General features: G+C 58.4%; 23 protein-coding genes and 2 non-coding genes across 42 annotated transcripts in view; 9 read left to right on the top strand and 16 right to left on the bottom strand.

Annotated features, from left to right (window-relative positions):
- MAP1S (microtubule associated protein 1S) overlaps positions 1 to 2,290 on the bottom strand; it is a 10,746-nt gene extending 8,456 nt beyond the window's left edge. The window contains exon 1 of the mRNA XM_066205424.1: positions 2,117 to 2,290. Coding sequence (XP_066061521.1) covers positions 2,117 to 2,273 — 157 coding nt within the window. The 5' untranslated portion in view covers positions 2,274 to 2,290. The remainder of the gene's footprint in view (positions 1 to 2,116) is intronic.
- Positions 2,291 to 3,751: 1,461 nt separating this feature from the next.
- On the bottom strand, positions 3,752 to 4,852 carry LOC136302138 (cocaine- and amphetamine-regulated transcript protein-like). 2 transcript variants are annotated; one of them, XM_066205465.1, is made up of 3 exons: positions 4,545 to 4,852; positions 4,136 to 4,210; positions 3,752 to 4,036 (listed from the first exon to the last, which is right to left on the bottom strand). In XM_066205465.1, exons 1-3 carry the CDS (start codon positions 4,680 to 4,682, stop codon positions 3,929 to 3,931), a joined length of 321 nt encoding a protein of 106 aa, XP_066061562.1. In that variant the 5' UTR covers positions 4,683 to 4,852; the 3' UTR covers positions 3,752 to 3,928. The 2 variants fall into 2 exon arrangements, with proteins under 2 accessions (XP_066061562.1, XP_066061561.1); XM_066205464.1 differs by having other exon boundaries at positions 3,752 to 4,210.
- Positions 4,853 to 7,464: 2,612 nt separating this feature from the next.
- GADD45B (growth arrest and DNA damage inducible beta) lies at positions 7,465 to 9,219 on the top strand. The gene is made up of 4 exons (XM_066205463.1): positions 7,465 to 7,648; positions 7,738 to 7,839; positions 8,097 to 8,310; positions 8,430 to 9,219. The coding sequence occupies exons 1-4, from the start codon at positions 7,611 to 7,613 to the stop codon at positions 8,541 to 8,543; spliced, it is 468 nt and encodes a 155-aa protein (XP_066061560.1). The 5' UTR covers positions 7,465 to 7,610; the 3' UTR covers positions 8,544 to 9,219.
- A 2,785-nt stretch (positions 9,220 to 12,004) lies between these two features.
- Positions 12,005 to 61,339, bottom strand: GNG7 (G protein subunit gamma 7). Its single transcript, XM_066205468.1, has 5 exons — positions 61,251 to 61,339; positions 43,067 to 43,134; positions 35,470 to 35,565; positions 17,514 to 17,632; positions 12,005 to 16,155 (listed from the first exon to the last, which is right to left on the bottom strand). Exons 4-5 carry the CDS (start codon positions 17,592 to 17,594, stop codon positions 16,030 to 16,032), a joined length of 207 nt encoding a protein of 68 aa, XP_066061565.1. The 5' UTR covers positions 17,595 to 17,632; positions 35,470 to 35,565; positions 43,067 to 43,134; positions 61,251 to 61,339; the 3' UTR covers positions 12,005 to 16,029.
- Positions 61,340 to 64,421: 3,082 nt separating this feature from the next.
- DIRAS1 (DIRAS family GTPase 1) lies at positions 64,422 to 68,568 on the bottom strand. Its single transcript, XM_066205462.1, has 2 exons — positions 68,452 to 68,568; positions 64,422 to 66,289 (listed from the first exon to the last, which is right to left on the bottom strand). The coding sequence occupies exon 2, from the start codon at positions 66,266 to 66,268 to the stop codon at positions 65,672 to 65,674; it is 597 nt and encodes a 198-aa protein (XP_066061559.1). The 5' UTR covers positions 66,269 to 66,289; positions 68,452 to 68,568; the 3' UTR covers positions 64,422 to 65,671.
- A 3,238-nt stretch (positions 68,569 to 71,806) lies between these two features.
- On the bottom strand, positions 71,807 to 75,140 carry SLC39A3 (solute carrier family 39 member 3). Of its 2 annotated transcripts, XM_066205459.1 has the most exons (4): positions 75,092 to 75,140; positions 74,375 to 74,513; positions 73,338 to 73,607; positions 71,807 to 72,786 (listed from the first exon to the last, which is right to left on the bottom strand). In XM_066205459.1, exons 3-4 carry the CDS (start codon positions 73,542 to 73,544, stop codon positions 72,052 to 72,054), a joined length of 942 nt encoding a protein of 313 aa, XP_066061556.1. In that variant the 5' UTR covers positions 73,545 to 73,607; positions 74,375 to 74,513; positions 75,092 to 75,140; the 3' UTR covers positions 71,807 to 72,051. The 2 variants fall into 2 exon arrangements, with proteins under 2 accessions (XP_066061556.1, XP_066061557.1); XM_066205460.1 differs by lacking the exon at positions 75,092 to 75,140 and having other exon boundaries at positions 74,375 to 74,939.
- Positions 75,141 to 75,640: 500 nt separating this feature from the next.
- SGTA (small glutamine rich tetratricopeptide repeat co-chaperone alpha) lies at positions 75,641 to 89,660 on the bottom strand. The gene is made up of 12 exons (XM_066205453.1): positions 89,611 to 89,660; positions 87,894 to 88,042; positions 86,061 to 86,164; positions 85,795 to 85,879; positions 85,212 to 85,311; positions 84,180 to 84,284; positions 83,140 to 83,278; positions 82,301 to 82,363; positions 81,629 to 81,666; positions 80,572 to 80,661; positions 77,567 to 77,682; positions 75,641 to 76,729 (listed from the first exon to the last, which is right to left on the bottom strand). Exons 1-11 carry the CDS (start codon positions 89,649 to 89,651, stop codon positions 77,568 to 77,570), a joined length of 1,029 nt encoding a protein of 342 aa, XP_066061550.1. The 5' UTR covers positions 89,652 to 89,660; the 3' UTR covers positions 75,641 to 76,729; position 77,567.
- Positions 89,661 to 89,987: 327 nt separating this feature from the next.
- On the top strand, positions 89,988 to 97,939 carry THOP1 (thimet oligopeptidase 1). Its single transcript, XM_066205441.1, has 13 exons — positions 89,988 to 90,102; positions 90,631 to 90,834; positions 93,312 to 93,460; positions 94,129 to 94,236; positions 95,016 to 95,118; positions 95,229 to 95,389; positions 95,552 to 95,687; positions 95,766 to 96,132; positions 96,372 to 96,573; positions 96,656 to 96,842; positions 97,102 to 97,230; positions 97,450 to 97,586; positions 97,683 to 97,939. Exons 1-13 carry the CDS (start codon positions 90,087 to 90,089, stop codon positions 97,836 to 97,838), a joined length of 2,055 nt encoding a protein of 684 aa, XP_066061538.1. The 5' UTR covers positions 89,988 to 90,086; the 3' UTR covers positions 97,839 to 97,939.
- A 1,594-nt stretch (positions 97,940 to 99,533) lies between these two features.
- Positions 99,534 to 102,741, bottom strand: LOC136302128 (inactive serine/threonine-protein kinase PLK5-like). Its single transcript, XM_066205452.1, has 8 exons — positions 102,545 to 102,741; positions 102,160 to 102,267; positions 101,881 to 101,997; positions 101,104 to 101,233; positions 100,937 to 101,024; positions 100,715 to 100,810; positions 100,042 to 100,240; positions 99,534 to 99,915 (listed from the first exon to the last, which is right to left on the bottom strand). The coding sequence occupies exons 1-8, from the start codon at positions 102,713 to 102,715 to the stop codon at positions 99,760 to 99,762; spliced, it is 1,065 nt and encodes a 354-aa protein (XP_066061549.1). The 5' UTR covers positions 102,716 to 102,741; the 3' UTR covers positions 99,534 to 99,759.
- A 427-nt stretch (positions 102,742 to 103,168) lies between these two features.
- On the top strand, positions 103,169 to 109,241 carry ADAMTSL5 (ADAMTS like 5). Its single transcript, XM_066205442.1, has 12 exons — positions 103,169 to 103,317; positions 104,370 to 104,430; positions 104,733 to 104,878; positions 105,309 to 105,369; positions 105,456 to 105,564; positions 105,653 to 105,780; positions 105,878 to 106,001; positions 106,432 to 106,515; positions 107,210 to 107,373; positions 107,472 to 107,700; positions 108,066 to 108,137; positions 108,847 to 109,241. Exons 1-12 carry the CDS (start codon positions 103,169 to 103,171, stop codon positions 109,158 to 109,160), a joined length of 1,641 nt encoding a protein of 546 aa, XP_066061539.1. The 3' UTR covers positions 109,161 to 109,241.
- An 881-nt stretch (positions 109,242 to 110,122) lies between these two features.
- On the top strand, positions 110,123 to 112,872 carry LOC136302132 (CTD small phosphatase-like protein 2-A). 3 transcript variants are annotated; one of them, XM_066205457.1, is made up of 9 exons: positions 110,123 to 110,395; positions 110,484 to 110,580; positions 110,673 to 110,757; positions 110,836 to 110,928; positions 111,138 to 111,200; positions 111,285 to 111,364; positions 111,443 to 111,569; positions 111,653 to 111,748; positions 111,829 to 112,872. In XM_066205457.1, the coding sequence occupies exons 1-9, from the start codon at positions 110,164 to 110,166 to the stop codon at positions 111,889 to 111,891; spliced, it is 936 nt and encodes a 311-aa protein (XP_066061554.1). In that variant the 5' UTR covers positions 110,123 to 110,163; the 3' UTR covers positions 111,892 to 112,872. The 3 variants fall into 3 exon arrangements, with proteins under 3 accessions (XP_066061554.1, XP_066061553.1, XP_066061555.1); XM_066205456.1 differs by having other exon boundaries at positions 110,836 to 110,955; XM_066205458.1 differs by lacking the exon at positions 110,836 to 110,928.
- PCSK4 (proprotein convertase subtilisin/kexin type 4) lies at positions 112,732 to 118,908 on the bottom strand. The gene is made up of 15 exons (XM_066205440.1): positions 118,711 to 118,908; positions 118,157 to 118,261; positions 117,979 to 118,074; positions 117,227 to 117,355; positions 116,238 to 116,314; positions 116,053 to 116,141; positions 115,360 to 115,532; positions 115,073 to 115,285; positions 114,774 to 114,874; positions 114,398 to 114,501; positions 114,184 to 114,301; positions 113,899 to 114,069; positions 113,600 to 113,724; positions 113,259 to 113,378; positions 112,732 to 113,183 (listed from the first exon to the last, which is right to left on the bottom strand). The coding sequence occupies exons 1-15, from the start codon at positions 118,906 to 118,908 to the stop codon at positions 112,795 to 112,797; spliced, it is 2,208 nt and encodes a 735-aa protein (XP_066061537.1). The 3' UTR covers positions 112,732 to 112,794.
- Positions 118,909 to 119,096: 188 nt separating this feature from the next.
- On the top strand, positions 119,097 to 123,510 carry REEP6 (receptor accessory protein 6). The gene is made up of 5 exons (XM_066205539.1): positions 119,097 to 119,334; positions 121,444 to 121,537; positions 121,774 to 121,912; positions 122,249 to 122,417; positions 123,096 to 123,510. The coding sequence occupies exons 1-5, from the start codon at positions 119,220 to 119,222 to the stop codon at positions 123,143 to 123,145; spliced, it is 567 nt and encodes a 188-aa protein (XP_066061636.1). The 5' UTR covers positions 119,097 to 119,219; the 3' UTR covers positions 123,146 to 123,510.
- A 61-nt stretch (positions 123,511 to 123,571) lies between these two features.
- CUNH19orf25 (chromosome unknown C19orf25 homolog) lies at positions 123,572 to 125,453 on the top strand. 6 transcript variants are annotated; one of them, XM_066205523.1, is made up of 3 exons: positions 123,572 to 123,657; positions 124,250 to 124,423; positions 124,497 to 125,453. In XM_066205523.1, the coding sequence occupies exons 2-3, from the start codon at positions 124,276 to 124,278 to the stop codon at positions 124,676 to 124,678; spliced, it is 330 nt and encodes a 109-aa protein (XP_066061620.1). In that variant the 5' UTR covers positions 123,572 to 123,657; positions 124,250 to 124,275; the 3' UTR covers positions 124,679 to 125,453. The 6 variants fall into 6 exon arrangements, with proteins under 6 accessions (XP_066061620.1, XP_066061622.1, XP_066061625.1 ...); XM_066205525.1 differs by having other exon boundaries at positions 123,609 to 123,645; XM_066205528.1 differs by having other exon boundaries at positions 123,610 to 123,653.
- Positions 125,454 to 125,717: 264 nt separating this feature from the next.
- Positions 125,718 to 128,454, top strand: GZMM (granzyme M). Its single transcript, XM_066205541.1, has 5 exons — positions 125,718 to 126,025; positions 126,116 to 126,260; positions 126,709 to 126,969; positions 127,118 to 127,333; positions 128,216 to 128,454. The coding sequence occupies exons 1-4, from the start codon at positions 125,718 to 125,720 to the stop codon at positions 127,310 to 127,312; spliced, it is 909 nt and encodes a 302-aa protein (XP_066061638.1). The 3' UTR covers positions 127,313 to 127,333; positions 128,216 to 128,454.
- APC2 (APC regulator of WNT signaling pathway 2) lies at positions 127,309 to 143,100 on the bottom strand. The gene is made up of 15 exons (XM_066205540.1): positions 143,038 to 143,100; positions 138,975 to 139,133; positions 138,787 to 138,877; positions 138,545 to 138,713; positions 138,364 to 138,472; positions 138,172 to 138,285; positions 137,803 to 137,880; positions 136,490 to 136,570; positions 136,024 to 136,405; positions 135,810 to 135,905; positions 135,570 to 135,709; positions 135,412 to 135,489; positions 135,212 to 135,328; positions 134,684 to 134,898; positions 127,309 to 134,239 (listed from the first exon to the last, which is right to left on the bottom strand). Exons 2-15 carry the CDS (start codon positions 139,113 to 139,115, stop codon positions 128,866 to 128,868), a joined length of 7,185 nt encoding a protein of 2,394 aa, XP_066061637.1. The 5' UTR covers positions 139,116 to 139,133; positions 143,038 to 143,100; the 3' UTR covers positions 127,309 to 128,865.
- Positions 143,101 to 144,795: 1,695 nt separating this feature from the next.
- Positions 144,796 to 148,214, bottom strand: RPS15 (ribosomal protein S15). The gene is made up of 4 exons (XM_066205893.1): positions 148,108 to 148,214; positions 147,728 to 147,813; positions 145,691 to 145,925; positions 144,796 to 144,957 (listed from the first exon to the last, which is right to left on the bottom strand). The coding sequence occupies exons 1-4, from the start codon at positions 148,108 to 148,110 to the stop codon at positions 144,844 to 144,846; spliced, it is 438 nt and encodes a 145-aa protein (XP_066061990.1). The 5' UTR covers positions 148,111 to 148,214; the 3' UTR covers positions 144,796 to 144,843.
- Positions 148,215 to 150,453: 2,239 nt separating this feature from the next.
- On the bottom strand, positions 150,454 to 174,548 carry DAZAP1 (DAZ associated protein 1). 3 transcript variants are annotated; one of them, XM_066205861.1, is made up of 12 exons: positions 174,323 to 174,548; positions 168,808 to 168,848; positions 168,190 to 168,356; positions 167,827 to 167,892; positions 167,166 to 167,273; positions 164,849 to 164,897; positions 160,477 to 160,559; positions 157,039 to 157,192; positions 155,648 to 155,677; positions 155,073 to 155,213; positions 154,106 to 154,288; positions 150,454 to 151,025 (listed from the first exon to the last, which is right to left on the bottom strand). In XM_066205861.1, the coding sequence occupies exons 1-12, from the start codon at positions 174,352 to 174,354 to the stop codon at positions 150,853 to 150,855; spliced, it is 1,227 nt and encodes a 408-aa protein (XP_066061958.1). In that variant the 5' UTR covers positions 174,355 to 174,548; the 3' UTR covers positions 150,454 to 150,852. The 3 variants fall into 3 exon arrangements, with proteins under 3 accessions (XP_066061958.1, XP_066061957.1, XP_066061959.1); XM_066205860.1 differs by having other exon boundaries at positions 167,166 to 167,276; positions 174,323 to 174,546; XM_066205862.1 differs by lacking the exons at positions 160,477 to 160,559; positions 167,827 to 167,892; positions 168,190 to 168,356; positions 168,808 to 168,848; positions 174,323 to 174,548 and having other exon boundaries at positions 167,166 to 167,253.
- GAMT (guanidinoacetate N-methyltransferase) lies at positions 174,184 to 180,012 on the top strand. Its single transcript, XM_066205878.1, has 7 exons — positions 174,184 to 174,270; positions 176,831 to 177,050; positions 177,641 to 177,786; positions 177,866 to 177,929; positions 178,359 to 178,426; positions 178,516 to 178,626; positions 178,839 to 180,012. Exons 2-7 carry the CDS (start codon positions 176,867 to 176,869, stop codon positions 178,977 to 178,979), a joined length of 714 nt encoding a protein of 237 aa, XP_066061975.1. The 5' UTR covers positions 174,184 to 174,270; positions 176,831 to 176,866; the 3' UTR covers positions 178,980 to 180,012.
- Positions 180,013 to 180,089: 77 nt separating this feature from the next.
- On the bottom strand, positions 180,090 to 184,193 carry NDUFS7 (NADH:ubiquinone oxidoreductase core subunit S7). The gene is made up of 8 exons (XM_066205866.1): positions 184,123 to 184,193; positions 183,887 to 183,923; positions 183,593 to 183,661; positions 182,897 to 183,011; positions 182,323 to 182,502; positions 181,421 to 181,467; positions 180,684 to 180,772; positions 180,090 to 180,285 (listed from the first exon to the last, which is right to left on the bottom strand). The coding sequence occupies exons 1-8, from the start codon at positions 184,136 to 184,138 to the stop codon at positions 180,188 to 180,190; spliced, it is 651 nt and encodes a 216-aa protein (XP_066061963.1). The 5' UTR covers positions 184,139 to 184,193; the 3' UTR covers positions 180,090 to 180,187.
- A 229-nt stretch (positions 184,194 to 184,422) lies between these two features.
- Positions 184,423 to 184,496, bottom strand: TRNAN-GUU (transfer RNA asparagine (anticodon GUU)). The gene has a single exon. It is a non-coding gene; the product is annotated as a tRNA-Asn (tRNA).
- Positions 184,497 to 184,739: 243 nt separating this feature from the next.
- TRNAF-GAA (transfer RNA phenylalanine (anticodon GAA)) lies at positions 184,740 to 184,812 on the top strand. The gene has a single exon. It is a non-coding gene; the product is annotated as a tRNA-Phe (tRNA).
- Positions 184,813 to 185,237: 425 nt separating this feature from the next.
- Positions 185,238 to 195,386, bottom strand: PWWP3A (PWWP domain containing 3A, DNA repair factor). 3 transcript variants are annotated; one of them, XM_066205820.1, is made up of 15 exons: positions 195,304 to 195,386; positions 194,698 to 194,757; positions 193,922 to 194,017; positions 193,311 to 193,402; positions 192,992 to 193,062; positions 191,584 to 192,585; positions 190,930 to 191,043; positions 190,525 to 190,595; positions 190,018 to 190,094; positions 189,481 to 189,541; positions 189,147 to 189,222; positions 188,831 to 188,881; positions 187,982 to 188,412; positions 187,205 to 187,293; positions 185,238 to 186,973 (listed from the first exon to the last, which is right to left on the bottom strand). In XM_066205820.1, the coding sequence occupies exons 3-15, from the start codon at positions 193,976 to 193,978 to the stop codon at positions 186,907 to 186,909; spliced, it is 2,259 nt and encodes a 752-aa protein (XP_066061917.1). In that variant the 5' UTR covers positions 193,979 to 194,017; positions 194,698 to 194,757; positions 195,304 to 195,386; the 3' UTR covers positions 185,238 to 186,906. The 3 variants fall into 3 exon arrangements, with proteins under 3 accessions (XP_066061917.1, XP_066061918.1, XP_066061919.1); XM_066205821.1 differs by having other exon boundaries at positions 195,315 to 195,330; XM_066205822.1 differs by lacking the exon at positions 194,698 to 194,757 and having other exon boundaries at positions 195,304 to 195,371.
- A 604-nt stretch (positions 195,387 to 195,990) lies between these two features.
- Positions 195,991 to 210,595, bottom strand: LOC136302368 (calcium/calmodulin-dependent protein kinase type IV-like). 5 transcript variants are annotated; one of them, XM_066205848.1, is made up of 12 exons: positions 210,125 to 210,595; positions 209,600 to 209,730; positions 206,212 to 206,290; positions 205,837 to 205,899; positions 203,243 to 203,325; positions 203,079 to 203,151; positions 202,480 to 202,570; positions 202,310 to 202,384; positions 201,387 to 201,462; positions 201,145 to 201,271; positions 199,693 to 199,845; positions 195,991 to 198,726 (listed from the first exon to the last, which is right to left on the bottom strand). In XM_066205848.1, exons 2-12 carry the CDS (start codon positions 209,695 to 209,697, stop codon positions 198,091 to 198,093), a joined length of 1,554 nt encoding a protein of 517 aa, XP_066061945.1. In that variant the 5' UTR covers positions 209,698 to 209,730; positions 210,125 to 210,595; the 3' UTR covers positions 195,991 to 198,090. The 5 variants fall into 5 exon arrangements, with proteins under 5 accessions (XP_066061945.1, XP_066061946.1, XP_066061948.1 ...); XM_066205849.1 differs by having other exon boundaries at positions 209,600 to 209,727; XM_066205851.1 differs by having other exon boundaries at positions 210,131 to 210,595.
- A 15,376-nt stretch (positions 210,596 to 225,971) lies between these two features.
- On the bottom strand, positions 225,972 to 266,645 carry EFNA2 (ephrin A2). The gene is made up of 4 exons (XM_066205883.1): positions 266,476 to 266,645; positions 232,041 to 232,330; positions 230,083 to 230,148; positions 225,972 to 228,775 (listed from the first exon to the last, which is right to left on the bottom strand). Exons 1-4 carry the CDS (start codon positions 266,595 to 266,597, stop codon positions 228,654 to 228,656), a joined length of 600 nt encoding a protein of 199 aa, XP_066061980.1. The 5' UTR covers positions 266,598 to 266,645; the 3' UTR covers positions 225,972 to 228,653.
- Positions 266,646 to 267,288: the final 643 nt, after the last annotated feature.

Raw genomic sequence — 267,288 nt, 5'->3', positions numbered from 1 at the left:
GGGGCGGGGAGGGTTCAGAACCCACCAGCAGCATCCCCAAAACCCCCTCGGTGCCATAAAATAAAATCCCCCCATAAAACCCGCCCCCTGTGAGGTGTTTTGGGGGCACCCACCTGTGCCCACACCTGCCGGGCAGGTGAGCTCCTCCTGCCAGTGACTCACCCAGGGCTCTGCCAAATCCCAAATCCCAAATCCCAGCGCCCCGGGGCACGGAGCAGCTCTGCCAACACCTCCTCCAAAGGTGCTCGTTAAGGGATTAAAGGATTTGGGGCCACCTGCCAGCGCCGGGGACGGGTGCAGAGCCCCAAAAACCAGCCCTTGGGGGAGCTCCCCAGGAGGGATTTGGGGAGGTTGTTCGTTTATTCCCAAAAAGTTTGGCTGGTTTCGGGTGTTCCTGAAAACGGCTGCAGGGCGGGAGGGGGATGGTGTAACCGCCCCGGGGGTTGCACAAGGGTTTGGGGCCGGGTTTCGGGTGGTTTTGGTGAGGTTTGGGGCCGGGTTTGGGGTGGGTTTGGTGAGTTTAGGGCCGTTTTTGGGGTGGTTTTGGTGAGGTTTGGGCTGGTTTTGGTGAGGTTTGGGGCCGGGTTTGGGGTGGTTTTGGGGCCGTTTTTGGGGCGGTTTTGGTGAGGTTTGGGCTGGTTTTGGTGAGTTTAGGGCTGGGTTTGAGGTGGGTTTGGTGAGTTTAGGGCCGTTTTTGGGGTGGTTTTGGTGAGGTTTGGGCTGGTTTTGGTGAGGTTTGGGCTGGTTTTGGTGAGGTTTGGGGCCAGGTTTGGGGTGGTTTTGGGGTGGTTTTGGGGCCGTTTTTGGGGCAGTTTTGGTGAGGTTTGGGGCCGGGTTTGGGGTGGTTTTGGGGTGGTTTTGGGGCCGTTTTTGGGGCAGTTTTGGTGAGGTTTGGGGCCGGGTTTGGGGTGGGTTTGGTGAGGTTTGGGCTGGTTTTGGTGAGTTTGGGGGCGGGTTTGGGGTGGGTTTGGGGCCGTTTTTGGGGCGGTTTCGGTGATGCTTGGGACAGCCCCATGGTGAAAGGGAATGTCTCTCCCATGGCGGTTTTGGGATTTGTTCCCTCTGGGATGATCTGAGACCCCGAGAACCCTCCCCAAATGTGGGCACGGCTCAGGGAGGGATGTGGGGGCTGGAGGGGAGAACCGACAACGTGTGGGGGAAATCCCGGAGCAGGAAAAGAGGGAAATCCTGGGAATTTTGGGGGCAGATCCCGGAGATGTGGGAGGACAAATCCTGAGAACGCCGAGGGGCAGATCCGGGGAATTTGGGGAGCAAATCCCGGGGGGGTTTGGGGAAAGATCCCGGGGGGCTGACGGGCAGGGAAAGGGGCAAATCCTGGGGATTTAGGGGGGCAGATCCTGGGGATTTAGGGGGGCAGATCCCGGGGATTTAGGGGGGCAGATCTCGGGGGTTTAGGGATCAGATCCTGGGGATTTAGGGGGGCAGATCCTGGGGATTTAGGGGGGCAGATCCCGGGGATTTAGGGGGGCAGCTCCTGGGAGTGTAGGGCTGCAGATCTTGGGGGTTTAGGGGTGCAAATTTTGAAAATTTAGATGTGCAGATCCTGGGGCTTTTGGGAGACAGATCCCGGGGATTTAGAGAGGCAGCTTCTGGTAATTTAGGGATGCAAACCCCTGGAATTTAGATGTGCAGATGTTAGGGATTTAGGGGTGCAAATCATGGGAATTTAGGGGTGCAGACCCCGGGAATTCAGGGGTGCAGCTCCTGGGGATTTAGGGGCGCAGGGAAAGAGGCAGATCGAGGGGGGTGTCAAACCCAGGGGGAGCAAATCCTGGAGATCTCGGGAGAAGAAAGACCTGGACGATTCAGCCCCCTGAGGATTTTAGGGCAGGAAAAGGGGGCAGATAAGCGGATTCCAGAGGGACAAACCCGGGACCGAGGGGCAGGAGAGGGCGCAGCTCCCTGAGGGCGGGGGCACAAAATGGAGCAAAATCCAAGGAATTTCGGGGCGCAAACCCCGGGAACCCAAAGGGGCCGATCCTTTGGGGCCGGAGCAGGACGGAGCAGCCCCAGAGCGCCGATCGCCCCCCCGGGCTCTGAGGGACCCAACGGGGCATCCCCGGGGAGGGGCCCCCGCGGCACCGCGCGGTCTCACCTCGCTCCAGCTGCTGCAGGGCGGCGGCGCGGAGGCCGGGGCGGTGGCAGCCGCCGCCCACGATGGCGAGCAGCGAGAAGCGGCGCGGCGCCGCGGCCGGAGGGGCCGGACCGGCCGGAGCCGCCGCAGCCGCCGCAGCCACCGGAGCCGCCGCCATCTTCGGCGCCCCCCGCCCGCCACGCCGGCCACGCCCCCTCTTGCGTCACAATCAGGTTGTCCACGCCCACTGATGTCACCGCCAGCCAATGGGAGCGCGCCTGAGGGGAGGTGGGTGGGCGGAGCGGAGGTGGGAGAGAGGGGCGCTTAAAGGGGCAACGCGCGGGGTGGGGCAGCGGGTGGGGCCCGCGCACGCGGGGTGGGGTGGGGGGGGGGGTCTGGATGGGGATTTGGGATTTTGGATCGGGATTCGGGATCGTGGATGGGGATTTGGGATCGTGGATGGGGAGCCCGGATTCTGGACTGGGGTCTGGGATTCTGTATGGGGACGAGGAATCGTGGGTGGGGATTTCGGATCGTGGATGGGATTTCGGGTTTTGAATGGGGATCTGGGATTCTGGATGGGGATTTGGGATTGTGGATGTGGATCCAGGATTCTGAATGGATATCCGGGATTCTGGATGGGGATTTGGGATCGTGGATGGGGATTTGGGATCGTGGATGGGGATCCCGGATTCTGGATGGGGATTTGGGATCGTGGATGGGGATCCCGGATTCTGGATGGGTATCGATGAGGGATTCTGAATGGGGGCGAGGAATCCTGGGTGGGGATTTGGGATCGTGAATGGGAATTCGGGATCATGGATGAGGATGCGGGATCGTGGATGGGAATCCGGGATTCTGGATGGAAGATTCGGAATCCTGGGTGGGGATTTGGGATCGTGGATGGGGATCCCGGATTCTGGATGGGTATCGATGAGGGATTCTGAATGGGGGCGAGGAATCCTGGGTGGGGATTTGGGATCGTGAATGGGAATTCGGGATCATGGATGAGGATGCGGGATCGTGGATGGGAATCCGGGATTCTGGATGGAAGATTCGGAATCCTGGGTGGGGATTTGGGATCGTGGATGGGGATCCCGGATTCTGGATGGGTATCGATGAGGGATTCTGAATGGGGGCGAGGAATCCTGGGTGGGGATTTGGGATCGTGAATGGGAATTCGGGATCATGGATGAGGATGCGGGATCGTGGATGGGAATCCGGGATTCTGGATGGAAGATTCGGAATCCTGGGTGGGGATTTGGGATCCTCGATGGGAATTTGGGATCGTGGATGAGGATTCGGTGTTCTGGGTGGGGATTCTGGGTTCCGGACGCGACCGGGCCGGGCTGTACGAGCCCCCGATGCCCGCGGATTCCTCCATCCATCGGCCTCCAGCGGCTCGGGAACCGCCGGTGCCGTGACCACGGGAGGATCCGGCACTCCGCTCCCGGCCCGTCCCCGCAGCGCTCCCATTCCCGCCGGCCCCGGAGCGGGATGAGATTCCCTGTCCCCCATCCCTGCCCCAACCTCAGATCCCGACGTGAACCCACAGCAGGATTAGACCCCCCCCATCCCTCAGGACCCTGCCCAGCGGCAGAGCGGGGCTGGGAACCTCAAACTCCCCAAAAAAAACCAGAGGGCAGGCGAGGATCGGATGGTTTAATGTGTCCCCGGACACCGCCAGCCCCGCGGGCCGCGGCTCCGGGGGTTCTGTGCGGGTCCATCCCGGTGCGGGGAGAGCGCTGGGGCTCCCGGCTCCTCCCGGGGCGCAGAAAGGTGTCCCCCGGTGTCCCGCGGTGTCCCGCGGTGTCCCACGGTGTCCCCGGTGCCTCAGGAGCACTTGAGGCTCAGGAGGTCGCAGGCGGTGCCGCGGGGGCAGCTGCAGAGTTTCCCGAAGCGCGCCCCGCGCCGCACCGCGCACGGCTCCCGGGGCTCGCACTGCGGGACGGCACCGTCAGCCCCCCCCGCCTGCCGGGGGTTTGGGGGTCCCCCCGAACCCCCAGAGCGAGCCCCCGCCGCCCCCCGGCCCCGCCGTACCCCCGGCACCCAGCTCAGCCTCTTCTCCAGCGCCGGCGGCTCCGGCTCGTCCGGCAGCTCCCGGAGCGTCTCCGCCTGCGGGGCGGCACCGGGACACCCCCAATCCCGGGGCACCCCAATTCCCGGGGCACCCCCTAGAACTAGCCCCAAACTCGCCCGATCCCGGGGATTTCGGGGTGCAGATCCTGGGGTTTAGGGGTGCAGATCCTGGGGATCTAGGGGGCAGATCCTGGGGGTTTAGGGGGTGCAGCTCCTCACCTGCCAGGCCTGGGGACCCACAGTCGCAGCCGGGGTGGGGGAGATCAGGGAAAGCCCCTCTTGGGACCCCCCCCCCCCACCCCCCAGGGCCCTGCCCAGCACCCCAAAATCCCCCCAAAAAGCCGGTAGCCCCCCTCCCCCAGCCCCTCACCAGCTCCGTCTCCTCCCGGCCGTGCCCGGGCAGGCTCAGGCCGGTGCCGGTTCGGAGCCCCGGTCCCGGTTCGGGGGTGCCGAGCAGGACGAGGCCGGAGCCCAGCAGGCAGAGCAGGCAGAGCAGAGCGTTCTCCATGGTCCCGCCGCGCCCCTGGAAGCTCCGGGATGTGCCGGGCTCGGTTTTATCCCTCTCCGCCAACCACCCCCAAACACGCGGTGACGCAGACGGGGCGCCTGTGTCCCCCCCAAACCCCGTCACCGGGCTGCCGAGGGGGACACAACATCCCTGGGGACAGCGGTGACACCAGCCAGCGGCCGGGGACGGACGTCAGCACCGTGACCAGGCGGGGACCCCCGGGTGACCCCCCCGGGCCGCAGCTGCCGCCAATTCCCTGAGCAAACACCGGGCTCGTCCCGGCCCCGGACACGGCACAGACCGGGGGGGCACAGATGGATTTATTGGGAACGTGGGGACAGCCGGGGGACAGACAGACAGCGAACACAGACAGGGGGACACGGGAGCCGCAGCTCTGTTGTCCCACAGCCCCTCCAGGCTCTCCGCTCCCGCTCCATCCCTGTCTGGTCCCTCCCGCCCCCGTGGGTGCCCAAACCCCGCAGGATCCCCACAGGGACCCACAGGTCCCCTCTGCCCCCCAGGGGATCCCCCAGTCTCTCCTCACCCCCGTGGGGTCCCCCCTGTCCCGCCGCCATCCCAGGTCCTGCCGAGCATCCTTCTCTCCCCCCTCCTCCTCCTCCCCCTCGCTGGGGTTTGAGTGGAGACCCCCAGAAACCGGGACGGGAAGGGCGGCGGGACGGGGACGGGGGCACCGCCGGACACCGGCAGGACGGAGGCGCGGAGAGCCCCGATCCCGCCGAGCCCGGTCCCCCCGACCCGGTCTAGTCCAAACCCACAGTCCCGGTCCGGTGAGCCCCAGACCGGCCCGGTGAGCCCCAGACCGGCCCGGTCCCGGCTTGGGAAAAACGGTCCCGTTGCCGGGGCCCCGGTGCAGCTCAGTCCCGGTTAACCCCGCCCGGTCCGGACCCGGTTCGGTTGGTGCCGCTTTGGTGACCCCAGCCCGGTCCCCATGGCCCCCGGCCCCGTTCCAGCTCAGCCCCAGCTCCCCGGTCTCGGCGCCGGCCCCGGTATGGCAGCGCCCCTCCAGCACGCGGCCCCGCCCACACCCCGGGGCTCCGCCCACCCACGGGCAGGAAGCCTTCTGGGTAATGTAGTCCCCGTTTAATGGCGCGGGGAGGGCGGGGCGCTCCAGGACTCCACTTCCCAGAAGGCTTTGCGGCACGGGGGCAGCGAGCGGGCGGCGACATCGCCGCCTGCTGGGCCGGAGGAGTCAGAGCGGGAGCGCGGCCATCGGTGTGACGAGCTGCGGCCGTGCTCGGACACGGGGACATGGGGGGACAGCGGGAGGGGGACCCGGGGACAGCGGCACAAAGCGCCAGCACCGCCGTGGGCAGCTGGCAGCGTGGGAAATACGGCTCAGGAGGACGCGGCCGAGGGAAACTGAGGCGCGGCGTGGCCGCCGCCCGCGACCCCGGGGGATCAGGCGCCGCTCCGGCCCTGCAGCGTCGGGGACCCGGGGGCCAAGCTGAGGCTGGCCGCGTGTGCCAAGCCCGGGGACAAGCCCGGGCAGCGAGCGCGTCCCCCGGCGGGCCCGGGGCCGTGTCCCCGGCAGGTGGCGGCCGCCGCCCGCACCGCAGCGCGGAGCTCCCCGCGTGTCCCCGGTTCCCCCGGCTGTGACCGCACCGGCTCCTTCCGCCCCCGGGTGCAGGTCCCTGTGCACGGACCGAGCTGCCCCCGCGCCCCGGTGCGTGAATTGCCGCCCCCCGGTGCAGCCCCCGGTGTACGGACCGGCCCGCGGCCCACGAACCGATCCCCGCTGCCGCCCCCGACCCACGCACCGACCCCACCGGGCAGCGCCCGGTGCACGGACCGACCCCCCGGCCAACGGAAAGCCCCCGGGGCAGCCCCGGACCACGCACAGACCCCGGTGCAGCCCCCCACCCACGGACCGACCGCCGGAGCAGCTTCCGGTGCACGAACCGACCCCCCCTGTGCACGGACCGACCCCCCGGTACAGCCCCCGCTCCACGCACAAAACCCCCGGTGCAGTCCCCGAGCCCCGGTGCAGCTCCGGTCCCACGGGCCGACCCCCGCCGTGCAGACCCCTGTGCACGAACCGGGCCCTGGAGAAGCCCCCGGTCCCAGGGACCGACCCCCGGTGCAAGAACCGACCCTCGGGGCAGTCCCCCGCTGCACGAACCGACCCCCGGAGAGAAGCCCGGTCCCTCGGAGTGACCCCCGGTGCAGCCCCCGATACATGAAACGACCCCCGGGGCGACCCCCCTGCGCAGCCCCCTGTCCCACAGACCGACCTCCTGAGCGACCCCCGGTGCAGTCCCCGCTCCCATGGATCATCCCCCGGTGAACCGACCGACCCTCGGAGAGTCCCCCGGTGCAGCCTCCGCTGCACGAACCGACCCCCGGTGCAGCCCCCGGTCCCACGGACCGACCCCCGGAGCGACTCCGGGTGCACGGAGCGACCCCCCCGGTCCCACAGAGCAGCCCCCGGTGGACAGAGAGACCCCCGGAAGGACCCCCCGGTGCAGCCCCCTGTCCCACGGACCGACCCCGACCCCCGTTCCCCCCCATTCCCCCCCCCGGCCGGTCCCACGCCCGTCCCGCCGCGGGGGGAGCGCAGTTTCAGGGCGGGGGGTTTCCCCCCGCGCTCTCCCCCCCCGCGTTTCACCCCACGTGGGCCCCGCCGGCGGCGCCCAATCAGCACCGCGCCCGTGGGTGGCTCCCCGCTGCGCCAGCCAATGGAAGAGGCGGGGGCGCCGCGCGAGGCCCCGCCCCTCGACGGAAGCCTATAAAAAGCGGCGCAGGGCGCGGCGGAGGCTCAGAACGATCGCGCTGGAGCGGCGGCGGGAGCGGAGCGGGAGCGGGGATCGCGATAGCGCCGCGGTATCGCCGCGATATCCCCGCCATAGCCGCGCTCGGGATTATTGCTCTTGGAATTTGCCTTCTTCTCCCGGGGATTACAATTGCACCATGACCCTGGAGGAGCTGGTGCCTTGCGATAGCAGCAAGTAAGTGGCGGGCGGCTCGGGGTGTCGCGCCGGGGGGGTCTGCGCTTGTCGCCGTCGCCGCTCACCGGCCGTGTCGTTCCTCCCGGCAGGATGCAGGCGGTGAGCGAGGCGGTGGAGCGGGTGTTGGTGGCGGCGCAGCGGCAGGACCGCCTCACCGTGGGGGTCTACGAGTCGGCCAAGCTCATGAATGTGTGAGTATCGCGATAGGGCTCTGTCGGGGAGGGGGATCTGTCGGGTGGTCTGTCGCGGGGGGTTAATCCCTCTTAGCGCAGGGCTGGCTCTTTGCAAGAGCATTTTACCGGAGGGGGGTGACCAGGCAGAATTTTGGGGGGGGGGGGGGGGTCTGTCCCCAATTCTTGGGGAGGTGACACAGGGGGGTGACACCGCGGGAGGGGTTTCCGCTATCGCGATCTATCCCGATCACCCCTAACCCTCCGCGCCCCCGCAGGGACCCCGACAGCGTGGTGCTGTGCGTGCTGGCCACGGACGAGGAGGACGAAGGTGACATCGCCCTGCAGATCCACTTCACGCTGATCCAGGCGTTCTGTTGCGACAACGACATCCACATCCTGCGCGTGTCGGGCATGCAGCGCCTCGCCGCCATCCTGGGCGAGCCCGAGCCGGGCTCCGAGCCCCGCGACCTGCACTGTCTCCTGGTCACGGTGAGCGGGGGTGACGCGCTGGTGACACCGCCGGGGGCCGGGGAGGGTGGTGGCGCGGCTCGGGGGGGACACGTGTCGCGGCGCTGGTGGCGCTAACCTCGTGCTCCTGCTCCCCCCAGAGCCCGCACACGGATTCCTGGAAGAGCCACGGGCTGGCCGAGGTGGCGAGTTACTGCGCCGAGAGTCGCGACAGGAACCAGTGGGTGCCTTACGTGTGTCTGCAGGAGCGCTGAGCCCTGCCCGGCCTGGACTTGAAGGATTTAAAAAAAAAACCCCTTTTTTAAAAAAGCAAAAAACCAACGCGAAACAGCAGGAAGGAGACAAAAAGAAAAAACCCAACCAAAAAGAAAAAAAAAAAAAAGGAGAAACAGCCAGTTCCAACCCACAATCCCCAAAACCCACCGATTTTATTTTATTTTTGAACCGGAGAGGAGGAAGGGGGAGCGCGGCGGCTGCGGTGGGAATGGAGGGAGCCGAGCCCGGCGGGGACAGTGGCCGGAGCCCGGGTGGACGCTGGACAGTGGCCGGAGCCGGGTGGACAGTGGCCGGAGCCGTGCCGGACAGTGGCCGGAGCTGCCGGCCGAGGAGGAGCCGTGCCGGACCGTGGGCCGGAGCTGGGCAGCCCCGGGCGGGTCACAGGGAGTGACCCCGGAGCGATTATCGCGATTTTGGGCAGCTGGGAGCACCCCACGGAGGCGAGGACTGCGAAGAGTTGGAGTTTTCATTTTTTTGTTGTTGTTGTTGCAAAAACTGCTTTTTCCGAGGAATTACCGACGTGTGCGCGGATGGACCTGCACCCCCCGGGGGTGCCGCTTTTGCACTTGGAGACCCCGAGCTGAACCTTTTCCAGAGTTTATTCTTCTACCGAGCGAGGAGCTAAATTTATTTGCAATAAAATGTCTGACGTTGGTGGTGTTTGCTCTTCCCTCTGCTCCGCTGGAGCCGTTCCCAAGGGAGCCGGGAGCGGCATCGGCGCCTCCTGGGTGGGTTTTGGGGTTGGTTTTGGGGTGGGCTCCACCTCCCCTCGGGGCTCTGTACAGCGAGGGGGGGGCTTTTATAGGGCCGGGGGGTTCCCAGCCGTGGGTGGCCTCTCTGGAGGAGAAATTCCAACCCCACCCTTCTCGGGGAAAGAAAAAAATAAAAAGGGTTTTTCCAAGAAAAACACCCACGGGGCGCGCTGAGCTCCGTGGGAAACTGAGGCACAGCCGCCCCCGGGCTCGGGGAAACTGAGGCACGGCCGCCCCCGCAGAAACCGCGGCCGTGGGAAGCGGGGGGAGCCCGGGAAGTCCCCGCGCCCCCAGTGCCCACCCCGGGCAGGGAATTCCCTCTGTCCCCCGGGGGTGGCCGGGCTTGGGGACAGGGACAGCGGGGAACCCCCCGGGCTGCGGGGAAAGTGAGGCCGGGGGGGGTCAGGGTGGGGTCCCCCCGGTTTTTGGGGGATCCCCGGATCTTTCCTGGCGGCGGAACCCGCCGCGGGGAGCTCCGGGCGCTGAGCTGGCGCTGCCCCGTGTCACCCGCGCGGTGTCACACGAGGTGACAGCGGGAGCGGTGCCAGCACACGGTGTCCGGGCTGCGCAGGGACACTGCGGGCGGCCAGCCCCGGCTGGGGACACGGTGACAGTCCCGGAGTGTCGCGTGGCTTTGGGGACGCGCCCTTTGCCCTCCTTTGGCTGTTTGACTTGCGGGGGAAACTGAGGCACGGAGGGGACAGCGGCGTGTGACAGCCCCGGCTGAGGCCACCGCGGGGCCGCCACCCCGTGTCCTGGTCCCAGGGGACAGAGTGGCGACAAACTGCGACCCCCGCCGCACAGGAGCTGTGGGGTCGCGCTGTTGCTCCCTGCGATCCCCCGGGAATCCCAAAGGGAAAAGGGCCCGAGGGCGGCCGAGGTGCCCGGACCCGTTTCGCTGCCGAGGCGGCTCCGGGGTCACGGGGCCATTCCTGTCGCCGCTGTCACCGCTCGTGTGACCGGTGTGTCAGCCCGCCGCGGGGTCACGGGGCCGGGAGGGCTGACAGCACCCCCAAAATCCCCCCGGAGGTCGCCCACCCAGGGCCGGGTCACACACATGCCACCCACCCACGGGCCCCCCCAAAAGAGCAGCTGGGGCACGCTAAGGGTGCAGGAACCCCCAAAGACCCCCCCATGGACACAGGGACCCCCAAAGTGCAGCTGGGAATTCCAGGGTTGGGATGGGGGTCCTGGGGTGGGAAGGGGGGTTCAAAGGGGGGGTTGAGCACGGGGGGGTGACAAGGGGGGGCTGGGAGGTCCCGGGGGGGTGACAGGGCGAATTTGGGCTCGGGAGGGTGACAAACGGGGGGGGTTGAGAGGTCCCGGGGGGTGACAAGGTCCTGGTTTGGGGTCGGGGGGTGTTCCGGGGAGGTGACAGTGGGGGGTTTGGGCTCGGGAGGGGGTTGGGAGGTCCCGGGGGGTGACAAAGGGGGGGTTGAAGGTCCCGGGGGGTGACAAGGGGGTGTCGGGGGGTGACAACGATGGGATTTGGGCCCGGGGGGGGCACCGGGCCCGTTCCCGGCTCGGGGGCGGCCGCAGCCAGACAGGGCCGGGCCGGAGCCGCCGGTTTGTCATTTACGAGTCTGGCCCGGGCGGCTCCGGCGGCTCCGGCGGCTCCGGCGGCCCCGGCCCCGCCCCGGCGGCGACACTGGGGACAAAAACCACGGGGGGGCCACCGCCCACCCCAAACCCCCCCCCGGGCACCTCGTCCCGACACCCCCAGACTCTGCCGATCGGGGGAAACTGAGCCTCGGAGCCGCTGCCCTCCCCCGCCGGTGACAGCCGGAGCAGGATGTCCCTCCGTGACGTCACCGCGGTGGCCCCGTGACGTCACGGGTGTCCCGGTGTGTCACCCGCGTGGGGACAGCGGAGTGCCCGCGGTCAGGGGGGTCCCCGAAAGGTCCCCGAGGGGTGTCCCCGCCCTCGGTGACACCCAGGGACACCCCTGCGAGGGCGAGGAGTTAATTAGGGCGGCGGGAGTTAATTAGAGCCAAGAACAGCCCTGCGGAGGAGGGACGGCGTGTCCGGAGCCGCCCCCGGCCCGCTGCCACCCGGCCCGTGTCGCCCGGAGCTGCTGGCACCGCCACCCGATGTCACTGTCACTGTCACCTCCGGCGGAGAATGCCCGGCAGGGAGTCGCTCCCGGTGACCCGGGGAGTTTTTAGGGAATTCGGGGATTTTGGGAATCTGTCGTGGGGTTTTTGTAGGGAATTCGGGGGAGTTTGGGGTTTTCTTTTTTTAGGGAATTCGGGGGAGTTTGGGATGATTCTGACCTGGAGTTTTGAGGGGAGTTTGGGATTCTGTCCTCGGTTTTTAGGGAATTTGGAGGAGTTTGGGATTTTCTGTCCTGAGGGTTTTTTTTAGGGAATTCGGGGCAGTTTGGGATGATTCTGTCCCGGAGTTTTGTAGGGAATTCGGGGGAATCTGGAATCCCAAAGAATCCACAATCCCAGAGAATCCTCAGTCCCAAAGAATCCACAATCCCAGAGAATCCTCAGTCCCAAAGAATCCTCAGCCCCAGCGAATCTTCAATACCAAAGAATTCTCAATCCCAAAGAATCCTCAATACCAAAGAATCCTCACTCCCAGAGAATCCCCAATCCCAGAGGATCTGGAATCCCAGAGAATCCCCACTCCCGGGGGGATCCCCGAGCCCCTGAGCACAGCACAGGCAGAGGAGACCTGGCAAAATGCAAAGTGAGCCCGGTTGTTTATTGTGTCATCCATCCATTCACTTTGGGAACAACGAGTCCACGAGATACCGAACACGGCGCGAGGAGGGGTCGGGGCTGTGACACACGAGAAAATTGGGGGGGGGGGGGGGGGAGAACAAAAATAAAATCAACAGAACACGACAAATCCCCTCCTCGCCCCCCCCAAAAAAAAAACAACCTGCGGGAATTGCAGACGGATGAGGAGGAGCCTACAGCACAGACAGCGAGCACTTCCTAAGGACAGTCCGGAAAAAACACCTGGATCGGAGTTTGGCAACGAGATCGGAGTTTGGCAAATCAGAACCATGATGATAATGATGATAATAATTAATAATTAATGAGCGTTTGAAGGATGATAGGCCAGAGAGAAGGAGGAGCGGCCAAGGATCCCACGTGGGCTCGGAGGAAATGAATTCTTGGGATTTTTTTTTTGGGTTTTTTTTGTTTTTTTTTTTTTTTTTTTGTTAAATAAAGTTGGGTTTTTGAAGGATTTTAAGGGGGAAAATAAGAAAAATAAAGGAAAAAAAAAGGGGGGGTTGGGAGGATCCAGAGGCTCCGGGGTGTCCCGGCTCCGTCCCCTGAGACAGGGAGGGGAGGGAGAGGAAAAGGGAGGAAAACTGGAACAGGAGCAGATGTTTCCCTGGCCCTTTGATTCCCACATTTCTATTTTTGGCACTGGCTTCACCACAGCCCATAAAGAAAGGCCGGGCAGATCTGGGCATGTGGTTAAATCCCAAAAAAAAAAAAAAAAAAAAAAAAAAAGGCTTTTGTGGAGCTTGGGCTCCTCCTTCCAACACTTCAAAAGTCCTGAAAAGTCTTTTTTTTTTGTGGGTCTAAAAGTCTTTTTTTTGGTGGGTCTTTTTTTCCTCCTTTCCCCCCTTTTTTGCGTTTTCTTTTTTCCTCCTTTTTCTTTTTTTTTTTTTTCCTTTTTTTTTTCCCCAATAAATTTATTTGGCAAATGCACTGAACAAAGTACAAGCAGCTACTGGGAATCTGCACTTCTATTTCTGCCATACAAAAAAAAAAAACAAACCCAAAAAAACCAACCACCCACGGGATGAGAGCACGGATTTACTCAAGGACAAGGAGAAAACTCCGGGGTGGGGGGAAAAAAAAAAAAAGGGATAAAAATATCAAAATTAAGGAATTTTTTTTTTCCCACCACGGAGCACCTGCCAGCAGCTCCCACCCCCCGCAGGACCCTCGGCACCCCAGGATCACGTGGGAATGCTCCATGGCCTTTCTCCCGGATTTCTGCCCCTTTTCCCAACCCCTTTTCCCCTCTCCCAGCCCCTTCTCCCTTCTCCTTGCCCCCTTTTTCCCCCAGCTCCTTTTCCCTTTTCCCAACCCCATTTCCTGGCTCCTTTTCCCTTCTCCCAATTCCCTTTTCCTTTCTCCCAATTCCCTTTTCCTTTCTCCCAATTCCCTTTTCCTTTCTCCCAATTCCCTTTTCCTTTCTCCCAATTCCCTTTTTCCTTCTCCCAATTCCTTTTTCCCTTTTCCTTTCTCCCATCCCCTTTTTCCTTCTCCCAATTCCCTTTTCCCTTCTCCCAATTCCTTTTTCCCTTTTCCCCTCTCCCTGCCCCTTTTCCTGGCTCCAGCTCAGCTTTGGCTCGGGCACGATCCCAAAGCTCCGCACCCCAAAGCGTCTGCCCGAGCATCCCTCGGGACTGACATCCCACGGGATTCCCCCGGGATGGTGACGGGCCTTGGAGCCCCCGAGGAGGAGGAGGAGGAGGAGGAGGAGGAGGAGGAGGAGGAGGAGGAGGAGGAAGAATTCCCGGCTCCAGCCTCGGCTCCGGGATAGCACCAAGCTCTGGTCTCGAACACAGAGGAAGAATCGGATCTGGAGTAGAAAAATAAGGCTGGAACTGTCCGAGAGATTGGAGGGCAGAGGGAATTCCCTCCCGCAGGAGGAATCCCGGGCTGGACTCCGCGTGGTTCCCGCTCGGAGCAGGATGGGAGCAGGGATTTGGGGATTTGGGGATTTTGGGATCGAACTCTTCACAAAAGGCTTTGCTGGGGCTGAGGGACAGCGAGGGGAAATTCTGGGGCAATGATCCCGTTTTCCCTGCTCTGCGGGGAACGGGGGGACATTCCCGAGCCCTGGAATTCCGGGAGCATTCCCAGGAAAAGCCGCACAGCTTTTAGTGTTAAAAACGTGGGATTTTTCTCCCCGTCTTCTGTTCGCAAAAAGGCAAATGAGGGCGGCGGGGTGAAAACAAGGAACAGCGACATTCCCGCAGCCCGGGAGGGGACACGGCCCGGCTCCGCCCGTCCCTGGGAATTCCAGCGCCTCTGGAAAAGGGCTGGAGCAGCTCCCGGTGCCCCGCCCGCACCACCAGCCCCACTTGGGGCCGCGGGGATTCCGAATCCAGGGAATTGCAAAACCCTTTCCCGTGGGAATTGTCCCGTGCTGGGATCCCTGGCATTCCTTAACCCCATCCAAAGCTTTTGGGGGAATGGGGAAACTCCCAGGATTTCACAGCAGCTGTGGTCGGGTTGGGTTTTTATCCTTTCTCTTCCCAAAATCCTGTGCTCAGGATAACCGGGAACGGCCTCTCCCTACGGTGCTTTCTTGGGAAATTCTTTTCCAACCTCCTGGATTCTGGGATTCTGGGAATGCTGAGCCCCGGCATGGGCCCTGCACCCAGATCCCGGGATCTGTCCCTTCCCGACAGATCCGCTGGGCACTCCCTGGGAATTCCCGGAGCTCTCCTGAGCACCCACCAGCCCCAGCACTTCCCAAAGGCTCCAAGGAAACGTCTCCCGCTCCCCCTTTCCCTGGATCCTCCTTTCCCTGCTCCCCTTTTCCCCATCACCCTTTCCCTGGATCCCTCATTTCCTGATTCCCCTTTCCCTGCTCCCCTTTCCTGAATCCCTCTTTCCCTGACCCCTCTTTCCCTGGATCTCCCTTTCCCTGCTCCCCTTTCCCTGATCCCCTTTTCCTGATCTCCCTTTTCCTGATCCCAATCCCCCTCTTCCTGGATCCCCCTTTCCCTGCTCCCCTTTCCCTGGATCCCCCCTTTTCCTGGATCCCCCTTTTCCTCCACTCCTTTCCCTGCTCCCCCGGGTCCCTCCCTCCGTGCCGGCTCATCCCCAAGCGCTCCCGGTAAAATCCCAATCCCACATTCCCAAGGGATGGGAACAGCCCTGGTCCCTCCACTCCCCGTCCCCACCTGCCCTAAACTCCCCTGGACACTTCCCAGGCCCCGGGTTCAGCGGGAAGAATTCCAGTGTGGAAAAGGGAGATGGGAAACGCTGGGAATTTGGGTTGAAACTTCGCCAAAAGTTGATTTTTCCAAGATTCTGGATGCACCAGGAATCTCCTTCCCTCCCCGAATTTGGGGACAGCACAGACACCCCCCCCCCCAGAGATCTTCCTCCCTAAAATTCCTCCTGGGATCTGTCCCGGCTGAGAATTCCCCCCCAGGGCCAATGCAGGAAAAGCCTCCCCAGCCTCCCCTTGGCCATTCCCAACAGGGATTTTTCCAGCTGGATTTTGGGATTTTTTAAACTGATTTTTTACAAAACGGCTCCCACCTCCTCCCTTCTCCAGAGGGAAATTCCTGCTGGTTGGGCTCTGATGGGATCCGGGTCCAGCTCTCACATCCCACCGGGAATGACCTTCCCCATCTCCTCCTCCTCCCCTTTCCCAAATCCAAACATCCCAATGTAAAATCCCCCTTTCCCCCTTTCCTCCCTCAACCCTGGGGAAAATTTTTAAAAACCCCAATCCCAATTTTTAACCCCTTCCCTGAACCCTCCCCACTGCTTCCAAATTGATTTTTTGTTGTTATTTTCTTTTTCTCGGGGGTATTTTTTTAACGTTTGTTTTGTTTTTTGTTTCTCGGGATTTTTTTTTTGGAAGTTCTGTCTGAAATTGAGTTTTGTTTTGTTTTGTTTTGTTTTTTTACCCCTGGGAGCAGGTGGAGGTGTGGAGGAGCCTGGATCCAGAGGCTGGGCGGGGATTTTTCCCTTCCCGAGGGATCCCGGAGCTATAGGATGATGCAGGGCTTTTTGTCCTTGAAAGGATTCTCGGAGGCAGGAACTCCCACCAGGAGAGGATCGCTCCGGGCATGCTGCTCGCAGTAATTCATCAGCTCCGAGGACGCTTTGGACACCTGGATTTTAGGAGGAAAAAAATAAAAAACCAAAACAAAAGGTGGATTTTGTGGGAATATTCCCAGCACGGAGTCAGCAGCACTCCCAGGATTTTTTGGGGGGAATTGACATCCAGCAGAAACTTTGTGGAGATGAGGAGAAAAAAATGGGAATTGTTTTTCAGAGAGTTAGGTTAAGCTCCAAGGATGCTTTGGGGACCTGGATTTGGGGCAAAAATAAAAAATAAAAAAAAAACCAAAACAGGAATTTGGGGGGATATTTCCAGCCTGGCACTTCCAGGATTTTTTGGGGATTTACATCCAGCTTTTCCCAAAAGAAGTTTGGTGGAGATGAGGAGAAAAGTGGGAATTGGGCATGGAAAATCGGAGTTTATGGGGAGGAAATAGCTGGAATATTGTATCCATGTTTTTCAGGGATTTGGGATAAACTCCAAGGATGCTTTGGAGACCTGGATTTTTTGGGGAAAAATAGCAGGATTTTGTGGGAATATTCCCAGCTCGGAGTCACCAGCATTCCCAGGATTTTTGGGGTTTGACATCCAGCTTTTCCCAAGAGAAATTTGCTGGAGATGAAGAGAAAAGTGGGAATTGGGCATGGAAAATCAGAGTTTATAGGGAGGAGTGTGGGGAAATAACCCAGCTGGGAGATTGAAAAGGGATATTGCTGTATCCATGTTTTTCAGGGATTTGGGATGAGCTCTGAGGATGCTTCGGAGACCTGGATATTGGGGAAGAAAGCAGGAATTTATGGGACTATTCCCAGCTCGGAGTCACCAGTGCTTGCAGGATTTTTGGGGATTCACATCCCCTGAAGATTTTAAAGGGATATTATCCTGCAGCCGTGTTCTTCAGGGATTTGGGATGAAAAGGTGAAGGAAAAGATTCCCGGAGCGCAGCCTCTAGTTAAGGTTTGGAAAACCTTGGGATCCTTTATTTAAGGCACAGCTTGGTTCAGTTCCAAGCTGGTTTTTTGGGAAGGGAGAGCCTGGAGGAATCTGAGGAGGCTCCAAATCCCAAGGGACATTCGGGGACATCCCGATCCCATTTTTTTTCTAATTTCAATTTCCTTCATTCCACAGGGCAGAGATGGAGCCACATCTGGAGGCTCCTCTTTTTCCTCCAAGCCTCATCCAACCTGTCCCTGGACATTTTTAGGGATCCAGGAGCAACCAGAGCTGTGCCAGGGAGAGAATTCAACCCGAAAATCCCCCTTTTTCCAAAGCCAAACCCACTCCGCTCGTCCTCGTCACCAAAATCCTGACTTGGTGAAATAATCCTGGTTTGGTTTCCTTGGAGGCCACTGCAGATCCTGGAGGGAACGAGCTGGGGCAGCACCTGGGGGATCTTTTCCTGCTCACCTTGATCCTCTCGATGCCGGCCTCGATGCGCAGCTGCTCCACCAGCTTCCGGGCCTGAGCTATGTTGTTAGTTGTGGACATTGTCTGCCATCAGCCCCGGGCCCCAGAACAGCAGAATCCTGGAAAAAAAACATGGAAAAAACAAGGTTGGAGCTGTGCTCCATCCCAGAACAGGAGAATCCTGGAAAATAGCATGGAAAAAGGCAGGGTTGGAGCTGGGTGTGGAGCTGTGCCCCATCCCAGCACAGGAGAATCCTGGAAAAAACAAGGTTTGGAGAGCTGTGTTCCATCCCAGGACAGCAGAATCCTGGAAAAAAAACATGGAAAAAGCAGGATTGGAACAGTGCTCCATCCCAGAACAGGAGAAAACATGGGGAAAACATGGAAAAAGCAGGATTGGAGCAATGTGTGGAGCTGTGTTTTCAGGACAATCCTGAAAAAAAAAACAAGGAAAAAGCAGGTTTGGAGAGCTGTGCTCCATCCCAACACAGGAGAATCCTGGAAAAAACATGGAAAAGGCAGGTTTGGAGCTGTGCTCCATCCCAGCACAGGAGAATCCTGGAAAAAACATGGAAAAAGAAGGGTTGGAGAGGTGTGCTCCATCCCAGCCCAGGAGAATCCTAAAGAACCCACGGACAAGGCAGGGTTGGAGCTGAGCTGTGTGTGGAGCTGTGCTCCACCCCAGGACCATGGGATGGGTGGGAAGGGATTTAAAGCTCTTCCCGTTCCACGCCCACGTGCAAAGGGGGCTCTGGTGACCCCAGTGACGCCTCCTGAGGTTGTTTCCAGTTCCCCTTTCCCCGAAGGAGCTCTCGGGATCCCCTTTCCACGGAGCCGCGTTACAATTCTGCCGAGGGGAGCGGAAAAATCCGCCTGGGTCCTGCAGAGGGGAGTTCTGCCCGGGCTGGGGGGCTCTGGGGGCTCTGGGGTCCCCAGCACCTGGGCAGGTGACACCTGCACGGGGGACATGTCCAACCTGCACATGGGGTTGTGTCCATGGGGCCATGGCCGACCTTCCCATGGGATTTGTGTCTGACCTTCCCATTGGATTTGTGTCCGACCTTCCCATGGGATTTGTGTCCATCCTGCCCATGGGGTCCCGTCCAACCTCCCTATGGGGTCATGTCCCTCCTGCCCATGGGATTTGTGTCCAATCTTTCCATGGGATTTGTGTCCAACCTCCCTATGGGGCCGTGTCCATCCTGCCCATGGGGCCCCGCCTCTGTGGAGTTACGTCCAACCTCTTCATGGGGCCGTGTTCAAGCTGTCCATGGGACTTGTGCCCATCCTGCCCATGGGATCATGTCCAACCTCCCCACAGGTTCATGTCCATCCTGCCCATGGGATCTGTATCCAACCTTCCTACGGGGCCATGTCCATCCTCCCCATGGGGTCAGGTCTATGGGGTCATGTCCAACCTCCCCACTGGATTTGTGTCCATCCTGCCCATGGGGCCTCGTCTCTGTGGGGTCACATCCAACCTGCCCACGTGGCTGAGCACCCCCACACTGCCCTGCCAGGGCTTGAACCCCCTTTTCCTCTCGCTTTCCCAGCAGGACCGGATGGATTTTGCCCACCAGACCAAACTAATCCCCGCCGTGCCCCGGGGGCAGCCCTGGCCACGCCGAACCCCCTGTCCAGACACCCCTCCCGGGCGGGCAGTCCCCTCGGTGCCACCCCCGCGGAGCTGTCACCGCTGTCACCTCCCGCGGTGACTCAGGGCACAGGGGGCACCTCCCGCCCCCCTCGGCAGCCCTGGAGACGATTCCAGGAGGGGAAGGAGCCAAAGCAAACACGGCTCAGCCCTCGCCGGCGCTCCCGGCCCCGCCAGCCGCCCACCGCAGCCCTTCCCCGGCTTAATTAGAGCCCGCTCCGACCTTCTCCCCGAGAGCTGCCGGCGGGGCCGGGCCGGGAGCGCCTGCCCCATCCCAAATCCTCGCCGTCTCGCCCGTGTTGAGACATTCCGGGGCTTTGCTCCAGACCGCAAGGGCACTCTCGGGGATTATTTAGTTTGGCAGCCGCGTCCCGGCGTGTTGTGAGCTCCTCGATCCCCCGAGCAGCGCTCGGGGACGGGGAAGGGAGGGGAGGGAAAACAAGCGGCGCTTCGGCCCCGCCGCGGGAGGAGGATTCCCTGAATTAACGGCGTTGTTTGGGAATCTCCGCCTCTCCCGTCCTGGAAGTTAAGTCAAGGCGGCACGGGGGAGCTGCCAGGGTGAAGTCAGGTCTGGTTCTGAGGAAAACGGGAGGAGGAAGGCGGCTGCTCCCCGCGGGACGATCTCCTGCTCCGGAAGAGCGCGGCGGCAGCTGCCCAGCATCCCGTGAATCCCGGTTTGCCTCTTCCAGAGGCGCCTTTTCCCTCTCCCAGGATTAGAGAGAAGCAGCAGCCGGTGCGGAGCGTCACAGGGGGATCTGAATCCCTCCCAATCCCAGATTCCACTGTGGGGTCCACTGGATCCCACTCCCAGATTCCTCAGGGGGGTTTGAATCCCTCCTGATCCCAGATTCCCCAGCGGGATCTGATCCCTCCCAGTCCCAGATTGCACTGGGGGACCCACTGGATCCCATTCCCAGATTCCTCAGGGGGGTCTGAATCCCTCCTGATCCCAGATTCTACAGTGAGACGTACACTGTTCCCAGATTCCACTGTGGGATCCGAATCCCTCCTGATCCCAGATTCCACAGGGGGATCTGAATAGCTCCCAAACCCAGATTTCACTGTGGGATCAACATTGTTCCCACTCCCAGATTCCACAGTGGGATCTGAATCCCTCCCACTCCCAGATTCCCTGAATCCCTCCCAGGTTCTGCGCTGGGATCAGGAGCAGGGACAATCTCCCTGTCAAAGCCCAGCTCCTCCTAAAGCCGTGCCACGAACTCGAGGGCCCTTCCTGCCGCAGACTCTGCCAGAACAAAGTTCACCTGGGCAGGAGTTAGCAGGCAGCTGCGGGGGGGAAAATCCAAGGAATTTGTTTGCAGCAGCACGGGATCACCTGCCTGTACTTTCTCGGCTTCCTGTTTACGGAGCGAGGCCGATGAATCAGCCCAGGGAGAGTTCAGAGAACTTCTGGGAGCTGTTCCCACCCCCATGCGCGGCCCTGCAGCGTCCTGAGGATCCCAGCCTGGTGTGGAGAGGGCCCTGCTGCAGGCAGGAATTGTTAGATCAGTATCCTAAGGATCCTTGGCATGTTTTCCTCCCTGGTTTATGGTTTTGTGGTGTTTTCTGCAGCTCCCCAGCATCCCTGTGGAACGAAATCCCAGTGGAATGAAACAGTGAATCCCTGTTTCCCTCTTCCCAGCGGCGCCTTTTCCCTCTCCCAGGATTAGAGAGAAGCAGCAGTTGGTGCTGAGCCCCCCTGTGGGATCTCAATCCCTCCCAGGCCCAGATCCCGCAGCAGGACCCGAATCCCCCCCACTCCCAGTTCCCACTGGTCCCTGCACCGGCTGAGGTTCCTCGGGGCTGCCCCCAGGGTGAACAATTAACAGGTGCCTCATTAACAACCCGGGCCATCGACCACGGAGCCATCGGGACCTCGGGAGCCGGAGGAGCCAAAACAAAGCCCCAAACCCCGGGGCTGTGGAGATGTCCCTGGCCAGGGGCAGGGCTGTGGGGACAGCCCGTGCGGACACGGGAGGGGAGCGAGGAGTGTGTGAGGGACATCGGGTGACACCAGCACTGCCTGCCCCGGACTGCGACCCAGCACTGCCCTGCGTCCAGCACTGCCCTGGATTTGGATCCAGCACTGCCCTGGATTTGGTTCCAGCACTGCCCTGGATTTGGATCCAGCACTGCCCTGGATTTGGTTCCAGCACTGCCCTGGCTTTGGATCCAGCAGAACCTTGGATTCGGATCCAGCCGTGCTCTGGCTTTGGATCCAGCAGTTCCCTGGATTTGGATCCAGCAGAACCTTGGATTTGGATCCAGCAGTTCCCTGGATTTGGATCCAGCAGTGCCCTGGATTTGGATCCAGCAGTGCCCCGGATTTGGATCCAGCAGTGCCCCGGATTTGGATCCAGCAGTTCCCTGGATTTGGATCCAGCAGTGCCCCGGATTTGGATCCAGCAGTGCCCTGGCTTTGGCTCCAGCTCCATGGTCCCTCTGCCCGTTTTTCAAGGGAATCAGTGTTTGGGACAGGGCCGGGATGTGACGTCTGCAGCCAGGCCTGGGCAGGAAGCGCAGTGAGCACAGTGAGGTCGCCCAGCTCTCCTGCACATCCTCCAGAGTGAAGAAGGAACCCCCCAGAGGCAGAATTCCTTGCTGCCGGGGGGGCCAAGCCTCTGCAGCCTGGCCCGGCCCATCTCCTGCTCTGCTGGAGCGCGGCCAGCGCTGACTTTTCCCTTCCCTGCTCCGTGACTCAGCACCGGCCCCGCTCTCCTTTCGCTGAGTCACCCCCGGCCCTCGCTCAGCGCACACAAAATCTTCCCAAAACAATCCCTGCTGCAGCTCCTCCCTCCTTCCCGGCTGAGCCCGGCTCCAGCAGCATTCTGGGACAACCCGATTTTCGGGAAGGGTTCTGGGAGTGATTCCAGCAGGGCTGAAGTCACCGAGTCACTTCGCAGCTCTCCGGGCTGTTCTCCCTGTTCCTCCAGCAGAGCAGGGATCTGGCACATCCCAGCCCAGGGAACGAGTCCAGAGAGATTTCCCAGCAGCTGCAGCACTAAAACCACGGGAAATGGATCAAAAATTCAGGGAACACGAGAGCAGGGGCAGGGAGGGATCATCCAGGTGAGGGCAAGGACACAAACAGCTGGGAGGGAGGTTGGGAAATCCGGACAGAGATCCCGGAGTGCAGGTGAGAGGTCTGGGAACGGTGCAAACCCAGCCCAGGGAGGCTCTGGCTGCAGCACAAACCCCCCGGAGCACTCCTGCCTGTTTTGGGGAAAGCACTGAGGTCAGGATAAACCCTGCAACGATCAGGATTTGGTGCTGTCAACCGGTTTGGATGTTCTGCATGCTCAGAGCCAAGTCCTGCAGCAGCTGGGTGTGCCTCAGGAGCAGCCCCAAAACCTTCCCAGGGTTCCATCCCTAAATGTCCACGTGTCACTCAGGAGCAGCCCCAAAATCTCTCCCAGGTTTCATCCCTGTGTTTGTTTGTTTTGTTGTTTTTTTGGTTTTTTTTTTGACTCAGGAACAGCCCCAAAATCTCTTCTGGATTTCATCCCTAAATCTCCACGGGTGGCTCAGGAACAGCCCCAGAATCTCTCCTGGTTTCCATCCTTAAATTTTTTCGACTCAGAGCAGCCCCAGAACCTCTCTGGCTTCCACCCCTGCATTCCCAGGCTCTCCCTGTCACAGCCGCGACGCTGTGTGCTCACATCCCCAAGCCCCCGAGGCTGCGCCGCACGTCACCGGCTGGCGGCCCCTGCCCGTCCCACGGGCCGCTGCGTTCCCCGGCCCGCTCCCCGTGCACCCGGCAGCTCCACAAAGTCCCCGCTCGGGCTCCTTTTCCGAAGGAAAGAGCGGCGCAAACCCGCGCAGCTCCTGAGTCAGCCGCGCGCAGCAGCAGCGGGCGGCACGGCGGTGACAGAGCGGTGACAGAGCGGTGACACAGCCGTGACACAGGCGTGACAGCAGCGCTGGCTCTGCCGACAGTGACTCAGCAGCGGCTCCGTGCAGGAGCAGACGCCTCCTCCTCCTCCTCCTCCTCCCGCTGCTGCTGCTGCTGCTCTCCCATCACGGGTCCGCGCTGGCTCCAAGCAGCCTCTGCCCTTTCTGCCGTTTATCGATGGAGTTCTGCCCGGCGCTGCTGGATCACACAGATCCACCCCTGGGATCACTCAAACCCTTCCCTGGGATCACCCAAACCTTTCCCTGGGATCACCCAAATCCTTCCCTGGGATCACCCAAATCCTTCCCTGGGATCACCCAAACCTTTCCCTGGGATCACCCAAACCGTTCCCTGGGATCACGCAAACCTTTCCCTGGGATCACGCAAACCTTTCCCTGGGATCACCCAAACCTTTCCCTGGGATCACCCAAACCGTTCCCTGGGATCACGCAAACCTTTCCCTGGGATCACGCAAACCTTTCCCTGGGATCACCCAAACCTTTCCCTGGGATCACCCAAACTGTTCCCTGGGATCACCCAAACCTTTCCCTCAGCTCACCCAAACCCATCCCAGCCTTTTCTCCGGGATCACCCAAACCCATCCCGACCTTTTCTCTGGGATCACCCAAACCTTTCCCAGCCTTCTCCCCTGCCCTTTTCCAACCGAAACGCGGCCGGGGCCCGCCGGTCACGAGGGTGAAACCGGCCGGGGGCCGCTCCTGCCCGGGCCTGCCGGGACCGAGCCCTGGCACGGGCCGGGCGGGTTCAGCCCCGGCCGGTGCCACCTGCCCGCCGCGGGCCGTGACGGCAGCGCGGAAATATGCGCTGATCGCGCGGCTGCCCCGGGAATTCCTCCCATTCCTCTCATAGCTGAGCGCTGCCACGCCTCTAACAGCCAGTGTCTGAGGAACATTTCCCCTGTCAGGACCCCACTTACCCCTCAGGACTCCATTTATCCTTCCAGGACCTCATTTTTCTCTCAGGACTGCATTTCCCCTTCCAGGACCCCATTTACCCCTCAGGACCCTCCCTATCCTTCCAGGACCCCATTTACCCCAAAGGGCTGCATTTACCCTTCCAGGACCCTCTTTATTCCTTCAGGATCTTCTTTACCCTTCCAGGACTTCATTTTCCCCTCAAAGCCCCATTAACCCTTCCAGGACCCCATTTATTCTTTAAAAAAAAACATCTTTACCCTTCCAGGACCCTATTTATTCCTTGAAGATCCTCTTTTTCTTCCAGGACCCCATTTACCCCCTCAGGGCCACATTTACCCTTCCAGGACCCCATTTACCCCCTCAGAGCCACATTTACCCTTCCAGGACCCCATGTACCCCCTCAGGGCCACATTTACCCTTCCAGGACCCCATTTACCCCTCAGGGCCACATTTACCCTTCCAGGACCGCAGTTTAGCTGTTTTTAATCTTCCTTCCCCCATTCCCCACCCCAACACCTGTGGGATGGGCACCCATGGATCTGAATCCTCCATTTCCCGGCGGGATTTGGGGCTGGCTCCGTGCTGGGGATGGGATTTGGGGATGGAGGAATGGAACTGAGCCTCAATCAACTCGTGCTTTTAATTAATTAATTAACTAATGAGCTGCCTTGCATCCATGACACAGAGCTGCGGAAAAAGAAAAAAAAAACCCAAACAAAACACAATTCCTGTTTGGGAATTCAAGGATGGAGCAGCCCGGGGGTCTCCAAATCCCAATTCCTGTTTGGGAATTCAAGGATGGAGCAGCCCGGGGGTCTCCAAATCCCAATTCCTGTTTGGGAATTCAAGGATGGAGCAGCCCGGGGGTCTCCAAATCCCAATTCCTGTTTGGGAATTCAAGGATGGAGCAGCCCGGGGGTCTCCAAATCCCAATTCCTGTTTGGGAATTCAAGGATGGAGCAGCCCGGGGGTCTCCAAATCCCAATTCCTGTTTGGGAATTCACAGATGGAGCAGCCCCCAGGATCTCCAAACCCACAAGGATTGGGAATTTGGGGTTGGAACAGTCCCAGGGTCTCCAAACCTTCCTGGATTCAGGAATGGAGCAGCCCGAGGGTCTCCAAACCCTCCTTGTTTGGGAATTCAGGGTTGGAGCAGCTCGAGGGTCTCCAGACCCGCTAGAATTGGGAATTCGGGATTGGAGCAGCCCCAGGGTCCCTAAACCTGCCAGGATTCAGGGATGGAGCAGCCCCGGGGTCTCCAAACCCCCCAGAATTGGGAATTTGGGGATGGAGCAGCCTGAGGGTCTCCAAACCCCAATTCCCATTTGGGAATTCAGGGTTGGAGCAGCCCCAGGGTCTCCAAACCCCAATTCCCATTTGGGAATTCAGGGATGGAGCAGCCCCAGGATCTCCAAACCCCAATTCCCATTTGGGAATTCAGGGATGGAGCAGCCCCAGGGTCTCCAAACCCCAATTCCCATTTGGGAATTCAGGGATGGAGCAGCCCCAGGATCTCCAAACCCCAATTCCCATTTGGGAATTCAGGGATGGAGCAGCCCCAGGGTCTCCAAACCCCAATTCCCATTTGGGAATTCAGGGATGGAGCAGCCCCAGGGTCTCCAAACCCCAATTCCCATTTGGGAATTCAGGGATGGAGCAGCCCCAGGGTCTCCAAACCCCCCCAGAGCGGCGGGACGGAGCTCCGGGAGCCAGGAAAAGCAGGGAGGGAGGCGGGACGGAGCTCCCGGAGCCGCTCCGGCTTTTCCAGGGATGAGCTCATGGATTTTTGGGAACAGAGCGCGGCTGTTGTGGCCGCCCCGTGTCTGGGCAGGAACAAAGCCGGCTCCGTTTTCCCCGCACGCTTCCTGCAGCGGCTCCGCGCCTCAATGAGCCATTCAATTTATTGAATTTTTTTTCTTTCCCTGACTGCTGCAGGTTTTTATTCCTTTTTTTTTTTTTTTTCCCTTTTTCTTTTTTTTCTTCTCTCCCCTCACCTCCTTTCAGCCCTCCGGATTTCTGTGGCGTGGGACCAGGAGCCGTGGCAGGGTGGGAAAACTCACTAAAAACTCGCTTAAAACTCCCTAAAAACCTCCTTAAAAACTCGTTAAAAACCTCCCTAAAAACTCGTTAAAAACTCACTAAAAACCTCCCTAAAAACTCGTTTAAAACTCCCTAAAAGCTCTCTAAAAACTCCAACAAAACTCCCCAAAACCTCCATAAAACTCCCCAAAAAAACCTCCCCAAAAGCCTGAACCCTCCCAGGAACTCGCCGCATTTTTTCCAGGGCTGCCTGGAATTGAATTCCCAAGAAATTCCCTCATTTTTTCCCAGAAAAGCCTGAACCCCCAGGGGATTCATCCCCTTTTTTTCCTGTGAAGCCTGAAACATTCCCAAGAAATTCACCCTTTTTTTTTTTTTTTTTCCAGGGAAACCTAAAGCCCCCCCAAGGAATTCCCCCCTTCCTCCTTCCCTCCTGGAGCTCTGGCCAGGCTGGAATTCCCGATTTCCTGGGAGCAGGGCGGGGATCCCTGGCAGCGCTGCCAGGGCAGTTCCAGCCCTCCTCAGTCACATTCCTGAACTTTATTTTTAGAGCCCCCCAAAAAAATTTAATTAAAAAAAAAAAACCCAAACAAAACAAAACCAAAAACTAAAAACCAACCAACCAACAAAAAACCTCCAAAAACCCCAAAAAACAACAAAACAAAAACCTGAACAATTTTAATGGGGTTACCCCATTAACCCACACCAGTTACCCCAGTAACTCACACCAGTTACCCCAGTAACCAACACCAGTTATCCCATTAACCCACACCAGTTACCCCATTAACCCACACCAGTTACCCCAGTAACTCACACCAGTTACCCCATTAACCCACACCAGTTACCCCATTAACCCACACCAGTTACCCCAGTAACTCACACCAGTTACCCCATTAACCAACACCAGTTATCCCATTAACCCACACCAGTTACCCCATTAACCCACACCAGTTACCCCAGTAACTCACACCAGTTACCCCATTAACTCACACCAGTTACCCCAGTAACCAACACCAGTTACCCCATTAACCCACACCAGTTACCCCAGTAACTCACACCAGTTACCCCAGTAACTCACACCAGTTACCCCATTAACCAACACCAGTTATCCCATTAACTCACACCAGTTACCCCAGTAACTCACACCAGTTACCCCATTAACCAACACCAGTTATCCCATTAACCCACACCAGTTACCCCAGTAACCAACACCAGTTATCCCATTAACTCACACCAGTTACCCCAGTAACCAACACCAGTTACCCCATTAACCAACACCAGTTACCCCAGTAACCCCACACCAGTTACCCCAGTAACCAACACCAGTTACCCCATTAACCCACACCAGTTACCCCAGTAACCCCACACCAGTTACCCCAGTAACCAACACCAGTTTCCCCATCAACCCCAGAGGGATTCATGACCCGGCCTCTGCTCCAGCCTCACTCAGGAACCTGTGGAGCAGAATTCCAGGTTTTTCTCTGGAATCCTGGGAATTCTCCCCCTCCCTCCCGCTCTCTGCAGGGCCAGGAACCCCAGGAATCCTCAAAAACCCCCGGAAAACTTTGGGAATTGTCCCTCCCTGCCGTGATTTCCCGCACGGATCCGGTTTCATTCCCGTGCCCGCACCACGGGAACGACCTTTGGAAAACAACAACAGCAGCCATGGAAATTTAAAAAAAAAAAAAAAACCAAAGCAAAAAGATCCCTAAAAAACAACCTGAAGGCAAAAATACTGACTGTAAAAACGAACCCCCTGCTGTGGAAAACACGGAGATAAGGAATTCTCTCCCGGGTTGATGCTGAGCAAACAACACAAGTGCTGATCCATGGAAAAACCTCCCGGGAATGGGAGCTGGGAGCGTTTCCAGCCCCTTTTCCCGAGGCAGCTCCAAAGGAAACATGGATCCCGAGGGGATTTTGGCCTCTGGGAGGCTCCTGGAGCCGCGTTCTCCAAAGCAGAATTCCCGGCCCCTGCCTCCTGCTGGGTGTGTTTGCCACCCAGTCAAGTTGAAACCGGTTCGAAATAAAATTTCTGTGCTGAATTCTCTGTCCGAGCAGCTCCCAAGAACCCCTCGGAGGTTTTGAAGTTCCGTTTTTTAGCAGGATTTTTATCCCATTTCGACTCCCAGAGCTGCGACCATCGACTGGCACTGGCTCTGCTCTGTCCAAACGACAAAAATCCACTTCTCCAGGTCCGTGGGGGAGATTTTCAGTGGGAAATGCTCACGAGGAATTTTCCCCTGTGCTTTAAATCCCGTTTCTTCACCAGGAAAAGCCCCCTGGAAGCTCTTGCCTGGCTCACACCTGCTTGTCTTCCCCACCCCAGGCGGGTTTGGAAAGGTTTTTCCAAAGGGATGAGTTCCCAAAGCTGGGAGGGAGGTCACTGCCAGCAGTTTTTGGGATGGAGCAAAGGAAGCCCCAGGAATTCATTCGTCCCTTTTTCCTTCCTTCCCGCTCCAGGGAGCTCAGGCCTGGCTGGAATCTCCTTCTCCCCGATTTCCCCGGAGCAGCCCCACAATTAACAGCCCTTTGCTAATGAAGCCTCGGAGAATCTTCTCCCCAAGGCAGGAATTCTCCTGGAGCAGGTGGGGAAGGGAAACCCCAAAACCTGAATTCCACAATGCTGGGATGAACACCCAGCTCTGGGTTGGAATGGGAACACGGAGCTGCTGTGGGATCATCATCCCCTACAAACTGCTGGCATCGGGGCCCAGCTCATTCCCGTTCTGGAATGACACAGAGCTGATGTTGGGATTCTCATTCCCGAAAAAAGGCCCTGCTGCCTTTGGGGCCTGGCTCATTCCTGGCTCATTCCCATTCTGGAGCTGCTCCAGGATCCTCATTCCCTACAAACTGCTGGCATCAAAGCCTGGCTCAGTCCCACTCCGGAATGACACAGAGCTGCTGTGGGATCATCATTCCCTAAAAACGGGCCCTGCTGCCATCAGGGCTCAGTTCATTCCCGTTTTGGGAATGGGGACATGGAGCTGCTCCGGGATCCTCACTCCCCACAAACTGCTGGCATCGGGGCCTGGCTCATTCCCGTTCTGGAGCTGCCCAGGATTCTCATTCCCTACAAATGGACCTGCTGGCATCGCGACTCAGCTCATTCCCGTTCTGGAGCTGCCCAGGATTCTCATTCCCTACAAAGGGACCTGCTGGCATCGGGGCCTGGCTCATTCCCGTTCTGGAGCTGCCCAGGATTCTCATTCCCTACAAAGGGACCTGCTGGCATCGGGGCTCAGCTCATTCCCGTTCTGGAGCTGCCCCAGGATTCTCATTCCCTACAAAGGGACCTGCTGGCATCGGGGCCCAGCTCATTCCCGGCTCATTCCCGTTCTGGAGCTGCCCCAGGATTCTCATTCCCTACAAACGGACCTGCTGCCTTTGGGGCCCAGCTCATTCCCGGCTCATTCCCGTTCTGGAGCTGCCCCGGGATCCTCATTCCCTACAACCTGCAGCCACCAGGGCCCGGCTCAGTGCCTGTCCCGTGTGTGACCTTTGGGCCACCATCACATGAGCGACCCCCCCCTCCTCCTTTCCCCCCCCGCCCGTCCCGCAGTCCCGTGACTTTCCCTCCCGGGCTTTGTTTGGATTCCATTCACTCCTGCCGCGGCCGCCCAGGGTGACAGCGGTGACAGCGCCACCCCAAACCACCGCCAGCCCCGTGGCCAGGCGGGATGAGCCGCAGGGGTCACAGCCCGCGGACTCCCCCGCCTTGGGTTCCCCACCAAAGCCCGGCGGCGTTTTCCCGCAAAACCTCGGCTTTTCGGGGAAAGGAGCCGATGAGCGCGGTGTCATGTGAGGCTCCGCAGCCCCCGGAGGAAGGCGAAATTCTCTTTTCTCTCTCGGTCACGCTGCGCTGGCGCCGCTCCAGGGCTGAGCTCAGGGCTGGGGCCGCCGCCAGCGGGGCCGGCCGGGCTAAAAAAGGGAATTTTACCGCTCCGGGAAAGGGCCGGGACACGTGAGGGACAACCACGGGCTGGGCGCGGGTTAAATTTGGAATATTATCTGCTGTGGGTTGGGGGGAAGAGGCGGAATTCCCGAAGGAGGGAGATCACTACGGCCCTGCAGGAGCTGGCAGGGAGGTGGAGGGGCTGTCTGCAGGCTGCCGGGATAAAGGGAATGGGAAATGGGGAGGTCTGGGTGGGATTTGGGACGGAATTCCTGCCTGGGATGGAATTCCCGGAGCAGCTGTGGCTGTCCCTGCATCCCTGGGAGTGCCCAAGGTTGGAGAGGAGAAGCTCCAGGGAAACCTCAGAGCCTAAAGGGGCTCCAGGAGAGCTGGGGAGGGATTTGGGATCAGGGATGGAATTCCAGGACACGGGGAATGGATTCAAACTGGGAAAAGGAGAATTTGGGTGGGATTTGGGAAGGAATTCCTCTGGGGTGGAATTCCCGGAGGAGCTGTGCCCTTTGCTGGGCTTTGGGGAGGGCAGGGGAGTCACCGGGCTCTGAGCCCACGGGCTCATCCCGCCTGGGACGGGGCCTGGCGGGTTTGGGGTGATTTGGGGTGGCTTTGTCATCGCTGTCACCCTCTGGAACGGAATCAAAACAAATCCGGGGAGGGAAAGTCACAGGAGGAGGAAAAGCAGCAGCGGGGCCCCGGATCCCTGGGAACATCCAGGGATGGAGAAATCTGGGAGAGCAACAAATGTCCCCTGCTCGTGATCCTAAAGCTCCTCCCTGCCCTGGGAATTCCACAAATCCACACTTTCCCCATTCCAAACCCTCCCTGCACCCCAAATCCCTGCCTGGTTCAGGTGAATCCCACAAAAAATTTGGGCCCAGATCACCTCCAGGAGATTTCCTGGAGCAGAAGCTCCCGCAGCCTCAACCCCGGCCCTCCCCTTGTGACAGGAAAAAGGAGAAATCAGCTCGTTCTCCACCTTTGAATTGGGAATAAAACCCCAATTTGGGCAGTTTTAGTTAAAACCAGGATCACTTTGGGAAGCAGCAGGAGCTGAGGGCAGAATTCCAGCTCTGGGCATTCCCTGGGATTCCATTCATGGAATCTGGGGCGCAGAAATCCCATTCCAAAGGTTCCAAAGGTCCCAGCAGCTGCCCGGGGCTGGCGGTTGCTGGTCAATAAATCCTTGTCTCCACCCCAGACACGGCCCGGGGCAATCCAAGTCCACTTTCTCCCGGAGTTCTGCAGAACTGGGAAAGGCACCAGGAACAGGATGCAGGGAGTGATCCTGGATCCGGCTGTGGGAACGGCACGGAGCCCTGGGGTGGTTTGGGCTGGGTCAGGAGTTCTGGAACGGTTTGGGTAGAAATCCTGGATCACACAGATCCTGGGACCACACAATTCCTGGATCACGCAAATCTTGGGAACACACAAATCCTGGGATAATACAAATCCTGGGATCACACAAATCCTGGGAACTCACAAATCCTGGGATCCCAAAGGTGGAACCACACAATTCCTGGGATCCTACAGGTGAGATCACACAATTCCTGGGATCCCAAACCCCCCGGGATTCCCACCCGGAACCACACAAATCCTGGGATCCCGAAGCTGGGGTCACACAAATCCTGGGACCACACAAATCCCGGGATCCCAGCCCTGGAACTGGGGCTGGGAACTCTGGCTGGAGCTGTTCCCAGCCCGTGATGCTTTTCCCAGATGTGGATAAGAAACATTCCCAGGCCTTTTCCCAGGGGCTGGAATTTCCCCCCGTGGGAAAACCGAGCTCAAATTCCCCCCCAAAAAACCTGGGAAAACAACGAGGTGACAACTCCCTGAGGATGGAAAATCAACACCCAGGAGGGAAGGATCAGGAATTCCAACCTATTCCCTGTGTTCGGAGACTGAGAATAAAGCAGTTTTTCCCTTTAAATACATAAAAATTGAGGGTTTGAAAAATTTAAAAATCATGGAAAACCTCCCCTCCACGGCTGCTCCGGGACACAAAATTCCACAATCCCAAAAATCCCAGGGATTTCTGAGCTAATTTTGGTTTTTAACAGAATCCAGGACAACCTCAAAATTCCCTGTGCCAAAGCAGGCCACGATTCCCAGCAGGAATCCCCAAAATGGGAATATCCGCAGGAACCCCAGGCCAGGCTGCTCTGGGAAGAAAATCCCGGAATGGGATGAAAATGGGGTGAAAAGGAGCTCAAAGCTCATCCACTTCCACTTCCCGAGCTCCATCCCAAAATCCAGAATTCCCTGGATCTCTGAGCTGCCTGCTGAAGAATTCAGAAAGAGCAAAGAATTCCCATGGGATTTATTTCTGGGATGGATCTCCCTGCCCTCACATTCCCGAGGATTTTTTGGGGGGGTGTTATCCCATTCCAGGCGCTCCACAATTCCCAGCAGAAATCCCAGAAATGGGAATATCCGCAGGAACCCCAGGCCAGGCTGGAGATCTGCTCTGGGAATCCCGACCTTTCCCTTTAATCCCCCGAGGATTAACTGTGCCCCTGAAGAAAACAACGCTCAGGAAAAACGGGAGGGATGATGCAATTAAAAAATTAAAATAAAATAAAATAAAATAAAATAAAATAAAATAAAATAAAATAAAATAAAATAAATCCCTGATTTTTGTTTTTGCCTTTTTTTAGGCAAGGAGCTGCAGAGCAGAGCTGGCACCGACAGGCTGAGAGGCACCAGGGATAAATCAGAGCAAACTCCTCGTCCTGAGGCAGCAGCAGCACGAGCAGGGAGTTCTCTGAGCCTGTTCTTTCGGAAAGAGAATTCCCAGAAAATCACGTGGATTCAGGAGTTTTCCAGTGTTTCCCTGAGCGGGGCTGAGGGCAAATTCCCAAATCCTAGAGCTGCTGCTCAGTCCCGAGATCTCGGTGTGCGACAGCTCCGGGCTGGGGAGAGATTTTGGGGAGAGACTTCAGGAAGACATTTCAGGGAGAGATTTTGGGGATGGATTTTAGGGAGAGATTTTGGGGAGACGTTTTAGGGACAGGTTTTAGGGAGAGATTTTGGGGACAGGTTTTAGAGAGAGATTTTAGGGAGAGATTTTGGGGACAAGTTTTAGGGAGAAGTTTTAGAAAGATTTTAGGGACAGACTTGATGGATGGATTTTCGGGCCAGATTTTTTGGGATGGATTTTAGGGACAGACTTTAGGGACAGGTTTTATGGAGAGATTTTGGGGAGAGATTCTGGGGGCAGGTTTAAGGGACAAGTTTTAGGGACAGGTTTTGGGGAGAAGTTTTGGGGAGAGATTTTAGGGAGAAATTTTGGGGACAGACAAAGGAAGACATTTCAGGGAGAGATCGATATCAGCCCAAAATCAGCTTCTGCACCCCCAAAACCTCCAAAACTTCCCCAAAACATCCCCAAAAATCACCCCAAAACCTTTTATCCGCCCAATTTCCTCTCCTCCCCGCACATCTGGGCAGCTGTCGAGGCCCAAAACTCGGCCCGTGCTGAGCAGGGGGAATAACAATAACAATAACAATAACAATAATAATAATAATAACAATAATAATATTACAAACGAAGGGCACCTCCAGCTGGAAGGAGCCCAAAACTCCCGGCTGGAATTCGGAGCTGGAACAGCGACAGCGCCTTATTTAGACAACGGAGATAATTCAGGAATGTCGGGGAGGGAATTTGCATAATTGGGTGTCTGCGCTTAGCTAAGAGGGCAGGAATCCCGTCAGTCTGTCCGTCTGTCTGTCTGTCTGTCTGTCCGTGTGTCTGTCCGGCCAGGAACGACACCGGGAGCAGCGCGGGCTGCTGCCCTCTGCTGATGGCACCCGGGGGGGCTTGGCGGGAATTTGGAATTTTTGGGATTGGGGTCGTGATGTCCCAAGAGTTTGGCGGGAATTGGGAAATTTTTGAGGGTGTTTTTTTTTTTTTTGGCGTTAGGATTGTGGTGCAGAGCTCGGTTTGGGGTGAGGAGTGGGGGGAAATCCATCTGCATCCTCATCTCCATCCTCATCCTCATCCTTATCCCCATCCTCATCCACCAGGAGAGCTTTAATTAAGGAATCTCCATAGAACTAATAATATTAAACCTATATATATTATATAAATATATGATATGTATCATATCATATCATATCATATCGTATCATATATATAGTAAATACAATATATATATTTTTATATATCATGAAAGTTATACATATATAGTTATAAAATTGTGTTTTACAATATTATATATTATACTTACATTTTACGCTTTTTATTAATGACTTTTATAAAATTATATTTTATAATTACTATTACAAAAATAATATATATTGAAATCAAAGCCCGACAGCCGCGGCCCCAGCGCGCCCTCTGCCGCCCGCAGCGCGGAACTGCAGCCAAGGAAACCCAGCGGGATTTTGGGGGGTTTTAATCCCAAAAAATGGGATTTTAAGGGATTTTTCACCCGAAATGCACCAGATCAGCCATTTCCACTTCCCCAAGCCTGGCTGGGACACACGGGGGGCTCTGGAGTCACCTGGATCTCAGCTCTTCACGAGCAGCAACCCTTCATCATCATCATCCTCCTCCTCATCCTCCCGACTCCTGTCCCAGAGCCCTGTGGGGAGCTCCAGCCCTCCCACACCCCCGGCGGGCTCGGCCTCCTGCCCCCCAATTCCCGAGGTCATTCCCGGCCCTCGGCTGCTCCACACATCCCCGGGCTCCGGCAGAACCCGGCGGCGCAGGAAACAACCCCAAAGAACCTCAAACAACCCCAAAGAGCCTCAAACAACCCCAAAGAGTCCCAAACAACCCCAAAGAACCTCAAACAACCCCAAAGAACATCAAACAACCCCAAAGAGCCCCAAACAACCCCAAAGAGCCCCAAACAACCCCGAAGAGCCTCAAACAACCCCAAAGAGTCCCAAACAACCCCAAAGAGCCTCAAACAACCCCAAAGAGCCTCAAACAACCCCAAAGAGCCCCAAACAACCCCAAAGAACCTCAAAAAACCCCAAAGAACCTCAAACAACCCCAAAGAGTCCCAAACAACCCCAAAGAGCCTCAAACAACCCCAAAGAGCCTCAAACAACCCCAAAGAGCCCCAAACAACCCCAAAGAGCCTCAAACAACATCAAAAACCCCCAAAGAACCCCAAATAATCTCAAAGAACCCCAAAGGACCCCGTCACGGAGCTTCCCATGGAGCAGCAGCTCCCACAGAGCTCCAGGTCCCCTCTGGAACTCAGAGATCTCCCTCCCTAATTAACGAGGTAATTGCTGGCACATAACGAGCGATTAATAACCTCTGAATCCAAATCCAAACCCATCCCAAACTCACTCCAAACTCATTCCAAACCCATCCCAAACTTATTCTAAACCAATTCCAGACTCATCCCAAACTCATTCCAAACCAATTCCAGACTCATTCCAAATCCATCCCAAACTCATCCCAAACCCCTCATCCAGCCCGTTTTCCAGATGAAATGAGCCAATTAACAGGAAATTAATCGATAATGAGACAAATCAATCACCAGGTGTTCGCTCACCTTCCTACTGCAGAGCAGTCTCGGCTTCCCCAGTCCCTGATCCCGGTGGATTCCTGGATTTTCCCGGATTTCCTTGGATTTCCCTGGACTTTCCTCCTGCCAAGGAAAACGAGGAATTCAGACCCATCACCCCGGGCAGACGGTGCTGGGTCACCACTGGAGTTAAAATTCGGGATATCGACTCCGTGGTGTCAATAATGAGGCTTTGATTGATTTCCGATTGATCCATAATCAGAATAATCCTTTGGTTTTATCAACCCCTGGAAACATCCGGGTCTAAATTGGGGGGTTTTTTTTGGTTTTTTGTGGAAGGGAATGAAGAGAAGGGGAGGGGTTTGTATCATTTAGGGGGGGAAGTGAGGAGAGGGAGAGGTGTTTGCTCCATTTTGGGGGCAAATGTGAAGAGTAGAAGATTTCTGACCCATTTTTGGGGGAGAAATGTGAAGAACACGAGAGTGTTTGCCCCTTTTTGGGTAGAAAATACGAAGATCAGGAGGGTGTTTGCCCCTTTTAGGGAGAAATCAGACAGGGAGCGCGGCTTGCTCCATTTTTTTGGGGTGGATACGAAGAAGAGAAAGAGTTTCCCCCATTTTAGAGGAGAATGTGAAGATGTTTGCCTCCTTTTTTTTTGGAAATGTGAAGAATAGGAGCTGTTTCCTCCATTTTAGGGAGGGAACAAGGAGAGGGAGAGATGTTGACACAATTTGGGGGAGGGGAGAATATGAAAAAGAGAAGGAATTTCCCCCAATTCGGAGATGAATATAAAGGAGCTTGTATCATTTTTCTGGGGTGAATATGCAGAAGACGAGGAGTTTCCCCCATTTCAGAGGAGAATACGAAGAACAGGAGCTGTCTGCCCCATTTTTGAGGGGGAATATGAAGAAGAGGAGGAATTTCCTCCATTTTTTGCAGGGAATATGAAGAAGAGGAGAAGTTTCCCCCATTTCAGAGGAGAATACGAAGAACAGGAGCCGTTTGCCCCATTTTGGGGAGGCAATGAGGAGAGGGAGAGATGTTTACACCAGTTTTGGAGAGGAATATGAAGAAGAGGAGTTTGTATCACTTTTCCCAGGGGCACATGAAGAAGAGGAGGAGTTTCCCCCATTTCAGAGGAGAATATGAAGAGTTGGTATCATTTTTCTGGGGGAGAATATGAAAAAGAGGAGGAATTTCCCCCATTTTTGGGGGGAATAGGAAGAGGAGGAATTTCCCCCATTTTTTGGGGGGGAATAGGAAGAAGAGGAGGAATTTCCCCTATTTTAGAGGAGAATATGAAGAAGAGGAGGATTTTTCCCCGTTTCAGAGGAGAATATGAAGAACAGGAGCTGTTTGCCCCATTTTTTGGGGGGGGAATATGAAGAAGAGCAGGAATTTCCCCCGTTTCAGAGGAGAACACGAAGAAGACGAGCTCACCCCACATTTCCTGGGGAGGGGAGGAACACTCAGCAGCAGCAGCAGTATTTCCATCCCGGCAGGTCGGATTTCCAAGAAAACCTCAACGCCGGGCTGCAGGAACGAGCTGCCCTTGGCCGAATTCCCAAAAAACCCCCGAGAACGAGAACCCCCCGTGCCTCACGTCCCTTCCCAGGAACGCATTGCTCAACCCGGCTGAAGTCAGAGCCCGGAGCCGGCGAGGGAACAATTCCAAGAACCCATCGGAGCCGAAATGTGACCTCGCTTGTTTTCCCGGCTCGCTGCCTGAACGCAAACAACCTTTTTTTTTTTTTTGTTTTGTTCTGTTTTGTTTTGGTTTTTCTAAACGAGTCAAACCCACGTCAGTGATTCTGGGCTGGGGTTCAGGTCAGGCTTCCTTTCTCCTCCTCCTCCTCCTCCTCCTCCCTGCAGCGGGTTCAGCGGCCAAAAAAAGCAGTTTAAAGTTGTTTTGGTTTGTTGTTTTGAACAGGGATTTTTACAGATTTCACATTCCAGGGCCGGCTCTCCGTGGAAAGGAGGTGAGGGCAGAGAAAAAAAAACCAAAAAAAACCAAACCAATCCACATCTGAATTTTAGCTTGGAATTTTTGGGGCAGGTCAGGAGAGCAAAAAAGGAATTTGGGGATAAAGGCACCAGGTTTGGGACTGGCCTTGGAATAATTTGGGCTGGAAGCTTTAATCTCACTCAGTTCCACCCTTCCCACCGTCCCAGGCCGCTCCGAGTCTCTGGAATTGGGCACTTCCAGCCATTCCTGCTGCTCCAGGGAGCTTTTCCATGAGTCCCTGGATTCTCCAGGGAGACTTCGGCAGGATTAGGGATGGGAGGGATGGAATCAGCTGGATCGTGAGGATCGCTCCTCATTCCTGCTGGGGCAGTCCTGATTCCCTTCAGGATCCCGTAATTTACCCCAAAGGACGGAAATTCCAGGGAATTCATCACCAGGATGCAGCTGATAAACAAGGAGGAGGCAGCAGTGTGGGGCTGACAGAACTGCAGCAGCACCTGGGAGGCTCCACGGGCAGGAAAACCGCCGGGAATTTTGGGGAAAGAGCCAAACTTTGGCTGCACTCCTGACTACAGAGGGATTTTCCAGCCAAACCATCCCATGGGGGTGTATCCTGCCTGTATCCCGGTTTTCCTGCCTGTATTCTGGTTTTCCTGCCGGTTTTCCCGGCTGTATCCCGGTTTCCCCGGCTGCATCCCCGTTTCCCCGCCTGTACCCTGTTTTCCCCGGCTGTATCCCGGTTTCCCCAGCTGCATCCCCGTTTCCCCGGCTGTATCCCGGTTTCCCCGGCTGCATCCCGGTTTCCCCGGCTGTATCCCGGCTTCCCCGGCTGCATCCCGGTTTCCCCGGCTGTATCCCCGTTTTCCCGCCTGTATCCCGGTTTTCCCGCCTGCATCCCGGTTTCCCCGGCTGTATCCCAGTTTCCCCACCTGTATCCCGGCTTCCCCGGCTGTATCCCGGTTTTCCCGCCTGTATCCCGGTTTCCCCGGCTGTATCCCCGTTTTCCCGCCTGTATCCCGGTTTCCCCAGCTGCATCCCCGTTTCCCCGGCTGTATCCCGGTTTGCCCGGCTGTATCCCGGTTTTCCTGCCTGTATCCCCGTTTTCCCCGCCTGTATCCCGGTTTCCCCGGCTGTATCCCGGTTTTCCCGCCTGTATCCTGGTTTCCCCGGCTGTACCCCCGTTTTCCCGCCTGTATCCCGGTTTCCCCAGCTGCATCCCCGTTTCCCCGGCTGTATCCCGGTTTGCCCGGCTGTATCCCGGTTTTCCTGCCTGTATCCCCGTTTTCCCCGCCTGTATCCCGGTTTCCCCGGCTGTATCCCGGTTTTCCCGCCTGTATCCCGGTTTCCCCGGCTGTACCCCCGTTTTCCCGCCTGTATCCCGGTTTCCCCAGCTGCATCCCCGTTTCCCCGGCTGTATCCCGGTTTTCCCGCCTGTATCCCGGTTTTCCTGCCTGTATCCCCGTTTTCCCGCCTGTATCCCGGTTTCCCCAGCTGCATCCCCGTTTCCCCGGCTGTATCCCGGTTTGCCCGGCTGTATCCCGGTTTTCCTGCCTGTATCCCCGTTTTCCCGCCTGTATCCCGGTTTCCCCGGCTGTATCCCGGTTTTCCCGCCTGTATCCCGGTTTCCCCGGCTGTACCCCCGTTTTCCCGCCTGTATCCCGGTTTCCCCGGCTGTATCCCGGTTTCCCCGGCTGTATCCCGGTTTTCCTGCCTGTATCCCAGTTTCCCCGGCTGTATCCCGGTTTTCCCGCCTGCATCCCGGTTTTCCCGGCCCTCCTTCCCTCCCTGAGCCAGCCAATCCCCGTCAGGGCTGCGCGGGAGGCCGCGGGCAGCAGGAAGGGAAATTCCTTCCCCCGGATTCCTCCCCCGGAGCCTCGGGGCGTCCCGCGGGGCCGGATCTCTTTTACGGAGTTTAAAATGAACCCCGCGGGCAGCAGGAGTTCATCCCCGACAGGAAAAGATTCCTCAGGAAATATTTGGGGCTTCCAGCTCTTTAATCTCTTTACACCCTCCCAGAGTTTCAGGGATGCTCAGGACAAGGAAACACCAGGACTCACTGCAGAGATATTTTTAAAAAGGATTTTTGGGTTTGTTTTTTGTTGTTTTTTTTGTTTCTGGGATGTCGATTTCCAGGAGTTGTTTGGAAAATGAGATTTTTAAAAACGTCCCGAGACTGAGGGAACAAAATGTGTGCTGCTCCTCCAGGGATGGCTTGGACTTTCCAGCTTCCTTTCACCCCAAATAAAATAAAATAAAAATAAAAATCACCTTTTCCTCCTTTCAGAGGGGAAAATAGCAACAAAAAAAATTTGTAAAATTATAAAATCTGTGTTTAAATCCTCCAGGATGAGGAAATGCCGGCAGCTGTTCCAAGCAGATTGAACCAGGGACAATCCCCTGCCCAACTCCTGGGGCGTAATTCCATCATTTAATGGAATTATTTCGGCCCAGAGGCTCTGCCAGCATCCAGAGGGGATCTTTTACATCACTGACAACATCCCCAACACGGCAGGAATTTTAAAATCTGCACCAACAGCATCCCAAAAACGGCAGGAAATTTACAATCCACCCCAATGACATCCCACAAACCAGCAGGAATTTCAAAATCCGCTCCAACAATGCCCCAAAAGCGGCAAGGATTTTAAAATCCACACCAACAGCATCCCAAAAACGGGCGGGAATTTTTAAATCTGCGCCAATGGCATTAAAAAAATGACAGGAATTTTAAAATCCACTCCAACAACATCCCAAGAATGGCAGCAATGTTCAGGGAGCAGCTGGAGGCTGCGGAGTTATCCCACTCCGACAATTCGGGGGATTTCTCCAGTAAAAATATTCAATATCAAGTCGTTTAAAAATCCCTTAAAACTACAAAAATAATCCTGATAAACCAGCCCTGCGTCCAAATGAATCCCAGGGAGGGAATGTTCCCATTCTTCCTTCCAGCTGGGAAAAGTTCCCCACAGGAAAAAGGGGGAAAAAAGGGGGAAAAAAAGGGGGAAAAAAGGGGGAAAAAAGGGGGGGAAAAGGAGGGAAAAAGGAGGGAAAGAGAGGGAAAAGGGGAAAAAGAGGGAAAAAGAGGAGGGAAAAGGAGGGGGAAAGGGGGGGGAAGGAGAAAAAAGGAGAAAAAAGGAGAAAAAAGGAGAAAAAAGGAGAAAAAAGGAGAAAAAAGGAGAAAAAAGGAGAAAAAAAGGAGAAAAAAGGAGAAAAAAGGAGAAAAAAGGAGAGGAAAAAAGGAGAGGAAAAAGGAGGAAAAAGGAGGAAAAAAGAGCAAAAAGTCCAGAGGGAGGATTTGGAAGCAAAGTTTGGATTTAAGTGTGGCTGTTTCACCTCGGAGCGACTTCTGGGGTTGTTTCAATGTGGTTCGAGTTACACAAGTGCCCTCCATCTCCCGGGATCAGCAACTCGATCCAGGCAATTAGCGAGAAAATTAATTGGCTTAATGACCCCTGGGAAATGGGATCCAGGTCGCGGTTCCTGAGCCAGCTCCGCTTCTGCAGGATTTAAATCCCCCCAAAAAAGGGGATTTGTGTCAGGAATGGGGGAGAAGGGAGAGAGTGAAAAGGTGCGAGAGTTTGATTGGCACCACAAAGGGATTTGAAAAACGGGGAAAAAATCAGGATCGGGGGATTATTGAGGATGGAAAAGAGCTCTGGGATCATCAAATCCGAGATCCCACCTTGTCCCCGGCTCAGGGGGAGCTGACAGGAGGGGACAGCCAGGGAAGGGACCCCCCCGAGCACCCAGGGCTGGAGAAATCCAGAAAAATCTGTGATCAAAGATTTGCTCTGAGCCGGAGCAGGAAGAAGAAAAACCTCCCTGAGTTTTTCCTCTTTTTTTCCCCTATTTTCTTCCTTGTCCTGTTTTCCCCTGGATTTATTGTTTTTTTAACGGATTTCTTTTCCCCCTTTCCACACTTCCATAAAAATCTCTGATCAAAGACTTGCTCAGAGCTGGAGCACCAACATTTCCCACAAAAAAAAATCACAACAACAACAACAACCTCCCTGAGCTTTCCTCTGGTTTTTTCCCCTGGTTTGGATCAAACCTGTCCTGTCTTCCCCTGGATTTTTTTCTGGATTTCTCCTGCCCTGAGTGCTCGGGGGGTCCTGACAGGAGGGGACAGGCAGGGGAAGGTCCCCCCTGAGCACCCAGGGATGGAGAAATCCAGAAAAATCTGTGACAAAAATTCGCTCTGAGCCGGAGCACCAACTTTTCCCACAAGAAATCACAACAACCTCAACCTCCCTGAGTTTTCCCTCTATTTTTCCTCCTGTTTTTCCTCCTGTTTTGGATTAAACCTGTCCTGTTGCCCCCTGGATTTTTTATTTTTGATGGATTTCTCCAGCCCTGAGTGCTCAGAGGGAGCAGAGCCTGGCTGTCCCCTCCTGTCAGATCCCCTCCGAGCACCCAGGGCTGGAGAAATCCAGAAAAATCTGTGACCAAAGATTTGCTCTGAGCCGGAGCAGGAACTTTTCCCACAAAAAATCACAACAAGTACAACCTCCCCAAGTTTTCTAATATCTTTTCCCCATTTTCCTGGCTCCCAGCAATGCCACACATCCTCCTGGAGGACACCCCGAGCGCACAAATTAACGAATTAGGGCAAAACGACGCAAGTGGGACGGGGGAAGGGACTTCATTATTTTTTGATTTTTCTTTTTTTAAAGCAAAGTGAGGCAAGAGGAATCGCTGCCAGGGATGCCGCTCACACGAGCAGCTGCTAATGAGCGTGTCAGTTAATTAGTCAGCTCGTTGGGATGAGGAGCTCACCCACCGCCAGGGACACAGTGCCCTCTCTTGGACACTCCAAATCGGGATTGAATACAAAAAAACCCGCTGGAATCTCCTAAAAAATTGATTTCTGCCCGAGAAATGACACTCGGACACTCCAAGCCGGGATTGAGCACAAAAAAACCCCGCTGGAATCTCCTAAAAAACTGATTTCTGCCCAGGAAATGACACTCGGACACTCCAAACCGGGATTGAGCACAAAAAAACCCCGCTGGAATCTCCTAAAAAACTGATTTCTGCCCAACAAACGGCTCTGGGCTGGCTGGTTATTCCTGGGAGGAACAAGGGAACAGCTCTGGAGCTGCAGCTGAGGCAGGTCAGTCACCCTGAATAACTTTTGGATATTCCTATCGAAACTTGAATTTTTTTTTTTTTTTTTAAATTAAGGGATTTTGAAGAGGGAGGATATTGAAAGAACGAAGGGGTGGTGGCGTCGCAGTGTCACGGAGGGGTTTGGGATGGGAGGGACCTGAGGGATCTGCAGGAAAAAATCCAGGGAAAAAGGACGGAGATCGGAACAACAACTCCAGTTCAGAGGCAGCTCGTGCACATCAGATTTCTGGGTGACACCATTTGGTCCCCACCTGGCACAGGTGACCCTGGACAGTGTGGCTGGAGCACCCTGGGGTGCTGCAAGGGACTGGGTGGGCTTTGGGGTCCTTTCCCCACAATTCCAGGTAGGAAATGCCCAGATTTGGGGCTGGATGGATTTAGGATCCTTCCCAGCTGAATTTTGAGTGAGAAATGTCCTGATTTGGGGCTGGATGGACTTGGGGATCCTTTCCACAAAAATTTGGGGTGGGAAATGCCCGGATTTGGGGCTCAGGAGGTGTTTGGGTGTCTGTGGGTGCTGCTGGCACTTACCTGGGCAGGTGTCCCCACCTCCTGTGGCACTCAGGGCACTCGCTGCAGGGGGAAAAGGACAAAAGCTCCTGAAAGCAAAGAAATGGGGAGAATGTTCAGCAATTGAAAGGACCCTGCAGGGAATTCCAGCTCCTCTCAACACTGGTTTGAGCCCACCAGCTGAAGCACCTCACACCTTTTCCCCCATTTCCTCCATTTCCCTATTTTTTCCCTGTTTTTTCCCCTTTTTTTCCCATTTTCCCCTGTTTTTTCCTGTTTTTCTCACCCGTTTTTTCCCTGTTTTCCCCCAGTTTTCTCTGTTTTTTCCCTGTTTTTTCCCTTTTTTCTCCGTTTTCCCCATTTTCCCCCCAATTTTTCCCTGTTTTTTTTTTTTTCCCCTGGTTTTCCTTGTTCCCACTCCAGAACGATTTAAATCCTCTCAGCCACAGCAGGGTGTGTCCTTTGGGGCGCTTGATTTACATTTCAATATGTTCAGGACCTGCCTTTAAGATTTGTTTTTTGGCCTGGGGTGAAATCCTGAAAGTCCTCGAGGGGAAGTTCAGCGAGGATGGGGCAGGTGGCACTCGAGGTGGAGCTCTCTGTGCTCACCCGTGGAGTTTGGGATAAAAAATCCCAATTGCCGTCAGCTCAGAGCTGCCTTTGAACACATCTGCTCCAAACTGGATTCTTTTGGTGGGGGGAAAGTGTTTCCTGAGGAGTCTGGCAGCTCCCGGGGCCTGCAACTCCACGTCTGGGTCTGGAGATGGCTCCATGGGAATGAGGGATGGATCCATCCGTCCATCATTTGTCATCCATCATCCGTCTGTCTGTCCATCCGTCCCTCCATCCATCCATCATCTATCATCCATCCATCCCTGTATTCAGCCATCATCCATCCGTCCATCATCCATAAATCATCCCTCCATCCATCCCTCCATCCTTCTGTCCATCCCTCCATCCTTCTGTCCATCCCCCCATCCATCCATCCTTCCATCCATCCATCCCTCCATCCATCCCTCCATCCTTCTGTCCATCCCTCCATCCATCCATCCATCCATCCATCCCTCCATCCATCCCTCCATCCTTCTGTCCATCCCTCCATCCATCCATCCATCCATCCCTCCATCCATCCCTCCATCCTTCTGTCCATCCCTCCATCCATCCATCCATCCATCCATCCATCCATCCATCCATCCATCCTTCCATCCATCCATCCATCCATCCATCCCTCCATTCATCCCTCCATCCTTCTGTCCATCCATCCATCCTTCCATCCATCCATCCATCCATCCATCCCTCCATCCATCCCTCCATCCTTCCATCCTTCCGTCCATCCATCCATCCCTCCATCCATCCATCCCTCCATCCTTCTGTCCATCCATTCCTCCATCCTTCCATCCCTCCATCCATCCATCCCTCCATCCTTCCATCCATCCATCCATCCATCCATACACCCCTCTATCCATCCCTCCATCCTTCTGTCCATCCATCCATCCATCCATCCCTCCATCCTCCCAAACCAGCCCCAGGCCCCCCAGGAGTGGAGAACCAATTCCCATCTCCATCAATCCTGAGGATCTGTCCTGGACTGAAGGGACCAGCCCCACCCCTGACATTCCCGAGGCAGGCAGAGAGCAGTTCCAACAAAAGAATCCGAGGAAAAACAACCCGAGCGAGTGATGGAAGTGACAGACAAGGAGAGTGACAAGGGTTTGGGGAAAGAAAGGGAAGAGGAAGGCAGAGCTGCAGCACCTCATCCTCTGTTCCTCCCCACAAGCAGCCAATTAAAAAGCCCACACACTAAATTAATTCCAGTTCCAGGGGAGCTGGAAACACGGAGCCACTATTTAGGTTGGGGAAAATTGCTGCGTTCTGTTCCTTTGTCAGGTGGCAGAGAGTGACATCTGCAACGGGGGGAAAAAATAAGAAAAAAAGGAAAAAAGCAGAGTTTGGGCCCCGGCAGAGCAGAAGCAAAGGAACCGGGGGAATTCTGGGAAGGGTTTGAGGGTCTGAGGAGCTCCAGCCCCAAGGACAGGGCACAGATCTGTGCCAGAATCCCAATGTTTTCCCCACATCCTGAAGTTTGCCCCACATCCCAATATTTTCCATACATCCCAATGTTGTCCCCACATCCAGACGTTGTCCCCACATCCCGATTTTTTCCCCACACCCCAATATTTTCCACACATCCCAATGTTTTCCTCACATCCCAATATTTTCCCCCCATCCCAGCCCCTCACGACCTTCACACCTCCTCAAGTTCCTTGTTTTGTTTCGAACAAGTGGCCAGGATGTGCTTAAGGAGCTTCGCTTCCCTAAAAAAAAACCAAACCCTTCCTTCCTTCAGGAACCTTCCCAACATTTCACTCCTCCCTGGGAAAACACCTCTGATAAAATCCAGCCCCAGGACGTCAGGCAGGATTTGTCACCGGCTCCAGGGTAAATATCCCAGCCTGGGTTTGGTTCCCACCCCGGGGATCTCATTCCTCAGCAATTCCAGCAGCAGAACCCCTCTGTTCCCAGCAGAGAAACCCCCAATTCACGCTGGAATTTCACGGGAATAAACCCCACGGGGAGCAGAGAATACAAATTATCATCCTTGGGCCTGGGATTTCTAAATCTGAGTGATCTCAGCCTGCTGGCAGCTGCTGACTTTTTTTTTTTTCTTTTCCCCCAAGGAAAAAAATTTCTCAAGGAAGTTTCTTCTCAAAACCATCTTGGCAAACAACTCTCCTTCCTCAAACCAATCTTTCTCCAGAAAGGTTTTTTGTTTTGCTGTTTCTCTGGTTTAACCCCATGGGATTAAAGAGGTGTCTTTCCTATTCACCAACCATGTGTATCATCAGAACACCATTTTTTTCCATGCTCACCCGCGGAATTTGGGATCAAAAATCCCAGTTTGAATCAACTTCGACCCGCCTTTGAACCCCTCTGTTCCAAAAGAGAGTAAAAATCGGAGTAAAAATTCCAGAAAGTAGGAAAAATTAGGACAATAGAGCCCTTTGTTCTCTGCTTTTCTATGCCTCCTGAAATATTTGGAGTCTTTCTTGTCCTACAACATTTTCCCAGATTTTTTTTGTTGTTCCAAGGGTGACAGGAGCAGCAGGGCAGGGCAGAGCCAGGCTGGGCTCCCCGAGGGAACTGCTCCCTGGGCAATCATTACCTGCAGAGCCAGCCCAGGTAAATCCGGGAGCAGCACCTGGGGCAGGTAGGGACGGCCCCGCCCCGGGAATCGGGTGTTGGCCTGGGGCTGCCGGGACAGCGGCCACGGGAACGGGAAAACTCTTGTCCTTCCGGTTGGGAATTGGGAAAACTCTCATTCCTTTCTTTGGGAATTGGGAGAACTCATCCCTCTGTTCCCTGTCCTGGGACGCATCTGGATGGGGATGACACGGTTCCAGGTGTGCTGGCACACATCTGGATGGGGATGACACGGTTCCAGGTGTGCTGGCACACATCTGGATGGGGATGACACGGTTCCAGGTGTGCTGGGACACACCTGGATGGGGACTGCAGGCTGTGGGCACAGCTGGGAACCAGCTGGGAATTGGGGAATTTCCAGGAGGAGCAGCCGAGGGCACTGGGGCTGTCCCGCTGGAGCCTGAGGGGACATTCCTGGAGATTCTGCAGGATCAGCAGCTCCCAGCTGGGAGCAGGGACAGGACCCAGGGAACAGCTGGAGCTGCTCCAGGGGAATTTGGGATGGAGCTCAGGGAAAGGTTCTCCCCAGGGAACGGTCCCGGAGCTCCAGGAGCAGTTGGACATCACCCCCAGGGCCAGGCTGGGATTTGGGGCTGCTGGATCTCCAGCTCAGGAGATTCCAAGACCCCACGAGCCCATTCCATGAGTGTCCCTGCAGCTCCTGAGCGGCCTCAGCTGCCCCAACAGCACAGAAATCCTCCAATCCTCTCGCCCTCGTGTCCAGAGGGGACAACGAGGCTGGCGCGGGGCTTGGAACACAAACCCCGTGAGGAACGGCTGAGGGGGCTGGGGTGGAGACTCAGAGGTGACCTTGTCGCTCCCCACAACTCCTGAAAGGTGCCTGTGCTCAGCTGGGGTCGGACTCCTTCTGCAGGCGGAAGGAGAGGACGCAGCCTCAGCCGCACCAAGGGAATACAGGCTGGCCATCGGGAAGTTTTGCACGGAAAGATGAAATAATTAAATGATGAAATACTGGAATGCCCGTGCGCACCCTTCCCTCCCAATCCAGGGACAAGCGCTGAGAGCAAAACCCCTCGGCTGCTCCCAGAGCCTCCCGCAGGAGCTCCAGCCTCGCCTGGGGCCTCCCTGGAGCTGCTGCAGCCACGGCCTGAGGAGGGGAGGGAGACAGCCCAGGGACACTGCTCAGAGCTGGAAACGTCGGGGGTTTATCCCAGAGTCCACGGATGAGCACGGTGAAAACCTCCTCTAACGCCACCTGCATCATCCTCACCGAACCTCTGCTCTGAGGACTTCCAGACTTTTTCTCCCGCTAAAAGAATCTTGTTTGGAATAGGTGGATTCCAGCCAAGTCTGAGCTAACAGAAATTGGGGTTTTTATCCCAGATCCTGCGGATGAGCACAGACAAAACCTCCTCTAATGTCACCTGCCTCATCCTCACTGAAAACTTTCCTCTGAGGACTTTTAGACTTCACTCCCACCCCCCCAAAAAAAATCTCGTTTGGAATAGAGGGATTCAAAGTCAGTCTAAGTTATTACAAACTGGGATTTTTGATCCTAAACTCCACAGATGAGCATGGAAAAACACAGACCCGGGCAGAAATCATCCAGGAAAAGGAGCTGGGATTAGAGGAGGGCACCACAAACCCCAGCGGGGGCTCAGGGGGGTTTAACGGCGCCTTTTCCTGCTGGGCTGAATTCCCAAAGTTTGGGATTCACTCCAAAAGCCCTCAGGGCTGCACTGGAGAGGAAAAATCCTCTTCAGGACCTTGGAATCTCAGGATGGTTTGGGGGGGGAAGGGAGCCCAAAGCTCATCCCAAGGGCAGGGACAGCTCCCACTGCCCCAGGTGGCTCCAGCCCGGCCTGGGACACTCCCAGGGATGTGGGAATTCCATCCCAGCCCCTCAGCGCCCTCACAGCCAGGAATTCCTTCCCAATATCCCACTCAATTCTCTTGTTCTCCATTTTAAATCCATTCCCCGTGTCCTGGAATTCCATCCCTTGTCCCAAACCCCTCTCCAGCTCTCCTGGAGCCCCTTTAACCACTGGAAGTGACTCCAAGCTCTCCCTGGATGTTCTCCTCTCTGACCTTTCCCTGGACACTCCCAGGGATCCAACTTTTCTGGGAATTCTCTCCCATTCCCTCAGCACTCTCACAGGCAGGAAATCCATCCCAAAATCCCACCCAGCCCAGTCCTCCTGGAGCTGGACAATCCACATCCCTCAGGATGGAGCAGCTCAGGAGCTGGGACTGAGGCTGGAACACCGAGAGTGGTTCCCACCCGTCGGGGCAGGAGAAATCCCAGAATTCTGGCAGGAATGGGATTCCAGCTCTCCTGGTGACACTCCTCACTCCCAGCTCCGCAGAGCTCAGCAGCAACCCCAAAAATCCTCTGAATGGCCCCAAAATCCTGCTCCTGACCACATCCCTGCAGGAGCCAGGAAAGCAAAGTGGGACTACTTCCAGCCCTGGATTAGAGCAGGATCTGTTGGGAATGCAGGGAATGGAGCAACTCCCGTTCCTGGAGAGGTGGCAGAGGTGACACGTGCATTTATGGGCTCTCACTTCCAGAGCCATCTTTATTTTTTGTTGTTTGCCAGCACATTTATCCTATAAATATTATAATATTTTATTAATATTATAGTTATGTTATGTTATGTTATGTTTCGGCAGTTTTATCCAGCTCTGCTCCTGGAATTCCTCCTCAGTCCCCCTCCCTCCAGGCCGATGGGAATGCACACAGCAATTAGGGACAAGGGATTAATTAATTAAACCCTGGAATTGCTCCTCCACTTCCTACCCCAAACCAGCAGCTCCACAAGAACCATTTAAATCAGGGAAACGGTGTTAAATCAGAATAACTGGGTTAAATCAGGGCAATGGTGTTTTCCTGGGAGGAAGGGGTGAGGACGCCAGCCCTCATCATCCTCCATTTCATTCCCACAAAACCTGGCAAAAAAACCCGGATTTTTTCCTCGGATAATGCCACCGAAACGGGCAGAAATACCAGATTTTACAGCTCCTGCAATTCACAACCCCCCCAGAGCAGGGGAGGAGAAAAACCGGGAGAACGTTCAGGGAAAAACGCAGATGTGGAACAAAAGCTTCTCCGATCTCTGTTGTGGCCGGGCCCAGCCCTCTCCCCACCCAGGGAATTGTGATTTATTTTCATCCCCAAAAGCCCATCCCTGGGCTTGGCTCAGCCCCAGCAGGAATCCAAAACCCGTAATTTCAGCAGTAAACCCCACCAAGGGAGGCTTTGTTTAGGAGTTCTGAGGATGAGATGAATAATTAAATCAGGAAAAAAAATTTTAAAAAAAGGTTTAAAAAAAAAAAAAAAAAAACAAACCAGGGATTGGGGAAGTTTGGGGAGGGAAAAGCAGCTGCAGCCAGAGGTTCTGCTGGGATTGCAGCGGGAGTGTTGGCCTGGGGGAATTGGTACCTGGCTGTGAATCCAGCTCCTGCCCAGCTTTGTTCAGCCTCCCAGAAAAACTTCCTGTCCCTTCACCGACCTTCCCCGAGAGCTTTTCCAGAAAAACTGACCTCCAAACCACCGAATCTGAACCAAATTTGAACTCTGGGACTCTCCTGAGTTTTCCTGAACCACTGGAAAAACATGGATTTGGGGGTTTTTTTTAATTTCTTTTTCCTGCCCCTTCACGGCTGCCCAAACCTCCCTCTGAGAATCCCTTTGGGAATCACAACCACCTTTTTTTCCCCCAAAAATTGACCTCCAAACCACCAAATTTTAACCAATCTTTAACTCTGGGACTCTCCCTGAATCACTGGAAAATGTGGATGTGCTTTGGGTTAAAAATTATTTCTTTTTTCCTGCCCCTCCACCAACCTTCTCCCTTCCCAGGCTGCCCAAACCTCCCTCTGAGAATCCCTTTTTTCCCCCCAAATTTACCTCCCAACCACCAAATTTTAAACTCTGGGACTCTCCCGAGTTCTCTTGAACCGCTGGAAAACGCGAATTTGATTTTTTTTTTCATATTTTTTTCCCCCCTCCCTGGCAGCAGAGGGATGCACACAATGCATCTCTCCCGTGGCGGTTGACAACCCCTCTGCTATTTCAGGAATTCTCATCCGCAGGTGGAATTGGATTTCTGTTCCCATGACTGACAACACAACTCCAACCCCGGCCCGTGGCAGCTGCTGCTATTTTCAGCCCTCTGCCTCTCTCTCTCTCTCCTGGATTATTCCAAAGGTGAGAACTATTTCCAGAGAACACCAGAACAGCCTTTTTCACACCTTAATGGGGAAAAAAAAAAAAAAAAAAGGAAAAGGTAAAAAAAAAAAAATCGTGGAATTTTGGAAGTTTTTTTGCCACAGGGAGAAGTCTCTGCAGCAAAGAGCGTTAATGAGCGGCCGGGAGCGTTAAAATGGAATTAGAGTCCCTGTTGGAATGGGGGGAATGGCTTTAAAGTGGGCTGCCAGGAAGATATTCCTCTGCAGCAGGGAGGGAAACGCTGATTCCCTCCATCCTGGCAATGCAGGAATGGGAATTATCTGTAGGAACGGCCAGAAATTCAAAAAAAAAAGCAAAATGGGATAGAGCTCTGAGCTGGTGTCATAAATATCCCTAAAAACGGTGACTGTGGAGGGTGGGATTTGGGGTTACACCACAAACGGTGCTGAGAAATCAGCGATTCTTCACCCAGAGAGAGAGAACGCTGCTCTGATCCTCGGGAGAGGAGCCGAGGGTGGGATAATGAGGCTGGGAATGTTAATTAGCAACCAGAGAGAGAGAGAGGGAGAGACAGGAGTGCTGGGATCAGGGAGAGGAGAGATGGATGGGGAGAGGAGGGATGGATCGGGGAGAGGAGGGATGGATCGGGGAGAGGAGAGATGGATCGGGGAGAGGAGAGACGGATCGGGGAGAGGAGAGATGGATCGGGGAGAGGAGAGATGGATCGGGGAGAGGAGGGATGGATCGGGGAGAGGAGAGATGGATCGGGGAGAGGAGAGATGGATCAGGGAGAGGAGAGATGGATCGGGGAGAGGAGGGATGGATCGGGGAGAGGAGAGACGGATCGGGGAGAGGAGGGATGGATCAGGGAGAGGAGAGAGGGATCGGGGAGAGGAGGGATGGATCAGGGAGAGGAGGGATGGATCGGGGAGAGGAGGGATGGATCAGGGAGAGGAGGGATGGATCGGGGAGAGGAGAGAGGGATCAGGGAGAGGAGGGATGGATCGGGGAGAGGAGGGATGGATCGGGGAGAGGAGAGAGGGATCAGGGAGAGGAGGGATGGATCGGGGAGAGGAGGGATGGATCGGGGAGAGGAGAGAGGGATCGGGGAGAGGAGAGAGGGATCAGGGAGAGGAGAGAGGGATCAGGGAGAGGAGAGATGGATCGGGGAGAGGAGGGATGGATCAGGGAGAGGAGAGATGGATCAGGGAGAGGCACCAGCTCCTCACACTCCGCACTGACCCGCTCCTGGCTCATCCCGACGTTCCCAGGATTTGGGAATCACTCCCAACCTGCCCACCCCTCTGCAATTCCCCAAAATTCCCTTCCCAGCTCAGCTGCTGAGCCCAACAATCAAATTCCGCTCCACTCTGCACAATTCCCAGCGACATTCCCGAGCTCTGTCCTCCCCCCCGTGCCCCGCAGGGCTGCAGGGATTTTAGGAACTCCTCCCTGAAGGGATTTTAGGCATTCCCCCCTGAAGGGATTTTAGGCATTCCCCCCGAAGGGATTTTAGGAATTCCCCCCTGAAGGGATTTTAGGAATTCTTCCCTGAAGGGATTTTAGGAATTCCTCCCTGAAGGGATTTTATGAATTCCTCCCCTGAAGGGATTTTAGGAACTCCTCCCTGAAGGGATTTTAGGCATTCCTCCCTGAAGGGATTTTAGGAATTCCTCCCCTGAAGGGATTTTAGGAACTCCTCCCTGAAGGGATTTTAGGCATTCCTCCCTGAAGGGATTTTAGGAATCCCTCCCCTGAAGGCACTCGGGGCCACTCTCCCAAAGTAGGTGTTTGTCCCGTGACAAATCCCTGGCAGCCGCCCAGATCCTCCCAGCAGCTCCCGCCGGATAAACCCGGAATTCTCCCTTTCAGCTCCCCGAAAACCGCCGGGGATTATCCCGTTACAAACGTGCTAGAAATGTTCATTACAAAGTTGGCTTTTGGCAAATGTTAGAATGAATACTGTCTGTATAATTGTGCTGTGTTGAGCTTTGTTAACGGAGTTAAGTGACGAGGGTATTTCCTGATTGGGACAGAAGTGATAAAAGGATTGGGGTTTTTTTTTCTTTGTGACATCTGAAGTGACCAGGCCAAAAAAAGTCTGGGGAGGAGTTGTTGTCACCTCGTGGACCTGCAAGAATCCTGCCGGATTTCTGGGGGTTTTTATCCAAATAAAAACAACCAAACACCTCTAAGAGGAAAATTGATGAGACCCACGTTAGCGGACAGAGTGGAGGCACCCACAGAGAAATCCGTGCGATGAAATGATTGAAAGGACACGGCAAACCTTAAACAGCGCGGGCTGAAAGAGTGAGAGGTGCTGCGGGCCGGCTTTGTGCCAGGCGCCCTCGGCCGAGGAGCTTCTGCCCCTGGTCCTGCCTTGCTCCAGGCTGAGCCCCTGCCCAGCTCCCCCAGGGATTCTCCAGCTCCTTTCCCAGGGATTCTCCATCCCCTTTCCCAGGAATTCTCCATCCCCTTTCCCAGGAATTCTCCATCCCCTTTCCCAACTCCCCCAGGAATTCTCCATCCCCTTTCCCAGGAATTCTCCATCCCCTTTCCCAGGAATTCTCCATCCCCTTTCCCAACTCCCCCAGGAATTCTCCATCCCCTTTCCCAGGAATTCTCCATCCCCTTTCCCAACTCCCCCAGGAATTCTCCATCCCCTTTCCCAGGAATTCTCCATCTACTTTCCCAGGAATTCTCCATCCCCTTTCCCAACTCCCCCAGGAATTCTCCATCCCCTTTCCCAGGAATTCTCCATCCCCTTTCCCAGGAATTCTCCATCCACTTTCCCAGGAATTCTCCATCCCCTTTCCCAACTCCCCCAGGAATTCTCCATCCCCTTTCCCAGGAATTCTCCATCCCCTTTCCCAGGAATTCTCCATCTCCTTTACCAGGAATTCTCCATCCCCTTTCCCAACTCCCTCAGGAATTCTCCACCTCCTTTCCCAGGAATTCTCCATCTCCTTTCCCAGCTCTCCCAGGAATTCTCCATCCCCTTTCCCAGGAATTCTCCACCTCCTTTCCCAGGAATTCTCCATCCCCTTTCCCAACTCCCCCAGGAATTCTCCATCCCCTTTCCCAGGAATTCTCCATCTCCTTTCCCAGGAATTCTCCACCTCCTTTTCCAGGAATTCCCTCAGGAATTCTGCAGCCCTTTCCCAGCTCCTTTTCCTATTTTTCCAAGCCCAACCAGGAAGGAGGGATCGGTGAGAGGAGCACCAGGACAAACTGGGCAGAGCCAAGGACATATCTGTGCTCACGCTCCTGCCCGCGCCAGCACCTCTGCTGGGAATGTCTGGAGCGTGGATTTGTTTCCCAAAAAAACCCCCCAGCCTGCAGCAAGGCACCAAAGTGATGGACAGAGAGCCCCGGGCTGGGAAATTGTGGAACGGCTTGGGTTGGGAAAGTCCATCCGGTGTCACCTTCTCCCGTTCCCAGCCTGGGACAATTCCATCTGCAGGGAAAGCAGCACCGGGATTGCAGCTGGAAGGAAAAGCTCAGAGACATCCCAGCTCATCCCAAAAGCAGCCAAAGGAATCGGGATTCCACGCCCCAAACCACCGGAATGTCCAGGTTTGATTGGGATCAGTGCGATCAAACCTGCCTGACACCAGAGGAACTCCCTGGGTGCTCCCACAGGAGCACTGAATTACAGGAAAATTAGGATTACAGGATGGATCACAGGAAAAAAACGATCCCCAAAACCTCACCCAGGAGCCTGGAGCTCCCTGGGAACGCCGCCAGAGCCCGTGGATCCCTGAAAATGCAGCTCCTGCTCACACAGCTGCGTCCTGCACCCCCCAAAACGCCGGGACCACGCTCAGGGAACACAATTCCCCAGCTGGAAACGTCACCGGGAGTTCTCAGCCTCACCAAAAAGTCCTGCTGTGATTAAAAATTAAAAAAAAAAAGGAAATAAAAGGTCCCTCCCCAGGCCTTGCTTTTCTTCCCCTGATAGAAAAGCTGGATGAAATTCCCAACATTTGTTTGGGAATTGCAGCACGACTCGCTCCGAGGAGCAGCCTGGCCACGTCAGGATTTATGGAGCACAAACACCCAGCCCTTGCCAGCAACAAAAAAAAACAACAAAAAAACAAAGAGAAATAACTCACTCAGAGTGGAGGAAATGAAAAACAAAAAGCCACAAAAAAAAAACCCCAAAAAACCTTCCCAAAAGCAGCTCCTGCAGCACATCCAGAGAAATCCCGAGCTTGGGATGAGCTTTGGAGGGGTTAAAACACACCAGGAATGTTTAGATCTTGTGTGTTTTTAAATCTTTTGCGTTTTTCTAACAGCAGGTGAGGTAGAAATGGATAAAATGCCTCCAGGGCTGAAAAAAAATAATAATAATTTAAAAAAAAAACCCTTTCCAAACTATTCTATAGATTTAAAAATAGATTTTTGGGGTTTTTATTTCCAGAGGGGACAAGTTGGGAATAAAACAAAAAAGGGGTTTTTTTGGGGGGGGAGGTCAGCAGAAGGTCCAGCCTTGGTTGTCACCTGAGGGGGAATCTCCTTCCCTCTGGAATCCCCTTTTCCTGCTCCTCCGTTCCCATCAGGAGCCAGGTTATTTCTCAGATTGTTTTTCAGATAACTCAGTTTTCCAGCTTTCTGAAACATGAAAATATGAAAATATGAAAAAACCAGGAGCTGCCGAGGTTTCCTGGCTTTTGCAGCCTCTGAGAAGTCACTAAAAATCCACCTTGAAGTGGAAATTCGGGAATGTTTCCAGCTGGACAGACCCACCCCAGGCTGAAGCAGTTTAAAACCCCTCCTGGCCTGTCCGCAGAGGGAAAACCACTCGATAAATGATGAAAAAATGAATTTCCTGTTTTGTGTCTCGGCGTTAACAGCGCGCCCGAGTTTCCTCTTTTCTTTCTTTTTTCTTTTTTTTTTTTTTTTGTCCTTTAACTTCACGGCCAATCCTTCCCCACCCATCCCTGAGCTGCCGGAGATTCCAAAACTGAATCCAAAACTCATTCCCAGGGAAAATCCAGCTCCTTGCACCTCTTAAAACAGAGATTAAACCTCCCTCAGAGCCCCCAGCAGAGAGAAATCACCGAATTTAATTTATCCCTATGACTTTTTTGGGTTTTGGGGTTTGGTTTTTTTTTAATGAACTGGTGGCTGCTCAGGTATTTTAAAGGAGGAAAAAAGTGGTTTTTTGGGACCAAGATATAATATTTCAGAAGGTTTTTTCTGGGGGGGGAAGATTTAAACTGGAGCGAGTTTCACTTTCAGAAACCCCAAACAGGTTTTGTGGGGTTTTTTAATGAACTGGTGGCTGCTCAGGGATTTTAGAGGAGGAAAAAGGGATTTTAGAGGAGGAAAAAGGTGTTTTTTGGGAGCAAGACACAACATTTCAGAAGCATTTTTTGGGGGGAAGATTTAAACTCGAGAGCATTTGTGAGCGAGTTTCACTTTCAGAAACTCCAAACGTGTTTTTGTGGGGTTTTTTTAAATGAATTGGTGACTGCTCAGGGATTTTAGAGGAGGAAAAAGGTGGTTTTTGGGACCAAGACACAACATTTCAGAAGGATTTTTTTTTTTTTTTTTTTTTGCTGAGAGGGAAGATTTAAACCGGAGTGAGTTTCCCTTGCAGGAACCCCCGATGCCCCCGTGTCTGGGGCACAATGGCTCCTTGTTTGTGGCCCGGCTTTTCCATCCAGCCCCTTTTTTGGCACCGCCAAAAGCAGCAGCAGATGATAACAGGGAGGAACCAACAGCCCGAGCTCTGCCAGTTCTCTGAATCCCAGCAATTTCTTGTCAGGAACAAATTAAAAGTGGCTAAATCTCGCACTAATTAATATTTAAGACAAAGCTCCCCCCCTCTCTCTCTCTGTGTCTCTCTCCCCCCAGCTTTGCTGATTTATTTTTGTCTGGATGTGACAATGGGCAGGCAGGGGACTGGATTGATGGGTTTAGTTCTGTTCCCTTCCCCAGCTGGCGGAAAAGCCGGAGGAGGGGGAAAGATGAAGCAAAAAAATCACCTGGTGAAAAAAATCAACAGGGGAGGGGGACAGAGAGACCCTGAGCAGAGAGCTGGGAGATGTTGCAGCTGGGAAACCCAGAATCCAGCTGGACACGGGATTTCCGGGGCTCAACCACCCCAGGAACCCCAGGAGACTGGGATTAATCCCTTCAGGAATTCCAGGATATTGGAATGAATCACTTCAGGAATCCCAGGATATCAGAATTAAAGATTTCCACCACTTCAGGAATTCCAAGATACTGGAATTAGAGCTTTCCACCACTTCAGGAACCCCAGGATATTGGAATGAATCACTTCAGGAATTCCAGGATATTGTTATTGGAGGTTTTCACCCCTTCAGGAACCCCAGGATCTTGGAATTAATCATCTCAGGAATCCCAGGATATTGGAATTTTAGAGGTTCCCACCACTCCAGGAATTCCAGGATCTTGGAAATAACCCTTTCAGGGACCCCAGGATATTGGAATTAAAGGTTCCCATCCCTTCAGGAATTCCAGGATACTGGAATTAATCACTTCAGGAATTCCAGGATATTGGAATTAGAGGTCTCCATCCCTTCAGGAATTCCAGGAACTTGGAGCAATGAGGGGTTTCCATCTCAAAGCTCCATTGTGAGATCTCCACACCAAGGCCAGGCTGGAATTCTGGGGCTGGAAGCGGCCTGGGGCAGTGGGAAATGCCCCTGCCTGTGCCTGGATGGGCTTTAAAACCCTCCAGCCCAAACCAAACCAGGACTTTTGGTGACCTCAACTCCTCTGATTTCCCATAAAAATGAGGAAAACAACACTGCACCTACAACCACAAACAGGTCCCTCAGTTATCTCACCTCACACAGACACCACGATTTATAAATCCCATTTTCCCCTCTCACTCTCTTTTCCCAGGCACAAGGATCCCCAAACAATCCCGAAATTCCCCCAGCTGCTTTTCCAGGTTTTTGGGTGGCCCAGCCCCTTTCCCCACCCAGAGCTGCACTGGGGGGTCACAAATCCAACCAAACCATCCCAGCTTCCCACCCTGAGCTCATTTCTAGAGCTGAAAAGGCAAGAAAATGATTTTTTTTTTCAAAGTTCCACCTCCTCCTGAGGGTGCCCAAGCAGCTTCCCCCCCTCGCTGGCCACTGCACAAGTGGCCACTTGGAGCTTTCCATGACCCCCAGAGCCTTCCCAGGGCCATTGTTCCGGAGCTGGAGCTCGTCCAGCCCCGGCTGTGACAGGGCAGGGACGGCCACCAGCCCCTGGCAGCCAGGGGATGGCCGGGGACCAGGGAATTGCCAGAGATCAGGGGACTGCCAGAGATCAGGGAACTGCCAGAGATCAGGGAACTGCCAGAGATCAGGGAACTGCCAGAGATCAGGGAACTGCCCAGAGATCAGGAACTGCCCAGAGATCAGGGAACTGCCCAGAGATCAGGGAACTGTCAGAGATCAGGGAACTGCCCAGAGATCAGGGAACTGCCCAGAGATCAGGGAACTGCCCAGAGATCAGGGAACTGCCAGAGATCAGGGAACTGCCCAGAGATCAGGGAACTGCCCAGAGATCAGGGAACTGCCCAGAGATCAGGGAACTGCCCAGAGATCAGGGAACTGCCAGAGATCAGGGGACTGCCAGAGATCAGGGAACTGCCAGAGATCAGGGAACTGCCAGAGATCAGGGAACTGCCAGAGATCAGGGAACTGCCCAGAGATCAGGAACTGCCCAGAGATCAGGGAACTGCCCAGAGATCAGGGAACTGTCAGAGATCAGGGAACTGCCCAGAGATCAGGGAACTGCCCAGAGATCAGGGAACTGCCCAGAGATCAGGGAACTGCCCAGAGATCAGGGAACTGCCCAGAGATCAGGGAACTGCCAGAGATCAGGAACTGCCCAGAGATCAGGGAACTGCCCAGAGATCAGGGAACTGCCCAGAGATCAGGGAACTGCCCAGAGATCAGGGAACTGCCCAGAGATCAGGGAACTGCCAGAGATCAGGGAACTGCCAGAGATCAGGGAACTGCCAGAGATCAGGAACTGCCCAGAGATCAGGAACTGCCCAGAGATCAGGGAACTGCCAGAGATCAGGAACTGCCCAGAGATCAGGGAACTGCCAGAGATCAGGGAACTGCCCAGAGATCAGGGAACTGCCAGAGATCAGGAACTGCCCAGAGATCAGGGAACTGCCCAGAGATCAGGGAACTGCCCAGAGATCAGGGAACTGCCAGAGATCAGGGAACTGCCCAGAGATCAGGGAACTGCCAGAGATCAGGGACTGCCCAGAGATCAGGGAACTGCCCAGAGATCAGGAACTGCCAGAGATCAGGGAACTGCCCAGAGATCAGGGAACTGCCAGAGATCAGGGAACTGCCCAGAGATCAGGAACTGCCCAGAGATCAGGAACTGCCCAGAGATCAGGAACTGCCCAGAGATCAGGGAACTGCCAGAGATCAGGGAACTGCCCAGAGATCAGGGGAATGCCAAAGATCTGGGAACTGCCCAGAGATCAGGGGAATGCCAAAGATCTGGGAACTGCCCAGAGATCAGGAACTGCCCAGAGATCAGGAACTGCCAGAGATCAGGGAACTGCCCAGAGATCAGGAACTGCCCAGTGATCAGGGAACTGCCCAGAGATCAGGGAACTGCCCAGAGATCAGGGACTGCTACAAAAGCAGCTGCTGCCAAGGGGCAGCATCCAGTTCCTCTGGAGACAAGGGCAGGGATGAGAAGTGGGGATCCCTCGTTAGGGTAATGAGCTGCAGGGCTCGGTGACAACCGCCAGCTCCAGGACACGGTGACAACACTGAAATCCAAGGCATGGTGACAACCCCCAGTTCCAGGGCATGGTGACAACCCCAGCAGGACACGGTGACAATCCCCAGCTCCAGAGCACGAGGCGGGCGGGCAGATAAGGCAGCCGGGCGGGCCGGGCAGGCGGACGAGCAGGGGACAGAGCTCGGTGTCGCCTGTCACACGCTCCCTGCCCCCGGGCCAGCGCGGGATCATTAATTCCCCCCGGTCACAGCCAGGGCTGAGACGGGAACGGCAGGAAAACGGGAATGGCCCCAAAACTGTGCCAAGCCCGGCAGCCACACAAAAGAGCCATTTCCATTCGTGTCACAGCCACAGACGGCAGGAGGAACCTCGGGGACAAGCAGCTCCCTTTAACCCTATTGATCCAGCTTTTTTTTTGCCTTTTTTTTTTTTTTTTTTTTTTTGTGGGGGAGGGATGTTTCCCCCCCGGTTTTCCCCGGGATAAACGGTGCCTACAGAGTCCCAGATTCCCCGGAGGGATTTGTTTTACCCTGAAGCCTCCGGGATGTGCTCAGCTGCCCGTGGATGTCCCACCCGGCAGGGAGACAAAGACCTGTGGAACCTCCCGGGGATGGAGGCCCGAGCTCAGCCCGGAGAAACCACCGGGCTCTGAAAAGCTGGAGAAAACCAAACAACCGCCTGAAAGGCCTCGGGTTTACTCGGATCGAACGCTGAGCTGCCGACTCCCGTGCTCCGTCACACACTGGATCTTCCCCTGGTCGGAATCACCCCCAGAGCAGCATCACCAGAAGCTCTCAAAGCCGGAGGGTGCCAGTTTTCGCCCAAAAAATCCCATTCAGCCGCAATAACTCCCTCCAGGCAGCAGCAGAGGTGTCTCGGAGCAGACCCAGCTCCAGCCCAGCCCGTTTGGCTTTGGTGTCAGGCCACACCTGATGGCCACAAGCCCAGGACCGAGGCAAAGCCCAGATTTGTACCCGCAGCTCCAATCCCTGCACTTCCCCAACTCCTAAAGGACGCCCAGCTCCCCATTCCACACCTCCGATTGTGAGTGAGGAGCAGGAGACAGATTTCTCTCTCTCTCTCTCTCTCTCCCTTTGTCTGCGGCACCCACTTACCTCCTCTACACCTCAATAACACAAAACGCGGATCCCGCAGCCACCCCTCCTTTATGTAACCCACACAATTCCCCGAATCCTGCCCGGATCCTGCGGGATCCCAGCGCCGTCCTGGGCCGGCCGCCGGCTCCTCTCCACGCCAACCCAGCCCTCAACTCGCGGGCGGGAAACAAACAAGTAAATGATGCCGTGTCGGGTGATTGTGTCGAGCTCCCGAGCTCCTTTTTCCCCCAAAAAACAATAAAGTCAGCCAGCCTCCAGGCAGCCGGCACTGCACCGTGCCCCCCATCGATGCCCACTGTCCCTTGTTGTCACCTCGGCCACCCAAGGCCGCCCCTCGCCGTCTCACCCTCACCCTCAATTCCTTCACCCCAAAACCTGGAGACCCCCCCCCAAAACTCCACTGCAGCCCCTCTGTGTGCCCCCCGAACACCCCAAAACCATCTCCTGGCCCTGAGCCTTGTACTGAAATCACCCCCAGGGCTGAGACCGCCGGGGGATCCCCCGAGCTGCTCACCGCAATCCCCCACCTGTGCCAGGCTCCAGCACCCCCTTTCCCCCCCAGCACCCCCAAATCCCCACCCCAGCCTCCCCTCGGACCTGCCCGGGGGTTCTCCGGTCCCGCCCCGGCTCCTGCCCGGCTCCCCCGGTGCCCCCGGCCCGCTCCGCGCCCCCAAAGCCGCCCTGCATCTCCCTACAGCCCCGGCCCGCCCCGAGCCCCCGACCCCGGCCCGCTGCCAGCCCTGCCCGGAGCCCCCCGCACCCACCCCGCTCCTGGGCCGCCCGCCCCGCTCCCCACGCCCGGACCCCCCTCACCGCCCCGGAGCCCCCTCACGCCTCCCCCGGCCCGGCCCCGCCGCCCCCCCCCGGCCGGACAGGGGCCCCGGCCAGGGCCGCGTCGGGGCGGGGGCTCCGTCGAGCCGCGGCCTGAGCCGGCCGGGCGTCCCCTCCCGCCGCCCGCGGCCGCCCCGGCCCGTTCGCGGCGGTTCCTCACCGGTACCGGCGGCAGCGGGCGCGGCGGGCGCGGAGCGGAGCCGCCGCCTCAGACACCGCGCGGTGCAACGCACCCTGCTGGCCCGCGGGCGGTGCCGGCCCCGCCCCCCGCGCCTGATGGACAGCGCCCGCAGCCAATGGGAGTGCGTGAAGAGCGGGGCGCGGGGGGAGGTCCGGCTGGGGGCGGGGCCGGGAGCGGCCGCCAAGTTCGGTTGCGGCGGCGGCGCGGAGGGAGGGCGGGGAGGGGACGGGGTCGGCGGAGGAGCGGCGGGAGGAGCGGCCAATCAGCGCCCGTGTCTGGGAAGGGGGCGTGGTCTAGTTATTATATCATTTATATTAATGAGGTGGGAGGGGGCACGTGGTGGCCGGGGCGCGAGGCACCGGGAGGGGACCGCCCGGGACCCCCGGGGATCCCCCGGTGTGTGACGCCTCCCGGTCCCCCCGAGCTCTCCCGGGGATCCCCCAGCCCGTGCTCCTCCGGCGCCCTCGGGGCAGCCCGACCGGACCCTGCGAGTCCCCGACGCTGCCCCGGGACACCCCCAGAACACGGGGGGGCTGCGCCGCCCGCCGTCCCCTCTGCCCTGCCCGGCCCCGGGGGGACACGCGGCGGGGGAGGCGCTCCCGGGACACGCCCTCCCCCCGTGCCCCCACAACACGGGACAGGTGAGGGGCGCAGGACACGGGGGATGTGAGACGAACCTCCTGGATGCACCCCACCGCAGGGTCCCCCCCTTTCCACCCGGACCCCCGAGGGCTGCGTGGCTGCTGGTCCCGCAGGAGAGACCACGGGTCCCACAGACCCCCCGTGTGACCCTATTCCACCCCAAACCCCCCAAACCATCCCCGGGCACGGCCCTTCCCAGCCCTGCGTGCCGGGGGTCGCCGCCCCGCTCTCCCCCCGCCCTGGGGAGCTGCTGCCCCCGGGGCCCGAGGGGAAAATCCGTGGGGATGAATCAGCGGCGGGCGGGAGTCACGCTGGGGCGCGGGGGGAGTGGAAATCACGCCCTGAATCGGGGCTTTGATTCCCCCCGCGGCCCCGGAGAGCGGGGCCGGCGGGTCCCGGTGGTGGCCGGCCCCGGCCCGGCCCTCGGCAGTCACCGTGAGGGGACACAGCCACATTCCGTCGCTTCCCAGCGCGTCCCAGTCTGCGGCAGGGCCACACCAGCCGTCCGCATCGCTCCAGCTGCGATCCCGGCAGGAATTGAGGTGGGGAAACGCCGATCCCGCGCTGTCCCCACCTCTGCCGGGCACAGCTGGAACGGGGCTGAAAACTCCGTAATCCTGTTAGTGGGAAGAAGGCTCATTTTCCCCTTAATCCAGTTTGCTCCCATCTGTCCCGGCCCGCCGTGTCCTAATCCGCTTTTCCTGCAGCGCCGGGAGAGGGGAAACCCCCGAGGGGCGCCGGCGCCGCCGTGTCCCCCCGCTGAGGGACACAAGGGACAAAACCCGACACGGCGCCGATGCCAGCGCCACACGCGATGCCAGGAGCTGCTCTGGGTCCCAAAATCTGGATTTGTGAAGTTGATGGCCGCGGGGCGCAGCCACGGCTCCTCCTCGGTGGGAACGTGGCTCATCCCGGCGCTCATCCCGCGGCTCACGCCGCTAATTAACGCTCAGGGGCAGCTTTGTTTAAAGCCTGGACCCGGGGGAGGCTCCGGGCGCACGGCGAGGATCCTCCCCCCCGGCCCCGCGCTGAGTTTTGGGGGCTCCGGATGGAGTTTGGGGGGAGGCCACCCCTGGGAGCATCCCGAGGGACACCCGGGGGTCTCCCCGGACACGGTGGCCACAGGTCCCCGTCAGCTGGGGGACAGTGGGAGGGGACAGAGACGGGGAGTGGGAGACCCGGGAACGGGGGAAAACGGAGATTTTCCGCCCCCAAGGAGTTGTGGAGCCTCTGGAAGCGCTCTGAGTTCTGGTGTGACGGTGCCACCCCAAATACCTGAGAGTCCGGAGGGGTCTCTGCGGGTGGGGACTGGCACCAAGTGTCCCCACGCCCAGGTGTGCCTGTCCCACCTTCCTGCCCTGCCACCCACGAGGGCCCCGGATTCCCCCAGGTCAGGAGCAGCTCCAGGGGCAGTGCCAGGGAGGTGGGACATCCCCGCGGAGCTGGGACATCCCTACGGATCTGTGACCACGCCACAGGGCTGTGGCTGTCCCCACTGAGTCGTGACCGTCCCCATGGAGCCACGACGACCTCAGAGAGCCGTGACTGTCCTCAGGGACCTGCCTGTGGCTGTCCCCACCGAGCGCTTTCCCCTGCCATCCCCACAGAGCTGTGGCTGTCCCCACGGATTCAGGACCATCCCCACGGATCCACCACCATCCTTATGGATCTATGCCCATCCCCACAGATCCCTGACCATCCCCACAGATCCCTGACCATCCCCACGGATCCATGACCACCCCTATGGATCTATAACCATCCTCCCGGATCTATAACCATCCCCACAGATCCCTGACCATCCCCACAGATCCATGACCACCCCTATGGAGCTCTAACCCTCCCCACAGGTCCCTGCCGTCCCCCCGGGGCCGTGCCCCGTTCCCCCCCGGCCCGTTCCCCCCGCCCGCTCCCGGAGCCCACGCGGTCCCGCGCCCGGGGCGCCGCGCTGGTTTCCATGGCAACCCACGGGCGTGATGACGCACGCGCCGCGCCCCCGCCCCCTCCCCGCGGGCACGGGCGGGGACACGCGGGCACGCGCACGCGTCACCCGCGTCACACACACACACACACACACAGCGGGCACGCGCACGCGTCAACCGAGTCATACACACACACAGCGGGCACGCGCACGCGTCACCCGTGTCACACACACACATCGCACGTGGAACGAGCACGGAACAGGGACAGATGTATCACACCTGTCACACGCGTGTCACACACATGTGACAACCGTGTCACACGCGTGTCACACGGACACGTCACACGTATGTACACAGCGCTGCACGCACTTACACACACACGTGTGCACCCGTGTCACATTTGTGTCACACGCACACACAAATGTCACACCTGTCACACATCTGTGCGCACATCACATATGTCACACACATCACACACACATGTCACACACACACATCACACTCACCTCGCCCCCTCCCCGTGCCCCCCGTGCCCCTCCCGTGGCCTCTCGCCCCGGCCGGGGGCGGCTCCGGGGGACGCGGGAGCGTTTCTCGTCTCTTTATTGAAGGAAGACTATTTCTAGAATAAAGGCTACATCGTCACGTCACCTTGTCCCCTGGGCGCTCGGATCCTCGTGTAAAAAGCCGGGGGGGTAGGGGGAGCCGGGGGGGCCCGGCCTGCCCGGGGACACCCCCTCGGGGACACCCCCTCGGGGACACCCGGGTGGCAGCGGGGGAAGGAGCGGGGCCGGAGCGAGGGGACAAACCTCGCGGGGACGAGGGGCTGGTGACAGCGCGGGGACCCCGCTCCGGCCATGGGGGGGGGAACAAGCGGGGCTGCGCCAGAGCTGGGGGGTGTCGGGGGTCCCGGGGGTGCGGGGGCCGGGCCACCCCGCGGGGGGGACACTGAGGACGGGGTGGCACCGGCCGCCAGCGCTGGGCAGGGGGCGCGGGGGGCGCGGGGGGCAGCGGGGCCCGGCTGGGCCGCGGGGCCGGGGCTCTCCCGCCGGAGCTCGCCAGGATTGTGCTGGGTCAGGACCTCCCGCGGACCCGATGCTTTGTGCTTGGGCTGGCGGCTCCGGCTGCGGGGCTGGGGGGGCACGGGGGGGCCCGCGGCGCCAGGGATGGGGCTGGGGGGTCACGGCACCACTATGGGGCGGGGGGACTCGGGGGTCACGGTGCCGGGCTGGGGGCTCGGGGGGCTGCGGTGGCGGACGGGGCTGGGGGGGCCGTGGCACCAGGACAGGGCTGGGGGGTTTTGGGGGGGGGGGGGGGGGTCATGGCACCAGGATGGGGCAGAGGGGCCGGGGGACACACCGGGCAGGGGGACACACCGAGCAGGGGGACACACCGGGCAGGGGGACACGGGCACCGCGCAGGGGCTGCCCCCGCCCCGGGGCTCTGCCCAGAGGAGCAGAGCGCTATGGCGTGGGGACGAGGGGACCCGGGAACGCGTGTGACTGTCCCCAAGGCGACACCGCCACCCCCACGCGGCACCGTCCTTCCCTCCCACGGGGACCACCGGGGGCCGGGCCCGGCGGCGCCGGTTGTGCTGTGAGCGCGGGGGGGGCGGTCCGGGTGTCCCGGCGGCGAGTCCCCGGTCCTGCCGCGCCCGGCGGGGGTGGCCGCGTGTCCCTCGGCTCGGCCCCGTCTTCACGCGGGCGGCCCCGCACAGTCACAGTGATGGCACACGGAGGACGAGGGGACGGTCCCGCTGCCACGCCGCTGCCACGTCCAGCCGCGGGGGGGGAGGAGGGGGGGCGGGAATCCGGAGGAGGGGGCGCGGGGCAGTCCGGGGCTCTACATGATGCTGCACTTCCCCTTGATTTTGTCTGTCCTCTTCTGCTTGCTGGAGCGCTTCCCGTCGATGGTGAGGCTGACGTTCCTCCTCTTCTCCAGGTTCAGCAGCTCCTGGAAGAGCTCCTTGACGTTGTAGTTCATCTTGGCCGAGGTCTCCATGAAGGCGCACTTCCACTCCTTGGCCACGGCCTCCCCCTCCCTGCTCTCCACCTCGCGCTGCGTCTCGTCGCACTTGTTGCCCACCAGCATGATGGGGATGCTCTCCACGCTGCCCTTGATCTGCACGATCTGCTGGTAGATGGGCTTCAGCTCCTCCAGCGACTGCTTGCTGGTGACCGAGAAGACCAGGATGAAGGCATGGCCCTTGGAGATGGACAGGCGCTGCATGGCCGGGAACTGGTGGCTGCCGGTGGTGTCGGTGATCTGCAGCGTGCACACGCTCTTGTCGCAGCTGATCACCTGGCGGTACGTGTCCTCGATGGTGGGGATGTAGGTGTCGCGGAAGGTCCCCTTGACGAAGCGCAGCACCAGCGAGCTCTTGCCCACGCCGCCGGCGCCGAACACCACCACCCGGTAGTCGTTGCTCTGCTCCGGCATCTTGCCCCGCCGCGGTGGCCGCTGAGGGGGGCACAGGGAGGTGTCACCCCCCCGGATCCAGCCCGCGGTGGCCCCCCCCCGAGGTGTGGCCCCGGTTGGGAGTGGGGCTGGCTGCCCTTGGGACGCCCTTGCCGCGGTTATTTTTGCCGGCTGCCCGCTGTGGCCATATGGCCGAGCGCGGCCACCGGCACCGCAGCTGCTGCCCGGGCTGCCGGGGGGGAGACACGGCAGGGACCCCCCCGAGCAGCTCTGCAGGGCAGAGGTCACGGTGGTGGCACCTGGAGCGTCCGGCTGGGCTCTGCGGGCAGGGACAGAGGTGGCCTTTCACACACAGGCCGTGCTGCTGGTGGCCTGTCGCCCCTGTCACTCACACACCGTGCCATCCCCCTGCTCTGCTCCCACCCCAGGGATGTGCTGGGGAGCGGAGGGAAGGAACGTGGCACGGCCTTGGGCAGTGGGTCAGAGACACCCCCGGCCACCCTGATGGTGCCAAACCTCGGTGCCCACCCACAGGGGACAGCTGGACCCGGGCAGGGTCCCTGATGTCCCCCCAGCTGACACAGCCAAGTTGTGAAATGAGGGGGCACAAAGAGTGGCCGGGGCTGAGCCCCAGGCTGGGCCCTGCTCCAGTTCCCCCAGTGCAGCACAGGGCTGGCGGCACCAGCTCTGCCCCAGGAGGGTCCCCAGGGCGTGTGGGACCCTCACAGAGCCTTGGGGACATTAACCCACCACAGGACAGGGTTTCCAAAGGTGTCCAGCCACAGGTTGAGCAGGAAGGAGGAGAGGGAAGTGAGCACTGCTGGAGGAGTGTCCTCAGTCAGCTCCACTCCTGTCACCCCAGCTCAGGGAAAGGGGACAGCGAAGTGCCCCACACAGCCCCGTGCTGGTGGCTGCCCTGGGCACGGCAGCTCCTGCATCCCTGAGCACCTGCAGGGGAACCAGCAGCTGCTGCATCCCCATCCCAGGGCACTGGGGGGTCCAGACCCCGCAAGGCAGCCCCCAAACCCCGGGATGGCCCCAAACACCAGAGCCAGGAGAGGCTGGGAGCTGGAGGAGCCCATCCCCGCGGCCTTGGGCAGCCAAGGAGCTCAGCCCACCACGGGCTCCTCGGATCCCACCAGGCTGAGAGCGTCAGCAGCACCCGGGGGCTGGGGCTGCAGCGGGGGCCGGGGCTGAGCTGGCGCGTGGGAATGGCCAACCTTGGCCGGGGCTGGCAGTGGTCCCACCCTGTGCCACCTGTACCATCCCACCCTGTCCCACCTGTGCCATCTCACCCTGTCCCAACTGTCTCACCCTGTCCCACCTGTGCCATTCCACCCTGTCCCACTCTGTCCCACCTGTCCCATTCCATCTGTCCCACCTCTCTCATCCACCATCCCACCTGTCTCACCTGCCTGTCCCACCTGTCCCATCCCACTTGTTCCACCTTGTGTCCACGGCACAGCCAACAGTCCCCCCGGCCTCACAGCCCGGCCGTGGGGCTGAGCTGAGGGCTGGGCTGGACAGACCCTCACGCACCCTCGGGGCTCTTTGGGGTGACCCCACGGCCTGTGCCCCGCAGCACCCCGATCCCAACAGTCCCTGGTGCCCGAGGGTCCGCAGCACGGCCCCCCCTCAGCTCGTGGGCAGGGACCACCCGGGTCTGATCCTGCCGGGGGGCTCTGCACCCCCCAGGACCCCCCAGCAGCCTCCCACTGGGGCCCCCAGCACTGGGGGTGACACTGGCGGCGACCTGGGGGTCAGGGGTGAGGGAGCAGGGGTGCGATGGAAGGGCAGGGTGAAGATGGAGGGGCAGGGAAGGGCAGGATGGAGGGAGGGAGGGCTGAAGGGGCAGGAGAAGGGGCTGGATGGAGATCGGAGGGGCAGAGGAAGAGCAGGGGGGAGCAGCATCCCGCTCAGGATGGAGATGGAGAGGCGGGGGAAGAGCAGGACGCAGATGGAGAGGCAGAAGGGGCTGGACGGAGGGGCAGGATGGAGATGGAGGAGCGGGAGAAGGGGAGGCGGGAGGGACGAGCATCCCGCTCAGGATGGAGATGGAGAGGCGGCAGAAGGGCACGGACAGATGGCGGGGCAGGGTCGCGGGTCCCCCCGCGCCGCTCCCCGCCCTCGCCGGCAGCACCCCCGGTCCCCGCGCTCCCCCGGCCCCCGCCGCGCCGGTCGCATTGCGGTGCCCGCCGCCTCACCGTGTCCTGCCCGGGATCCGCCCTTGGCTGCGGGCGGCGCGGCGGCCTCAGCGCATGGCCCGGCCCGGGGCGGCCCCGGCGCGGCGGTTCCGCTCCGCCCGGCGCGGCTCGCTGCGGCGGGGCTCGGCGGGGCTGCGCCCGGTGCGGCGGGGCCGGCTCGGCTCGGCGGGCTCGGCTCGGCTCGGCTCGGTGCGGTGCGGCCGCCGCAGAGCCGATCCCGCCCCGCCGCCGGCCCCGCCCGCCGCGCCCGCCCCGCCCGGGGCCCCGGACCACCGGGCCCGGCACCGAGCGGCTCCGGGACGGGGACGGGGACACACGGACAGGGATGGGGACAGACGGACAGGGATGTGCGGACAGGGACACATGGACAGGGATAGGGACACACGGACAGGGATGGAGACAGATGGACTGGGACACATGGACAGGGATGGGGACACACGGACAGGGATGTGCGGACAGGGACACACGGACAGGGGTGGGGACACACGGACAGGGATGGGGACAGACGGACAGGGACACACGAACAGGGATGTGGGAGGATGGGGGCGCACGGGCAGCGATGGGGATCCATGGGATAGAAACACAGGGATGGGGACAGACAGACAGACAGGAAGGGGACACACGGAGAAGAGACACAAACAGGGTCACACAAACAAGAACATGTGGGGATGGGGACAGGGAGACACAGGATGGGGACACACGGACAGGGACACTCAGGGATGAGGACACACGGACAGGGACCCCACACGGACACGTGCACAGGTGGGGACTGAAGCCACACGAGGAGGGACAGCTCAGGGAGTCGTGGATGGGGACAGAGGCCCACAGGTGGTGACAGGGACACAGGGACAGGACGGAGGGATGCCAATGTCCCAGCCAGGCAGGGCACGGGTGGCAGAGGGTGCCGTGAGCCCCCGTGGCACTTGGGGGTGGCCTGGACAGGGATGCCGGGCTTTGGGGACACAGAGGTGCCACCCCAGCACAGGACCGGGAGCTGGTGCACACACCACAGGGCCTCTGTCACCAGCTGGTGTCACCTGCTCATGGCAGAGCCCCAAAACCCCAGAGGGGCCCTTGAGGGGACACACTGGAGGTCCTGGTGGGGCTGTGGGACACTCAAGCTCTGGCCGAGTCTCCCCCAGTGCCCGAGTGGGACCAGAACAGCCCCAGGGTGACATTCCCCAGCTCTGTGTCCCCCCCGCGTGCTGGAGGTGACCCGTGACTCTCGGGGTGACACTGTCCCTGTCACAGCCGGGGTCTGCTCCTGCCTTCCCCCCTGCCCCACTGCTGAGTGGCAGCAATTAAAATCCGCAGCCTCTCTGAATAGCAGCCGGCGGGCAGCGGGCCACGGTGGCACCCACGCGCTGGCACCGCGTCCCCACGGGCACGGGGACACGGGGACCTCGGCCCGCCCCGGGAGGTGACAAGGTCGGCCCGGGGTGGCAGCCTCAGCCCCGCCGCGCTCGGAGCCGGCCGGATCCTCCTCGTTAGAGGGAATGAATGAGGGTTTGTGTTTTTTTTTTCGCCTTGATCATTTTCCTGCGGCTCCTCCTCGTTCCATTGAGCCGCAGCTCCCCGCCGGGCCTGACGCAACGGGGCGGCCGCTCACGCAGGGCTGAATCACGGCGCTGCCGAGCGGGGGGTGCCGGGGGGGTCCCGTCCCCCCTTTCCCCGGGCTCAGCGGGGCTCGGGGGGGGCCCGGCCCGAGGGGCTCGGCTGCTCGGGGGGGGCTCAGCCCACGCCGGGGCCGGGCACGTGTGGCCGCCGCGTGAGCCGGGCTCGGAGCAGCCACGGGAGACACGGGAAAAAAGCGAGTGACAGCGAGGGGAGAAGGGCAGGGAATTTATTGGGAGCAGCAGGGCCTCCTCCTCCTCCCTGGAGCACGGGATGATGCTGTGCATGAGCCCCCCCAGTGTGGCGGGGTGAGGATGGGGGAGCTCAGCCCCCCCCAGCGCTTCACAGCTCCCCCCAAGTCCCAAACCGCAGCGGGAGGAGGGCGTGAAACGGAGCTGACAGCCCGACAGGGGACACTCAGCACCGTGTCACCTCTCCCTTTCCGTCCCTCACAGCACAGAGGTCACCCCCCGGGGGAGGTGAAACAGCCCCGAGGCTTCACCGCGCCCAGGCAAATCACGTTCTCCTCATCCTGTGCTGGTTTGTGTCACGCCAGGCCCAAAATAACCTCCCTCCGCCCCCCCCTTCTCCACTCCAGGTTTTCAAAGGAAGATTAATTGACTCGGGGATGTTGCAGCAATTAAACTAACGAGCCCCAGGATCTGTCAGATGATGCTCAGCTGCCTCCATATGCTGCAGCTGGGCCACCGCGGAGGCTCCGAGCCTCCTTCCCGCTGCCGGCGCTGCGCCATCCTCACAATTCCATCAGCGCCTCCAGGAGTCCGGCGGAAGCTGCTGCAGGAGAGGAGGCTCCGAGTAATGAAAACGCAGCCCCTGCCTGAGCCAGGCTGTGTTTCACAGCTGGGGAAGAGCTCCGATCGCAGCTCCAGCCTCTGATCCCGGCCCCGGCCTCTGATCCCAGCCCCTCGCTCCCCCGGGCACATCCAGCAGCACCCGGAGCTTCCCAGGGGCTCTGCAGCTGCTCAGAGCTGCTCGTGTCTCTCAGCATCACCTCCACGTCCTCCTCAAGGGAGGCGATTTCATTCCTTTGGGAAGCTGGGAAAGCCTTGGAGCAGCCCCTGAGGGAACTGCTCAGCCCCTCTGACTGCCCAGCGCTGAAAACACGAGAGTTTGCCCCGAAATATCAGTGCTGGAAATGGTCACTGCCCGTTTCCTGCAAGCTCATGGATCTCAGGCTCTGGGTAACGTGAGGATCTGCTCCATCCCTGGCAGTGCCCAAGGCCAGGCTGGACGGGGCTTGGAGCACCCTGGGACAGTGGAAGGTGTCCCTGTCGTGGCACTGGATGGGCTTCAATGTTCCCACACCCCAAACCATCCTGGGATCCACCCTCAGAGGTTTTCCTTAGGGAATGCTCAGCCTGTGGATACGATGCTGAGGAGAAATCAGGGCAGAGGGGCCCGGCCTCATTTCTGCCATGAACCCCTGGGCAAGCTGAGCTCCCCCAGCCCCAGGTGGGGCACTGGGAGCTGTGTGGAGGCAGCAGGGCCTGCAAGGCCAGAGCCCCACAGCGATGCTATTTTTGGCAGCTCTTACAATCAGGTTTTGCTCGGGACTAAGCCAGCAAAAGCAGCTTAGTGCAGCCTGGCAATCCCTGCTCCCACCTGCTCTGCCTCCATCCCTGTTTGTCCCTCAGCTCCCGGCCCATCCCGGAGCGTGGGCCAGGGGAGGGAGGCAGAGCGGGCTCTGGCCACTGCAGGAAGCCACACACACTCGAGGAGCTCTTGGAAGCAGATTTTACCCAGATCCTTGTGTCCGATAATCCCTGCAGCCCCCCGGGCAGGGCCAATCCCTCGGGATATTCCTCACTCTGAGCACACGGGAAGAGATTCCCCTCCTCCTCCAGGTCATCACGGAAACAAGGCCCGGGCTGGGCCGTTGCCAGCGGCGAGAGGGGCGGCTCCTCCCGCTGCCGGTGGGAGGGGAGAGGCGATGTTTTACTCCCTTGGCTCCCGGAGGCTCCGGCCTCACCACGGGATGAGCACCAAGCCGGCCAGCGCGGCGTATCCCAGCACCAAGCACAGCACCTTGAGCAGCCGCTGGCTCTTGTCCTCCAGCTCCTTGGCCAGGATCTCGAAGAAGGTGATGAAGAGGAAGGTGCCGCCGGCCACGCCCTGCAGCAGCAGGGAGGCGACGCTGCCCGCGGCGCTGCGGCTGCTCTCGATGCCCATGCCCAGGCCGATGCCCAGCGGGATCATCAGGCACACGGCCGCCGCCAGCTTGGCCGCGTCCCGCAGCGCCAGCGCCGCCTTGGCCATGCTGATGCCCAGGGCCACGGCCACCAGCGTCTCGTGCACGGCCACCCCCAGGAACAGGCTGACCACTCTGCCGCCGTCCTCCTGCAGGCCCAGCGCCAGCCCCTCGAAGATGGAGTGCGTGCAGAGGGCGAAGACCAGCCCCAGCAGGCGGCGGGGCCCGCAGCGGGACAGCTCCGGCAGCGCCAGGCCGTGGGAGTGGCCGCCGGGCTCCCCGAACGGGGCGCGGCCCCGGCCCGAGGCGATGAAGGGACTCTCGTACTCGGAGTCGCTGCCCCCGTCCGAGCCCGCGTTGAAGGTCTCCAGGTCGATGAAAGAAGGTTTCTCCTTCTGCAGGCTCAGGAAGAGCTGGTCCACGAAGACAGACAGGAAGAAGCCCACCATCATGATGGTCTCGGCCACGGGGTAGTCCGTGGTGACGTTGTTCTGCCTGAGGACCTCGTCGAGCTGGGAGGAAGCAAAAAGTCCAGCCCTTTATCCCTCTGGAGGGCAACAATCCCACATGGACACAGTGAATCCACCCCTTTATCCCTCTGGAGAGAAATATTCCCACACAGACATAGATCCACAGTGAAACCATCCCTTTATCCCTGTGGAGAAAACATTCCCACAGATCCACAGTGAATCCACCCCTTTACCCCTCTGGAGGGAACCATTCCCACATGGACACGGTGAATCCAACCCCTTTATCCCTCTGAACACAGATATTCCCACATGGACACAGATCCACAGTGAATCCATCCCTTTATCCCCTGAAGAGCTATTCCCACACAGACACTCCCTGGGACACCAGCCTTGGCAGGGCACAGGGAACCTCTGCCCTGCTCTTTGACCCTCACACCCCACAGCCTCCCCTGCACCCCAAAAAACTCCACTTTCCCCATGGAGAGAAGCAGGAGGCGGGCCAGCAGAGACACCTGAGGCAGCTCCAGCAGGACACAGAGCCCTCAGTGCCATCCCCTGCAGGCTCAGGAGCCAGCATCCCCCCCAGGACTCACCTTGCCCCTGACAGCAGGCAGCAGGGCGTTGAAGCAGGTGGCCAGGAAGACGCCTCCTCCGAAGGAATTCCAGAGGGCCAGGACCCTGCGGGAGCGCTGAGCCTTCTCGTGGTCGGCCTCGATGACCCTGACGGGCAGCAGGGCCCCGGCCAGCACCAGCACACAGATCCCCAGCAGGCACAGCACCTTGGCCACCACCACCCTCATCCTGCCTGCAGGGAGCCTCCGTGTGCTCAGGGCCAGGACATCGGCCCCAGGGACAGGAGCTGCCTGGGGAGGGGAATAATGCAGGGTTTGGGTTCTTTTATATGCAGGGAAAAAGTGGAAGTTGTGTTCAAAAGGAGTTTTAAAGCGCTGGGATTGTGGTCATCTCAAAGAACCCTTCCCTGCAGGTCCAGGTTGGACTTCAAGTGTCCTCGGACACTTCCAGGGATGTGGATGCCACTGGGAAATCCTTGACAGGGCCTCCCCACCCGCCCAGGGAGGAATTCCTTCTCAAAACTCCATCCATCCCCTTTCCAAAACTCCATCTACCCCCTATTCCCAAATCCCATCCTATCCCTTCCCAGAACCCCATCCATCCCTTCCCAAAACCCTATTTATCCCTTCCCAAGACCTCATCCATCTCTTCCCTAACCCCATCCATCCCAGCCCCGTGGGAGCCATTCCCCATGTCCTGCCACCCCATTCCCTGTGCCAGGTCCCTCTCTGAGGACAAAGAGAGGAATTCAGAGCCCAGCAGGTGACACTGACTCACTCCAGGCCTGGCCAAGCCCAAAATCTGCGCCCAGGCACCACCCACACCTGTGCCAGGGCAGAGGGAAGGGATAAACTCCTCCTTTTCCAGAGCTCACACCTCTGGAAACCCTTAAACCTCATTTTCCCCCCTTTTCCCCCCCATTTTTAACCCAAACCAGCCTCCTCCAAAGCCTGAAGCTCCCGAGTTCAGGTGGAGCAGCCACATCCAACACCCCTGGCTGGGGCTGGAGCAGCTCCCAGGGAAGGGAAGGCCAGGAACATTTCGTGGTTCTCCTCACCTGCTCCTCCTGCACACCTGGGCTGTGTCCTCAGCCCCAAAACTGCTGCACCAAGGGATTAACTCAGCTCCTGCTGGGATTACTGCCTCATAACGAAGCATCCAAACGACGAAAAGTATTATATAAAGCAGGCAGGGCTCTGTGGGAGGAAAAAACAAAGGGGTTCCTCACCTGTGAGCCCCTAAATCCCAGTGTTCGTGTTCAAAATCCGACCCTTCCAAGCCTTGGAGATTGTCCCGTCGCTTTTAAAGAGGAGGAGATGGGGAAGGGGCTCCTCGCAGCCCACCCTGAGCACACCCAAAAGAGAGATGAGGGGAGAGGTTTCAGGGTTGTTGGGAGGGGGGTGAGCAGCTCAAATGGGGAGAGTTCAGCTGGGAAAAGCCTCAGAGGGGCTCGGGGTCCGCCCTGAGCCCTCCAAAGTGGGGAAGGGGCGCAGTTCCAGCTCCTCACAGGCAGACGAGAGCCTCAGGATGGGGAAGGGCCCGGCCCGAGCCCCTCACGGAGAGGAGGAGCCGCATCCCCCTCACAGGAGCTCGGGCTGCACCGCCGTCCCCTCACACCGACAGCGGCCCCGTCCCCGAGCCCTCCGGACAAGGCTGGCTCACCGCGGGCTCCCCCGGCCCCGCCATCCCCTCACGGCCCCGGCCCCGCCGTGACCCCCGGCCCCGCCATCCCCCCCGGCCCCGTTACCGCGGTAACCGCCCCCCCTCCACTCACGGCCGGCCCCGCTCGCTCCCGGCCCGGCCGCCCCGCACGCCGCCCCCGCCCACGGCGCCCTCCCATTGGCTAAAATGGAAAAGGAGGTTTCTGATTGGTTGGCAGAGCTGTCAATCAACGCGCCCACGCCCGGCTCGGGGGAAGCGACGATTGAGGTCCGCGGGAAACGCGTCCCGCAGCTTTGCGTTCCGGGGTAGCGCCGGCTGCCCGGGATTACCGGGAACGGGAAAACCGGGAACGGGAAAACCGGGAATGGAACAGTGCGTCCCAACATCTCCTGCTCCTGCCGCTCTGTGATCAAACCGCACCAATGGCAGCTGCAAGGAGAGCTGAGGCCCACCTGAAAATCCCATTAAATTCCATAAAGTTTCGTAAAATTCCATTGAAAGTTCCATAAAGTTGGAAAAATTGGGGAAAAAAAAATTTGGGAAAATTGGGGGGAAAACTGGGAAAATTGGGAGAAAATTTGGGATACAATGTGTTCCAGAGCCCTGAGGCCACAGAAAGTTCTGGAAAATCACCCGAGCACAACCAGGATAAACAACCAAAGTGTCCAAATGTTATTTTTATTCCTCACGAGTGACACGAACCACACGAATTCCACGGAGCCTCGAGCCAAAAAAAAAAAAAAATCACTTTTTTTTTTTTTTTTTCCCATGATTTTTTTTTTTTCCCCCGTCTCCTCAACATTCCAGAGGGGGCTCCTTCCTTCCCCAGGAGCCAAAAATCCCGTTAAAATCCAGTTTGGATTTAAAAAAAACCCCACAAACCCAAAAATCCTCTCTGGTCTCACCGAGCTGGGATTTGAGGCGGCTCCTGGAGTTTCTCCCTGCCCAGATCCTGGAGTTTTAAATCCGAATTTGGGGGGAATTTTTGGGTTCCCTCCACTTCACCCCAGCCAGGCCGAGCACTGACATGCAATTTAAAAAAAAAATTAAAATAATTCAGAAAAAAAAAAAATCCTCCTTTAAACACACTAAAAACACCTTCGCTCCTTCCCCCCGTTCACATTCCAGGGGAGAAATTCCCATTTTTATTTTAATTTTTCTCTCCAGTGTCGCCTCACACCAAATGGGATTTTCCAGGAATTTTTTTTGGGGGGGGGGATTGGAAAAAAAAAAACAACCTCCCCCTGTGGATGCAGCAAAATTCCTGAAAAAATCCCAAATTTGGAGTAAAAGCCTCATTCCCAAGGGTGGAAAATCCCGGGAATTCTCACTCAAACACTTCTTGGAAGTGGCTCCCGAGAGGGGGGGAAAAAAACAAGGAAGAATTTGCTCCAAAATCCTCCAAAAAAAACCCCAAAATTGAGAATAAAAACCCCCCAGGCAGCAAAATTGGGAATTTCCAGGAGAATTTTCTCAGTCCAGGTGGGAAATTCGGAGTTCTGGGGCTGCCAGGAGGGGAAAAAAAAACCCCAAAAAATTGGGAAAAAGGGGAAAAAAAGGATTTGCAGGGCAGGGAAATGGGGAATTCTCGGTGACATGCAGGGCACGGAAGGATTTGGGATTTTTTTTTTGGGTTTTTATCCGATGTATTTTTGGGGTTTTTTTCCCCCTCTCGGACACTTCCAAGTCAAGAAACGGTGACACGGACGTGGCTCCCAGCTGGAAAAGCAAAATCCGGAACTTCCAGGGGCTGCAGAGAGAGGAAAAACAGGGAATTCAGCTCTGGGAAATAGGAGTTTAATTCTTTTATTTTGTTTCATTTTGACTTTGATTTCTTTTAGGTTTTTTTTTTAGTTTATTTTAATTTATTTTTATTTTAATTTTTTATTTTAATTTACTTGATTTTTTATTTAAATCTAATTTATTGTAAATTTAATTGATTTTAAATCCATTTATTTCAATTTCGTTTCTTTGAATTTATTGTATTTCAATTTAACTTTAACTCATTTCAATTCTAATTTCTTTGTATTTTAATTGATTTTCATTATATTGAACCCAAATTTAAAAATTCATATGTTTCATTATTTTAAATTATTTTAACCTAAATTATTTTTATCTCATTTCAATGGTTTTAATTTTAACTTCATTAATTTTAATGTAACTTTTCATTCTTTTCAATTCACGTTATTAATTTATTTTAAATTCTTATTTTAATTTCTTTTATTTTGATTTCATTTCAATTAACATTTCAATCTGAAACATTTCAACCTGAAACATTTCGATTTCCAATTTTGAACATTTAAGACTGAATTTTAAAACCTCATTCTCACAAAGTTTTAAGGAAAAAATAAAGAGCGGCCAAAAATCGCTTTAATAAATTTTTAAAGATTTTTAATTGTTTCACCATTTAGGATTTTTAACACAATTTCCTTTCAAGGTTTGAACAAAGTTTGGCCGTGCAGCATTTTGAATATTTAAAAGACATTTTAAATTAGAATTCAGCCAGGAGCATCTCGAATAAATTTCATTTTAAGTAATTTTAAACCACTTCAAAGGATAATTGGGTGAGAAGCGGGGGAGCCCCCACCTCACTCCTGCTGCTCCTCGTTGCTGGCGCTGGGGGTGCGGCTGCGGATCTGACTGCGCAGCTGCTCGATCAGCTCCGGGTTCTGCTGCTGCATCTGCTGAGCAAACTGCTGGCCCCTGGGACAGCAGAGGGGACATCAGGGACACCGGGGGACAGCAGGGACACATCGCATGGGGATAGAGGGGACAGCAGGGACACATCGCATGGGGATAGAGGGGACACAGGGACACCAGGGGACAGGGGGACAGCAGGGACACATCGCATGGGGATAGAGGGGACAGCAGGGGACAGGGGGACAGCAGGGACACATCGCATGGGGATAGAGGGGACAGCAGGGGACAGGGGGACAGCAGGGACACATCGCATGGGGATAGAGGGGACAGCAGGGGACAGGGGGACAGCAGGGACACATCGCATGGGGATAGAGGGGACAGCAGGGGACAGGGGGACAGCAGGGACACATCGCATGGGGATAGAGGGGACAGCAGGGGACAGGGGGACAGCAGGGACACATCGCATGGGGATAGAGGGGACACAGGGACAGAGGGGACATCAGGGATAGAGGGGACAGTGGGGACATCAGAGACATCAGGGACATGGGGACATCAGGGACAGCAGGGGACAGGGGGACAGCAGGGGATGGGAACAGCAGGGACACATCACATGGGTATAGAGGGGACACAGGGACAACAGGGACAGAGGGGACAGAAGGGACATCAGGGATAGAGGGGATAGCAGGGACATGAGGACACAGGGGACATCAGGCACACGGGATATCACGGAAATCAGGGACATAGGGGACAGCAGGGACACAGGGTCATCAGGGGACATGGAGACAGCAGGGACATCATGGGACACACAGGGACAGCAGGGACATCAGGGGATCATGGGGACACTCGGGGACTCATGAGGACACTGGGGACATCAGGGGACAGTGGTGACACAAGGAGCCAGGGGACATGGGAGGCTGGTACACAGGACACCACAGCCAAGAGGACAGGATGGACACGGGACAGAGGACACAGGGGCCAAAGGGGACAGCAGGGGACAGCAGTGACAAGACACTGGTGACACAGGACAGGGACACCAGTGACAAGACCTTGGTGATACAATGACAGTGGATAGCAGTGACAGGACAGGGGACACAGGACACACTGGTGACACAGGACAGGGGACACCCGGGACACAGGCAACACCCTGGGACACTCCCAGCCCTGGATCCAGGATTGTCCCCGAGACGGTCCCCAGGACTGTCCCCCTGGGATTGTCCCCCCAAGATTGTCCCCAGGCCTGTCCCCCAAAGATTATCCCCCAGGATTGTCCTGACAGGATTGTCCCCAGGATTGTCCATCCCAGCCCTGTCCCCAGGCTGTCCCCAAGACTGTCCCCATGGGATTGTTCCCTCAGGGTGTCCCCAGCCCTGTTCCCATGGGATTGTCCCCAGGGTGTCCCCCAGGGTGTTCCCATGGGGTTGTCCCCAGGGTGTCCCCAGCCTTGTCCCCATGGGATTGTCCCCAGGGTGTCCTCAGGATTGTCCCCTTAGGGTGTCCCCATGGGATTGTCCCCAGGGTGTCCCCAGCCCTGTCCCCATGGGGTTGTCCCCAGGGTGTCCCCATGGGGTTGTCCCCAGGGTGTCCCCAGCCCTGCCCCCATGGGATTGTCCCCTCAGGGTATCCCCAGCCCTGTCCCCAGGTGTCCACAGCCCTGTCCCCATGGGATTGTCCCCTTAGGGTGTCCCCAGCCCTGTCCCCATGGGGTTGTCCCATGGGATTGTCCCCAGGGTGTCCCCAGCCCTGTCCCCATGGGGTTGTCCCCAGGGTGTCCCGAGCCCTGTCCCCATGGGGTTGTCCCATGGGATTGTCCCCAGGGTGTCCCCAGCCCTGTCCCCAGGGTGTCCCCAGCCCTGTCCCCATGGGGTTGTCCCATGGGATTGTCCCCAGGGTGTCCCCAGCCCTGTCCCCATGGGATTGTCCCCAGGGTGTCCCCAGCCCTGTCCCCATGGGGTTGTCCCCAGGGTGTCCCCATGGGATTGTCCCCAGGGTATCCCCAGCCCTGTCCCCAGGTGTCCACAGCCCTGTCCCCATGGGATTGTCCCCTTAGGGTGTCCCCAGCCCTGTCCCCATGGGGTTGTCCCATGGGATTGTCCCCAGGGTGTCCCCAGCCCTGTCCCCATGGGATTGTCCCCAGGGTGTCCCCAGCCCTGTCCCCATGGGGTTGTCCCCAGGGTGTCCCCATGGGATTGTCCCCTCAGGGTATCCCCAGCCCTGTCCCCAGGTGTCCACAGCCCTGTCCCCATGGGATTGTCCCCTTAGGGTGTCCCCAGCCCTGTCCCCATGGGGTTGTCCCATGGGATTGTCCCCAGGGTGTCCCCAGCCCTGTCCCCATGGGGTTGTCCCCAGGGTGTCCCGAGCCCTGTCCCCATGGGGTTGTCCCATGGGATTGTCCCCAGGGTGTCCCCAGCCCTGTCCCCAGGGTGTCCCCAGCCCTGTCCCCATGGGGTTGTCCCATGGGATTGTCCCCAGGGTGTCCCCAGCCCTGTCCCCATGGGATTGTCCCCAGGGTGTCCCCAGCCCTGTCCCCATGGGGTTGTCCCCAGGGTGTCCCCATGGGATTGTCCCCAGGGTATCCCCAGCCCTGTCCCCAGGTGTCCACAGCCCTGTCCCCATGGGATTGTCCCCTTAGGGTGTCCCCAGCCCTGTCCCCATGGGGTTGTCCCATGGGATTGTCCCCAGGGTGTCCCCAGCCCTGTCCCCATGGGATTGTCCCCAGGGTGTCCCCAGCCCTGTCCCCATGGGGTTGTCCCCAGGGTGTCCCCATGGGATTGTCCCCAGGGTATCCCCAGCCCTGTCCCCAGGTGTCCACAGCCCTGTCCCCATGGGATTGTCCCCTCAGGGTGTCCCCAGCCCTGTCCCCAGGGTGTCCCCAGCCCTGTCCCCATGGGGTTGTCCCATGGGATTGTCCCCAGGGTGTCCCCAGCCCTGTCCCCAGGTGTCCCCCTCGCTCACGCCTGGATGAGGCTGGCCAGGTCGTTGGTGGAGGGGCTGCTCCCGGCGGCTCCCATGGCGTTGTGGCCTCCCGAGATCATCCCCGACATTCTGCCACGGAAACAGGGTCACAACTGGGAAAAAACAACCCTAAAAAACCCTAAAACCCCTAAAAAACCCCTAAAAAACCCTAAAAACCCCTAAAAATCCTTAAAGATCTCTAAAAAACCCCAAAGCCCCCAAAAAACCCTAGAAACTCCTAAAACCCTTAAAATTCCCTAAAAATCCCTATAATCCCCTAAAAACTCCTAAAAATCACTAAAAACACCTAAAACCTCCTAAAAACCCCTAATCCCCCCAAAAATCCCTAAAACACCCTAAAAATCTCTTTAAAATCTCTAAAAATCCCCCTAAAAGTCTCTAAAACTCCCTAAATTCCCTAAAAACCCCCGTGTTTTACACCTGGAAACAGGAGCAACTTCCCATCCCCGGGATTATGGCATTCCCAGCACCAGCTTTTCTGGATCAGCTGGAAATAAGTAATTAAGCTGAACAATTAAAAATAATAATAATTATAATGATGTCAATATTCCCAGATTGATGGGATTCCAGCCCTGCTCTGCATCCAAGGCAGGATTCCCTGGATTCCCTGCAGGGCTGTGTCCAGGTGGGAATTCCAGCTCCAACATTCCCAGCCCAAATTCCCACTGGGAAAGGTCCAACCCAGAGGCAGAGAGAGAGCCTGAAATTTTTATATATTGAAATTTTCAAAACTGTAAATTCAAATGTTTGAAGTTCAAACGTTAAAACAAATCAAAATGGAACAAATCAAAATGGAACAAAAATGGAACGAATCAAAATGGAACGAATCAAAATGAAATAAATCAAAATGAAATAAATCAAAACGAAATAAATTTAAAATTACATAAATTAAAATGAAACAATTAAAATGAAACAAATAAAAATGAAATTAGAATGAAATTAAAAATAAATAAAAATTGTGAATTGAAAAGAATTTAAAAAATTAAATGAGCGGGAGGGAATTAATTGAAACCAAGAGGGAATAAACCCAACTCACAGCTGTTGTACTTGGGGGTTGTTCATGAGGTTTGAGGCCTGTGGGGAATAAAAAACCAACACTGGGGTGAGGCAGCAGGGACAGAGCGGGATCAACCCCAAAGGGAGGGTGGGAAAGTTTGGGAATTCTTGGGAATCCAGGAAAAGGAGGGAAAAAAACGGGGGGAAAAATGGCCAAAAGAAGAGCCCAGAGCAGCCCAGGCCCTTGCAGAGCCTGAGGAGAAATTCCCAATCCCACGGGAATTGTCTGAGCTGGAGGAACAGCAGCAGCTTCACACAGCTCCAGGGATTGGGAAAAGCTTCCCCAGAGGCTCCATCCCGAGGAATTCCATGTGAGGGGACACCAGAGCTCCCAGAGACGCTCCATCCCATGGAATTCCAGCTGGGGAGAGCTCCTGGAGAGGCTCCATCGCAAGGAATTCCATGTGGAAAAAGCTCCTGGAGAGGCCTCATCCCAAAGAATTCCACGCAGGGAGATACCAGAGCTCCTGGACAAGCCCCATCCCAAGGAATCCCAGATGGAAAGACACTGGAGCTCAAGGAGAGGCCTCATCTCAAGGAATTCCATGTGGGACACACCAAAACTCCCAGGGAAGCTCCATCCCAAGGAATCCCATGTGGGAAGAGCTCCTGGCTAGGTTCTATCCCGAGAATTCCCAGGCTCTGGAATTACCATGCTCATGAAGCCGGGGTTGTTCAGCAATCCGGCCAGGTCGAAGCCTCCGGGGCCGCCGGTCTGCAGGAGAGAGAAACCAGAGCTGCTGGAATTCCTGCTGGAATTCCTCATTCCCGCCCTGAGGGATCCCAGCAGGAATGGGATTGGGATGGAGGGATCCATTCCCACCCCCTGCCATGGGCACAGACACCTCCCACCACCCCAGGGCACCTCCAGGGACGGAGCAGCTCTGGGAATTCCATCCCAGCCAGGGATTCCTTCCCAATATCCCACCCAAATTTCCCTTTTCCCAGTGTCCCGGAATTCCATCCCTCATCCCAAATCCTTCCCCAGCTCTCCTGGAGCCCCTTTAGGCTCTGGAAGAAGCTCCAGGCTCTTTGGTGATAAAAGCTTTGGTGATAAAACTGATAAAATCCCTGTTCTGGGGTGCTCAGGGATCCAAAATTCCAGCAGGAAAGGTGGAAAGAAAACAAAAATCAAAGTCATTGAGAAGTTTTTTTGGTCACTTTTTAAATCAAATTGTTCCCACCAACTTTCTAAAAATTAAAACCACAAAAGTTTCTCCACTCTAAAACATGAAACATTTTTTTTTCACGGTGGAACAAACGGATAAAATCTTTGTTTTGGGGTGCTCAGGGATCCAAAATTCCAACAGCAAAAGCGAAAAGAAAATCAAAATCAAACTCACAGAGGGGATTTTTGTGTTCACAAGACCCTTCACCATCGCCACCCCAAATTTACATTTTTAACTCTCCCCCAGGCAGCACGTGTGGCTTTTAGAGTGAAAAAAAAATCTCCTTTTTAACCTGAATAAATCCCCAAATTCCACGACTTACTGGACTGGGGGTCTCCTTCATTTTCTGTTCAGCTATTTTGAGGTTGGATTTGTAGGTTTCGTTGTCCGGATCCAACTCCAGAGCTTTTTTATAATAAACAACAGCTTCTGTGTGTTTGTTTAGGCTGGAGAGGGCCAAGCTGGGAAAGCAAAGAAAAATCAAATAAAGAAAATTAAAATCAAAGTCACAGAGGAGTTTGGGGCTTTTTTTTTTTGTCATTCTTTTTTACCCAATTGCTGTCCTCACCAGCTTTCTAAAAATTGAAAGATACGAATTTTTCTCCACCCTAAAACCCTGAAATAGCAGGAATTTTTGTCATGGTGGAACAAACTGAGAAAATCCCACTTCTGGGGTGTCCAGGGATTCAAAATTCCAGCAGGAAAAGTGAAAAGGAAATAAAAATCAAAGTCACAGAGAAGTTTTTCTGTCACTTTTAAAATCTGTCTTCACCAACTTTCTAAAAATTAAAAATTACAAATTTTTTTCCACCCTAAAACACGGGATATTTTTCTTGCTGGAACAAACTGAGAAAATCCCCGTTTTGGGGTGTGCAGGGATCCAAAATTCCATCAGGAAAAGTGAAAAGAAAATTAAAATCAAAGTCACAGAGGCTTTTTTTTGTCACATTTTTCACCCAATTGTTGTCCCCACCACCTTTCTAAATATTTTTAAAAACATTAATTTCTCTTCACCCTAAAACAGCCGGAATTTTTTCACGGCGGAACAAACTGATAAAATCCCTGTTCTGGGGTGTCCAGGGACCCAAAAATTCCATCAGAAAAGGTGGAAAGAAAATTAAAATCAAAGTCACAGAGGGTTTTCTTTGCCACTTTTTTATCCAATTGTCCCCAGCAACTTGCTAAAAATTAAAAAATACGAATTTTTTTCCACCCTAAAACCCTGAAACACGGGAATTTTTTCACGGCGGAACAAACTGATAAAATCCCTGTTCTGGGGTGTTCAGGGGCCCGAAATCCCAGCAGGAAAAGGTGGGAATTCCCAGAGAAAAGGTGGGAATTCCCAGGGGCAGCTGCCCTCACCCCATCCTGCCGTAGGCTTTGCTGTAGCTGGGGTCGATGCCGATGGCGCGCTCACAGTCCCGCACGGCTCCGGCGTAATTGCCCAGTTTGCTGTAGGCTGCAGCTCTGGGAAAATGGGGAAAAATGGGGGGGAAAATGGGGAAAAATGGGGGGAGAAATGGGGAAAAATTAGGGGGGGAAATGGGGAAAAATGGGGGGGAAATGGGGAAAAATTAGGGGGGAAGTGGGGGCAAAATGGGGGGGAAAATGGGGGGGAAATATATAATATTATATATTAAATAATAATAATAATAAAGTGTAATATTGTATAATATAAAAACAAATAATATAATATAATATAATAAAGTATAATAAAAACAATACAATAGAACAGAATAAAATATAATAATAATATAGTATACTAAAATATAATATAAAAATAATTAAATATGATGTATTATAATTACAGAATAATAGAATAAAATATAATAATAATAAAATATAGTATAATATAAAAATAATATAATGTAATTCAGTATTATAATAATATAATATAATAAAATTAAACAGTAATATTATTATATTATATAATGCAATATAATGCAATATAATAATATAATATAATATAATATAATATCATATCATATAATATCATATAATATCATATAATATCATATAATATCATATAATATCATATAATATCATATAATATCATATGACACAATATAATAAAACATAACATAATACATCATAATATAATGTGATAGTTATATAATACACATTATAATATAATTGTATAATTATACACAATAATTATATGTGATAACATAATAACAAAATCTGATTGGTTTAAACTACACACTCAGAATCTCAGTGCTATTATTTTTCATTTTGGAAGCCTCTTCCAACACCTCCTCACTACAAACGCAGAGTTTTCCTGGGGGCCAGTGCCTGTCAGCACAGAAAATCCAAAATTCTCCGTGCCCAGGGTTCCAACAGGGCACTTAAAACAGAAAAAAAAGTGATTTTTGACCCAGAGCAGCTGCCCAGTACCTGTTGCAGAAATAAACAGCGTTGGCTGGGTTTAACTCGATGGCTTTTCCATAAAATGACACGGCAGCCTCAAAGTTCTCTGCCTTCATCTGGTCGTTCCCTGAGAGGAAAGTGGGAAAGTTTTCATGAGGGGAAAAAAAGGGGAAAAAAAACCAAACCCACAGGGATAAAGTAAAGTAAAAGTCTGGATCCATGGAAATAGCACAGGTAAGAGGTCTGTCAGTGTGGGAATTCCAGCATTCCTGATCCTGCATCCCAAAAAAATCAGCCCAGCTGCTGGCTCAGGGGGGAACTGTTGCTTCCACACTTATCCCACTTTTCTTTCCCCCAGGGAAAAGCCAGGCACAGAGCAGGAAGGATGCTCCACACCCCACAGGATTTTTGGGATAAAAACCCCAGTGATCCAAACAACCCTGGCACCAAAACCCTCCCCATGCTCCTGGAGCCCGAGCAGAGCGTGAGGCAGAAATAAAAACATTCCCTTTTTTTTCCCCCTCCCACCATTCCAAGCATTCCCCAGGTGCCAGGGAATTAAGATCCCCTCCCAATTAGCAGCAAACCCTCGTTATCCAGGGCTTGGTACCTTCAGTCTTGAGCCTTTCAGCTTCAGCCACGTCATCTTCCGAGGGCGTGATGGGCTCCGAGCTCGTCCTGGAGTTTTCCAGCTCCTTCCAAAAAGAGGGAGAAGCTGAGATGAGGATGCCCACAATTCCCATTTTTCCAGCCCAAAATGCTTCCCCCGTCCCACAGGGCTCTGAGGGGAGCAGGAGCTGGAGAATCCAGCAGAACTCAGGGGGAAAAAAAAAAAAAAAAAAAAAAAAAGGGAATATTTCAGGGGAGTTCGCTCACCTTCCCCACCACTGCTTCAAATATTTCGGGAAGGGTCTGGGACACAGCCAGGCTTTGGTCTTCCATGGAGACCCCAAACGCTGTTTCCAGGCACTGGATGGCCACTGGATAACGAGAGTCAGGTCGTTAATTAATAAATATCCATCCCTCTCCCTCAGCTCTCAAAAAAAAAGAACCCCAAACCACCCATGTTTCCCCACAGCAGATGGGATTTTTGGGCCCTATCCTGAGATTTTGCCAAAGTTTCTCCCTGGATAGTTTCCTCCTGGATGGAGCCAATCCCAATTCCCACCCCCTCAAGGATTTCCTGGGGGTTGGAAGTGAATCGGGCTGGGGCTGCAGCAGCAGAATTCCCACAGAATTCCAAGGAGAGATCCAGACATTTCCCCTCGCTCCGGGAACCCTGAGCCACCTCCTTTCTCCTCAGGCTTGGGAAAAGCTGCTCCCAGGGAAAAGTGAGCTTCCCAGAGCTCTCCTGCCACATTTTCCATCCCAAAATATCCCATTCCCAGCACCCCCTCCCCACCCCACAGCTCCTCCCACGGCCACAGACCCACAAATCAAGGACTAAACCCTAAGCTCCTTAAGGAAACCTTTTTAAGATCCATGTGCCCTCCCTGCCCTTTGGAAAGGCCTGGAAAAACCACCAGGGGACGGGGTTTTGGGGGAGAAGAAGAGGGAAAACAACCCCAGGACATCAAAAAGCTTCCCTGGAGCCAGGGAATTCCCACCTCCCACCCCACAGAACCCTCCCAATCTCCAAGCAGGGATCAAGGGAGGTTTCTGACCCCAGGAACGTCCCTGCCTCCAGCTAAGCTGCTCCTGGGAGAGATCAGCAGCCAGACAAGGCAGCAGCATCCCTGTTTAACCCCCAAAAAGGAGCAATGAGCTCCAAAAGCTCCAGCCACGGGTGTAGCAATGGAATATTTAAACAGCTCAGGCCACACCGTGCCCCAGCCAAACCAGCTTCAATCATTCTTATCAGAACCCTCGGCAACTCAGCAAAGCTGCTGAGACATAAATTGTTCTGTGATAAGAAAGAAGAGGCTGAGAAACACAACAGCAAGACTGCAAGAGGTAAATAAAAGGCCACGAAGCCCTGGGCTGTAACCAATCCTATTTCCTGAAAAGTGCAGGCTAAATGCACCAGCAAGATAAAAGCACCAATCAAGCAATGCCGGATCACTTGAGGAGCAGTTTTAAAATGCATAAATGCAGCTTAATGTAAACAATAAAGGTATATAATGGAAACAAAAATTATTTCTGTTAAATCATCTTAATTAGCTGTCCACAGGTCCTGAGAGACGCTGTTTTACACCACAAGGACACAGACTCTGAGATTCAGATGGCTGAAAATGACTCCTCTGTTTTCTTGGGATGTGTCTCCCCTTTTAAACTATTTTTACACAGCCCAGTTTGATTGGTGAAAACAAAGACAAAACCTCTGTAATCACACTGGTCAGAGCAGAGGGACATCAAGAAGAGAAGTCCCTCCTAGGAAAAGGAATGAAAAACTCATTCCTCTATTTTTGGGATGTGTCTCCCCTTTTAAACTATTTCACACAGCCCAGTTTGATTGGTGAAAACAAAGACAAAACCTCTTCACTCACATTGCTCTGAGGGACATCAAAAAGTCCCTCCTAGGGAAAAGGGATGAATAACAAAGTTACAGCTACAAAAACATTTCTCCTGTTTACAGAAAATTCCCAAAAACCAAAACACCTCAGGCACGAAACCAAGACCACGCCTGAGCTCTGCCAAGCCAGGGGGCAGAAAAAAGGGGAAAAAAACCACCCAAATTCTCCCAAATTTCTGCCAGATGGAGCCACCCACCTTCCAAACTCTCCTGAGCATCCGGAGACATGCTGCCCCCCTGGAGCTGGCTGTGCAGGAACTGGATGATGGAATAGGCCAGACGCTTCTGGTCTGCCATGCTGCTGCCAGGGGCCGGGCTCCACCGCTCCTGCCTTCCCAAAAAACACCTGCAGAGACAGGAATTATGGACTGGAGGAGAAAAGGGCAAAGGGGTTCGCTGCTGGTGTCCCTGGGGGTGAGTTCTGGGGGATCAGGGAGGTGTTGAGGGGGTTAAGGAGTTGGTCAGGGTAAGAACTCCAGAGCTTTCCTTACATTCTTAATATATTCTTATATTCCAGGTTACAAGAGAGTTCCACTCTCTTGGGGGAAATTTATAAGTTTAATCAAAAAAATAAAATAGACAAATGGGAGACAGAGGAGCAAAGTTCCAGCTGGGGTGCCTCACCCACTTATCTGTCAATCATTGTGTTTTAAGGATTTCTGGTTTACATATTCAATAGATATTAATGCATCCTTTTCCAGTTTTTATCTGTTTGATTATCGCCAATTCTCTTATCTGATCGATTTATTTGTGGGTGGCTCCACTCTGTCTGCTAACACGGGTCTTATAAATCTTTCTCTTGAGGTTTTTGGTCGTTCTCATTTTGATAAAAAAACCCCAGAAAGTCAGCAGGCTTTAATGCAGGGTTACAAGGTGATGACTCTTCCCCTAAACCTTCTGGCTTGCTCAGTTTACATGCCATAAAGAAGAAAAAAACCTCGGTTTTTTTTTACTATTTACATTGTGCCACAATCAGAAAACACATTCATCACTTTTCTAAACTCTATTAATAAAACATAATACAGTCCGACTATACATAGAGTATTCATTCTAAAGCCAACTTTACAAGATTATAAATATATATTTATAACACAGGGCTGGATTCTCCCTCTGCCCGGCACAATCCCTCCAAGGGAATCACCCCGGAGGAGCTGCAGGGTGTGAAAGTCCCGGAGAATTGAGGAATTCACCAGGAAAAATGCCCATTTTCCTGCTCCCCCAGCACGGCTCGGTCCCGACACCAAAGCCAAGACGGGATTATTTAGAAGGAATTGTTTCTCAGAAGGAATCCGGTAGCCCGCGGTCCTGGCAGGGAAAATCCCAAAGCGAAGAGACCCCAAGGAGCAGAAGCCGAGGTGGGAATTCCAGCGATCCCAGGGCAATTCCCGTGGGGAGCGGCTCCATGCCGGCCGCTGCCGAGCTCTGCCCGTGCCGGACCGTAACTGGGTTTGTAGCACACCCAGCCTCGTTTAATTGAGAAATGAGCTCGAGTTAATGAGAGCCCCACAGAGCCGAGCCGGGCCCGGGGCAGCCAACAGCTCCGGACCCCGGCCCCGGGACCCCCGGTGCCCGTCCCCGTTCCCCGGAGCCCCGGCAGCACCGCTCCCCCGGTGAGGCAACCGGGGACCCCCGGTACCGCCGGCACTCCCCACACAGTGCCCTCACCGGGGCTGGCACCGGCGGCACCGGAGACAGAGCAGTCCCGGCGGGCGGCACAGCCCGCTCCCGGTACGTCCCGTCCCGCCCGGTGCCGCCCCCGAGGCCCCGGTGCAGCCGGTACCACCGTGGAGCGGAACGGGCAGCACGGCCCGGCAGCAGCGGGCCCGGAGGCGGAGGGGTCCCGGTGCGGGCCCGGTGCCGGTGCCGGCCCATTCCCGGTGCCGGTCCCGGTGTCCCCGGTCCCCTCACACTCACCGGACACTCGCCTGGGCCGGGCGCGCTCCCGCACTGCGCATGCGCCGCGCCCTCGGCGCGCCGGCGCCGCTCCGGCCACGCCCCTCCCTTATAAGACCAAAAGGGCGTGGCCCTAGGCGGAAGCCCCGCCCCCGCCGGGACCATAGAGATGTGGCGTTGTCACGGCAACGCGGCGGGGGCGTCGCCATGGGAACGGGCGGGCGGGACCCGGGGATGCTCCGCGCCCGCCCCGCGCCCGCCCCGGGGCCGCTCCCGCCCGTCTCCGAGGGTCGCGGCGGGGATGAGCCGTCCCCGTTTCCCGGCCCCGGTGCGCTGCGGGCGAGGCGGGAGCGGCCCGGTCCTCCAGGCTCCCGGCATGCCCCGCTCTCCCGCCCGCCTCTCCGGTCGGGGCACATGCTCGGTGCGTGGGGCCGGCCCGGTTTCCTCCCGGCCTCGTCAGCAGCGCCGGGCCTCCCGCCACCCCCGGCACCGCCGACATGGCCCCGCCGACAGGTACCGGCTGCATGGGGAGACGGCGAGGGGCTGGAGCGACGTGGGGAGAGCGGCGGAGGGGACCGGGCCGGGGGATGCAGGACCGGGCCGGGGACAGCGGGGCCGGGGACAGCGGGACCGGGCCGGGGGATGCAGGACCGGGCCGGGGACAGCGGGACCGGGCCGGGGGCAGCGGGACCGGGCCGGGGGCAGCGGGACCGGGCCGGGGGACAGCGGGACCGGGCCGGGGGACAGCGGGACCGGGCCGGGGGCAGCGGGACCGGGCCGGGGGCAGCCCCTCCGGGCGGCCGTGGTCTCCTCTGGCCGCCAGGTCCCCTCCGTGCCCCGCGGGGCAGCGCTGGGCCTCGTCCCTCGGCACGGCCACCCGGCGGGGCGCGGGGTCGGGTTTCGGTGGAGGATTTCTCGGCCCCGGGAGGGCGAGGAGCGCCCGGGGGATGATCCGCCCGCAGGTTCCCCGGGGCCGCGCTCCTCCGGGCTGCGCTGGCTCCAGCAGTGCTGTCCCCGGTGTGAGCTGTCCGTGTCCCTTAGGGAATGTCGTGGACAGCCAGAGCCCGCGGCCGGTGCGCAGCCAGCTGCGCTGGGACCTGACGGCCGAGCAGATCGAGGCCATGGCCGCCGAGCTCACCGAGAGCACCAAGCTCGTCTACGACCGCGTGGGAGCCCAGGAGCGCGGCGAGGTCTCCTACGAGAACACCCTCAAGGCTCTGGCCGACGTGGAGGTGGAATACACAGGTGGGAGATCAGGGGTTTGTGGGGATCGGGGGAGATCTTCCTGGGGATTTTGGGGAGGGATTCTGGCTTTGCCCAGAGGAGCTGTGGCTGCCCCATCCCTGGAATGTCCATGGCCAGCTTGCAACCACGTGGGATTAGTGGAAGTTGTCCCTGCCCGTAGCAGGGCTGAGCTTTGAGGTCGTTTCCAACCCATTCCACGATTATTAAGATTTTTTTTAATTAATTTATTTTTTTTAGCTCTGTGCTGTCACCTGCTTTTCCCTCCCCCTTGGCTGCCAGCAGAATGTTGGGGGTTTTTTTTCCCAGTTAATGTTTATACAGCGAGGAACCAGCACAAAGAACAGATTTGGGAGAGCAAATTAACCCAAGGACAGCCCTTTGGCAGCAGGAGCAGCTGCATTCCCAAGGCTGTCCTGGCTTTCATGTGGCACCAGTGGGAACAAATAGCAGAAAAGATCCAAGAAACTCTCACCTCCTTCCTCTTTTTTTTTTTTTTTCCCCAGGGCTGTGGATCAATGTCTCTCCTTGTGCCTTGTTTCCTGCAGGGATTTTTTGGGAGAGCAAATCCCGCTGGGGATTTTTGGGGGCAGTGAATGCTGCTGGGGTTTTTTGAGAGAGTAAATGGTGCTGGGGTTTTTGGGGTGAATAAATCCCACTGGGAGTTTTTGGGAGAGAAAATGCCATTGGAAGTTTTTGGGAGAGAAAATCCCATTGGGATTTTTTAGGAGAGTAAATGCTGCTGGGATTTTTGGGGTGAATAAATCCCACTGGGAGTTTTTGGGAGAGTAAATCCCATTGGGATTTTTTAGGAGAGTAAATGCTGCTGGGATTTTTTGGGGGCAGAAAATCCCACTGAGAATTTTTGGGAGAGCAAATCCCACTGGGATTTTTTGGGGAGTAAACCCTGCTAGGATAATTTGGGAAGAAAATCCTGCTGGGATTTTTTTGGGGAGAGTAAATCCTGCTGGGAATTTTTGGGGCAGAAAATCCTACTGAGAATTTTTGGGAGAGTAAATCCCACTGGGATTTTTTGGGGGAGTAAATTTCACTGGGATGTTTTTGGGTAGTAAATGCTGCTGGGATTTTCTGAGAGAGTAAATCCCTCTGGGAAGTTTTGGGAGAGCAAGTCCCACTGGGATTTTTTGGGGAGTGAATCTCACTGGGATAATTTGGGGAGAAAATCCTGCTGGGATTTTTTGGGAGAGTAAATCCTGATTTTTTTGGGAGGGTAAATCCCACTGCAGTTTTTTGGGAGAGTATGTCCCACTGGGAAATTTTGGGAGAGCTAATCTCCCTGTGATTTTTTTTTTTTTTTTTTTTTTTTTTTTTTTTTTTTTTTTGTGGAGTAAATCCCACCGTCATTTTTTGGGAGAGTAAATCCTGCTGGGACATTTTTGGTGGGGAATAAATGCTGCTAGGATTTTTTTTTTTTTTTTTTTTTTTTGTCTAGGGCAAGGAGCAGCCTCACCTTCCTCCTCTCCCTGTTCTTTTTTTTTTTTTTTTTTTTTTTTTTTTTTTTTCCTAAAATAAGAGGAAAAAGAATAATTCCTCTTGCTCAGCAGGAGGAGTGTTCAGCTCAGCACGGCTGTCAGCACTTCCCTGGCTGAGCTGCCTGTTCAGCTGCTCCTGGGGGGAGAATCCAGGTGCCTGGAGAACACCTGCAGTGCTGTTCTTGGAGGTTTTGCAGGGCTGGCAGCAGGGAATGTTCTCCCCTGTTCTCCCAAGTGGAATTGCATCAGGACAGGGAGCACCTGGAGCTTTTGGGGAAGCGTCTGTAGGAAAGGATTGTCCCACCTGGAGCTGTAAAGTGAACAGGTGTCGCTGTAGGACACGAAAGAAAGACTCCAAATATTTCAGAAGGCAAAGGGCACAGAAAAAAGGCTTTATTTTCCAATTCTTACTGCCTTTTTTAAGGTGTTCTGACACAGACTTACCATGGTTGGGGAATAGGAACGACACTTCTTTAATCCCTTTGGTTAAACCAGAGAAACAGCGAAACACCACCCGGAGAAAGATTGTTTGGAGGAAGGAGAGTTGTTTGCCGGGATTGTTTTGAGAAGAAACTTCCTGGAGAATTTTTTTCCTTGGGAGAATGTCAGCAGCTGCTAGCAGGCTGAAAATCTCTGAGACCCAGAAATATCAGGCCCCCAGACAGGGAATGCTGCTGCCATCAGGAATGGTGGAATTCCTCCAGCTGGAAGTGGAGCATCGAGTCCAGCTCATGGCCCTGCACAGGACACCCCAAACCTCCTGTGGGGCAGAGCTGTTGGGGAATCACAGGCACAGGATTCCCGTGGATTTTGGGAGGATTGTGCTGGGAATCCAGTGCTGGGCAGCAGGGAAAGGACAAAAAGCAGCCGGAGCCGCATCCCACCCCTCCCTGGGCGTGTGTGGGGAAGGCTCTGGGGCTCCAGCCTGGCTCTGGGCGTGCACTGGGCCGTGGATCCATCAGCCCTGTCCCCTTTTTCTCCTCCCAGTGCGTAGGAACATGCTGGACTTCCCCCAGCACGTGTCCCCCTGCAAGGCCATCCGCGCCGCCAGCACCGAGGCCGACAAGAAGCTCTCCGAGTTCGACGTGGAGATGAGCATGAGGCAGGATGTGTACCAGAGGATTGTGTGGCTCCAGGTGCGTCCCCTGCCACCCAGGACCTGTCACCAGACAGACAGGAAAAAGCCACACTCACCTGTCAGGTTGTGAGACGAGGAAGAAAAGGAAGTTTGTTTTTGGGTTCAGCCATTGCGGGACGAGGTTAACACCTCTGCAAGCCCGCTGGTCAAACCAGAAGTGCATCAGTTTGTCCTTCCCCCTGCGAAGGGATGTGTTATTTACAAAACATCAGTCTTTCTTCATGTTACAAGCCTGAGAGCTCCAGTCCAGAAATGTAAAAACATCAGAAGGCTGAAAAATCAGGGCGACACTGGGACCCCCCCTGGAATTCCTGCAAATCCTTTTGTGCCAGAGCTGAGAAGGGAAGGGTGCAGGAGCGGGGTGGTGACTGCAGTGGTGCAGCTCTCAGTGAGGGCTGGGAAATTTGGGATCGAGGGCTCAGCCCCCACCCAGAGCCTCGATCTCCCCTTTGCTGTTGGGAAATCCAACCCCCCCTCAGTGGTGATGCCCCCAAAAATGCCCCCCCAAAGCACTGACATGGCACAGAGGTGACACAGGAACCTCTGCACCAAACCAGAGCCTCCCCTGGGGGTGTTTCCACCTGCCGCCGGGTCTCTGGTGTTCCCACAGCTCCCAGCTTCCTGCAGCTCCCTGAGCAGGAGGAGGAATTTTTTGTTTCTTTCCAGGAGAAAGCAGAGAGCGCGTCCCTGAAGCCCGAGGCCAAGAGGTACCTGGAGAGGCTGATCAAGCTGGGCAAAAGGAACGGGCTCCACCTCCCTGAGGAGACACAGGAGGTGAGAACACGGAATCCCGGGGTGCTTTGGGTTGAAGGGACCCTAAAGCCCATCTTCCACTGTCCCAGGTGGCTCCAAGCTGGCCTGGGACACTTCCAGGGATGGGGCAGCCACAGCTCCTCTGGGAGATCTGTGCCAGGTCCTCCCCACCCTCACAGGAAGGAATTTTTTCTGGATGTCCCATCTAATCCTACTTCCTGTCAGTCTGAATCCATTCCCCCTTGTCCCTGTCACAGGGAGAGGAGCCCTGGCAGGGCTCAGGGCAGGGTCTGAGTCTCAGGGCGGGGTTTTGCCCCTGATTCTGGTGATTTTGGGTGATGTCTCCCAGATCCCCTTTCTCCTTTCCATCCAAAGGGTGATACTAACAAAATGGGAGTTTAGGAATTCCTGGGAGGCTGAAATCGGGGAATTAGCACCAAATCCCCACATGCCAAGGGCTGGGTAGAGGGGGCTGAGCTGCTCAGGGGCCTCCCTCTCTCACCATGCACCGGCAGAGGAGCCCAAAACGGGGTTAAAAACAGCAGAAAAGGTGAAATGAGGAGAGAGGAGGTTGTTACTGCAGCTCGTGAGCTGGCAGGGGGCTGTCAGGACCTTGCTGAGGTGGCTGATCCCTGCCAGGTGTGACCACAGGGAGCCTTCCTGGGCTGCCTGCACACCTCAATTAATTCTGCACCCTTGGGCTGGGTCAGAGCCAAGGCCAGGCTCAGTGCTGGGCGGCTCAGCAAGGTGGGGACAGCTCCTGGCTCTGACTTCTCTCTGATTTTCCTGGGTTTTTAAAGAAAATCAAAGCTATCAAGAAAAAGCTGAGCGTGCTGTGCATAGACTTCAACAAGAACCTCAACGAGGACACCACCTTCCTGCCCTTCTCCAGGGAGGAGTTAGGTATGGACTGCTCTGCTGGCAGGGCCCTGAGGGCCTGCACTGGGTGATCCCAGAGCATTCCTGGGGTGTCCTGGGCTCCCCCCTCAGCCCCTGGCTGCTCTCTTTCCCAGGGGGGCTCCCTGAGGACTTCCTGAACTCCCTGGAGAAGACGGAGGATGGGAAGCTGAAGGTCACCCTCAAGTACCCACACTACTTCCCGCTGCTGAAGAAGTGCTACGTGCCCGAGACCAGGAGGAAGGTGGAGGAGATGTTCAACTCCAGGTGCAAAGAGGTCAGTGGGATCTCCCCTGGCATTTATGTTTCTTTCCACACTGGTGGAACTCTGGTCACTGAGAATTTTTTACTGTCCCCAGCGTTTAATCCTGACTCTGGCAGAAAAGATAAAACCCAGCGCTTCCGTTCTCCCCCGTGTACCTCCCTCTCTGCCTTGCAGGAGAACTGCCTGATCCTGAAGGAGCTGGTGGACCTGAGGGCTCAGAAGGCCAATCTGCTGGGCTTCAGCACCCACGCCGACTTCGTGCTGGAGATGAACATGGCCAAGAGCAGCCGGACGGTGGCCACGTTCCTGGGTACGTCCCTGGGACACCCTGGGCCGGCTGTGCTGCTCTGATCCCGCGTCCCAACCCTGCCTGCCTTCCTTCCCCCAGACGAGCTGGCCCAGAAGCTGAAGCCCCTGGGGGAGAAGGAGAGGGCTGTGATCCTGGACCTAAAGAAGAAGGAGTGCGAGAAGCGCGGGCTGGAGTTCGACAACCGCATCAACGCCTGGGACATGCGCTACTACATGAACCAGGTGGAGGAGACCAAGTACAGCGTGGACCAGAACCTGCTCAAGGAGTATTTCCCCATGCAGGTGGTCACCACGGGCCTCCTGGCCATCTACCAGGAGCTGCTGGGCCTCACCTTCCACCTGGAGGAGAAGGCTCAGGTGTGGCACGAAGATGTGCAGCTCTACACCGTGAAGGACGCGTCCTCCGGGGAGACCATCGGGAAGTTCTACCTGGACCTGTACCCACGGTGAGGCCTGGGGAGAGGGGAAATCCAGGAGCAGGGGGAGCGGAGCCTGAGGAAGAGGAGATTCCTCCTCCCAGCTGTGTGCAGTGTGGAGGGAGGGCTGTGTGCTGGGGCAGGGATGTCACCGGGGTGTCACTAAGGGGATCACTGAGAGTTCCTGCTCTGAGCACCACAGCGGGGGAAGCCGTGGCTGTGTCTGGGTTTTGGGAGAAGGATCCCTGAGCCTCCTGTCCCTCCCCCAGAGAAGGGAAGTACGGCCACGCCGCCTGCTTCGGCCTCCAGCCCGGCTGCCTCCTGCCGGACTCCAGCCGGCAGATCTCGGTGGCCGCCATGGTGGCCAACTTCACCAAGCCCACGCCGGACGCCCCTTCCCTGCTGCAGCACGACGAGGTGGAGACCTATTTCCACGAATTTGGGCACGTCATGCACCAGCTGTGCTCTCAGGTGAGGCCTCCCCTCGCTGGGGTTTCCCCCCCCCCCCCAATCCCATTTTCCCGTGGAATTCCGAGCTGGCCGTACCCCCCAGGCGGAGTTTGCCATGTTCAGCGGGACACACGTGGAGCGGGACTTCGTGGAGGCCCCGTCGCAGATGTTGGAGAACTGGGTGTGGGAGAAGGAGCCGCTGCTGCGCATGTCCAGGCACTACAAGACGGGCAGCCCCATCCCGGATGAGCTGCTGGAGAAACTCATCAAATCCCGGCAGGCAAACACGGGTGAGGGGGGAACTGATGTCCCCTGGGGGTGGGGACGGGAAGGGGACACCTGTCTGGGGACAGGGAAGGCTTTTCCTTGCCTGCGGGTTCTGAGGGGATGAGGGGAGGGAACCCACTCATGTAGGAACGGAGAGGGGGATGTGGCAGGTGACAAAGAGGTGCCACCCAGCCTGCCCTGCTGCCACCAGCCTTGGTGACACCCCTGCAGGCAGCATTCCAGCCTCACTCTTCCTCCTCCTCCTCCTCCTTTTGGGAACAGGGCTCTTCAACCTGCGCCAGATCGTCCTGGCCAAGGTGGACCAGGCTCTGCACACGCAGACCAAGGCCGACCCCGTGGAGGTGTTTGCCCGGCTCTGTGAAGAGGTGCTGGGTGTCCCTGCCACCCCAGGTACGGGCTGCCACCCTCCTGTCCCTCTGTGTGGCTCAGCGGGTTCCTCTGGGGTGGGGACACTTTCTGCCGGCTCCCGGAAAGGCGAGGCTGAAAAAGCCTGGAAAGTTCCTCCCTTCGTCCCCTGGGTTGGGGACAAAGGCAGCCAGCACCTGCTGGGACAGCACTGGAGGAGGTTTTTTCATGGAAAATCTTCCTTGACCCCTGGTGTCCCCTCAGGTACCAACATGCCAGCCACCTTTGGCCACCTGGCCGGGGGCTACGACGCTCAGTACTACGGCTACCTCTGGAGCGAGGTGTACTCCATGGACATGTTCCACACCCGCTTCAAGCAGGAGGGAATCATGAACTGCAAGGTAAGGACAGGGTCCCGTGCCTGGCTGGGATGGGGGAGCCAGGGCGGGGTGTCCCAGCCCTGTCCCTGCTCTGTGTGTGTGTGTGTGTGCCTGCAGGTGGGCATGGATTACAGGACCTGCATCCTGCGTCCCGGCGGCTCCGTGGACGCCTCGGACATGCTGAGGAAGTTCCTGGGCAGGGAGCCCAAGCAGGACGCCTTCCTGGCCAGCAAGGGACTGAAGGTGGAGAGCAACTCGGTGCCTTCGGCCTGAGGGGCTGCTCGGCCCCGGCGGGGGAAGCTCCTGCCCCACTCACCTGCCCTCGCCTGGTTCCTGTCACCAAACACCCCCCGGGCCACCCCTGCCTGGAGCTGCCCCTCCAGGGTCCCTCTCCGAGCCCCTCCTGAGCTCTGGGAGTCCTGGCACGGGGCTCTGCGGTGACACAGAGGTGACCTGCCCTTGTCACCCCCGGGGCTGTGGGTCACCCGCACCAATTGGCTGAGCTTTGAACCTGATTCCTGCACCAGGGTGAGTCTTGGCCTCGTTTGGAGCCGGGCAGGAGGGGGAGAGGAGTTCCCAAACTTGAATCGTTGTTTTTAAACCCCTTCTCTTTTAAGAAGCCTCGTTGTTGTTGTTGGTGCCACCTTGGCTTGGTTTGTGCCCCGGGACAGACGCAGCTGTCACCAGGGCAGGGACAGTCCCGCTCTCCCCATCTTTGGGCAGCTCTTGGCTGTGCAGTAAAGATGGGGAGATCCCAGAGCTGAAAACCCAGAGGGAATTGACTGGAACATCCTGCCCTGAGCCCCTCAGGGCCCTTCCTGCCTGGCAGGGGGACAGAGGTGGCCGGTGCAGGCGTTCCCAGAGCAGCAGGTTTGGGGACGTGGCCTGTGTGCTGCCAGATGTCCCAGGGCCATCTCAGGGTCATCCTGGGACCACCTCGGGGCAGCCAGGGGCTCAGGCTGTGGCAGCTGAGGGTGTTGCTGTTGCTGTCAGCTCCGAGCCGGGCTGGGACAGGGGACAGAGGGTCGGTGTTTGTGACTGAAAACACCGAGCTGACAGCTTCAAACAACACAAATTCCGGGATAAAAATATCCCGTGGGCTCCGTGCCAGGCCTTGAGCTGCCGGCCGGGCTGTGGCCGCGGCGCCAAGGGGAGGGATAGCAGCCAGCCCGGGCTGTGCCACCTGCCCCGGGCTGTCCCCAGCGTGCCCCAGCACCCTGCGTGGCACAGGGAGTTGTGGCACAGGGATTTTTGGCACAGGGAGTTGTGGCACAAAGTTCCCAACCCCGAGGACAAAGGGTGGGTTTGCTCCCGGCTTGGGGAAGGTTTGGAGCGGCTTCCTCGGGAGCTGAGGAGCTCCAGGGGGAGCTGGGGTTTGTGTCCCACCCCTTCCAGCCTCGGGTGCTTTGTGTGAGGCCGTCTGAGGGCTGTGGGATCTGTCCCTGCCACTCCGCCGTGGCTGCCACCATCCCGCTGCCACCACCCCAGGCACCGCAGGCTCTTCCCTGTCCCCTCCCCTTTGTCACTCTGGCGCTGGGACAAGGCTCCCCCACCCCGGTGCTGACAAAGTCGTTGCTGTCACCTCCCTCCCGCAGCCCCCGCGGGTGACAGGGAAGGCCGGTGACAGCCCCGGCCCGTCCCCTGTGGCGCTGACACGGGGGCGGCTCCGGGAGCGGCTCCTTTGGTGCTTTGCTGAGGCCACCTCGAGCATCTCGTCCTTGTCCCCTGAGCCCCGTGTCGGAGGCGTGGCCGGGCGGTGCCGGCCCCTCGGGTGTTTTCAGCGTCCCGTTTAACTGAGCTTTTCATCCTTTTCTCCGACTCTTCTCTCCAGAGAGAGAGAAATGAAGCCGAACAGGGAAACCACGCACTTTCCTCCCTCCTTCCCAGCCCACAGCTCCCTCTGTCCCCTCTCCAGTGTCCCCACCGCACCGGGACATGGAGCTGCACCTCCCCATCCCCATCCCAGGCTGGCAGGGAAGAGAGCTCCGTTTTTATTTTTAGGGGTTTGGACTTCGGGGTTTGTTTGTTTGGGTTTTTTTTCCCTGTTAACAGTTTTAAGGGCAAACTGGTGTGTGTGTGTGTGTGTGTGCGCGCCGTTCGTACTGGTCACGTCCCACCCCATTGCTTGTTTCCATGACTGGATTTTAGACGGTTCCCAACACTAATAAAGGTTTTCCTCCGCGGATGTTGGGGCTCAGGTCCTTTGGCGAGGGGCACGGCCACGCCCAGCGGTGACAGGGACACAGCCGCAGCCCCGCCAGCACCGCAGGATCCGCCACAGGGGCTCCTGTCCCACGAAGATGGGCACGGAGTGGCAGGCGCGGGGTGGCAGCGTGTGGGGTGTGAAACCCTGGGGAGGGACAGGCGGTGACCCCTCCATGTCCCCCCGTGTCCTTCTGTTTCTCTCCGTGTCCCCACATGTCCCTCAGTGTCCCCCCATGTCCTTCTGTCTCCCTCTGTGTCCCCAGCCCCGCACCTGGCTGAGGAAGGGGTGTCCCATCACGGCCGCCAGGCTGGGCCGTGCCGCGGGCTCGGGGTGCAGCATGTGGGCGATGAGGGCGCGGGCGCGGGCGGAGAGCCGGGCGGGCGGCGGGTACCGGGCGCCGCGGATCAGCCGGTACAGCTCCGGCCGGGGCGCGGCCTCGAACGGGGCGCGGCCGCTCAGCAACGTGTACCTGCGGGGGAGCGGCCGGGAGCGTCCCTGTCACCGCCCCAGTGTCCCTGTGCCCCCTACAGTGTCCCTGTCCCCGTTCCAGTGTCCCTGTCCTCCCCACAGTGTCCCTGTCCCCGTTCCAGTGTCCCTGTCCTCCCCACAGTGTCCCTGTTCTCCCCACAGTGTCCCTGTCCCCCCCACAGTGTTCCTGTCCCCGCTCCAGTGTCCCTGTCCTCCCTCTGACCCCCTGTCCTCTCTCCAGCCTCTCCATCCTTCTTCCATCACCCCTTGTCCTCCCTCCAGCCCTCCCTGTCCCCCCTCCAAACCGCCTGTCCTCCCTCCCTCTCCCCTCATCCCTCCCTCTCCCCTCATCCCACCCTCTCCCCTCATCCCTCCCTCTCCCCTCATCCCACCCTCTCTCCCTCTCCCCTCATCCCACCCTCTCCCCTCTGCCCCCACGCTCTCCCCTGTCCCCATCCCCGCGCTCCCCGCTCACACAGCACAGCCCAGGGCCCAGATGTCCGCGGGCTCCGCGTGTCCCCTGCGGTCCAGCACCTCCGGGGCCAGGTACCCGGGTGTCCCACAGAGTGCCCTGCGTGCGGGGAGGGGACAGCAGAGGTGACCCGCGGGGACACGGGCACGGTGAACCCCCCTGTCCCCGCAGCCCACCCCCGGCCCCGCTGACCCCCGGCCCCACAGTCCCCCCATCCCCGCTGACCCCCAGCGCCGCCCGGGCGGTGCCGCCGGCTGTGCCAGCCCCAGGTCCCCGATCTTCACCCGCATCCGCTCCGTCACCAGGAAATTGCCTGTGGAAGGAGGGACACGAACCATGTCACCCTCAGCCACCCTCGGGTCACCCCCCGATGCCCCCCGAGCCGCACGCACTCAGTTTGAGGTCCCGGTGCACCAGGCCCTGGCCGTGCAGGTAGCGCAGCCCCGAGAGCAGCTGCCGCAGGTAGAACCGAACCTCCGGCTCCGTCAGGCGGCCCCGCGCCCGCACGATGTCAGCCAGGGACTGGGGACAGAGCGACAGCGGCTGGGGACAGTGACAGGGACTGGGGACAGAGGGACAGGGGCTGGGACAGAGCGACAGCGGCTGGGGACAGTGACAGGGACTGGGGACAGAGGGACAGGGGCTGGGACAGAGCGACAGCGGCTGGGGACAGTGACAGGGACTGGGGACAGAGGGACAGGGACTGGGGACAGTGACAGAGACTGGAGACAGAGGGACAGGGACTGAGGACAGAGGGACAGGGACTGGAGACAGTGACAGGGACGGGGCAGTGATAGTGGCTGGGGACAGTAAGGAGGGGCTGGGGACAATGAAGGGGCTCGGGGGACAGAGGGACAGGGACAAGGATGGTGTGACAGGGCCTGGGGACACAGCAAAACCCCAGGCTGGGCCCTGCTGAAGCCCCGGCTTGAGGGGGCTCAGTTTTGGGGTCCCGGGGCTCAGTTTTGGGGTGTTTGGACTCAGTTTCGGGGTTCAAGGGCTCGGTTTCGGGGCGCAGGGGCTCATTTCGGGGCTCAGGAGCGCGGTTTCGGGGTGCAGGGGCTCATTTCGGGGCGCAGGGGCGCAGTTTCAGGGTTCAAAGGGCTCATTTCGGGGTGCAGGGGCTCATTTCGGGGCGAAGGGGCGCGGTTTCGGGGCGCAGCTCTCACCCCGCGGCTGCAGAGCTCCAGCAGCAGGTAGAGGTGGCCGCTGTCGGCGAAGTGCCCGTGCAGGCGCACGATGTGCGGGTGGCGCAGGTGACAATGCAGCTCCCGCTCCCGCTCCACCTGCACCCACAGCAGCCCCGGGGGGACCCTCGGCATGCGGGGACCCCCCCGGGGACGTACCCCGCGGGGACAGAAACCCACCCAGAGACCTGAGCAGGGCTCTGCGGGGAGCCCGTGGGTGCTGTCCCCTCTCCCCGGGGAGTGTCCCCGCCGCGGACTCACCCTGTCCCCGATGCCCGCAGCGGCCAGCCGGGCTCTGGGGATGACCTTCACCGCGTAGCGCCGGCCACTGGTCACCTCTGTCACCTGGTAGCAGCGGCCGAAGGCGCCCTGCGAGTGACCCCGTGGGAGTGGGCGGCCGTGGGGGGGTCACGAGAGGGTCCCGCGGGTTGGGGTGCCCACACAGATGTCTCTCGATGTGGCACCGGAGCTGCTGGAGCTCGGTCCTCTGCCTCAGTTTCCCCTTCCCCAGAGGGGATGGGGTGGGTCCCCCTCGCAGCGGGACACCTCGGGGACCCTCCCCCGTGACACCCCCTGGGTGCCCAGCGGGGAGGGGTCTCTGGGGGGCCGAGGGGCAGTTCAGGGGGGCACGGAGCGGGGGATTTACCTCTCCCAGGAGCCGTCCCCGCCTGTAGAACGTCCCGCTGCCCTCGTCCCGCAGGTACCGGCCGGGGTCCGGCTCAGCCCCTGCGCTCCCCGGGCCCATCCCGGCGGCTCTGCCGGCACCGGGGACACCCCGACACTGGAAACCCTTCAGCTCCGGGCTGCCGGTGCCCATGGCTCCCAAGGGTGCTGAGTGCCCGCCCCCCCGCACCCAACACCCACCGCTCCGGCCCCCCAGGCCCCCCCAGAAGACCCCGATGACGAAGCGGAGCCCCCCCGGGAGTCCCGGCCCTCGGGGATGCCCAGCACGGGGGGGGTCCCGGATCGGGATACAACCGTGTAAGGGGGTCCTGGTGCCTCTTCCCCTCCTCCGCGGGGCCTGAGGGGGTCCCGGGGGGGCGCTGATGTCGCTCTGCCGCACCCGCACCCCCCCCAGAACGCCACCAGCCCCCCCCGTCCGACCGCCGGAGCTCCGGGCCCCCAAGGGTTAACGGGCGGCCGGGGAGGGCTGGGCGCACCTTTGGGGCTGGATATTAATAACGCGGCGGGGAGGGACGGGCGGCGAACGGGGAGGGTTTGTGTTTGGGGGGGGGAAGCCTCGCCCGGCCCCCCCGGAGCTGCGCAGGCGATGCCCGCCGGCCCCGGGTCCCCCCCGCTCCCCGCCGCCGGGACGCCGAGCCGGCACCGAGCCGCCGGGACGCCGCGGAGCAGGGGCGGCATGGCCGGGGGGGGCTCTGGGGGCGGCCGGGACCCCCGCGGGACACCCCACGGTGCCGGGTAAGCTCCCGATTTCTGCTTTAACCCCCGCGGCCCCCCCCCCGGCCCGCACCCCCCCGGAGCTCCTGCGGGGAAACTGAGGCACGCGGTGCCCCCCGCGCTGCCGGCGGGGTTTGGGCATCACCCACCCGGCATCGCCCGAGCCTCGGCGGGCTCCGGACGCCCCCAACACCCCTCACCCCCTCCCCACCCCCGGAGCGGCGGCAGCGCGACCCCCCCTGCCCTACCCCACCCCTGCCCCGCCGCGGGGACCCAGAGCCGGGGGCTGCCGGTGGCCACCCGCCACCCCCCGGTGGCCGTGGGAGCGGCGCGGCGGGACGGGACCGGCTGGGCCGGGGGATTCCCCGACACGGGGACGGGACCCCCGCACCCCGCGCACCCCCCCGGCCGCTCCCGCAGCCCCGGGCTGGGCGCTTTGGGGTGCCGCAGGATGGGGCGCTTCGGGCCGTGGGGGGCCCCCCGCTGCCCCCCAGGCTGCTCGCCCCACGGCGGGGCCGGATCCGGATCGGGGAGCGACGCGGAGCCCCGGCGTGCAGGTCTGGTCGTGCCCCGGCAGGCAGCGATCCCGGCCCGGCGCCCGCCGCGGGGCCCCGGGGGCGGCGGGGCCATCGCCCGTGCCGGGGCTGCGCGGGCACGTGTGGGGGACACGGCGACACCCACCGGTGTCACCTACCCGGTGTCACCCACCCCGTGTCACCCACCCGGTGTCACCTACTGCATGTCACCCACCCAGTTTCACCCACCCGGTGTCACCCCCCGGCGTCACCCACCCGGCGTCACCCACCTAGTGGCACCACCCAGTGTCACCTACTGCGTGTCCCCCACCCGGCGTCACCCACTGGCGTCCCCCACCCCGTGTCCCCCACCCGCTGGTGCCACCAGACCCCACACCCCCTCCCTGGGGACCCCCGTGCTGGGTCCGGGCCTGTCCCCACCTCCCCCCCGCCCCCCTCCCTGGGGTGGCCCCAGCTCGGCGGCGGTGCCGGGCTGGGGACACCGCGGTGTCACCCCCTGTCCCTGGGGACGGGGGCTCAGGGCTCTCGGCTCCGCAGGTCCTGGTGGCCGCGAGGGCTGCTGCTGCTGGCCTGGCTCAGCCTGGGGGGCACGGCACAGGTGAGGGGGCTGGGGGACAGGTGAGGGGGCTGGGGGACAAATGAGGGTGTTGGGGGGGCAGGTGAGGGGGTTGGGGGGCAGATGAGGAGGTCGGAGCACAGGTGAGGGGGCTGGGGGCAGGTGAGGGGGCTGGGGGGGCAGGTGACAGTGTTGGGGGACAAATTAGGGTGTTGGGGGGCAGGTGAGGGGGTTGGAGCACAGGTGAGGGGACCGGGGGACAGGTGAGGGTATTAGGGCACACGGTGGCACCCCCAGGCTGCTTCACCCCACCCCCAGCACTGACCATCGCCCTCCTCACGCAGGACCCAGCCCTGGGGACACCAGCGAGGGTCCCCGAGCCCCCCGCCCCTGCTCGGCCCCGGGGGTCCTGGGGGTCCTGGGGCCCCTGGAGCTCCTGCTCCAGCTCCTGCGGTGATGGCGTCGCCCTGCGCAGTCGGAGGTGCCTGCGGTGAGCGGGGACAGTGGGGACAGCACAGACCCCCCTGGGGTGTCCCCAGCCCCACGGCAGCTCCCAAACCTCGGGTGGCCACCAAATCCCCTGGCACGGCCTTGTCACCCGCTCATGTCACCCTGTGCCCTCAGCGCCACCCAGAGCCCGGTGACTCCACCCTGGGGGCGGCTCCACAGGGAGGGGGGACACTGTGGGGACATCGGGGTCCCCACTGCTCCTGTGCCACCCTGTGGGGACACTGTGTCACTCCCGGCCCTGTGGTGGCCCTGGAGCTGGGGGGACACGGGAGGGAGATGGAGGACACGGGGGGGAGTGACACAGAGGGGACACGGGGGGACATGGTGGGGACACGGAGGGGACACAGGGGTGACACGGGGCGGACACAGCGGGGACACAGGGGGGACACGTGCTGTCCCTGTGGCCGCAGGACCAGCGAGGAGCAGCCGTGCGTGGGGGACCCGCGGCAGTACCGGCTCTGCCAGCTCCAGGTGAGCCCCGGGAGCGCCGCCACGCCGCCGTGGCCGTCCCCGGTGCTCGTGGCGGCGGCCCCGGCTCCATCCCGGTGCTCCCGCAGGGCTGCCCCAGCGGCTCCGTGCCCTTCCGGGCCATGCAGTGCTCCCTGTACGACAACCGGCCCGTCCTGGGCACCTCGGCCCGCTACCGCTGGCTGCCTTTCCACGGAGGTGAGGCCCGGGGGGGTGACGGCATCACCGGGGGGCTCCCAGCTGTCCCCGCCATCACCCCGACCCCCTTGCCACCGTGCTCCGGCAGCCCCCAACCTCTGCGACCTCAACTGCCTGGCCGAGGGGCACAACTTCTACTACAGCTTCGGCCGGGTGCTGGACGGGACCCGCTGCGGCCCCGGCTCCCCGGACCTGTGCGTGGGCGGGCGCTGCCTGGTGGGTGCGCAGGGGGCCGGGACCCCCCCAAAACAACCCCCCCGGGACCCCCAGGCCCGAGCCCCCCGCGCTGAGGGGGTGTCTGGGCTCCCTGCAGAGCGTGGGCTGTGACGGGATCCTGGGCTCGGGCTCCCGGCCCGACGCCTGCGGCCACTGCGGCGGCGGCCAGGGCTCGTGCGTGCTGGTGCACCGGCTGTTCCAGGGCTCCGACCCCTCCTCCGGTGAATGAACCATTGCCCCGGCCCCCTCCATGGGTGAATGCTTTGGCTCTTGGCTCCCCTGTCCTCCTGTCCCCACACGTGTCCCCAAGGCGTGGCCTGGGTTCCCCCATCCCCTCTCCATGTCCCCCGTCCCAAGGGTCGCTGTCTCTGGTCCCTCGCTGTCCCCAACACGCAGGGACAAGGACTGGGAGCAGCCCCTTCGCTCGGGGGGATTAAACTCATGGCAGAGGGGTCACTCCTGGGTGGGTGGGGGGTTTGTTGTGTCCCCAGGGGCGTCAGAGTCCCTGTGCCCACACGTCCCTGATGTCCCAGCACGTGGGGCCCAGCTGGGATAATGTCCCCTCTGTGCCCCGTCCCCTCCCTCCTGTCCCCCCCGTGGTGTCCCCTGGGCTCTGCCCGGGCTCTGCCCTGACTCCGGCCCGTTCCCCAGGATATTTGGGATACGTGAACGTGACCAAGATCCCGGCCGGGGCCACCCGCATCAAGGTGACGGACAAGAGCCGCAACTACCTGGGTAGGACGTGAACTATCCCTGTCCCAGTCCGTCTCAGTCAGTCCCAGTCCATCCCAGTCCATCCCAGTCCATCCCAGTCTGTCCCAGTCCATCCCAGTCTGTCCCAGTCCATCCCAGTCCATCCCAGTCCATCCCAGTTGGCCCGGGCTGGTGGCAGCTGCGTGTGTGGGCAGGGCAGGGCAGGGCAGGGCAGGGCAGGGGTGGCCGTGTCACGCCGTGCTGTCCCATGTTTGTCCCACGTTTGTCCCATGCCGTGCCGTGCCGCTCCCTCCCTCGGATGCTGTTTTGAGCAGCGCGGGGTCAGTGAACTCGCAAACGCTCGGGGCAATTTTCCAGAGGCCGCGGCCGCTCGTTTTGGGAAGGGCCGAGCTGGATCGGGGCCAGAGCGGCCACTGCAGCGCCAGGACAGGGACCTCCATCCCCATCCCCCTTCCCCAGGCAGCTGGAGCCCCTTCCCCCATCCCAGGACGGGATCCCGGGGTCCCCAGGCAGGATTCGGGGGCTCGGGGCTGGCTTTGCACACCAGGCTTCGGGCCCAAAGCCAAGCTCCCGCAGGAACACAGATTCCCGGAGCCCCGAGCGCGGCTCCCCGGCCCACGCCGCCCTCCCGCGCCGGGAGAGGCCCCGGTGGGGACCGGGCGGGGGTCCCGGGGGCCGGGCGGGGTTTGCCGGAGCCGCTGGGTCCCTCCTGCAGCGCTGATGGCGAGCGACGGGCGCTACGTCCTCAACGGGGACTGGGCCATCGCCTGGCCGGGGCCCTACGAGGCCGCCGGGACCCTCCTGACCTACAGCCGGGCCCCCGACGGCACCGAGAGCCTGGAGGCGCCCGGGCCCACCCGCGAGGACCTGCACGTGCTGGTGAGGGCAGGGGGACACCGAGGTGGGGACAGCCACCCCCCCCCCCCAGGTCCCACCGCTCCTCCCAGCCCCGCCCGTGTCCCCCCTGCCATCCCCAGGTGCTGCTGCAGGAGCCCAACCCCGGCATCGAGTACGAGTTCTGGCTGCCCCGCGGGCACCCGCAGCTTGGCCGCGGTGACACCAGCCCCCTGCGGCAGCCCCAGCCCCGGGGGGCCGGCAGCCCCCCGCCCCCGGAGCCCCCGGAGCTCAGCCCGGCCCCCGCGCCGCCCCCACAGCCCGCGGGATTTGCCACGGAGCCACCGCCGAGCCAGGACGGGGCTGCCGCAGGTACCTCCCCGGGGGGCCCACGGGTCCCTCCTTGGGGTCCCCCACAGGTCCCTCCTCGGGGGTCCCACAGGTTTTTCCTCGGGGGTCCCCACAGGTCCCTCCCCGGGGGGCCCACGGGTCCCTCCCCGGGGGTCCCACAGCCCCCCACGCCCCTGCTGGGACCATCCTGGGCTGCCCAGGGGGGAGCACTAAGACGGGGACCCTAAAAAGGACCCTAAAAACCTTCCCCAGGGCTCTCAGGAGCCCCGTGTGACCTTCTCTGGGGTCTGGACCTGCCAACTCCCCTCCCGAAGTTGCCTGAGGGGGTTTTGGGGGGTCAGGGGTCCCCTCTGCCGCCCGAAATTGCCGCAGCTCTGTCCCCGCAGGGCGCTGCGGGCGGTGCCGCCCGCCCAAGGGGCGCTCCCAGCGCATCCGGCACTTCTGCCACAGCGACTTCGGTGAGCGGGACGGGGCTGGGGACACCGCAGGGACAGTGACAGCAGTGGGGACACCGCAGGGACAGTGCCAGCGGTGGGAAGGGGCTCAGGGTGATACCGGGGGAGGTGCTGGGGACAGGAATGTGCTCAGGGTGATGCCAGGGGCAATGCCGGGGATGGAAAGGGGCTTAGAACGACGCCAGGGGTGATGAGAGGAATGGGAAGGGGCTTGGGGTGGTCCAGGGATGATGCCAGGGATGGGAAGGGGCTCAGGGAGCTGCTGGGACAGGAAGGGGCGGATGTCAGTGACAGGAAAGGGCTGAGGGTCATGCCGAGCCAACGCCAGGGACAGGAATGTGCTCAGGGTGATGCCAGGACAATGCCAGGGACAGGAATGTGCTCAGGGTGATCCAGGGGCGATTCCAGGAATGGGAAAGGGCTCAGAGCGGTGCTGGGACAGGAAAGAGCCTGGGCTGGTGCCGGTGACACGAAGGGGCTCAGGGTGATGCTGGGGACAGGAAGGGACTTGTGGCAATGCCAGGGGTGGGAAAGAGCTCAGGGCGGTGCGGGGGACAGGAAGGGGCTCAGGGTGATGCCAGGACAGTGCCAAGGCTGGGAAAGGGCTCCGGGCGGTGCCAGGGTCAGGAAAGGGCTCAGGGTGATGCCAGGAGCGATTCCAGGGACGGGAAGGGGCTCAGGGTGCCCCGCCCTCCCTCGCTCCTCCCCGCAGTGTTCCACGGGCGGATCCTGGCGCGGCGGGCCGTGGGGCAGGAGACGCGTTACGAGGTGGAGGTGAAGGCTCGGTACCGGCAGCGCTTCCCGCTGGTGTCCCGGGAGTACCTGTGGGTGCCCAACACCTGCGGCTGCCCGGCGCTAAGCGAGGGCGGCGAGTACCTGCTGATGGCCACTCGCCACGTGAACCACGAGCACACGCTGAACCGCCTCCTGCTGCCGGAGCACGGCTACGCCCGGGCCTGGACGCCCCGCGAGGCGCGGCTGGTGCGGGAGGCGGCCCGGCACTGCCCGCAGCCCCGGCCACCCTGAGCCCCCCCCCGCTGTCACCGCCCCCGAGGGACGGGACACCCCCCGAGGGCCACCCGGGTGCTCCTACCGGGCACCGGACCCTTCCCGTGCCCCGCTCCCCGCAGTGGATCCCCCCCCTCATCCATCTCGCCGTCCTTGGGGTCCGTGTGGCAGCGGGGGGATGGGGGGGGAGGGTGGAAGGGGGGTGGTAATTTATTATTTTTGCAGGAAATAAATTGTTTATCCCCTCGCTCGCCGCGTGTCCCTGCCTGGCTGGAGATGGCACAGGGGGTCCTCCCATTTCGGGGGTCGCCTCTGTGTCCCCACGGGCAGGGGGGTCACCTCCGTGTCCCTCTGTTTCAGGGGGTCCCCTCTGTGTCCTCAGGGGCAGGAGGTCCCCTCCGTGTCCCCACACTGAGCCCCAGGAGCAGCTCCCAGCCGGCGGCGTGTCCCTGTCCCCGTGGCCGCGTGCCAGGCTCTGCCTGCCGGGGTCGGGGACCTCGCGCTTATCTCCCTTCCGGCGGAGCCCGGCGTGTCCCCCCCCCCGTGCCGGAGCCCCCTCCCCTCCCGTAACCCAACCCTTGGGCTGGTGGCGGCCACCGCGGGGCCCCTGTGGGGACAGGATGTGACCGGGGCCACTGGGGCACCCCCGGGGGGCTTCGCCAGCTCGGGGCTCCCGTGGGGTGGGAGTCAGGGGAAGCTGAGACCTCGCAGCTCGTGTGGCTGGGGACTGTCCCCAAACCGGGGTGCCCATGGCCCTGGGGTGCCCCGAGAGGCAGCCGCCAGCCCAGGAAGGTCCTTGTCACACCGGGTGACATCAGCGCGAGCCAGAGATGAGCCCTGGGACCAGCTGGGGAGCCCAGAACTGAGCCCCAGCCGGCCCCGGGAAAATCGGATCGATCCCAGGTGCTCCGGGGTGATTGATCGGGGCAGGAAAGGCGCCTCCGGCCTATAAAGGTGCTCCCTCCCACCCCCACCCCACAGTAATTTGGGGCTGCTGGGGTTGGGAGGTTTGTCCCTGGTCATGGCGGGTTTGGGGGCCACCCCACGCACAAAGAAACCCCCCGGGGAGGATCGGGGGCTCTCCACCCCGAGGGTTGCGGCTGGTGCTGGAGCCAGGAGCCGGCAGAGGGAGGGGGAGCGGGGGGAACGCGTCCCGCGGGGGTGGGCGCGGGTCCCCGGCTCCCCCACCACGCCCGGGAAGGGGCGGCTGGTCCGGCGGGGACCCGAGGAGCGTCCCGGCCCCGGGGAGAGCGGTGAGAGTGTCCCCGCCCGGGGAAATCCCTGCCTGGGGGGCACGGGGGGGCTGCGGGGCTGTGCTGACAGGACCCCTCTGCCCCACAGACCCTGCCAGCCCCCCACCGCTGCCCTGCCCCGAGGGCTCCTATTTCTCGGGGCTCCCCGAGGATCAGGATGCTGCTGTCCCCGTGGCTCCCAGTCTGTGAGTGTGAGGGGGGTCCCTATAGCCCCCCACTGTGTGTGGGGGGTCCCAACAGCCCCCCAGCACCGCTGACCCTCTGCCTTCCCCTCCAGGCCGAGCCCTAGCACTCTCACCCCCGGGAGGGACGGAGCCCGGAGGATCCGGAGCAAGCTGCAGCACACGCTAGTCCTGGAGCTGGTGAGCTGGGGGGGGGGGGATTCTGGGGGGGCTCTGCAGGGCCTGGGGCTGAGGGCTGAGCCTGTTCCCTGTCCCCAGGATGGGACCCTGCTCTACTCCTCCCTCCTCGCCCAGGGACGGCAGGACTCCACGGCCACCTTCACCGTGGGCTTCCAGGAGAGCTCCTACGAGGTGGGCGTGTGCCCCGGGCTTGCGACGGTGGGTGTGGGGCTGCGATTTGGGGCCGCGCACTGCCACCCCACGTGGCCTCTGTGCCAATGTCCCTTGTAGGGGAAGGGGCTCTGAAATCCCTCTGCTGAGGGCACTGAAGCCCCCTTGGGGCTCGCCTCGGTGCCAGGATGGGGCTGCTGGTGCTTTTCCAAGCTGCTGTTCCCTCCCAGGTCCACGTGAAGCTGCGTCCACACGTGCAGGAGTTCCTGGAGAGCCTTTCCAAGACCTACGAGGTACCCAGAGCCCCCGGGGTCTGTGGGGTCACCCCTGGGGGGACTTGAGCAGCCCCTGCAGGGCCCTTCCCCCTTCTCTGCCAGATCGTCATCTACACCACCGCCAAGAAAGACTATGCCAAGAAGCTGCTGGAGGTGCTGGACCCCAGGAAGAAGCTGATCAGGTGATGGTGCTGGCGGTGCCCTGCTGGGGACCCGCAGTGTGACAGGGCGGGGTCCCCACGGCTCTGTCTCCCCTCCAGGCGCTGCTTCTCCCAGCCGGATTGTGTCTGCTCCCAGGGCTGCTACTGGAAGGACCTGAGCTGCCTGGGCAGGGACCTGGCCAAGGTGGTGGCCCTGGACCACACCGTGCAGGGCTTCCCTGCCCAGGTAGGGCAGCGCTGCTCCCAGGTGAGGTTTGCATGTCCCGGGAGCAGCGTGAAGGACCCAAAATTCTCCCCGTCCCTCCCCAGGCTGCCAACTGGATCCCGGTGCCACCGTGGGCTGGGGACCCTGAGGATGAGGAGCTGCTGTGCCTCATCCCCGTGCTGGGCCGGCTGTGCCAGGCGGTAGGACGTGGGGATGGGGACAGGGCGGGGACACAGCTCTGGGCACAGCCCGTCCCTACCCCGTGTCTGTCCCCGTGCAGGAGGACGTGCGCCCCGAGATCCAGCGGCAATTCCAGCCCCGCCCGCCGCCCGCTGAGGATTAGGCCAGCCTGGAGGAGCAGCGGGATGGGGAAAAACCTCAGGGAGAGGCCGTGGGGAGGCTTTGCCTGGGGACAGCCAGTGCCTCATCCCGTGGAGCTGGGCTGGGTTGGTTGTCCCAGGGACTCTGCCTTGGTGTCTGCAGGGATCCCAGCTCATCCCTGGGGGTGTCCCCAAGGAGAGCCCCCCGCCTTTGGGGACAGAGCTCCATCGTGGCTCCCTCCTCTCCCTGCTCTGTAAGGTCCAGCCCAGGTGTTCATGGGTCATTATAAGCTTGGAGAAAGGTCTGGCTCTGCCTTGATTCCCAAAACTCTTCAGCTGAGCAAACACACTGTGCTGGGGATGGGCAATGGGGGGACACAAACCACCTCCCCGGTGTCCTGGGTCCCTGTCCCCCGGAGGGGCCCCAGCTGGCAGCTCCCCGTGTCCCATCCCTGCCCAGTGCCATGGGTGCCACGTGCTGGGGCACAGCTGTCACTGTGCCTCTGCCAGTCCCGGGGGGACAGAGGGGACAGGGGTGCAGCCACCCTGGGACCCCTTTGTAGAGGCCTAAAGCTGCTGGTGAGCAGGAACTGGGCACTTGGGAGGGGTCGGGGCCGGTCTCCGCTGCCCCCGCCCTACCGGAAGCCACACGGCTGCAGCTGTTCAGGGACACGTCACATCTGTCCCTCTGTGCCTGGGAAAGGGCACAGGGCCCCTCCGGGAATGTCACTGTCCCCAGCGGTGCGGGAGGAGCCCCCACGCCTGTCCCCCCGCACAGCTGGACACTGGGGTGGGACCATCCTGCTGGGAAAGGGGAATCACCCTGGGGAGAGGGGGGGCGGCTGGAAAAGCAACAACCGATTTATTTCGGGAGCCAGGCCCCACTCCAACTCTGTCCCGGGCTGTCCCTGCAGCCCGGGCCGTTGTCACTCTGTCCTCCTGGCCTGGGGGCAGCACGGAGCCGCTTTGCCGGCGCGAAGGGCCGTGCGGTAGGTGGGGTACAGCAGCCCTGCCAGCACCAGGCTGCTGCCGGCGAGCACGGTGACCACCACTAGGTACCAGCGCAGCCCCTCGGGGCTGGGAGAGCCCTCTGCGGGGTGTTGGCAGGTGTAGGTGACGGCCTGGAAGGTGCGGCCGGAGGGACAGGACATGCAGTTGTTGGCCGAGGCGCCCTGGCAGGTGTAGCAGGAGGGGTGACAGCTGGCACAGACACGGGCAGTGTCCCTGGGGCTGGCATTCCGAGCCCGGCCGTAGTAACGGGGGGGGCAGTAGGACAGGCAGGAGCCGTGGTGGATGTACAGGGAGCTGCCACAGTCTGTGGAGAGAGGCTGCGGTGAGACCCTGGGGTCCAGAGCCTTGTCACTGTCCCCCCCCCCAAAGCCCTGCTCACCCTGGCAGGCTCCCTGCTCGTCCCTGCTGAGACACTCGTCGGTGGCAGTGGCTGCGGAGCGCCGGGCTGGCATGTCCTCATCCGTGCCATGCAGGTGCAGGATGAAGCTGGTCAGCTGGCCTGGGGACAGCAGGGGACAGGAGGCTGCCAGGGGAGGGATATGGGGCTGGAAGCTTTGGGGTTGTGTCCTGGCAGACCCTCAAAGACAAAACAAGAAAAGGAGAGCTGGTGGCCAGCGGGGAGAAGCCAACAAATTGCCCATCCAAGAGGGAGAAGGAAGAATGACCAAGCACAGGGTGACGCCAGTAAAAATGGGGTTCACCCCCCCATGGGGCACCCACCTGTGTTTTGGTCATCACCCCTGTTCTCCAGCTGCAGGGTCCAGATCCCCTTGGGGTTCTCATCCCAGAAGTGTGTGGACATGAAGGTCCAGTCCTTGTAGCCGGCCTGGCTGGTGTCGTAGGGGCTGGAGGGGGAGAGCAGAGCTGGGAGTGCCAGCCCAGGGGCCTGGAGGGGCAGGATGTGACCTGAAGGGTCACCCTGTTCTTGCTCTGGGAACGTGGCAGGGGTCCAGAGCAGTTTTGGGAGTCTCCAGGCCCTGGGGAGGCCGTGGGAGCCCCGGTGCTCCCCCTGTCCTTACCGCACTGTCACCAGCGTGGACGTGGTCCCCATGGGGCTCCTCAGAGCCACCACCAGGTCCCCCCTGCGGCTGTAGCTCAGGGACAGCTGCACCTGGACGTGCTCCAGGGAGCGGATGCTCTCGGAGCAGGAGGACGCATCTGTGGAGATGGTGAGCCTGGAGCCGATGTCCCTGTCGAGGACAAGCTGCAGGTCAGGGCGTTCCCTCCCCTGTGGCCTCCTAGCGCAGCACACATCACTTTTGGGGTCCCTGTGGGAGGCTGGAGGTGGGGTCACTGTCCCTTACCTGGGGACCTGGACGGCCTGGACAGAACACTTCTCCTGGGGCCGAGTCCCTGTCCAGCTGGTGGCCGCCTGCACCAGCAGCCCCGCGTCCAGCAGCCCGTAGCCGTAGTAGTGGCTCACTGGGACACAGGTGCCACCCAAGAGAGGGAGCCGTGAGCCCCCAGTGCCACCAGGGGCTGCGGGGAGGTGTTGGAGGGGCTGAGCCCTGCACTCACCCCTGCGCCCGACGCCGTTCTCAGCCCAGTCCTCTGCCTGCAGGTGAGCAGGTTTGGAGGCCCTGATGATGAGGTGCTGCAGGTCACGCCAGGTCAGGGCTGGGCTGGAAGCAAGGAGGATATGAGGACAGAGGTCTGGGTTGGTTTTTAAAGGGGCGGTTTGGCTCTTCGGGGGTGGGCCCAAGATCCCCCCATGACCTCCTCCAGTGCCAAAATGGGAGCAAAGAGCTCCAGAGGACAATCTTCAGCTCTCCCATGGCCTTGAGGGAAGGCCACAACTCTGCACCCCGACCTTCCTGCTGTCCCTCCCCTTTCTCATCCCTGGACAGGCACCAGCTCTCCCTGGGCAGTGTCCCTCTGTCTCAGTGTCACCTACTTGGCCTCCAGTGCCAGGGCCACCATGCCGGCGGCCAGCGGGGCCGAGGCCGAGGTGCCGGTGTGTTTGTCTGTGCAGCGGTGGTGCAGGTCTGTGGTCACCTGGGGGGGACAGGGGGGTCTCAGGACAGCCTGGAGCTGGGTACCTTCAATAAATTCTCCTTTTGGGTCCCTTTGAGCTTTTGGAGCTCTGCACAGGCACCTAGCTAAAGGAAGACCAGGACCAGCCCAGCCCATGCTGGGATCTGTGCGCACCCCGGAGCTGCTGTGGCAGAGCTTTCGTGACACTGTGACACTCACAATCTGCACCTTGCTGGTGGTCCTGCTGCTGTAGGTGGTGGTGAGGATGGCGGGGCAGCGCTCGCTGTAGCGGGGCCGCTGCCCGTCCCCCAGCACGCTGCCCACCGACACCGTGTAGATGCTGTTGGTGTACCCGTCGCAGTTGCAGTTGTCGTAGTTTATGCCACCGTTGCCTGAGGCCCAGATGAAGATGGAGCCGAGCCCACCCCGTCCCTGTGGAAGGGCAGAGGGGGGTGAGCAGGGTGTCCCCGTGTCCCCGTGGTTCCCGAGGCCGGGGCTGGGCTGACCTGGACGACCCCTCTGTGGAAGGCGGCGGCAGCCAGGACTCCCGGCCCGTCCACCGTCCTGCCATCGTCCTCGGGGCCCCAGCTGGCGCTGTAGATGTGGATGTACTGGGGCTGCAGGCTCAGGGCCTGAGCCTCCACGATGTCCGTGATGGAGCCGTCCAGCATCCGCACCCCTGAGGGCAGCACCGGCAGAGGCCACGGTGGCTCCCAGGGAGGGGACAGGAGCCACGCGCGTGCCACACCGAGGGAAGGGCCTGGGACACCTTGCCAGGGCCCCTCACAGCTTTCCAGCAGCTTTCACATGACCCTGCCCTAAGGAGATCAGGCCCCCCGTGCTGCTGCCCCTGCCCTGAGCTGGTTCCCAAAGCTCCTCGTTAAGCCTTTTGTAATTAAGCCCAAGGAGCGCTCCTGGATTTTAACCCCCTTTGCCACCCTCACTCTCACAGCGGAGCCTGAGCCTGCCCTGCTGGGTGTCGGGCTGAGCGCTGAGCCCCCGGGGAGCACCGAGGCTGATGTGGGGAGCCGTAGTGCAGGACAAGCAGAAAGTGTCAGAGACAGAATGGAGTCTGGGGAGGGGCTGTGTGCCCTTGGGGGTCCCTGTGAACCCCAGAGCAGCCCCACCTGGGCTCCTGCACTCCCACACGGGGGCTGGAGCCGATTTCCAACTCCCCTCTCACGGGAACAACCTCTCACCCCCGATTTTGGCGTTGTAGGCGACTCCCGCACCGCAGATTCCGTTGTTGGCCACAGCTGCCGCTTCCCCTGCGCAGCGTGTCCCGTGCCTGGGGAGGGGACACAGTGACCCTGTGAGGGGTGGGGGGCCCTGGGACAGCCCCAGAGATGAGCCCCCCCAGTGCGGGGAGCTGGGCAGAACCCACCAGTTCTTATCCCCGTCGCCGTATCGGGGCTGGGGATCGGGGTCGTTGCTGTTGAAGTCGTAACTTGCCAGCGGGTCCTGTTACAGAAGGAGGCGGCGGCGTGAGCCAAAGGGCCCGGACAGGGCTGTGACAGCTCGGCACAGGCGCCTGGCACCCAGCCCGGAGCTGGCACCGCCGGGGGCCCCGCCTGCCAGCCCGGGGGGACGGCGGGGCCCCTCTGTGCCCAGCTGCACCGAGTCCTGAGAGGGACGGGAACTGAAAAGGGGCTCAGCCTGGAGAAAAGGAGGAGCAGGAGCAGGCTCTGCACAAATCCCTGACAGGAGGGGACAGCCAGGGGGGGACGGACTCTGCTCCCAGGGGACAACAGGACAAGAGGGAACAGCCTCAAAGCTGTGCCAGGTGGGACAGCAGCAGGAATTTCCTCATGGAAAGGGGTGGTCAGGCACTGAAAGGAGCTGTCCAGGGAGGTTTGGAGTGCCCATCCCTGGAGGTGTCCAAGGAAAGCCTGGAGGTGGCACTCGGTATTCTGGGCTGGTGACAAGGTGGGTGCTGGGCACAGCTGGGACTCCATGATCCTGAAGCTCTTTCCCAACCCCAGTGGCTCTGGGATTCCGCAGGAAGGGCTGAAAGCAGCACAACTTTGCTGTTTCCCTGACAGAGCCCAGAGTCAGCTGCGGGTGACCCTGGCTGGCCACACACACAGAGCCACAGCCCACGGCCCCGGTGCTGTTACCAACACCCAGGGGCGCCTTTCCTTCCCCGGGGAGCACAGGAAGGGTTTACCAGCTTTACTGGCTTGGCAGCTTGCTGTAATTACACCTATTTCGGGGGCTCTGCTGCGTGTACAAGTTCCAACATTTCCTCAGGGTGAGATTTCACGGCGGGAGGCTCCAAACCAGCCCTGGAGAGGCCGAGCTCCCACCTCACAGTCCCGTTGACTCCCACCCTCCCTGGAGGAGCTGCTCTCCCTGGATCCCCCTCATAGTTACGTAGTTGGCAGCCAGGTCGGGGTGATCCTTCTCCAGCCCATCGTCCAGGACAGTCAGCACCACCCCCAGCCCCGTGTAGCCTCTGCTCCAGGCCGTCAGGATGTTCAGGTCGGGGTGGATGTCGTTGTTCTGGAAAACAGATTAAATTGGATCGGCAGCCCGGGGTCACCTTGGAGGGCTCCTGCTGCCTCATCACTGCCGGAATTAGTTTGGTTTATTGTCTTGGGAAGGGTATTGCCGGCGGTCAGGGAGGGATTCTGCCCTTTTGCTCTGCCCTGGAGGCATTTCTGGGATGCTGAGTCCGGCTCTGGGCTCCTCGGGACATGGAGCCCCTGCAGCGGGTCCAGGGGACGGTCACAGAGTTGAGGCAGGGATTGGAGCATCTGTGACAAAGAAAAGCTGAGGGGGCTGGGGCTGCTCAGCCCCGAGAGGGGCCCTCAGCCCTGGGTGTCCCTGTCTGCGCTGAGGGCTCAGGGCAGGGCCCAGAAATGGCTCCAGAGGAACGGGCAGGGAGTGACTCCAGGAATTCCCCCTGCACAGGAGGAAGAACTTCAGTGTGTGATGACCAAGCCCCGAACAGAGACCAGAGAGGCTGAGGAGTCTCCTTCCCGGGGGATATCCCAGAACACTCCGGACACAATCCTGTGCTCTGGGATGGTGCTGGGCAGGGAGGTGGCACTGGATGCCCCACTGTGGTCCCTTCCATCCCGTGATTTGGGTGAGGATTAGGAGGGGAAACAGCCCGGCCTCACCATGTACCACTGCTTGGGGAACCAGGGATCCGTGGGCACCATGCCGGTGCCTCTCTTGGAGCGCCTCTTCACCGTCTGCTGCTCAAACCACAGGACCTGGGCAGGGGGAGCAGCGCTGTGGGCGCCAGGCAGTGCCTGCCCACAGCTGTGCCCCGGCTCCCCGTGTCCCCCTCCCTACCTGGGGGTCCCTGCTGAGCCGCATGTGCCACCCCCAGTGCCTGCTCAGCGCTCTCTGCCTGCTGCCGCGGTGGCTGAAGTGATAAAAGGGCTCTCCCTCCATCACCTGCGGGCACAAAGAGCTGCCGGGAGCTTTTCTAAGGGAAAAACCTCGGGGTGCCAGCCCCGCCCGGGCTCTGCAGGTCGGAATGGTGAATTTAATGTGAGCTGTAGCGCAGGAGGAGCACAAAGTGTCACTCGGAGACAGAACGGAGTCCGGGGAGGGGCGGGGTGTGCTTTGGGGGGGTTCCGCGCTCCACCCTGCGGGCTCAGAGGCCGTTTGCTCTGAGGGCGAGGGGCCCTGGCACAGGATTCCCAAATTCCCGGGGAATGTCTGAGGCCAGGCCGGACGGGGCTTGGAGCAACCTGGTCGAGTGGAAGACGCCCCTGCCCATGGGACAGGCGAAAGGGACAAACAGTGGCGACACAGGGCGGGTATTGGGACACAGGGGCAACAACGCCGGGCCAGGGGCACCCGGGGTGAGCTGGGCCCGCCTGTCCCCGCCCAGGCCGCACCTGGCCCAGGTAGAGCAGCCCATGCCGGCGGGCCAGAGCCCGGGCGTCCCTCAGCCCCGCCGCCACCCGCACGGCCCAGCTGCTGAGGAAGACGCGGGGCTTGGCGGGGCCTGGAGGGACGGTGGCGGCCAGCACGAGCAGCGCGAACAGCACCGGGAACAGCGACAGCGCCGGGCCGGGCCGGGCCCCAGCCGCCATCAGGCCGCGCCGCCACTGCGCGCCTTGCTGCCATGACAACGGCGTCGGCCCCGCCCCCGGCACCGCCTCGCCTCATTGGCCCGTCTCCACCCCCGCCCCGCCTTCTCATTGGCCACGCCCCGGCGTTAATCCCTCCCCTGGTCCTCATTGGCCCCGCCCCGCCGCGTTGCCCCGCCCTCTTTCCCCCATTGGCCACGCCCCGGCGGTCACGCCCCCCGCGGCCGCACTGACCGGGGCGCGGGGTCGGTCCGGGGCCGCTCCGGGGCCGCCGCCGCCGCTTCATCGTCACCCTCATCATCGCCACCGCCGCCATGGGCTCCGTGCAGCAGCGCCTGGAGCGCTTCCTCTACAGCCCCGGCCCGATCGGAGACCTGCTGGGCAAGCTGGAAGCCCGTACCGGCGTCCAACGGCTCTACCTGGCCTCAGGTGCGACCGGTACAGCGGGGACTCCCCGGTTCTCCCGTTCTGTCGCCTCCTGTCCCGTGTCCTGGGGCGCCTTGGCAGCTGCTCACCGTGGCTCTGGGCTCAGCACGGGGCGCGGGGAGGGCAGGCAGGGCTGCCCTGGTTTGGGGGTGCGGAGTGGGGCTGTGCTGGGAGGGGGCTGGGGGTGCCGGGGGTGGCGTCACTGTCACCGCACTGCCCTCGCCTTCCGCGGGCACGAAATCCCGAAATCCCGAAGCTCGCAGGGTCTGAGTGTCAGAAGTGTCAGAGAGACCCTCGAGACCCCTGGCCCTGACAGAGAGGGGTCCCCGTTCTGGGTGCGCCGCCAGGTCGTGGTGGGTCAGATCAGACACTGGGGATGGGAGCTCGTCCCCCTGTCGCACTGCTGGGGCCGTGGGGATCCGGCCTTTACCCGGATCCCTGTTGTTCATTAATGAGGAACCAGCCGGATTCTCCCCGGGGATCCTCCTCCTGGCGCGCTGTGCCCCTTCTCCTCTGACCCTCGGCCCTGTGCCCTCTCTGCCAACTCGAACTGGCCTTGTCCTCCTCCAATTTGAGATTTCATATCAAACCTCTCGGGGCGGGCTCAGGGCATCCCTCTTCCAATCACACCTTTGGCCTCCAGGTGTGATTTCCTGGCCCTTCACCTGCAGCAGGGCCGGTGTTGCCACTCTGGGGGGGAAATGTGCATGAAGGAGCATGTGCTGCTGCGCAGGTTGTGTTTGCTTGCGGTGCCACTCAGGCGTCTTCCAAGCAAAACAATCCCGGGGATTTGATCAGGCTCAACCGTGATGGACTTCTGGGGTGGAACAAGAGTGGACGCACCAAGCAGTGATGGTTCGGCATTCTGGGTCTCTGTCCTGGAAAGGAGAAGCTGTTGCTGAGCTAAAAATTCCCGATTTCTCCCTCCCGTGGCTCTGGAGCAATCCCTAATTTGTGTCTGAACCCGTGGGCTGGGGTTTGGAGCAACCTCTGGGCAGCACCACCTCCAACTGCTCCCTCAGCAAAGCCTTTCCCTGGGTTTTTGCTGTTACATAAATTTCTCTGGGGGGTTAAAATCCTGCGAAATCCCTTCTAAGGCTCTTGGGGAATGAAACCCAGCACTGCCTGGACCTGCCTGCCCTCCTCGGAGGGAGGTTTGGGATCGCTCCAAAGCCACGTTGCACCTGCCCATCTCCCAGGAAAGACCCGGAGCTGTGGGTGCCCCGGATCGGGGCCGCAACTCAGCCCAGGAATGCTGCAACGAGCAGAGCTGGGATAATCCTCCCTCCAAGCCCGAGCAAGGACTTTAATTCACCAGCACAGACAGGTTAATTCCCAGCCTTCTTGCTGCTGATGGAGGAGTTTGTTCCAGCGCTGGGGAGAAGCTGCTGGGCTGGACAAAATGCTCCATCGCTGTATCCCTGAGGTTTTTCCTGCCCTCTGAGCCCTGCTGTGAGCGGGGCTCCGCCGTGGTTTCCACCCCAAAAACTCCCCGTCCCACCTTCCCTAGCCTCCCGCGAGTGTCCGAGCGCTGGGCGGGCTCCAGGCTCCACCAAACCCCGCGGCTCACATTTAATTGAACGATCTAATTGAATAGCGGCGAAGCGGGATTGAATTGCCGCTCCCAGGGGAGCCAACGCTGCCTTTTGGCGGCGGCTGCACGGCCCGGGGAGCGCCTGCGGGAGGAGCCGGGCCATCCCGGGCTCCTGATCCGGGAGCAGGGCTCGTCCTTGAGCGGGAGGTCTGGGAATGCCGAGCGCGGGGGAGACGAGCGGAGCCTTGACTTTGGACCAAGGATGTGTTTGCCAGCGTCTCCGGTTCCTGCCGCCCCCTGGCCCCGCTCCAAGGGTGAAAGTGCTGCGAGGTTGGGGTGGTAAAGTCCCGTCTGAGCCAGGGGAGGGGACGAACGGTGACGGGAGCAGGTCACGGGGCTCTCGGGGAGGAGGAGCGGACTGTGCCACGTGCCTCGTTACATCGAGCACCTCAGCGGCGTCGCGGAATGAATTGGGGGTGGTCGTTACACGCTGTTCCCGCTCTGGGATGAGAATCCCGCTCAGGAGACCGGGCGGGATCTTTTCCTGGTGACAGCAGGACTGTCCCCTGTCCCCGCAGGTTCCGTGGCTTTCCTGGGGCTGTACCTCATGTTCGGCTACGGCGCCTCCCTGCTCTGCAACATCATCGGCTTCCTGTACCCCGCCTACGCCTCGTAAGTACCTGTCCCACACCTGGGGAGCGTTCCCTGCCCTTGGCTGAGGGTCTCCCTGCCCACCGGAGAGGCAATCATGGCTGGGAAGCTCTTGAGACCTTCCTGGAAACGCTGGAACCGTGCCAGCCCGGAGCACCCGGGTGGACAGGTTCCCTCCAGGGTTTGGAGGATTTGGGAGGGTGGAGCCCATCCCGGGAATGCAGCGGCCGTGTCCTTCCTCCCCCGTCCCGCCGCAGCATCAAAGCCATCGAGAGCAACAGCAAGGAGGATGACACCATGTGGCTCACGTACTGGGTGGTCTACGGCGTCTTCAGCGTCGCCGAGTTCTTCTCCGATCTTTTCCTCTACTGGTTCCCCTTCTACTACGCCGGGAAGGTGAGGGCAGTGCCGGGAAGGTGAGGGGCAGTGCCGGGAAGGTGAGGGGCAGTGCCGGGAAGGTGAGGGGCAGTGCCGGGAAGGTGAGGGGCTGTGCCGGGAAGGTGAGGGGCTGTGCCGGGAAGGTGAGGGGCTATGCCGGGAAGGTGAGGGCTGTGCCGGGCTGCTCCCGCCCCGTGGCTGAGTAGGGAGGAGCTGAGTGTGGTGGGCTCTGCCTAGGAGCAGGACGGTGGTGGGGCTGCACCCAGCTCAGATCCTGCAAGCTCCAGCTTTGGGCGCTGCTGTTGGATCTGGCTGGGGGCCCCTGGAGCAGCTGAGCCCCTCCTGTCCCCGCAGTGCCTCTTCCTGGTGTGGTGCATGTCCCCAGTGCCCTGGAACGGCTCCCAGGTCATCTACCACAGCGTCGTCCGGCCCTTCTTCCTCAAGCACCACAAGGCCGTGGACAACATGATGGGTGACATCGGCACCAAGGCCCTGGACGCAGCCTCCACTGTCACCCGAGAAGGTGACTCAGGTCCCTCTGTCCCTCCATCCTGCTCCGTGTCCAGGTTTTCCCAGCGCAGGGGCGTGGGCAGCTCGGTTTAGTTACCAGCAAGCGATTATTTCTCGGTGCCCGTGGGCCGTGCTGCCTCAGCCCCGTGACCGGAGCCCCGGGGGAATTCGCAGTGCCCTCTCTAACCTCTCTCTCCTCTCTGCGCTGCACGGTGCAGTCCTGCAGACTCTGGCCAAGAGCAGAGCCCGGCTGGCGGCCGGGGTGGCCCCACAGCCCAGCCTGCCCGTATGTAACGAGCCGCGGCTCCCGCTGCTGCCGCCGCGCGGGGACGGGGCCGTGCCGTGCCGTGCGCCCGCCGGGGCTCGTGTCCGCACAACCGGCCCTTTCTCCCGTGGCGTGGGTAGAGCAGGCGCTTCCCTCCCGCTTCTCCGTAGCCAGACCCCGTCCGTGTGTCCGTCTGTGTGCGTCCGTGTGTCCATCCCCGTCCCCACGTGCTCCTCAGCGCTGCTGCCGACCTGGGGCTCCCCTCCGGAGCCCTCCGGGTGCGGGGAGGGCAGGGCTGGCTGTCACCCCCGTGCTCAGCGGGACGGGGAGGGAAGGGGCCGGTGACGCGGGGCCGGGCCGGGCAGTGCCCCCGGACACCGGCCGCTGCCCCGAGGACGGGCACTAACGCCGTTCGTGTCTCCGCAGGCTTCAAAGCACCCCTGAACCTGGCAGACTTAGTACAGAAAGCGAAGTAAAAGGGGTATCGACGCCTCTGGTACCGGCACGACAGCCCCGGTACCGGGACAAGTACCGGCACCAGCGGCCCCAGTACCGGCACCACGCTCCCAGTACTGGTACCGGCAACCCCCGTTCCGGCACAGACGTCCCCCATGCCGGCACTACAGACGCCGGTACCGGCGCCATGCACCCGGTACTGCTACCAGCATCCTCCGTTCTGGCACCGAAGTCCCCCATGCAGGGGCCGGTACCGGTACCGTGGCCGTGTTCAGGGTACCGGCCCGCCCGGGCCGTACTCGCCCGGGATCCCGAGTTTCTCCAGTCCGAGCCTGTTGTTCCCCCGCTCCCCCAATAAACCCCGGTGCCCCCGAGCGCCGCTCCCGTCCCGCGCGTTCCGTGACGCCGCGCGGCGCCTTTAAGAGAACTGGGGGCGGGGCTTTGGGGAGGGGCGGGGCTGTGTTGATGACGTGTCCGGGGCCGTGGCGGAAGTGCGGCCGGACGGTGGCCGGAACGGGGGGTCGGTCTGTCGGTCCGTCCGCGGTACCGGGGGGGTCGGTCTGTCCGTCCGGTGGGGGGATCAGGGGCCCTGTCGGTGTGTCCGGGGGGCGGAGGGGGCCGGTTTGTCTGTGCGGGGGTGGGGCTCTGTCTGTCTGTCCGTCCGGCGGCAAGGAGGGGTCTGTCCGTCTGTCTGTCCGCCCAAAGGGCGGGAGGGGTAGTCTGTCAGTCTGGGAGGAAGGGAGTGGGTCTGTCTGGCGGAAGAGGGGCAGCTCAGGAGATCTGTGTGTCTGTTTGGGGGGGCAGGTTTGTGTCTGTCTGTCTGTCCGTCCGTCCAAAGGGCGGGAGGGGGAGTCTGTCAGTCTGGGAGGAAGGCAGTCGGTCTGTCTGACCGGGGGGGAAGCACAGGAGATCTGTGTGTCTGTTTGCGAGGGTAGGTGTGCGTCTGTCTGTCTGTCCGGAGGGGAAGGTGGAGGGGGTTTAGTTTGTCCACCCGGGGCCTCTGCCTGCGGGGGGGGGAGTCCGTCTGTCTGTCCAAAGGCGCAGCACAGGGGGTGTGTTAGTCTTGGGGGGATAGAAAAGGGAGTGTGTCCGTCTGTCTGTCCCTCACCCTCCCCTCCCCTCAGCCCTTTCCACATGAGCCTCCCCCGGGATGAGCTCCAAGGCCAAGCGGGTGCTGCCCACCCGCCCTGAGCCCCCCAGCGTGGAGCAGATCCTGGCCGACGTGCAGGGCACCGACCCCACCGACCCCGTCTTCGTCCTCCCCTCCGAGCCCCCCCAGGAGCCCGGCCCCACTCCAGGTGAGCCCGCGCTGGGGGAACGGGGGGCCTGGGGACCCCCCGAGCCCCGCTGAGCCCCGGCTCTGCCCGCCAGGCTGCCCCGAGCCCGCGGCCGAGGAGCGGGAGCGGCTCTACCTGCAGATCCGCTCCTACGTGGGGATGAACCAGCGGCTGCAGCGGTCCCTGGAGCAGCTGCGGGAGCGGCGCCGGGAGCTGCAGAGGGTCGGGGAGGCGCTGGATGGCGGCATCGCCGAGATGAGGCAGAAGGCGTTCTGAGGGACCGCGCTGGGCGCCTCGGGGCGCGCCACGCCGTGGTTTCACCTCCCCAAAACCGTTTGCCTCGGGAAGATCCGGATTTGCCAGGACTGTGCCACCCCAGTGAACTTTTCCCCAGGGAACACTGGGATCCTCCAGGCCAGCACGGTGACACCTTCCTGGTGCTGGAATAAAACTTCGCACCCCTCTTTCTGCTCCTGAACCGGCTGCCATGTCCCCCGGGGGTGGCACGTCCTCTCCTCCCTACGACTTTTCCCTCTGGTACTTCCCCGAGGATGACCACGTCGCCTCCCGCATCGCCGAGCGCCTGAGGGAGGAGGGATTCCGGGGCTTCATCGAGCACCAGGACCGAGTGGCCGGGACGTCTGTCATCCTGACGGCCGTGGAGGCCATCCAGGCCAGCAGGGTGGCCATCCTGCTCCTCTCGGCCAAGTCCGTGGGTGACCAGTGGTGCCAGCGCGTGTCCCAGTGGAACCTGTTCTGCAACATCCACCAGCACGGCCCCAGGGTGGTCCCCGTGTGCGTGGGGGTCACCAGAGCCCAGGTGCCGCCGTTCCTGCAGCACCTGGTGCCGCTGGAATACCAGAACGAGTTCTTCTTCCAGCGGCTCCTGGCCTGCCTGAGGTCCCACCCCAGGAGCGGGGCCAGGCGGGTCCCGCCCAAGGGGACCTGAGGGGCCACCGGCGGGCTGGGTCGGGGGCCAGCACGGCCCCACTGTGTGAAAAACTGTCCTGCTTTGCTAATAAAGGTGGTGGGAATGGGTCACCCGGCGCTATGGGCTGTCACAAATCTCATAAACTTCATAAATCTCCTGAAACCCCCATTTTTGGAGGGAGCTGAAGGTGCCGCCTCCCGTCTGCAAAGCCGAGCACTGGGGGGCCCGTGGGTGTTCCCCACCCCCAGAGGTGTCACCTTGTGGGTGCTTCTTCCCCTTCCTGCCCCCCTGAGCGGGGTCCGTGCCTTCCTGCCCGCTGCTGGCACACTCCACCTAGGGCTCCTGCAGCTCGGGAGCAGCACCGGGAGCCGCGGAGCGGGCGGGATGGGGGCGAGGGGCTACCTGGGGCCGCTGCTGCTGCTGCTGCTGCTGCCGCCCGTCCCTTGGGCTGAGCTCCGGGACCGCGGGTCCGGCGTGGCCAGCGCGGGTCCGGAGTCACTGGCCGGGGCGGTGGCAGGGGCTGGTGGGGACAGGACCTGGCTGCAGCCATCGATCATCGGGGGACGCGAGGCCAAGCAGCACTCCCGGCCCTACATGGTGTCCCTCCAGTTCGGGGGGAGTCACCGATGTGGGGCAGCGCTGCTGCACCGGAGCTGGGTGCTGACGGCCGCGCACTGCCAGCATCTGGCGAGGTGAGTCCGGCACGGCTGTGTCGTGCCCGGGGAAGGGACGGGGCTCCGGGTGACCGGCACCGGGCTGATACCACTCCCGGGGTGGGGCAGGTCGTGGGACAAGGCGCTGCTGGTGGTGGGGCTGCACAACTGGCAGCGTCGCGAGGCGAAAACGCAGAGCTTCGGCGTCCGGGCTGCTTGTCCCCACCCCGGCTACGACCGAAAGACGATGGAGAACGACCTGCTGCTGCTGCAGGTATGGCTCGGGCCGGCCGCGGCGGAGGCTCCGGGAAGCGACCGGGGCGGCGGCGGTGCCGGGAAGCGCTGCGGGGACGGGGCGGGGTGTTAGCACTGTGCCGGTGCAGCTGCGCCCGCAGCCGGGGCGAACTGCTCGCTGACATTTCCGCTTCTCACCCCCAAGAGATTTCACACCTGGGTGTCATCATCCCCCCGCTCCCATGGGCGCTGCACCCGCTCGATTCTCCCCTTCCACCCGCGGCGTTGGGGGGCTCGTCCTCAGCCCCCACCTGCGGCATCGAGGTGCTCCCTCTGGACCCCTCACCTGCGGTACTGGGGGCTCCCCCGCAGCCCCCCACCCACAGCATTGGGGTGCTCCCCTCTGACCCCCCCACCCGCGGTGTTGGGGTGCTCCCTGCCAGCCCCCTGCCCATGGGGAAGGGTCTGACGGCGCCCCCCGCCCGCAGCTGGACGGGAAGGTGACCCTGAGCAAGACACGGCAGCTGATCCCGCTGGCGAGGCGGGAGCCGAAGCCGGAGGAGCGGTGCAGCGTGGCGGGCTGGGGGGGCACGGCCCCCAAGGGCGGGAGCCCGTCGCCCACCCTAAAGGAGCTGGAGGTGAAGGTGATGGACGTGCGGATGTGCAACAACAGCCGCTTCTGGAAGGGCAAGATCGGCCCCGCCATGATCTGCTTCCAGGGGCAAGACCGCGACTCGGCCCCCGCCAAGGTGAGCGTTTGGGGGTCCAAGCTCTGCCCACCCCCAGCCCGGTGCGGGGGGCTCCGGGGAGGATGTTCACCCTCAGCGGGTGAGATGTCCCCCTGGCCATGGTGGGGGTCCCTGTCCCTGACACTCGCCGGTGTCACCCTCCCCTCAGGGTGACTCGGGGGGCCCGTTGGTGTGCGGGAAGCGGCCGGCAGTGGCCGGCGTGTTGTCCTTCAGCAGCAAGAACAGCACCGACCCTTTCAAGCCGCCGGTGGCCGCCTCGACCGTGAAGCACAAGAAATGGATCCAGAAAACGCTGCGGAGGGGCTGCGGATCCGGCTGGCTCAAACACACGGCACAGACTTAACACCCCTTCCTATTTACACAGGTTGGCTTTTAATTGGGAATACTGTCCAGAGTCTGGTAAAATAACATCCTTAGTACATAGATACAGTGACGGCGAGCGGAGCCCGGCGGGAGTGTGGGCGGAGGACGGGGAGGGCGGCGGCTCGGACCCCGCGGGGCGGTGCTGGCCCTTCTGCCACCCCTGCGCTCCCTGGCAGCACTCGAGAGCGCTGCTCCTGGGATTTCCCTCCTTTTCTTCAGTCCCGGCCGCTGGTCCCTCCGTGCTGGCCACTACCAGGGCAGGGGGGCTCCCGTGGGCACCGGGGTGTGCCCGTCCCCATGACTCCCGTGCACATCCCTGGTGACCCCTCTGTGTATCCCCACGGTACTGGTGTCTCCCTGGCCCCACCGTGTGTCCCCAGAGCCCCTCACTGTGTCCCCACAGCCGCCCAGGCGTGTCCCCTGCACGTGTCCCCACAGCCCCGTGTCTGGCCCCGCAGTCCCCCGTGGCACTGGGATGGGGGGCACAAAGGTCACCCCATGCAGAGCAGGGAGTGGTGGTGTAGGAGGTATCTGAGGGGTCTGGGACCACCCGGACTGGGGGTCCCTCTGCGACTCATCCCACTCCCAGGGGCTGAGGCGCTTCCCACACACCATAGTCTCGGCCCCTGGGCCCGGCTGGCAGCAGGAGTGGGGTGTCCCCGGGTTTTTGGGGCTGGGGGGCCCCGTGCTCGTGGGCGTAATCCAGTCCTGGATGGATCCGTCTCCACATCCACAAGGACACGCCGGGATCCTGGCTGCGAGCCCGGGCTCTGCTGCCCTGGGGTGGGAGGCTGGGGGGCTCTGGGTGAAGATGAGGGACCCCAGACCCTTTCCTGGGGGTTGGGCGTCCCGGTGCCAGCTCAGCACGCTGTCCCCCTCCCAGAGCAGTCCCCCAGCCTGGTGACAGCACCCTGTGAGCAGCCCCTGGGATGAGCCCATCGGAACCCGACCAGCCCTGCCCTGCATCATTTCTGCCTGCCACCGCCTTGGACCAGCACAGGCCACCCGTCAGCAATCAGGAGCTTCCAGCAGCACAAACGGGGGTCCTGGCCCCCACCTCCCCCTCCAAAGCCTCTCCCCCGCGTCCCTTCCCCTGGTAATAAACGAGCTGCCATCGCTGAACGAGCCAGAGTCGGTGCCAGACAAGCCGGAGCGTGTGGGGTGTTCCTGGTCCTGGGTGTGCTGTGTCAGCCCCCCGGAGGGTGGGATCAGGCTCTGGTCCAGCTCCGGGTGAGCGGAATGGGGGCACATGGGGACACGGCCCCACCTCAGCTTGTCCCTGGATGTCCACCAGTGGGAGAAGATGGTCCATGGGAACCACCTGGGGTGTCAGACCCAGAACGTTCCCAGTTCTGTCCGGTCCTTGGGAACCGTGATGCTCCAGCACAGCAAGACCCCAGCCGGGGCCAGCAGCGGGTTTGGGGTGACTCTCAGGTCCCCAGCTGTCCCACATCCCCGTGTGTGTGTCCCCAGCACGGTCCTGCCCAGCTCCCGCGGGGCCGGGGGTGTCGCAGGACCCTCACCAGGGCATCATCAAGCTTGGATCTTCTCCACCGCCTTGTCGGCCACCGCCGTCACGGCCATGGGGCTGGGGACGTAGTTGAAGGGGGTGACACGGGCGGCCTTGCTGGGGGAGCCGTGCCGGCTGCCGGGGAAGGTCCCGGCCGGCGCCTCGTGGCCGAAGGAGATGGGCAGGGCGGCCTTGGAGGGGGCGGGGGCCTCGCCGTCCCCGGTGACTCGGGGGTGCGGGGGTCCCTCGGGGGTCTCCAGCGTGGGAGAAGTGCTGGAGTTGGTCTTGGACGTGGCGAAATCCTCGGTCTGCACCACGGCGTCGCTGGTCTTCCTGGGGGTACCGGGGCTGCCGGGGGGCTCCTCGTCGCCGGAGCCCGCCAGCGGCAGCGCGGTGGAGGGCAGCGTGCTCTTGAGGATGTGCGGGATGTCCTCGTCCCGGATCCTCCGCCACGTGCCCTTCATCATCACCACCGGCGGCTTTCCCGGAGGGTCCCCGGGAGCCGCCGGCTCGTTCTGCCGCCGCCGCGCCGCCGCCGCCGCCTCGGAGCGCACGGAGGACGGGCTGGCCGCCCGCCGCGCCACGCTGATGTTGGGCGAGGACGAGTAGCGCTTGAAGGGCTCGGCCGCGGGCACGCTGGTCTTCACCGGCAGCCGGGACGGGCTCTCGGAGCTGGTCCGGCGCGGCGGCTTAACCCCGGGCGCGGCTTTGCCGCCGGGCTGCGCTCTGGGGATGAGCGGCCGCTGCCCGGGGGCGGCCGGTTTGGCCGCCTTGAGCTCGTCGCAGCGGGACGAGCAGAGGAACACGGCCGGGAGCGCGGCTCGGCTGCGCTGCGGGGAGCCCCGGCGAGGCAGCGAGGCGGCCGGAGGCGCCGGGGACAGGTCGGAGCGGTGCCGCAGCAGCAGGCTCGAGGATTCCTTGATGAAGGTGAGCTGGCGCAGGAAGCCGGAGCGGTCCGAGTCGCTCCCGCTGGAGCGGGCGGATGACATCCGCACCAGGTTGAGGCGGCTGCCCCCCGGCGCCCCGGGCCGAGCCTTGGAGCCGTCCACCTGCTCCTCCAGCACCGGCATGGTCCCCCGGCCCGGCAGCACCTTCCTGCTGGGCTTCTGCATGAAGGGGATGCGCACGGGCGACTTCTGCGTCTTGGACTGCTTGGGAGCCGGGGATCTGGGGGCCGGGGCTCTGGCCGGGGGTCCCGGCGGGGAGGAGGAGCCGCTGGCCTTGCCCGCGGCCGGTTTGGTGACCTGGGAGGGCGACGGCAGCTTCTTGGGGGCGTGCTGGGAGGGCGTGGAGGTGCGGGAGGAGCCCGAGGAGGGGGGGCCTTTGCCGATGCGGGCGGGCGGGGTCGTGCTCCTCTTGGGCAGCGCCAGCTCCCCGCTTTCGGGCGCTTTGCCCAGCCGGTGCAGGCTCCGCGAGCGCTGCTGGCTCAGCGAGAGGTTCTTGGCCGGCGGCGCCTCGGGCTTGGCCGCGGGGCTCTTCTTCGGGGTGGCCCGTGGGCTGGGGGCGTCTTTGGCCAGGCTGGGCATGTAGATGACGGTCCTGCCGCGGAAGACCACGGGCAGGTTGGGCACCGGCTTGGCGGGCGCCGGGCTCCGCTCCGCCCTGGCGCTGGCGCGGCCGGCGGGACGGGCACCGGGCTCCTTGCGCTCCGGGCGGCCCTTGCTGTGCTCCCTCCTCGCCGGGTCCCGGCCCGAAGCGCTGCCGGGCCGCTGCTTCTCCTGGCGGCCCAGCGAGAGCTGCAGCGTGGAGCCCACCGAGAGCCCCGACATGAAGGACAGGATGGAGTCGGACTCGGAGGAAGGCTCCCGGGACAGGGAGGAGGCGGCCTGGTGCAGCCAGGTGACGATGGAGTTGGCTCCCTCCTGGATGGCTTGCCACTCCACGCTGTCCAGGTCGGAGCCGCGGTCGGAGCCGGCCTCCTCCTCGGGGTGGTGCCGGGTCTCGGCTTTCCGCTCCCTCCCGCCGCCGCCCGGCGCCTTCTGCTTTCTCTCCACCAGCCTGCGGCGAGCCGCGGGCCGCCGGCGCTTGGGCATGGCCGAGCCGATGCACTTCTGCAGCAGATCATCCTCCGAGTTGAGGCTGGGGGAGCTGGGCGAGCCCCCCTGCGCCTGCCCCACGGCGGCTGCCCGCGGCCAGGCGGCTTTGCCGCAGGGCTGGCCGCGCTCCTCGCCCTCGGAGAAGTTGGCGTCGCTCAGGGAGCTCATGGAGGAGCTCAGGGAGTAGCACGGCGGCGTCTCGTCGGCGATCAGGTTGTTTTGAGGCTTCGTCTTCGCCGCACGGGAAGCGGGTTCGGGGTCCTTGCCGGGGCCGGAGCCCCCCCAGCGCTCCCTCCGCGCTGCCCGGCCGGGCTGGGCTCTGCTGCCGGGCTCGTCCCTGCCCGCCTCGGGCAACTCGTCCAGATCGGGATCGTAGAAGCAGTAGACGGCCTCCTCCGTCGGCGTGGTGTGGCACAGCGACTGGAACATCACCCCGTCCTCCAGAGCGTCGTCCTTCCTGCCGGGGGCACCGCTGGCCCTGCCCGCCCCCAGCTCCGGGCCGGTTGTGCCCTTCGGGAGGGTCTGGCCGCGCTTCCCCTCCCCGCGGCCCGGCCCCGCTTTGCCCTTCCCGGCGGAGCCGAGGCGGGCGGGGGCCGAGCTGCCGGAGGCGGCCCTGCGGGCCGGGATGGTGCCGGGCTCACGGCGCCGCTCGGGCCGGGCGTGCTCGCCCTCCTCGCCCGCCGGGTACCGCAGCGTCTCGTCGCTCAGCGAGGCGGCGCTGGAGAAGTTGACGGGGGTCCCGTCGGCCGAGTCGGTGAAGGAGTCGTCGTCCTTGAAGAGGTCGCGGGCGGCGGCTCGCAGGTGCTTGGGGACGCCGGGGTGGGCGTGGGCCGGCACCAGCATGTACACGGGGACGTGCAGCGGCTTCTTGGTCTGCGGGTGCAGCACCTGCCCCGACAGCAGCGAGGTCTTGACCTTGCGGAAGCGGGAGGGCATGGCCGAGCTGATGCACTCCTTGAGGATCTCGATGTCGTCGTCGTCGGGGGGCTCGGGGCGCTCCGCCCTCCGCCGGCCCTCCAGGTACCGCTCCTCCCGCCGTTCCTCCCGCTTCTCGTGGGCCGCGAAGTTCAGGCTGTTCTTCTCCGGGAAGGTGGGAATCAGCTTGAGCTCCACGTCCTTCTGGACGTAGTGCTCGTGGAGGGGCAGGGCGCTCAGGCTGGAGGCGCACGAGAAGTTCTCGTTGGGTTTCTCCACCGTGAAGTAGACCATGGAGTCCAGGTCCTGGGGCAGCTGGAAGCGTTCCTTGAAGTCGGTGATCTCCATGAACTTCTTGACGTTGTTCTCCCACTGGATGTTGAACTGGCTGGTCTCCTTCTCGGGCTGGCAGCCCAGCTCGAAGAGGGGAGTCTTGCTGCGGCTGGGGGGCATGGTCTGCCCGGGGCTGTCGGGCAGCTCGCTGGGGCTGATGGTGCCGCTGATCATTTCACTGCACGGGTCGCTCTGGATGGAGCTGGCGATGGAGGGGCTCTCGAAGCTGCCCAGGGAGCTGACGGAGCTGCAGCGGCTCATCACCAGTGGCGTCTCCTGGATGTAATTCTCCGAGGAGCTCGAGGGCGTCAGGTCCTCCTGGCGCGAGGGCGAGGCCTCCCGCAGGAAAACCTTGTCCCGCTTCGGGAAGGGGATGGTGATGGGCTGGGAGATCCCCACCGGCGTGGTGGGACCCGCATCCACCGCCTTCTCCTTTTCCTGCCTCCCGTCCTCCCCTTCTGCGTCCCCTTCCTCCATCTCCAGGATCTCCAGGGAGGAGTCGCTATCCAGGTCGTTCTCGCTGTGGCTCTGCCCGTCCAGCACGTTGTCTGCCGAGGAGAGGGAGGACAGGGAGCTGCAGCGGGAGAAGCAGATTGGGGTGTCCTCCACCGAGTACTTCTGCACCGACTCCTGCTCCGCCGAGGCTGGTGGCTGGGCCGGCAGCTTCTCCGGGATCTTGCTGAGGGGCTCAGCTGCCTGCAGCAGCGCCGGGGGGAGCCAGGCTTGCTTCCTGCCCAGGAGGGAGGGCTGGTGGCTGGCGGCCGTGCTGCTCTTGGCCAGGGCCTCAAGCATGGGGACGTGCTGGTAGGACGGAGAGAGCTTGATGGTGCGAACATGGGGGTCAGTGGGGGGCTTGGTGCCCACCTCCTTCTTCCACTCCGTCTCCTTCTCGGGCACCTTGGGGCTGGGGAAAGTCACCACCTTCTTGGCCCGTTCAGGCAGGTCCTTCTGCTCGGGTTTGTCTGGCTCGGCCGGGTCCCGCGCGGGGGGCTCGGGCCGCTCTGGTTTGCCCAGGATGCTCTTGAGGTCGAGCCGGCTGGGTCGCTTCTGGTAGCGCTGCAGCTCGTCACGGTAGTCCAGGAAGGCGGCCCTGGGGCAGGGCTTCATGTGCTCCTTGGTGCAGTAGCCGTCGCTGGTGCTGCCGCTGTTGAGGCTGTCGGTGGACAGGCTGGTGTAGGCCGTCTTCAGCCTCAGCAGGGTGTGAGCCCGGCTCAGGCTCTCCCTCTTGGCGAAGCCGCCGGCGTCCGACAGCCGGCATGGTGAGCAGGACTGGGCGCGCGCCTCGTGCCCGTCCTCGGGGCCGTACTGCCAGTCCAGGCAGTGGTCCTCGGAGCTGAGGCTGAAGCTGTCGTCCGAGGAGTTGTGCATGGTGGAGATGTCCTCCACCAGCTTGTCGATCTTGGCCACCGTGCTGGAGATCTTGTTGGCCAACTTCTCGGCGGCCAGCGAGACGTCGTCCTCGGGCAGCGACGGCTTCTTGGGCTCGACCGCTTTCCCGCTGCCGTCCTTCTCCGGCTCCGGGCAGCGCCGCTGCGCCAGCGCCCGCGGCAGCGCCTGGCCCTGCAGGAAGGAGGAGTTGAGGAACATGGAGAGCACGGAGGCGCTGGCCGTCTCCACGCCGGTGGAGACGTTGGGCACCTCGTCGTCGTCGAAGCAGCCGGAGTCGGAGGCGTAGTCCTTCACCAGGCTCTCCATGTGCCGCATCGGCTTCTTGGCGCTCTGGCCCTTCAGGCTCTGCTTCTCCATGGTGTCGAAGGTCTCGGCCAGGTGTTTGGCGTCCAGCTCGGCCTCCAGCGCCTTCTGCTTGCGCATGTAGAGCGAGGGCATGCAGGAGCCCGGCGACACCACGGCCGCGTCCTTGTACTTGGGGGGCCGGTTGGTGAGGAGGTTGCGCAGTGCGGCCGCGCTGCCCATGGCGATCATCTTGTGCTTGGAGTGGATGAGGTTGCGGAGCATGCTGACGGCCCCCAGGTCCCACAGCAGCTCCTGGTCGCGGGGGCTGCGGGCGGACAGGTTCCACAAGGTGCCGCAGGCGTTGCTGACGATGGTCAGGCTGTGCGAGCGCAGGTGCTGCAGCAGCGTCTGCAGGCAGTTGTGGTCCCGGAGCACCTGCCTGCGGGACAGAGGGGACACAGCCCCGACTGTCAGGACGGTCCTGGAGCCCTTGCTGCCCCATTCCAGGGGTGCAAAGTGACCCCACCCCTGCCCAGCCATGACATCCCCCCAGTGCTGTCCCTGGGGTCTGCAGTGCCCCCGATCCTGCAGCACCCCCAGCCATGGTATCCCCTAACACCATCCGTGGTGGCCAATGGGACCCCATCCCCATTTCCATCCCAGGAGACCTTCACAGCCACAGCATCCCCCAACACCATCCCTGGGGTCCGTGGTGTGCCAGGGCTCTCCATTCCCATCCTGCCCCCATCCATGGTGTCCCCCAACACCATCCATGGTGCCCAGGGCCCCCCATTCCCATCCTACCCACAGCCACGGCATCCCCCAACACCATCCCCGGGGTCCGTGGAGCCCAGGGTCCCCCAGGTGTGACCCCGGCCCTCACCTGTAATCCTCCCGTGTGGCCACGAGGCTGGAGACGTTCCTGAGGATGCCGCCGCCGCTCTCAATGATGGCCAGGGAGTTGCTCTGGCACTTGTAGGTGAGGGTGCTGACCAGGAAGCCCAGGGCCCCCTCCACCCCGCAGATGGCCGCCTTGTTCTCCGTGCTGTGCGCCGAGAGGTTCCACAGCGCGCTCAGGACACTCTTCAGCGTCGACTCCTGCCCCGGGAGGGGTCACACAGCTAATGTCAGCCCTGTCCGGTCACCCTGTGCCTGCTGTCACCCACCCCAGGGGACACACAGCCCTGTCACCCCTGTCCAGTCACCCTGTGCCCACTGTCACCCACTCCGGGGGACACACAGCCCTGTCAGCCCTGTCTGGTCACCCTGTGCCCACTGTCACCCACTCCGGGGGACACACAGCCCTGTCAGCCCTGTCCGGTCACCCTGTGCCCACTGTCACCCGTCCCAGGGGGGACACACAACCCCTGTCTGGTCACCCCGTCCCCGCTGTCCCCCGCCCCGGGCTCACCTTGCCGGCGTGCAGGGCACAGCGGGTCAGCCCGGTGACACTGCCCACCTCCCGCAGCACCTTCTTGCTGTTGATGTCAGCGCGCCAGGAGAGGTTCCTCAGGATGCTGGAGACCACCTGGGAGGACAGAGCGGGGTGAGCGGGCGCGGGCACTGTCCCCTTACCTGTCCCAAACCCCAGGGAGCCCCAGCAGCACGCACCTGGTGCAGCTCCTCGCTGTCGGAGCCCAGCTGAGCCACGATGGCCTCCATGCAGCCCCGGCGGGAGCACAGCGTGGCCTGCGGGGAGGACGAGGGTGGTGAGGGTGACTCGGTGACCCCCAGACCCCGCTGAAGCCCCCCAAACCGCCAGCCCCCACCTTGTTGACCACGTCGCCGAAGGTGAGGTTGGTGAGGGCCATCCCCGCGTAGCGCCGCAGCGCCAGGTTCAGGGGGTCATTGGTCATCTTGTGCATCTCGTAGTCCACCTGCAGCAGCTCGGCCACCGCCTGCAGCCCACCTGCGGGATGGGGCGGGGATCGTTTGGGGGTTCCCCCACCTCCAGCAGCCCTCCAGGGTGCGGTGCTGAGGGAGGGGGCCCCAGACCTCCCCGCGCTCACCCAGCTCATTCATGGCCCGCCGGTACTCCTCGTCAAAGGACAGCTTCATGATGGCACAGGTGGCCTGGCAGATCTGCGGCTCGATGGGCACCGGCACTGAGGGGGGATGAGGGTCAGTCCCCTCTGTTCCTTCCCAGCCCCTCCCAGCCCCTCCCAACCCATCCCAGCCCTTCCCAGCCCTTCCCAGATTCTCCCAGCCCATCCCAGCCCATACCGGTGCCCTCGGGGCCCCGTCCCCCGTCCCGGCTCTGCATCTGCAGCCAGTCCCAGCAGGTCTCCGAGTAGGAGCGGATCTGCTCCAGCACGTGCAGCACCCTCATCTCCTTCTTGGCCTGGCCCTCGTCTGGCTGGGAGAAGACGATGTTGTGCAGGGCGGCGTTGGCTCTCATCCGGGCGTCCTTGGCGCCCGTGGGGCTCTCGGGGGGCCCCGGCTCGCCGTCGGAGTCGTGCAGGATCTGGATGAGCAGCGGCAGGCAGCCCGACTTGCGCATGGCCAGGCAGCTCTCCTGCGAGCTGGACATGGCCAGCAGCGTGCGGGACATGTCCTCCTTGTCGCGCGTGGCCAGCATGGACAGCAGCCAGAACACCACCTCCACCTGCGGGGGGGACACGGGGTCACGCTCGGCCCCGCCGCGGGCTCAGCCACCGCCCCCGGCCGGGCCCCGGCTGCCGCCCCTCACCTTGGTGTTGCCGCCCTCCTCGGGGTGGGTCGGGGGGTCCAGGCTGCCGTCCCCCTCCATGCCCGGGCCCTTCCCGCACAGCTGCAGAGGAGGGGGCAGGTGTGTGTGGGGGGGGCGCATGGCAGGGCCCTCGCCCCCTGCCCAGCCCCTCCCCGCTTCCCCGCCACCCCCTGCCATCCCCGGCGGGCGCTGCCGGCGGTGCCCGGGGTGTGTTTGAAGCTGAAATCAGGGATGATGGGGGTGGGCGCGCTGCCGAGGGCTCAGGGAAGGGAGAGCGGGGGTGGGCGAGGGAGTGGGCAGCGGGAGGGGGCTGGGGCTGAGCCTGCGGAGTGAGGGAGGGGGTGGAAATGGGGCCGGGAGGGGCTGGGGGTGTTTGGGGGCGACGGGGGCACAGGGTGATGGCGGGAGGGACGTGATTGAGGGGACCGTGCTGATGGCAGGGCTGTGGGTGACAGTGGGACAGTGCTGATGGCAGCCTGTGACAGTGACGATGGCAGGGCTGTGGGTGACAGTGGGACAGTGCTGATGGCAGCCTGTGACAGTGCTGATGGCAGAGCTGTGGGTGACAGTGGGACAGTGCTGATGGCAGGGCTGTGGGTGACAGTGGGACCATGACAATGGTGGGGCTGTGGGTGACAGTGTGATGATGGTGATGGCAGCCTCTGATGGTGACAATGGCAGAGCTCTGGGTGACATTGGGACAGTGGAGATGGTGGGGCAGTGAGTGACAGTGGAGCGGTGCTGATGGCAGCCCATGACAATGACAATGACAGGGCTGTGGGTGACAGTGGGCCCATGACAATGGTGAGGCTGTGGGTGACATTGGGACAGTGGTGATGGTGGCCTCTGATGGTGACAATGACAGAGCTGTGGGTGACAGTGGGACAATGACAATGGTGGGGCAGTGGGTGACAGTAGGACAGTGGTGATGGTGGCCTCTGATGACGATGATGGTGGTGGAGCTGCGGGTGACAGTGGGACAGTGACAGCGCTGAGGCTGCGGGTGACAGTGGGACAGTGTCGGTGGCCCTCCATGTCCACGACGATGATGATGGCAGGCTGCCCACCCTGGCGCCTCCGTCGGCGGCAGATGCCGCGGGAGCCCCTGCGCCGCCCGCCCGCCGTGGCCTACTTCTGGTCTCCATGGCAACTGCCCATTTCACGGTGCCCGAGCCGCACAAAGCCCCGGCTGTGCCGGTGGGGACAGCGCGGGGACAGTAACGGCGGGGGGGGCCGTGCTGGCCCCCTCCTCCACCCTCCGCGGCCCCGCGGGGAGCAGGGACACCCTGGCGGGGACACCACGGCCCCGCTACCTGCGGCTCCGGCTGCTGCGCCTTGTCCTGCACCTCCATCAGCTCCTTGTCGATCTGCTCCAGCCGCGATGCCCGGATCTGGAGGGGGGCAGAGAGGGGCTTGGACAGGGCTGGGACCCCCCAGGACCAGGAGAAATGGGAGGGAGGGGTGTAAGTGTGCAAGGAACGGGGTGTGAGGAGCTGGTGCGAGGTGTGAGCAGCTGGTGTAAGGTGCGAGGAGCTGCTGTGGGGTGCGAGGAGCTGCTGTGGGGTGCGAGGAGCCGCTGTGGGGTGCCCAGAGCTCCTCGTGAGGGTGCCCGGAGTTGAGCCCATCAGCCTGGGGGCCCCCCGGAAGCGGAGCAGGGGGAATTTGGGGGTGAGGGACCCCACCTGTGCCCGCTGCACCATCTCGTCGGCCGTCCCGAAGCGTTCCTCCATCAGCGAGCGGATGTGCTGCGCCTCGAACTGCAGCTGCTGCCGGATCAGATCCATCTGCATGGAGAACTGGGGGGGCACGGGGGGTGCCGTGAGCGGGACGGGGTCCCCGTGGCCCGGGAGGGGACAGGGCTGTCCCCCACTCACCGTCTCCACGTGGGGCAGCTCGTCCAGGCGCGTGGCCAGGCTCTGCAGCTGCGCGTAGTACCAAACCTTCTCCTTCTCCTCCTTCTCGATCTCCCCCAGCAGGAAACACCTGAGGAGAGGGGAGACCCCCGTGAGCACAACCCCCGGCCCCTCCAGCCCCTTTGGTCCCCCGGACCATCACCTCTCGCGGTCCAGCTCCTCCAGCATGCGGAAGGTGGCCCTGCCCAGCTCCCCGGGGCCGTCCCGGTGCGGGGCGGGGGCCGGCGGGCTCTCCTCGGCGCCGCGCCCGGTGCTCATCACCTCCGGGGCGAACTTGAGGTTGTAGAGGCTGGTGATGTCCATCTGCAGGGCTGGGGATGGGGACAGCGGTGTCAGGCGGGGCTTGGCGGGGTCACCCCATCCCCACCCTGCCCGGGCACCCACCTTTCAGCTGGTCCAGCACCTCCGTCTGCCCCGAGGACACCATCACTCGGGCCTCCTGCTCCAGCTTGCCCTGGAGGTGCTTCAGGACCTCCTAAAACCGGGATGGAGCCATGAAGGAGGGGGAGACGTGGATGGAACCCCCCCCAGTCCGGGGTCTGTGCCCCTCCCCCAGCCGGGCCTGTTCCCACCTTCATGTCCGAGGTCTCATTTTCCAGCTTGGAGAGGTGGTTGGAGTTGTCCTCCAGCTCCCGCCGGAGGTGGCTGTTCTCCTTCTTCAGCGCCTCCACCTGCCGCACCAGCTGGTCGTACGAGGCGATGGAGCCGGACATCTTCACCTCCTCCAGCGCCTGCGGGGGGGTTCGGGGGTGGGCAGCGCCCCGGGGGGCTCCCCGGCACCCTCACTGCCCCCCAGCACCCAGCACCCACCCGGGACGGCAGCGCAGCGCTGGGCACCCCGCCACCCGCGCCCCCCGAGCCCTGGAAGAGCTGGTGACCCCCAAAGCCCCCCAGGAGGCTCAGGGTGGGGGTCCAGCGTCGCCCCCGCCCCAGGCAGGGCCCCCCCAGCCCCGCCAGCCCCCGCCTGGTTCCCACCGTCCGCAGAGCTCCGCTCTCCGCTCCCTTTGTCTGGCTTTTGTCTTCTCCCGCTCCCAACCTTCTCCCGCTCCGCTCCCTCCGGCTCCGGGGGCAGCCTCGGCCCCTGCACGGCCCCCCCGCCCCGCTCTGTCCCCCCCAGACCCTCTCGGCCCCCCCCGAGCCCCCAGCCGCTCCCAGCCCCCCCAAACCTCCTCTTGCCGCAGCGGCCGCCGCCCCTCGCACCTGCCCGGGCTGGGGGGGACGCACAGGACGCTGTCACACGCGGGGAGGGGGGGCCGGGGACCCCCCGTCACCCCCCCAGAGGGTCGGGCCGGCAGCGGGAGCTCCACGGCCCCGCGGCGCCTTCGTCAGCACCACGTGTGAGCGGGGGGAGCCGGCCATGGGGGGGCAATGGGGGGGCCGGGGGTCTCCTCCTCCCCTCTGCTGACCCCACCCCACGGCGGGTCAGGGGGGGCAGCGATCGAGCCCCCCCCCGGCTCTGACACCCCCAAATCTGCCCCACGGCGGCTCCCTGGGGCCCTTCTCTTCCGTGAGTCCCTTTGGGTGTCCCAGCACCCCCCGCCAGCACAGAGGCCCCACAGCAGCCCCCCGAGGCCCCATCGATGTCCTTCCCCCCCCCAGGAGCCATCCCGGGCCCCCCAAACTGCTCCTGAACCCCACGGGGGGGGGGGACCCCACATCCTGCCCTATGGGTCCTGCTGTGGGGTTCCCCCCTTCTGCCCGTGATTCCCAAGGGACACAAAGCCCCCCACGGTGTCAATCCCCCCCCAAACTGCCGAAAATTCCCCCCGGGAGAGAAATAACCCCGGGAGGATGGGAAGGGAGAGGGTGGGGAGCAGAGGGAGGGTGGGGGTGTGGGATGGGGGATGCGGGATTGGGGATGCAGGATGGACAGTGAGGGATTCGGGAGGGAGGGATGCGTGAGGGATGCAGGATGAGGGATGCGGGAATATGGAATGGAGGGAGACGGATATGGGAACATGGAATGGAGGGTGAGGGATGCGGGAACATGGAATGGAGGGTGACGGATATGGGAACATGGAATGGAGGGAGAGGGATGCAAGAACATGGAATGCAGCATGATGGGTGCGGGATGATGGAGGCAGAGCGAGGAACGTGGGATGATGGGTGCAGGATATGGAACATGGGATGCAGGGTGAGGGATGCAGAATGCGGGATGAGGGATGGGGGATTTGGAATGCAGGACGCCACGTGAGGGAGGTGATGGATGCGGGATATGGGATGCGGGTTATGGGATGCAGGATAATGGATGCGGGATAGGGGATGCAGGATAATGGATGCGGGGTGTGGGATATGGGATGCAGGATAATGGATGCGGGATATGGGATGCAGGATAATGGATGTGGGGTGTGGGATATGGGATGCAGGATAATGGATGCGGGATGCGGGATGCGGGAGGAGCACGGCCTGCTGTTGCTATGGCGACAGCGATGGGGGAGCACAGGCGGTTCCCGGCCCTTCCCGAGGACTCAGACATGGAGGGTGGGGGTGTTCAGCCCTGGAGGGGATAACGGGAGCCAGGGACTTCCACTCCTCCAGGGGAACACGTTCCCCCCTCCCCAGCACCCCAAACCTGTGGGTACGCCCCCAGCTGCTCAGTCAGGGCCCCCTCCCCTGGGGGACCCCCACCCTGTCAGAACCCGGGGTGCCCCGGCTGCCCTCCCGGAGGGGTCAGGGCCGGGATACTGGTGGGCTGATGGGGCGGGGGGGGCTGAGCTCTGCCCCCCGCAGTTCCTGGCAGGGCCGGCCGAGCTCAGCGGCTGCAGCGGCGCCGAGATCTGCAGCCTGCGGGGAGGGGCCGGGGCCGCACCTGCAGCCAGGAGCGGCGAGACACGACGGGAGAGGGGGGCCGGGGCTGCGGGAGAGGGGGGCCGGGGCTGCGGGAGAGGGGGGCCGGGGCTGCGGGAGAGGGGGGCCGGGGCTGCAGGAAAGAGGGCAGGGCTGCTGCTACATTCCAGAACCGTGATGGCAACTGTCCCACAGGACCTGATGTCCCCCCAGGCGGGGCCATGGGCTGACCCTGGGGGGATGTGATGGCTCAGGGTCCTGGGTGTGTCTTCTCTGACCCCCAAAATCTGCCCCTCTCTGCTGAGGGCACCCCAGGACTGGCCGAGGCCACTGGTGGGGCCTGGATCCATCCAGCAATTTCCTGGCAGGGCAGAAGCTGCAGCAGATGAAGCAGCAGCTGCACTGCCCAGCACACCCTGCTGTCCTCCACGCCGCCCAGGGCGCTCACTGCCCACCCCACTGCCCACGGTACCCACTGCCCACCACGCCACCGTGCTCTGCATTGTTCATCACCACAGTGTCTCGCCCACCGGCCACTGCTCACCACATGATGCCACCTCGGCCTGGGCAGAGCAGGGCAGGGCCTGGGGAGCCCTGGGGTACCCCAAGCTCCCTGCACGCCTCCCTCCAGCCTGGCCGCAGCTCTGGGGACGAGGCTGGGGGCAGGCACCGCAGCCATCGGCCGAGCCAAAGGCACAGCTGAGCCCGGCCGGCTGCGGCTCGCGGAGCCCCCGGGGACATTAAACAAACAGCGTGTTGTCACCAGCCCGGGCTGATCGACCCGGCCCCGGGGACCCCCGACCGCAGCAAACCCCCCCCGGGGAGCACAGGCCCCCCCCCCGTCTCGACCCTGCACACGCAGGGACACGGGGACGTGGGATCCATCCCCCTCGCTTCACACTGCATCAGCTCCTGCACACACACACATGAACATCGTGGCCTGGGGATGGATGTGGGGTGAGCTCTGGGGTCTCCAACACCCCCAGCACAGCCCCCCCACAATGCAGGGCCGCCCGTACCCACCCCACGCCGCAAGGCACCCGCAGGAGAGGAACGCGCTCGGGCCAGCAGCCACCTCCCCACCCCCATCCGGGGTGACTGGGGACACCCCTGCCTGGGGACACGGCCCTGGGACCCCCGGGCTGCCCCCGGGGTGGGGCTGACGGGCTGGTTTAGAGGCCGAGGTTTTTGAGGGACCGGTTTGGGAGGTGGATTTGGGGTGTGGGTGTGTGGAGACGGTTTGGGGCTCCAAGTGCCCGGCCCAGCCGCGCTGGGGGAGCAGCGGGGGGGGGTCTGCGGGGAGCCCAGCTCGCATCGGGGCGGGGGGAGCTGCTGTCACCCCAGGGACGACCCCCCCGCCTCGACCGCAGGGTGGGGATGGGATGGAAGGGGGATGAAGGAGAGAATGGGGACGGGGGGTGCTGATCGCTCTTCCCCCCCTCCCGCGGACTCCCCGCCGAGCCCCGGCATTGTCCGGCCTTTGTCCCTGCAGGATGCGGGGGACAAACGCTGCTCGACCCTCCCGAATCGCCCCGAACCCCCTGATCCGCCCTGAACCCTCCTGTCCCCCGAGATCCCTCCGATCCCCCCGATCCCGCGGGACGGAGCCGCACCCGCCGCAGGATGCGGCGCAGCCAGGGCCGGGGGCATCCCCGCCGCGGGGAGGGAGCGCAGATCTGGGCCCCCCCGGCTCATCCAACCCCCCGCAAGCCGACACCGCACCCCGATCCCCCCCCGACTCCGCCGCGCAACCTCCCCCGCTTCCCCCCATCCCCGGCGGCTGCAGCGGCCGGAGCCGCCGGGACCCCCGGGGGGCTCGGGGGGCGCGGGGGGCAGGTGCGGCCGTACCTCATCCCCGGCGGCGCGGAGCGGTGCGGGGCGGTGCGGAGCGGTGCGGAGCTGGGCGAGGCTCCGGCGCGGCCCCGAGCAGCCGCATCCCGCCCCCGCCCCCCCGCTCTCGGTCGGGATTTTCCAGCGGCGCCGCCGCCGTTAGAGGGCGGCACCGGGGGCTCCCCGCGCCCCCCCTCCGCTGTCCCCGGGACTGTGCCGGGCGGGGGGAGACGCGACCCTCGGGGAGGGCTCCGGTCCCCTCCATCCACCTCTTGTCCAGCCTCCGCAAAAACGCCGGGATCTGCCTCGTCCCCATGTCCCGGAACGCACCTGCCGCTCCCGAGCGGACCGGTCCCTCCAGAGGGAACCGGCCCTTCCAGAGCGAACCGGCCCGCTCAGACCGAACCGGCCCTCCCGACCGAACCTGTCCCCCGAGAGCCGCCCGGTGCCGTCCCCACGTCCCTGGGGACCCACCCAAGGTGCGGCAGCACCGGCTGAGCCCCGGTGTCCCGCCCGGGGTGAGCGGGACCCTCACCACGACCCCTCCGCAGCCCATCCCTCCCGTGACCGTGGCTTCTGCCATGTGCTCAGGGCACGGTCACCCACCGAGGTCACTGTCACCCACACACCTCCCAGCTGGGGCGTCCTGGCCCTCCAGGCAGCGTCCCTCGGGGCTGAGAGTCCCCACATGGCCCCGGCAGGACAGGGACCCAGGCAGGACAGGGACCCCGGCAGGACAGGGACCTCGGCAGGACAGTGACCCCGGCAGGACAGGGACCCCGGCAGGACAGTGACCCCGGCAGGACAGGGACCCAGGCAGGACAGGGACCCCGGCAGGACAGGGACTTCGGCAGGACAGGGACCCCGGCAGGACAGGGACCCCGGCAGGACAGGGACTCCGGCCCCTTCTCCCACCGCCACCAGCGAGGGTGGGAGGACTCTCAAGGTCACATTGTTTGAACAAAAAGGGACCTGGAGCCAAGGGACCTTCCCTAAAGGACAAACGGCCCAGGCACCACCGGCCACGGGGATGGGATGTGGAGGGTGTGAGACTGAAGGAGCTGGACCAAGGCCCTGAGGGACCCCTGAGGAATCCCCAAAGAACTCCAGCCAGCAGCAGGGACAAGCCAGGACCACCCTGGGGACAAATGGTCCCTCTCCACTGATGGCTTCACTGCAGGACTTGGCGCTGGTGATGGGCATTGGATTCCTTTGTCTCAGCTCAGGGACAAATCGCATCATCCACCCGGGATCTTCTCATCTTCCTTCCCATCATCACTCCCATCCCTGAGAGCATCCCCCAAAACATCCCTCCCCCCCAGCCTGAGCTGCAAACCCCTAGTTCACCCCTCACCCAAAGTCTGTGGTCCCTGTCACCAAAATCCTTTGGGTTCCCAAATTAAGGATGAAAAAATCATGGTTTGGGGTTTTGACACCCGGTGACGGGTCTTGGCAGCTTCTCCTGGGACTAAGGCTGTTTCCGAGCCCTGCGAACCCCCTTGCCTTCCCCCAATTCCACATTCCCAGTGTTTATTTTAAAAAATAAAGTTAAATACATGGAAATGCTGTAAAGATTAAAGTGCCATTCCCAGCGAACAGCAAGGAATTTCATTCATTTACTAAACCCACATAAAGACGATTTGTTTGCTGCAGGTGCCGATAGTAAGCAGTGCCAAAAAACCTGGGAATACTCAGGAAAACATCCAATGACGGTGGAATGCTGAATTTAACACACCCCAGGCTCCACCCCGGGAATGGAGAGGCAGGAGACAGGGATCCAGGTGGAATTTCTTTATTTACACTGCCCGAGGCCCCCCACCGGCGTTACTTGAGCGGGATGAAGCGGGAGGAGTGGGTGGCGCCGATACCGGGCCGGCCGTGCTTCACCGGCTTGTAGGTGATGGAAAACTCGCCCAGGTAGTGGCCGATCATCTCGGGCTGCAAGAGGAGAGATCCGGGCTGGGGACAGCGCCAGGGGGCACAGGTCCCGTCCCCGTCCCCATCCCCTGGCACAGCCAGGTTATTCCAGCTGGGCTCCTCCCGTGGTGCCAGAAGGGTTCCCCAGCTCTGCCCCTCCCGGGAACCACAGGGGCGTTTGTGCCCTTCCAGGTGGGATTTAATGCCAGGTAGGAGCGAGAAATGGCATTTAATCCCACTGGTGATATCAGGTGACACCACCCCGCGGGTAATTCCACTCCTGGGAAAGCTCAGGGATGTGTTTCACCCCGAAGGGTGCCAGGAGGGGCTGAGCACATGGATCACTCCACAGCTACTTCACTGCTTCAGAGCTGCAATGAGACCCCTCCAGGAGCTGCCCCTCCCTGGGGTGACACCTCCAGATGTCCCTCTGAGCCAGCCCTGCTCCAAGGAGCATCCTGGAGCTCCCAAGGTGACACTTCCAGGTGTCCTCTGAGCTAGCCCTGCTCCAAGGAGGAGCCTGAACCCCCCAGGACGACACCTTCAGGTGTCCCTCCAGGCCAGCTCTGCTCCAAGGAGCATCCTGGAGCTCCCAAGGTGACACTTTCAGGTGTTCCCCTGAGCCAGCCCCACTCCAAGGAACAGCCTGGAGCCCTTCCAGACAGAGGGAACGAGTAGAATTTACAAAGAGAGTTGGAAGCAAACTCCAGACGCTGAGCTCAGTGCGAGAGCCACCTGCCAGGCCCCAGCTCACCTTGATCTCCACCTGGTTGAAGGTCTTGCCGTTGTAGACGCCCACCATGCTGCCCACCATCTCGGGCAGGATGATCATGTCCCTCAGGTGTGTCTTTACCACCTCGGGCTTCTCCATGGGCGGCGCCTCCTTCTTGGCCTTGCGCAGGCGCTTGAGCAGCGAGTGCTGCTTGCGGCGCAGGCCGCGGTTCAGGCGGCGCCGCTGCCGTGCGCTGTACAGCTGCATCAGCTGCTCACTGCCAACGGGGACAGGGACGGCTCAGGGACACCCGGGGACCCGAACCCAGCCTGGGAACAGCCCAGGGACCCCAAACCCAGCAGGGGAACAACCCAGGGACCCCAAACCCAGCGGGGGAACAGCCCAGGGACCCCAAACCCAGTCTGGGAACAGCCCAGGGACCCCAAACCCAGCCTGGGAACAACCCAGGGACACCCCTACAGGGACCCCAAACCCAGCCTGGGAACAGCCCAGGGACCCCAAACCCAGCAGGGGAACAACCCAGGGACCCCAAACCCAGCGGGGGAACAACCCAGGGACCCCAAACCCAGCGGGGGAACAGCCCAGGGACCCCAAACCCAGCCTGGGAACAGCCCAGGGACCCCAAACCCAGCCTGGGAACAGCCATGGGACCCCAAACCCAGCGGGGGAACAGCCCAGGGACCCCAAACCCAGCGGGGGAACAGCCCAGGGACCCCAAACCCAGCCTGGGAACAGCCCAGGGACCCCAAACCCAGCCTGGGAACAACCCAGGGACCCCAAATCCAGCAGGGGAACAACCCAGGGACCCCAAACCCAGCGGGGGAACAGCCCAGGGACCCCAAACCCAGCGGGGGAACAACCCAGGGACCCCAAACCCAGCGGGGGAACAGCCCAGGGACCCCAAACCCAGCCTGGGAACAACCCAGGGACACCCCGGGGACCCCAGACGCAGCCTGGGGTACGGCCTAGGCAGAGCCCAGAGACCCCACAGCCACAGGGTTACCCAGACAGAGCCTGGGGTACAGCCCCATGGACCCCCAGGGATCCTAAACTGAGCCTGGGGAACAGCCCAGGGACACCCCCACAGGGACCCCAAACCCAGCCTGGGGTACAGCCTGGGCAGAGCACAGAGAGCCCACAGAGTCCGGGGTATAGCCCCAGGAGACCCCCAGGGATCTTGAACTGATGCTGGGGAACAACCCATGGACACCCCAGGGACCCCAAACCCAACCTGGGGAGAGCCCAGAGACCCCATAGCCACAGAGTTACCCAGAGAGAGGCGGGGGTACCGCCCCAGGAGATTCCCAGGGCCTCACGCCCAATGGCATTACCCGGACTGAGCCTGGGGACATGCCCAGGGACACCAGACAGAGCCTGGGGTACAACCCCAGGCTCAGGGTCTCCAAATTGAGCTTGGGGTATGGCCTGGGAGACCTCTGGGAGCCCAAACTGAGCCTGGGGTGATCCCACGGGCACCCCCCAATCACAGGGTTATCCAGAGCAGGCCCAGGGAACCCCCCAGCCACAGAGTTACCTGGACAGAGTCTGGGGTACAGCCCCAGGAGACCCCCAGGGCCCCACACTCAGAGAGTTATCCCGACTGAGCCTGGGGACACCCCCAGGGACCCCAAACTGAGCTGGGAGAGACCCCCAGAGGTCCCACAGCTAATACTGCCCAGGCTAAGGCCCAGAGAGACCCCCGAGGGTCAAGGTGAGCCGGGGGTACAGCCTGAGGAGACCTCGGGGACCCCAAACTGAGCCTGGGGTACAGCCCCGGGGAGACCTCAGAGCCGCTGTGGTACAGACCGAGGTTGGGGTTCAGTCTAGGGAGACCCCCGGGGACCCCAAAATAACAGTGTTACCCCAAGTGAGCCTGGAGCAGGGCCCCGGGATCCCACACCGACGGTGTCACCCACTGAGAGACTCTTAAAAGCCCAAAAGGCAGCTGCTGAACACCCAACGCCCCCGTTATTGCCGCTGTTTGAACACAACCTGAGTATGGGGCAGAAAGGGCCCCCCGAGCCCCACACCCCAGCCCGGGGGCTCCCCGGCCCTTACTAGGACATGTCGAGCAGCTGGTCCAGGTCCACCCCGCGGTAGGTGAATTTGCGGAAGGTTCGCTTCTTCTTCTGCTCCACCTCCGCCTGCAGCGGGAGAGGGGGGTCAGGCCAGGGGGCCGCGGCCGCCCGGGACGGGGGATTCGGGGCCGCCCGGCCCCACCGAGCCCCGCGGGGCGCCCAGGCCGCTCCCTCCCCTCAGCCCCGTTCCCGCCGCGCTGCGCGCCCACGGCCCCCGCAGCACCCCGGGGAGGCCCATTCCCCGTCCCCCAGGGAAGCCCCGAGCCCCGGGCGGCGCCGCGGCGGCGGGTGAGGCCCGGCTGGGGCCCGATGGCGGCGGATGGGGCCCGACGGCGCCGGCGGGGCCTCCCCGGTACCCACCATCTTGGCCGGGGCTGCTCGGAAAGGCCGGGCCCGCGCCGGAAGCGCCGGATCTCGCGAGAGCGGCGCGGGAGGAACGGGCGGAGAAGCCGCGGCCGCGCAGCGCTTCCGCCCTCACTGCCCTTAAAGGGGCCGCGCCCGCAGCGCGGGGACACCGCGGGGACACTGCGAGGACACCGGTGAGGGACAGAGCCTCCTCTTCCCGCCTGAACCTGCCCCTGGTGATCCAGGGAAATCTCAGGTTCCAGTGAAGCCGCTCCTTCCCGCCGGCCCACGGTGGAACGCAGCAGTGACAGGTCACAGTCAGCGGGGTGGCAGCGGCACGGGGACAGGCTGACCCCGCGGTCACTCCGGGCAGCTCTGAGCATCCCGCATGTTTTTTGGAAGCCACCTCCGTCTTTGACCCGTGGACCTTCCTCCCGTGGGAGCCGGCAGCTCAGCGGCCCGGGCTGCGGGCGGAGGGTGGCGGTGAGGACACGCCGGGCGTGGCGGGGCAGAACCGGCTCGTTGGGCACAGCTCGATCCGGTGTGGGCCCGGCGGGAGGATCCACATCTAACGGCCCACACCGGCCTGGAAGAGCTGGTTCTGCGCAGACGGGATCCAAATCCAAACGCTTTTATCCCAGAAGAGGGTAAAGAGATGTCGGGTGTCCTCTGTTGCGGGTGTCCCCGAGGCTCCGGGGTGGTGCTGTGCCATTCCCACGGTGTTTCACGCTCCCGAGGGTGTCGAGTTGGTCTCACAAGTGACACCTGCACAAACATCGCTGGAGCAGCTCCTGCTCCAGCAGGAATTTTGAGCCCAGGGATGTAACGGAGTGAGGAGCAGAGCAATGAGGATTCATAGCGAGGAACCAGGTCCGCACAAAACACAAAATCTTCTGAGCTGATGCAAGTCCTGCCAGGAGCGACCCAGCAACCTCCACAGCACAGACATATCCCAACACATCCCCAATCCCACCTCATTAGCAATGATTAATTACACCTGACAGGGCTAATGAGCACAGACAGCCCCGGGAGAAGGATCCATGGGCAGGATTTGGGGCTGCCCGTGAGCCAAGGGACATTTCCACCTCAGGGCCATCCTTGCCCACAGCTTAGCCCCACGGTTCAGAGCCAAACCCCGGGCTGATATTCCAGAAGACACAAGGCAAAGTTACAGACACTGATATCCACTGAAGATGCTGATAAATCCATAAATTATCCAATTTTCTACAGGGCCTTGAGGTGAGGGGCAAAGAGCAGCATTTGTGTCACTGCCACTATCATGTGTGACCCAACACAGGGCCATGCCAAAGGTTTCAGGAACCCTTTATCAGGTCAGATCTGATCCAGGTTGGAGCCCTTCACCAGGAAGGATCCAATTCGGGTTGGAAACCTTTACCAGGTCAGATGTGACCAGATTAGAGCCCTTCACATCAAATCAGACCCAGTCCAGAGCAAAGCCCTTTACCAGGATGGATCCAATCCAGGCTGGAGAATCATTTACCTTGTTGGATCCACTGCAAATCCAAGCCCCTTACCACATGAGGTTGGATCAAAGCCATTTCCTGGGATGGATCTAATTCAGGTGGGAGCCCTTTGCCAGGAGGGATCCAATCCAGGTTGGAGGATCCTTGACCTGGTTGGACCCAATCCAAGTCTGAGCCCTTCACCACATCAGGCTGGATCAAAGCTCTTCCAACGGGCTGGATCTGACCCAGGTTGGAGGATCCTTCCCCAGGTCAGATCCCATCCAGGAGTGGCTTCCTGGCACTGCCGCTCAGTGGGGAATGCACAGGGCACAACTGGTGCCACCACACAGACCCAGCAAAGCTGCCCTGAGGACTCCCAGGGCTGCCAAGGGACTTCTCCAGAAAACCCACACTCACAAAAGCAAAAAAAACCAAAAAAACAAACAAACAAAAAAACCCAGAAAAATGGAGACAGGCTGGTGTTTCTAATCCAAAGGTTCTTGTCTTTATTCAAACCAGGGCTCAGCACTGCTCAGTGCCAAACGCACCAAAACCTTTTTGCCTGAGGGAAATCCACGTCCCGCCGAGGCCTCCGGAGCCCCGCGCAGAGCCCGGAGCCGGCGCTCCCCGAGAGCCTCTGTGCGTCCGCAGCTCCTGCCCTGGCCCAGCTCTGCCCCCCCCAGAACAAACAGCAAAAATACACTCAGCAGGTTTCTGTCAACTCCCAGAGTTTCGGAACCCTCCGCCCCAGCGCTGCCGTGGGGAGGGAGGGAGGGAGGGGCTGCAGCTCTTCCCCCCCCACCACCTCCGACAGCGCTCACGGAAACCCTGTTTTAAATTAAAAAATAAGCCAGCATACATAGTAGAAAATTTCTCTTAAAAATTTCACAATCTGTAAATGTATATATTTTTTTTTTCTTTTAAACATAAAAGTTTACAATATACGGTAAAACAAAGGCTCAGGAAAAATAATTTCAAAAAAAAGAAACCTGAAGTTTTGAATTAAAGCTGAAGACATTTTTAAAACCCTGTAATTTGAACCAGTGACATTTTCTTTATTTGTGCTGATGGGTTAGAGAAAGGAAAAATCTTTAAAAACTGCAGTCCAAACACCCACAGCTCTGCCTTCAGAAGCCATCTGCCCCCACCCCGCCCCCCACGAAAAAAAATTGTTGTTAGGTTTTTTTTCTTCCATCAAGTAATGTGATTGTCACAAGTTCAGAAGTCTGGGATGCCGGGGTTCAGCTGGGCCCAGAGATCCCTGTGGACAGCACTCCCTGATTGCCAGCCCAGGCTAGCGCCGGTAGGGATGGAATCCTTGCACGTTGTGGTTCTGTCCCCGGCCGAAGCCGCTGCCCCCGGCCGGGGGGCCGCTGGATGGCTGCACCGAGGGGCCTCCGTAGGGAGGGGGCTGCTGGCTGGGGTCAGAGAAACCTTGTCCAAACCCACTCAAGTCTTGTCCATACCCTGGGGAGAAGGGAAAGGCACAGGGTGAGCTTCCAGGTGTGAATCCCGCACCTGACACTGCTCCCTCCCAAAACAACACCACCATTCCCTCCCGGAACAAGGCCGGGGAGGAGCAGCAGCTCCGGGGTCCTGCAGGGATTTTCCTTCCTCAGAGGAAATGGGCAAAAAGCAGAAGGGAACAGGTGTGCAGGAAGGGGGAGCTGTGTTTGGGGGAATCCCAGCCAGGCTGGCAGTTCCGCCATCTGCTCACGGCTCTGGGGTGACTGGGAGCAATTTGATTTTGGGTTTTTTATTGGCAAAAAGCTGTCAGATCCAGCATAGATCAGAGATGAAGCCAGGAAGTTTTCCTTGAAACCTCTCAAATTGAGGGTGGAGTTATCAGATTCTGGCTTTGTACACTCAACTCCATCACGTGCACTCTCAAAAACTTTCCTGGACTGAACAGACAATTCTAAAATTCCCTTTCAAAACGTACATAAATATTGGAACCTGCACCACAGATCCCTGTGGAGTGAGCAGAATTTAGGGACAGGGGAGGAAAACAGGGGTCCTTCCCAAGAGAAAAGACTGGCTGGAATTCCTGCTACCAACACAAAATTTGCAACAAGATGTAAATTAAGACGACTGAGGAATTGAGAAATTTAATTCAAATTCTCATAATTAAATATGACTCTTAATCCTGGCATCAGTGCCAGCCCCTGCTCTGAAAGATGCTATTAAGGCTCCTAATTACCAAGAGCATTTCTGCAGTGCTGCCTCTCTCTGTGCTGGCTTAGAGCAGGTTTAACTCTCTTAATCCCAAACAAAGTCTCTTAGCACGTCTTCAGCAGTTCGATTTCAAGCTCTGCCCGTCCCTCAGGACTTGCTGGCACTAATGAGCACTAAAACACAGCGAGCTCAGGCTCTGGGAGCTCCAAATGCTCCTCCTGGCATTTGTTCAGACACAGATAAGCAGGCGCCCAAAACTACAACGGGATTGTTTGCCAAGGGGCGAGGCTGGGAGAGGAAACACACAACCCTGGAGTTGCTCTCCCTGCAAACCACAGCTCAGCACAGGGCTCAGGTTGTTCATGATGAAGGAAAGCCACAGCACACATCTGTACAGCCACACAGGACTCAGTGCCATCCCTGGGTCTGCTCAGCCCCTCTGCTCCCCTGGGCTGTGCCAGTTGCATGGTTTGAGTGTGTGGCTCCAAAGCTGAGCCCGGATCAATCACCGGGATCAAGCCTGGCAAGGCTGTGGGGGTGAGCAGTGGCAGGCACAGCTCACTGTGGGGTTTCACCCAGCCCTGGCACAAAACCCCAACACCTGAGCCCCATGCCTGCCTCTCAGCCTCTCCACCAGCCCCGGCAAGGAACACCAGGGAATTTTCCCGGGAGCTGCCTGAGGCTCCTCCTCCCCGCTCAGCCTGACCTTGGGAGGGCAGACAAAGCTTTGGGGTGTGGCCTGAAGGCTCTGGAGCTGACAAACCCATCTTGGTGAGAACTGAAGGGACTGCAAGGACCAGCCTCAAGAGCGCCCTGCACGGAGGTAATGAGTTTTTAATTATTTTAAATGAATGTAATTAATTAATTTGATTTTGCAGGGTGAGTGTTAGTGCTGACACTCATCCCGGGTGCACACACTGAAGGATTCAGGACACTGCCCAGCATAAACCTCACAGTGCCTTACACTCATTAGCGAACTCTGTGGCTCTTTAAAGCCCACAAGCTTTACACATTTATGTAAATACATGCAAATCAGGGACACTTCTAGGGATGGGGCAGCCACAGCTTCTCTAGGAAACCTGTGCCAGGGTCTCACCGCCCTCACAGTGAAGTTTTTCCTAATATCCAGTCGAAACCTATTCTTTTCCAGATCAAAGCCTGTCACTACAGCTCCAGATGAAGAGTCCTTCTCCATCAAATCCTTCCTGAACTCACAAACTCTGGCTCCTCCCTGACTGTAACTGGCTGTGCAGGGATTTGTGCTTTATTTAGAAGGGTCCAACTCACTCCAAAAAGAGTCTGCAAAGAGCCAAATTCTGGCAGAACAAGAAAAACTTCCTCGAGTCACGAGGGTAAAACTATCCATGAAATCAACTGTCTTTGTAAGAAACAAATGAAAAAACATTTTTAACTCATCAACACGAGAACATGCTGCTTCACAAACACATCTCAAAGGCTCATCTTCCTTCAGAGGCTGCTTTACATTGCTGGAACTTTAAAGATTATGTATTTAAATAAATTTTGTGAGGTTTTCATCTCATAGCAGGAACTTGAGGCAGCACTAGCACATGGAGAACGTGTTCCAGCAGAGAACAGCCTGAATCCACCAAAAATTCCCTTCAGAAGTAAAAACTGACCAATTACAATCCCTTAAAAACAACATTTGTACAGAGCTCTTTGGAGAGATCTCTGTAGAGGTATTTGGAGAGCTCTGCTGAAAAACAGGGCTGAGAAGTGCAAGATGAGAATGAGAATTCCCTCTGAGCTCCCTCAGGGAGCAGCGGCAGAAATTTTACTCTGGAGCACAGGCACTTGTCGAGCAATTTTAAAAAGGATTTGTTTTTTGTAGCACTGCCTGCCTGGTTTAAAACTTGTTAGCTCAGTGCCTTCCACCTCAAAGTTATCCAGAGAGCACAACAAAGCTTTGCAGAGAACTGCACCCTGGGAGAAATGGGGAAGGGATGGGAAAAGGGGGGAAAAGGCACCGGTTTGGATCCTTACACATGCACTGCCTGTCTCTCCATGCTGATCTTACTCTTCAAGTCTGTTCTCCAAGGTCTGGAGACACAAAAAAAAGTTCTCTACAAGCTCTGTGAAGCTCTTGGAGTAGAAAGTTTTAGCTACAGGTTTGGGGAGAGCGGAAACCAGGAATTCATCCTGGCAGTGCACAAATCCCTGAAGGTTATTTTACAGCACAAAAGCAACGCTTTAGAGCTAAGAAAATTCCCTCTGGCTAGAATATTGCATGATTTAAGGATGGCTTGAGCTGGTGGGAGCATTCCCATCCCTGAGAAATGCCTGCAGCAAACTGTGTCCAACACTGTGTACCCCAGGACCGAAGGGAAAGGGGATAAATTCCAGCAGTTACTCACCAAACTGACTGTAAGGGAATTCTGGCTGAGCAGTCGGGGGTTTGCTCATGTCCTGAGTTGCCTGAGATGGTGGTGGTGGTGGAGGAAAAGCGAGTGGTGCTGCCCCCGGAGTGGCAGGTGGAGGGGGGACTCCAGGGGGGGCAAACTGGTCAGGTGGAGGAGGTGGAGCACCATAACCAAAACCTGCAAGGACAGAACAGGTGAACACCAACGTCCTGCCTGGCTTTAGAGATAACACAATTTAAACCAAACATTTCTAAGGCTATTAAACCCCAGGTGTTTGTGACCAGTGGCTGCACAGAGATTCACCTCGACACACTGGTCACCCCCAGGGCTCAAAGATCTCAGCAACTCACCTTGCACAGGTGGGAGAAATGTCCCCCCCCCAAAGGCAGAGACTGCAGCAGCCAGCACAGAGAAAGGGATAAAGCACAACTGGGGACCAAACTCTGTGCTCACAGACAGGAAAAATGAGGAGCAAAGCCATATTATCAAAGATTTTAGGAGGAAAAAGTATCTCGACATAACTGGGTGCTATTTCCCACCTTCTTCTTTAAAGCAGGTTTGCAATAGACTTTTGAAAAGGTGGCTTGAGAAGTAGGTGCTAAAATCCTATTTGTATTTCCAGCCCCAGTTATGACCTTAATTCCTTAAGCTCCTCCAAAAAACCCTGCCTGTGTTTGGCCCAGGTCACCAGCAGTAAGCTCTACATTTTCTCTCAGAACTCCTAACAAAGGTGCACAATGTATCTAAATTTACTTAGCAACACAGATTTAAACCAGAGAACAGAAATGATTACTGCATCCAAGAATAAAATAATCCAAGAAAAAAAGCTCTAGTTAATTATAGCTCAAAATGTATAATCTGGGAGAAATAATTAAGGACAGGTGAAACACAGGGGGAAATCCAAGTCCAGCGAATGATAACTTTGGAGCTGGATGTGCTCCAGTTCCTGGGGGTCACTTACTAAATGGTGGAGGGGTGCCATAGCCCTGTGGAAATCCTTGTGGAGGCGGGAATCCCCCAGGAGGTGTGGAGACTATGTATGAGGTAAATGGTGGTGGTGGGGGAGGAGCTCCTCTGCCCGGAGGAGGGGGTCCATATCCACCTGGAAAAGGAAGAGAAACCCAAAAAAAATTAAGCAGATGAGTATCAAGGAGCTGCTGCTGGAGTCAGCTTCCTCTAGATGGGGTAAGGTTGTTGGGTGGATTTCAAATGCAGGTTCTGCCTTCTACGAATCCTCACTTTGGGAAATATTTGTCCTCCAAGTATCCCCACTGTAAATAATTGCAGTTTAGCATGTAATCCCTTGACAACAAATTAATGTGGCTGAAACAGCAGGATGTGTGTCAGCTCCCATTACTGAGCTGCTAAGAATCCACTGTCTTCCCCTTCGTTCCTCCAGGACAAATTCAATCAAGCTTTTAAATGTAGGTTAAATCCTACAGAAATCCACAAATCACTGTGAATGCTCAAAGAAGCTGTGCCCGTGCTTGGAAGGATTTTTTTCCTTTCAGAATTGGTCCCATATAATGTACTTACCAATTGCCTGTCCAGCTGGCACCCACATCCCTACAAACAGAACAAAAAAAGAGCCTTAGACATCAGTAAAGCTGCACACTCTGGAGCAGGGATGATGCAAGAGGAAGAATTTGGCTCTGGGATAGACTGGGTATCCTCCCCGTGTCCCTCACAGAGCTATTTTTATGGCCCAAGTAACATTGTGGGACTATTTCTGAATGTGCAATTCTGGCAAGACTCTGAATCATTCAGCAAATGACACTCAGGAAAGACAGCAGTTCTCAAACCCAAATCAGATGGAGCATTTGAGAGCTGCCACATACTAAGTGCAAGAAACTCCAGCACTTCAGAGAACAAAACCCCGGAGAACCCCAGCAGACTACACATCCAAGGGATTCTTAATTTACTACCAGGTCTATCAGAGTTATTTTTGCAGTTTTTGAAGCATAAAAAAGCCCCTTTCCCATCCCTTGTGCAGTGCTGAGATTGAAGGATAAATCTCCTGTCTGTGTCTGACATTAATCTTTCCAGGAGATCAGATATCATTTTCCCTACTAATCACTGCATGGAAAATAATGGTAGTTTCTCAGTTTGCAGATTAGCACATCTGTGCACGATGTCAACCCTCAGCTGCAGCTTTCAAGTTAATCAGCACCGTGGGGAAAGGAGCAATCCCTGTGCTGCACCTCATCCATCGGAGCAGGGATGGAGCAGCCACGCTCCCCGCAGCCCCCAGGTGAACATTTCTCATCTCTCAGAGCAAGCAAGTCACAGCAACTCAATTATCCCTCTGCATTTCTCCAGAAGTTATCAAAATTATCTTTGGAACAACTCAGCATGTTTATCCTGCCTCTGGAATCTCAGGGGGGTTTGCAGCCATCAAACCCAGGCTGCTCCCGAGCCCTGCAGGGCTCCTGGTGTGCACTGAGTGCTCCCTGCTCCACAGCTGCCTGCTGCTTTCCCAAGCTACATTAAGCAATAAAATTCAAAGGCAAGGCCATCCATTTTCCCCTCATCCCTTTCAGATTTTCCTGATAACTTCCTTCAAAATTGCCTCATCCTTGAAAAACTGTATTTTGACCAAACTTGTCATTGGGGTGTTGTCAGAACTCACTCCACAGCTGGAGTCACAACTGGAGCCTTCCCAACCTGTCTTATGAGTTCCCCCAACCCATGGGGATTCCACGTGGGGAGAGGCAGCTCCAAAGGGAACAGGTGAAACACACCTGGGATACGTGCCAGACCTGGCGCTGCCTTCTGCCAACAAAACACATTTTTGGGAAAAGCAGCGAAGAAACCTCAGAAAGGACTGGAGGGTGGAAATTTGCTCCTGCTCTCAGGGAGATAAAGGTGGCAACACCATCTAGACCGAAACCCCAGAAGTGCAGCGCGCTGGAGAGGCGGGGCAGTACCTTGGGGGCCGTATCCCTGCTGCCAGGTGGGAGGGGGCTGCCCTGCCCAGCCGTTGGCAGCGCTCGGCATGATCCTGCTCCCCCACTGGCTGGCCCCCGGCGGCCCCGGAGTTTGGCTCTTGCTGTCCCGAGGCTCAGCACGTTTCACCTCCACCTAAACAAACAGAGGCAGCGCTCAGCAGGGCAGGGCGGGCCCCGCGCCCCCCGGCCCCTCACACACACCCGCAGTTACACTTAAGACTACACTTAGCATCTTATGACTTATGTCTAAGTACTTAATTATTAAAACTTAAGGCCAGTAATTTACAATGTTTCTCAGGTACAGTGTAGGTGAAGGTAAGGCATTACGAGTCCTACTGCCGAGGGATTCCGAGAAAAGCGTCCTACGAATCGCTTCGGTCTCGTTGGCTTTAATCTTAAAACAGCAGTACCCTCTTACAGCAGCTCTGCACTTAAAACAGCAGAATCTTGGACATTAATGACAGACTGATTTCATGTTCAAGGCAGGAGATATGAAGATGATGTTGTCAGTTAAAAAAAACAGAATTTTGAGTGAAGAGGCTGCTCTGAAAAAGGGTACTAATGCTTTAACCAAACATGTTTGGGGTCCATTTGGAAGTGACAGTTTAACCCACCCCAACTAACTGCAATTTCAGCTCTGCTCATACCTGAGAAACACACATTTTTTGGTTTGGTTTTTTTTTGTATTGTTGTCTTTTTTTTTTTTTTAACTTAAGATTTTATTTAAATGTCTAATGGAAGATAAAGACTTACCTTCCCCAGGCTAACGCTTAAAGAATCTCAGTTAACTCAAACAATGTCAGAGGGAATGGATGTGATAAGAGAATCTTACATTACATCTAACAAAAAAGTAAACAAACATGCAAGTAATAAAAATGGACAGTTGAGTCAATAAGAAGCAAATCTTCATACTGTGTTAAGTCAGTGACAAAACCCCTCCTGTTTTAAAAATGAGTAACCACAGTGCTTAACTTATTTCATTCCAAGATAAAATGTCCTAGTGTTCCCAGCCATGGAATAAGTGCGTTTGACCTACTTAAAATAAGCTGCACATTCAACATAAACCTCTCAGAAAAAAAAAAAAGGAATCCAGTTCTGATTTAATGAAACCCTCTCAGCACTCGCTGAATTCGAGTCTTTTTTTTTTTTTTTTCATTTCATGATTAATTTTAATGGGTGCCAGAGTACAAAGAAAATAATTCTCAATCATCAATGGGCCTGAGTAGTATGGAAAATAAAGTATTCAGAATTCTTCCTGCCATGTCTTAAAAGCCATTCATGTCGGAGAACAAACAGGAAACAGGCACAAGGCAAGGACAAAGCCCCCCACACCCCCCTTGCCAATGCCCCAAGGACATGAGACATGACAGTAACCAAATCTCTGTCAGCTCAAGGCCCTTCCAGAGAGGAACCAAGGGAATTTTTCAAAGGACTCAAATTAATGAGTCTTAACACATTTGCCTTGAGGGAATTCGGTTATTGCTTACAAAAGCAGAGGCCTTCTTGCAATTTTAATTTTTCCCCCCTCCCTTTCAACAACATATGGATTCATTTCAGCAATACCTTTTTAATTACCAAAAAGACAGAAATACCATTTTTAAAGCAGGCATGATTAGGCAGTGAAGGAGAGAGCAGGGGATCTGGAGCTCATTAATCCTTGTGGAAGAATCCCATTAATTTTTCAGTGCACACTTGGAAGCAGGGAACTGCCAAAGTGAGGACTGAAAATCCCCTGTGCAATAGGGAGGTTCAAATTTCACACCTGCCTAAGAGCCCAGGTTACCCCAAGAACTGTGGCAGCTCTATTACTCTGAGCTAAAAATCCCTGAATCCTGCTTTTTTTTGGTCATTGAAAGGGGTGGGGGGGGGGGGGGAAGGGCAAAAATTGCTTATTTCAGTTTGGAATTGGGTTTGTTTGGGGAACACTGAGAACTCAGAGTCCCAGCGCTGTGCCCAAAGCCAGCAGCAATGAGGTGACAGCTGCAGGCTCATACTGGGCTCTCCGTCCTCCCCCAGCACCTCGTGGATGTTTGTCCTTTGTTCCCATTTGGATCTGCTGCTCTGTGGGATCAGCTCCCACTTTAGGGGCTTGCTGAAGGCAATTCCAAGGGCAGATCAGGGAATATCGGGGGGATGGATACAGGTGATCCTTACACACCCCTGGGGGATTTACTGCACCTGCTCACACCTGGAACCAAGAACTGATGTTCTGGATCCCACAAGCACATTCCTTTGTTCGCACTATCAGGAAACCACCCAGCCCTCCATCCCAGAACAAATTCACAGGAATTAAAGGCATTATCACAGTGCAAAATGAACCAGAACTCCACTGATGTGCAGTGTCCCCTGCTAGCTAAGGAAAGGCTTATGAAATATCAGCACATAAAAGACTTTAAAGACAATTAAAAACTCAAACAATGTAATAATTTTAGGAATGCAAGAATCTCCTACGCTTCCCTGAACCCCCTCACTCAAAGTTCAGCAGTTTTAACATTTAGTTTAAAATCTGGATATACCTTAAAGCTATGCAAGGACTTAAAATTTACCAGAATTTCCTGTGGTTCATTTTTCTTTAAATTACTCTTTTCTCTATTTAAAAAACTTGGGTGTCCTGCAACAATTTATTTTGCTTTTAGGTTTGGGGTTTTTTTTTCTTTTTTTTCCACAGGTAAGAGCATGTTCCTTGCTGAGTAACATCAAAGGAGCCTAAAAAATTCCTCCCTATCCAAGCCCCCTTTGCTGACAACACAGTATGAAGATGAAACAACCAGAGGTCACTTAACTGCATTGTGGTTAAATACTATATAGAGTATGTGGGTTGGTATCAAAGTTTCACAGTAAGTGACCCAATTTTTTAAAAAACCAATCCTTCATGATGTTTTTTTTTCTCCCTTTTTCTTTTAAAGTTTAAGATTACATAAAGCAGATTGTCTGACACCACCTCGAGATTTGAGTATCGAGTGCACATCTGAAGGAGTGGTATCTTAAACCGAGCCTTGAACAACTCAGATTTCACTGGGATTCTGCTTTTCCGACAGCCGGAAATCGCTGATTTCTCTCCTTGCACCACAGCAGTGCTCAAAGCAGAGGCAGTGAGCACCAGTCCATCCCAGTGATGACAATCCCAGTTCATCTGCTCAGCCAAGAGCAGCCCCCAGGTCTGTACACACAAGGCCTCACCCCAAGCAGAGCCCACAGCCTGATTCCTCAGGCTTCCAAGCCCTCCCTTCCCCAGGCTGCCCCCATCCTAACTGCCCTTCTCCAGCAAACTCAGACTTTCCCCACCTCCATGGATAAAGCCTTGAATTTGGACTGCTGCACCCTCCCATCAACAATGAAGTTGGACTCCCCAGTGAAATCGCTCGTTGCCCAAGACTTGGTTCTTTCTTAAGGTAAAATAAAACTACAACTACACACTTTTTTGCCCATGATGTCGTGAAAATGCATGTTGACAGCCTGGTCCACTGATTGTTCGTCCTCGAAAGTAATAAATCCAAAACCTAGCCAACGACGAAGAGTGAATCAAGGTAGCAGGGTGTTGTGACACAAAACAGGATGATGAACAGTATTAGGGGCAGACCAAGGGTTCAAGCAGGGGTTTCAGATAACGACACTTGTGTTCAATTGGCAAAAAACTCTGAGGAAATTGCAATGGATACTTCCTGTGAAGAGGCTCTAGTGCCTCGTCTCGATTGCGCGCATGCAGCTTCGAACTGAGCTCGTTAACCGGCTTTTAATTTGATTATATTCCTCATCCACCTACCAGGAAATGGAAAAAAACTGCTAAAATCAAAATTACTTGTGGGACAGCAGATTGAAGTCAAGCAACTTTGCTGCTCCTCCCTTTGATTCAGCCTAGTTTCCCAAGGAAAACCTATCAAAGATCCCTGTTCCCCAAAGCTGCAAAGCAACTTCCTCCCAATCCCTTAGCCCAGCTTCCAGTTAGGGAATATTTTCCATGGAAAATAAGAAAGTTAGTTTTGAAATGTAGCCGTTAAAGCATGAGAAATTTTACCACTCCATGGATGAATGAGAAGCTTCAGAAACTAACAACCTACATCAGAGGTTCTCAAGTTTTCACACACCTTGGAGAAAAAGCAGGGAACAGGTGTTACTCCTTCCCAACACGACAACCCCCTGTGAGGTGTTTGCTCACACAGAACGTGGTGTTGCTGCCACATCCTGAATCTGTTTCATTTCTTGTATTTCCTGTTGGATTCCCTTTGAAAATCCACACAACTTCCCAGTCCTTTTTGCCCCCAACGGGTGGGCTCATTCCCTTCCACCTGAGCACAGCCCCGGCTGCTGGCAGCTCAGCTGGCTCCAGCAGCTTTGGATGCTTGGAGAAAACTCTGGGAAAGGAGGCAAAGCTCCCCTTTTGGAGGTCACTCTGAGAACCACTGCATGTAGGTTGTAGCTGCTGACACAGCCGAGAGAGTGGCAAAATAGTGGTTAATCCCCCAGGACACGGCGGCTGCTTCATGCCATCACCCACTGGCTGCTGGTGTGGGGACAACCCAGGGCAGGGAGGGACACATGCAGTACAGGAATTGTGCCATTCTTTGGATTAGCTACGGAGAGGGGGGGAAAGGGGGGAGAGCAGTAAAAAATTAGAAAAGAAACCCGAGGTGCGGCGTGGGAAGCGTTTATGGAACATGGATGCGGTTCTGCTTTTCTGAAACCCAAGATTTCCCCCTTGGTTTGCGTTTTGCTTTGCAGCTAGTGCTGACAGCAGCCAAATCTTGCTCTAAAGCGTTACAGAATACAGGATCTAGCACAGGAATGTCTCTCCACGCTTATCCAACTGCGTTGGGTAAGCCCAAAGAGGCCTAGTGTAGAAAAAGTTTATATATATATATATATATAAAAATACACAAAGATACAGGCCAAAATAGATTCCAGCAGGTCAAATTCTGCTGTCAGCAACAAGAGCAAAAGACATCACTAAAATAAACTGAAAATAAAAAGGAAAAAACTTGGCAGTTCCCACACACAAGAGACTGGCAGTATAAACGAAGTTTTGTAGAGCTGTGATGAAAGCAGCCTCGAAGCTGAGAGCAGCATTTCATCACAATATATTTGTCTGAGTTAACCAGAAATCCGAGTGTTGGAGCCAAAGGACAAAGTGTTTGTATTTAAATCACGTTTAGTATTCCAGCCTTTGTCTAAAAAAGAGATGGGGAAGAAAAACAATGGACTCCATCTGGATGTGAAGGTTGTTGTTAAATTTGATTCCAAAGCTAAAGGAGGGGAACAGACTGTGGGATGGGGTTGGAACAGGGAGAGCAAGAGGTCACTGACGAAAGCAGTAAATGAATTTTAGAAAGGGGATTTAAAAGGGTCAGACAGCACAAGATCAGGAAGAGTGAAGAAATCAGAGTACCACAGCAAAACTCTAAGGTGAAGTTTTGAGCAGAAGTGATGAAACCCACCACCTGCAGCTTCAGTTTTTGAAGGACAGGACTCTATTAAAGGCTGGAGAAATGAACTGCATCCAGCAGGAATCCAAGAGGACCAGACCAGAGTGACAGGGCTGGTCTGCAGCCAAGGGAGGAGGAGAACAGACACAGTAAGAACCTGGAAATCCCTTCCCAGCTGTTGGCTTGGCCAAGAACAGGGAAATAGGGAAGCTGAGACTGGACTAAAGCCACTTTGTTCCTTCAGAAGCGTGACACGGCTGCTGTGCTTGGGGCTCTGGGAAGAGTCTGGATGAGGCAGAGCTGGCAGGACTCGGAGGAAGCGAAGATCACATGGATACCTGACCCCAGTCAGCTCCTCAAGGACATCACCTGAGAATCTGGAGCCTCCTGAGGAGCTGGAGGTAAATGGATGCTACAGGGATTAGGAACAGGGATCATTTTCCCTCCTCCTACCAGAAAACCAATGTGCACTTCCAAAGGAAGGATGGTAAAGTGAAGGGGAAAAGGCAAAATTCAGAAAGGTCTGAGGAGAGATGGCACTGAATTGGCCTCTGGAATTTTATCAACAGTCATTAAAAGGGTAAGGGCACAGAGCAGCAAGAGAATACAGAGCACAGAGAGAAGGCAAGAGAAAACGTGTTCTGGGATGCACAACCAGGAGAACCCAATACAAACTCGAGGAATTTTTCCTAGCACCCCCCAGGGACTGCCAAGGCCATTTTGGGAGATGACTGTTAGTCAGCACACTAAAAAAAGCCTGGAACAGCACAGAAATGAAAGGCAGAGAGACAGGATTCAAGAAGTGCGGATGAATTAGGGGAGGAAGTCTTCTGTGGGTGGAGACAAGGCCCTTCTTTCCCCACCTGGCAGTTGTGCTTTGCACCCCAAGCCCTCCTTTGCCTGTTTTGTTTTTAGTAGAGCTTGAAGCAGAGAAGCCATTAATTGAGACAGGATTAATTCAGACCAGGCATGATGTTTAAGTACCTTTTGCACAGAGGCTGCAAGGCTGGGATTAAATATTGCAAAGACAGAGATGATACAAAAATTACTGAAATATTCAGAACTTCAGCCCCAAATCACATTTGGATGCCGGTGCCTTTGTCTCCTCTACCCAAAACCAGCTGCTCTAGAGCACTGAACCAGATGAATTTATGTGCTACTGAAATCAAAGGTATATGTTGGAAGAAGATTAGGATAGCTAAAGCAAGAAAACAAAACAAAAAAAAAAAAAAAAAACAAATATATTGAAACTTCGTTTACACTCCAATAAAAGACAAAGCCCGTCCCTCCTCTGACTGCGGAACTGGCCTGTACCTCTGTGATAAATTATCACCTAGAGAGAAGAAATCTAAAGAGATATCGTTAATCACAGTCAAACAATTCACAGAGAGAAAAGAAACAAAAAAAAAAAGAACTTACTTAACATTACCATACTTTACTATGAAACACTTAAATATGTCACTAAGGATGTATGTCTAAATTAAAAATAAAACTAAGACTTAACAGCTTAATAAATATGAAGTGAAGGATATATTTCTTAATAATGAGGCAGAAGAGAAATGAAAAGTTCAGATGGCAAACTATTCTCTAGCATGTCCAACATGCTACAGGGTGGGAGCACAGCTAAGCTTCACGTGCCAAAATATTGCCTCTTCCTTGGCAAACAGATGGTGGATGCAAAGGGACATGGGTGACATGGAACTTGCTTCATATTTTGACCAAAGGTTCCCAGCTTGATTTAATATCTAGTGAATCTTTCAGGTTTTTGGCAGTTTTTTTCCCCCTCCCCTCTTAAAAAGCAATCTGCTAGACAGGGACTGTATATCCCAATTAAAAATATCCATATATTTTATTTTTTTTTCAGAATTATTTTGTGTTGTTTAAGCAGAGCTTTTCTTTAATTTGAGGTGAAGCCATTTAACCAAAACAAAAAGCAGGTGATGGATGGATTCTGCCCTGTCTTGTGCTCTGGCTGGAGCACCCCACATGCACTTGCAGACCCAACGTACCTTTCATGTGGAACAGGAGGAAAATTTACTTTTTTTTTTCCTCCCCTCAAAAGTACCTTAAGCCACAGGAGTGGCTCGAGAATCAAATTTCATTCAACTACAAAAAAAAAAAAAACCAAAAAAAACAAACCCAACCCATCAATGAGCATGAAACATCTGAGTTGAAATGCACAGACCCAAGTGAAGCTGGAGATGAAGAGTCTAGACTTGAAGTGATGTTTGCCCAGTGAATTATTCTTTTTCCTGAGGCAACATAGGGGAAAAAAAAAAATCTACCTTTTCTGATGGTGTGAAATAGTTTGCCATCTGACTATAGCAGAGTATGAAGAAATTTCAAGGACAAACTAGATCAGCCTTTACCTCGGGGCCTCTGTTTCTCTGCGTCATAGATCATTACAACTTCAGTGACCTGGAAGAGAGAAGGGAAATTCTACTCCCTGTGCTACCAGGGGAGGGCTGGAACAGTCACCACCAGCTGGTTCCTGCTCTCTACCCACAAAGCACAATCCAGCTGCACCATCATCCCAGCAACAGCGCAAAACCAGGGAAAATTGCTCTTCCTGGGAGTTTAGAAAGCCTGAGTTCATCTCTATTGTCTCATCATGCTTAACATTTTAATTTAACATTGAGGTTTTGCACTATTTGTACCCACTCTGTGGCCTATTACACACCCCAAAGGTTTGTTTTCCAACACCTCATCAGTGTAGCTTTTTACAACATGATTTTCCCCGTTTTTAACCATTTTCACTTTAGCCATGAGAAGCAGCTTGAGCTGCAGGCACCTTTAGGAACATGCAGGGTTCCTCTGATTGAATTACTGGAGCACCAGAGAGGCCCAGAGCACCAGTTAAAGCAACGCATAAACAGCTTTACAAAACCCCTCCAAGTTCTGGATGAGCAGAATCAGTGTGATTTTAAACTAAAAAAAGAAAAAATGGAAATTGCAAGCTGTTCAAGGGCTTCAGGATTATTCTCAGACTGTGCACCACAGTGAGCTACAATTTAAACAAAACCTGAGGTGTAATGTTTATGTCAACATTAAAAGAGCTGAAGGGAACTGCTCTAAAATCTCTCAGATGCAGGAAGTGGTCACAAAACGAGTGTGATTTTGTAGAATTGCATCTTCAAGACAATCTCAGGGTATTTTTACTCGTGAGTGAAAATGAGTTTAAAATCTGACACGATTTTATCTTTACTTCCAGCTAGAAAACATTTGGGTTTGAGTTGCTGCACTCACTTGAGCACATCCCACTGGATGCTCCCAGCTGGGGCTGGGGGATCCACGTGGGGATTATGCCATGGGACAATCAGTACCAGATTTGTCCCTCCCCTGGTCCATTTGGATCCTCTTCACCCTGACCTTAATGACCCAGCAACTACCAGGGCTAAAAATCACTGCCTGCCTTGGGCTCTTCACTCTGGTGGCCACAAAAACATCTGTGAGACTCCATTGCTCCAAAGGGGACTCATTACAACTGCAGGAAGATTTTCTGATTTCTATACTATGAGCAAAGTGCTACTACTTACTTTTTAAGGGCACTTACAGTTGTGGCTGTTGCCTTCTACATCTGCAGGACATAACCTGTATCTCCCCAGCATCCAGGGCACAGCTGGAAAGCCAAGTCTGTGAGGAAGAGCCTTTAGAAACTACATCCCACACCTGTGGGACGTGCTCCCTGTCTTCTATTATTAGTCTACTGCAGCCTTTCAAGCTAAAGAAACAGTTGTTAGGTGTTGCTTTTTGGGTTTTTAAATAGATTATCTTAATGGAATTTTAAACACTGATTTAATTCTTGATAAATTTAAGAATTTGTTTCTCAATAAATCCTTTGTTGCCACTAAGAAATGTCAGAAAAAGGTTATTGAAAAAAGTACCCAAAACTACGCTAAATGCCAATCAAGTTCATTTTTACCAGCACAGTCCTGAATTTAACTCAGGCAATCTTTTAACTTCCTCAAACTTATTCACAGCTGAATCATTTAATTCAGTCATTTATCATATTAAATGGGCAGTGAGAGCTGGGATAAATAGGAATTAAAACTAAATAAAAACAAAATAAAAAAAACCAGTACAGAAGACAGTCATTTCAGTTCAAGGTTACAAACTGAATTGAAGAAGGTGCATGAGGAGCAGTTTGTCTCAGAATGGAGGTCCTAGGGACACCAGAAATCAGATTCCAGATGGTCTGAAAGCAGCTACTGCTCCCAAAATAATGGCAGGAGACCCAAATTTAACCCATCTGTACCCATAGTGAAACACCAGGATCTTGAAATTCAGCCCACTGAGAGACTCATTGTTCCCAAAAAATAATCAGCAGACATTTTTAATTGCCCAGCTGAAAGTTATCAAGAGAAAGGGGAGGTGGGGGTGGAAATAATAATAATAATAATAAAAAGGAACGTTCTTAAGCCACCTCAGGAGTTTTTGGAAGAAGGGACAGAACAATGCATCAGGTAGACTTAAACATGAGGAGACAGAAGCAGCAAAGTGAATTCCACATGAGCAGCAGGTTCTGCCAAGGGACATTTCCGGATGATGAATGTTCACTACGCTTTCTCACAAAATGCTTCAGGTGCCCCTCCAGCAATTTGTCCAAATTACCCCTAAATTTGACAGCTTGAGGAGATGTGAGAGGAGGCAGCAGGGAGGGGAGGCACCTTCCCCCCCAGGACTCACCACTCCGAACTTCTTGAAGTATTCCCTGAGCTCTGTCTCGCCACAGTTATGAGGAATCCCACCAACAAAAATTTTATTGGATTTATTGTTATCGCTCCTGGATCCTTTCTGCTAAATCAAGGAGGAGAAAATTCAGTCAGAAGGACAGTAAGGGTGGCTGCTTCTATCATTTCACACTGAACCATGAACAACGGGCTCTGGCAGGCTAAGGGGAGAGCTCCAGCCTTGAAGTCTCCCAGGCAGGAAAGGGAAGCAGGTTCTGAGCTCAGAGTTCAGTGTGCCCTCTTCTTCAGAGGAGCAGGAATCCAGGGACTGTGTTCTGAGGCCACTGACTCATTTTACACTGAAATCTGGTGAAGCTGCAGGGTGTGGAATGGGCTGGAACAGCATCAGCCCTGCCAGGGCCCTTCCAAACACTGCTCTCAAATCTGAAGAACTCCACTAAAAGCATCACTAAGAGCTTGGGAAACACCACACCCCAACTGGCACTGCTCTGTAGTACAGGGCCTGCCCATGGAAATCTAACTTCAAGACATTTTTTAGAAATTAAAATTACACTCAAGCTCTGCATACAGACTTCTGCCTTTAAAACGTGGATATAATCCAAAGGAATTGAAGAGAACTCAGTCAACAGGGAGGATACCCAGGGATCTCTCCTTACCCATCCTTCCTTCGGCCGTGTCCGCTCTGGCTGCATCCCCCGAGGTGTGCATGGCTTTGGATCAATCTGGAAGAAATTCCAGTTTGGTCAGACCTCAGCATGAAGAATTTTGCTCTAAAAGCCACTGTCATGGGTTTTGTATCTAAACCAAGACAGTCACATTTGTGGCAGCTGAACCCAGCCCTGCTGACATGCAGCTCCTCAGAGCTCAAAGCAACACAAGCCACGGAGTTAAAACTGCCTTACAATAAATCATGTAAATCAACAACCAGGTTAACTCTGACACTCTTGAAAATAAGGAGCCAGAATTTAAAGCAAATCTTTGAATTTGGTGCAGGAAAAAACAACACAAAAGCAACTTACATTTCGGCCATCTAACGTGTGAGGTCTGCTGGCCAGCACTGTTCCCACACAGTTGGGATCTTTAAATTTGACAAATCCAAATCCTCGAGATTGATTTGTTGTTTTGTCTTTCATTATTACACAGTCTACGACTTCTCCATATTGAGAGAAGTAGTTACGAAGGGTTTCTGTTAAAGAAAAAAAAAAAGCAAATATTAAACAGAACCAGATATTAACAACACCAGACTGTGTTTGCAATTATGAGACAACAGATCACCACACATGGAAAACAAGTTCAAAGTCATCTTTTGAAAATGATCACATCTTACTTCCCGTAAACAAATGGCAGACAACAGTTTATTTCCACTCATACAAATGGAAAATAGTAGGAAAGTGATTATAAAAAGGGTTGTCTTTTGAGCTGAAAAAACCTTCAGCACCAAACAATATAAACCTAAAAATATTAATATATATAAATATATATATAATTGTAGATCTGAGCTGTCTCTACAGAAAGTTTTATTAATTAGCAGAGGAGGAGGAGGCTCCCAGGCCAATCTCCTCAGCACAGCAATGCCTGTTCAAAGCTCCTGGCTGGGTTTTCACCGTGGCCCCACGCCTGCAGCACACGCTGCTCACCTTGTGTCGTGCTCCAGTCCAGGCCACCCACGAACAGCTTTCTGCAAACAAAGCACAGGGCAGGTTTAGGGGCTACAGCAGATGCTCCATCTCACTGAAGGCACAACTCAGCTCTTTTGGGGGTACCAGGGCCCCCAACGTGCCCTACAGAGCTGGGGCCGCACTTCAAGCAGCTGACTAAACCAAAGCATCCGTCCCTGCTCCTCCCTCACCCACCACAAAACACTCCCTTGGCTGCCAGCACCTTCTCGTGGGCTGAAAGCAAAAGTAGAAGTGCCAAGCTCAGGCCTGAGACAGAAGTCAAACCTGTGCAGCAGGTACTAAACAACAGAGCAGCACTAATCCAGCAGCAGTTGTGAAACCATTGTACAACCCAGTTTCGAGATAGCGCCGAGCAGGTGAGAAAGTCATGGCTAAACCCCAAACTAAACTGCTGAAAACTGATTCAACCCTTCCCCTGCAAAGAGCACCCAAATCTGCAGGGTTTCGTGTCCCGGCACGCCCAAGGACCTGGGCAGGTGCTACAGGAGCTCCATGCCAGGCTGCAGGCTCTGCAGCCCTTTATCAGCTCCTGGGTGTGACAAAACTTCCAACAGTCATTTACTGAGTAATTAAAGGCTGGTCAAAGCCACCCCAACGCTGGGCCCTTGTCAACCCCCCAAAAAAACCATCACAGCTGTCTGCAGCTTCCTCCTGAGGAACAGCATCAACCTCTGCTCTCTGGGAGCAGGGGCAGGACCCAGGGAGCAGCTGGAGCTGTGTCTGGGGAGGGTCAGGCAGGGTACCAGGAAAGGTTCTTCCCCCCGAGTGTGCTGGTCCCTGCCCAGGCCCCCCAGGGAATGGTCTCTGCCCCACGGCTGCTCCAGAGCATTTGGACAACACTCCCAGGGACAGGGTGGGATTATTGAGGTGTCTGCGCAGGGCTTTGATGATCCTTGGGGATCCCTTCCAGCTCAGGAGTTTGTGTGATTCTGTGAAAAACTGGCTCCATGGCTCTGCACAGACAAGCACTGGGATAGTTTCTTCTTGGGGCATGCCCTCTAGTTCTCCATTGGACCTCAAAGAGAAAAACACCTTTGTCTTCTATTCATCTTCACCTACACCTGAGTGCAGCTGAGGGTGTTGGGAATTTCCTGCATCCTAACTTACATGAGCAAAGTTGGATTTCTCCAAATAAAAAAAAAAAAAAAAAAAATTCAGCATCCTCTCACCTGCTCTTCTCAGGAGCAGGTAATGGCAGAGAGAGCCCAGCATCCCCAGTGAGAGCTGCAGGTGCACTGGGAACACCAGGGAAGTGAAAGCCTTACAACTGGAAGTTCCTGTGGAGCAGGGCAGCTCACTGACAAAACCAGCCCGTCCCTTTCCACTTTGATTCACTTCTCTGTGATAGGACATCATGTCACGACCCTTCTGCACCAGCCAAAGCAACAACATTCAACAGTACACAGCACCTAGGAGCCTCGTTCCATTGAAGCAAACTCTGTTCCTGAGTTACAAGCCGAGACGTGACACGAGTCTTGTCTTTCACAAAAACAGACCAACTGTTAAACGCTGATCAAAGCGTCTCCTTGAGCAGCCAGCAAACAAGGGAGCTGGTGACACGCAAGGCAAAGACAGCCCTCAGTGTCACAGCACACAGCGCCTGCCTCTGCTGCCTTATGCTGATGCAGAAGGACGTGTCAGCCCTCCCCAGAGCAGCACGGGCAGGGCCCAGCCCCGCTGCCCTGTCCTCTCCCCGAGCAGGCCTGGTTGGGATGACGGAGTTTCCCTCAAGGATTGGAAAAGTGCCCCCAGCTCCCTCTGGCAGCACACGGGCCCCTGGCACAGGCTCAGGGCCTTGCTCAACAGCAGCCAGTTCACAGCAACAGGTCATGTTCTGGGACCAGCCAGGCTCTGCCCAGGCGGCCCCACCATTTTGGGGGCTGCCACAGATGTCCCTCGATCACCTTCCCTTCCCACAGCTGTCCCCTAACCACCTTCCCTTCCCACAGCTGTCCCTTGGTCACCTTCCCTTCCCACAACTGTCCCCTGACCACCTTCCCTTCCCACACAGAGGACAGAAACCCCTCTGCTGTGCCCGTTATTTTTAGGGAAAATAATTAACTCTAATTTCCTAACAGCAAAGTAAAACCAGCCAAAAGCAGATCTGCTGCTGTATTCACAACAAAGTTTTGATGTGTGGTTAGCGATAATTTCTTGACCAAACACATTTGAGCTTATGGTTTGTTTTGGGGTGTTTTTAACTAAATTTGATTTTTGGTATACAAGATGAATCTATTTTACATCCTTGTAGAAGTACCAGCTGTGTTCTGAGAGAACACCAAGCTGTCTGCAAGGAGAGAGGTCACTGAAACCTTCCAATTCCACCATGAATTATTTGTAGTCACCCTACATGGACTGAAACAGCAAAGCTGGTTGCTCAACACACCAGCTGCAGCAGCTGTATGGAAATCCACAGCCCTGGTTTATACACACACTGTGGAACACCAAAAGCCAGGAATCCTCTGCCTTGGGATCCTCTGCAGTTTGAAGACACTGAGCAGGGCCAGAGTTCACAAAAATCCAGATGTGGTACGGTACAGGACAGCTGTGAGGCAGGATGGGTGTGAGTGCTCCTGCCCCCCCCCCCCCCCGCTCAGCTGCACCAACAGCCCCTTCCCAAGGCCTCACCTACACTCCATCCCAGAAAAATTTTGGTCCTAACAGTTTATGAGCCGGCAGTTGTTAAATTCATAGGAACGTATAAAATTCATAGAACATCCTGAGTCAGAAGGGATCCATGAGCACTGAGTCCAACTCCCAGCCCTGCACAGACACCCCAACAACCCCACCCTGAGAGCATTATCCCAAAGCTCCTGGAGCTCTGGCAGCCTTGGGGCCAGGACCATTCCCTGGGGAGCCTGGGCAGTGTCCCAGCAGCCTCTGAGGGAAGAACCTTTCCTGGTACCCAGCCCATTTTTTGGGCAGGTGAGTCTGTCCACCACGAGCAGTGAGATTCTGGCAGGTGCAGCACCCCTGAAGCAGCAGAATTCCCCACAGGGATCACCTCAGGAGCAGAAGGTTGGATAATGACTCCTCAGAAGTTGCAGCTGTGTAAGAAGTTTTAACCAAGTGTTCTGCCTCACTGCTTCCTGGGAGAATTTTAATTCCTAATTTACTCTTTGTTCCTCTAAACGTACTTGCTGCTGGAGCAGATCAACTCAGAATTAGTAAAAGAGCATGTGCAGGTATTTTAAAACCACCAAAACTCGACAAAAGCACAAACTCTTTGCCTACATAAATAATCTGGGGTTAGATTAATAGCTCTGATCAACACCTCAGCACAGCCCACACCAGCTGCAGGACAGAAGGATCAAGATCAGCACTTTTCTTCATCCAAACCAGCTCCAAGTACTAATTAATTACAACAAATAGCACTCACAAAGCCCATCCCCACCCATGCCAACACACCTGCAAGGCTTACAGCTTCCTCAGCTTGTCTCTGAAAATCTCCGCCTAGAAAAGCAGCTGCATTCATAACTTCCTACCCAGACTTGTCTCTCACAATAGCTTTAAACCAGAGCTTCCTTCCGAGGGCTGAGTTTGTTCTACACTTTCACCTTTCCCTCTGAGCGCTTTTGGCGGAGGACAATAAAGAAAATTTCCCTCTCTGATTAGCTCCCAATCCTTCTCTATCTGATTACAGCTCAGCAGGATCACAGCCTGTGACTGGGAACAAACCCTGGGACAGCTGAGCCTGCTCACAAGGGGAACTGATGATATTCCATGGAATAACCTGGAGCCTGGCACTCACCTACAGCTGGAGAAGTCAGACCTGATCAGGTCTCTCGTAAGGCACCAGACAGTGATTAAGGCCCAGGAGCAAATAAAAACACTTTAGGAGCAAAACTCACATGTTTAAAGAGGCCTCATGCAAAGTGTTGGAATTGGATCATCTCTAAGGTCCCTTCCAACCCAAAGCATTCCAATATGATATTCCAATCACTTATCCTGCCTCCTCCTGTATTTTTATGATTTACAAATTAAAAACATGCAGTAAAGCAGTGCAAGCAGCATGGGACAACTGGTTTGTGTTTCCAGTTTCAAACAAGATGACCAGTCTTAATGGGCAAATTCTGCGCCAAAACTTGCACTGGAAGAACCAGACAATGATTTTTTAATTTGTTTTTTGCTACTTCGATTTTCTACCATGCCCAAGTCTGCAGCCTGATTATTTCAATGTCACCAGGGTACAGCTCTCAAGCAGAGTAATACTGTGTGCAACTGGGTGATCTCTAAGGTCCCTTCCAACCCAAGCCTTGCTATGACTCTAAAAGCACATCAGAAGAACCAGACCTGTGTCAGGTTTTCGGTTTGAAGCCACAAAACCCCCGGGAACACTTAAAACCGGGATTTTCCTGCCTGGAACACGCCCCAAGCAGAGAACAGCAGAGGGGAGCTCAGGAGGGCAGCCCTGCCGAGGGACACGAGGGACACGGAGGGCGAGGGGAGGCTCCTGCTGCCACCTTTGTCCCACCACCCTCCAGCCCAAGCCCCTCGGGGCAGCCCTGATGAGTCAAAGTCCCCAGCGGGGTCACAGAATCACAGAACAGACCCTCAAGGACCATCGAATTTAATTCCTGGCCCTGCACTCTTCAACAAACCCACCCCGTCCCTGGGAGCGCTGTCCAAACACTCCTGGAGCTCTGGCAGCCGTGGGGCTGGGGACCGTTCCCTGGGGAGCCTGGGCAGTGCCCCAGCACCCTCTGGGGAAAAAAACCTTCCTGATAGTCACCCTAAACCTCTCCGGACACAGTTCCAGCAGTTCCCTCGGGTTCTGTCACTGGTCCCAGAGAGCAGAGATCGGAGCTGTCCCTCTGCTTCCCCTCACGAGGAACTTTTAGACTACCATGAGGTGTTTCTCCCCTCAGTCTCCTCCGGGCTGAACACACCAAGTAACCTCAGCCGCTCCTCCTAAGGCTTCCCCTCAAGGCCTTTCACCGTGTCCGCTGCCCTCCTTTGGACGCTCTCTATCTAACACCCCGGTATCCTTCTTATATTGTGGCGCCTAAAACTGCACGCAGGACTCAAGGTGAGGCCGCACCAGCAGAGCAGGACAAACCCCTCCCTCGACCGGCGTGTTGCCCCCCGGCCCCGTGTCCCCGCGTCAGCCGGCGGGAGGGGAGGACACGAAGGGACACGAGGCGGGACGCGGGCGGGATCCGGTGCGGGCGGGCGCGGGAAGCGCCGCGGGCGGGTGACCTTGGGCGCGCGCACCTGCCGCAGCCCCGCGCGCGCGCCGGTCACGTGACGGGAGGGGGGTGTGCGCCCTCACGGCCCCAACATGGCGGGACCGGCCCCCCCTCAGCACCCCTGGCCCGGGACCGGCCACCCCTTAACATCTCCCGGCCCGGCACCGGTCCCCGCTCAGCCCTCCGGCCTGGGAGAGCCCCGGCGGAACCGCTCCTGAGGTTGCGGGAAAAGGTGACCGAACCTCACCCCCCGTCCCAGCGCGTCGCCCTCCCCTTCCCCTCACCCGATCTCATCGGCGCCTCCCACGCTGTTCATGGCGGCGGCTCCTCCGGGGCCGCGCCCGGCTCTTCCCTCCGGTGGCGGCGGTGCCAGCGGCGGGTCGCGGGGCCGCGGGCGGGCGCTCCCGGCCGTGTCCCGGTTCTTGTGTCCCGGTTCCCCCCCCGCCGCCCCCGGCCCGGCCCGGCCCCCCCCGCCGCGCGCTCGCGCTCCCTCAGCGCCGCCGCTGCGCGCGCACCCGCCCCTCGCTACGGGGTCTCCGGGGCCGCGCCCTGGGAGGGGCAGAGAGGGGCGTGGCCGCGCGCGCGCGGGGGCCGGCGGGAAGGACAGTCCGCGCGCGCCGGAGGGGCGGGGCCTCCGCGGGGTCCCAGTGCCCCCCCCCGGGAGTGACACTGCCCACCCCGGGATAACCCTGCCCACCCCGGGATAACACTGCCCACCCCGGGATAACACTGCCCACCCCCGGGATAACCCTGCCCACCCCGTGATAACACTGCCCACCCCGGGATAACACTGCCCACCCCTCGGGAGTGACACTGCCCACCCCAGGATAACACTGCCCACCCCGGGATAACACTGCCCACCCCCGGGATAACACTGCCCACCCCGGGATAACCCTGCCCACCCCGGGATAACACTGCCCACCCCCGGGATAACACTGCCCACCCCGGGATAACACTGCCCACCCCGGGATAACACTGCCCACCCCTCGGGAGTGACACTGCCCACCCCAGGATAACACTGCCCACCCCGGGATAACACTGCCCACCCCCGGGATAACACTGCCCACCCCGGGATAACACTGCCCACCCCCGGGATAACACTGCCCACCCCGGGATAACACTGCCCACCCCCGGGAATGACACTGCCCACCCCGGGATAACACTGCCCACCCCCGGGATAACACTGCCCACCCCCGGGAGTGACACTGTTCCCCCCGGGAGTGACACTGCCCCCCCCGGGATAACACTGCCCACCCCCGGGATAACACTGCCCACCCCGGGATAACACTGCCCACCCCGGGATAACACTGCCCACCCCCGGATAACACTGCCCACCCCCGGGAGTGACACTGCCCACCCCCGGGATAACACTGCCCACCCCGGGATAACCCTGCCCACCCCGGGATAACACTGCCCACCCCGGGATAACACTGCCCATCCCCGGGAGTGACACTGCTCACCCCGGGATAACACTGCCCACCCCCGGGAGTGACACTGCCCACCCCGCGATAACCCTGCCCACCCCGGGATAACACTGCCCACCCCGGGATAACACTGCCCACCCCCGGGAGTGACACTGCCCACCCCGGGAGTGACACTGCCCACCCCCGGGAGAACACTGCCCACCCCCGGGATAACACTGCCCACTCCCGGGATAACACTGCCCACCCCGGGATAACATTGCCCACTCCCGGGATAACACTGCCCACCCCGGGATAACACTGCCCACCCCGGGAGTGACACTGCCCACCCCCGGGATGACACTGCCCACCCCCGGGAGTGACACTGCCCACTCCCGAGATCCCACTGCCCACCGCCGCGATCCACAGGGTCCCACTGCCCACCCACAGGGTCCTACTGCCCTCCTGCGGGGGTCCCAGCACCCACCTGCGGGGTCCGTTGGGTCCCGGTGTCCATCCCCAGGGGTCCCACTGCCCACCCTCTGGGGCTTATCTCCCACCCCCGGGGTCTGTGGGGTGCTGCCACCCCACTCTCAGGGTCCCATCGTCCACCCGCGGGTCCTACCGCTCACCCGCAGCGTCTTACCGTTCACCCCTGGGATAACACTGGTCCCATTGCCCACGAACGGGGTCCTATCGCCCACCCCCAGGATCCACAGGATCCCACTGCCCACCCCCGGGAATCCCACTGCCCTCCCGTGGGGTCTCACCGCTCACCCGCAGGTCCCGTTGCCCACCTGCAGGGTCCCGCCTCGCCCCCGCCGGGCTCAGCACCCGCTGCAGCCCCCCGGGACTCTCCCTCCGGCCCTTACGGTCCAGCCTGGCTCTGCCCTGGGCGTGCGGGTCACTCCTGTCACACACAGCGCTGTGCATGGCCCGCGTGTGGTGTCCCGCTGCGTGGGACACTGTGTGACAGCCCGGCGTGTGGCACAGCCCCGGTGTGCAGCCCTGGAGGTGGCACGGTGTGCGGCACAGCACCGTGCACAGGGAAAACCCCTTTCCTCCGTGTCCCCCCTGATCCAGCCCAGCTCCACCACTCAGCAGTGCTGGTCACTCCACTCCGGCCATGCACAGCACGGTGCCACCAGGAGCACGGACATCCTCGGCACCCCCAGACCACCCCAGTGACCCCCCAGGCCACGTGTGACCACTCGGGCCTGGCAGCCCCGGCCTGCCCCGCGGTGCCCTGTTCCCGATAAGGGCTCCCATTCCCGATAAGGGCTCCCGATCCCTGGAGGGGCCCCAGCCGGCTGTGCACACTCAGCACTTTCCAGCAGGGCTATTTAAAGCCGGCCAAGAGCCCAGTGGCCCTTTCTTTCCCTCCCCCGGCAGTCTCAGCCCGGCCGGCTGGACTTTCCTCCCGCAGCCATGAGCTCCGGAGCGGCGGCGGGGCCGATCTTTGCCGAGGGCGAGGACTGCAGGGCGGCCTGGAGGGAAGCCACGGCGGGCTACGATGAGCCCGACGCCCACCTGGAGATCCTGGGCAAGCCGGTGATGGAGCGCTGGGAGACCCCCTACATGCACTCGCTGGCCACCGTGGCTGCATCGAAGGGTAACAGGGACCCCACGGGCTCTGGGGGTGTGCTGGGGGTGCAGCTTCCCCAAAAACAACTGGTCTGCGGGGAGATGTTCTGCTGGAGCACCCCACTGCATGTGCCCCCCATTGCACGTGGTCCCCGTGCAGTGACAGGAACAGCAGGGCCATGGTGGCATTGTGTGCTTGTGACGGGGTGAGGCATTCTTGAAAGGGGATGGGGACATGGGGAGGGGATGCAGCCACTTCCCATCCAGACCCTGCTGATTTTGGGGCTGTTTGCCCTCCCAGGACCTGCTGCTTTTGGGACTATTTCCCTGGCAGAGGGAGGGTTGGACGTTGTTTGTTCCCACTGGGATCAACTGGGGGGGTTTGGTGGGGTCAAAGGGCCACTGTGGGGGGGCAGCAGGTGGCAGGGACACAGGGGCAGCTGGGGTGGGCAGCAGGTGACAGGGACATGGGGCTGCTCCCAACTTCTCCCCTCAGTGCCAGCAGCACCACGTGCACTGAGAGAGCCCAGTTTTGGGAAAGAACGGGTCAGAATTCAGGGCTGGGGGGTTTTGAGGCAGAGAAAAGCCGGAGCTGTGAGTGCTGGGGTCCACCTGCAGGCGGCCGCGTGCTCGAGGTGGGGTTCGGGATGGCCATCGCCGCCTCCAAGGTGCAGGAATTCGACATCGAGGAGCACTGGATCATCGAGTGCAACGAGGGCGTGTTCCGGCGCCTGGAGCAGTGGGCCAAGGCACAGCCACACAAGGTCGGGGCAGGGTGGGCCGTGCCGGGGTCGGGGGGTGCCTGTGACCCCCCCGGCTCACCCCTGTGCCCCCCATCCGCAGGTGGTGCCCCTGAAGGGGCTGTGGGAGGACGTGGTGCCAACGCTGCCGGACGGGCACTTCAGCGGTGAGACATCAGCAGCAGGACGGGGAGGGGCTGGGCTGGGCACCCCACTGCAAAATGGGGCTGCAGCAAAGCCCGGGGCACCCCAGGACATCCCTGAGCCATGGGAAAGGGGGAGCAGTTTGACCGGGGTGCAGGTGGAGCTCACATCCTCCCATGGGGCTGGGGACAGGGCACTGCTGTGTCCCTGGGGTCCTTGTGCTGGAGTGGATCCTTGTCCTGGGGTGGATCCTTGTTCTGGGGAACAGATCCTTGTCCTGAGGAAATGGATCCTTGTCTTGGGGGCCATCACATGGCTGCCTTCCAGAGGTCAGAGGCACGGGGGCAAATTGCAGTAGGAACATAACAATACCAGGCCACGAAGGGGGATTTTCCCGGGACACATGAGCCCCGCAGGGTCTCTCCCAGCTAAGCCCCGGTGTTCCCGGGCAGGGATCCTGTACGACACCTACCCGCTGTCGGAGGACACCTGGCACACGCATCAGTTCAACTTCATCCAGGTGACAGCTCGGGGAGCGGCTCTGGGGCTCGGAGGGGGAGCTGGGGCCGGGCGCTGAGCGGGAGGAGCTGACCCGGATTCCCGGGACAGGGTCACGCTTTCCGCCTGCTGCGGCCCGGAGGGGTCCTCACCTACTGCAACCTCACCTCGTGGGGAGAGCTGCTCAAAACCAGGTACAGCGACATCCGGAAGATGTTTGAGGTGAGTTGTTCCCCTCCCCAAAGCTGTGCCCGGGATGAGCCAGAGCACTCCACGGCTGTGGAACTCACCCGCGGTGCTGGGGGCGGGCAGGGAACGCCAAAGAGGAGCTCGGAGGGTTTTTCCCCCCCGGCTGCCGGCGCTGTCCCGTGTCCCCGCGGTGTCCCTTCTCACCCCAAGCCACGGCTGCTCCTCCCTGCCCTCCTCTCCCGCAGGAGACGCAGGTGGGGCCGCTGCTGCAGGCGGGCTTCAGGCGGGAGAACATCAGCACCAGCGTGATGGAGCTGCAGCCGCCCCGCGAGTGCCGCTACTACTCTCACCCCAGGATGATCACCCCCACCGTCCTCAAACACTGAGGGGTCCGGCGCGGGGAGCAGGAGCTGGGCGTGTGCTGATGAGGAGGAGAAAAGCTCTGATCTCCTTAAAAGCTCCCAAAAGATGAGAGCTGATTCATCCAGAGACGGGTGGAGGCTTGGGATGGATTCCAGGGGACAAAAGGATAGGAATCTCCTTGCCCCAGGAGCCCCCTGCCCTGGAGGGGTCTTGTGGGCTCTGTGGAATATTTCACCCTGCTCTGTCCCCTCAAGGCTTCAAGTTCTCAATTAAGCTGGAATTTCAGTGTGGTTCGGAGCCTTTGGCCAAACGGGTTCCAGAACCAGCCATTTCCTCCAAAAACCGGATCAGTTTGAGAAATCACAGGGTGGCTTCCCAAAAGAGTCAAATAATCCAAACCAGGTAGGAGAAATGGGGCAGTCTGAGGCATTTCGAGGCGTTTCAGCTTCTCCTGAAGCAAGTCCCCAGGGAAGTTTCCCAACGTTTTCAGCCAAGGCCCATGGCAGCAAATCCTGACCCCAACACCCCCTCACAGCTCAATAAATGATGTTTCCTCTCTCCTCAGAAGGGATAAAGTCCATTAAAAGGAATTAAATACCCAAACTGCTGTTCCCAAGCGATTTATTTGTCTTTCCAAAGTGTGTTTGTACCTCAGGCATGACCATTCCTCATCCCAGGCTCCTGGGATACATCCAGGACAGGCTGTTTTATCCCTACCCTGCTTAGGAGCTCTCCATTCAGGTTTATTAATCACATTCTGATTTTAAGCATCAGTATTTGACTTGTTACAGAAACAGAATTAATTTCTGGCCCCTGTGCACAGAAATATTGTGGATTTATTAGATCCTGTGTAGGAATTACCAACAAGGGGCAGCTGGTGAGTAAGGGATGAGCTCAGGGAGGGCTCAGGGATCACCTGGACATGTCTTGGTTTCAAAACTTCCCCAAAAAAGCTAAAAAAGAAAAAAATTCTGGCAAAGCCTTTATGTCACGATACGACATCACCTTCCCTGAAAGATTGTTCAGACCAGAAACCAACTTAACAGTGTTATCAAATCCACCTCCTGCTTTTTAGCCCCAGTTTTTTCAACCCCTCAGATCAGAGGGGTTTATTAAAGACAGAAAAGCACCTGGAACAGGTAGAGTTTTTATTGGAAGGCGCGTGAGGAGCCAGATTTGTGCGTGAATGTGAGCAGCGCCCGGGGGCAGTGAGTGGGGACATAAATAAAGGCTATTTCCTGTACCAGATCTGCATCCTCCTCTCCCTCTTGATTTTCCTCTGCAGCTGCAGGATCCCGTACAGCAAAGCCTCAGCTGTGGGGGGGCAACCTGAGCCAGAGAAAAAGGAGAGAAGGGAGGAAGGTCACAGGGCTGGTACCTGCACGGAGCTGGAGGCAGCAGCAGAGGGGCCAAGCCCAGATTTATCCCAGAGCTGACTCCCCTCTGGCTTTGTGGCTGACACAGGCAGGAGTGTGAAGAAACCAAACTGATGGTGTTTATCAAGCTTTATATTAAACATAGCGATTCTTTGAATCCGAAGTGTATCCAACCTCCCCCTCCCACCCCACTGACGGTGCCACCACCATCACAACCCTCCCCACCCCACAATCCCTGCAGCTGCTGCAGCTTCCCCACCACTGAAACAGGAAAACCTTTCAAACCAACACTGGAATTGCAGAGAATTCCCCTCTCCCTGCCCTGCTCCCAGGTGGAGCTGCCCCTTGTACCTGGCACATAAATGTCCACGGGCACGATGCGGTCACAGCCCCTCACCACCGAGTAGGAGTAGTGGTAGTAGCCCCCACCGTTGGCACAGCTGTGGGACAGGGACAGGGACAGTGTCAGCACAGGAAGGTGAGCAGGAGGCCAAGGGAAGGTGGCCCTGGGCAGGTGGGCACTGCCAGGCTCGGAGCCACCATCTGAGAGCTCACCACCCCACCACGAGCCCTGCCTGGGATGTTTTTAGATGAATCCAACCCAACTGAACTGTTCCCATCAGCCTCACAAAGCAGATTTCACAACCCTCCTGCTCTGCCACAAAACCTTCTATTTTGCCTCAGAGCTTTCCCAGAATTTGTCCTGTTCCAGCCTGGACTGGCCACTCTAATCCCCAGTGTGGGGACAAGAAAGACGTGAGAATCATGGAATCATTCAGGTTGGAAAAGATCTCCAAGACCATGGAGTCCAACTGAGTCCCCCCATGGAGCAGATTCCAGCCGAGTCCCCCATGGAGCAGATTCCAACTGAGTTCCCCCATGGAGCAGATTCCAGCACAGCAGAAGCATTTTGAAAGCCAAAAGCAAACTCTGGGATTCTGGATACACACAAGTTTGGCAGCTGCAAACCCCCTGAATCTATCCCTGGGAGGATTCACACACACCATTCCCAGATGGAGCCTTCTTGCTCTTTGAGAACTTGGAAACACAAACAAGCAAAGAATTCCCCCCACGGCACTGACACTCACCTCCCCATGGACACCACGTAGCGAGGCTCTGGCATCTGGTCGTAGACCTGCAGAACAGGGAAATTTGAGATGATTCCCACCTCCCCCTGCCAGGCCCAAGGTTCCTGTGGTCCCCAGTGCTGTTGGAATTCTGGAAGCTGAGAATTTGGGGCTCTCTGTGCTGGGGGGCACTGACCCCCAGGCAGGCACTGCATTTGACCTGAGGCCTTGGAGCAGGCTTCCAAAATTGAGTGATAACACTGGGGTTGTGGGTGTGTAATTTGAATAGAATTGTGTGATCTCACAGGGTGAAAAACTTAGAATTTGGGGGTTTTGTATATAGTAATATATATGGGACAATATGGAGGATTTAATGCCTTGTCTAAGTCCTTCTTCTCCACCTTCTCCTTCATGGTTTTGGGTGCTTTTTTCTAATTGGGTGAAAAAGGCATTGCAGACCTTGGGTGGTCAATTATTGGGTCAAAAGTATCAATAATATAGGTGTCACCTCGTTATTGGGTGATTACTGCTTAAATAACCTTGGAAAGAGTTAGAGGCACCTCCATTTTCTACCTTGTTAGTTAGAGCTCACGACTCGTGAGACTGTGAATTAATAAACACAGAGTCCAAACACGAAACTGCGACTCCCATGTATTAATGCCCAAGAATGATCTCCTAGAAGATCTAGAAGAACTATCGATCTCCTAGAAGAATGTACCTCCTAGAAGATCTAGAAGAACCATGTCTTACAAGAATGTATCTCCTAGATCCAGAAGAACCATCTCCTAGAAGAACTATCCCCTAGAAGATCTAGAAGAATGTATCTCCTAGAAGATCTAGAAGAACCATCTCCTGGAAGATCTAGAAGAACCACCTCCTAGGAGAATGCACCCTCTAACAGGAGGAAGAGAAGACAGACCCACCTTGCGCAGGGCCGGGGCCATTTTGTTGGTCAGGGTCCCCGCCACGATCATGACGTCAGCCTGGCGAGGGCTGGCCCGGAACACGACCCCGAAACGATCCATGTCATAGCGTGGGGCTGCCATGTGCATCATCTCCACGGCACAGCAGGCCAGCCCGAAGGTCATCGGCCACAGGGAGCTCTGTGGGGACACCAACGATTGGAGAAGGGACCGTGCAGGGACAGTAGAAAAGGGACAGCTCAGGGCCCCGTGGGGACAGTGGCGGCCAGAGAAGGACCAGCCCAGCTAAGGCAGAGCACAGGGCGCTGTCACTCGTGTCACCCTTCCCCACAGGCAGAGCAGCTGCTCAGGGCAGGGCCAACTCCAGGAAGTTCCTTTTCCTGGTGCCCAAAAGGCAATTCCAGACCCCCCACACACCCTCAGCACCTCCAGCCTCTCTGTCACTGAGCCCCAATGTCACCCTCTGGCCAGAGAACTCGGCCAGGGGAGCTCTGAGCCTATTTTTATCCTGAGCAGGAGGTGCCTCCCATCTGTCACCCTCTGTCCCCAGGGCAGCCTGTGGCCAGGGACTCACCCGCCGTGCCCAGTTGACCAGGTCATCGAGCTTGGCGATGACGTACTCGCCGCGGCTGCTGGGGACGTAGGATTTCCTCGGGACAACAGCAGAGCTCTTCTGGACCTGCACAGAGCTGAAAGGAGCAGCACAGGGCCATTGTCGCCCTAATCTTTTCCAGCCTTCTGATGTTATTGTAAACTGTTCTTTCGGTTTATTGAGGGACAACTGATGAACTTCTAGCTTGACCAGGGTGGTTGGAGAAGTAGCAACTTTCATCCTCCAACCCCTGATCATTGCCTAAAATCTATGTAAATCAACATAAGAAAATAAACGTCTCTCTCTTTGCCCTGACGGTTGACTGCATGCACGTCCTTCATTTTGTGTCCTATAGTGACAAGCCATCACTCTCCAGTTATTTCCTTGCAGAATCAGCTTTTATCCCTAAAAAGGGCCGTGACTCCCTGAGGAATGACAATCCCACCACTCTGCAGTAGTGGATTCTCCCCAGTGTGGGATCCGTGGGTTTGGTGCTCAGGCAGAGCCCCCCAGCCACAGAGAGCTCCTGGCTGTCTCTCCCCGCGGCTCCCGGAGCTCCCCGGATTTCAGCACGGGAGGGAGGAGACGCCTGACAGGAGGCGCCGCTGGGGACCCCCCCCGTCTGAGGGAATGGTGACACAACCTGCTGCTCCCTGTCCCCAGGGCACGAGCTGTTACCTGTCAGCGCGATCGGCCGCCGGCGTCTGATGGAGCAGCTGAGAGTGAACGGGACTCACGGAGCCGGGCCTGGGGACAGAGAGAACCCGCACAGGGTGACAGGGTGACAGAGCCCCCGCCGCGCACCAGAGCCCTCCCGGGAGCCGGTGCTCCACAAAGCCCAGCGGGGAAGGAGACCCCCAGTGACCGCCAAAGCTCGGGGAGCCGTTCAGCCGCGGCTCTGGGGTCCCCGCGGGCAGCGCTGTCACCGCCCCGGGCTCCCACCGCCCCGGTGCCCCCAGCCCCGGCGCTCACCGCCAGCCCAGCACACCGTGCGCGGGGAGCCGGAGACCTGCAAGAGAAGACGGGAGAGCTCAGCCCGGCTGTGGGCCACGGCCGGGAACGGGCTGGTGTCCCCTCAGGGCTCCCTCCCGGTCACTCTCGGCGGAGGACCGAGGGCTTGTTTCGGTCCCCAGACCTGCCCCTGTCCCCGTTCCCGACCCCGTCCCGTCCCCGTCCCCGTCCCCGTCCCCGTCCCCGTCCCCGCTCACGGCCCAGCGCCGCCATCTCTCCGCAGCCCTTCACGCAACCTCTGGGCGCGGTGCACCCGCTATAGGGCCCGGCGCGGCACCGCCTCAGCACTCCGGCGGGAAACGCGCCCCGGGCAAGGGGTTCCGGAGGCAGCCGCCGGCCCCGCCTCAGCCCGTGGCAAAACGATCCCAGAACGGTCCCCGGCGGGCGGCGCCGACCCGGAACCGTCCCGGAACCGTCCCGGAGCCACCACGGGACTCGGCGGGAAGGGCCCGTCCCGGGGCTGCGAAACGCAGTCGAGCAGGAAAACAATAACCGAGCGTCCCTGGGTGGGCTCGAACCACCAACCTTTCGGTTAACAGCCGAACGCGCTAACCGATTGCGCCACAGAGACCGCGCTGCCGCGGCATTCCCCCTGCTCCTGTCTCGTGCCTGTCCCATGTCGCGCCCGTTCCCATGTCCCGCCTGTGTTGTCCCCCCGCCGTGCCCCACATCCCGCCCCCTTGTCCTGTGTCCCGTGTCCCGTATCCCTCCCCCTGTCCCCTGCCCATGTCCCCCCGCCGTGTCCCCCGTGTCCCCCCGCCCGGCGCGGCGCCATCGGCGGTGACGGGGCGGGGGGGCGGAGCGCCGTCGTGCAGCCGAAATAGCTCAGTTGGGAGAGCGTTAGACTGAAGATCTAAAGGTCCCTGGTTCGATCCCGGGTTTCGGCAGAAGCTTTTTTTTCTTGCCGGGACCCGCGTTGCAAAAGCGCTGTTCTCACCCCAAACACCCCCCGAGGCTTCGGAATTCGTTATTCCCTCCCCACACTCTGCACCTGACCGTTTTAATATCCTGAGAACACACACGCACGGGCGGGGAGGTGTAAATGACTGCGGGTGTACCGCTGGGTTAATGAGAAATATTATTAAATACATTAAATAAATATGAATTATGAATTAATAATAAATATTAGTTAATGATCTTACACTGTGCATTGAGGAGGCAGCTGAGGGAACATGGATTAATTAACACTGGACAACCACAAGCAGAGGTGGTGTGTGTCAGCCCATTTTAAATAAAGCACAAGAACAAAAACCAAGTGAGGTTTGTTTTTTTTTTTTTCCCAGTGATTAATAATGTGAAACTGAGACAGAGACAGGATATTACAGCTTTATCTGATGTACAAAAACAATCTTCACCTGCTGTAAAACTCGGGTGGAAGCACCACCCACCACAGATTAAAATAATTAAACAAAATGCAGCATATTTTGATGATTCACTTTATCCCACTTTATTAAGTCCATATGATTTGTACATGGTGAGGCTGAGCCTGGTGCCCAGTACCAGTGAGTGACCAGTGGGACAGCCCTGGAAGGGGCTGGGACAGGGTCAGGATTATCCCTGGAAGTGCCCAAGGCCAGGCTGGAGGGGCTTGGAGCACCCAGGGACAGTGGAAGGTGTCCCTGCCCCATAGATGATGGGATTTAAGGTCCCTTCCACCTCAAACCATTCCAGGATCCCACAGCTGCAGTGGAGGAGAGGTGAGGTGGTTCTGCCTCTGTGCACGGGTGTGGAGCAGGATTTTAACAGCACTTGAGGAGTTTTGATGGTGAAGGGAACACTGGGTTAATGTAAAGGAGGGGGGAGTTGATCCCCATCTCCAAACTACCCCAGAGCACTGGGATGAGGGGCAGGAAGTCCCTCCCCAACCTCTCATCTCCAAAGGGGAAGTGCCACTCACAGCTCCGAGTTAACTCCATCATTAATTTTTTATCCTATCCCACAAAACTCATTATGCCTCCTCACAGGTTTTAATAAAACCCTCACTTCCTGGCCTGTCCCTGTAATTGAGGTACTTGAGATAACGGCAATAAGGATTCCATGGTGAAACTCATTAGAGAGCACAGAGCAATTAAAAGTGTAATTAAAATATATTCAGATAATTACTACAGCCAGGATAGACATCTGGATCCCAATTTCAACTTCTTCATTTCAAATCATCTTGGGTTTTACTGGACAAGCAAGGAGATCACTTTTCATTATCACAGAGGAACCCTAATCAGGGGGTTTTATGTATCATTTATCATTATTCATCATTAATTAGTTCTTGGTGACACTGCTTCCATGTGCCACAGCTCCAGCAAAGGTGGGCAGGGAGCTGGGCAGGATTAAATTGGGAATTTAGATGAGAAAAAGACAATTAAAAGCCTCCCAAAATTCATGGCCTCAGAAGAGGCAATAAACCAGCATTCCACTGGTCCACTCTTAGAGGAAAAGGGAATGTTTTTGTTTAAACAAACCTGGCTTCCTTCTCCGTGGAATTCTACTTGTCAAAACAAAACAAAACCCCCAGATCTTTGTGATCCAGGTCACAGCTCTGGGCACCAATCTGATTTCCCACCCTTGGAGCTCCATGAGGCAGGAAGGGAGAGAAACCTCTGGGAGCGTTTCCTGCCTGGAACCCCCCGGTTTTATCAGGAGCCACGAGGCCACCGGGCACCACTGGCCACAAACCAGGACAAGATCCCTTCCCAAGCTGGGTGTTTGGCTACAAGAATCCACGTGGAAGTTTGGTGGAGCAGCAGAAGCTCTGCACAGCACTGGGGGGGTCTCTGGCAGCCCCCCAGCAGGGCACTGATGGATAAGGATCTGGCAGATCCCGGAACGTGGCGAGGCCACAGGAAGCAGCAAAGGCTGAGAGATCCAGCTGGGGCTGGGAGCAGAACGTTTGGGAATACACACACGGACTTTACAAAGAATGCCACGTTTTATACAAATCACCACTGGTTATTTACACCTGGCCCCAGGGCAGCCCCAGACACTCCTCAGCTCTCTGGATCCATCTTGAGCTTTTTGCTTCCCAGGACTTGCTCATCAAACAACTCTCTCTCTCTGCAAAGAAAAATACAGAGGTTTTTAAATTAAAACAGGATGTTATCGTCCAGATTACATCACCTGGACAAATTAAATTTGCAGTGTTGGAGTAGCTCAGCTGGGACATTTTCCACGTTTTGTTCAGCACAGGAGGAGGACGCTGAGCTCTCCCTGCCCTCACCTCAAACCTTTTCTGTAACCAACAATAAAGGAGTAAAAACCCTTGGAAAATCCTGAAAACAAATCTACCTTTTGCTCACAGGTGGTCCTTTAATGTACTTCTCTTCTGCCTTCTCATAATCGATGTCATCCACGGCAGCAATGGCACAGATGATGGCCTAGAAAAGCACTGAGTAATTAATAATAATAATAATCAATAAGCAAAACTAAATCACAGCCCTGGATCTGAAACTGCCTCAGCTGAGCACGTTTTGAGAAAAGGGTTCCTCAATCACTTGGAAAACTTGGATGAAACTGCTCGCTGAGTGCCTGAAATTCTTATATAAATAACATGAAATTGTTCAGTATCATCCCCTGGGGGTATTTTTATCCACGGATTAAAATATTCTTCACAGCAATTTTGTTTCTACACGAGTTAATGTTCTCCTGGGAAAATTCCTGGGAAGAACACAAGGTATCCACAACAACTGTAAAAACAGCCAACACACCACCCCCCACCTCGACACACACAGAGGTCCAAGAAGACCCTGACAAGTTGCCAAATTACAATAAAAAACTCCCAAAACAAAGCTTTGAAGCATTTCAGAGGTAATTAAAACACATCAGAAAACTATCAGTCTGCTTTTAAAAACAACAAACTACCTGAGGCTTCTCCCTTCTGTGCTTAAAAACCAGCATTTGAGTGACTCAGGCTGTGGGCAGGGGTGAGTATTTCTGCCTGGCTCAGTTCTGGGAACTGTTCCCATGTCATTCTGTAGGAACCACGTCACACCAAAGCAATAAATACTGGGAATTAGTGTCATTTATCACTCCACAGATCATTATCCCTGTTTCATACTCCCTCACCTCAGGTAAAAGCACATCTGAGATGAATCTGATGCCATCCCCCAGGATCTGGTGCAGGTTCTTGGTGTCCATCTCCCTGTACACCTCCTTCAGGTACCCAACCACCAGGTCCAGCTGCTCCTCATCCTCCAAGTAAGTCTCCACACAGGTCATGTACCGGCTGGAGTTCAGGAATTTCTTCAGCCAGCGGGATTCTTTGCCACTTTTCAAGATGCCCAGGAGATGTTCTTCAGCCCCTTTGGTCTTCACTATGAACTCCACCAGCTTCTTGTTCTCCCTGTCCCTGGCAGCTCTGGTCCTGTCAGGGAGGAGTTTCCTGGGAGGTTTCTGGGGGGAAGTGTCTGAGGAAGACTCTCCAGCCCCGACTTCCTCTGTGTTTGGGAATGCCATCTGCACCACACTCTGGTATCCCTCTTTCCTCACTGGGTAGCCTGAAAAAGAGAAACCACAAAAATTTTAAATATAAAAGAGTTTTCATAGCCATATCAATAGGAAATAAGGAGTTTTATTGCTGAGAGGGGTTTTTCTTCCTTCCCTACCAAAGAGGTTAAAAAACCATCACCAAAATATTTATTTGCCTTACAGAAATTAAAAATTTCAGGGACTTGACATGGACTCTTCAACATAAGGAACCAGTCACAACTCCAACTATACTCTGATTCCTTGACCTGATTGTCTTGAACCTCCAACATTTATTTAATTTATTAACCCCTGAATTGCAATAATGGGCAGCTGTAAATTTACCAGCAGCCCCTCTCTGGATCTGGTGCCAAAGTCACTTGTGTGTAAATGTTGGAGCTACGTTTACCCAGCCAAGAGAAAAATTCCCACAGGGATGGATTCACTTACTGATATCAGCAGCAAAATACTCCAGGAAGGACCCAGTGAAAGAATGACAACCTAAAAACCCAAAACAGGGGCAGTGATCAGTTCCATCCAGCCCAGGAATCAAAGCTTGGGGGTTCCCTTTTCCTGGTGGATCTCAGGATGAGATCCCAGAGAAGCTGGGAGTGTTCCAGGCCAGGTTGGACAGGGTTTGGAGCACCCTGGGACAGTGGAAGGTATCCCTGCCCATGGCAGGGGGATGCTGGATGGGGTTTAAGGTCCCTTCCCACCCAAACCATGCTGGGATTTGGGGATTCCATGGTCACCTGCCCCTCCTTACCCACTCGGATCCGATAGTCCAGGATCAGCTGGAGGCACCACTCGATTTCCCTGGAATAGTTCTCCTTGGCTCGTTCCTGCAAAACAAGGAGGATTTTCTGTCCCAAATCCTGCAGCTCTCCAAGAGTTTCAGAGCCCAGGACACCAAGCAGGGCACAGAAATGGTCCAGGACAATTTATTTTTCCTGACAGTAAAAGAGCTCCTGCCAGAACTGACACAGGGATGAGAGTGGCTTTGAGGGGGTCCAGCCCCACATTCCCCCCCTGGATTTCTATCCTGGGTTTCCCACTGTATTTGCCCAACCCTTGCAGTCCCACATCTCTGGGATACTCACAATGAGCTCCTGCTTCTCCTCACAGTCAAAGTGCTTCAGGCTCTTCAGAGACACTGAGAAACTGTTAAAGAAACACAGAGATGCAACTCAACTGCCTCATTTCCGTTTATTAACTGCAGCTCTGCTTCTCCCTGAAAATCCTATTTCCCAAGGAATTAAGGAGCACAAATTTTAATGTTTTTTGCTTCCAGAGCAAGTTAAAAGTATGGAATCTTCTAACAAATGAGAAATACCTGGTTTAGAGAAAAGTTAAAGGCAGCCCAGTGTTTCCAGAAAGTTTGGGCAGCACAAGGAGAACACTGGCTGCATTCCAGGGATATTTTTTTTGGTTTTGTTTTCGATTCCTCAGCCCTTCCCAGGGACAAGGAGCTGCCTCAACCTGCAGCATAACAAAGCACCTGCAACCCTCACCTAGCCCAGCCCCTCCCTGCCAGAGCAGCCTGGAGAGGACTGTCCTCACCCTGCACCAGGAAATGGGCACGGGACACGGAATAACAGAGACTGGAAATTCAGGATGGGATGAAGATTCACATTTACCCTTTTTTCTTCTCATTTGTGGTGCCATCTATGAAGAGCACACAGGCCCTCTTGTGCTTCCTCTTCACTGCTTTCACCTGGAGACAGGAGAAACCCTTAAGGATCCTAATCCTGATATTTTCCCGTGGATATCACCCATTACAACCCACACTTAATTTTTTCCCATTGGTGCAACCTTCCTTTATTACACAAATACAAAAATTCAAGTGGAAGCAGCCACCAGTTACCCCAAGGGAACATTTTCAGTGCACAAACAGCCTCCCCTTTCTTTTGCAAATTGGGAACAAAGTCCTGCTCCATGACAAAAGAATTGGGATAATCCTGCGCCCTGTACAAGCAGGTGTGAATTTCCCACGTTTTGAGTGCTTTTAGCACAAATTTACTTCAATCAATTTTTAAATGCTTCTACTGGAAAGTCTTTAGCACCTCCAGGAAGGGCAAAAGTCACTCCAGAACTGGGAATTGCTCCTTATCAGCAAGATATGAGGAGGCAGGAGCTGCTCTTACCACTGCTGGCCAGTAGGGATACCGCCGCAGCTTGCACCACACCAACATCCCTTCCTCGAAGAATTTGGGTTCTGGCATGAAAAAGAAGGGACATTTTCCTTAAAAACAATGAAAGAAGACAGACGCCGCCCCTCTCTTCTTCTCTTCCAGGAGTTTCCCCTCAGTGACCCCAAAATGCAGCACAGGGAGTTCTGAACTGAAACCCGGCAACTCCAATCCCAGGCCCTCGCCCAGTTCCAGGGATTTGCATTTCATTCTGCAGCAAAATGCCCGAGGGACCCAGGAAAGGCATTTTATCCCAAGGCTGGGCACAGCTGGATTCCCTCCCGGAAGCCCCATGGATTGCAGGCAAACTGAAGCTCTCAGAGGGGGAAGAAGAGCCTCAGCCCTGTGCTGATGTCTCACCTCGATGGGACAGAACGCTGGGGAAATTTTCCTCCTCTTCATCGGCCAGAGGGGACAGTGGAGGGAGGCTCTCCGAGGAAACTCTCCTGGAAGACATCCCAGAGGGTTCCAGCCCTGCCAAGAGCATCAGGGTGCAGGGATTAGGGCAGGAGCAGCTTCAGAGCACCTGAGTGTGACCCCAGAGGGGACCTGACACACCTGAGTGTGACCCAGAGGGGACACAGGGTCTGTCACACCTGCACACTCCTAATTAGGGAATCTAAATTCCCTGATCATGTGGATCAAAGAGGGGAAAGGGAAGGAATGGGGCTGATTTCAGGACCTTGCACTTGCTCATTTAAAAATATTTAATCTCAATTTATCAGAGAGCAGCAAGAGAAAACAAAAGCTCAAAAAAAGAAAAAAACAACAAACAAACAAACCCCAGCTTTCGAAGGAAAACCCCAAGCAATTCCAGACAACCCAAACACCACCCAAGCCCTCCCCAGCACTGAAGGGAACAGCATTTCTGCTTCCCAGGAATAGAAACCAAAAGTAATTAAATCAGCGATTCAAGAGCCACTTCCCCAAAAGCAAAGCAACATTCCAAGGTGGGTGACAATGCTCAACACCCACGTGGGATGAAGGTCTCCCTTCCCCAAGGGATTTGCCCACCTTCATCTTCCTCGGAGTCAGGAGCTTTACTCTCATCAAGGTGTGAGGGATCCTGGTTTTCCTCCTCCTGAAGCTGAGGGAAGGCACCAGAGGGCCCAGGTGAGGAGCCAGGGTGGTTCCTGCATTTCCTGTCTGTGCCTGATGCCACACCTGCCCCATCCAGGTGTTTTCCACCCTCTGCCTCTCTCCTCCCATCCAGCTGCTTTGCCAGGTTCTCACTCTCACTGCTGATGCTTTTCTCCAACTCATCCGAGGCACTCTCACAGGAGGAATCCAGCAATGTTCTCCCAGGCTGAGTTCCCGCCTTTCTGGAAGGTTCCACGGTGCCAGATTTAGAGGGGACAGGTGGAGAGTCCTCCTCAGGAGCCACCTGTGCTTGATCCCGAGGGGAATCATCCCCACATCCTCTTTTCCTTCCTTGCTGACTTCTTCCAGCCTTTGGCTTGCAGGACACTCCGTTCCCCGTTCTGGGCTGGATTTTCCTCTCTCTGGGCGATGATTTTGGTTCTGGTTTTTTGCAGTTGTGACTGTTGGGGGCTGGTGCCACACACGAGTCCCTGGCACCGCACCTGGCAGGGTTTGTGCCACCCCCACGTGTTCTGGGAGAGTTTGTGCCACCTCCAGGTGTTCTGGGAGGGTTTGTTCCACCCCCAGGAGCTCTGGGAGAATTTGTGCCACCTCCAGGTGCTTTTCCCCTCCCCTCTGGAGCCACAGAACCTCCCTGGCTCTGTGTTTTGGGGTCATCCTTCATCCCACAGTTATTCTGGGGTTTTCTTTTCCTCTTGGCAGCCTCAGGTTCTGACTTTTTAAGGCGAGAGCGCAAGAAGAAGCTGCGGGGAGGGGTGGGTGAGGCAGATTCCTCCCCGGAAAATTCGGGATTTGGTCCTTCTGCAGGGGGCATTTGATTGCCTGGCCCAGCCTGATGGAGAATATCCAGGGCAATTTTAAGGGAACAACGATATTGCAGCTCCTCCACGGCTTCACTCATGCTTTCCTTTTGCTCTGATGAGGAAAAAACATTCAATAAATGAAGTTATCAGCGTTGTTCTGTCATAAACAAAGTGAATTATTAAAGAAATAATAAATTTTGCCTGTAGTGTTTCTTTTAAGGTGCATTTTTTTACTGCTTAAATCATCCATGATTCCCAAGGCAATGGATGGAGACACACAAAGCCAAAGCTGGAAGTGCCTCATTTGGAGGGAAACTCACATTTCTTCACCATCCCTCCAACAAACCACCCCAGGGAAGAGGAAAATAAAGATTTTTAACCTATTTTCCAACTTTATGGAAAAGGGGGAAAGAAAGGAAGTGAAACACGAAAGTTCTATCCCTCCAGGCTGAGTTTCTATGGGGATTTTACACCCAGAAGAGACACAAAGTAGCACATTTGGGCAGCTCCCTCCTCACCCAGGGTGGAGGCAATGGCCTTGATCCTCTCCTCCGTGAGGGGAACAGCGTTTGCAGAGCTCACACTGACCCTGGAACACAAAAAGATGACTGGAACCGGCCCCAAAACAGTCCCAGCACCACAAAACTGCTCTCAGACAGCAAAAAATCCCAAATGTTCCCTCCCCCAGCCTGTCCTTGTTAGGGTTAAACAGGTAAACCTTCTGCAAATCCAGGACCCTGTCTCACGGGCACCTTCAGATAAAAGGATTCCTTTACGCCCCTCATTTTTTTAACCTCCTAAGAATGAAAACATGTGACAGGAACAAGGATACTCAACTGCTTCTCCAAGCCAAGGATTTCAGCTTTAAATCCCACCCTTTTCGTGGTGGCGACAGGACTGCTCCCAGCAACTCCAGGTTTGCACAAAACCTGCGTTAAAAGTGAAAAACCTTTATTTAAAATCCTTGACCAACAGCAAAACGTTGATGTAAGAGCAGTGGCAGTGCCTGGGAGCAGCCATAGGATCGTGGAATGACAAAATCCCAGGATGGATTGGGTGGAAAGGGACTTTGAATCCCTTCTCATCCCACCCCTTCCCTGGGCAGGGACTCCTTCCACTGTCCAGGTTGCTCCAAGCCCTGTCCAGCCCGGCCTTGGGCACTTCCAGGGATCCAGGGGCAGCCACAGCTGCTCCGGAAATCCATTCCAGGGCTTCTCCACCCTCAGAGTGAGGGATTTTTTCCCAATATCCCATCCAACCCTGCCTTGTGGCAGTGGGAAGTCATTCCCCCCTGTCCCATATCGCTCCAGGCCCTCTCCATTTTTCCTGCTGGCACCTCCATAGCTCAGACAAGTTCAGACACATCTGCTGGGTCCTCTCCCTTCCTCCCTGCTCTGTTTCAGCCCTTTCCAAGCAACCTCCACAAACATTTCCTCATTCCTCCTTACCTTGGCTGGCCACAAACGTCTCTTCCACTTGCAGAGAATGAATTCTTGGTCTGTCATGGCTGAGCTTCACGTGGAAAAGGGCAATTCCAAGGTGTTCTGAGGGGAAAAAAAAAGGGAATAAAGGAGTCACCCACCTTTGTCCATTGTGGTCTTTGCTTTCTGAAGGAAATACAGGATTTAATCACACAATGACGAGGTTGGAAGAGACCTCTAAGCTCATCGAGTCCAACCCAATCAAACATATTACTACAGTTATTACTGTTTTACCTTCGGGATCACTGCACTGATATCACCCTGCAGCATTCCCCTAACTTATATCTTGAATTCCATTTTTCTGTGAAGAAGCTGTGGCTGCCCCACCCCTGAAAGTGTCCAAGGCCAGGTTGGATGAGGTTTGGAGCAACTTGGGATGGTGGAAGGGATGGGACTGGATGAGCTTTTAGGTCCTTCCAACACAAACGACCCTAGGATTCGAGAATTCCATAATTCCAGGAGCACAAGTGGCTCTCCCCGAGTGTCTTGGGTGAGGAAAACACTATCAGGAATTACACAATGCAGCCACGGGCCTGCCCAGTCCACAGCTTCCTGCGACCAAACCCTGAAAACAGGGAACTACACCCTAAAAATAACGTGCTGGATGGACTTTTTACACGTAATTCGATCCCAATTTTCACGCACGATTTGCAACAGAAACCTGAGCAGAGCGGCCTAAGAGCCCTCGGGGCTTCCTCAAGGGCTTTAAAGAAAGACATAACTAAAGATCTTCCTGTACTTACAGGGTCCAGGTGCAGGGATCGCCGGGGCTCTGGGATCGCCGGGGCTCCGGGATCGCGGCCCTGCGGCGGCGGACGGAGGGAAGGACGGAGGGAAGGACGAGGGGCCGTTAGTGGCGCCCGGAACGGCGGGGCCGGTGCGGGACCCCCCGGGAGGCGGCGCGGGGACAGCGGGAACCGCCCGGCCCCAAAAACACACGTGAGGGGAGGGACGGGACACCCAACCCCCCCCAACACCGTGAGGGGAACGACGGGACCGTCCCTCAAACCGCCCTCGGGGAGGGACGGGACAGGACCCCCAAACCGAACCGGGGAGGGACGGGACAGGACCCCCCTCCAGAGCCCCCTCCATAATGGACGGGACCCCCAAACCCCCCTCGGTGAGGGCTGGAACCCTCCAAGCGCCCCGGTGAGGGCGGGAACGGGACCCCTCAAAACCCTCCCCTCAGAGGGGACGCCCCCCCCAAACCTTCCCTGGTGAGGGGAGGGACGGGGCCCTCGCTTCGCCCGCTCAGAGGACGGGCGGGACACCCAAACGTAACCCCGGTGCCGGAGCTGGCCCCCGGCCCCGCGTGTCCCCCGCCCCAGCCCCCGTTTCGTTACTGTTACCGTAACAGTACCGGTAACGCCGGTACCGCGCGCGCTCCCGACAGCACCACCCCCCGCGCGCACGCGCCGCCGCCCCCCACATGAGGGCCTGCGCATGCGCTGCGCGCCCTGCCCGGCACCGCTCCCCTCGGACCAATCAGCGAGAGCCGCCTGGCGCCCCGCCCTCCCCGCCGCGGCCAAAACACGAGGCTCAGCCAATCAGAGTTACACGCTGCTGCCTTAGCCGCGCCCATTTCGTCTTCTATTGGAGAATTGGGAGGAAGCCACGCCCAGTTCGGGGGGCGGGAGGGGATGCTGCACGGCAACGGGGTGAGTGACGTCATTGGCACGGACTGTGACGTCATTTTAATGGATTGCGCCCGTCCGGTGCCACCCCGGCTATGGGCAGGGACACCTTCCATAGGCCGGGTGGCTCCCAGCGCCCGTGGGGCACCACCCACACCCTGCAGGCTCAATCCCGAGGAGATCCAATCTGAATTCTTGGAATGGGATTCCCGGAGAAGTTGTGGATCCCTGGAAGTGTCAAAGGCCAGGTTGGACAGGGCTTGGAGCAACCTGGGACACACTGGAAGGTGTCCCTGGGGATGGCAGGAGATGATCCCTAAATTTCCTTCCAACCCAACCCCTTCCATGGCGACCTTTAGCCCCGGCATTCCCAGGAAAACAATGAAAACAGAGCCCACACTCTGAGATTTGACGCTTTATTCACTGTCTCTAGTTGGTTATAAACACCTGGCTTTCAGAACTGTCACCACCACACTGATTTGCTCACTCAAACACACTCTGCAAACAGCAACAGACCGAAGTGCACCTCCCTGGGCTCCACTCCCAGGAGTGCATTTTACCTATCTTTAAATACAGATACCTGTGGAATAATAATAAGACACAAACTCCCATTCTGGTTTCGCTTTCAGCCCCCCTCCTTCCTCCCGGTGCCTTCCTCGGCTGGAGATAGTTTGTGCAAGTGATTCGTCAGCTCTAACTCCAGTTTTCCTGCAGGATTGGGAATCCTGCAACTGTTACTCAGCCTTTTCCCTGCTTTGCAGGCTCTGGGGATGCCCAGCCTGGTCCTGCGAGAGGCTTTAATCAGCATTTTGTGTCAAAGGATAGAAAATAGTCTTTAAAACCTGGGTTAGGAAACGACGAGGTGGAGTTCAGGTCCCGCTGGAGACACGACACGGAGTTGGAGGGACACGCCAAGGAAGGGATGGAATCTGCAGCTGAGCACCCTGCGAGGCTCAGCCCTCAGGATTAGAAAAAAGGAGAGGGAAAAACTGCCCCTCCTGCAAAAAATGCAAAGACAAAGGGAGAATTTCCTTGTGCTGCAGAGTCCCACAGGATCAGCGGCTTCGTTTCCCCCTGGGACACCTCACTGGGCAGCTGCTTCCCCACAAAAGAGCAACTCAAGTTTACAAAAGGGCAGCTCTGGTCAAGCCAGGGTATTTTTCCCAATTCAGACCCCTCTTGAACATCTCATTTCTCTGCTGTTTTTGGCTCCCCAAACCCCACTGAGCTCCGGGGTGGATCCTGACTCGGAGCTGGTTTGATTTCTGCTCGTGCTGGAGGTAAACCCAAAATCCTTTTTTCCGCCCCCTGCTCTGACCTCAACCTCCTGACCCTGCTCTGTCACCCTCAGGTCCGTCAGCACTGCGTCACCTTTGGCAAAACATCCAATTTTGGGGCTTTTTTTTTTTTCCCCCTTCCTGTCCCAGCTGCTCAATTCTACACCCCCATCCTGGGGGAATGAAGCTCCTGTAGGAATTTATTCTCCTCCACGTGGGATCTTTTACCCTGAACACACCGTTCTAAGCCCAAAATGTGGGGCTGCAGGTCATGGTCGCTGCCTTAGGGCTCAAACCTGGCAGGATCCCACCAGCTCTCCGTAATTCCCACATGGAATATGGCTTTTCCTGTCCAGTCACTTTGTATTAAAACCTGCAAATGCTTATCCTGTTTCCTGCCTTAAAAAAAAAAAAAAAGAGCAATTCCTTCTCAAGAAGTTTGTCCGCTGACTTCATTAAAAAATAAAAATTAAAAAAGGTATAAACTCATTTGTCCTCCCTCAGGGAACAGCAGTTACGCGGCAAAAATCACACAATATTCAAGAACTGTGTAAATTCCCGTGTTAAAATTGTGTCAATCCTGACCTGGAATAGTGAGGGGAGGCCAGACCAGCAGCCCCAGTCCGTGAGCACCCCACCACCACCACCAGGGATCCACAGCAAGGCTGAAGGTGGGGAAAAAAACCCAACCCCCCAAAAAAAACCCACAAAAAAACACAACCTGGGGCTTGGCTGCTGCCTGGGAATGACAAGGGAAGCGCTGGCATGGGCTGTTCTCTGGAGAGGATCAAACATCTGGGCTCAAAGGCTCCTGAAACCCCCTCCTAACACAGCAGCAACCCCACAGCCGGGCTGGTGACAGCGCTGGAGATGTCACAGCCACGGCAGCAAAATCCAAAATAAACCCCAAACCTTCAGGGTTATTTACAGAAACCCCTTAAAGACAACTCGCTGCCTTTGCAGGGAAAGGTGGGAGAATTCCTTAGCTCTGCTGTTTGCTCCCGGTTTTTCGGGATCTTTGCAAGCCGCAGCCGCCCAAACTGCCGCAGAGTGGGAAGACAAAGTCACCGCCTCGTCCCCTCAGCCGGGCGGGCACAGACACAGGGACAGCGACCGGGGGGTGACAGGACACGACACGAGGATGTTCCAGAGCCCAGACCACGGGAGAGCTCTCGGGGTCCCCCAGCAGCAGCCAAGGCTCGGCGGTGTCACCGCTGCGGGCCCGTTAACTGTCACAGCCGGCGCCTGGCACGGCCACCGCGGCCACCGGGGACACGGCGGGGTGGTCACTCTGGAACACGGCGGGGTGGTCACTCTGGAACACGGCCCCAGTGGCCACCGGGGAGATGGTGGGGTGGTCACTCTGGAACACGGCGGGGTGGTCACTCTGGAACACGGCCCCAGTGGCCACCGGGGACACGGCGGGGTGGTCACTCTGGAACACGGCGGGGTGGTCACTCTGGAACAGGGCCCCAGTGGCCACCGGGGAGATGGTGGGGTGGTCACTCTGGCACACGGCCACTGGGGACACGGCAGGATGGTCACTCTGGCACACGGCCGGGTGGTCACTCTGGCACGCGGCAGGATGGTCACTCTGGCACACAGTCGGGTGGTCACTCTGGCACGCGGCAGGATGGTCACTCTGGCACACGGCCGGGTGGTCACTCAGGCACACAGCCACTGGGGACACGTCAGGATGGTCACTCTGGCACACGGCGAGCTCGGCGCTGGCCTTGGGGCCGCCGGTCCCCGCGGGCTGGGCCACGCCCCGGGGTCCCCCCTGGCCGCGGCCGCTGCGGGAGCAGTCGTGGTGGCCGTGGTTGCCCAAGCGGCTGGAGGCCACCACGGCTTTCATGGCAGCCTGGGACAGAGGCAGAGAATTAGGGAATTGTGGAATATTCAGAGGGGATCACTCAGCCAAAATCCTGGCCTGGCCCAGGACACCCCAACAATTCCACCCCAAACCCTCCTGGAGCTCTGGCAGCCTCGGGGCTGGGACCATTCCCAGAGGGAATTCAGTGCCCCCAGCACCCTCTGGGAGAGGAACCTTGCCCTAAAATCCATCCCCAAAAATCCCCTGGCACTTTTCCCTGGGATCCCAAGGGGGTGTTTGGCAGAATTCCGCCCTTCCCAGGTGTTCCCCAGGCCCTGTAGGCCGTGGATGGGGAGGTGGCAGCCCCTCCCTGGCTGTCCCCACTGTGCTGTCACATGTCCCCAGTGGTGACGGGTGTCCCCTAGTTGGAGCCCAGCCACTGGGAATTTCAGCCTTTCTGTGCTGACAGGCACTGACCCCCAAGCAAACGCTGCATTTGACCTGAGGCCGTGGAAAAGGCTTCCAAAATTGAGTGACAGCACTGGGATTGTGGGTGCGTGGTTCGAATAGAAGTGTGTGATATCACAGGGTGCAAAACTTGGAGTTTAAGGTTTTAGAATACAGCAATAGATATCTAAAGCAAGACGGAGGTTTTAGGGCATAGGCTGAGTCCTTCTTTTCACCTTCTCCTTCATGGGTCTGGGTGATATTTTGTAATTTCAGAGAAAAATCTGCAATGTGGGCCACAAGTGGTTGGTTATTGGGGTAAAAGTAAAAAATAATTTAGGTGTCATTTCATAATTGGACAGTTCATCCTCAAAAGGCCTTGTAAAGAGAGAGAGGGGGCTCCATTTTTAGTTTCTTAGCTAGAGGTGCTGTAGAACTCACGGCTTGTGAGACTGTAATATAGATAAGAGTTAATAAACATCTGAGTCCGAACAAGAAACACCATCTCGAGGATTTAATCCTGACTCTGGCAAAAAAAGAAGATAAAAGCAACGTCCTCCCCCTCACCTTCAGTTTCCTCCTGGCGTTGAATTCCTGCAGTTTCCTCTGGGTGCTGTCCATGTGAGCGAATTTCGCCGCTTTCCCGGTGACCCAGGGGTGCTCCAGGGCTTGATGGACCGTCAGCCTCTTCTGGGGGTCCAAAACTATCAATTTCCTGACCTGAGAGCACCAAAATCATTAAGTTTTGTCGTTTCAGAGTAGCTCAGAGTAAAGCAAGAAAAGAATTGTAATAAGTATATGATATACGTTACAATAAAACGTAAAAGCAATCGTAAAAAGAAGGAATAAATACAGAAGTAAAATTAATCACGAAATCAATCACAAAAATAAGGAATATATAAAGGGAGAAGTAAAAATTAATCATGAAATGAATCATAAAAATAGGGAATGAATAAAGGAAATTAAAGAAAGCAAGACTACAGCATATTAAATAAATAAATAAAAAGTTAACATGGAAAATAAATAATTAATGGAAACGTGTGAGAAATAAATAAATTTTATTTAATAAATATTTGTAGTAAATACATGAAGAAATGAAATGCATGAAATCAAAAATAAAAATGTGATTAATAAATAAAATAAACAAATGCAATAAAAGGCTAAAAATAAAACAATAAAATAAGCTAAATCAATCATGAAAACAGTGATAAATAAAAAAATTATAATAAATAAATGAAAAATTTAAATAAATAGATAAACATAAAATCATAAATAAATAAAGTTGTGATGCACTGAATTAAAGGAATTAATAAATTAATGGATAAAAATTAAATCATAAAATAAGCAAGCAAAATGCTACAAACAAAGTAATTAATAAATAAAGGCATGAAAATGAAATAATAAAAGAAATAATAATCATAGGCAGGAAATAAAACTGAACGAATTAATAAAAAAAAATAAAGTTAGGGGGAAAAAAGAAAAAGGAAAGGAGAAGGAAAGGAGAAGGAAAGGAGAAGGAAAGGAGAAGGAAAGGAGAAGGAAAGGAGAAGGAAAGGAGAAGGAAAGGAGAAGGAAAGGAGAAGGAAAGGAGAAGGAAAGGAGAAGGAAAGGAGAAGGAAAGGAGAAGGAAAGGAGAAGGAAAGGAGAAGGAAAGGAGAAGGAAAGGAGAAGGAAAGGAGAAGGAAAGGAGAAGGAAAGAGAAGGAAAGGAGAAGGAAAGGAGAAGGAAAGGAGAAGGAAAGGAGAAGGAAAGGAGAAGGAAAGGAGAAGGAAAGGAGAAGGAAAGGATGAAATGAAATAAATAAAAGAAAAGTAAAAGAAAGTAAAAAATAAAATAAAAATAAAATCAAGTAAAAAAATTAATTAAAAAATAAAAGAAAAATAAAACAAAAAGAAAAAAACCAAACCAAAAAAAATAAAATAAAATAAAATAAAATAAAATAAAATAAAATAAAATAAAATAAAATAAAATAGTAAATAAACTCCATGGTTTCCCAAGCCCCAGCGCTGCCTCGCTCACCAAATCCTTGGCGTTCGGGGACACCTCGTCCCACCAGGGGGACACGAACTCGTAGTCGCAGGTGAGGATGCGGCTGTACATGTACTGATCCCCCCGCGGGTCGAAGAAGGGCTCGAAGCCACAGAGCCTGGGGTGGGGGAGGACGGTGACAGAGCCGTGGGACACGGGGGGGACAAACCCTGCCACCCCCAGGGCACAGGGGACAGCCCCGCCCCGCCGTGTCCCCGGGCTGTGACACTCACAGGATGTAGGTGATGACGCCCACGCTCCACATGTCCACCTCTGGGCCGTAGGGACACCCGTGCAGGATTTCGGGGGCTGGAAGGAAAATTTGGGGGTCGAACGCACCCATGGGGGGGAGATGGGGGGGGGTCCCAGCAGAGAAAACCCCGCTGGGCACCGGCAGGTGTGGAGAAAAGGGGTAAATGTGGAGGAAAAAGGGGAAAAATGTGGAGAAAAAGGGGTAAACATGGAGAAAATGGGGTAAATGTGGAGGAAAAAGGGATAAATGTGGAGTAAAACAGGGAAATGTGGAGAAAAGAGGGTAAATGTGGAGAAAAAGGGGTGAATGTGGAGGAAAAAGGGATAGATGTGGAGTAAAACAGGTAAATGTGGAGAAAAGAGGGTAAACGTGGAGAAAAGGGGGTAAATGTGGAGGAAAAAGGGATAAATGGGGAGAAAAAAGGGTAAATGTGGAGAAAAGGGGGTGAATGTGGAGAAAAAGGGGTGAATGTGGAGGAAAAAGGGATAAATGGGGAGAAAAAAGGGTAAATGTGGAGAAAAGGGGGTAAATGTGGAGAAAAAGGGGTGAATGTGGAGGAAAAAGGGATAAATGGGGAGAAAAAAGGGTAAATGTGGAGAAAAGGGGGTAAATGTGGAGAAAAGGGGGTGAATGTGGAGAAAAAGGGGGTGAATGTGGAGAAAAAGGGGTGAAGGTGGCTCTGTGCCAGCCAAATGTGGCACGGCCCCAGCCGATCTTGCACAGAGCTGTGCCCGGTCTCAGGCAGGGAAAACCCCCTGGAGTGTCCCTCCCACTCCCGGTTTTCCTCTCCCCCAGAATCTCCCTCCCGTCCCCAATTCTCTCCCCTGGAATGTCCCTCCTGTCCCCAGCTTCCCTCTCTCCAGAATGTCCCTCCCACCCCCAGTCCCCCCACTCCCCGCTCACCGCAGTACCCCGGCGTCCCACACACGGTTTTCATGGTGTCCTGCTCATCCACGATCTTGGAGAGCCCGAAGTCACCTTGCAGGGACACAAGGGAGTGGCACTGCCATCAGGGGAGGGGCACCGGGACCCCCTCAAGTGCCATGACCCCCCCTCCAGGGTCCCCAACCCACCGATTTTGAGGGGCGCGTCAGGGGACAGGTCTGCGTAGAGCAGGTTCTCCGGCTTCAGGTCCCGGTGCACGACCCCGTTCTCGTGCAAATACTGCAGAAAGAGCAGAAGTGGGATGGGAAAAGGAAGGGAACGGCCTCGGACAGGATTTGGGAGGCGGCAGCAGCGGCTGGGGACCCGTCACAAACTCGGGAACAGCTGGATCTGTTTCCAGTTAGGAGTTCCCGTTTTCGAAACCCTCCTGTTGCCATGGAAACTCTGGGATGCAGAGCAGGCCTGACCTTCCTCCCCTTCACCCCCCCTGAGAGCGGATCCATCTTCTCCCAATGGTGCCTTTGGAAGGCCAAGGGCGAGTGGACAAAGGAGGTGTTTGGGATGGGGCCAGCTCCAAGTGCCTCTCCCCAGGGATATTTGGGATGGGGGCAGCTCTGCCCACCTCTCCCCAGGGATATTTGGGATGGGAGCAGCTCTGCCCACCTCTCCCCAGGGATATTTGGGATGGGAGCAGCTCTGCTCACCTCTCCCCAGGGACATTTGGGTGCAGCCCCCCCAGTGCCACCCCCAGAACCCCCTCACCGGGCTGTCCCCACAGTCCCGTTACCGAAACAGCCTCCAGGATCTGCTTGACCACGTGCGCCGCATCCCGCTCGCTGTAGAACCCCCTCTCCACGATCCTGTGGGCATACGGAGCCTTCAGCCCCCTCCATCCTCCTCCTCCTCCTCCCCCATCCTGCCGGGATCCATCCTCCCGGAGCGGATCCGTACCTGTCAAAGAGTTCTCCCCCCGTCACCAGCTCCAGCACCAGCGCGATCTCCGAGGGCGTCTCGAAAATCTCCTTCAGCTTGATCTGGAAAAGGCGACAGCAGGGATTTTGGGATGTGGGATTTCGGGATTTCGGGATGTGGGATATGGGATACAGAATGTGGAGTACGGGATGCAGAATGCGGGATGTGGAATGCGGGATGTGGAATGCGGGATGTGGAGTATGGGATGCAGAATGTGGGATGTGGAATATGGGATGCAGGATGAGGGATGTGGGATTGCATCCTGGCTGTGCCGGGAGGAGGCTGTGACCACCAGGGAGAAGGGAAAGGGTTATTTCAGGGCAAACATTTCCTTCCTCCACTTGGTGTTTCCCCACTCTTGATTTGTTTTCACCTGAATTTTTTTAACTGTTCGCAGCAGCCCCGCTCAATTAACATGGATTAAAGATGAATCTGGGAATGTGGAGAGCCTCGATCCTGTTCACATCTCCGAGCTTGTTTGTCAGAGGAGCTCCGTGAGAGCAGTTTAATTTTATGGCTCCATGGGCACCTCGGAGCCTCTGTCCAGCCCCGTGGTGTGCGAGCGAGTCCGGCTGCATCCCACGGGATGGATCCTGATCCTGCACACCTGACCTGGCTGGGATGAGGGAGAGCCAGGCACACCCTGTGAGGTCATGGCCACTCTGGGATCAAGGCTCTGGAAATGTCCCTTGGACTGTCCTGCAGCACAAGTGGCACCAAACCCGTGTTTTCCTCCTGACTTTTTGTGATTCGGCTGCCACACGAGCCCTTTGTGCCTCCACAGCCCATCTGGAATTAACAATTCTCTCTTAAAGCGACATCCAAATGCAATTTTTCCTTTTTTTTTTTTCTTACCCCTTTTTTTAAAAAAAGAAAAAAAAAAAGAAAAAAAAAAAAAAAAGAAAGGAAACCCAAGAATTTCATGCTTCTTAAGACTTTTGTGACACCGCGAATTTCATGGGGCTTTAATCATTCCCTTGCCAGGCTGGGTGACAAGCCGTGATCCCCCGCGGGGTGAGAGACACTATGTGGCAGCTTATTGCATTATAATAATACACGGAGCACTATAATTTTCCTATTAACTTCAAAAGTTTACAATCCTATTATCAGCCGCTGCCGAGGTCGGTGCGGCACGATAGCGGCGCTGGCGTCAATAATGGAGCAGAGCAGCTCCTCTTCAAACATCACTTGAACTTGGGATGAGCAGAACCCCGTGGAAACCTCGGGGATTTAAATATTCAAAACAGGGCTGGATCCTCCTCCACCGCTCCAAGGAGCCGCTGCCTGGAGAGGGGAGGGCGGAAATTGGATTTTCTGTGGCGTTCCTGATAACACATCAGAGAGGAGCCTCTTCCCATCCACGGCTGGCGTCACCCGGGCTGCTCCAAGTGTGTGATTCCCATCCTGGCTGTTATCCCTGCGTCTGCCCAGATGTCCTGGGATGGGGGGAAATGTCTCCGTGGAAGAGGCTGATGCAGCAAATTGCCCCAAAAACACTGGAACACCTCAAAATGGGCCCACGCTGAGCTGGCTGAGTGGTTTAGAGACAACCTGTTCCCCAGTGCTTTGAGCTCTTTGTCTCTGTTTTGGGGATGTTTGGGATTTCTCTCGGCTTCATCTCTTTGCACGAAGGTTTTGGGGTTTCTCCAGAGGGCAAAGCTCCGAGGATGGGCTGGGAGCAGCCGTGCCCAGGGTTTGGGGGATGCTGCAGCTTGGGCAAGACAATGTCCCAGTGATGTCCCAAAGATGTCCCAATCACAATCCCAACAGGAGCAGGGCCTGTCCCAACCCTCAGCCCCACAGCAGCTCCCAGGTGGCTTTTTTGTGTCGTTTCCTTAACTCAGGTGTTCTCCAAGATCCTTTTACAATTCCCAAGTGGAACCACGCAGTCAGGAACGAGCCTTTTTTGGGAGGTGGGGGGCACGGAGCCTCCCAGGCCCTGGCATTCCAGGGGGGCTCTGCTGGCCCTGGATGGATTAGATCCACTCGGGGCATTGTGAGTCCCTGCAGCCCCACTCCCGTTATCCCCCCAGGGCTCCCGTTATCCCCGGAGCCCTGAGCAAGGGAACGGCCCCAGCCCCCACTGCCCCAGCCTCCCCTTTTATCTCCCCTGGCAGGATTCATTACACACAGGGCAATTTCCCCTGGGATTCATTTGATCTCCTCGATGGAAATTGCTTTGCCTGGTGGAAATCTCAAGCCAAGCCGTGGGGATGGGGAGGACAGGGTGGGGGGTCCTTGGACTTGGATGTCAGAGCTGGGAGCTCAAAGGAGCTGCAAGGACCAGGAATTTCATGTGGCAGCGAGTGGGGAATCACCTGGACGCTGTCAGTGAGGCAGGGAGGGGACATTGGGGGGCAGGGAGGGGACATTGGGGGGCAGGGAGGGGACATTGGGGGGCAAGGAGGGTTTTCCATGGGGTGGTGCCTTCATCCTGCACCAAGACAGGATGAGGACGAGGACATTCCAGCCCTTCCCTCAGCACCGGGCTGAGCTGAGGGCAAACCCACCCCCAGCAGGCGTGGACCCCACCCAAAGGGAGGTGGCAGCTGTGTCACAGGGCTCCTACTCACGATGTTGGGGTGTGAGAGCCGCAGCAGGACCCCGATCTCCGTCCTCACGATCTTTTTGTCAATCTGGGAAGGTGAACCCGCACAGAGCTTGTGTCACCTGTGCTGCCAGGCCTGGCTTCGGCTCCCCACCACACAGAGACTTCCCCCCAATACTCCCAGGACATTTCCATGCCTGTCCCAGAGCCCAACCCAATCCCTAATCCCAGTGTTTTTGTCCATGTGGGACCCCCAGACTGCGGGAGTGATGCCCCAGTGCCAGCCCCACGCCCATCCTGGTGCCGAGGGACAGGGGAGGAGAGACACCACCAGCCCTCCCCCCCTCAGCTCCCTGGTGCTCCCCCTTCCCCTCCCCAGCCCCTCTCCTGCCTCACTCACCGTTTTCTTCAGGATCTTGGCAGCGTAGGGAGCTCCCGTGCCCTTCTCCTGGCAGCTGAACACCACCGAGGTGGCTCCCCTGGGAGGGCAGGGGGGACATGAGGCTGGCACAGAGCTGGGGAGTCCCACTCCCCCTGTGCCCCCCCAGCAGCACCTTTGGCAGTGCCAGGCCCTGGGAGCTCAGCGTGGATCCCACTCTTTACGGATCCTGCTTTTCATGGATCTCCCTCCTCCTGCATCCCCCTCTTCTTGGATCTAAATGTTCATGGATCTCCCTTCTGCATCCTCCTCCTCCTGCATCCCCCTCTTCTTGGATCTAAATGTTCATGGATCTCGCTTCTGCATCCCTCTCCTCCTGCAAACCCCACTTCTTGGATCTCAGTTTTTGTGGATCCCCCTCCTCCTGCAAACCCCTCTTCTTGGATCTTAATTTTCAAGGATCCCCCTTTTCCTGCATCCCCCTCTTCCTGAATCTAAATGTTCATGGATCCTCCTTCTCCTGCATCTCCCTCCTCCGGCAAACCTCTCTTCTTGGATCTCAGTTTTTGTGGATCCCCCTCCTCCTGCAAACCCCTCTTCCTGGATCTCAGTTTTCATGGATCCTCCTCCTCCTGCATCCCCCCACTCCTGAATTCCCTTCCTGCACCCCTCTCCCTCATCCCCACCCCACATCCCCTCCCTGCACCCCCTCCTGACGCGTCCCTCTCCCGCATCCCCCTCCTCCCGCACCCCCCTGCCGCATCCTCCCCGCTTTTCCCGGCCGAGGCTATTTTAATTAAACCCGAGTTCTACAGGGGGTTTAAATCCTTAAGCGGCTTTTCCGACAGGACGGAGCCGCCGTGCCCCCGCTCGCAGCTTCTCGGCGACAGCGGCGACACCGCCGGGGCTCCATCCCGTCACCAGACACCTCCCTGCCAGGTGAAACCGCCGCGGGTGACACGGGCCCCGCCGCCGCCACCTCCCCGCCGCGCCCCGCAGCCGATGGCCATCTCAGCTCGAGTTAATCGCGTTTCCCGAGCGCTGGACGGTGAAATCAGCCCAGCGCACCGGGCCATTCCGGGGCTCATTTGCAATTCCATCTCCCTGCCTGGTTCCTGGAGCAGATTAATTCCTGCCCCCGGGTAATCGGCCGCGTTTTACCGCACTTTGGCTCCGCCGCCTACTTGGAGGGAGCTCAGGCTGTGCCTGGAGGTGCCCGGCAAGATCTGATCTCCAAAAGCAGCGACTTTGACACCAAAACCTCCCCCGAGCCCACCAACATCCCCACACCCCCGCTGCAGCCCCCGCGCTCCCTGAAAGAGGGATTTGTCTTCAAACCCAGAGCCGATTTTGCAACTCATCCGGCTGAATTTGGGAACGGCGTTCCCATGGCAACGGCGGGTACCAGGTTCCTCCGGGATGCTGCGGGATCCGCCCGGGATCGGCGAACCCCAACCCTGCCCGGCTTCGAAACATTTCCTCCCTTCTGCCCAATATTCTCCGTGAAACTTCAGTTTACAAATAAAAAGTGATTCGGAAACCGATTGTTTCGGCTGGGAGGGAGGGGAGGGGCGGCCACCACCTGCTGCAGCTCAGGAAAACGGGCAAAAGCTGCGATTTGACCCCCAAATGGCACCGCTGCTGCTGCGACCACCACAAGGCTCTTCCAGCGGGAGAAGCCACGAGGTTATTCTTGGAATTTCCCAGCTGGGCTGGCTGGGCACGGGGCAGGATCCTCCACCTCCTGTCCGCAGCTGAATGCCAGCCAGGATCTGTCACCTCTCACCCTCCCTCCACATTTTTTTTCCGCACGGACAATTCCCAGCCTGATTCCCGCCGCTAACGAGATCATTTAGGAGCGCTCGGCTCGGCGTTTAGGAGGACTCGGGGTGGCTCCTGTGCCCGCTGTGCCCGCGGCGCTGCCCCTCACGCGTCTCCAATTAGCGGATCCGCGCCGGAATTCGCCACACCTCGGCCCCCGGCCCCCGCTGCCGCCGCTCGAAGGCCTCAAATAAATATCCCCAATCAGCCTTGCCTGCGACGGGAGATAATTGCATTTGCTTTCCAGATGAACTGGAAAATGTCGAACGATGGGATTTGCCCAGAGCTTGGAACGTGAGGGCCGGGAGCAGCCCCGGGCTGGGTCCTTCCCTCTGTCCCCACATCCCGGCTCCCTCCATCCCTCTCCTGCTCCCTGCGCCTTCGTGGCCAGAGCCGGGTCCAACCTTGCCAGGAGAGGCTCTAAGGGAGAGCTGTGCACGGCGAGGGGGCTCCCAGCAGCCCAAATCCCACCCAGACCCCAACACACCGTGAGTGGGAGGCTGCAGGACTGAAAACAGTTTGATTTAAATCTGCTGCTGAAACTGGATGGAGGGATGGAGGGATTCCGGGGGCTCCAGGCCTGTCCTTCTGTCCTACATCCCTCTGTGCAGTGCTGGGTGCTGCCAAGCCCTCAGCTGATGTGGCCACACCTCGATACAAACCCTTAAATTCCTGCTTTCACCAAAACTGCTGCTTTTCACGATTCTCTGAGGACGAAAAGCCAGCGGCAGCTGGGGCTGGCCCAGCCTGAACCACCAAATCCACCTGTTACAGAGCCAGGCCTCCGAGGCAGCGCTGCCTTCCCCCACAAATGGGATCATCAACCTTCCCACCACGGGCTGCTGGCACTTCCCTGCCTGAGGGGCGCCAGGACCCCTCACCTGGGATCCCAGCCCTCAGATGGGCTCTCCAAGCCAAATCCAGAGCTGGCAATCCAGGCTCTTTGTGGAGGCTGGCGCTGCCTGGCCTTTGCAGGACCCTGACTGCTCACCACAAAGCCTTGGGGTGCTCAGAGGGGAGATGGGTCTCCCCATGATCCCACTGAAATGAGGAATATCCAGCCCCACAGGCCCAGGCACCCCTGGCCCAACCTGCAAGCCCCCAGTGAGCGCTCCCAGACGCTGCTGCAGCGTCACAGCACAGGCCAAGTGCCAGGTTACCCAAGAGGGGAGGGTCTGTCGCCATCCCTTTCCCTTTTCCATCCTCTCATCCTTCCACGGCCCTTCTACATCCATTCATCTCCCCTGCCTGTCCATCCCTTCCTGCATCCCTCCATTCTTCCATCCCTCCTCATCCATTCCTCCCACATCCATCCATCCATCCATCCATCCATCCATCCATCCATCCATCCATCCATCCATCCATCCATCCCCTCACCCCCAATTCCCCTTCACCCACTCCCCCCGAATCCCTCCAAGCCCCCCCAGCCATCCCCTCCATATCCCTCCACCCCTCCCCACATCCCTCCATCCCTCCTGCCTCTCTCCATCCTTCTCCCCCCCCAGGACAGTCCCTGCCCCAACCAAGACCCGCTCCCACCCCGGGGGGGGATTCCTGCCCCTCCCTGCCCGCTCTCCCCGCCCGGTACCGTCCCAGCTCGGGGCCCACGACGTAGAAATCTTCCAGTGCCGCCTCCCGGTGGGATCCATCGATCCAGAAGTCGCTCCCGCTCTTGGACGACGGCATGGTGGGCTGGGGGCTGCGAGCTGCCGCCGGCTGCTGGGAAAGGGAGACCCCGGCATGGATGGCCGCCGCTCCCCCCGCGCCTCACCCACACCCAAATATCCCCCGGCGCTTCCGCGAGTGCCCAGATGGCTCGAGAAAAAACAGCGCTCGGGATTATCGAGCGCCATGGAATTACGGCCACAAATCCCCGATGCCGTTTCCGAGATAATTCCCCCCGCGGTGGGATGTTTGTCCCCCCCACCCCCGGCTTTTTCCACCCCCCTTTTCCCACCCCATTCCCACCTGTCTGGGGATCCCCCGCGGCTTTGCAGAGCCCGGCAGGCCGGGCACCCGCGGACTGGTTTGCACCCCGCAGCCTCCCCCAAACCCGCCCGGCCCTCCGCACGCCCCCGGTAATTTTGGGGTGGGGTCGTGGCCCGGCACGTACCGTTACCTGCGGCGCCGCTCGTGTCCCCCCCGGCGCTGCCTCATCCCCGGCGCGGTGCGGCCGTGCCGAGGGTGGGCACGGGGGGTCCGGAGCCCCCGGGGCTGGTGCTGAGCCCGCCCGCGGCCCCCCGGGACCGTGCGGCCCCCCCGCTGCTCCCCAAAACGGGGCGTCACGGCTCAGCTCCTCGGCGGGGCTTCACTGAGCCTAGCTGGGCTGGGAGGATGCAGGGACGGGAAAGATGGAGGGATGCAGGGATACAGGGAGGATTCGGGAATGGAGGGATGCAGGGATGGGAGGATTCAGGAGCGGAGGGATGCAGGGATACAGGGAGGATGCCGGGATGCGGGAGAACAGGGATGCCGGGCGGCACGGATGCAGCTGCCAGGATGCCGGGATGGGAGGATGCGGGGATACCGGGCAGCACCGGGAGGCAGCGATGGCAGGATGCGGGGATACCGGGCAGCACCGGGAGGCAGCGATGGCAGGATGCGGGGATACCGGGCAGCACCGGAAGGCAGCGATGGCAGGATGCGGGGATACCGGGCAGCACCGGGATGCGGGGATGAGCGGCTGCCGGGAAGCGGGAGCGCAGCGCTGCAGGGAGAGAGGAAGGTGGGGATGCGGGGCCGGGGCTGCGGAGCACCGGGACCCTCCCAGGCAGCATCACCGGCTCCCGCCTGGCTCGGCCGTGCCACCCCCCGGCCCGGCGCCGCCACTGCACCCCCCCGCCGCCCCCCGCCCCCCCACCGGGGCTGCGGGACCCACCCGGTGCTCGGGGAATCCGGGCGGCCCCGACCCCACTCCCCAGGGCGGGGGCACCGCGGCCGCTCCCCGGGAGCACCGGGAACCCCCCTCCCGGTGCCGCGCCCCCCATCCCGCCCCGCAGCCCGGGGAGCGCCCGCAGCCCCGCACCCACCGGGGCCGGGCTGTGCCCCACCGAGCAGCCGGAACCGGGAGCCCCCCGGGGCCGGGGGTCGCCAACTGGCGGCGGGGGGGCGCGGGCGCTGCCCGGAGCCGCCGCACGGTGACGCCGTCGCCCACCGGATGGGGACGGGGGGGGCGGAAGGGAAATGGGGCCGTGGGAGGGGACGGGGCGGGGCTGAGATTGGGGCTGGAAAAGGATTGGGTTACGGGGCTGGAGTGGGAATGGGCTGGGAAGGGTGGGAATGGGGCTGGTGGGAATGGGGCTGGTGGGAATGGGGCTGGTGGGAATGGGGCTGGTGGGAATGGGACTGGGAGTGGTGGGGCCCGGCTGGAGGAGGGGGATGAGCAGTGGAGGTGGGAGAAGGGACCTGGGGAGCAGGGATGGGTGGGTTTAGGGTGGGATTGGGATTGGGGATGGGGTGGGGCCCAGAACAGGACTGGAACGGAGATGGGATGAGATAGGGCAGGGCTGGGAGCGGGGGATGGGGTTGGGATGGGCTCAGGGATGAGATGGGAGTGGGAATGGGATGGGAGTGGGGATAGGGCCGGGGTGAGACTTGGAACTAAATTTGGGCCAGGAACAGAATCAGAATGGACATGGGATTAGAGAAGGAGATGGGATGGGACTGGGCTGGGACACTGGATGGTGTTTGGGTGGGGCCAGGGATAGGATGGGAGTGGGGATGGAATAAATCCAGGAATGGGGTGGGAGTGAAGATAAGGCTGGGTTTGTCTGGGAAAAGGATAGGAATGGGGCTGGAATGGGGCCAGGAACAGGGTGGGAGTGGGGATAGGGTTGGGATGCCGTTGTCCCCGTGTCTGGGGCCACCCACGCTGTTGGGGAGCCCCGTGGGGTGTTGTGTTCCCCACAGCAAAGGGAGCAGGGAGTCCCTCCTGAGCACCCAAGGCGAGCAAACAGCAGATTTTCATGTTTTTCTATTAAGAATTTGAAACGGGGAGAGCATCCCATGGGACAGTGACCCTCCAGTGGCACTGAGGGGTAGACAGGCCCTGAGGATGCTTCAGGACCCCCCGAATCCCTCAGCACAAACAGGAGACCCCCCCCCCCAAAGGCCCCACCGTGAAGGTCTCACCAGCACAAAACATTCTCCTTGTCATGGGCTCCCCGAGTATTTATTAGAATATTTTATCATATCTGAGGGAGGCAAACTCAGCCCTGCTTGATCTCCTCCAGATGCAACTCCCTTTTGAAAGGGATGTTCGTACAGGGAGTGACCTGCTCTGTGAATAAATTGACTCTGCCTCCGTCTCTCCCCGTCCTGGAATGTTGTGGAGACAAGGGTGGGCTGGAGTGGCTGCTTTGCATAATTAATATTTATCACTCGGTCCCCAACGAGCACAATCCCCCCGTTCATCCCCAAAGAGTGGGGGGCTGTGCTGGCAGAGGGGAGGCAGCTCCTTCCCTTTGGAAATCTCATCCCTGGGCTCCCAGAGAGGGGTCCAACCCCCCCATGGCACCCAGAGACCCCCGTGGGCGGGCACGGGATGGGGCACAGGGCTGGATCCAGCCTGGGCAGTGGGAGATGGGGATGGGAATGGGGCAGCCCCCATCCCCCGCACACCCCAGCACCCCAAAATCTTCCTGAGGTTGGGGGGTGCCCTTTGCAGCAGCTATTTCCCAGCTGGGACACATTCCCAAGGTGCAGATCCTTGGGATTCTTGGGAATTGTCCCGTTCTCTGCCGGTTCGGTGGGACGGTGGGGCTGGATCCGCGCCTCCAGCCTTTTGTCTGAGGGAGAAGAATTAATGATTTGGTTCTCTCATTACACTGGACTAAAAATCCATTTCTGAGCAGCATAAATTTAGGCGCCTGAAGTGGCTATTTTAACATCCCGGGAAACATTTCTCTCCCTCTCTCGCCCTTTTCCCAATCATTTCTGTCTCATTGGCAGCCATCGACGTTCCGGATGAAGCACAAGATGGAGGGACATTATCCAAACACGGCGAAAGGGCTTTTCCTGGGTGGAAAAAAACGGGATGGCGAGGCTGAGGCGGGGTCCTCACGGTTCCCCCAAACTCCCCAAAACGCCCCGGGCTGGGGGTCTGGGACAAATCCCAGCGCGGGCAGAGCCGAGTCTGAGAACGGCCCCGCCAGGGACCGGCTGCCGCCGTGTGCTGCTCAATTGTTTGGAACATAAAATGGAAATTAATACATGGGGTGAGCCCCCCCCGGCATCCCCCCCTTCCCCCCAGCGCCGCTCGCCTCGTTAATTGAACGGCGCGAAGCAAATGAGGTCAGAGCTCACTTGAGCCAGACAAGGACACGGGAACACGCGCGGCTGCCGGCGAGGCAGGGCTGTACCTGCCCGTGTTTAGCATTCCTGCCGGGATCCGCTCATTAAAAACCTAAAAGGCGGCTTAAGCATCCCATTAGAGCCTCGCCGGGCTCTGGAGCCTTCCCTCGCAGTCGCGTTTGCGGGGAGAGAGGCACGGCAGCCGGGCAAGGGGAGGGGGTTTGCAGGTCCTGCCCCATCGCCGGCTCTTCGGGAGGCTTTGGAGCTCTTCTGGGGGTCCCTGGAGATCCCCGAGGCAGAGGGTGAGAGACGAGGGAGAGATGCTGAGGGTGAGAGAGGCGGGAGCGGTGCTGGAGGCCGGGGTGCTGCTGGAGCATCCCAAACCCCGTCCCTGGGTCGGGCCCCCCGTGCCCCATCATCTCGTCTTTCCAAGGAGATCCCCTCAGCCGGGCTTTGGGAACACTTCCCACGCCGTGCCTCAGTTTCCCCAGCTCTGGCTGTGGGTGCTGACCTTTCCCGTTTTCCAGGTGACCCCAGGGACGTTCCCGGCTCCATCCCCAGCACCGATTCCTCTTCTGGGCTCAGCCTCTGCTGCTCTGGGAGCTCCACAGGTGCTGCTGCTGCAGCCCTGCCTGGCCATGGATCACCGGGATTTTGGGAAGAAGATCCTTGTGGGATCCGTCCAAGTCTCCCCTCAGCCAGGACAGCCCAAGGGGCTCCGTGCCAGGGCTGTGGGCACCGATCCCACGGGATGCTACGTTCCTGTGGCACTGGAGGCTGTCACTGCTCCAGGGGCTGGCTGGGGACCCCACTCCTCGTGTCCCCTCCCAAACAGGCCCCCAACAAGTGGGGGGCACTCTGAGCCACCCCAGGACTGCTCAGCGCCCCAGCCAGGAGCACCCACACTTCGAGGCCTCTCCCAGGTGGCACCTGAGAGCCACTTGTGCCACCTCCTCGGGGCTTTGGCTTCCCCAGCCACTCCATCCTCATCCCAGTGACCTCCGGGAGCCAATCCAGAGCCCACCCAGCATCTCCCCTCTCCAGAGGAGGCTCAGGCATCCAGCAGTCCCTCTTTCCCAACATCTCCCTGCATCCTCCTCCACTTCCTCCCTCTTCTCTTTCTCCTTCTCTTCCTTCTTTTTTTTTTTTTTTTTTTTTTTTAAAGACAAGAAATGAGTTGTCTTCCCGCAGATGTGACTAAAAGCACTCTGGAAATGTCAGCCACTGCTGGAAAGGGACCCAGATAACATTTAGCTTTAGGTAAGAGAGTAGATTTTCTCTGCACTAATTCATATTTATAAGCTCTCGTGTTCCCGGGGAGAGCGCGGCGCTGATGGCACTCGCTGATTGCCAGCGCGCGGAGCAGGGAATTGTTTTCATATCCGAGATTAAAGAGTGGTTTCTGCTCCCAGTGGCACCTGTGTATTTACACTGGTCATTCTCAATTCATTCTTATAAGATTAAGACTGGAAATGGGAAATTGTTATAAAGTGCCGAGCCCGGAGGGGTCGGGGGACGTGGCGGGGACGGGGCAGAGCCCGGACTGGGAAGAGCCCGGGCTGAGGAGGGACACGAGGGCTCTGCTCTCCTTGGGTGGGAAAAGTCCATCCAGAGGGAAATTCCTCATGCAGACCCTATGGGATGGTCACTCTGAGTGACCCCAGCAGGGCTGGATGGGGCTGGACAGCTCTGGACGGGGATGGACAAGGATGGATGGCCGGAGCAGCGTGGGCAGCGGGATGGACACAAGCTCGCCACAGATTAGCTGAGAGCTTTACTTCTATTAAGATTAGGTAAAAGATTTATTTCTATTAAGATTAGGTGAAAGATTTATTTCTATTATGACTCAGCGGAAGATTTATTTCTACTATTATTATTTTTCAACACATCCCGGGGTTTGTGTCAGCTGATTAAAAGCAAACAAGTAAAGCTCCTCTTCTTCGCGGCGGATCAAGGATTTGGGAACTTTTAGAGCTTTATTTAGTTTTTCTCTGTTTTATTTAATTTTTTTTAAAATCGTGTTTGCGAAGTGGCTGAGCAGCTCCGGAGAGAGTCGGAGTGTAAACATGGGGGGAAAGGAAAAAGAAAAAAAAACCTGGGTTGTGTCAGGGATTGAGGGGCTGGAATTAGGGGGAGGAAGGGGCCAAAAAAAAAAAAGGGGGAGGAGGCGGTGGGGGATGCAGGAGGGGTTCGGGGTGGAAAGGGAAAAAGGCGAAAGGAGAAACAAGACAATGGCAGAAGGCACCCCGGGGACTTCCTGAGAGGTTTTAGAAATTCAAAATACGCCTTAGAGCCTCAAAGCTGTGTCAGTCACAGCCCCGGCGCAGGGATCACTAAGGCTGCGGCCAAACAATACCAGATTGTGTGAGGAAGGTGGGAAAATCGGGGGTCTCAGCGGCTCCCGCTCACACCAGCGGTTCCGCCCGTCAAGCACGCGTTCCACATGAATCAATTCTGGACAGAGCCGCGGCATAATCCCCGCCAGCCTCGCTATGACAACTTGAAGGAGAATTCGGTGGCTGAGTGACAGCAGACGGAGAACTGACAAGGCAAAAGGCCGCAGGACTTTCCTGCCCTTTTTTCCCCGTTTTTTTTTTCTTTCTTTTTTTTTTTTTTTTTTTCTTTTCCCCCCTTTCATTCTCCTTCTTCCCCCTCCTCTCCCCATCCCAGTAACTTTTCCCGGGCGGCCCCTCGGGGCGCACACGCGTCCCTGTGCTGCTGTTGGGGGCAGAGGGGCTTCGCTCCCTCCGTGCAGCCCCTCTGCCCTTTCCGTGCCCCCGGGGACCCTTCCCACAGCGGGATGTTCGGGGCTCAGGTCACCTCTGCCACGCAGACAGTCACAGGAGGGACACGGGGCTGTGACCTCCAGCCAGGGTGTTGGTGACAGAGGACGCGTGGCGCTGGCACCCGGCTGCAGCTTCAGCACAGAAGCTGCGGTGCGACCCCAAAACTGGGGTCTCACAGCATCCCCGGCGGGGCTGGAGGGGAGGAGGGAGCCTGGCAGAGCGGAGGGGTTCCCCCAGCCCAGCCAGTGAGGCTTTAATTACTCCAGGCTCGTTATCAGAGGGGTGTAATGAGCTCTGTGGGTTTTCCAGTTAATCCTGGGCTGGGGTCACCCACGTGGGAGTGTTGGGGGTCACCTTCAAGGAGGTCCTGACAAATTCCACCCCTGACCCCGGGGACATCAGCAGCACCAACCACATTGTGCCAGCAAAGCCACCAAGCAGAGCCAGGGCTGGGCTGGGGGCCAGGGGGAGTTTTTGGGGAGGGAACCGGCAGCCCTGAGCTGCTCCAAGCCAATATTTAAAGATTGCAATGCTTAAAGCTGCTCCTCCATCCCCGCAGCTGAAGGAAGCACTAATCACCTCCCTGCGCCACCTCCCCCCCCGCTCTCCCGCCTCGTTAGGTAAACGAGTGTATTATTAATAATCATATCAAGGATAAAAAGTGCTTTTGTCACCTCTGGATCCTGCTCCTTTCCAGGCTGCCCTGTTCTGGTTCCACATGCCTGCTCGGGGAGGAAGGAGGGAGAAAAGAAACTAATTAAAAATTGCCAGTGTCTTATGTCGGAGCGTTTGGGTGCGTTGGGTGGTGAAAGACGAGCGGCTTGTTGCAAGAAAATCAATTTTACAGTTACAGGAGCAGAATAAATAGAGGTGGTGCGTTAAGGCAGGAGGATGAGCGGCCTCTGAGGGCTCCAGCTCCGCAGGGATACGGGATGAGCCGTCCCGGGATGTTCCGGGTGTCCCCGTGTCCCCACCCCATCCCACCACATCTCAGCTCCAGCACCCGGCAGAAGGTTTTGCTCAGAACCTGGTGAAAAACCACCCAAAAAGCTCCTAAATTCAGGCTAGGTCCTGCAGTCGGAGCAGAAATTAGAGAGTTTTTTACAGGAAACGCCTAACTGGGCCCCAAAAATCACCCAGAGGGTGGCTGAGAGGTGCACATGGGCTTGGGGGGGGGTCACCTCATCCCGACCCCGGGCAGCCCCGGCACGTCCCGGCTCCCGCTCGGAATCCATTCCCATCCCCGCCGCACGAGGCTCCATCTGTATTTTATTCCTCTCGCCTCTCCGCAGGCCTGTGGCTAAAATCTATTGGTTTCTTGCACGATTTCATTGTCTTTTTGGGGTCAGGGAAACGGTGAAGCAGCCAATTCCCCTTGGCGGGGGGGTTAAACGCTGCTCGCCCCGCGCAGCGATCCCGCGGGGGCCCCGATGCCTGGGAATGAGGGAGCAGCAGCCGGCGGTCCCCGACCAAAATGACTTTTATGCTAAACGGGATGCGGGAGGCGGGAGCCACCGGGAGCGGGGCTGGAATGGCGCAGGGGGTCCCGCTTTGGGATCTTGCTGCTGTTTCCGGAGCTGTCGGCCGGGACCCTTCCTGCTCCGCTGGCTGCAGCAATCCCTTCCCAGCTCCAGAGTCCTCTTCCCAGCCCTGGATCCCTTTTTTCCCCCTTCCTGGCCTGGCTGGGCTCGGTGTGCCTTTCCCAGCCTGGTTCCAACCCCATCAGGATTGTCCTTCCTTTGCTCGTCGCACCAGGGCACGCCGATCCCTAATCCTCAAATCGTCCCTCGCCGGTTTTACATCCAACTCTAAGCTCCTCATAATAGATTTATTAAAAAAAAATTTTAAAAAAAATTAAAGAAGGGAAGGAAATAAAAACCCCTCTGTGGGTTATTAGGGGATATTTTGGCTTTAATTGAAAAGCACCCGGAGCAGAGTGGCCGCATCCGGATCCTCCTCAGTGCGAGGGATGGGATCAGTTTATGCCAGATGTCACAGGAATCCCATTCCTGGGAAACAGAGGAGGGAAGGACCCTGTGAGGGATCAGGGAGTCTCCAGGTGGGCACAGGGGGCCCCCAGGGTGTTTTATGCAGGGTCAGCCTGCTCCGTGCTGTGGATCCCTGGATCCCAGGGATGGTGTTTTCCGGAGCTGCTGCTCAGCTCCCGAGATATTCCCGGCGTTTGCTGGGCTGGGAATTTTTGACCAGGAGCTGCCTCGAGCAGGCTGTGGCCTGAGAAAAGGGAGGTCTCTTGGTGAATCAGCATTTCCGAGCCGCGCCAGGCATCCCAAATCCCCGCTCTCCATTAGCACCTAATAAAAACGGAGCTAATTATGAATTAGCGCGGGATGAAAAATGTTTTGGTTTCTGTTCCCCGGGAGCTGCTCAAACCCCCTCGGCCAATTTGGAGAGAAGGATGGACAGCATCCCTCGGCCTCAGGGCCAGCGAGGGGCTGCTGGGGGGACAGAGCTGGGGACACTCAGAACCCAGCGCAGAGCCGGGGGCACTCAGAATTCGGGGAGCCAGCAGGGCTGGCTGCACGAGGGATCCTTCCACGAGGGATCCCTGCACCAGGCGCGTTGGGATCAGCAGCATCCCCAGGATGAGCAGCTGCTGCCCGCACGTCCTCGACCGGCTGTGAGGGGCAGAGCGGCTGTCCCGGTGCCCACAGCCCCTGCCCGGAGCGGCCCTTTTGGGGTCCAGAAGCCCCCTGGGCTCCCTGAGCCACCAGGAGCAGCCAGGGCCGGCCGCGGGCAGCGCCGTGCGGGCAGCCCCAGGCTGGCACCCGCCTCAGCTCGGCCGGGCTCGGAGCTCGTTGTGGATTCACGGCACTCCCCGGCACAAATGGGTTTAAACTACCTTAAGTGTTTCAGCAGGGAACTGGCGCTGGCGGTGTAACACTGTATTACCACAGCATTAGGAGTGAAGTATTGATCCTAATCCCCTGGTTCAAAAATAGGATTATCAGAAGGGGAGGGGAGGGAGGGGGTGCACGAGCATCCCGGTCCCCAGCCCCCGGAGACCCGGTCCCTGCGGTGGAGGGAGAGGTCGGGGCACCTGGGCGGTCACAGCGGTATCCAGGTATCCCTCGCCCCTGGAATGGCCGTGTCCCTCCGGATCCCCGCAGGGATTTGCCCGCCCCGAGCTCCTTGGGAAGGGGCGCAGGGTGAGCGGGAGCTGCCCCCGCGGCGTTTCTCCTCCCGGCTGTGACCGTGGCAGCAGCGGTTCCATCTGACCCTCTCCAGGTGCACATTCCCATTCTCACGAAAAACCATCTCCCCGACTGATCGATCCCCACGCCGGTGGATTGATTGATTGATTGATTGATCGATCGATCGATGGAGAGAACCCGGCCCGGGCTTCTAGCGTTGCCCATGCTACTCCTCCTTTTACTTCTTTACCTTCTGGAGTTGGGCGAGGAGGGAGCAGCTGCTGCCGCGGGGCACAGAGGGGAGGGGAGGCTGCGAGAAGTGGGCTTACAACGGAGTTACACCGAGGAGCGGTGTGGCACAAGGAGCAGGTGACACCGAGGAGCTGCCACCGTGCCCCGACCCTCCTGCGCTGTGCCCCCGAAGCCCCAGGGCTGATGGCGCTGGTCGAGCGATGACGGAGAGGAACTGGATTCCCTGGAAACCCTGGATTCCCTCGGGTGTGTCCCACCTCCCGGGGCACCCAGCTGGAGCCGTCTCTTTACTATAAATTAACGTACATGAGTGGCTGGGCAGGGATTGAGGCTCTTCTGTGCGGGAGAAAAGGGAGGGGAAAAGGTGGGGTGCAGCCCCCACCGCATCCTGCCTCGTCTATCCCAGCCCCGCTTTTTTTTGAGCCCCCCCGGCACCGGAGCCGGTCCCAGGGTGACCCCCCCGCCCCTCCCGGCCGTCCCCTCCCCGGCCATGGCCTCTCCCCGCCTGGCTGACTCTCCATACAGTTCCCATTTCACTCCTAATCTCCCCTCTTAGTTTTTAATCCCCTCTCTCCTCCGAGGCTGCCTTTCCCTGTCCTCCCTCGCCTCCTCTCCTTCCCTCTCCCTTCGCCTCCCCCTCCCCGCAAGACAAATTACCCTTAATGATATGCTGAAGGCCATGACACCCATGTTGTCTCTTTGTCATCCTTCGCGGTGCAGCGTGAAAAGATAATACAAACCGCGGCACTTATCTACAATTGAGCGCCAAGACAACCTGCTAATCCCTTAATAACGCGGCGCCGGCCCCACGGCTGCGCTCCCGCCGCTGAATGCCAAATCGGCCAAATCGCCGCCGCTGCCAGAACCCGCGGCCCGGCTCGGGGTGCCCAGGATCCCGGCGGGGACGTGGTGCCACCGAACCCGGGGGGGGAAACTCGGTGCTGGAGCCGAAAGGTGCGCGGAGAGGGCGGCCGTGGGCGGTGGAAAAGGGCGGGGGGGGGGTAATCGGCGATCAGTGGGTGTCAAAGGGTGATGGGGGGAAATGGGGAGATGGGCGGAAAGCCTCGATAAATGGGTAAAAAAAAGATGGGGAGATGGGATGATTGAGTGGCAGAGGATGGGGAGTGAAATCCTTAATAAATGGGTGGAAAGTGTTGGGGAGATTCTCAGCAAATGGACGCAAAAGGATGGGTTGACGGGATGATTGAGTGGCAGAGGATGGGGGGATAATCATCAATAAATGGGTGGTGAGGTCCTCAATAAATGAACCCAAAAGGATGGGGAGATGGGAAGTGGCAGAGGATGGGGGGGAAATCCTTACTAAAGGGATCCACAGGATGCAGTGACAGGATCATTGAGGTGCAGAAGATGAGGGTAAATCCCCTGTAAATGGACCTAAAGTGTTGAGGAGATGGGGGGAAATTCTCAATAAATGGACCCAAAAGGATGCACCGATGGGACCAGGAAGTGGCAGAGGATGGGGGGAAAATTCTCAGGAAGTGGATCCAGAGGATGCTGTGCTGGGAGTGGGAACATGGGGTGAGTACCAGCTCCGAGGGGGAACAGGCCAGATCCCTGAGGGCCCCATCCTGATCACCACGCTGGTGCCCATGGAAAACCCATCCCAGATGGCTGATCCCTGTCCAGCTGCAATCTGCAGGACATCTGGGCATCCCAGAGGCGTTGGTGCCTGGTGTCCAGCCCCCGGGACCCCAACAGTTGAGTGGAAGTGTGGGCCCAATGACAGCCCCACGGGGAAAGGTGTGACATCCCTCCAGGTCCCATCCCGAATCTGCTGGTGTCCCACCCCAGACGGCTGATCCCAGCACAGAGCACGGCACAGACTTGACGTGCACCAACATCTGGGCACATCTGGGCACCCCAGAGGGCTTTACAAGCAGTGTAAAATCCAGAAAAAAAAAAAATCCAGAAATCCCACCGGAGAACGAGCATCGCTGCACCCAGCACGTGGCAGCCGCGATGGGGACACCGGGTGACACCGGGACATCCCCGTGTCCGGCATCCCCAGCCCCACACTGCCCTCACGGGCAAGAATTACCGCTTAATTTCCGTCTCCCTTTCCCCTTCCCACCCCCACCGTGATTTACCTTTCCCCAGAGGAGCCCAAAAGCTGTAAACACACTTTTATTTGTCAGTCGTGTCCCCGCAGACGCGCGGCTGTTGGGAAGGTAATAAATGATTCCGGTCCTCTTGGCTTGATGATGTCGGGATTAGGAGCCCTACATATTTTATGGAAACCTCTACATGATCTTCCTTGATAAATCATTTAAATAGGAGTGTCTTTTCTTGGTGTGGGATATAAAATATTTACTGGAGCGGGTGAAGGCTGTTCATCCGTGTTTACCCTCCCGCTTCCCAGCCCGGCTCTGGTGACAAACAGCTCAGCCCTTCACCGGCTCAATGGCACCTCGGCTGTGACAACGGGGACAGGCTCCTTGGGGTTGAAAGCTGGGAATTTTGGGGATTTATGTGTTCCCTCAGCTGCATTTTTTAGCAAAAAGAAGTGATTTTGGTGCAGTGTCAGGGTATCCTCCCCCTAGTGCCCACCAGCCCCGTGCCAGGGCGTTTGCCACAGTGTGACCAGCTCTAACCTGCAAAACCGGGGTCCTCACTGGGATGGGAGATCCCTCGAGGGGAGTTTTGGGATTTTTGTTTTCCCTCAGCTGCATTTTTTAGCAAAAAGAAGTGATTTTGGTGCAGCATCAGAGCATCCCCCCCTGTAGCACCCACCAGCCCCGTGCTGGGGCGGTGCCATCCAAGGCAGGACCAGCTCCAGCCGGCAAAATCAGGATGGCCGCAAGGATAGGAGCTCACCGAGGGGAATTTCTGGGGCCAACACATTCCCTCAGCTGCATTTTGTTGCAGGAAGAAGTGATTTTGGTCCAGCACCCCGAGAGCATCCTCCCTGCAGCACCCACTAGCCCTCCTGCCAGGGAATGTTTTCCATCAGCTCCAACCCACAAACCCGAGGTTCTCCAGCATCTCCCACATTCTCGGGGGAGGTGGGAGACATCGCCCCCCCATCCCTTCCCACCTCATCCCCACCTCCAGCCCCGGCAGCCTCTGCAGCAGCGTCCTGCTCCCCTCTCCATTAGCATTCATGGCAATTCTTTTCATTTGTTACCTGGTAGGGGAATGAAAACACGTTGTTCCCCGCAGCGGGGGGTTTCCTACGGCGAGCCCCAACTTTTCAATCATTCCCTGGCAGCGCCGTGGCAGAGCGCGGCCCCCCCCGCCCCCCGGGCAGGAGCCGGCGCTATTAAAAGGCTCACCCAGGGGCATGTATTTTCCATAAGACGCCGTGTACATGCTGTGCAACATTCAGGAGGATCATGCTGGAGCAATTGGTCCGGATATAATGCCGGTTTACCTTGCGAGAGAGGAGCTCCGAGGGGAATGGATGCTCGCTCCGTGCCTGGGGGAGAAATCGCTCCCCGGCAAAGCTCGGGGTGAGGATGCTCGGCACCAGGTCCCTGTCTGACGGCATCCAAACTGGGCTTGGAATGGGGGCAAAGGCACAGGGAAGGTGGCCTGGGGGTGGAGGAGACCCCCAGTGACTTCCCGAGGTGCCCTCACCCATCACATCCATGGGATACTGGGAAAAAGTCCTTCCCTGTGAAGGTGGCGAGGCACTGGAATGGATTTCCCAGAGAAACTGTGGCTGCACCACCCCTGGAAGTGCCCAAGGCCAGGCTGGACCAGGCTTGGAGCTACCTGGGATAGTGGAAGGTGTCCCTGTCCATGGCAGGGGTGGAATGAGATGGGCTTTAATGTCCCTTCCTACCCAAATCACTCTGGGATTTGCTGATTCGATGATTCCCAGGAATCCTCCACGGACGGGGGGGGGGGCTGCAGCAGCCCCCTCCCACCCCTCCACCACCCTCCCTCTGTCCCCCCCCCCCCGGTCCCCCTCCTTCCCCCGGGGTGGGGGGAATTAACAGCCAGACAAAACCAAATATCCAGTGGCCTGAAAAGTTCCATTTCCTGCCCCGCGGACGGCGCGGAGCGAGCGGCCACGGCTGAGCACAATTATTACACACCCGGCTGGGCCGGCTCCTGCAAATCGATGGCCACAAAAAGGGCCGGGGGTCTGTCACCTGCCTCCCCCGCTCGCCAGGGCCAGGCAGGGCCCCGCATCCCGGTTCCCCGGGAGGGAACGGCCCCGCATCCCGGTTCCCCGTCAGGGAACGGCCCCGCATCCCGGTTCCCCGGGAGGGAACGGCCCCGCATCCCGGTTCCCCGGGAGGCAGCGGCGGGGCCGGCTGGGAAGCCGGTGTTTTCTCCTCGCCTCCCCGCTCTCCTCTCCCGCGCTGTTTCCATAAATCATCCCCTGCTCTGGGATTCTCCAGGTGCTCCGCAGCTGGCAGCTTGTTACAGGAGCGCTCCTGCTTGTACTGCTTGTACCTATCAGGAGATAAGGTTGGGAGGAGAGCGAGGGATGGCCGGGCAGGCGGGGAGGGGACGGCGGTGACAGCCGGAGAGGACACAGGCCCAGGAGGGACATCCCGCATCCCCCTGCGAGGTGGATCCGGGGCAGGAGCCGCTGCCGGAGCTGCTGACGGACATGACGGAGCCCGGGAGGTGCCGGTGAGGCCGCGGTGAGCACACGGTGCTGTGGGGCGTCGTGGTGGTGCCCTGTGTGGGATGGGACAGGGGGACGCAGGGATGAGCCCCCCAGCCCTGCTGCAGGGCTTGGAGGGGGCTGGTGGCCACCACGCCGGCCTCGGTGGCCACCGTGCCAATCTCAGCGGCCAGTGTGCCAGCTCCACCCAGCAGCCTGAGCCATGCAGCACCCACCAGCCCCTGGGAAGGCACAACGCCATGGGGGCCCCAGGGTGGCAAGGGAACAGCCTGGCCACTGGGAATTCATTTCAGGGGAGCAAATTCAAGCTGGATGAGGGAGAGAAATTGATTTTTTATCCCAGGATGTTCTCAGCTCCCTGCTCTGCCTCAGCAGCCCCCAGGAGGTCTCGGCCTCGTGGTGAACCTGCCTGTGGCACACAGTGCCCCAAGCCACGGTGGCATTCCTGCTGGAGCAGGCACCCCTGAGGCACGAAGTGGGAAAATCCCTCTGGAAAGTCCAGCAGGGATGGGACCTGCCTGGCTGAATGTCCCTGGAGTGAGGACCGGGGAGGGAGGGAACCGGGGGCTGTCCTGAGCCTCCTCACGGTGCAAACCTGGACCAAAACACGGGGACTGTGGGAGCTGCAATCGCTGTGCTCTCCACAGCTGGAATGTCACACCAGCTGGGATATTCCACGGGCCAGCGGAGCACGGAGCACCCACTGCCTCCAGGGGATTAAATGGAAAAAAACCTGATTAATGCTGAAACGCTGAAAAGCAGCAAGGAGCAGCAGGAGTGGAGACAATGGAACGGTGCGCTACGGGATCACCACCAGGCTCAGGACCCCCAGGAGCCCCAGCGCCTTTGCTCTGGAGCAGGTGGGGAGCCGGATGGCACCTCCCAGCCCGACCCCATGGAATCAGCCCCAGTTATCACTTGGAATGACTCAGCTCCACTCATGCTCTGATATTGCTGCCATGGGGATCCCGCAGCCCAACAGGATCCAGCGCACGGAGCATCCAGGCCCAGCCCAGCTCTCCATCACCGCCACTCCTCACATCAAACCTCGATGCCTCTGCACGAGAGACGAGAGACGGGCTCTAAATGATCCATTCAGGCCCTAAAGCCCCACGACTCCATCCATTAATTACTAACGATGATCCATCTCAGCCTCACTGCTTGCCCGTTCGCTATTTTTACCTCCCTATTTCCAACTCTCAGCGTTAAAAAAGTCATGAGCCGGGTCTCAGAAAAAAAACCTCCTGAGCGGGTCTAAAAATTCACTTTTCGGTCAATCCCTGCCAGGCTCTTTCCCTGGTGGTTCCCTGTGACGGAGCAGCGGCAGGGCCGGCGGTGACGGCGGAGCTGGAGGTGGCACCCACGTCCCCGGCGGTGGGTGGCATCGCTCCCGCTCCTGGCACACATACGGCCCTTATTAAAAAGCAAAATTAGTCTTTCACCCTCTGGTGGCAAAACTTCAGAGCTCGGATCAGCTGTGGGAGCCTCAATTAATTACCAGCGGGTTGTTCCTATTGCTGCTAATTATGCTGGAATAGGCATAAAGCACCAGGAAAGGAGCGCGGGCCGCTCCGAAAAAGTTTAGGATTTAAGGGAAAAAAAGAGCAGAGGCAGAGGATGCTCGTGGTGCCACCTCAGAGCAACCTGTCCTGGCTTTGGTGGCCTGCCAGGATGTCACCTCTTGGTGTCTCGTTCCCGGGGAAACTGAGGCAGCGGCAGGTGAGGAGCCGGGCCTGCGGGAGCCGCCAGCCCTGAGCGCCCACCCGCCAGGCAGCCTCGCCTCCTATAATTAACTACTATCAACAATTGCATATTAATTAATTTAATATCCATTATTATTAATTAACAGGGTAATTAAATCCTTCCCGTAATTAACACACCACCCAGCAGAGAGGTCTGGCTGCAGAGCCCTGGTGCACCGAGGGAAAGGGGCTGCACAGGGAGCAAGGACGGACCCCCTGGAGCCAGACCCCTCTGGGGACACAACCCTGGACCCCCGCCCCAGAGGGGCCACGGAGCCGCACGGAGAGGGAAAAGTGATTCCTCAAAGCAAGGGCCTCACACGACATTTATTTGTATTTTATTATAAAAAAATACAGAATCCAAATGGGAGGGTGAGAGATCCGGTTTACCATCAGCACGACGTCGAGGACGAAAGCGGAAATGTCGAAGGACGGAGCGAGGCGCGACGGGGACCAGCACGGGGGGGACAGCGCCGAGGGCAGGGGGGGCTGCTCCAGGGGACCCCCAGCCCTCCCCCACCGCCGCCTCCGTCCTTCCACTCTCCCACAGTCGCTGTACACAATATAGATATTTATATATATAATCTATATATATATAAAACACAGACCGAAGGCCAGGCGGGTGCTGCCGGCTCCCCGGCGGAGCCCCCCGCATCCCCCCCCCATAAACACAATGCTTTTGTCACCTTCGGGAACCACGACCTGGTCTGGACACACGGGACAGGGACAGCAGGGAATGCGATTTTTTTTTTTAATTATGTTTTTTTGATTTTTTTTGGTAATTTTTTTTTTGTAATTTTTTTTCCCGTTTCTTTTTTTTTTTTTTTTTTTTTTTTTGGATGGTCGAGATGAGCTTATTGCAAGATTCCAGCTTCCTAGTCTAAAAAATAAAAATAAAATAAAAATAAGATAAACCCTTCCATAAAATCCATTCTCAACAATACATAAAAAAAACCGCTCACAGTATAGCGCTGTATGTACAGGGACGGAGCCCCCCCGGCCCCCGTCACGGGAAGGGACAGGATCCACTTGGAATGGGGGGGCTCCAGCCAGGTCTGAGCCCATCTCTGGCATCCCCCAGGACCACCGACCCCCCTCGGGAATAGGGGGGTTCTGTGGGATGGGCACAGGACCCCCCCCAAGGTGGGACAGCCCCAGATTTAAGGCGAGGAGGGATCACACCCTGGGGCTGCGGGGTGACCCCTCCCTGGGGATCTGCCACCCCTGGGGTGTCAGAGGGCCAACCTCGGATTGGAGGTTTGGGGGGGGGGTTTCAATTATTAATGCAAAGGAAAAGGGAAAAATCCCCAAGCCCAGACCCGGAATGTCGGGGGACAATGGGGGAGCACCAGGAAGGTCCCACACGCAGTGCCAGCCCCCCATGGGGGCTCCTGTACCCCCAAGGCATGGGGGGGACAAGGAGCAGGGTGGAGGAGGAAAATCCATGGCACACACTCCTCCCACCCCGGCGCTGGCCAAACACCCTCGGAGCGATGCCCACGGCTGGGCGAGCCCGGCCTGCCGGCTCCCAGCGCCTGGCGGTGCTCCCCGTGCCAGCCGGCCATTCCCGACCTTCCCAGTGCCGGCCACTGGCAGTGCCAGCCCTTCCCAGTGCACCCAGTGCTGGCCATTTCCACTGCCAGCCCTTCCCAGTGCTCCCAGTGCCAGCCACCGGCAGTGCCAGCCCTTCCCAGTGCTCCCAGTGCCGGCCATCGGCAGTGCCAGCCCTTCCCGGTGCTCCCAGTGCTGGCCATTGGCAGTGCCAGCCCTTCCCGGTGCTCCCAGTGCCAGCTGTCTGAAGTGCCAGCCCTTCCCGGTGCTCTCCATGCCGGTGGCCACTCGGTGCTCCCGGTGCTGGCCGTTCCTGCTGCTCCCCATGCCCGTTGTCCCTGGTGCTCTCCATGCCGGCCATCCTCGGTGCTCTCCGTGCTGGCCGGACATTCCCGGTGCTCTCCATGCCGGTCATCCCAGCGCTCCCTGTCTCAGCAGACCATTCCCGGTGCTCTCCGTGCCGGCCATCCCAGTGTCCCCGTGCCAGCTGTCCCCAGTGCTCCATCCAGTTTCCTTTACTGCTCACGGAGCCACCCCGGTGTCCCATGGGGACGGCGGTGACATCCGTGGCACGAGCGGAGGGGACAGTGTGAATCCCCGGGCGCTCAGAAGGGGCTGTGTCCGTCCAGGCCCCCCGTGCCCGGGGCAGGGGGTGGCCGGGGGTGGCGGGTCCGGCTCCGTGACGTCCTGTGGCCGGGCTGGGAAGGAGTCCGTGCCCACGGAGCCGGTGGCACCATCGCTGTGTCCGGTGCTCCCGGTGGCTCTGCCCACGGTGGGGACAATGGGGGCTCAGCAGGGACCCGAGCCCGGCCCGTGCGGGTCAGTCTGGCACCAGGGGGACCCGACGGGAACAACTCAACAAATAAAAATAAAAATATTTTTTCTTTCAAAAAAAAAAAACCAAACAAACAAACACGAAAAACAAAACGAAAAAACCCAAAGGAAAAAAAACAAAACAAAACAAACAAAAAACCCCAAACGGACGAGGACTCTGTATTTGGTCTAGAAATGTAAAAAGCAACGCCCCACCGGGACAGCCGGAGCTGCAGGGCGGGGATGGAAGTCGGGATCCATCCCCTGGGACAGCCCGGCACCGCTCCCGGCGGGACGGCCGTGCCACGGCGGGGACTTCAGGCGGGCGACAGAATCCTCGCCGGCAGCACCGACCCTCCCTGGGCACCATCCAGGCGATTCGGGGCCGGCGGGATCCGTCCCCGGGCCGCTCCCGCCCCGCGGAGCCGCTCCCGGCGCGTCGGTGTCCGTGCTACGAGACCAGGAGCGTCCAGACGACCGGCACCACCGCCAGCGCCGCCGGCGGCACCCTGAGGCTGCAGCAGGAGTTGTTGCTGGTGAAAATGGGCTCCGGGGATTCGTAGAGGGAATCGTCTGTGGAAAAGGAAGGAACAGAGGGCGGGTGAGCCGGTGGGATGGCTGCGGGCCCGGCTGGAAGAGGAGGCGCGGTGATGCTCGGCACCCCGGCACTGGGATCTGGGCAGCGTTCCCATGAGCTGGGCACTGACCCCTCCCCAAATCCCAGCTTCCCCAAAAGCGCAGCTGCCACTCCCGGGACCTGACACGGGGACATCCGAGCGTGGCTCCGGCCACGGGGATGGGCAGCGTGGGAATGCCGAGGGCGCTCCCCAGGGTGGGTGAGGGCACTGGGCGCTCCCGTTCCTGCCCTTTTCCTGGGATTACGGAGCGTTGTCCCCCGACCCCGTGTGCCGCAGGCAGGTGACATTGTCCCGGGGGTTTAGCCGGGGGTGGACCCGCTCGGGGCAGGGTCACCCCTTGCCCACAGCCTGGGGGGAACCGGCCAGGGCAGCCCCGAGCACACGGGGGACACACGGGGACCGCATGGGGACACACTTGGGACACACCGGGGACACACGGGGGACACACAGGACCCCATGTGGCCGCTCCCCCGGCTCAGCTCGCTCCAGTTTGTCACTGGATTACGGATTTTTGTGGATCTGGAAGCAGGAAAAGCAGAGTCTGGTCCTGCCTGGGGATGCTCCAATGCTCCACCCACCTGATCCCCCTGTCCCCCCCAGTTCCAGAGGGTCCCTCGTGCCGGGATGAGTTTTCCAGACTCACCCCAGGGCCAGACCCAGTCAAGAGGTGCCCCCTCAGGGAGCTCCCACCATCCCCCAGGCTCAGCCTCTCTCCCCCTTCCCTTCCCCTCCGCAAGACGGAACAAAATCCCAATATTATTAAAATACTAAAAAATAATATCGGGAGAGATTTTTTTTTTTTCCTCGCCTCATCCTGAATGGATCACGATGAGTCTTTACAGACGGTTCCGTTATGTTGGGTTTTATTTTAGAGCCACCAAAGGAAAGGAGGCGAGAGCCATCGGTTACCCGGTGACATTCCGCTGTCCCCGGGGAGAGACGCTGCCATTTGCTAATTACACGTTAACAGGAGAAGAAAATTATTAATTTGTTTTTTTAAATGGCTGATTTATGCAAGTCGGAAAAGTAGCCACTGAGCAGGGATGATTATTGTTATTAATTTCTTTTTTTTTTTCCCCCTATCTCTCTGTCTGGACAGTGCTGATGGCTCCAACAGAGCTGAGGGGCCCTGTCCCCATCCCTGTCACCATCGGGGTGGTACCCAAAGGCCACCACTTGCCCCCAGCCCATAGGGCAGGACTTGGGGACCCCCCCGGGGACCCCCCCAAACCTCTCACTTACTTGTTGGCCGAACATAAACCTTCAGCTTCAGGCAGGGCCTGTCCACCGTGTTCGGGGGGGACGCGGCTGCGGGAGGAAAAGGGGACAAAGGGGGTGGGTTGTGGGGACAGCGGCAAAACGAGGGTCAAGGCTCTGAATAAAAATAATAAACCTTGGGAGAAAGGGAGGAATTGCAGCAATTATCGGGGTGATGCTTGCTCTCAGGAGGAGAAAAGGGGATTATTTTATTTATATATAAAAAAAGATGTTTAGTTTTAATTTTATATAGATAAAAAGAGATTTAATTTTAATTTAATTTTCTCTTTTTAAAAAAAAAAATTAAAACACGGGATTTTTTTACCCTTCCCTACTTTTTTCCATTTTAGCACTTCACCCCATGGGGAGAAGGAGAAGGTGCCGAGCTGAGCACGACAATGAGAATCCAAACTCCTCCATCCCAATTCCATCCCAGCTCCTCCAGGGATGCTGCCAACATTCCATGGGGTTGGGGTTTTTTTACCCTCCCATTTTCTTTTCCTTTTTGGCGCTGCACCCCGTGGGGGGAAGGAGAAAGTGCTGAGCTGAGCGGAACCATGGGCATCCTATCCTACAGCATCCTATCCTACAGAATCCCATCCCACAGCATCCCATCCCAAGGAGTCCCAACCCACAGAATCCCATCCCACGGATTCCTGTCCCACAGCATCCCATCCCAAGGAGTCCCAACCCACAGAATTCCATCCCATCCCGCTGCATCCCAGCTCCATCCCCAGGGCCGGCGCGTGCCCTTGACCCGCTCCAGAGGCACGAGCGTGTCCCGGTGCCGGCGGGTTAATGGATTCCAATCCGTGGGCTCGAGGAGGAGGTAATTTCTTTTCTTTCATGTCTGCTAAATACGGTTCCTCAAAGAGGCATAATTTCTAATGTTCCGCATGACGGGAATTCTAACCGGGTTAGCAATGATCAGCTTCCCATTTACTCCTGTGTAATCTCTCCCTAACGACATTAAAAAATAAAATAAAATAAAATAAAATAAAAGCGGGGGGGTGGGGGAGGTGGGTTGGTGTTGGGGAAGAAAGAGAGAGAGAGAGAGAAAGAGAGAGAGAGTTGTGGCCGCAGTTATTGCGCCGGTGACATTTTACGGGGGGGAGGAGAGAGGGGGGAAATGGTAATTTAATATAGATAAAAGGAACAAATTAAGTGGGCTGAAAACAGCTGCTTTAGGAAAAAGAGGAGGAATGATAAGGCGGAGGAGCGTGGCCGTGGCTCCGGCGGGGTTGGGGTCGCGCTGCCTCGTTTGGGCTCGGGTTTTATCCCAGCACCTGCTCCCAGCACTGCTGGGTTCTTTTTCCAGTGGGCTCCTCTCCCCCTCCTGCTCCTGCAGATGCACTGGAGGTGGAAATTCCCTGCCAGGGGCCCTCGTCCTGCCGCCAGCACCAGAGTTTCCTCCAGAGCAGGCCAGACAGTTCAGGGGTCAGGCTTGGGTGAGAAAAGGGAGCCCAGATTCAGAAGAGAACAGGGATACAGAGGAGAGCTCAGGAATTACACATGAGAACATGGGAATTCATGGGAGAGCACAGGAATACGAGTGAGATAATGGGAACACACGTGAGAGCACAGGAACATACTGGGAGAGCACAGGAATTACACATGAGACTACAGAAACAGATGTGAGAGAATGGGAATTACATGGGACAGCATGGGAATGACATGGGAGAGCACAGGAATACACAGGAGATCATGGGAACACTGCTCAGGGCTGGGGTCATTCCCAGTGCCATTCCCACTGGGATGAGACAAGCCCTGGTCACTCTCACACGCAGAACTGTGACTCAACTCCAGCGAAGGTTTCCACAGGATGTTTGCCCCGAGCTGGATGAGTTTTGGGGGGGGATTCTGCAGCTTTTGGGGTCACCAAGGCAAGCCGAGCCACCGGGACACCCCTGGCATCCTCCCAGCCCATGCCCATCCCCACTCACAGATGTAGTAGTACTCGTGGCCGGGTCGGAACTCGAAGCCCAGCGAGAAGGGGGTGAAGAGCTGGAACTTCTCGGAGAACTTGAGGGGCCCGTTGGGGGAGTCGGGGCGGTTGCACTCCCAGCGCTTGAAGCCGCGCTGCCGGTGGTCGCAGGACGCGTGGCCCTCGTAGTTGACCATGTAGAGGATGTACCTCTCCATCCGCTCCGGCAGCGGCTCCTCGTAGTGAGGGCAGTAGATGTCCAGGTAGTCGTTGATGCTCACCTCCACCGTGTAGTCCCCGCGGTGGAACCTGCGGAGGAGTTGGGTCAGTGGGTCACAGACTCGTTCGCGCTCGTTTGGAGATTCCCCACCTCCCCAGCACGCTGGAATCACGCAGTGGTTTTGGGGTGGAAGGGATCTTAAAGCTCATTCGGTCCCCGTGGACGTTTTGGTCCTGTGCCCTGCTTGGTGTCCTGGGGCTGGAACTCTGCCAAAGCTGCTCTTTTGGTGGCTGAAAATCCTCCTTGTTTTGTAGGAACGAGCCAAGGAGAACCATTCCTGGGAGATTGAGTGGTGCCTCCAGCTGATCCTGGACTATCAGAGTGGGTAAGGAGGGGCAGGTGACCACAGGACCATGGGATTCCAGCATGGTTTGGGTGGGAAGGACCTTAAAGCCCATCCAGTCCCACCCTCCGCCATGGGCAGGGACACTTTCCACTGTCCCAGGGTGCTCCAAGCCCCATCCAACCTGGCCTTGGGCACTTCCAGGGACGGGGCAGACACAGCTGCTCTGGGCACCCTGTGCCAGGGCCTCCCCTCTCCGTGATCCAAGGCCTGATCCAACCCCAAAGCCCCATTAACCTCCAGATTAACCCAGATCCTCTTTGTTTCACGCCAACAAACCGGCACCATTTGGTAGGAAACCACACAAAAATGATTATTCCCGGCGGCGCCGGCATCGCCGCAGCCCAGCGCCACAATCCCGGTGCCATTGGTGCTCTTGGCACCGATAACCTGACAGATGAAGGGATTAGCAGCACTTCAGAACCCCGTGGCACACGCCAGCAACCTCCCTCCAGCTCCTCGGGGTGGCCCCTGTGACCCCCTCCCCAAATTCCAGACCCCCGGGCACCACAGCTGGTGGAGCTCAAAGCCAAATTCACCGTCCCCCCCTGGCAGCTTGGCTTCCCCACCTTGCTGAGTGAGGTTCTTTCCTAATCAATTTAAGGTTCCCCCAATCGGGAAGCCCCCCAAAACCTCAGGGATCACCCCACAGCTCCAGGGTGTGGCCAGTGGCTGGAGTGGTCAGCACAGCCCTGGTGGGCTGGACACAGTGACCACAACCCCCTCAAACCTCCCAAAGCAGCATCCTGGGGCTCCCAAACACCCCCCGAGGCTGTGGCAGCTGCTGAGGCGGCTTCAACTCGTCCAGAAACACCCCAAAAGTGCATCCCCATCCCTGCTGCAGTGGGATGGCAGAGGAGAGTGACCCCAAAAAGAGAAGGGAGGGAAGGAGGGAGGTGGTGTGGGGAGGGGGGGTGGTCCTGCAGCCCCCTTCCAGCTCATTACCTGCCTCATAAGCTCTCTGATCACACAGGGAACGCGCTAATTAAGGAGCAGGGTTTCTCCCTCTCCTTCCCTCTCCTTTCCCGAGCCAGTTGTGCCAACCCTGCCCCTGGCAAGGTAACATTGGAAAATGTAAAATTAATACAAAGGGCCGGAATTTACTGGGAAACAATTTTCAAACGCACGGAGAACAATAAAAAAAAATATTTAAAGAAAAAACCAACAAAAAAACCTTCCTCTCGCTGCCTTTTATTTAAAAAAAAAAATTATTTATTTTAATGATCGTTACTAAAGCCCAAGCAAAGGCGAGAGGGGGGCGCACGTATCAGGGGAATAATAATATTAATTATTATTATATTTTGGGGAAAAACTCACTTCGAGGGCCTTCGCTTGCCTGACAAATTGCTGAATTAAGGCTGATTAAAGCTGATTAATGGCCCAGACGGAGAAGGGTGTGGGAGGGGCTGCGGGGAGGGGGTCACCCTCCTTTGGGGGAGCTGTGGGGAGGCGTCACTCTCCTTTGGGTGAGGGGGTGTGTGGGGACCCCCAGCATGGTGCACCCCACTCTGCAGGGGGCCCTGGGCTCCCCCAGTGCATCCCAGTCTGATGCCATGGGATGGGGATGATGCCACGGGATGAGATTGATGCCATGGGATGAGGATGATGCCATGGGATGAGATTGATGCCATGGGATGAGGATGATGCCATGGGATGAGATTGATGCCATGGGATGAGGATGATGCCTTGGGATGGGGATGATGCCAGCACCAGAGGTAGTGGCATGGGACAGGGATGATGTCACAGGATTGGGATGATCCCAGCACCCAGGATAACACCATGGATGGGGATGATCCCAGCACCAGAGCCAATGCCGTGGGATGGGAATGATGCCATGGGATGGGGATGATCTTATGGGATGACCCCATCACCAGGGATGACACCATGGGATGAGGACAATTCCATCACCAGGGATGATGGCACCGGATGGGGACAACGCCATGGGATGGGAATGATCTTACGGGATGATCCCATCACCAAGGATGCACCCTGGGACAACCCACGGCCTGGCAGCACACGCTCTAAGGGCACCCTGGCTCCGGAGCTCCATGTTCCCATCTTCCTGCACCGTGGGGCCCCAGCCCAGGACATGTCACCCACTGAGCCTGGCTCCATCAGGTTTGATAAATCGACAACTTCCCAGCACCGTGACACCCCTGCCCCTTCCACAACAGCAGCAAGAATCCAGCGGAGGGAAATTGTCCGGAATGAAAATCTCTGAGGTGGCAAAGCCCCTTCAGCAGTACCCAACCCCTGTGTCCCCGCACCACGCCGGGCAGGGTGGCATCTCCATGCTGGAAAAACATTGGCTTCCCAAGTTTTCACCGCTTGGATATTCACTGTGGAGGGGAAAAACCCTTCTGAGAGGAGAGGCACCTGCAGATGGAGACCCCTGGCCCATGCAGAGCCAGCCAGGAGAGCAAATCCCACACCCAAACCCTGGTCCTGGTCCCCCAACCACAGCCAGTGCCTCAGTTTCCCTTCTGAGCTCCAGCAGCACCCTCCCAAAATTCCCAAATTCAGGCAGCGACCCAGCACGGGAACAAAGCGGATTTGTCTCTCTATACCCTACGAGACCAGCCAGTGTCCCAAGGGTTAAATAATTCAGATTTTTCTTTCCTGAACAGCTTGAAAAGAGATATGATTGCGCCCGCTGGAATACGGGGAGGGGGGGGGGATATTATGGATGGAAAAGAGCTATTTAAGCTGAGGAACGGTGTTGGCACATAAACAAATGGGTATAAACCAGCCATGAATAAATTGAGGCTGGAAATTAGGAGGTTTGGAACCACTGGGGGCCGGTCGGGGCTCACGGGGCCAGAGGGGCGAGGGGGGAAAACTGGGGCAGGGGGGCCAGGTATGGGGTCCCCCCCGCTCCAAGGGCACCCGTCCTTGCGGGGCCAGGCGCTGAGAGACTTAAAATCTCCCTTCCGCTTTCATCTCCCGAAATCTCCTTCATTCAAATAGTCACAGCGTGATCAGGAGTAATAAGCCTATTACAGAGCAAAATAAAACACAGCAGCTTCCCCCCCCCCCTCCCCGCCCCCCCAAACCAGCCCCCAACCCCCCCCCCCCCAGCCCTCCTGCTCTCTTTGGGGCTATTAAACACAACTCGATGGAAATTCAGCTGCGGAGCAGCCAATGTCAACCCCCCTCAGCTCCCCCAGCCCTTCAAGGTGTCCCCCCCGCTCAGGAAATGGGGACAAAGCGGCTCCAGGAGCGGGGGGGTGGCAGGGAAGGGCCCCCAGGGTGTAGGCGCCCACCGACCCCTTCCAGCGGCTCCTTTCTGCATTAATCCTGTCGCTCGGCTGGTGCCTGGCATGTCCGTGGCCGGCAATGGACTTCACGCCGGGAACGTTTAAGCCGGTTTTCCATCTGTTTCTCCTTCTCCTCGGGCAGCCGGAATCGCTGCCGAAGCCCCGAGCCCAGCGTTCATCCCGCGGGATGACAACGGCAGCGCCGGGCAGGGGCCGGACGCGGCCACCGCGGGGAGTTTGGGCCATGTGCTGGTCCCAGTGTCCTGGAGGCTGGTCCCTATTCCCTGCCCAAGAGGCAAAAGCCACCCACGGAGCTGGGAGGGGATGGAGCCGGAGCTGGGTGCACCTGGACACCTGTGCCCACCCAGTTTTGGTCCAGAAGGTTTGGCCACCCCAGACCCCATCGCATTTTCCCATCCCACCACCCCACCAGGGCCAAGGTTGATTTTAATCGTGTTTCCAAATATTTTCCATGGCGAGAGCGAGCGCCCCCAGCACCGGCACCTCCCAAACTCCCTCCAGGCTGTGCCGGGGGATCCCAGCATGCCACCATGGCCAAGCCCTGGCGCTGGCAAGGATGAGATGACATTCAGGGGACACCCTGTCCTCATCAACCCCAACCCCAGTGACGAGTCCCGGTCCCCAGAGACTCTGGTGTTGTCCCCGGTGCCGCGGTGGGACGGAGCAGGGACGGCGTCGTGGCTCACGGAGCGCCGGTAATGTGGTCCGGAGGGACCCCGCCGTACACACAGCACCTAAATTATTTAATTTCTCCAAACTGCTGCACCTTTATAAATCATTAAAAGCTCCTTTTGATCTGTGTTAATGAGGTTTCCTGAGTGCGGGGCTGGGAAATGCTTCGGCGCCAGAAAAGCGACGCCGCTGATTAAAAAAATAAAGAGGGGGCGAGCGGGAGGGTGGGGGGCGGGACGGGCACGGGGTGGGGGGCACGGGGAGGTGGGCACAGGTTGGGGGGCACAGGGACTCCCCAGGGCCCAGCCAGGCAGTGGAGGGATGCCTGTCATATTTATGTTCTTTCCCTTCCCTTTCTCCTCCCCTCCCTTCCCTTTCTCTTTCAGTTTCCCTTTCCTTTCCAGTTTCCCTTCCTTTTTCTCTCCTCCTTCCCCTCTCCCTTTCCCCTTTCCCGGAGCTTTCCAGCCAGGGAATCCCGGGAACACACCTGTCCCAGCTGCCACCACGTCCCTGGGAAATGCTGGTGCCAACCAAACCACGGGCAGGGCTGGGGCTGTTGGTCCTCCTGGGGCTCTGGGAAACAATTCCCTCTTTGGGGAGCAGCGGGATGGGATGAAACCCCCCCGGGCTGTCACTGGGAGCCGTGGCCAGCGGGAGTGTCCGGTTCCAGCGGTGCCACCACCGGTGACCCCGTCGGTGACACCGTGGGAGCCGTGGGAGCGCCGCGGCGCCGGCCCTGACAGCTTTAATGCTGATATTTATCTCAGCTCCAAACCTCCGAGCCCGGCTCCGTATTCGGGAACTCAATCACCGGGATCGGGAATGACGGTGACAGCTCCCGCCGATGGCAGCTGGGTTTGGGCTTAACATCGGCTGACAGCCCCGGAGCTGCTCCGGTCGGGGACAGGGATGGGGACAGGGGTGGGGACAGGGATGGGGACAGGGATGGGGACAGGGGTGGGGCAGGGGTGGGGACAGGGATAGGGATGGGGACAGGGGTGGGGCAGGGGTGGGGACAGGGATAGGGATGGGGACAGGGGTGGGGCAGGGGTGGGGACAGGGATGGGGATGGGGATAGACACAAGGACAGGGGACAGGGATGGAGATGAGGACAAGGATAGGGATGGAGATAAGAATGTGGATAGAGACAGGGATGGGGACAGGGATGGGAACCGGGATAGAGACAGGGATGGGACAGAGGCAGGGGTGGCAAGGAGGATAGACAGGGACAGGGATGGAGATGGGGATGGAGATAAAAACTGGTATAGGGAAAAAAGGGATGGGGATAGGATTAGGGATGGGAATGGGGACAGGCGTGGGAACAGCAACAGAGACATGGATGGGGGGGGATGGATAGAGGATACAGACCGGGACAGCAATAGGGATGGAGATGGGCACAGGGATGGGGATGAGGACTGGGGCAGGCACTGTGGGTATTGAAAACAAACTCCATGCAGAACCAGGGGGCACCTCCCCAGCCCTGGAATCCCTGGAGCCGGTCAGGGACCAGCACCGCCCCAGCCTGAGCAGGGGAGCAGTAACCCCCAGCCCGGCTCAGCCTGGCACTGCCGGAACTCACACCTCCATTGACGGATATTTCCCTTTCCCTCCTTTTAAGGTAAATGACAGAAAATCCCAGGACAGCCATCAGCCTCTGAGGTAACCTCGTCCCGCCTCGGCCGCGTTCCCACAGGATTCAGCGGCTCCTGTTACCTGGGGCAACGGCGGGGAAATGACGGCTGGCATCTAAATTGCCATCATTATGCTCCAGAGCCAACACTCCCCATTTACACTTTATTGTCATCTTTTGCTTTAGGGAGATGCTGAGATATTACAGGATGGGGTGACAGAGCGGGATGAGATGGGATGCACGAGGAGAGAGGCGCCGAGATAAATGGGGACCCCCGGAGCTGTTATTTCAACCTGATTGCGGATCCGGAAGCAGAGCCGAGCCCGATCCCGCAGGCTGCGGGGAGGCTTTAGAGCACAGAGGAAAATAAAATTTGTTTAAATGCAAGCGCCAGCCTGGCCGGGCCTGGGCACGTGGTACCTGGGAGAGGATTCCCACCAAACGGTGCCGAAAACGCTGCAGAAGCAGCTCAGCCTCCTCCAGCTGTGGGGATGCTCATGGAATAACAGGAACTGATCCTCACTGGCAGCTGGGGCTGGGACCACACTGTGGGGCTGGCACCCCACTGCACCCCTGCTACCCCTCTGTGGGGCTGATACCCCAATATTGGACAGGTACCCCATTGTGGGGCTGGCACTCTATTGTGGGCCTAGCACCCCACTACATCTCCTGCACCCCACTGCACCACTTACCCCATTCCAGGGCTGGCACCCCATTGCGGGGCCACTCCAAGGGCACTCTTGGGCACCCCAAAACCTGCTCTTGGTTCTCCAAACCCCAAGTTCATCCTCCCTCCCCATCCCACTTTTTGCCAAGTTGCACAAAGGAAATGCAAAGCCAAACTTGGGGTGTCACCCTCCCCCCCATCCCCACACTGCAGTGAGATAGGGCCAGGGGGGCTGCTGGGGACGGCGGGGGGAGGAACGTGGCCTTTCAAGTGTTTGCAGTGAAAAAAGAAAGAGAGAAAAAAGCAAAGAGTTCAAAAACTGAGCAGCTTTGCAAGGAAGAGCCAGGGCGGCTTCGCCCTCAGCCCCACCGCGCCGTGCACGGGATTGGGATGGGGAGATTCCCTCCCACACAACACCTCCCTGAGCAGGACCCCAGAGCTCACAGGATAAACCCAACCAGAGCCACCACCCCATGGATGCACCGGGAGCCGGGAGCTCCACATGGCCCAGCACGACACGGACACGCCGGGTGTGGATGGAGCCTGCCGTGATGCCAAGCGTGGATCAGACAGGTTTTTCCCTCAGACTCATGACATCACCCTCTTGCCCAGAAAAAACACAGGTGTCAGTCGGAAATCGTGGTTTTGGCACACAGATATTCCATTTTCCACGTGCCACAGCCTATCCAGGGGGACCAACCCCACTGCCCAGGCAGGTGGAGCCTCTTTTTGGGGAGCTCTACCCTCGCCCCGCAACCAAAGCTCCCTGGAACCGCTCCAGCTGCTGCAATTCCCACCACTCACCCCTCATTAGCATGGATGCTCGTTAGCCTAGCACTGAGACTAATCAATACTGCCATTAACCGACTCCCCGGAATTAATGCGCTTGAACCTGGCAGGCCGCAGGATATTGGTCATTTTTCCACTTAACCTGGCAGGAGGAGTTTTTCCCTTTGCTGGTGGCAGTGGATGACAGAGGGAAGATGGGACAGTTCGTACCTACAGCTCCTGGCTGCTGGTTCACCGCCAGCTTTCGGCCCACCACCACTTTTTGGTCATCCCAAGGTTGTTGGATGCTCCCAAACCACGGGGAAGGGCAGCCCTGTCCTAAAGCCATGGGGTTGGAGGCCCTGGAGTGGGCTCTGGGGTCTCCATCGCAGCATGGGGACAACCCAGATCGTGACCCTCTGGTGCCACCCCATTCCTGCAGCTGCTCCCTCCCTTCTGGCCCAGGTTCCCGGCCCCGGAGCCCCGGGCAGGCGCAGCCGAGCTGCTCTCCCGGGCACCCCAGAGCCACCCTCCCCTGCTGCTCCCGCCGCCTCGCAGCGCCTCTGGCTAAACAGAGATCAGAAATGTTAGATCTTTCTTAACATCTCCTGCCAGCACTGTCAGTGGCCCTCTCCAGAGTACCAGGGCCCTCTGTTATGTAAACACAGCACATTCTCTGTCAAAGATTAAAAAAAAAAAAGCCTCATTTGCACATAAAAGCAGCCTCTGCACTAGTTACGGGCACTGTGGCATGTAAGGAAGACTGTAGGTTAAATTCAATAATAAAGTGGGGCGGTGCAGAGGTCCCGCTCCAGCTCCTTCTGCTGCAGCCCAGCCCCGGCTGCTCCGGCCGGACCTGCGGCCACCGGGCAGTGCCGGCCATGAGCCCCTGGGATGGGACTGAGTGGGCTGGGCTGTGGGGGAGTGACCCCCAGGCCCCTCACTGCACCCCACCCTGTGCCCCCGGGGTGCTCACGGCACCCCAGACTCCATCATCCCCATCTCCTCCCCTGGGCACCCCATCCCGAGCGGGACCTGCTGTCCCCACATCCCTCCCCACACATTTTTGGGAGCTGGCACCGCCCTCACGCCCCAACACAGCTCTGCCATCGCCAGAGCAGCTCCCGGCTACCGAGGCACCAGGAACCACTCAGATGGGACCCCGTGGATGTGACATCCCTCGGTGACACGGTGCCCGCTGCAGCGGGATGGCACCGGGGGGGGTCTCCGGCCACGGCTGCCCCTCCCAGGGAGCGCCAGGGCCCGGCCAGCTCCGGGGATGGCGGCAGCCAGCCGGGCCCGCGGCCGGATCTGCGCAAATCGAATCAGAGCAGAAACTCAACCGTGGGAGAGACGAGGGCTGGGAAGTGTCACGGTAATTGCGTTAGTGCCAGCAGCGCCGCGGCTGCGCCGGGAGCCGGGGGCACGGCGAGGTGGGTATGGCGGGACGGGGACAGCGGGATGGCACAGAGCAATGGGCACACAAGGGTGGCCGCAACAGGACGGCCGTGATGGGATGGGCACGGCAATGCCAGCGCAGGGGCTCGCTGCACACCCAGATCCATCAGGCCCGGTGGGAGGAGTGAGGGTCCAAGAGGGATCAGGACGAGGGCCAGCAGACGCAGACAGCTGCAGAAAGGGCAGAGCCAGGTGGCAGGAGGGGTCACAGCGGCGGTTGACAGCAAAGGTGACGGGGGCACCGGGCTCCGGAGGGAAGTGATTCATCCCCAAATCACTGCGTGTCACCATCCAGCACATGTGTCCCCATGGCCAGCAGCTTGGCAGCTGTGTCCCCACAGACACCAGGCTGGCACACGTGACCCCACTGACACCAGGCTGGCACATGGGCCCCCAAGGACACCAGGCCGGCCCTTACCACCCCACAGACACCAGCCTGGCCCTCGTGTCCCTGTGCACACTCAGCCCCGTGCACATCAGCCCTGCTCACATCCCCGCCGCCGTCGGGCACGTCTCTCGCAGCCGGACGCCGGGCACGTGCCAGCCGTGCACGGGACCACGCGTGCTCATCCGTGCTCCGGTGGCTCACGCTGAGCGCCCTAATTACCGCGTCTGGCCAGGCGGGCGGGCGCTGATAACGGGCACGGGACGGAGCCGCTGGGGGTTATCAGCCGGTGACAGCCGGGCCCCCCGCCGCCCGCGCCGGCTCCGCGCCGCAGCCCGCTGGGACAGCCGGATCAAGGCGCCCTTTGGGGGTCTCTCCAGTGGGGGATGGGGTAAGCAGCCCCCCCAGGGGTGACCTCATTAGCACGGCTGAGCCCCGGCACGGTTGTGGCTGGGCCTGGCACGCTGCAGGCAGAGCCTCAGGATGTGGGGTCACCAGCGGCACGGTGTCGGTGCCAGCCTCTCGTCCCATCTGCTGTCACCTCCCTGCTGTCCTGGGGGTGAGGGACAGCCTTTCCTGGGGCAGCCACCTGCCCAGTCCCACTGTCACCAGGCTGGAGGGAGATTCTGGGTGTCCCTGGTGCTGTGAGGAGCTGGGTGGCAGCAGGAAAGGGCACTGAGGAGATAGATCAGTGCCACTCTCCAGTCTCTGAGCCAAGCCAGCTGCTGTCCTGGTGCTCTCCAGAGTTGTTCCATTGGTTTCATCCCAGAGCCACAACCGGGACATGTCACGGTCCTGCTGTGACACCAGGTCAGTATCCACTGTTCCCATGCCTCAGTTTCCCTGCCCCAGGGCTGGATCTTCCTGCACGGCGTGGGTCCAGCGAAAAACAAGGAGCACATTCCCCATCCCAAGCAGCTAAAGACACACAAATTACCATAGATAAACACGGATTGATGCATTATTTCACTCGTTGGCCACACTATTTTCGGCTGGCGGCTGAATTCCGGGCAGTGGCAGGATGAGGGGCGGCAGGGCGGGGGCTGGCAGGAGCACCGGTGACTCTTTAACCTTGGAACACTTGGACTGGCAGGGAATTTGGGGCGAGCAGCGGAGGTAATTTGATCGGCGGGAGCCGGGCGAGCGCTGGCCCCGCAATCACCGGGAAAACGCCGACGCGGTGGAAATCGGCCGCCGCTGCCCAGCGGGACGTCACGGCGGGGCCGGGCGGGCACGGGGACACGGCTCCGAAGGACGGACACGGCGGGCACAGCACGGCACGGGGCAGGCACCTGCCTCTGTTCAGGGCCACCCTGGCATGCCCAGGGGACACTGGGCAGGCTCCAGACCCGCGGTGACCCCCAGCCAAGGGACGCCACTGTCCCCCCGTCCCAGCAGTGCGGAGCCGTAATTTATCACGCCCGCCCCTGACAGCTCCCTTTGACGGGGTCTCCGGGGGGGCCAAGCGATGCCTTTTGTCTGCCCAACAATTAATTATTTCCTGGCTAATGATGAACTCCGACTTGCCAAGCAGGGAGCGGCTGCGTGCGGAAAGGAGCCGGCCCTCCCTCACCCCGCCGTGCCCCCTCCCCACCACCTCCCCCGTGGCAGGGCGGGATGTTGGGGTACCCAGGGACAAGGCTGGGCTGCGGGACCCCCCTGCCGTCTCACCATCCTTCTCATAGGCACACTGGCCCGCAAAAAGGGCGCCCCAAAAGCAGGAGGACGGTGCTGGGCTGGCAGGATGGGGCCCCCTCGGGCGCTGCCGGCAGGTGGGTGCCGTGCTGTGCTGCGGCAGCAGGTGCTGGCAGCGCTCTAAGTGCCGGTGGCGGCAGCCCCGGAGCGCTCCAAGAGCGGATAAACCGGCTGATGGGGCTGAGCTAATGGAGAAAATCCATTTAGGATCACTCGATACTCTCCCCTGAGCTTTCATTACACCTCGGGGCTCCGCAGGGCACCGGGCCCTGAGCCGGCCTCTGCCAGCCCTGATCCCATCGCTGCCGGCTGGATGTCTCGGCAGAGGCGAGGGAGGGATGTGGGGAGGGATGGGGGGAAAAATAGTGGGGAGGGGTGTGCATGGGGAGGAATGAGGGAAGAGATGCAGGGAGGGATGCAGGAAGAGATGTAGGAAAGGATGTGCATGGGGAATGATGCAGGAAGGGATGAAGTAAGGAATGCGCATGGGGAGTGATGCAGGAAGGGATGCAGGAAATAATGTGCATGAGGAGTGATGCAGGAAGGGACGAAGGAAGGGATGTGCATGGCAAGTGATGCAGGAAGGGACACAGGGAGGCTTGTGCACAAACCCTGCAGCCCTGAGCTTGTAGCTGCAGGTGACAAGAGCAACGCCAGCAATCCCTGCGAGGGACAGGGACAAACTGGAGCACGATGGGGCCTTGCCCTGGAGCAGCTCCCAAGGAGGCTTGCCTGGCTCGGTGCCACAGGCAGGAATAGGCACCCCCAGGGCTGCGGGCACTCAGGCCAGGCTCCCCGTGGCAGGAAAGGCAACAGAGCCATGAAAAGAAGTAAAATAATTATCGGGCGCTGGCGGCTCGGGCTCCCGCCCGGCGCCTTCTGTTTAAGGCTAGTTAATAGCCAGTGTTCTCTGGTTAGGCCTGAATGACATTTCCAGAGTTATAATAACTGAGCTATTACTCGCCGTATTGATGCATTCCCCCCGCCGGCAGCGGCTCATCCCGCGCCGTGCCGCCCGGCCGCCGAAAGCTCCTTTAGTCAATAGCACTTCTATTTTTCATTACTCCCTGGAAATGTGGCTCTTGGAAGCTCATCCGTCATTCAATTACGCCCTGGTTCAGTCCTATCATACACGTGTCATAAAGTTCCTCAGATCTGAACTGCTGTTAATTTTCTGCGCCATCCCAAGGGGATGCCCGGGACGTGCCTGGAAAGCAACCAGGCAGCCGAGGGCATGCCGGGTATGGGCGCTCCCGGGAGCGGGGGCTGCGGCACTGCCGGGGTGCCCGGGCACGGGAGGGTCCAGCACCGGAGGGGTCACCCCGGAGCTTGGACGTCGTCCCTTCCCCACGGCAGTGGCAGCAGGCCTGGAGCCGCACGACCTTGGCAGCGCTGGGAATTTATTCCTCGGGCTGGTTTATTCTTTTATCAGGTGTTGGTTTAACAGGGTGAGCTCCCCCCCCCTTCCCCTTTAATCCTATCGGCATCTGTGTTCGGCACGTCCGTACCCAGAATAATCACCTGCCTGGCAGATTTGTCACTTCACCAGATGTAATCGGGGAACTTTTCCTTTTTTTTTTTTTTTTTTTTTTTTTGCCTTTTTGAAACTCTCCTTATTTTTCTGTTTCTTAGAAGCTGCAGCTCGCGGGCAGAGGCGGCTGCTGCAGGCAGTACCTGCTCCAGGTCACCCTCCCCGAACCCAAGGGTTTGCTCTGCTCAGCTCTGCTCTCCAGCTGGGTTTTGGCTGAGGGGAGGATGACAGGGCAGCGGCACAGAGGGTGGATGCCAAATGCATCATGTGCCACGATGGCTGTTCCTGCCATCCTCTGCTGCCAGGAGCGCACCTGGATGGGCACAAACCCTGAGCCAGGGGGGAAAATGGGCACAGGATGAGGCTGGGGGATGTCGGGGATGGGGGATGCTGAATCAGGGGGATGCCGGGTCAGGGGGATGCAGAGGTTGCTCACAACATGTCCCTGCACAGATGCCAAGGACCTGCAGCTCCTTCACAGCCTTAAAAACTCACACCCAAGAGGTGATGTTGGTCCTGCCCCCCTCCACACCCCCTCAGGCAACATTCCTGCTTTCCCACCATGGAGTTCCTGTGGCTCTCTCCCAGAGAGAGCCTGTGCTCTCCGGTCTGGGGTGTCCTGTCCAGTCCCCTCATCAACGCCTGGGTGGTCGCAGCCACTCCACGTGGCCTCCCAGCAGGATAATGACCTGGTCACTGTCCTGCTCCTCCACGCTCAGGTCCCACGGGGCCTCCCACGCACTGCTTTCCCTAAGCCCAGGACAGACACACGCCCGGGTGGGATGGACACATGTCCCGGTGTGTGTGAACACCCTGTCGCTTGTCAGCCCCCGGGACAGCCGCACTCCCTGCCCGGCCCTTTCCTGCTCCTTGGCCAGCTCCAGCCACGCCGGCGGCTCTGAAGGGATGGATAAACAAACATTCCCATCAGGAGGATGAGCCAGGAACAGCCCGGCCACGAGGCTGCCACGAGGCTCTCATAGCCTCAGGACAATCAGCAGACTCTCAGTCACGCTGGAACAGCCTCTACCCCAGCTCTGGTCTGGGAAACTGAGGCAGGGAAAGGTCTGTGGATGTGCCGGGTGGGATGTGTGAGCTGGGCAGCGCCTGAGCATCCCGTGCCCGCGGGCACCCTCTGCCAGCCTGGCATTTCCCTGCTCCCCTCCCAGCCCTGGGAGCGCTCTGGGCACGGCTAATGACCGGCCTAATTGATCTCTGACGAGGCACCAGAGATCGATGCTGGATCCCGCTCCAGGCTCTGCGAAAAGCCATTTCTCCTGCCCGGCCGGGCAGCACCGCCCCTCGCCCGCAGGGAAGCGCCCATCGATCGGGGCAAGGATCGATCGGGTGGAGAGGGGATGGAGGGGAGGGCGGCCACCCCCGCCGAGGGGACTGCGGGGGAGCAACCCCCGGCAGCCCTTTGCTTCAGCCCCGGGGCGCCGCAGGCTCCAGGAGCTCCCCCCGCACCCAGCGGGGCCGGGCGAGGTCACCAGGACACCTTGTCGCCATTTCAGGTGACACGGGGCACAGCCAGCAGCGAGGGGAGCTCCTCCCCGGCACCTCCACCGCAGGGCCAGGCTGGAGGGTCCCGGTCCCCCGGGAAGGGAGGGAGCAAACAAAGCCCCGCGGTCCCGGTGAGGTCACAGCGCCAGCAGATCGCCACTGATTTCCTCACCCGACTCTTCCCCCCTTATTCCTCCCCCTTGTGTCCCACCGGTCAAATCTGACCTAATTTGGCGCAACCGGCCGGGGTCTTCACTTCTCAGTGCCCCCCTCCTCCCCTCTCCTTTCACTGGGGTTTAAGCCTTTTCACTTCGCCCATTCACTCCAAGACTAATCAGATTAAAGCCCTGCCCGGGGTGCTGCCTCCCCTCGCACAGATTCACCCCCTCAGCCCCCCTCCCCTCGCTTCACCTCCTTTTTCCCGTCAGGTTTTGGCAGCCAACTCCAAGGTCCGGGCATGGCCATGCCAGGGGTCAGTGGTGGCACCAGCTGCCCGTGTGTCCCCAGGGAAGGGCACGGAGTGGGGGGTTCTGGGGGGACACAAGGAGGAACATTCTTCTGGAATGATGGGGTGCAAGACAGGGGTGAAGAGGGTGGCAGGACAGGGATGAAGGCAGCACCAGCCACAGGTCTCCAAAGGCATGCTGCTGTTTGAAGGACCCCACCTCCTCCTCAGCCTGGCTTCACATCCCAGGTCGAGCTAAAGGAGCATTTAATTTAGGAGAAATTTAGGAAAAAAGGGTATTTTTTTACTTTTCCCTCTCTTTTCACCCATAATCATGAGTGGGTGAGGAGTGAAGCCAGGACCACGGTACCCACCCTGGAGCCCTCCAGACGCACATAAGACCCAGACCCAACACCCAGAGACTGGGGTCACCCGCCAGCCTCCACACCCCGGGACCCTCCATTCCATGGCAGTTTTGGGGGAAAAAAAAAAAACAATTCCCTACTAGAAACTTCCTGGCCTTATCCCACGTGCTCCAGCCCCAAAAATCACCCAGTGCCCCCACCTAAACCTTAACCATCGATTTCCATTCCCCTTGGCCCAGCTCTGCACACAAACGCATTCGCCACGGCCCCCTCCCCGGCAGGGATTGTATGCAAAGGCGGAGAAGGGGAATGAATAATTCATCCCCGCTGTCTTTCAGAATTACACTGTGGAAAAATAAATCTGAGACTACTATATATTAAAAAAAAAAAAAAAATTAAAATAATAAAATAAAGGAGAAAGGAGCCGGGGGCGCGGGGAGGCAGAGCTCGGTTCGCGGCCCCCGCGGCCGGAGCGGGACGCGGGGATGAAAAGCGCCGGCGCGTCGTGGCTCCTCTTCCATTGAGCGACTCCACATTGAGGTCCGTGCGGAAACCACCGGAATCCCTTCCTGTGCTTTGTTCTGCGGCCCTTTCAGCGGGGGCTTACGGGGCTGGGCAGGGGGCGGCGGGGCGGGGGGCACAGGGCTCGGGGGGGGCCCTTTGAAGAAACCCACTCATGCGTTCGGCTGGTTGAGTTCAAGGGGTTGCGGGTGGGGGGTCGAGGGGGGCGGCTGGGATGGGTGAGGGGGGGCTGCCCTGGCCGGGGGGCTGCACTGGGGTGAGCAGGGGCTGTGCTGGAGTGAGTGGGGGTCTGCCCTGGGTGAGTGGGGGGCTGCCCTGAGGAGAGCAAGGGGGGCTGCCCTGCCCGGGGATCCAGTGTGCCACCCCCCCGGCTCAGCCAGAACCCCCTCAACACCACCCTGCCAGCGCCTCTGCAATCCCAGCACGAAGGAAGGACGCTCTGCCCCATCCCAGAGGGGTCCCAGCTGGGTTTTGGGCCATGCCCTGACCCCTCCTTGTGCCCAGAATGCCCTGAATGGGACCGGCCGTGCCCGCATCCCCCCTCGCAGCTGGCGGGGGCCACGTGCTGCCGCGCAAACGGGGAGGGGAGGAAGCGGGAGGCACTTTAATTTGGCTATTTAAAAATAAAGAAATAACGCAGGCTTTGAAAGCCCGGAGGGGTCCCAGCGGAGGGACCTCATCCCCCCTTCAAAGGCCGCCTCTGCTTTCTTCCCCCCGCTCGCAGCACACAAAGGTGCACGAGCACTTTCGTCTCTGTGGAAAGACCTTTTTAATTGGTTCCAGGCAGAAGGTTAAAATCTCTCCCCTTCCCTGTGCGCTTGGCTAAGAGGGGAAAGGGGGGAAAAAGGGGGGAGGCAGGGAGGAAGGGTTGTATGGAGGCAAAACAACTCTGCCCGGTGGGAAGGGGCTGAGCTGGGGGGCACCCGGGGCCAGTGTCCCCAACATGGGGTCCAGGGTCACTGAGGGTGACGGGGTTCCAGGTGGGAGCAGGGGAGACCCAGGGGGCTGTGGTGGGGGCACAAAAGGGGCTGTGCCAGGCTCTGGGGCAGGAGGTGATCCAGGGAAAAGGGAGATGCTCAGTGTGAGGTTGCTCGGTGCTTCCATGGGAATGCAGGATTTGAGGGTTTCTGCAGATTCCCAAAAAAAGTGGGTGGACACGTGGTGCTTGTGGTTTTCCCAGGGGGAGGAAGCTGGGCAGAGCCAAGGGGCTGCTCCCACCTCCATATGTCTCCCCGTGACCACAGAGTAGCCTCGGCACATCCCCATCCGCAGCGGGGTGACCCCAGGATGGCATCCCGGAGCATCCACACGGAACCCAGCCCCTCGCCATTCCCATCCCATGTCACTGCCACTGCCATCCTCCTGGCCCTGCCACCCTCCTATCCCTGCCATGCTTCCAGCATTGCCATCCTCCTGGCCCTGCCACCCTGCTATCCCACCATCCTCCCAGGCCTGCCATCCTCCCATTCCTGCCATCCTCCCATCACTGCTATCCCCCTGCTCCTGTCATCCTCCTATCCCAATTCTCTATCCTCCATCCTCCATCCCAATACTGCCATCCTCTTCGTCCTGCCACCCTCCCGGCCCCGCCACCCTCCCGGCCCTGCCACCCTCCTATCCCTGCCATCCTCCCAGCCCTACCATCCACCCAGCACTTGGGTTTCCTTTCACGGAAGGGGGAGCTGAGAAAAACGCATCAATTATTGAGCCGGGGCGGCGAGCCCGCCGCGTCCCCCTTGCTGATGCCGCTCAGGTAGAGCCGCGCGAGCCGCAGTCAGACACCTCTAACACGATTAAGCTGCAGGGCTCTGCCAGCGCGCTTCAAGGTCAACTTCTCCGAGGCTGACAAAAGGCACGGCGGGCAGCGGCTCCCCCCGCCCCCGCCCGGGGCGGCGGCACGCTGGGGACGGGCACCGGCAGCCCCGAGAGACGGCACCGGCACCCGGGACGGGACAAGGGGAGCTCCGGGGCAGGATGGCAGGGGTCCCACGGGGAGGGGGGCGCAGTGCTGGGGCAGCCGGTGGGATGGGGGGATGCAGTGGTGGGGCTCCTGCTGGGCTGGGAATGCAGTGGTGGAGCTCCCAGTGGGATCAGGGTGCAGTGCTGGGGCTCCTGCTGGGACGGGGATGCAGTGGCCAGGCTCCCAGTGGGATGGGGATGCAGTGGCCAGGCTCCCAGTGGGATGGGGATGCAGTGGAGGAGCTCCCAGTGGGATGGGGATGCAGTGGAGGAGCTCCCAGTGGGATGGGGATGCAGTAGTGGAGCTCCCAGTGGGATGGGGATGCAGTGCTGGAGCTCCCAGTGGGATCAGGGTGCAGTGCTGGAGCTCCTGCTGGGATGAGGATGCCGTGATGGGGCTCCCACAGGGAAGGGGCCTTGGCACCCCAAGCCCAGGACAGGGACCCGCCGTGTCCCTCTGCAGCAAAACCGCTCCTGTCACGCCGTGCAGCAGGAGCGGGTCCAGCCCGGCCGGCTACACGTGGAGCGGGAATTGGATCCAGATGTTTCCCCCAGCAGCCGGAAACCGCTTCCCCCCATCCCGAAAATGCTCGGCAGCCCTTTGCACCGCCCCACAAGGCCTTGGTGGGGACCAGCCCTGGCCAGCACGGAGCGGTGCCGACGTGGCCGGGATCCAACCCAGCATGGGACAGGCAGCAGAGGGACCAGGCGGCTCAGGAGGGGACAGGGGTGACAGTGCCAGCTCTGCCGTGGTGCTCCTGCACTTGGCGTTGGGGTACTCGCAGTGACAGGACCCCCGGGCTGGCACAGCCACACTCCACCCCCTGCTCATCCTCATCCTCATCCTCATCCTCATCCTCATCCTCATCCTCATCCTCATCCTGTCATTCCCTTCCAAAACCACCCCACTCACATACACGGCAAAGAAGGGACAGCCACCCCTGCCACGCTCCACGAGCACCCCTGCAGCAGAACAGGGATGGGTGCCCACCAGGACAGGTGTCCTCTGGACTGGGCACTCACCATGCCAGTCAGAAGGCAGCAAAGCCATAAAACCCCCCAAATCTCAGCATGGGAAGACCCAGCTCCGATAACTGGATGCACGTGGGTTGGGGAAAGGCTGACAGGCGGCTCCAGCAATGGGGTGCATGACGCAGGTCACCCCCAGCACCATTCCTGAGAGCTCTCCCAAAGGACACCACCCCCACAGGTCCCTGTCACCACCTCAAGTCATCTCCTGCTTTGGGGAGGGTTCCCAGGGCAGTGGGATGGGGACGCAGCTTTCTGGCCCCGTCACAAGAGTGAGGAAAACCACCTAAAAACCTCAAAAACCCATCTGAGGAGCCAGAACCCAAATTCCCCCCCTCTCCCGTTATTTAAAGCCCATCCAGCTCCCAAGTCCTGCGATGATGCAAGAATCTCAATTACCATTAAAAGAATGCGCTCCTGCTCCTCCATTACGGAGAAAAGCCTGAAAACCAACCCTTGGGAATTCCACAACTCTAGAAAGAAGAAAAATAAAATATTCATGTAATTTAGATTATTTAAAACGTGGCAGTTGGTAAACCAGTCTCCGCACTGGAGGGAACTGAGGGTGTCCACACCTTGCAGAAGGCCAGGAACGGGTCAGGGCTGGAAAATCCAGTTGTGGCCACGCCGATCCCGGTGCTACCCCGGGCACCCCACGCCCAGGATCCGGCGTTAAATGGGTTTTTAAACACCTCTGAGCTTGTGGGATGCGGCGCTGCGGAAGGACAGCGGGTTATTTTTATCGTTGCATTAGTTCCAGTTTAATTGCCGGGATGTCATTAACGGCACGGAGCAGGGTCCGGGCGTGGGGACGCTGACGTCGGTGTGTCCTGTCCCAAACCCCTGCGGGTGCCTCTCCTCCCACCAACCCAGCTTGGTGACAACCAGGGACAGGAACCATTGACCAGGGACAGGGCCAGGAGCCATCATCCAGGGCTGGACCCTCCCAGCTCATCCTCTCCCAGCACAGACGCTCCTCCAGCTCCAGCCAGCAGCTCCAGGGAAGAGGTTTGTGGCTCCCTTCAGACCTCCCTTCTCCTCTTCCACCCTCCACGGTGGGTCCCAGTTCCCTCCAGTGCTCCACAACTGGGAATTCTCCTGCTGTCCCTGATTCTCCAGTCTCGGGGCACCATCATGTCCCACCAGCCCATCCCACCTGGGACCATCCCCCCGCCTGCTCCCTTCACCAGCCCCTGTCGGAATTCCCACAACAGGGCCAAACACCCCTGGTTTGTGCCAGAGCCAGAGGCCGGGATCTCTCGGGTCACCCAGAGCTGGGACACACGCTCAGCTCTCCCCTTGGCTGCTCCCAGCAGGAAACCTCCCACTGGTGCTGACCCAGGACCTTCCCAGCCCCGGAGCGGAGCCAATCCCAGGTTTCACACCCCAAGGGCTGGGGGATGGCACTGCCACTGCAGGGACCCTCCATTGTCCCTGTCCCCCCCGTGCTCACATGGACCAGGAGAGCACAGGGGAGCAGAGCCTCTGCTGAGAAATCACCTTGGAGGAAACCGAAGCTGCCCATCAGCGACCCCATTAATGTCCCCACATGGGAATGGGGACACTGGAACTGCCCTCCCATGCCTGGCAGCCGTGTCCCAGCCAGGTGTGATCCCAACGGCTTCTTTCCATTGGGAAAGCCGGGATTGTGCCACCAAGGCTGCCCAGAGCTTTGTACATTGCCCAGCACAGTGTCCCCAACCCACCAGGGAACGGCCAACCCCCAGCCAGGCCCCACAGCCCCCAAAATGCCAGATGGGATCGGACACAGGATGTAGGATTTGCTGGGGGCAGTTTCCCATAGAAGCCTCCGAGCAGGTCGAGGTTGCCAGAAGTGCCTGAGCAGGCTGGGCAGGGATGGGCAGTGTCACAGGGAGGTGACGGTGGCTTCATCCCAACAGAGGAATGGCTCCCAGCAGGGAAAGCCTGGCCAAGGAGGATCAGGCCCAGGTGGACATGCTGGGGAGCCGGGATGCAGAGCCGTACCCCACGATCTGGGACACCCCCCGTATCAGTGCCTCTGCACCAGTGCCTCCCAGTTCAGCACTGGGGGAGGTGACACCTGGCAGGGATGGCAGGGACAGAGCCACACGGCTCCTGCAGAGACCAGTGACGTTCCTGGGTGGATTTGCTTTATAGGGTCAGGGAGGAAGGAACCAGCGCGGAGATATTTAAGTGGCGTTTCAACCATCGGAAAAAATTAGAGTCACAATATTAATTAATCCTCAAAGCACTTTACGAACATTAACTAATTAAGCCTCCCAACCCCTCTGCGAGGTGGGAAAGGTATCATTGTCCTCGTTTCACAGCTGCAGAAAACGAAGCGTGCGGAGGTGACGTGACTCGCCCAAGGTCGCTGCGAGCCAGGCAAAGGTGGGAACAGGATCCCAAAATCTGCCCCTCGCTCCTCAACAGGGCAGGATCCAGCAGTGCACCCTGGAGCCCAGGAATGCTGGATTCCAGCACCCCGAGCCAGGTCCCAGCATCCTGATCCCCACCCAGGGCAGGGTGGAGGGGGACAAACCAGGACCCGCATCCACAACGGGATGTCCCGGGGAAAAACCCACCAGACCCAGGGGCAAGGAGTTAAACCAGAAACCACCGAGGGGTTTCATGGAAAGCCCCACCGACCCTGCGCGGTTTAAAAGCGATTAGAGCCCTGCCTGGGTTATCAACCGGCGTCTCAATCCCGCGGCATCGATCCGGATAATAGCCGGCAATTGTTCAGATACAATATCATAAAGTCACTTTAACTACAGCCATAAAGCTTCCCCCGCCTGCAGCACCGCTGGGCTCCCCGCGTCGCGCCAGGGACAGCGCCGGGGCCCCGGCACCGCCGGCACGTGCTCAGGGATGAGGGTGGTGGGGGGACCCCTGTGGGACCCCCTGAACAGGGACAGGATCCTCAGGGATCGCCCCACTGCTGGGAGCGGAGGGAATGTGGAGCCACCCCGGGGCTCCCCTTGGTGTCGCTCCTGGGAATCGGCAGAGCTGGGGCTGGGGAGCTCCAAGGCAGCCGCTGAGAGCTGATGTTTCAAGTCTTAATCCGTGAAATTGATGGGAATTGGGAGAAATGAGGGGGGTCCCCCAAATTTCCCCATAAAGCAGCCAGGATCCCGCTGCTCCCCTGGTTTGTCCTTGTCCCCAGCACAAGGAGCTGCAGCTGGGGAATGTCGGGATCTGCTCCTTCACCTCCTTCCCACCGCCAGCCCCCCATCCCAGAGTGCTCCCACTCCGTGCTCCCTGCCCTGGGTCACAGGGAATGCCACTGGAGAACACAACCCTGAAGGACAGCACCGGAGAACCCCGCCGGAGAACCCGGATCCCTCACCCGCCGCTTCCTCACCCTCCGCTTCCCACTGCTTAATGAGCACAAAATATTTCCATGTTGCCAATTACTTGGTTCGTTTGTGCTGCTGCGGGCAGCGCTGGCGCAGGGAAAATCCCCCCCGGAGCCAGCCTGGCCCCAGGGAGCAGGGAGAGCCCCGGCTGGGTCCCCCCAGGGCTGAGCATCCCCACCCTCACCATGTCCCCCCGACACCCCCCCGGGCCCCTTGCCCTGGGGTCACCATCATCAGCACCCTCCTATCGACATTCCCACGCCCCCAGTGACATTCCCATGGCCCCAGCGTGACACTGAGGGCTGCAGTGGGAGAGCAAGCCCTTCTTAAGATTTAAACAAGCCTTTGGAGGACTTGGACAAGGCTTTGGAACCCCTTTTTTCGGCTGTCCCCCAGCAGATAATGGTTTGAGGTCCAACCTGTTGGTGCCACTTTCCAGCACGGAGAAAATCCCGAGCGGCACCAGAGACGTGCCAACCTCAGGCCATCCCAGATGGGGCCATCCCAGATGGGTCCATCCCTTCTCCCATCACATGCCCAGGCAGGATCCCCAGCTGGAGCCCTCTCCCCTGGCCGGAATTGCTGCTGTGACCATCACCACAAAACCATTCCAGCAGGTCGGTCCCGGGAGCCGCGTTCCTCCCACCTGCGCCCATAAATCCTCCCTCCACCCGGAGCAAGGAAGTGATTTATAAGGTGGAATAAATATTACCACGTTTAAGGAAAAATATAAAAAAAGTCACAAAAATCCATCCAGCTGGATTCCCCTCCAATGGGAATGGGGTCTCGGTGACACCGGGATTTTGGGGCAGCGAGGGACACGCCAGGAAGAGGCCGGAATTTGGCTCCAGCACTGCCAAACCACCTGGATGTGGGATGCATGCCGGAATCAGCCATGGATCTGAGCCACTGTGCCCCCACACAGATCCCAAACCAGTGTGGAAGGAGCTGGGGGGCTCCAGTCCCTCCTCATGGAGCCCTGGGCTCTGTGGACACGAACAAGGGACTTCACTGCAGACACCCCAATCCCTGCTCCCAGCTGAAATTCCCGCATCCGGCCCCGGAGCGGGCGGACGCGCTGTGCAGCAGGACATGGTGTTGTAGAGCCATGTCCTTCTCCATCTCTCAATCACTCCACCAACATTAATTCCCTAATTTAGCCCCTGGCAGCGATCCTCACCTTACCCATGGAGAAACTGAGGCTGGGGGAGGGAGAAGCCATTTGTCTCCGGGTAACGAGCTGGAAGCTGGATTCAGGATCACCCCCAGCTTGCAGGATGAGAGTCCCTGCTCTCGATCCAAAGCTTTCTATCATACAAGACAACATTATGATTGATGATTATCATTAATCAGCTTTGAAATGGAGTCCAGTTTTTCCTGGGGTCCAGATCTCAGCTGTGAGACTGGGCTCTGGACATTTCCCCACTGCTGACGCTCCGCATCCCGGCATCGGGAAGAGCCAAGGAACAATGGAAAACTGCAGCTAGCGGCGGGATGAGCCGGGAGAGGCAGTGGTTGGGTGGCTGGAACTGAGGTCTACTGACCCCGGGAAACATCATGGAGAGGGGAAAGCTGGGAATGCCAGGAAGAGCAGGCAGGGAAAGCCAGGAGCTGGTCCGAACTGAAGGTCACTCGTGGCAATGAAGGAAGGCTGGCACTGGTAGGGCTGGATGCTGCCTCCAGAGCACAGATCCTGTTCCCAAACCTGCTTCCAGCTCTGCCAGTTTAGCCTTAAATCCCACCTCAAAGGGTCAAGAGCAATGCCAGGGCTGTGGCGGGGCACATGATCCCCGTGTTCCACACAACTCGGCACCCGCGCGGCTCCGGCCAAACCAATCCCCGCGACCCCGCAGTGATCCAACGGAGACACGGACGGAGCCTGGAGCCAGAAGCCATTTCTATTCCAGACAGGCTTGGATTCTCTGTTGGAAACCACACAGGAGCACCATTTTGACCAGCATTTACAGCCAGGGCGGGTGCCGGAATTCCCGCGTGCCAGTGCCGGATCCGACGGCGGTTCTACAACAATGGGACAGGCACGGCACAGCAGGGCCACGGCTCCATCCTGAGTCCCTCAGCCAGAGCCAGAGGGCAGCAGGCTCTCCCAACCACCCGGCATGAAGGATCTTGAAAAAGCCAAGGAGAGAGCCTGGAGCGTTCCCGAGATGGACACCGAGCCCTGGAGGACGAGGCTGCTCCCGAGGGAAGAACCTTGCAGGATTCAGGATAACAGTAATTTCCCAAATAAAGGATTTTGGAGCCGACCCAGTCCCTATCCAAATCCCCCAGCAGCAGATGGGAAGCGGACGGGGGAGAACCCCCAACCTAAAATGGGGATCCCAGGAGCTCATCCAGGAATGAGAGAGCAGCCAGACACAAAGACAGGGAATTCCAGTTAGAGGGTTTGTACAGGTTTTTTAAAATGCAGAAAAATGGTGGAAAGGCAGGAAAAAGCGGAGCAGAGCAACAGGAAAATTGAAGCATCCAAACACCAGGAGGGAGGGGAATCCTCTGGGAGAGCATCTTTTCCCAGTAGCATCTCTCCCATCTCCCACCCCATTCCCCTAGATGCCCTGCTCGGTCAGTGTTGAGAACTGGGAGAAATTTGGGAAAAGCCCCTTTGGAAGGGTCGGCACATTGGCCCTGGCTCGGGCAGCTCCAGCGCAGTGTCAGGTAAAAATAAAACACAATTTGTTGCACTATGTGAGAAGAAGAGGTCAGTGAGCAAACCAGGAAGGTTTGTGGGATGGGAAGCTGGGAATTCCAGCGGAAAGGCCTGGATTTGGAAGAAGCTGATATTCCTGAGGTGAAGGCGGAGAGGGGCTGACAAAAGGTCCTTTAGATTTCAGGGAAAAGGGAAAAATAACGGCTGTTGTACCGTTTAAAAGCACCGATCATTCCAAAATAACCTTGGAATAAAAACGCCCATCCCAGAACAGAGCGGCTCTGCCAGCACAGGGTGGGGATGGAGGGACAGAAACGGACACACGGACACGGCCCAGGCAGCTCCACCAGCCCAACCCGGCGCCGCTCCGTGATCCGGCACCGCCGGAGCCGTGCCAGCATCTCCCGACCCTTCGGAAGCCGGGTACCCCCAGCCCCCCCCCCCGGCGTCCCGGGGGGCTCTGCCCCACGTTTTTCCACTCAATTTCCTTCCCGCGTCGGCAGGAGATAAATCCCTCTGCCGAGGCAGGCGGCCGGAACGGCAAAGCCAGCGGTGCCAAGTTTAATAAGCAACCCTGATCAAGAATCCAGATAATAATTGGGATTATCGAGCTGGCTGGGAAAGAGCTTCCTCAGCTCCTGACGGCACCAGCGCCCGGCACCGGGGTGACACTGACACCCACGGGGGTCCCCAGCAGGGCTGGGACATTGACGGGAGATCGGGATGCTCCCGAGGAGCAGCGGAAGCGCATCCATCATCGAACAGTAAAATAAAATCGAAAATAATAAACCCCTTTGTGAGTGCTCCATGCGCAGTCGGAACCTGCGGCACGGGGGAGCCTGTGCCCCCAAAATCCCATGGGAAGACCCTGGGGCTCCCAGCTCCATCCCCACTTCTGCAGGAGCTTCCCTGCATCCCGATTTTGGGGGGGGGACACACGGAGCCAGCGCCGTCCCAGCGCCTGCGGAGAAGCTCAGCCGCCAAAATAATCCCGTCGCGGTTGGATTTTGTGCAGGGCACGAGGTCCAGGGGCTTTTTTTCCTCAGTGGAAACAGGATTGGAAAAGGAAAGAATTGGGATTTTTCGAGTTCTCTGCAGGGTCAGGCTGATTTTATTTTACTGCAAATATAAATAGGGTATTTGATAAATAAAAAAAAAAAAAAAAAGACAGTCTAAATAAAACCCCCCTGGAAGACACGGCACGGAATCCAGAATCCTGGCAGGAATAGCTATAGCTGGGCTGAGTGCTCTGGAATATTTGTATTTGCTGTCTAAACACTTTATCTCTTCCCCAGCACATGGGTGAGTTTTGCTCCCGTGTAATGTTCAAGGAAAAATAAACCGAGACGGATAATTCCTCCTCTTCTGCAGGGGGAAAAAGAAAAATCTGACAAAACTTGGTTGCACTGGGGGAAACAGCAAAATATTTCCAGGGAAATTCGGCCGAACGCCAAAGAAATAGATGGAGGAGGAGATTGGGATGTGGCGGGAGGAGGAAGCTGGGGATGGAATGGGGCTTCCCCATGCCCAGTTATTAAAAATCCCCATTCCCATTTATTCCCCTTTTTCCCCAAAGTCGGCGGCGCTGGGAACCGAAGCCGAGAGAGGTTTGGGTTTGGCACAAAAGATCCAAAATCCAGAGTTGGATTCCTGAGGGATTTCGGGGCTGGTGGGGAAGGAGCTGAAACAAAAAGTCCACTCCTGGAGTCGAACAAAAAAAAAGGTATTGAGCGATGGGGTAAAACTCTGCGCATCCTGGGAATGCTTCGGCAGCGCGGTGGGAATATCAGTGGTGGGAATAGAGGTGCTGGGAATACCGGTGCTGGGAATACCGGTACCGGCATCCACAGGGAGCGGCAGCTCCAAGTCCAGCATTGGGGTGGTGTTTAGTGGGACCGACCTGGCACAGGCAGCTCCGGCGTTTGCACGCACACACGCGTGTGCCTGGAGGTCACTGCAGGGAAAACGGGAAAATCCCACAAAACAAGGCTGGAGCAGCTGGACAAACACCAAGGAAAGCGGAAAACTGGGAGGTCAGGAAGAGGTGATGTGCTGAGGGAGCGTAGGGATGTATCCCACAGGATCCCACCGTGTCATGAGTTTACCCCATGGGATCCCACCACGGCACAGGTGTATCCCAAAGGATCCCACCACGGCACAGGTGTATCCCACGGGATCCCAAGCATGGCACAGCCCCACCAGGACATGGCTCAGCTCCGTGGCCGTTCCTCTCCCAGCAGCGGCATCACTCGCTGCTCCGCTGGGCCTTGGGAAGCAGACATGGGAAGAGGGGAAAAATTTAAAAGGGGAGGAATTTAAAAAAAAAAAAGATAGTCTAAATCCCTGTTTCTGCATCCCTCTCCCTTCATTACTGACCCAAAGGAAAATGTCGAACGGATCCGAGCGGGGCTCGGAATGGGAGCACGGATCTCGCTGCCCCGGCGCTGATTGGCTTCACGAGAGCCGAGCGCCATCGATCCCGGGCTTTGTGCCGCAGATGGAGATGGATCCACGGGCAAGCTGAGCCGGATGGGGTGATCCCCAAACTGCCAGCACCTCCATCCCCTTGGAAAGGCTCACTCTGGACCCCTCACTGCCTTGGGCACCCCTCTTCAAGGGCACAGGGAAGGGGAACTCATTCCTCTACCTTCATTATTATTCCAGGGAGCAAATTTTCCTCCCTTGGAATATTTTCCCCCACTGTTGTTGCGTTGAGCGCCTCATCCCCCTCTGAAGTTCAGGACCCCCTACCCCGTGCGGGGGCACAAAGCCCGGCTTCAATCGGAGCGGGGTGGAGGTGGGGGCCTTACCAATCCCTTTGGAGAAGGATCCTCTTTTTCCCCATCACATCTGCGGCACATGGAGGAGCCACGGGAGCCGCCACAACCCCGAGGGACACGGGGGATATTCCAGGGGCAGAGCAGGATCCAGCATGCGGAGCCCAAAGTTCTGCTCCACATCCCAGCGGGGACAAGGACGCTCCTGGACACTGCCCGGCGCTCTCCAGCCAAAGTGGCAAATCCCATCAGGATCAGGGTTCATCCCAGTCTCTTGCCGAGGGATGGGACAAGGTCAGGACGGGATAAGGTCAAGAGGGAAGTGGAGGAGTGGAGCAGGATTTGTCCAGCACATGGATGGGATAAGCTTTGAGGACCCCTGGATTGAACATCCCATCCAAAATGAAGGATGTGCCCTAAAGGTGACACCTGTCCCAGACGGGGCTGGCAGGGAGGTGCCACACCAAGGGAAACGCCAGGAATGCTCCCGAACACCAGCACAGCCCCGCCTGGCCAAAACCCACAGGGCTTTGATTTCTCCACGGGTTTGGGGCTCAACAAGAAAATTTTGGCAAAACCACTTTAGGATGAAGCTCCGGGCTGGCAGCTCCACGGCCGTGCATGTCCCCACCAGCAGCCCCAATTCACACCGTCGGGCAGCACAGCTGAAGCCACCGGGTGACCCCGATGGTGACCCCGGTGGTGACCCCAGCCCTGCCCTCACCCTCTCCCAGCACAGCCCCCTCACATCCCCCCGCAGCCCCCGCTCCACTCGGCTTTTGAGCCGGGAGCCTCATTAGGAGGTAATTAGCTCCGGAACAATGGGAAGCTCTTTAGCAGCCCAGGCACAGCGGCAGCAACAAGCCAAGGGGGGATCGAGGGAGGAGAAATAAATAAATAACAACACTGTGACCACCCGGGAACAAGCCAGGACAGAGCAGGGACACAGCCCAGAGCTGCCCGACGGGCTCCATCTCACTGCCCTGCTCTCAGCCTCGTCCCTTCCCGCTTTTCCTGCCGGGATCAAAGCAGCCCTGGTGCATCCCACACCCAAACAGCCCCATGGGCGCCGTTTCCCCGACACAGCTCCTGGCCAGCCGGTGGGAACAGCCACGGGGTGCCCAAATCCAGAAGGGATGGGCCGGTGGCAAAGAGTCTGGACCCACAGACACCCCTAAACGCAGCCCTGGCTTAGTGGGGGGGGCTTCAAAAATGCCTCTGGAGTTCATCCAAAGGGGCCACTGGCTCGCCCCAGTGCTTCTTCAGCTCTGGAAAATCATGGAATCACTTGGGTTGGGAAAGAGGTCCAAGATCATTGATTCTTAATGGTCCAGCCTGGACCCTTGGAGCACGGTGCTTCCCCCTGCACTTGCAGAGGCCCAGCAGGGCCTGATCCTGGTTTTGGGATGGATCTCCAAGCAGAGGGAAGTGGCCAGGCATCAGGATGAGCGTTGGGTCATGGCAAAGGGGGAAAAAGAATTTAAACACCTCATAGGGGCTGCGGGTAACAGCGCTCCGAGCTGCTCACCTTCCATAAATCCCATTAAATCCAACGAAGCGGGGCAGCATCTCTGCCCCGAGTGGGGAAAACCAGCTCGGATCAAAAGGGAGCCTCAGAAATCATGATTAATATCTAACACAAAAGAACCGAAATTGTCACCATCAGGAACGAGGAGCTATTTAAGGAACAATTGCTGCAATTTTCCAGCCAACCCAGCAGCTGAACCTTGTCAGGCACAGGCAGGTACGGCTCCAGCCAGCTCCTGATGTGGCACCGGGACGGACAGAGCCGGCCAGACAGACAGCCCCGTGCCTGGAGCCAGGTAAACCCGCAGCCAGGTGCATCCTGGAGCCCCCAGGTAGGAATTCCAGGGAAATGTCACACAGGGGTGGCACAGCATTGCTGGACGGGGGGGGGTTTGGCACTGGATTATTTGTGTGTGCAAAGCGTATTTGTGTGTGGGGGGGGGTATGAATAAACACCCACGTATGTAAATAAACATGTAATTTTATAATATACATAAATATATTTGTACGTAAATATATATAAATCGATATGTCTATAAATACATGCGCCATTCTTTATACAGCAGCACTTTCAAAGCTTTCCGAGGTATCTGAGGGCACCTCTCACCCCCTGGACTGTTCCCACTGCTCACCCTCTGCGTGTCCCCCCCCCAGCAGGACACCCCGGGATCCAGGGGGGGTCCTGGGGACCGTCTGACCCTCCGGCAGCTCCGCATGCCCCCAGCCCATCCTCGCATTAGGATGCGGCGCATGGCCGGCATTTGGATACCAAATGTGCAACCAGCAGGGAATGTAATTGCGGTCCCTGGAAAGGGACAGGCGGAGACGGAGACGGGCACGGAGAGAGAATCCTGTCAGCGACGCCGGCCCGGTGGTGTCTGCTCTCCATTAACCACTCGCCGCAGCCCTGGGCTGGTGAGGAATTGCTAACACGGCTTAACGGGCTGGAAAAGAGGGGTGGGAAGGGCTGGGAGTGATCTCGGCACAAAGGGAGAACAGAAGGAGGAAAACTAAAAGAGCAGGAATTGCACAGGACGAGGCCGAGCGCTGGCACACCCAAACACCCAACACTGCTCTGGCACTCCGAGAGGGGACTCAGCCTGATGGTGACACAGGAACAACCCGAGTGCCAGGGTTAAAATTCACATTGAAATCACTCCAAGGGAGGAACAGGGCAGGTTTCTTTCAAAGGTTGATGTGGGCCCCAGTATAACGCCCCTGGGAGCAGGGAGGGGGGACACAGAGAACTGGGGACACGCAGCAATGGGGGTGATCCCAAAAGTCCCAGCCAGAGCAAGGACACGGAGATTTTGGGATCCAGCCCCACTCCAACACGGAGACATGGGTGGGATCCTCCAAGCTGAGCCCTCTCGCTCGGCCACCCCTCTGCAGCACCAAATTCCCCTGGAAAAAACAGATGTGACACTGTCTTTGCTTCCTTGATGGAGAGGGGGCACACACAGCCACCAGCGGCCTGGCCACAGCCCCTCGTGACACACAGGTGGGCAAGTTGGCCCTGGCTTGGGTGGTCAGTGGGTCACGGTCACGGCTCTCCTGGCCACGGCCACCACGCTTCAGGCTCTCGGACAAAGCACCAGCGACTCTGCAGGCACCGGGGCTGCAGCTCCAGGAGATGGGAATGCAGGAAAAAGGGGCACAAAATCCAGTAAGATTGGGAACATGATCTAAATTCCCTCCAACACGTGGCCCATTCACCCCAACCTCACCACCCCTGTGGCAGAGGCACTTTTCCCCCCAAAGGACCCCCCAAAGTCTTGCTCTGCCATCACCGCCAGCCCTGAGCATCACCTGGCTCTGTAAATCCCCCTGCCAGAAACCATTTCTCCGGTTCCCGATCGCAGGATTGGGGAGTGCAGAGGAGCAGAACAGAAATCCCAGCTGTGCTCACAAACCACACCGAAAAATAATACAGAAATCAGCAAAAGAACCGTTCGGAGGCAGCGCCGTGACCTCGGCGTTAAACCAGGCCACGGGCACGATCCCGCCCGGTCCCAGGGATCTGTGCCGTGAAACGGAGGAAGGAAAACCCCCGGCACTTTGCACATTCCCATCGTGGATCCAGGCACACAGCAGTGACCGCGGGATTGCTGCAGGAACACCGACCAGCACTCGGGAATGACGATTCCCTGACCGTCACCCGGCTGTCGGCAGAGCGGGAGACAGCAACAAATCCCAAACCCTCCGTCCTTCCTTGGCCTCCCCGGGGTTTCCAGCACGGCCACGAGGTCATGGGTCAGGATCACAGGACTGGGGGACCTTTTGAGGACAGGTCACTGCTTCCCACAGACCCTTTCCCCCACAGCACGGAGGTTTTACCAGATCCCTGATTTTTTGCCACACGGTGCCGCGCGCCGAGACATCCACCCTAAACCCGCCGCGGTGTGGGGGGCAATGGGGGCCAAAACTGGACACCCCAACCTGCTGGTGATGCTGGACACTCCAGCACACCCGAATCGACCTGGGTTGGCTCCCAAGGCAAATCCACCCTGGAATCCTACGGGCGAGCGGCTCCCGCACCACCAGCCGGAAAACACGGAGCGGCGGCGGGAAGAGCCCTGGGTGTTGTGCCGGACCCTTGCCTGCAGTGCCAGCCCAGGGAGGAGCCCCAGGGTCCCATCCATGGGCACATCACCCTGGACACGACCAATGGATCCACCCGCGACCGGCCTGGCCGCGGCCAACGGATCCACACCCGGAGAGCGACCATCGGCAGCGCCTGTACGTGCCACGGAGCAAAAATCCACACTTCCACACGGTACCAAAACTGCCCATTATTATATAATTCTGCCTTCATCATCCTTCGTTTTTTTTTCCTGGATAACCCAGGAGTTCCATCCAGCCAAACGTTTTCCCAGCGCATCCTCACAAAACCATTTAAAAATAAAAATAAACCTTGCAAATCCACAGCGAGTGGTTAAATCTCTCCCCAGAACAGGGAAATTGCAGCATCCCGAGGTACCACTTATTTTTAATTTAGCCCCAATTATGAAATATAGAATTATTCTAATCTGGGCAAATCATATCGACCATGAGATTTATTCCTGTCTTTTATAAAATATAGATTGCTGTATAAACCTGAGGAAAAATATTTAGCGGCAGAGAAGGTCTGTGGGTTCAAACATTTTAACCTTGGCTCTTTTCCTCTTTTTTTTTTTTAACCCCCTTTTTATTTTCCCCTTACTAAATGAGGTGTTGGCTGTGGGGGGGGAAGGAATGAAAACGAGAGATCAGAAAACACATAAATACGTTTTTCCTTCATTTTTAAGAATGAGACGGTCTTGTAGTAACTCTAGAGAAAAAATAAACCCACCGCTGGGTTCAAAAAGGGAATAAGCAGGAAACTCAATGGCAATTTCAATCTTTGCAACCCCTAATAAATTGCTTCGAATTCCGAGAGCCGAAGGCGCAGGCGGGGAGCGCTGGCGACACGGGGCGCTCCCACATTGGGGAAATTTGGGTCACATCCCGGAGCCAGGCGCTGCGGACGTGCCTGCTGAACCCACCAGCCATTGTCTGCTCTTCCCTCCCAGCCCCTCGCTCTTCCCTCCGCTCCATTTTATTTCCCCCCCGTCCCTCCTCGAAAATATTTTCCCTGCCAACAGCAGATTTAGAAATGTATAAATATAAAAATATATACGGAATAATGATCCGCCGTGGATTTTTCGAGGAGGAATTGTCGGCGGCTTCTACGAGGGGGTGAAGGGGATGGAGCCGACGCCATCACTGGTGCTGGGTCCCGGGACGCCCGTTCCCAACAGCCAAGGGGCTACTTTGGGCTGTTGGCACCACCGTAGGAACCCTTGGGTGCCAAATCCCATCCCCAGGAACCCTTGGGCGCCAAATCCCAAATGTCAGAACATTTGGGCGCCAGATCTCAGCCATCGGAACCCTTGGGTGCCAAATCCCAGCCACCGCCCCAACCACTCTCATCTCCGGGATGCCGGAGTTGGACCGGGGGGGGGCCCTCACACATGTTTGGCATTTGGGAGAACAAAAGAAAAGAGCCCAAAGTGTGGGAGCTTGGGGGGGCGAGCACCAGGAGCCAAAACCAAAAACTTCGCAATGGGCAAAAAAGAAAAAAAAAAAAAAAAACAGAAAAAAAAAAGAAATATATAATTCCCTGGCTCTTACAATCCCCCACAAAAATGTGAGGGAGATAATAAAATCCATATGCACCGCGGGCGGCCCGCGGCACAGGCACCACCGCCAAGGCACCGCCACCAAGGCACAAAGGGACGGGCTCGCCCCAATTTTGGGGCAGCAAGAGGGGCGTGGGTGGGTCCCCCCAAAGGGACGTGTGGAGGTCGGATGGACACCGGGTGCTGCTGAGAGTCCTCGGCCCCGAGCACGTCCCAGCGCCGAAACACCGCCAGGAACTTTACCCAACTGCGCCGGTGTCATCGAGGGAGAGAAGGTGGCACTGAGGGTCCCCTCATGGATGGCAGCAGGGGATGAGTGACCCGGAGCTGGCCTCACGTCACTGGCAGCCCTGGGGACGAGGACCAGGCCACGCCGTGCCCCACGAGGCCACTCGTCACACAGGGACCGAGGGGGACAAAGAACCTCCCGTTTGACCCAGAAAACGGGACAGCCCAAAGCCGGGGGCCACAGGGGCTGCACCCACCGAGCTCATCCCTCACCGCTCAGACACTGCCAGGCTTGGGAGAACTTTGAGGAATTTTGGAGGAAATGGGGGTTTGATGGCTGGTTTTTGTCTTTTACAGGAATCCCCACAAACGGGCCCGTTCAGACCCCAAAGAGTGTCCCCAGCAGGGAGGGTGGGGGGTCCCGAGGGTCTCAACCACCTGAGCATTCCCAGAGCAGAATTCCTGCCGCTTCCAACTCAACAACAGTTTTCGGTTCCTCAAAATCATGAACAAAGAAATATGACAGAAACGAAACTCTTGCCCCCAAAATAAAAAAAAAAAAAACACTTGGTGGGGAAAAAAACACACAGAAAAAATCGAAATTTCAACTGGAGTCAGGGAACGAAGCCAACTGTGGGGATTGCGCTTCCAGGATGGGAATAACCCGGGAGCAGCAGGGCCGGCCATCCCCAGCTCCGCACGCCCCATGCCCCCCTCAGGCCCTTTTTACCATTTTCCCCCCGAAATCGTTCTTTCCGACCCCCCCCGCAGCCGCACCCGCCTCTTTGGGCGGATTTCGGGGGTTTTTTTTCGCAGAACGTTCATCCCGGGAGAGGGACCGGGGGGAGACGGGGGGAGGAACTTGAACTTCCCCGAAGTTGGGCGCGGAGGGGCCGGGGGGGCCGAAGCGCAGCCCCCGCCGCCCCCGGGAACGCGCCCCGCGCCCGGCGATGCTCCCGGCGCTGCCGCAGCCCCCGGGGACGGCCCGCCCGGGGCCCCGCGGGAACTTTCGGGGGAGGGAGCCCCGGGGACCACCCCCCCTCCTCGGGGCCGCCCAGCCCGTTCACCGGAGCCTACCGAGGGCTCGAGGGGAACCCGACCCGCCACGGGCGGCGGCGGCCGCTGTCACCGGGCGGCAGCGGGCGCTCAGCGGGTGTGTGCGTGCGGGGGAAAAACACCGAGTGGAAGTCGGGCGCCGAGGCCGCCCCCGCCGCCCCCCGCCTCACCTGGGATTGCTCCGGTTCCAGTAGACGGCGAACCGGTCCGAGATAACTTTCCCAGTCTCGTCGGTCCAGACGCAGACGCCGAGGAGCGCGGCGAGCAGCGCGGCCGCCCCGCAGCGCACCATCGTCCCGGCGGGCGGCGGGCGCGGCTCCGGCCGCTTCACGGGGCGGCGGGGCCCTGGGGCCGGCCGGGGGCGGCGGGCGGGGGGCGGGCGGCGGCGGCGGGCGGGCGCCCAGCCCTCACCATCGCCCGCGGCCCCGGGCGCCGTCAGCGGGGGGACTCGGGGGCGGCCGCGGTGCGGCGGCGCCGGGGCAGCCGCATCCCGCGCTCGGGCGGCGGGGACCGGCCCGGTTCCCGCGGCAACCCCGGGATCGCCCCGGTACCGGGAACCTTCCCCCCCACCACCACCTCCCGCGCCCGGCCCCCCCCCCCCGCACCCAACTTCGGCCAAGTTCCTCCGAGCCCCGCGGCGCCGCCGCCGCCGCCCGGTGCCGAGCCCCCGGTGCTGCCGCCGCACCTGCGGGCTCAGCCCCGGGCCCCGCCGCGGGCTGCTCCGCCCCGGGGACACCGGAGAGACAAAGGCCGGGCCGGGAGGCCGCCGCTCGCTCAGTGCCGCCGCGCCATGCTGCGCCCACCGCCCGCGCCCCCCGCCCGCGACCGCCCCCGCGCCGGCCCCGCCCCCGGGCCCCGCCCCGCCCCCGGGCCCCGCCCCCGCCGCGCGCCGGCCCCGCCCCCGCCTCTGACACATTGTTGCCACCGGCGGCCGCGCGCGCGCCCGGCGCGCTCCCAGGGCGGGGCTCCCGCGCGCCCCCGCG

Source organism: Chamaea fasciata, unplaced genomic scaffold, assembly GCF_029207755.1.
Source record: "Chamaea fasciata isolate MVZ Bird 193981 ecotype frontalis unplaced genomic scaffold, bChaFas1.0.hap1 SCAF_28, whole genome shotgun sequence".
Taxonomy (NCBI): domain Eukaryota; kingdom Metazoa; phylum Chordata; class Aves; order Passeriformes; family Sylviidae; genus Chamaea; species Chamaea fasciata.
This window is presented reverse-complemented; position numbering and strand designations above follow the sequence as displayed.

Bases quoted from the DNA above. Each gene is read 5' to 3' on its own strand.
- LOC136302138 (XM_066205464.1), bottom strand. From the start codon at position 4,682: ATGGAGAACGCTCTGCTCTGCCTGCTCTGCCTGCTGGGCTCCGGCCTC. The intron at 4,211-4,544 runs GTGAGGGGCTGG...GCCGCCCCGCAG, and splicing joins GCCGGGAGGAGACGGAGCTG to GCGGAGACGCTCCGGGAGCT.
- GADD45B (XM_066205463.1), top strand. From the start codon at position 7,611: ATGACCCTGGAGGAGCTGGTGCCTTGCGATAGCAGCAA. The intron at 7,840-8,096 runs GTGAGTATCGCG...GCGCCCCCGCAG, and splicing joins TCGGCCAAGCTCATGAATGT to GGACCCCGACAGCGTGGTGC. The intron at 8,311-8,429 runs GTGAGCGGGGGT...TGCTCCCCCCAG, and splicing joins TGCACTGTCTCCTGGTCACG to AGCCCGCACACGGATTCCTG.
- GNG7 (XM_066205468.1), bottom strand. From the start codon at position 17,594: ATGTCCACAACTAACAACATAGCTCAGGCCCGGAAGCTGGTGGAGCAG. The intron at 16,156-17,513 runs GTGAGCAGGAAA...CCTAAAATCCAG, and splicing joins CCGGCATCGAGAGGATCAAG to GTGTCCAAAGCGTCCTCGGA.
- DIRAS1 (XM_066205462.1), bottom strand. From the start codon at position 66,268: ATGCCGGAGCAGAGCAACGACTACCGGGTGGTGGTGTTCGGCGCCGGC.
- SLC39A3 (XM_066205459.1), bottom strand. From the start codon at position 73,544: ATGAGGGTGGTGGTGGCCAAGGTGCTGTGCCTGCTGGGGATCTGTGTG. The intron at 72,787-73,337 runs GTGAGTCCTGGG...GCTTCCTCCCAG, and splicing joins TGCCTGCTGTCAGGGGCAAG to CTCGACGAGGTCCTCAGGCA.
- SGTA (XM_066205453.1), bottom strand. From the start codon at position 89,651: ATGCGCAGTGCGGGAGCGCGCCCGGCCCAGGCGAGTGTCCG. The intron at 85,312-85,794 runs GTACCAAGCCCT...CTTTCCTCTCAG, and splicing joins TGAAAGGCTCAAGACTGAAG to GGAACGACCAGATGAAGGCA. The intron at 83,279-84,179 runs GTGAGGGCAGCT...TTGCTTTCCCAG, and splicing joins AAAGCCTACGGCAGGATGGG to CTTGGCCCTCTCCAGCCTAA.
- THOP1 (XM_066205441.1), top strand. The intron at 95,688-95,765 runs GTACGTCCCTGG...TCCTTCCCCCAG, and splicing joins GACGGTGGCCACGTTCCTGG to ACGAGCTGGCCCAGAAGCTG. The intron at 97,231-97,449 runs GTACGGGCTGCC...GTGTCCCCTCAG, and splicing joins GGGTGTCCCTGCCACCCCAG to GTACCAACATGCCAGCCACC.
- LOC136302128 (XM_066205452.1), bottom strand. From the start codon at position 102,715: ATGGGCACCGGCAGCCCGGAGCTGAAGGGTTTCCAGTGTCGGGGTGTC. The intron at 101,234-101,880 runs GTGAGAGCTGCG...CTCTGTCCCCAG, and splicing joins TGGAGCTCTGCAGCCGCGGG to TCCCTGGCTGACATCGTGCG. The intron at 100,811-100,936 runs GTCAGCGGGGAT...CCCCGCACGCAG, and splicing joins CCGCCCGGGCGGCGCTGGGG to GGCACTCTGTGGGACACCCG.
- ADAMTSL5 (XM_066205442.1), top strand. From the start codon at position 103,169: ATGCCCGCCGGCCCCGGGTCCCCCCCGCTCCCCGCCGCCGGGACGCCG. The intron at 103,318-104,369 runs GTAAGCTCCCGA...TCGGCTCCGCAG, and splicing joins GGGACACCCCACGGTGCCGG to GTCCTGGTGGCCGCGAGGGC. The intron at 105,370-105,455 runs GTGAGCCCCGGG...GTGCTCCCGCAG, and splicing joins ACCGGCTCTGCCAGCTCCAG to GGCTGCCCCAGCGGCTCCGT.
- LOC136302132 (XM_066205456.1), top strand. From the start codon at position 110,164: ATGGCGGGTTTGGGGGCCACCCCACGCACAAAGAAACCCCCCGGGGAG. The intron at 110,396-110,483 runs GTGAGAGTGTCC...TCTGCCCCACAG, and splicing joins TCCCGGCCCCGGGGAGAGCG to ACCCTGCCAGCCCCCCACCG. The intron at 110,581-110,672 runs GTGAGTGTGAGG...CTTCCCCTCCAG, and splicing joins GTCCCCGTGGCTCCCAGTCT to GCCGAGCCCTAGCACTCTCA.
- PCSK4 (XM_066205440.1), bottom strand. From the start codon at position 118,908: ATGGCGGCTGGGGCCCGGCCCGGCCCGGCGCTGTCGCTGTTCCCGGTG. The intron at 114,302-114,397 runs GTGAGTGCAGGG...CCTGTGTCCCAG, and splicing joins GAACGGCGTCGGGCGCAGGG to TGAGCCACTACTACGGCTAC. The intron at 113,184-113,258 runs GTGAGCAGGGCT...CTCTCTCCACAG, and splicing joins CGAGCAGGGAGCCTGCCAGG to ACTGTGGCAGCTCCCTGTAC.
- REEP6 (XM_066205539.1), top strand. From the start codon at position 119,220: ATGGGCTCCGTGCAGCAGCGCCTGGAGCGCTTCCTCTACAGCCCCGGC. The intron at 119,335-121,443 runs GTGCGACCGGTA...CTGTCCCCGCAG, and splicing joins ACGGCTCTACCTGGCCTCAG to GTTCCGTGGCTTTCCTGGGG. The intron at 122,418-123,095 runs GTGACTCAGGTC...GTGTCTCCGCAG, and splicing joins CTCCACTGTCACCCGAGAAG to GCTTCAAAGCACCCCTGAAC.
- CUNH19orf25 (XM_066205523.1), top strand. From the start codon at position 124,276: ATGAGCTCCAAGGCCAAGCGGGTGCTGCCCACCCGCCCTGAGCCCCCC. The intron at 124,424-124,496 runs GTGAGCCCGCGC...TCTGCCCGCCAG, and splicing joins GGAGCCCGGCCCCACTCCAG to GCTGCCCCGAGCCCGCGGCC.
- GZMM (XM_066205541.1), top strand. From the start codon at position 125,718: ATGGGGGCGAGGGGCTACCTGGGGCCGCTGCTGCTGCTGCTGCTGCTG. The intron at 126,026-126,115 runs GTGAGTCCGGCA...GGGGTGGGGCAG, and splicing joins CACTGCCAGCATCTGGCGAG to GTCGTGGGACAAGGCGCTGC. The intron at 126,261-126,708 runs GTATGGCTCGGG...CCCCGCCCGCAG, and splicing joins ACGACCTGCTGCTGCTGCAG to CTGGACGGGAAGGTGACCCT.
- APC2 (XM_066205540.1), bottom strand. From the start codon at position 139,115: ATGTCCGGCTCCATCGCCTCGTACGACCAGCTGGTGCGGCAGGTGGAG. The intron at 136,571-137,802 runs GTAGCGGGGCCG...CCTCCTCTGCAG, and splicing joins CGCAGCAGCCGGAGCCGCAG to CTGTGCGGGAAGGGCCCGGG. The intron at 134,899-135,211 runs GTGAGCCCGGGG...CTCCCGGGGCAG, and splicing joins GTGCCCTGCACGCCGGCAAG to GAGTCGACGCTGAAGAGTGT.
- RPS15 (XM_066205893.1), bottom strand. The intron at 145,926-147,727 runs GTAAGGGCCGGG...CCCCGTTGGCAG, and splicing joins CAGCTGCTCGACATGTCCTA to TGAGCAGCTGATGCAGCTGT. The intron at 144,958-145,690 runs GTGAGCTGGGGC...CTCCTCTTGCAG, and splicing joins TCAACCAGGTGGAGATCAAG to CCCGAGATGATCGGCCACTA.
- DAZAP1 (XM_066205860.1), bottom strand. From the start codon at position 174,354: ATGAACAGCGTGGGAGGCGCCGATGAGATCGG. The intron at 168,849-174,322 runs GTGAGGGGAAGG...CTTTGTTTGCAG, and splicing joins GGAGGCGCCGATGAGATCGG to AAAGCTGTTCGTGGGTGGCC. The intron at 155,678-157,038 runs GTACTGCCCCGC...TTCTGTTTGTAG, and splicing joins GCAGGGATACGGCCCCCAAG to GGATGTGGGTGCCAGCTGGA.
- GAMT (XM_066205878.1), top strand. From the start codon at position 176,867: ATGAGCTCCGGAGCGGCGGCGGGGCCGATCTTTGCCGAGGGCGAGGAC. The intron at 177,930-178,358 runs GTGAGACATCAG...GTTCCCGGGCAG, and splicing joins GCCGGACGGGCACTTCAGCG to GGATCCTGTACGACACCTAC. The intron at 178,627-178,838 runs GTGAGTTGTTCC...CCTCTCCCGCAG, and splicing joins ACATCCGGAAGATGTTTGAG to GAGACGCAGGTGGGGCCGCT.
- NDUFS7 (XM_066205866.1), bottom strand. The intron at 182,503-182,896 runs GTGAGTCCCTGG...GTGTCCCCACAG, and splicing joins TGGTCAACTGGGCACGGCGG to AGCTCCCTGTGGCCGATGAC. The intron at 180,286-180,683 runs GTACAAGGGGCA...TCTCTGGCTCAG, and splicing joins CGTGGACATTTATGTGCCAG to GTTGCCCCCCCACAGCTGAG.
- PWWP3A (XM_066205820.1), bottom strand. From the start codon at position 193,978: ATGACAGACCAAGAATTCATTCTCTGCAAGTGGAAGAGACGTTTGTGG. The intron at 193,403-193,921 runs GTAAGGAGGAAT...CTTTTAACGCAG, and splicing joins GACGTTTGTGGCCAGCCAAG to GTTTTGTGCAAACCTGGAGT. The intron at 190,596-190,929 runs GTGAGACATCAG...TTTTCATGCCAG, and splicing joins CAGCGTTCTGTCCCATCGAG to AACCCAAATTCTTCGAGGAA.
- LOC136302368 (XM_066205848.1), bottom strand. From the start codon at position 209,697: ATGCCGTCGTCCAAGAGCGGGAGCGACTTCTGGATCGATGGATCCCAC. The intron at 203,326-205,836 runs GTGAGTAGGAGC...CGCCTTTTCCAG, and splicing joins GGCTCTCACACCCCAACATC to ATCAAGCTGAAGGAGATTTT. The intron at 198,727-199,692 runs GTGAGGGGGAGG...CCTCTGTCCCAG, and splicing joins ACGCCAGGAGGAAACTGAAG to GCTGCCATGAAAGCCGTGGT.
- EFNA2 (XM_066205883.1), bottom strand. From the start codon at position 266,597: ATGGTGCGCTGCGGGGCGGCCGCGCTGCTCGCCGCGCTCCTCGGCGTC. The intron at 230,149-232,040 runs GTGAGTGGGGAT...TTCCTCCCGCAG, and splicing joins CCACGAGTACTACTACATCT to CCGCGTCCCCCCCGAACACG. The intron at 228,776-230,082 runs GTAAGTGAGAGG...CCTTTTCCACAG, and splicing joins GGTTTATGTTCGGCCAACAA to ACGATTCCCTCTACGAATCC.